Source organism: Meriones unguiculatus, chromosome 3 (assembly GCF_030254825.1).
Source record: "Meriones unguiculatus strain TT.TT164.6M chromosome 3, Bangor_MerUng_6.1, whole genome shotgun sequence".
Classification (NCBI taxonomy): domain Eukaryota; kingdom Metazoa; phylum Chordata; class Mammalia; order Rodentia; family Muridae; genus Meriones; species Meriones unguiculatus.
In genome coordinates this window covers 123,735,016-124,023,373 of record NC_083351.1, presented here as the reverse complement: position 1 = coordinate 124,023,373, position 288,358 = coordinate 123,735,016, and the positions used below count along the sequence as shown (strand labels likewise).

The following is a 288,358-nucleotide window of genomic DNA, read 5'->3' as shown; positions in this document are numbered from 1 at the left end:
GCTGCACCGCCTGCTGTCTGCTACTGAGGGACTGAGCGGCTCATACAGCCAGGCTCTGTGGAGTCAGTACTGCCAGCGGCTCGCAGGCGTGGGACCCAGGCAAGATTGGACCACTGGTCTCGAGCTTGGGAAGCGGGTGAGGCTGGCTGCTGAGGCTGAGGTGCTAGTATCCTCGCCTCTGCTGTCTCCGTTCTCAGGCAGCAAGTTCTGTGTCACTGGCCCTGTAGCTCAGCTCCTCCGTGGAGGAGGGAGATCTGAAGAAGGAAAGTGCTCTTCTCTGTTCCCAGAGAAGTCCGCGTCTGACTTGAATCAAAAAGTTCTCCACTCCTGTGATGTTCCCCCTCCTTCAGGAAGCCATATGTCAATTTTCCGGCTTCAGTTGGCCCTCCACTCACCGATTTCAGAGTTTCTAATCCTCTGCCTCTCAGAAACTGCATGCTGATTGCCGCCATCTTGGATCCCCCCTAAAAGCCTTTTGAATGTTAAGGACATTCTACCCTTTTTACTGTTACAGTGTTGCTATATTTCTGTAGTTTATTTTTATCTTTTACTGAAGATATTTTAAAATTTAATAATAGAGCCTGGCATGGTGGCCCATGCCTGTCATCCCAGCACTCTGGGCAGCAGAGGCAGGCAGATCTTTGTGACTTTGAGGCCAGCCTGGTCTACAAGTGAGTCCAGGACAGCTAAGGGTACAAATATCTGTCTAAAAATATCAAAAGCTAAACCAAACCAAACAAACAAATAATAAAAGCAACAACCAACAAGCTTAATAATATAATTATCAACATCCTAAATTTTATGTTTTTTAATCTTTTACTTCTCTTACTTCTGTATTTTATGCCTTATTTAGAAATGTTTCCACATCCAAAAAGTGTAAAATTATCCAGTCACACTATCTACAACATTTGTTTTCATCTGTAAAGTATTCTTCTAAATGAGGTAGACTTCATTTTGGAGGTTAGGTAGCTTTCTTCTTTACCCACAGATGTTTGGTGTATTTCTCCAAACTCGTTTATTAAATACTCTATTTTTTTTCTTTAAAAATTGAATGGAGTTGGAGAGGTGACTCAGCAGTTAAGAGCGCTGACTGCTTTTCCAGAAGACCAGGATTTGATTTCTAGCACACACAGGGTGGTTCACAATCATCTGTAACTCCTGGTCCAAAAGATCTGATCCCCTCTTTCGGACTCCATAGACATCAGTCACACACATGGTTCATAGACATATACATGTAGGTAAAAAATATCTATATACAGAAAATAAAAATAAAGAAATCTCAAAATTCTGACTAGATTTAAGTTTTCATGTTTAGATGGTAACTCAAAGATTATACATTCTATATCACTGACTATCAGATTTTACTGAACCAAGTTGTAAGACTACTTACACAATTAATACTTTAGGTGATTTAAAAGCATTTTAATTCATTCGTTGTGTGTGGATGCTTTGCCTGTATGCATGTCTGTGTACAACTTACATGCCTGCCTGGTACCCAAAGAGGCTGGAAGAAGGTGCTGGATGGCCTGCAACTGTAGTCACAGATGCTTGTGAGCCACCATGTTGGTGCAGAGTCCATTCTGGATCATCTGGGAGAGCTGCCATTGCTTTTAATCCACGAGCCATCTCTCAAGCCTCTACAATTAGCATTTTACAAATTCTTTTCTTCTCTGGAATTATACAGGCTACTAAACATTTCTTTCTTCGTGTCATACTTAGAATAACAGGATCTGTATAAAGAGGAGACCCTTAATTGGTCATCCAGTGTCAAGTGGTGAGCTATGAAACCTCACACATATGAGTGACACTAACTAAATTCATGATTTTTATTTATATATTTGTTCAATTATGTGAATATAGGTAACAAAAATAATTAAAGAAGAAAAAAAGCCATGTATTTGACAGAAAACCCTGAACAGAGAAGCACTGGAAGGACTATAGGAGGGAGACAAAAAATAATGTAACATAGTACACACATATGAAATTTAAAGAAAATGATGATTAGTTATTAAACATGACGGTCTACCAATAATTAGATTATTTAGACCTGGAGGGGACAGGAGCTCCATAAGTAGAGCAACAGAACCAAAAATTCTGGGCACAGGGGTCTTTTCTGAGATGGGTACTCCAACCAAGGACCATTCATTGAGGTAACCTAGAACCCCTGCACAGATGTAGCCCATGGCAGCTCAGTGTCCAAGTGGGTTCCCTAGTAAGTAGAACAGGGACTGTCTCTGACATGAACTCAGTGTCCTGCTCTTTGATCACCTCCCCCTGAGGGGAGAGCATCCTTACCAGGCCACAGAGGAAGATAATGTAGTCAGTCCGGATGAGACCTGATAGGCTAGAGTCAGATGGAAGGGGAGGAGGACTTCCCCTATCAGTGGATTCGGGGAGGGGCATGGGAGGAGAAGAGGAAGGGTGGGATTGGGAGAGGATAAGGGAAGGGGCTACAGCTGGGATACAAAGTGAACAAACTGTAATAAAAAATTACAGTTCTTGCTCAAAAAAAAAAGAATGAGGTTAGAGGACTTTTGTTAAATTATAGAAGTTGATGTTTGTCGAATATGATGCAAAATCAAATTTATGCTGGTGTAATAGTAAAAACATGTAAGAATTTAAAGGAGTAAGTGGACATATGGAAATATTGCAAGTGAAATAACTTATGAAGCCTCAACTCTTTCTTAACTCCATTCTTTGGTGTTTCCTAAAAAGGAAGCAACTTTAAGTTCTAATGATGATATCATTGATATTTTTAATCTATTGGTATATTTTCATAATTAAAAACTGAGAATGACAATGGCTGAAGTTCTATTAGAATTTTACCAAGTATTTAAAAACAAAATTCTAATAATTATTGCAATCTATGTTGGTAACTTAACATTAAGAAAATTTATTACTATGCAGATGTAAGTTTTACAGTGTTTTTGTCAATGTCATACTATAGCGTTTACTGAACTCTTATATAATTAAATTATTGATTTCTCCAGTCTCTAAAGGTAATAATTCAGTCCACCAGCAGATAAAATTAACATTAAAACACTGAGAAGTATTTTAAAATTTTTGATCCAGGGTCTAAAAGAGCTAACATGTTGTAGGAACAAATCTGACATCAACAGAAGTCGTTTTTCACACTATGTGATATATTGCCCTTCAGCTTGATAAATATTTATCTTGAATAGAGAGAGAGAGAGAGAGATTGTCACAGAAATTTACAGTTGAGAAGTGTTCCAGATTAACTCAAGTATTTTAACAGAAATGAACCTTCAGGTTATTTTCCATACCTCAGGGGATTTGCCTGTTGTTTGTTTCACACTTTACTTTTGTTCATGTCTTGAAGACTGTTAATATGTTCCTCAAGACTCACAAAGTTCTATGCACAGCATCTTCTTTGTATTTATTGCTGTTATTCCAAGCTACATACGAATGTCCATACAAAGACACACAATTTCATAATTCAGAAGTTAAGGTTGATTTTAATGTAGATCTTAAATGGCATAAAATTATCTCTAAGAAAAATTAAATGTAGATAATTATCACAGAAATGAAGCTAGGAAAAATTTTACCCCTTCTCACTCTATAATTTCCCCACGTTTGTGGTCACGGTGGTTAAGAGCACAGCTGGGGAGGGAAATGTGGATGGGGAAGGCAACTGACTCCTTGCATGTGGCTGCCCAGATGTGATGCTTCTTAGGAATGTAGGGCCGTATTTTTTTTTTTCTGAACAGCTTAGCTTGGTTTTTTAAAATTTAGAACACCGATGAAGAAAAAAGTTGACTAATGCAACATTATCTGCTAATGTGTTTATTCATTCTGTCCTTTGGTATTGTGATTAGCAAGAGATAAAATGTTCAGGGAGTATGGTCCTCAATGTGGTGGTATTTAAAGCCCACAGAGGAATAACAGAACAAAGTAATCACAAATCAGTGTGGTAGTGCCAGCAGTAAGCATAAAGTGTAATAGGGACATACTGATCAGCCAAAGCCTGATCTATAAGAACACGCCTTTCCAGGGAAGATAATATCTGAGATGTAACTCAGAAATGTCAGGGGAAATGAAGATGAACTAGAAGTTAGACAAGGTACATTACACAATCGGCTTCTGAAGATGGACATATCCTGATTACAAGAGCATGTGGTCATATCCTGATTACAAGAGCATGATTACAAGGACAAATGGGCTCTGTAGATGTGATTATAGTGAAAAGTATTGAAATGGAGAGTTTATTTTTATCTGAGTACGTTTAATATAATCACATCAGCTTTCATAAAGGGAAGGAAAGAAGGCAACTGCAAAAGAAGACATTATGATAAGGAGAACAGAGGTTGCAACGATTCACTTTCATGATAGAGGGATGAGTTAGACTCCAGATTCTAGAGACTGATGTTTGCCTGAGTAATGAGAAAAGGAGGGAATGAACTTTCTAGAGATTCCAGAACAATGTAGTTCAATAATAAACACTTGAATCTTTAGACATTAATGATTTGTTTTGGATATCTGACTCCTTGAAACATAAAGAGAATGGTTTATTTTGTTTTAAATGTCTAAGTATGTGATAATTTGCAACACCTTAGAAATGAATATATTAGATCACCAAAAGCCTTTTTCTATTCCTTGCTTGGAAGCCATCAGAGGTTTTCTCAGGGGAGTGACTTGATCAGTATTATTTCTCTGGTGATTGTGTTGGGTAAATCATATCAAAAGCAGGTCAGGGCCAGGAGAACCTCTCTATCCAACTTAGGTGGAACTATAGCCATGTCTAAGATGAACATTTAAGACCAAGATATCAAACAGGTCTTGGTGACAATATCCCCTCCTTGTTGGGTTTCTTTCTCACTTCTGTAAATTAGCATTTATTGAACACCTAAGAATAAAATAGATGGCAGATGTTCCTTAGAAGTTGATGTTTAGAGTTGAAGAGAATCAGCAACAGTCAATGAAAGAAATGATGTAATCAGTACTACGAAAGGAGGAAATAAATTGTGGAGGAAATAAATAAAGGCATGATAACGTGAAATGAAAAAGGATCTTGTTTTTGACAAGGTGATTTCTTCTTTAAGAAAATTACATAGGGGATTATAAATTAGAGAGTAATAAGGAAGTAAAGAATTGTTAGGAATAAAGAAAAAGCGCCTTATACTTTGGGACCCTGGCATTATTAAGAATTGGAGATGATTCTATGCAGGCCAAAGCATGAGAGTCTGTAATCTGATCTGGAAGGGCTCCTTCAATCCAGTAGAATTCAATCCACTCCCTCTGAGAGAAAAATACAGGAAAACATCACAAGGGCTTCATGTTTACATCCATAAAATCTAATACACACTTGCACATGAAGGCTTTTAAATGGTTGGTTAAGAGATTTACTTGTCGTTTCTGTGTGTGTGCGTGTGTGAGTGTGTTAGTTCCTGTGCACTATGTGCATTCAAGAACCCCAGGAGACCAGAGAAGAGCAACAAATACTCTGGAACTGGAGTTACAGGCAGTTTTGAACTTCCCTGTGGGTGCAGAGATAAGAACTGAGCTCTTCTGTAAGAACAACAAGCTTTCTTAAATGCAGAGCCCCCCACATGAAGTTCTTATGGCTACACATCTTTGCAAGCATGTCCAGCCCCTATAGGGAAAATAACAACATGGAAATCACATGCTTAATTTTTGACCTCCATCAACTTTGTCATTTCAGCTCTAATCACAACTCTTTAGACTCTCTGGTATGCTGGTTCTCAGGCTCATAGACATGATTCTCTGCACCACTCACTCAAATCAACCATTTCTCTCCATCTTGTTTTAAATACAGTGGTGTCCCCACTAGAACTAGAATGTGAGGATTGATCATCTTACCCAGGGTCCTCCTTCTAGCTTGCCTTCTTTAGGTGTTCAGATTTTTGTAGGTTTATCCTATATTATATGTCTAGTGTCCACTTATAACTGATTATATATCATGTGTGTTTTTCTTCTTCTGGGATACCTCACTCAGGATGATCTTTTCTAGATCACACCATTTGCCTGCAAATTTCATGATTTCCTTGTTTTGAATTGCTGACTAATATTGCATTGGGTAAATGTACCACAATTTCTGTATCCATTCCTCCATTGAGGGACATCTGGGGTTTTTCCATATTCTGACTATTACAAATAAAGCTGCTACAAACATGGTTGAGCAAATGTCCTTTTTGTGTACTTGAGAATATTTTGGATATATGCCTAGGAGTGGTATATCTGGATCTTGAGGAAGCACTATTCCTAATTGTCTGAGAAGTGCCAGATTGATTTCCAGAGTGATTGTACAAGTTTGCATTCTCACCAGCAATGGAGGAGGGTTCTCTTTTCTCCACAACCTCTCCAGCAGTGAAAACTCAGTTGTCACTTGAGTTTTTGATCTTAGCTACTCTGATGGGTGTAAGGTAAAATCCCAGGGTGGTTTTGATTTGCATAAATGGGACAGACTTTGGAAGAAGGAGAAAACAGGAAACAGGGCAGAAGCCTTCCATGGAGGACCTCTGAAAGACTCTAACCAGCACTGTATAAAAGCAGATAATGAGATTCATAAACAAACTTTGGGCAGAGTGCAGGGAATCTTAGGAAAGAAAGGGGAGATAGTAAGACCTGGAGAGGACAGGAGTTCCACAAGGATAGCAACAGAACGAAAATATCTGGGCACAGGAGTCTCTTCTGAGACTGATACTTCAACCAAAGACCATTCATGGATATAGCCTAGAACCCCTGCTCAGATGTAGCCCATGGCAGCTCAGTGTCCAAATGGGTACCCTAGTAAGGGGAACAGGGACTATCTCTGACATGAACTCAGTGGCTAGCTCTTTGACACCTCCCCCCTCCCCCCTGAGTGGGGAGCAGCCTTGCTATGCCACAGTGGAGAGGAGTATAATACAGCCAGTTCAGATGAGACCTGATAAGCCATGGTCAGAGGACCTCCCCTATCAGTGGGCTTGGAGAGGGACATGGGAGGAGATGATGGAGAAAGAGTGGGGTTGGGAGGGAATGAGGCTACAGCTGGGATACAAAGTGAATAAACTGTAGTTAGTGTAAAAAATTAAAAAAAAACTAGGATGTGATTATGCTCTGTTCAACTGCTTCTACTAAATCACACATGAGCTCACAAAAGATGGCAATAGGAGTCTCCACTTGTTTAAGGAACTAGAATTTGGTATTATTATATTTAGGGAGCTAATGTATTATGACTATGCAAAGAAAGGCAGCTGTTGATCTAAAAGAACTACCTTGAAAATTCTGAGGACTTAATAACTTACACTGTAAGAACATTGCTAAAAAATTGGAGTAGCAGAATGATGGCAGAAATTCTAAGGATGAAAAATAATTATTTTTAAAGATGGGGTCCTTTCTGTCTCTTTAATTATCTTGAAGCCATTTCTCATTTGAAAGAAATGAAAAAGAATTAAAGAGAGTCATTTGTTGATAAGTTTATTGGTGAAATTATGAGCATACCCTAGGAAGAGTGGTCCTGGCCTTATAATGTGCTACAGTCTGAATGTTGGTGTCCTTACAATTCATGTTGAAATTTTAACTTCTACTATGATGGAACTGGAATGTAGGGCCTTATGAAAGAGGTGCAAGGGTGTTCAGAGAAAACCTTCCACTCTATAAGGCACAGTGAGAATCCAATGCTATTTTACTGAGATTCTTCATCAGAATGCTATCGCAGTGACACACTTCCCAGTTTCTTTTTTTATTAATTTTTTATTTTTTTATATTAATTAGTTTATTCACATTGTATCCCAGCTGTACCTTCTTCCCTCATGCCCTTCCAATCCCACCTTCCCTCCCTCATCTCCTCCCATGCTCCTCTCCAAGCCCACTGATAAGGGAGGTCCTCCCCTCGTCCATCTGACCCTAGCCTATCAGGTCTTGTCAGGACTGGCTGCATTGTACTCCTCTGTGGCCTAGCAAGGCTCCCCACTCGGGGGGGGGGTGTTTCAAAGAGCCAACCACTGAGTTCATGTCAGAGACAGTCTCTGTTCCCCTTACTAGGGTACCCACTTGGCTACTGAGCTGCCAGGGGCTACATTTGAGCAGGGGTTCTAGGTTATATCCATGAATGGTCCTTGGTTGGTGCATCAGTCTCAGAAAAGACCCCTGTGCCCAGATAATGGTTCTGTTCCTCTCCTTGTGGAGCTCCTGTCCCCTCCAGGTCTTTCTATCTTTCTCTTCTTTCATAGGATTCCCTGCGCTCTCCCAAAGCTTGGCTATGAGTCTCAACATCTGCTTTTATACAATGCTGGGTAGAGTCTTTCAGAGGTCTTCTGTGGTAGGTTCCTGTCCTTTTTCTTGTTTTCTCCTACCAATATCCATCCTGTTTGTCTTTCTGAGTAAAGGAGGACCTAGGGTTCTCCTTCTTGATTAGCTTCTTTAGGTGTATGTTTATTTTATAGTAGGATTGAATTGCTGTTGTTTTTAAGTTACCTGGACCACAGTGTTTTGTTAGAGTGGCCTCAGTTGACCAAGATAAAAACAGAATATGCAGACATGCTTAAATTAAACTTTAAAGATGAATGTTATTTTTATGAAAATGTGAATTCTCTTTCTTTCTGAAGTAACTGCCATCATATTATTGCTGCTATCTGAATCAGTGATGTCTATGGTAGTTGCTATACTTAAACATTCCCCTGAATGGTTTTTCTCACAACTCCATGTCTCACTACACTTTTTCCTATATTGAGAAAAGCCCTGTGTGATCTCCAGGCTCAGCTAACTGGCTAATTCCAGTGTGGTGCATTACCATATGAAATGTGATCTTTAAGTTTCTCTTGCTTGTATCTTCTTCCATATCTGCCTTTATCTGTTTTTTTTTTAACATTTTGAAAATTATTATTTTATGCTTTGTGTGTGTGTTTTGTTTGTATGTATGTGTTTGTGTCACATGCACATTGGGTACCCAAGAAGGCCAGAATAGAATGTCAGATCCCTGGAAATGAAGTTATAGACAATGTTGAACCACCATATAAGTTGTGGGAATTGAACTGGGGTCCTCAGAAACTGAAGAGCAACCAGTGTTCTTAGTTACTGAGTCATCTCTCCACCCCCTTTACCTGGTTTGGTTCTTTTCCTCTGTCCTAGCAGTAGAGTCTCCACTCCATGTTGGGGATTTACCCCCTGTAGCAATACCTTCCTCTCAGTGTATTTTTAAATGCCAGTTGTTCTATGACCCGTACAGGGGCAAAGCTTAACCCATTAGATGATCTAAGAATGTTTTCAGTGGTTAAAGAAGTCTGTGCTGAACGGTAGGGATGTATTTATTCAGTGTAGTTGTCACCGTCACAGAAGACACCACAGCCATAGAGTTCCTTAGCATTTAATTAAACGTGAAATGATAACAAATGCCATACATTTCTCTATGTAAGAGCTCTACAGGATATTAATAATGCATTTAAAAGTGCACAGTCAACTCAGAGAACTTCACTGTAGTGAGTGGTGAGTGTTTTAAAGAATGCCGAAGAAAAACTGTTGAGCTCACAAAAAAAAAAGAATCACCAGAGCTGTATCAATTCCAGATTCCCAAATACACATTCTTATCCTTTCTGTCAGCTCCAAATCTTAGTTCTGCAAACAACACAAATATATACATCTAAAATAGCCCATACTTGGATTAAAAGGCACATGGAAGCCTCACCGAAGAGAGAGACAAAGCCTTATAGAAAGTAAATTGAGTAACTGGAAACTCCCTGGATCCACACATTGTTGATTGATCAAATTAGTTGCATATTTCTCATCCTTCTTTCACATTACTTGGAAGTAGTACTGGACATCTCTGTTTTGCATATTGTCTCTGACCAAGAGTTTTGCTTTTCCTTCATGAAATCCAAGAGGGAAATTGGTAGAACCAATCAGTAATGTTACATTGTATGCTGTTCCTGAGTGTATAATCAAGCATTAGCAGCAGCTGTGGTTATGAATATAATGCATGGTATAATACATGATCAGAAAGACACCCAAATTCAAACAACCAATGTCAACCCTGAAACAGAGGATCTTAGTGCTAAGGAACACATTGGTTTCTTCCAGTCATTTCCTGTTTCCTTCAGGAGATTGGCTGTGCACAGCAGGGGCACAAAATTGTGGCTTGCACTCATGAACTAACGTTTGAATTTGATTAACTTACCTATGTTCTTTGTGTTTCCATAAGCATGGTCTTAGCTGGGGCACTCATTGAAGTGTACAGAGCCCCTTCTTCAGGCAAAGTTCGAAGCTATCGACCTTGAGGTCATTTGTAATGGTATCTCACACAATGGAGGGCTATTCTTCCACTCACTGCTTAAATGCGCTGCTGTGGGTTGGCAATAGCTTCTTCTCTGATCTCACATGGAGGCCGACGGGTAATAGCAGCAGGAGGATCATGGCCTTGATAACTGACTCTGGAACTTCTTGGCTTCTATTGCTTCTTGAGTTTGTTTTCAGAAGAAAAAAAAAACAAAATCTAATGAGCTTGATGGCTTCTTTGCTTTCTCCCATTTCCTTTGACACATGGTCATGGTACTTCATATCCATAAGTGTATATTTTTCTCTAAGTTCTTCCTCATAGCCACTTGAAGTAAAATAACCATACATCCACATCTCTCTGAGACAGACACCGTTTATGCTTACTGTTAATTACTTCTAATTTTCTCTTCCAAAATGGCCCAGTTTGAATAATGACTATGTAATTACCCACTTAGTGGTGATGTTCGACACTCAACAATAAGACAGGTTCATGGCAAGGGAAGGCTGCCTCACCTGTTGCTGAAAGGAAAGCTTAGACAAACTACTTGAACTCAACCTTGGCATCTATGACAAAGAAAATAACAATTGTAATGGATAAACCCACATTGTAGTATTCTTGTGAGGAAGAAATGAGATCGGTTGTGTAGAGTACTGGATATATAGTAAGTCCTAAAGATAGATTTGCTCTTTCCTGTTGGGCTTCTCTCCTTTTCTTCTTTATTCTACCATTCATCACATTCTTTTATCGTTCCCTTTATTTTTTGTTTAATTTGAGTTTTGTAATTTTAATTGTGTCATCTCATCTGAACTCTTAAGATGAAACCAACAAGGGAGAAACTGATTTTTCCTGTTTTGTGTAAATGCTTCTGAGATAAGAGATCAAAATGATTTCTCAGAATGCTGAAGATGTGTTGCAAGGTCCCATCGACTTTATCTTCTGGGAGCTATGAAGGAGGGTAGGCATTCTGGACTTTGCAGCCCAGTGATCATTGTTTTTGTGATAGAAGGGGGTCTTAGGTTTCTCACAATTCATTTGTTTTGGTAAAAACTAGACATGGTGACATATGCTTCTTCTTGATTCAGTACTGAGGGAGTGGAAATGGGTTGTCCCTGAGGAACTAGAATCAGGATTCCTGCCTGGAGAGAAATTGGTTGAGAGAGGGGGTCATTTGTGTTTCCAGGGCTTGGCAGCAAGTCTTGATACACATGAGGCCTATTCCTGTCACCATCTCTGTAGTCAGGGGACCTAGAGGAAAGGATTGTGGGGGTATTGCATGTACTCAGATTTCTAGCTGCGCATCTTAGGGGTGACTCTCTTCTGGACATTTCTGGTGTGCTGTCTAAAATCTCAGATGGCCAATTTGGGCTATGTCCAGCTGCTCCATGTCCCTCCTTCTCCAGGTCCTCGGGTTGTGTAGGATCAGGTTGTGGAGAAAGAGAATTTTGCAGAAAGCTTTCTACTTCATCTGTGGCTTGAATGCCATTCACCTCATGAATCTGGCAGTCCAGCAAACTTTCAGGATTAAAACTCACATTCAAATTCTGCAGAGAAAGACAGAAACATTAGTGGCACTGGAAAGAGCTGCTGCTCTGCATTTGGTTTAGGAAAATAAAAATGTCTAAGGAACTTTCTCACAAAAATTTACGATGCAATGCTAGAAAATGACCTGCTTGCTCTCCAGTTGGCTTCACTTCTGCCTGAGCTGTGATTCTCTGGGTTTGAAGGAAACACTGATGGCACACCTAACCCTTGCCCTGTGCATCTTCGATTTACTCCTCAATGTCTTATAAAGAGCCTCAGTTATGCGATACATAAGAGACCAAACATTCTTAGACTGAGATCCCACTGGGATGGTGGTTCTTTCTCCAAAGGCACTTACCTTTTTTGGTTTCTTACATAGTTGTTCCAGAGTTTTCTTATGATCAGGGAGACTGGGCCATATAATAGGTTTAATCCTAAAACCAGAGAACAGTCATAGATGAAGCAATCAGCAGAGGGAGAAGGCACATGAATACGTCTTTCTCCGTATTTGAGGGAGATTGTAAGAAGAGTTTTCTCATATTGGCTCTGCTGTTGCTATGTAGCCACTGTGCACAAATACCTTATCTTCTCTGGCCTGTATCACACTCTTGATTTAAGGAGGCCACTGAACAGAGGTCATGGCTATTGATCTGTTGTGGACAAGACACTGTAATTATGACAATAAGTGCCCTAAAGTGAAAAGTGAGGTTTGCAGGGAGGTACTATTGGTGTTGATATGGAGCTAAAATGTGACCTGGTTTTTTTATGTTCAATATTGGTATTGTCATCTTATTCACTGTCTTTACTGGAAGTAACTGTTTTGCTTTAATTCTAGTGGGAGTGGGGGTATGTTTTAAGCTATTCAAGGAAATTATTTTATGGTGTCATTTTTCAAATTAAAGTACTTTTTGTCCTAGGAGTATGTGGCCCTGTGCTGAGGGCGTCTTCCTAGAACACTGAGTAATTTCACAGTGCATGATTTTATCACAGACTAGAATACAAGAGTCTTGTGAATTTGTGCATGGAAAGTCACAAGGTCACTTTGTATGGGTAGTCAGTTTTATATCTTTTAGGAGGTTGCGAGGAAAACATTTGAAAAACACTTTTTAAAAGAATTCTTGCTTGGGGTGCAAGTGCCTAGGGAGATAATTCAGTAAATAAACCTGTTGCCATACAAGCATGAAGACCAGGGTTCAGATACGCTACATTAAAGTCAGGAATGACAGCATGTGTCAGTAACACAGGGATGACATGTTGGAGACAGGTATTCAGAGTTTACTGAACAGTTAGTCTGTCTCCAAACACAAGGTAGAAAATGATTGAGTAACACAATCAATTTTGAGTGCTGGCTGCCTGTAGGCCAGCACTCATGTACGTGTGCACATACTTGAACACATAAACATACACAGACAGAGAGACAGATAGACAGAGAAACACAAAAACACACAAGTCTCCCTTTAAATTTTTCTAGATAAGTAAGTGGATCCTGAATCCTGCTTTTGTGACCCCCTGGATTATTAAAGAAAATCACCTTTTTTCCCATAGCACACAGGCTAAGATGACCAACAAAACCATAGAGAAGAAACTCAGAACGCCGATACCTGCCAAAACAAGATCCCATCGCCCTGGAATGTAGGAGAGATCATGGTTAGCATTTAGGGAGCACAAAGTGGGGGTATGTATTTGGGGTGGTTTGATTTTACTTAGTAACAGTCTGACTTATTGTTTCCTAGCAATAGTTCTTTGACAGACAGAAAGGATGGTGCTGATCTGGGTGACTAGGGCAAGTCACCCTAGTGACTTGAAATGTAAAGATGACCTTCCACGATGACCTCTATCCAGCTACCAATACCACCCCTCCTCTCCCCCCCAAAAAAGTCTAAATAAGAGCTGAAGAAATAAATGTTCACCCCGTTGCTGTCTCAAGTTCCGGAATGAGAGCGGGAAGCTGGCTGAGCAGGGATGACCTCCCTCCCTCAAACAGTTTTCTGTAAGGTGCTTTGGTGCTTTCCCGACTCCTTCTCTTTCTGGCTTCTCTGGCTAGTGGTATTCCCAGACCCCACAGCATCTTTATTGCCCTGAGAAAGGAGATGTAGTAGATCATCATATTGGCCCACTCACTTTCTATTAGCAAAGATGCTTGCTATCTAGAGGGGTCACAGAGAGATCAGCCATGATCCCTGACAAAGGTGGAAATGGTGGTAGATCCAGGAGCGCCTGAGAGACAATGGCATCGACACAACCTGTTTCCGCTATCAGGTTCAAGTGTAAGAGGGCTCCCAGTGTCCTGACCTGTGGGTTATTTACATCACTCTTCTCTGCTACACTTGCTATATGAAGTCTTTTGTGTGTGTGTGTGTGTGTGTGTGTGTGTGTGTGTGTGTGTGTGAGGACAGGGCTTCCACAGCCTTTGCCTACCTGCGTTCTCGCTCTCCGGAGTTTCGAAGGTGGAGCTTGGACTCCACTCGCTCCAGAAACCTTTGAAGTATCTGTCATGGGGGATGGATCGGACTTTGACTTCGTACACTGCTTTTGGTTGCAGCGTTCTCTGTAGGATTGTTGTTATTGTATTGGATAGATGTATATGCTAGGGAGAAAAAAATAAGCTACATTATTGTAATGTGAAAGATGTAAAAAGACATGTTGACTAGATTTCTCAGCTCTCTTTAGCACAAACTCTTTCAGTCAAGTTGCTACTACTCTCCTGAAGTTCATATTTCTTAAATGAGGGAGTTCAACTATACAAAAGGTTCAGCAGCAGAATGAAGGGCAGATTCTCCTAGGCTCATAGCTATTCTATTCCAGCATCTCTTTTTTTTTTCTATTGCCTTCTATGCACCGAGGAGAAATAGAGGGTAAGCTGGTGAGCAATAATCATTTCCTTCCAGAAAGAGTACATTTTACACCACACATAACAGTAAAGACATGTGTCTTTCCAACACTGTATTATTTTAAAGAAAAAGATGTTATATTAATTTTATAGACAAAAGTAGTATCCCATTGTTTTGTATATTTGTTTGACTGTGTTAATTGAGTTTATATATTTCTTATTTATGACAGTTTTCTGCTCATTTGCCTGTTGTAATGTTTGCCTCTATCTTAATGACTTACTAACAATTTTATGTAGACAAGCCATCTGTTAACAGTTATGTGGTAATTTAATGCTAATTTTTATTTGACTTAACAATTGTGTTTGTGCGTATTGACATAAATAAGTCTCCAGTAGAGGCTGGACATTTAATTTATTCTTTAACAGACAGTAAGCTGTCTTTGAATCATCTATTCATAATCCTTTCTTCTACTAATGTTGCCTTTCTACTGGTGGTACTGCCAGATGGTTAATGAGCGAAGGTCAGATGAAGGTCATCCAGTTTGTGTGTGTGTGGAGAAGGCAGAGAGGGGTAGCAGATGCCTTGGACAGGAGTAAATATCTAAAACCAACATGCCTCAGCACTCCGTAAAGTTGTACAGATGACCCTGCTTGAATAAGGCGGGCATCAGGCATAAGGACACATTCTTTTATTCTTAAATAGGAGAAGCCATCTTTTGAGAAACGTTATCTATGTGACATAGGGAGGACTGAAGCGAAGCTGGTAGGTAAAGAGAGACCCGACCATCTGGGATACTCTGCTTCTCTAGCAGCTCATCTCCCAAATAGATGGTAAGACCAGCAAGATCCTTTTAGCCTCAGCAGACCACCAAGAAGCAGACTAAATATACAGAAAATGAAAACTGAATAACAATAATTGTTTCTTCTGCAGCTGAAACCTTAGACATTAAAATAAAAACAAAGTGGCAGACAAACCTTCTGCCCCATCTTCTGCTGACCTGTTGGCCTCATTATTTTTCCTGATTATCCCATGAACTGAAGGTTTTGTATAATGAGAATGAGGTTCATCTGAGCATACATTATTTTTTATCCCATTTATTTATTTATTTACTTACTTTACAACCTGATCAAAGCACCTCTTTTCCTCCCAGTCCCTCCCTCATGCCCCACCTCCCCCCACTCACTCCTTTCTCTTCAGAGAAAGGGAGCCATCCCATGATTACCAGCCCGCCCTGGTACTTGATGAGCATACATTTTGTCTACACCCGAACCATAGAGACAAAATGGAGCTAGTTAGGTGAGGATGGGCCAAGAGAGATGCTGGAGTAGTGGGGGCTTAAGCGAGCAGGATCCCAAAAAGCCTCTCTGAGTAAAGAACGGGCTCTGAAACCAAAATATGATTATGTTTGTTTTATGAACACGATTGAGCTACATTACCGTCCAGTTCCCTTTACTCTTTCCTGGGCGGTAGGCCACGTCATGCATTAAATTTTTCAGATACTTCTTTTTTGAGTGAGATGTATTAAATGTCACAAAAAAATCATCTGCTTCTTTTCGGTAAACTATTTTTAGGTCAAAAGGAGCCTCAGGTTTAACTGGAGAGAAAAAAGAAATAGAATCTGGGTATGGAGCTAAAAAGGACATAAGTACATTGAAAAAGTATTAATTATGTTTTTGACATTAAAATGTAATTACATCATTTCCCCCTTTCCTATCTCCATTCCAAATTCTCCTGTATGCCCTCTTTGCCCTCTTTCAAATTCATAACCTTTTTTGCATTAATTGTTGATAACTACGCTTTTAAAAAATCCCTCTGCTTTCCATTTTAGGAGCCAATTTGGCTTTGTGCCCCCAAAGCCAAATCTTCCCTCTCCTTGATTCGCATCCAGACAGCATTGCCAGCTTTCTTGTGGCTGGTGTGGTCTTCTCTGTGTTGTGAGCACATGGAGCTGTGCCAGTTTCAGTCTTTGCCCCTAAATCCTCCTGCGTGTAATTCCCATCTGGTCACTGAGTCACAATGTGGAGGAAGTCCTAAGTGTTGCTTAGGGTAGCAATAATATATGTGAGAAACAAACTTAGAGTGTCAAACCATATGTTCAGGAAATGTTTGTTTTGATGGATATCATATCTATATATATTATGTATATATACTATCTATCTATCTATCTATCTATTTATCTATCTTTCTATATCTATCTATCTAATCTATCTATCTCCATCAGATTGCTGGAGAATGTGTTACTGGTGAGCTCCAAAGTAAGAGAATTGTAAGAATATATCTGTGACCACTGAACCTCACCTCAGATACATAGAAGTACAGAGTCTGCATCCTGGCCCTGGCTGGCAAATTCCAGAATATTCTCCAGACCTTTCTCCTCTGTCAGTTTCAGCTAAATTAACCTATTGTTTCATAGACCTCTGCCTGCTGTCTGCCTGCCTCATAGAGTTGCTGTTCAGGCACAATACATTTATACCCTCTGCTTTATCCGAAAAATTCTGAACTTACCACTACCACAGTCACATGAGCCAGTTCTAGAAATCAATGTGTTTCCCATTCATCTATATCTACCTATCTATCATCCATCTATCTATCTATCTATCTATCTATCTATCTATCTATCTATCTATCTATCTATCTATCTATCTATCAATCATATATCATCTATTTATCATTTATCTACTTATTCATCCATTTATATCCCACCTATAAGTTCTCTTTTACATGTAGAACTTTGACAAACATGGAAAATGTATTTATTTATAAATGATTTGTTAATTTAATTACAAATATTTGGAATATTATATGCATAAGGAGAAAAGACTACAAGTTCTTCAGGAGAAGTGAATGCAAAAAAGAAAAGCTGTATTGGAAGGTCATACATAGTCTTGCTTAAGTTATATTCCTCATACTGTAGACAAACATCCTCTTTCATAGCTGAGTTTCAATATTCTCAGCATATTTTCTCACAGTGAATTCATGATTCAAAGGTCAAATTTTCATTTATTAAAAATGAGTTAGGAAAGTTGGTATTGTTTATAACAAAGCGTTTTCATGATTTTCCTATTTTTAACAACCTGAAAGTGAAGACATGTTTCTGCACCTGTCCAAACCATGGAAACCATACCTTTATACACAACTTCTTACCTATTGTGACTATGTTTATATTTTTGCAAGTTAATTTCCTTTTTCCAAGCTTCACACATATATTGCTGTCACCAATCATTACAAATTCTGCTGTTTTGATAAAATATGTCTCTTGCAGCTTATCAAGAGTCAGGCAATCTTTGTTTAGAAGAGCCCCACTGTAGAAACAAAAAGTTACAAGTCTTTATTCAGGTAGGAGTTTCTATATGCAATAAAATAAAATTGTCTGCACATTTTGGTTGTATACATTCACCTTTCGTGCCTACAGGTATGTAAATTGGTGAGCTGATGCTGAGGAGAAAGGGAGAATGAGTTCAAACAACATTTTCCATTCTATTACAACCATATGCAAATGAGTTTGGGAACGTGAAAGCATGCTTGTGGAAATTAAGAGAAAGATCTATGTAGTTTTTAGAACTGATCATTGAGAAGTTTATACTTTGTTTAGGTAATAAAGTAATTGGTGTTTCTTGTGGAGAAATGGAAAATATTAGAACTAAAAGAAATGTTGATTCAAATAGGATTTAAGGAAATGCTTTAAGGCTTTAATAGAAGTTACTATGTTAAATTGGTTGAAAAGATTTACATATACAAACTATGTATATTTAACAAGTGAACTAAGGGTTTTGTTTTGTTTTATTGTTTGAGATAGGACCTTTCTATGTAGCCCTGGCTAGCCCAGAACTTATTATGTAGACCAGACTGGCCTTGAACTCGCAGAGATCCTCAGTGGTGCTGAAGGCATACATCAAGCATGCCCATTGTCATGGGAACTTTGGCTAATGAAAGTCAACAAGATAGGTCAAGAAAAGAAAATTAAGTTGGATCTGGTGGCTCTCGACTATAATCTTGACATTTGAGAGACTGAAGTAGAAGGATTGCTGTGAATTTGAGTCCAGAATGGTTTACATAGTAATGTCTATGGCACTATAGGTGTAAAAATTATAAGTTATGAATCCCTGAAATGTCAGAGGAGACACAATTGTTATTATGCAGAAATTAAAACTATAGAAAATCTAATAATTTGTGAATGAATTTTTTTTGAAGTGAAGACACACTTAAAACTACAAGTTAATGAAACTGACCCTCCTACAAACTGATCATCCTCTAGAAATCACATTCATATGAACACATACCCTCACAAACAAAACTAAATGCTTAGTGGTTATAGGCTGCTGAGTTCTACCAAATGGTTAAGAAAGATACAGTGCCAATATTACCAAAGTTCTTTCCCCAAATAGAGATGATCTATGTTATTCTGTGCCGCCAGCTTATAGTAGGGACCCAAACCCAGCAAAATACAGGAAAGAAAACCATCTCTCAAAACTGCATATATAGGTTTGGAGACATGACTCACCTGGCAGAGGACTGTCCTAGTTTGCTCAAAGCTCTACATAAATGTGTGGTGATAGAATATGCCTGTAACTACAACGCTCAAAACATGGAGGGAGGTATATCAGAAGTTCAAGATCATCACTGTCTACTTAGTGAGACCGAGCCAGCATATAAGACAGTGTCTTCAAAATGTGCACCGAATGTTCTTCAAAATAATAATACTGCGTTCTGTCAGGTGGGATGAGTACCAGCGAAACAAAGCAGGCTCAGTCTTCAATCGGCATAGTTTACCACATTAACAGAACAAATCACTAAAATGTTCCTCATAGAAGCAGAGCGTGTTTTGTGTTTTTTTTTGTTTGTTTGTTTGTTTTGTTTTGTTTTTGTTTTTGGATAGAATCACACATTTATTCATGATTAAAAACTCTCCAACCAACAAGAAATGGAATGAAGAAACTTTCTCAAATCAATTATAAAAAGTTACTATAAAGCATAATGGTAAAAAATAAAAAATCAAAACAAGAGAGACATTTGTCCTTGTACACCCATACTAGGCAGCACATTGGAGGTTCTCCTCAGTTCATAAGAGAAGAGAACCAAAGCAAGTATATAAAGGTTTGAAAGGAAGAAACCACATTAATTTGAAGAAAAAAAACCTTATTAATTTACATGGGCATTTATTTCCAACATAATTATAGGGAATAATTGAATTTATCAAGGCCATCAGAAAACAGCCAGCTGTGTTTCTCTGAATATTATCAACAAACTTAGAAAGTGAAGTTTTAAAATGATTATAACCATTGTGATGGTAGTAGAATGAGAAAAGCCTTAGAAATAAATTTTCTAAAGTACCTTCCAGTACAAGATCTTTGTACTGGAAATCACTAAACATATCAGAGAGATATTTGAAGAAATCTAAATAAATGGGAGCTATGTTCATGTGCTAGCAAAGTTACTATTGATTAGATTGTCTCCCCAACAGGTTTATATACTATTAATCAAAATCTTAGCAATATTTTAACAATATAGAAAAACCAAAACATCACTGAAAAAAATAGAATAAATACAGCTGACTCAGAATACATCAGCGTGGAAGTTATGATCCATAATTCTACGCAATTTAACACATCTTTTAAATCCAAATCTAAAGTTTAAACTATGAAATTGAAAAATGTAAAAAAATATTTTTTCAAATTTTCAGAGTAACCAGGTCTTGAACACACACCAAAAAAGAGCACACTCATGCAGTTCACCAAAGAAATCACCAAACCTTCTCAGCTTCCAAGACTTATCACATATTCCTTATCACACACACAAACACACTGACATATTCACACAGACACACATACTCTCATATATACATACTCACACGCAAAACTCACAAGCATACATAGACACACATAGACACAGATACACTCCCACATACACACACTTATACAAATACACTCAAACACACTCACACACATACATACGCTGACAATGACACACACAGACACACACTCACACATATACACATATTCATACACTCACACACATTCACACACACTGACATGCAGAGAGACAAAGACACACTCAGAGACACACACCACACATACACACACATACCTAGTGAAAGATACAGAGAGATGGATAAATACACAATTCCTGTCTCTCTCACACACATAGACACTGAAAACATACACACATAGAGACACACAAATGCACACACACACTCATCTGTATCTGATTAATAGGAAGAATTCATTTTGTGTAAGCCATATGTCTAGAGGCATTCTGCCACAATCTCTACTTCCAACTGAACCCAGCTTTTTCTCTCTTCAGAATGACCTAGCTGGGTATTAAGAACAAAGAACTTGTCTGGAAACAAGCCCATGAGGACACTTCTCAAAAAGAGGGAAATAAACTTAAGCATGTGAAAAGAGGAGAGCCTAGTAAATGTCCTTTTATTCTGTGTCATTTATTTTTATGGTGAGAATGAATGACCTCATTTTTTTAATTTTATTATTTTGACCTTGCTTACAAAAGTCTTTGCTGACAGTCCATTGCAGGGTTCAGGGATGGGGAACTACGCCTGGCGTGTCAGTATTCAATGATTTTTGAGAAGCGTGTGACATGCACTCATCAGTCAAGTTCTAGGTGGAGGACATTTCTTCCACACTGGAAGGTGACTTTCACATGTGTGGTGGCTAACCCAATGCCTAAGGAGCAACCAGAATTCTTAATTCTACCACACCTAATTTTGCCAGCCTGTAGTAGTTCTCATCAACGAATAACCCTACTATTCTCTCATAGTTGATTTCTTTTACAAAGTCATATGTTTAGGAGTTTTATTCTAGATGATGATGATCATCATCATCTACCTCATCCTTATAACTACAGAGTAAAAAGTCATTGAATGAATATGCTATGAAAGACTAATTTTTATGAGATGGCTCCTGGCCTCTGTGCAGGAAGACAGAGGTTTCTGCATAGCGTTGGCAAACCTAGACATGGGTCAAAAACTGATGCAATTATTAAAATGAGATAGGTGAAGAAATTGTAAGTTTATTTCTTGATACATATTTATTAATGGCAAAAAACCCCTTAAAATTTCCCCTGACAAATTTTAGTCTTTTTGTGAACTACTGTGTATCTGAATAGGCAGTTGTTCAAAATCCCACACCCTAAAAGGTTGTGCACATGTATGCAGGGCTGAATGCAATGTCCATGCTGAGATTTATCACTCAGAAAAAAGTAAAAGTTCAGAAGCAGCAAAGGAAACTAAATACAAGGGAACAGTGTGAAATGAGTGATGGCCTCAGACGTGTGGCGCCGATAACCTTCCAACGGAAACACTATGGTACTTTGCTGAATTAGAGCAGATGTGAGAGCAATGTGGGGCGATACCCGTTTCTGAGCTTGGGGTACCCATGCAGTGTAGGGAAAACAGGCTAATGCACTTCATGACAATACTTAAAACAGCCTTTAAGTAACAAAGGAGTAAAGTATTCAGTTATTAGTCTTGAACCTGGAGCAACTTTCTGGTATCTCCAGAGCTTCTGTTTTGTTGTTCAATGCATCTGAAATATGACTAGAATTTCAGTGAAAAAAAAGGTAGGACTCTCCCCCAGGTAATCTGCTGGACCTTTCCACATTCTTTACCCTTCTCTCACTAATCCATACAGGACCAGAACTCATGATGAATATTCACATTTATGTAATAATTGTGTCTGTCACTGTGACTTAGTCTATTGGTATACTAGTAATTCATGTTTGTGATCTTTGTTAATCTGATCCCACCCCGGAGATCAATTAACTGAAAGATGGACAGATAGATAGATAGATAGATAGATAGATAGATAGATAGATAGATAGATAGATCCTCCATTTATTGTTCAGAGAGACTGGTGGCCAGATGTAGGTCAGATGTTAAATGTACCCTTTCTGAGAGAAAGGACATAGCATCTACCATTGCTCATCTGTGTAACTACTTCAGAAAAAATGCAACTTCTACGTCATACATTTCTACTAAAAGCAAACAAATGTTCTACAAAAGCTAGTTTCCATTTTGAAAAAGAACCATACAAATTCAGAACTCTCCAGTTAGCATCTTCTCAACCTAGAAGGTGCGTGAAGATCCTACGTAAAGTGTAGATGCCTTGTGGGGATGTTAGTGCCTCGAAGTGTTTTTATCTATTTGAGGTCGACCTTCTGTTTCCCACTTTGTACACCTTAACACATATGTTAAAGCAGTCTTTTCCAAACAGAAATATCTGTCCAATTAAAAAACATAAAGTGATGTTCTGGACAGATGAATATATGTCAGAAAAATTCATACTAAAGGGAAGTTTGTTACAGTGGACAAGAACATGGTTAAATATGTGAATGAGAGTGGACAAACAGGTCAGCCATGACTTGGTCAGGTGAAACCAAAGTATTGAAGAACCCGGTTGCAAAACCTAAAGTCAAACCGTTGTGTCTTTTTCCCCTAAATACTGAGAATATTGTGTAGATGAGTTGCTTAACTGATTTATCAAGCTGCAAGAATGACACTGGACATCTTTTTTTGTTGTTGCTGTTTTGGGTGTGATGTGTATGTGTTTGTGTGTGTGTGTGTGCACATGTATATATGTATGTAGGTGTTCATGTATGCACACACATGTGGAGGTCAGAGGTCAGTGTCTTGGGTCTTCCTATTTTTCTCCACCCTACACTTTTTGAGATCTGAAGCTCAATGACTGTGCTAGCTTGAATAGCCAGTAGGGCTCAGGAATCCATCTCTCTTCACAACATCCCCATGCCCAGCGTAGCTCCAGGGTGGGGTTAGATACCACACTCAGCTTTTACGTAGGCTCTGGAAATGCCAAAGCAAGTCTGCGGCTTGCAGAGCAAGAATTTACTGACTGAGGCGTGTCTCCAGACCCCAGATGTTTATGTTTCTGCCCTCCATAGAAAGTGTGCAGGGAATCTTATGTAAGAAGTGGGAAATAGTAAGAGCTGGAGAGGACAGGAACCCCACAAGGAGACCAACAGAACCAGAAAATTTGAACACAGGGGTCTTCCCAGAGACTCATACTCCAACCAAGTACCAGGCATGGAGATAACCTGGAACCCCTGCACAGATGTAGTCCATGGCAGCTTAGTGTCCAAGTGGGTTACATAGTAATGGGAAGAGGCACTGCCTCTGACATAATCTGATTGGCCTGCTCTTTGATCACCTCTCCCTGAGGGGGGAGCAGCCTTACCAGACCACAGAAGATGACAATGCAGCCACTCCTGATGAGATCTGATAGGCTAAGATCAGAAGGAAGGAGAGGAGGACCTCCCCTATCAGTGGACTTGGGGAGGGGCATGCATGAAGAAAGGGGAGGGAGGGTGGGATCGGGAGGGGAGGAGGGAAGGGCTTATGGGGGGATACAAAGTGAATAAAGTGTAATTAATAAATAAAATAAAATTTAAAAAATTGCCTAGTAAAAACAAAATAAAGTGTTCCATTTTAACAACAACAAAGTGTGCTGTAAAAGTATGAAAACAGAGACAGAATGAGGTTATACTGTGATGTTAAACTCCAACATGTTGTTCATCCAGTGACTTCAGGAAAAAGTTGTGCACACATTCAGGAAAGAGCTATAAATTCAGGAAATTCAGAATCTATAGCTTATCTGGGTTGTGGGTGGCAAAGGCCTGCCTTAGTGCTCATGAAACTTAAGAAGCCTTCTTTGACTACTGCAGATCTTGAAATACTTTCCTCATACGGAAACTTACAAAAAATGAGTTCATCTGATATGAATATGGAAATAACCACAAGTCAGAATCTCATATCAGAGTATTTTTTTTTCAAGTCATCAGAGATAATAACCCTTGACAAGAAGCAATGACAAGAAGCAATTGGGGAAGAAGATTCTTTACCACCTTTCAGACCAAAGCTTTCTTTGTACTTTGCTTTCCTTTAAGGCCATATGAAACCAAGAATAAACTTTGTCCTATGGATTATTGGAAATTTTCCATTGACTAGATTGTCTGGAATAAAAATATTTCAAGGTGGTGGGTGTTTTAAATATATATATACATACAATTATCATTTAATGTCTTTTCTCCATTTCTAATTAATCATTAGGTGTTTATTTGAGCTCTTTACATATATTACATTGTTTAATCACCATAACCTTCCTGTGAAATTTAGTCTCTCACTTTTTTAGATGAAGGAACTGAGAAATATATAAGTTACATAACTTGCTGCAAATTAAGTTATTAAGCATTGGCATTGAGACCGGAAGCTAGGCAATTTCACTGCATAATGAAATCTGAAAATAGTACTCTGCCTTACAGGAATGGTCTACTAGAAGCAGCTTTTATTTAAATTACTGTGAGTGTGGAGGGATGTAGAATCCCCAAGATCCAAAACATCATTTGTATGTTTCCTTGAGAGCTAAGAAATGAAGTGAGAGTGGTTTCGCTTTAACTTCTAGCAATGGACAAAGTATTTCAGGTAGTTGTGAGAATCCAGTAAATCTTAGCATTTGATACTCCCTTTGCAGGTGTTGAAAGGAACACAGATAAAGACAGACAGGGGATGGATTGCTAAGTACAAAGGAAACCATCTTCCTCACCATATTTCAAATTCCAGATCAGTGCTGTTGATGTCTGGGTCATCAAAAGCACATTTCAGTAAGTGCAATTCTCCATCCACTTCCAACTGGCTGTAGCACCGGAAGGAGTAATCAGGTTCTGCATCTTCTAGGTCTCCTGGGAAGTACAAAGCACAGCTGTTCAGGAGGAAATGAATGCATCAGTTGAAACTCTGATACCCTCTAATAAAATGTCAGATGTGTGGCACACATGAGGGAGAGAGTCTATAAGTTTATCGAAAGAAAAAGATTCCAAGGACAGAGACAGTGAGAAATTTCAATGTGTGCGTGCATATGCACACTCTAGCATGCACACACACACACACACACACACACACACACACACACACACTAGAAATCCAGGTGCATCTAACAGTTCTACTGTTGGATTAGTATGCTGGAAAATTAGAAGGGGCATAGACAAACCGCTTTCCTTGTTCATATCAGAATTTCTTTGTTACACTCTGAAACTGTATTTAGAAGGTATTTATTTGAGGTTGTATTTTTCACTTCAGCCAGGTGATCTGGCATATATAGAAGGTGCTAACTGTTAATGAATAAATCCCCAGTGTGAACTCTAAAATGTTGAAATTATCTTTTTTAGACTAAAGTGTTCACATTTCAAATAAGAGATCTTGTATTTCATCCAGTTGCCACCTAATCCAACCTTGGTTTTCACTACTGGTCTTTATTTGTTACTTTCCAAATTTCTTTTCAAATGAAAGATGATAATAACTATTTCAGCTCCAAGTTCACATTTTTATGGGAATATTGATGCCTCCATTGTGTGACAATTAAAGGCCTCTTAAGTGACCTGCAGGGATAACTGTAACCATAAAATAGTAAACTCTGAGGATGCTAATGTCTGTGCCTACATGATTAGAGGTTTTTTATTTCCCTAGCTACTGCTTTCTATGCATATTAGTAATATTCTAGAAGAAAGTGGGAAGTGAAATTTTTCATATGTTGTCACTTTTGGAAACTGCAATTTGTCAAAGATACTATTTGATTTCCTAAGTTGAGTTGTAGAGCCCATGATTAGGTATTTTGTGTGTGTGTGTATATATATATATATATATGCATATATATACATATGTATATATACACACTAAATATATATACACACATCTATATACAACCATATAATATATATATATATATATATATACAGCTGATGAGACAACTTTCACAGACTCCCACTACCCAGTCTAGCAAAGTACGTCTCAAGTTATCTCACACAATATGCAAATAGCTGATCATGCAACTTTTTCCACAATCAGAGCAGCTGTGTTAAATGACACATTCATTGGTCATGTAACAGGTGTTGTTATGGGGCCCAATTGCTCTGTAACCGAAAACATTTCTGTGAAAACTGGGAAAATCACATGCCATTGTGGGAGGATATTCTACCTGATGTGAGCTGTGGAACTCTTAGCTAAGAATAGTCTACACAGTGGATGTGCGTGTAAATCCTCTCTATTCTAACTTTCTAGCTGTGCCCTCTTCCTGCATAAGCAGACACCCAAAACTCACATTCTGATGCTTATGCGCACATTATAGGAGTCTCTGGACACAGAGGTTTCACTCAGTTCACAGTTATGTTCTCAGAATGGGTGAGAGCTCTTTGAGAGTCTTTGAGAAATCAGTGTGAAAGTGAAGATGTGAATTATAATTCTGCAAATAGGCATGCAACCTCTGGAGCTCTTTTGAAAAAAAATTAAAGCATATCAATGGAAGTTTCTCTTCTTACTGCAGTTTTGACATTATGTGGAGTAATGAATTAATGTATTAAGTGTTCAGTTGTTAGTATCATTAATATTTAAGTTAATATCTAATCATTAAATAGAAAATTATATAAATAGAAATGTAAAACATTTGGAATACATATTACAAGAAAGGCACTGTCATTTAGAAGACTTCTCATTTAGAATGATTGCTGATGAAGAGCTTGAAGTGTTTGGGCTTTTGAATTCTTTTTCCTGTCATTTGTTTTGTTCATCCTTGCAGTTATTAGAAGACTAACTTTATTTTTCGACCAACAATCGCTGACTGCTTGTGAATCCCTTTAGGCACAAAGTCGGAAGTGTTTTGATTTGGTTATGCGACTGTGCCCAGGCTTACCTATTTGAAAAATGTCCAAACTTTAAAAAGCTGAAGTGAAAGTCCAGCTTTCAGCAACAATGTTCGCTTTTTTTGTTGTTGTTGTGGTTGTTGTAAAAGAAATAGTATGGGCAACAAGAAGAAATATTACAGCAAGAATTATTACAGCAAGAAGTATTACAGCAAGCAGCAGGAAAGTTCTCAGGCTTCTTGCCATGTGTTTGCACATAGTTAACATGAGATAATGTCTCCCCTTCATCAAGTGACTCATGCTCAGTCATGCTGAAAAATGCTACTCTTTTGACAGATTTCTTAATAAGAAAAATGCAAAGGTTTTCCATACTTAGTAATCACTAAGTAAAGTGACACAAATATCTAAGCTTAGAAAGCATGACTAAGGGAACTTGACTAAAAAGAGCTCAGCTGAGTCATTAGGTTGATGTGCATTGATATTGTAAAAAAAAAAAAAAAGTATGTATTTTGAGACAAGATTTTACTATGTAGCTTAGGCTGGCCTGGAACTCATGATCTTCTTGTCTCAGCCTCCCGTACTTCAGAGTTACTGGTATGTGCTACTACACCCAATTTCGAAATGCACATATAGGCCAGGCATGATGGTGCCTGCCTTAACCCTGGCACTCAAGAGGCAGAGGCAGAATATACTTATATATGTATATTTTATATATATGAATACATATATAGATATGTGTCTCCTTTTATGGTGTGTGTGTGTGTGTGTGTATGAAAACAGATTAATTTGTAGAAACAAATTGGAGGGTCATATCCCAAGTGGCTCTTGTGGTTGCCAGAGACTTTCGAGCACAGTTTTGTAATTAGAATTCATATTTTTAAGGAGCCAGGCTCTAAGTATCTTATGCATTCCAAAGAGAATTATGATGACCATATGATGGATTTGCTGAATATAAAAGCAGTCCTGTGTATTCCAAATAAGACACTTTACTCTGCACTCTTCTGAATTATTCATTAGTAATCTCACATGAATCTGTTAAAGCATTTTGAAGTAATACATTATCAAGTAACTCCTATATTCTGGACACTAGAAATATAGTTCTGGTGAATACACAAACCTATTGCTTCTGGCTATTAGTTTATCATGGATGTTTACGGTTTTAGAACTCCATAAATAGTTAAACAAAGCAAAGATGGTTCTGCTTTCTGGCTGGCACAGTTTTGGAAGAGATTCTCCAATAAGCACAAACAGAGAATTGACATGAGGTTCTTTTCTGAGAGCACCAACATCCATCCCTATTTACGCACCAGATTTTGAATGAAACGCATTGCTCCTCGACAGTTCTTGTGAGTTACAAGCCATCTGTAGTGTTGTCCTCATTTGCTCTGTCCTGGGGATTAATACCCACAAAATAACCAAAGGTGCTAAGTTCTTGCTGCCCAGCTCCAGCCTGGTAGAGAAACCGGGTAACCTGACCATACATGCAAGAGACAATCTGAAATCCTTCAAAAACAAGTTAGAAATGACTCACCGTCCTGTGCATTGCCACTTTCTCCAGAAACAGCTTGAAGTAAACAGAAAACCATAGCAAAAGCTCTACCCAGAACCATCCTTCTGAGAGAGAGAGAGAGAGAGAGAGAGAGAGAGAGAGAGAGAGAGAGGAGAAGAGAAGCACACTTGTGTGTGCAAGTGAATGAGAGAGAGAGGGGGAACCAAACCTAGCTCTGTGCCTACTTGACCACAGATAGGGAACTATGAACACATCACAGAAGAGGCAAGTGCCAGAAACAGGAAGTCTGAGCAAAGGATTGCTGCTGCAAGCAGAGGTAGAGGAAGCATAGACTGTGACATTTTTCAGCATTTTAGTATTCCTTGCAGCACCCAACCTTAACTGCTTACTTTCGAGCAAGGAGGTAGACTTCAAGTGATGGTTCAAGTGACCTCAGGGCCCACTTGAACAGGATCACAAGACAAAAAACCAAATTTACATTGCTCATCAGGTGGTTGTTGCAGCAGACTTTTGTTTTAGAAAAAATGGTGCTAGGATAAAATTGCTCCACTTAGGGCTGAATCCTCAAATGGTCACGCTCAGTTCTCTGCTCTCTGGGCAGTTGGGAGTCTCCATTAATTACCATGCAGAGTGAAAGAAACTTCTCTGATGAGAGTTGAGGCTACACTGTTCTACTGGTATAAGAACAAATATTTAGAAGACAGTTGATACTGGGTCTTTTAAACAAAATAATACCAGTATGTTTTTCCGTATTGCCTATGACCTCTCCAGGTATGGGTTTTTGGCCAGGCTTATAGTACCAGCCATGAATAACTCCCCTCAAAGCCTCAGAGACTATCATGGAAGAGAGGAAGAAAGACTGAAAGAGCCAGGGGCAGGAGAAAAATACTGTGAAATCATCTATTCTAAAAATGATAGGGTCTCTGCGCTCATAATTTCATAGTAGCCATTGCTGCCTACACAAGACTGGCACAGATCAAGCCAATAAGCCACCAGGTGACTAGGGCGGGGACTCATGGAGCTCCATTGCTAGCTGAGAAACTACTGGCAGTTTGATAACTACTCGGGGAGTGACTCAGTTTTCTTTGAAACGGTGTCCCATGGTACGTTGCCCAAGCTCTAGGATAGTCCTATACTCAATGAGCACGGGAGCAGCCTTAATTAGACCCTGTGGGTTATTACGAATATAGAGGGCTTGATGTTGGGGAAGAGAGTAGGTGTTCCAGGAGTAGATAGGGGAGGGCAGAAGGTGGCTATAGTTTAAATACGTTGTATATATATATATGCAATTTCTAAAAACAAACAAGTAAATACATAAAATGAAGAGTTGGTACTTTGCAAATTATTAAAGCTTCATTTAAAATACTTTACACTCAACCTTGAGTAAGTAAAATATTTTACTCAACCTTTCAGTGTACAACAGTGGCCATTTTTCTCCTTTGTGCTGTGTACATGTCTGCTACACGTCTATATTTAACAACTCAGTACAGGCATGCAGGAATTATTACATGCAAGCGTTCGCAAATTATGACACAGTGACCAAATTTCACCTTTTACTTTCTTTTGTAATTAATTCAGTGTTGGAGTTCAGTGTCATACATTTGTTTGTGTGTTGTCTACAGCTGCTTTCATCCAGCCATAGCAGAGGTGAGTGGGCAAAGAAGGAATTTCATAATGTAAAAATAGTAAAACTTTCACCATCTGACTTTAGAGAACATCTTCTGATCTCTAACCAACTACATAACTACATTCTTGGAATCTTTAAAACCGAGTTTCATCTGGTGATCAACTTCTCAGGAGCATAGGCGCTGTATAAACACTTGGGCTCCAACGCACGTAGGATGGAAGTCGGAGGCAATCAGAGTTCAGGTTGTGCCTAGACTTGCATGCCAATCCAAAAAATTTGTTTCTAATATGGCCTCAAGATGTAGTGGTGGTTTTTGTTAAGATTGGCTGATATTCCGATAAGAGTAAGGGTTATTTTCTTCAAGTTCATTATCAAAGTTACTGTTGACTGGCTAAGAGTCCTGTCATAATTGGATCCATGGCACCTTTCCAGGTCTTCGAAGGAATCAAGAAACTTGGATCCAGACCATAGAGCATGTTTTTGTTTGTTTGTATTTGTTTTGATTCATGGTGACTCTCTTTGGAAAAAACCAGGGAGACTGATCATAATGGAAGGAGTTCAGAACATCTGAGTGGGTAGGGTGTTATGAAATTCTATTCTATCTCTATCATTGGTAGAATTAGTTGCATGGGACTGTAAGAATGGCTAAGTTAACACAGAGGGACAATGACTGCCTCTGACTGTTTAAATACCATTAGCCCCTGGGAGCTCCAGAGTTTGAATACAAATAGCTCTTGGAAGCCAAATGACTTAACTTCTGTAGGCATGGCTTATTGAGATGACCTAATACAATAGGAAAGAGGGTTATTTGTACTATTCTCTGAAAACTCCTCTTCAGGTTTGAAGGGATCTTGGAGACAGATGTGACTTGCACCTGTTATAATGTCATGTTCTTGACTACAAACCATGGAGAATGTTAGGAAAAGAATTCAACCTAAAGAAGCATATTCCATCTCTGCTATTCATTTGGGCCTCCTTTTGAGACTTTAAAAATTCTCCCAACCAAAATAAGAGATGATTTGGAAAATCAGGTAATCATTTATGCTCTTGTTTCTAGTTTTGTTTTGAAAGCTTCATTATAAAAACATTATTTACAACATCAGTGTGTCTTGCACATTAAGTTAAATGTGCTTTCTAGAAACCTACAATGATAAAATCTCAAAATTATGTAAAATATTTAAGAGGAAATATGTATGTATGTATTTCCACCAACTCAGATCTCATAAACTCCTTATGGAGTGCCACTCGATGATGAGAAATGGGCCATGTCTCTTTAAATTCTCTTGTTTATCATTTAAGTGGACTATCATTTTGATTGTATCTCTTTCCTTTAGTTGTGAAGATGTAAAAGAACAAAGTCAAGACATAATATTTTGGTACAGCATGTGCTAGTTTGCTCAGGGGATTTCCACTGCTGTGCTTACCCCCTTCGGGTGGGGCAAGAGATGCTCAAAGGACATCAGAGAGAAATCTAAATAAAGTGCGGGGTGATTAAAGAAAAATGAGAGGCATCACTAATCCTTCTAGAGATTGTGGGTGAGCAATGCTAATTCTGTTTCTTAACTTGCATCCTTTGAAGCTGACAAAAGGCGAAGAACTTCCCCTTTCTTAATCTGTCCTCCATGTCCTCCACATGACAGGCGTATATGGGGTTGCTCTGTCAGTGTTGTTTTCAAGAAAAACTCGGACAGAAAGAAGAAAGGGGGATGAGGAAAACCTCTCTGGGCTTCTGAGAAGTAGGACCCAAGTACAGATGGTCCTCGGGTGTGGCAGTTTGCTAGGATTATCAAATTCCTCTCTTCAGTCATCACTCCCTTTTCTTACTCTTCTTTTATAGTCTTTTGTCTCATGAGTTCTTAAAATGTGGTGAGTCACTAGAAAGGGAAGCTATTTATCATATCTTGCACGCAAACAGAGTCTGAGTATTTCATTGAACTTCAAGTTCCACTTGTTCAAATATCTGGAATCTTCTCTGCTTTTGTCACCACTCAGGGTATCTATGAAATAGGCAAAGTATATAGAAAAGGCTTGTTTCTGTATTGTAAACCCAGTCTTCGTATTCAAACAAAAGCACTGAGGTCTCTGAGAGCTGAGATTCCAGATGCCGGGAGGCTATGGTTAAGTGGAGGGTTGTGTGAATTCTTCATGTGACTATCCTTGTTTTCGGTCTCAGAGTCCACCGGGAAGCCCCCATTATTCATTCTCTTCCACTTAGGAGAGGTAAATCATCTGCTGCAGGAGACTCAGACTGAGCACCTTGTAAAAATGAATTACCTGTTGTTTTTCATCAGTATATAAAAGACTGGAATTCATGATGACATTTTATGTTGGTGGTATTCACCCTAAGTACTTTCTTGACGTTCTTATTGCCATGTCTACTCCCTTCCCACAATAGTCCCACTTCTTCATGACATTAATTCACATGTATTTGTATGAATTATATATAAGTGTATATGTATAAATTCTGCAGGTCAGAGAAAACACTAGATATTTTCTTTTTTTTAATCATAATTGTACTCTTTTTCTTCCTTCTCTTCCCATTACTTTCTTTTCTCTTGACCTCATAATTTTTCCTCTATTTACAAAACATAAAGCACACACACACACACACACACACACACACACACACACACACACACACGCTTACTTAAGAGTCCATGAATGAGATATACTGTGTTTTTTGCTTTCTGAGTCTGGTTTATTTCACTTAGCCATATCTGAAGCCTCATCCATCTTCTCCCAAAAAACAAAATTTCGTTTTTCCTTATGACTCAATGAGACCCCACCTATTCTTTACCCATCCATCTGCTGTCAATGAAAAAGAGCTTGTCTGAATGTTTTTACTTGAAGGGTATAAAATAGTCCTTACACATTTATTAAGATCCCCCAAACAAAAACAATTCAAAAGGCACTTACCTTGCACTTGCAAACTGAAGGACAACAAAGTGTAAAACAACAAACACAATAATAGGTAGGAAATGTTAATCCTGGGTTCAAATCTGATGTTTTCGGAATACCTAAAAACATTTTCAAACGTGTTCTTTCAGATCTGTATTCACAGTCCCCTTTCACTATTTAACTTCCTTTATTAGTACATTTTGTATTTCAGGCATGAAGCAAACTTGGGCACCTGCTTTCTTCTGGAGAAGGTTACTACATCTGCTTAGTGGAGCAAATGGTGACTGAAATGAGATCACTCGAGGGTATCAAGTAGTCGAGGGCGGTTGTAGGGAACCCGTGCTCTAAATGAATAGACTTGTCTTAGCACATTATCAGTTGTGCTGACTCAGTCCCTAGGGCTCTAAGGGGGAGTCCCAGCATCTTGAAGTTTCATTTCTAGGAGCACAACTTTTTCTTTTTGTGGCTCTTCTTACATTTCTCTTTTTCTCCTTACCTCTCACATCTTCAGACTTTTCTTTCTTTCTTTCTTTCTTTCTTTCTTTCTTTCTTTCTTTCTTTCTTTCTCTTTCTCTCTCTCTTTCTTTCTTTCCTTTTTTCTGTCTTTTCTTGCTGGGGCATAGTATGAAATTAGTTGTTAAGCCTTCATAAGATTTCAGACTATAATTTTTGGGCATGACAGACATAGAGTCTGTGAGTACTGGTGCTTTACTCCTTACAAATGACATTTTTATAAGCAAGTTATTATTCAACTTCAGGTTAAGTACAAATTCTGAAAACACTGACAAGGGGGGTTGACTCTTAGGGGAAGTAAGATGCTTTCTGGAAATCCACTCATAGTGCTCCTGTATGGATCAGAAGCAGGCATGAAAATCCCTTCAACTACAGTCTCAGGCCAGTGATGATGCCCTTGACAGGAAAAGCACCCCACAGTCATTTGAGGAAAAGTCTGCACTAAGAGACTGGTGCCCGGTGAGCCTGTGTTGTGCCTGCATCTCTTGTTCTATTAATGAAAGGAAGAAAATGAAAAAAATGATGAAAAAAATGGGAAAGCAAGCACTCTGGAGGAGTTGTACTTTTAGTGGTGATGTGAATGTATGGGTCATGAAGCAAACAGGTAGCCACAACTGTTTCCACCTGTAGGGAAAGGGGGCATTTGACCTAGAAATTAAAGACTGAAACATGAGCTTTGAAGATGAGTGGACCAATATTTGGGTGAAGTAGATTTTGCACTTGGCCAACAAAAAATGTGAAATTTTTAATTACCTCACAGGTATATTATCTGATTTCAGGAAATATTGAACACTATCAAACTTCTATAGTGTCTCAGGTTTGGGTGCTCTATGGATTTCTTGACCTTCCAAGTAATATGTATCAGCAAAAGATCGCATTCTTTTGCTAGAGTTTCAAGAGTGACTGTGACCTAGTTTGAATATCAATGCACCTAGGAGTTAGCCACACAACAAGCCCTTAAATCATGGCTATAAGGAGACCATGTAGGTTTGTCTAAGACTGGATTTGAGTTTATGGGTCATGGGATGGTACAGGATACTGGGCAGTCAACTCATCTCCAGCTTGGCAGTTGGGTGGAGTAATGTGCAACAGTGTGACACTGTCCTTTGCATATTTGCTATTCCCTGTCTTCCCTCTTCAGAAGCAGGTGGGAGAAGACTGGCCATTCATAATCCACTCCCAGTGGCTAGAACACAGTTCTGCCTTTCCTAAGCAGGTTTCCCAGTACTGCCTATTTCTGAGCATTGCTGATCTGTGTTCCAAAGCCATCCTCTTTTTCTCCCTCAACAAATACACAGTATTGTCTATCTGCTTTTTCCCCCCTAACTATTCTGTCTACTGATGAAAACAAACAGCAAGGCTTATAAACTCACCAAATGTAATCATGATCTTATGAAACAGAAGGGAACTTTAGATTTTAAACTAGTGATCATCTTGTGCTTCTCCTGTTTTTTCCATTGTCTAGATTCAGCTTTTCCAATTTATACACAGGGATGAATATCAACTGTTCATTTCTCCATTTCATATCACCAAGGGAAAATTTTTATTCTAAGTAAAATTTTAGAAGAAACTGTACAGTATGCTATGATGAATTTTCAGAGCATCTTAACCAGTGTTCTCTTGCTGTGAAGAGACACCATGACCACAACAATGATTATAAAAGAAAGTATTTAATTGGGGTTTGCTTACAGTTTCAGAATTTTAGTTCATTAACACTGTGGTGGGAAGCATGGAGGTTTGCATTTAGATGCTGAAGCAGTAGCTGAGAACTATATCCTGATCAGTATGAAGAGAGAGAAAAAAAGAAAGAGAAAGAGAGAGGGGGTTTAGCACTGGCTTTTCAAAGCTTAAAGCACTAGGATTTTATGTCTTAAAATGTGACTAAATTTCAAATTGACATAGGGGTGGCATTCATTGTTAAAGCTAATCTTGCCTGAAGGTTTAACTGAAGAGGAAAAGCTACCCTGAATGTAGGAGCCAGTATCTCATAGGCTGGATTCCCATGTTGAATAAATGAATAAAGTGAGTTAAACAGGCAAAAAGCAAGCAAGCAAGCAAGTTCAAAAACAAATTTCTAGTGACATACTTCATCAACAAGGCCACACCTCTTAATCCTTCTAATCCTTTCAAATAGTGCCACTCTCTGGTAATTAAGCATTCAAACATTTGAGCCTATGGAGACCATTATTATTCAAACCATTCCACATAAGTTCCCCTGAAAAGGCCATAGGCCACAAAACGATGTAGAAGGGAGAAAAGGAAAGTTGACCCCATGTTTCAATGATGATATTTTGGAGAAACAAATAATTCCTCCATTTCTTGTTTTAATCATAGGTTTAATTTTCTTTGTTGTTCTTCTCACTGTTCCATGTTTACATTCAAGGTCAAACATCTTGAACCTTTCATGCAAGAAAGAGTTAGTTGCCACCTTTGAAATAAAGATCTCATCTTCCAAGCTAGTAAAAGGTAGGATGAAGATGAAAACAAATGGAAGGATTCTCAGTCCCTTTGTTTCTAAAATGCCAGTTCTTCCAGCCTATAGACAAAAGGCTTCTAGTGGGCTAGAAGACATAAAACAGTGGTTCTCAACCTTCTTAGTGCTGCGACCCTTTAATATATTTTCTCATGTTGTAGTGAACCCAACCCCAAATAAAACTATTTCATTTCTACTTTATAATTGTAATTTTGCTACTGTTATGAATCATAATATAAATATATGACATGCAGGATATCCAATATTTGACCTCCAAAGGTTCTCCCATAGGTTGAGAACCACTGCAATAGAAAAAGTAATAAGAAAAAGGTCGGTACATCCAGGCTAAAGGGCAATGGAGGACTCAGGTGGAAAGTAATGGAATTCAAAATTTTAATCACACACCAACATCTTGTTCTTCTTGGAAGTTAGTCAGATCTCCCCTTTTCATTCTGTATTGATATTGATACTGCCAGAGCCTCAGGGGTCCTAACAAAGATTTCAGTTAAAAAGATTCACCTATTTACCATTTGGATGCACAGAAGGAAATATGTCAGTACTGTTCCTTTCTTTCCATGCCATGACCATGCCCGGGAAGGGAGGTGACTCAGAGCAGAGATAATGGGACATGGTAAAATAGTTTTCATCTTGCAGTTCTTTATGCAGGATGTTGTTTTAAAATGATTTCTACTACTTGAAGTTCAGAAAGCACTGCACTGAACTACCAGAGATAAGGCATGCACTTGGAATCACGCCAGAGTTCAAGTCTTCCTCTGGTGGAGTCTTTCATATGTACTTCTCTAATCTGCAAAATAGGGGCCATTATGCTATTAAAGTACACCATTCGGTGTTGTCACATGTCATTTCGTGCAAAAATTTTCTTTCCTTCTTACTTTAATGATGAGGATCACAAATGCCACAAATTATACTATAGAATATGAAGTTATATGCCTCTTTTTTCAATAATTTTTTACTCCATGCCCTCCCCCACACACAAGGTTTGCATTGTGCCAAGAGAAAATTGTCATAGCAGCAAATGGATCCTTTAGATTTCACTTTCAACTTGTAAAACCACATTCTAGAAGACAGGAAAGAGATCAACTGTCAGGCAATCATGCTTCCCCATCCAACACCATTCTAAACTAATTTACTACACACACACAGACACACACACACACACACATACACACACACACACAGAGATAGAGATAGAGAGAGAGAGAGATACAGAGAGATAGAGACAGAGAGAATGTGTATTAACTTCTGAACTGGAAAGGATGGATGAATTAAGTCAGAATGGAGAGCAGGGTGAATGCTGATAGACCTTCAGCTTGAAACATCACTGTGCTGAGGAGCACCCTCAGAGGCCCAGGAGTTGCAAGAAAAGAAGCAAGTTGACTTCTCTTCTGAATTAAAAAAATTAATTATTATCATTTATTATAATTTATTCAATTTTTTTATTCTGGCTGTGGCCCCTTCCCTCATCTCCTCCCAATCCCACCCTCCCTCTGTCTTCTCCCACTGTGCACCTCCTCTAGTCCACTGATAGGGGTGGTCCTCCTCTTCTTCTGTCTGACCCTAGCCTATCAGGTCTCATCAGTACTGGCTGCATCATCTTCCTCTGTGGTCTGGAAAGGCTGCACCCTCCAGGGGGAGGTGATCACAAGGACAATGCATGGAGAAGACCTAAAAACCCAGCTCAGATGTAGCTCATAGACTCCAAGTAGGGTCAATAGTAAGGGGAGCAAGGACTTTCTCTGGCATGAACTCAGTGGCAGGATCTTCTGAACTTTAAAGAATTTTCTTAAACTATCAAATCCATAGAGAACAAAGGAAAGATTAGCTGCAGAACTTCTTCAAGAAGACTTAAGCTGTTTTCCTCAGTTCCCCCCCCCCCCAGTACTCCAAATAAATGTCTCAGAAAGAAGAACACTTTCAATTCATTTGTAAAAGTTGGAGGATTTGTGACCAAGGTTCACAAATCCTTGTGTGGGGGTCCCAAGAAAAATGCTAAACTTTGTAGACCCCAGCAGATGCAATATGGAGAAATACAAAGTATGGCGGAGGTATCAAAATGAAATCCAGAACTCACACAGGGCAGAGAAAGGAAAGTAGAAAAAATACTTAGTGAAACAAACTAAAATATGAATTCCATCCTGAATAAGCAGTCAAACTTTTCATTGAGACCAGATGAAGAACTGAGTTGCTGATTTGTTGATATAAGGGGCCACATATCTTGCCGCTCTCTGCACCTTGAAATTAGTACACTTTCTAGAGGAATGCCAAGGATGACAAGTCTCAGAAGAAAGGCTTGACAATGCTCAACAGAACTCTGTAAAAACCTCTCATTTTACAGAGACTCCCACCCACCCAAACCTGTACTAGGCAGCACTGTAAGTGATCTGCTTGCAGCAGTTAGAGGAACTCCTTTGCAGAATCCTACTCCACAGGCTCCTTCTGAGAGCTGGTCCTTCAGTAGTCACTCTCCAGCTCACTGCATTTCTCTGTAGCAAGGAGTCATCCAAGTAACAAGGAAGCCTGAGGCCGTTTTAACTGAGCAAAAGGGAGCTGGGTCCAGCGCTCTGCTGTTTATCTTTTTATATGACATAGGTTTCTTGGGGAGTACAGGAACATTTGTCTTAACACTTATCAAATAATAATATAGCCAGGTGCTTTTCCCCCAACAAGTAGAGGATCCTATACCTGTTTTTAAAATGCCATTGGGGCTCCATGCTCAACTGGGGTCTTGGTCTCAGGAGCTGAGTACTCTTTAATATTGACTCTTGAAGCAAATTCCCTTTAAATGTGGGTGAATGAAAAGGATGTTACATGAGTTTCCCAATGACATAAAAGATGCAAAGATGAACTCAAGTGACAACACATGCTGGAAAGAATGTGGAGAAAGAGGAACACTCCTCCATTGCTGGTGGGAGTGCAAATTTGTACAACCACTTTGGAAATCAATATGGCACTTTCTCAGACAATTAGGAATAGTGCTACCTCAAGATCCAGCTATACCACTCCTAGGCATATATCCAAAATATGCTTAAGTATACAACAAGGACATTTGCTTAACCATGTTCGTAGAAGCTGGAAACAACCCAGATGTCCCTCAGTTGAGGAATGGATACAGAAATTGTGGTACTTTTACATAATGGAATACTATTCATCAATTAAAAACAAGGAAATGATGAAATTTGCAGGCAAATGGTGGGATCTAGAAAAGATCATCCCAAGTGAGGTATCCCAGAAGCAGAAAGACACACACAGGGTATATACTCACTTATAAGTGGATACTAGACATATAATATATGATAAACATACTAAAATCTGTATAACTAAGGAAGCTAATCAAGGAGGACCCTGGGTAAGATGGTCAGTCTTCATTCAGAAAGGCAAACAGGATGGACATCAGAAGAGGGAGAAAACAGGGAACTGGACAGGAGCCTATCTTAGGGGGTGCTGAAAGACTCTACCCAGCAGGGTATCAAAACATATGCTGAGATGCATAGCCAAACTTTGGGTAAAATACAGGGAGTCTTATGAAGGAAGGGGGAGATAGAAAGACCTGAAGGGGAAAAGAACTCCACAAGGTTAGCAACAGAACCAAAAAGTCTGGGCACAGGGGTCTTTTCTGAGACTGATATTCCAAATAAGGACCATGCATGGAGATAACTTAGAAGTAGCCCATGGCAGCTCAGTGTCCAAGAGGGTTCCTCAAGGAACAGGGACCATCTCTGACATGAACTCATGGTCTGGCTCTTTGATCACCTCCGCCTGTGAGGGGAGCAGCCTAGCCAGGCCACAGAGGAAGACAAAGAAGCCAGTCCTTTTAAGACCTGATAGACCTGAGTCAGATGGAAGGTCAGGAGGACCTCCCTTATCATTGGACTGGAGGAAGGGCATAGGAGAAGAAGAGGGAGAAAGGGTGGCATTGGGAGGGGGTGAGGAGGGGGCTACAGCTGGGATACAAAGCTTCTGAATCATTACAGAAAATGTAAAGTTTAGGATGTCCAGCTTTGTCCTCCGTCTGTAGACTCAGCGTGTCTTAGCTGAGGCTGAGGGGGAAGAGTTAATCCCCTGCATATTTTAGATATAGAGTTGGTGCAGAACCAATGCTTATTTCTTTCTGCTACTGCACCATAAGCTCCCACCAGGAGGCCATCATCAGCTTTGAATCTTAAAGCTCCTTTCCACTCTCCTTGCCTGTCCATACCAGCTACTGAAAACTCCTTTCTCATAGTTTAGTGAATTTAAAGTTTTTCCACAGTCTTACACTGAGAATAAAACTAAACTAGATTAGCAGATATATAAAGCAATCTACGGAGCTTAGTTTTCTCTTCCTTGTTTCGATGACCTAAGGAAGTCCCACAGATACTTGCTGAGCGATGGCTGCCACTCACCTCAGATCCCTTGCCTTTGTGGACCTTAGAGCCAGCTGGCAGTCTACCTTTACCTCACCCTAATCTACCTTTCGTGCCTGTGATTTATAACTATTTTCATTGGCTCTGGTTGTGTTCAACTGTTCTCCTCACTCTGCATCCTGTCCATCTGTAGGCTTTCTCTCTTAAGGTTTTCTCCCTTAGTGCCCTGAGGGCCCTCTCGCTAAAACAAGCCATACAACTCCAGGCACAAGCCTGCTGTGGTCACCATCCTGACTGCTAGGGTGTCCTTTGTCACATACACCACTGTTTTCACATGAACTTTATCAGGCACACTGTCATTCTTGCCAGCACTGACTCGAGGAACTCTCTGAGTCAGAATTTCCTATTATATCATCCTACTTATTGGCTTTTTAAAATAGATAGACATAAAAATAACTCACATTTGAGAAAGGAGGAGCTAAGTGCTCTTCACTTATAATCATCTATAAGCTTTCTTTTTTCTTTTTCTTTTCTTTCTTTCCTTCCTTCCTTCCTTCCTTTTCTTTCTTTCTTTCTTTCTTTCTTTCTTTCTTTCTTTCTTTCTTTCTTTCTTTCTTTCTTTCTTTCTTTCTTTCTTTCTTTCTTCTTTCTCTTTTTAAAATTTTTTTCTGAATTTTAAATATAATGACATTTTCCTCTCTTCTTTTTTTCTCTCTTCAACTTTTTCAATGTACCTTTTTTACTATTTCTCAAACTCACACCCTCTATTTAATTGTGTGTATATATGTATGTATCTCTGTATATACATCATATATACACATGGGCATATATAATGTATAAGGCAATTTTTTCATTTTCCCATTCAAATTGCTTGTACCTTGCAATTCTTCTCTCCATTGACTCTTCCTCCCTACCCACCAAAGTCCATTTTGCTTTCCCAGTTTCTGCAATTACTCCAGGTTACATACTGAAGATTTGGAGCTAGGAACCGCAAATGAGAAAGAACATGAGACATTTATCTTTCTGGGTCCTGGGGGGTTTTCTTTCTTTTTGTTCCGTCCTGCTTTGTGAACTTTCTCAATTCACTCATGATCTTCCCACCTTTACCCTTCAATGTAGCCTTTGGCTGTCTTGCTGACCATTTTTTTTAATTAAATTTTCATTTTTTATATTAATTACAGTTTATTTACCTTGTATCCCAGCTGTAGCCCCCTCCCTCATCTCCTCTCAATCCCACCCTCTCTCCCTCAACTCCTCCCTGCCCCTCTCTAAGTCCACTGATGTGGGAGGTCCTCCTGCCCTTCCCTCTGACCCTCTGACCCTAGCTTATCAGGTCTCATCAGGACTGGCTGCAATGTCCTCCTCTGTGGCCTGGCAAGGTTGCTCCTTCCTCGGGGGCGGGGGTAGGTTGTTGACCATTCTTATTTTGGGAAATAGAGTATGTTAGCAGTCTCAAAGCTGTCTTCCCCACTTTTCTAGAGCCAAGACTTCTACTGTAAAGGAGAACTGCATCCTTTTCTGTGAGCACATTGCTTGATGGAGAGATTATAACTAAAAGACTATCCCTTTTCTTTCCATTGTTCCTTCCTCCGCTTTCTTCTGATCCTAGTCTATCAGATCTCATCAGGAGGGGCTGCATTGTCATCTTCTGTGGCCTGGTAAGGCTGCTCCCCCCTCAGCGGGAGGTGATCAAAGAGTAGGCCAATCAGTTCATGTCAGAGGCAGTCCCTCTTTCCATTGCTATGGAACCCACTTGGACACAGAACTGTCATGGGCTACATCTGTGCAGGGGTTCTAGGTTTTCTCCATGCATAGTACTTGGTTGGAGTATGAGTCTCTGGAAAGACCCCTGTGTTCAAATTTTTTGGTTCTGTTGCTCTCCTTATGGACCTCCTGTCCTCTCCAGATCTTACTATTTCCCATTTTTTTCATAAGATTCTATGAACTCTGCCCAACAGTTGACCATAAGTCTCAGCATCTGCTTTGATAGTCTTCAGTTTTCTTCTTCTTCTGATGTCCATCCTCTTTGCCTTTTGGGATGGGGATTGAGCATTTTAACCAGAGTTCTCCTTCTTGAGTAGTTTCTTTAGGTGTACAGATTTTAGTAGGTTTATACTATATTATAGGTCTATATGAGTGAGTATATACCGTGTGTGTCTTTCTGCTTCAAGGATGGCTCACTCAGGATGATCTTTTCCAGATCCCACCATTTATCTGCAAATTTCATGATTTCCTTGTTTTTCATTACTGAGTAATATTCCATTGTGTAGATGTACCACAATTTCTGTATCCATTCTTAAGTTGAGGGTCATCTGGGTTGTTTCCAGCATTTGGCTATTACAAATAAAGCTGCTAAAAACATGGTTGAGCAAATGTCCTTATTGTGTACTTGAGCCTCTTTTGGATATATGCCTAGGAGTGGCATAGCTGGATCTTGAGGAAGCACTATTCCTAGTTATCTGAGAAAATGCCAAATTGATTTCCAGAGTGGTTGTACAAGTTTACATTCCCACCAGCAGTGGAGAAGGGTTCCCCTTTCTCCACAACTTCTCCAGCTTGTCACTTGTCAATTATCACTTGAATTTTTGATCTTGGCCATTCCGATGGGTGTAAGGTGAAATCTCAGTGTCGTTTTGATTTGCATTTCCCTAATGGCTAATGAGGTTGAGTATTTCTTTAAGTGTTTCTCTGCCATTCAATATTCCTCTATCAAGGATTTTTTGTTTAGCTCTGTTCTAATTTTTTAATTGGATTACTTGGTTTGTTGCTTTTCAGCTTCTTTAGTTCTTTATATATACTGGATTTTAGCCCTCTGTCAGATAAAGGGTTGGTGAAGACTCTTTCCTCATCTGTAGGCAATCATTTGGTTTTGATGATGGTGTCCTTTGCTTTACAGAAACTTTTCAGTTTCGTGAGGTCCCCTTTATTGATTGTTGCTCTTAGAGTCTGTGCTGTTGGTGTTCTGTTCAAGAAGTTGGCTCCTGTACCAATGAATTCTAGGTTCTTCCCCACTTTTTCTTCTAACCGATTTAATGTGTCTGGTTTTATGTTGAGGTCTTTGATCCACTTGGACTTTAGTTTTGTGCAGGATGATAAGTATGGATCTATTTACATTTTTGCACATGTAGATATCCAGTTAGACCAGCACCATTTGTTGAAGATGCTATCTTTTTTCCATTGTATGGTTTTGGCATCTTTGTTAAAGATCAGGTGTCCATAAGTGTGTGGGTTTATTTCTGGGTCTTCTGTTCAGTTCCATTGAAATTGAGAATTTTTCTTTCAAGGTCTGTAAAGAATTCTGTTAGTAATTTGATGGGAATTGCATTGAATCTGCAGATTGCTTTTGGTAAGATGGCCATTTTTACTATGTTAATCCTGCCAAGCCAAGAACATGGGAGATCTTTCCATCTTCTAATATCTTCTTTTAATTCTTTCCTCAGAGACTTGAAATTTTTTTCATACAAGTCATTGACTTGCTTGGGTAGGGTTACACCAAGGTACTTTATGTCATTTGTGGCTATTGTGAAGGGTGTTGTTTCCCTAATTTCTTTCTCAGCCTTTTTGTCTTTTGTATACAGGAGGGCTACTGATTTTTTTTTTTTTAGTTAATTTTGTATCCTGCCACTTTGCTGAAGGTGTTTATCAAGTGTAGGAGTTCCCTGGTAGAATTTTTGGGATCACGCAGGTATACTATCATATCATCTGCAAGTAGTGGTAATTTGACTTCTTCCTTTCTAATTTGTATCCCCTTGATCTCCTTCAACTGTCTTATTGCTCTTGCAAGGACTTCCAGAACTATGTTGAAGAGATATAGAGAGAGTGGGCAGCCTTACCTTGTCCCTGATTTCAGTGGGACTGCTTTAAGTTTCTCTCCATTTAGTTTGATGTTGGTTATAGGCTTGCTGTATATTGCCTTTACTATGTTTAGATATGTGCCTTGTATCCCTGATCTCTCCAAGACTTTAAACATCAATGGATGTTGGATTTTGTCAAATGCTTTTATAGCATCTAAGGAGATTATCATGTGGTCTTTTTCTTTCAGTTTGTTAATATGGTGGATCACATTGGTGGATTTCTGTATAATGAACCACCCCTGCATATCCAGGATGAAGCCTACTTGGTCATAAGGGATGACATCTTTGATGTGATCTTGTATTCGGTTTGCTAGTATTCTGTTAAGTATTTTTGTACCAATGTTCATAAGGGAGATTGGCCTGAAATTTTCTTTCTTTGTTGGGTCTTTGTGAGGTTTAGGTACCAAGGTGACTGTGGCTTCATAGAATGAGGTTGGTAGTGTTCCTTCTGTTTCTATTTTGTGGAATAATTTGAAGAGAACTGGAGTTAGCTCTTCTTTGAAGGTCTGGTAGAATTCTGCACTGAAACCATCTGGTCCTGGGCTTTTTTTTTTTTTTTTTGTTTGTTTGTTTGTTTTGCATGGGAGACTTTTGATGACTGCTTCTATTTCTTTAGGGGATATAGGACTATTCAATTGATTCACCTGGTCTTGATTCAGCTTTGGTAAATGGAATTGGTCAAGCAAATTGTCCATTTCATTTAGATTTTCAAATTTTGTGGCATACAGACTTTTGAAGTAAGTCCTAATGATTGTTTGGATTTCCTCAGTGTCTGTAGTTATGTCCCCTTTTTCATTTCTGATTTTGTTGATTTGGATGGTGTCTCTCTGCCTTTTAGTTAGCTTGGCTAAGGGTTTGTCTATCTTGTTGATTTTCTCAAAGAACCAGCTCTTGGTTTCATTGATTCTTTGAATTGTTTTACTTGTTTCTAATTGATTGATTTCAGCCCTGAGTTTGATTATTTCCAGCCATCTATTCCTTTTTGGTGTGTCTGCTTCTTTTTTTTTCTAGGGTTTTTAGGTGAACCATTAAGTTGCTTGAATGAGCTGTCTCGAATTTCTTCTTGAAGGCACTTAGTGCTATGAAATTTCCTCTGAACACTGCTTTCATTGTGTTCCACAAGTTTGGGTATGTTGTATCTTCATTTTCATTGAGTTCTAGGAAGACTTTAATTTCTTTCTTTATTTCTTCCCTGACCCAGATGTCATTTAGTAGCAAGTTGTTCAGTTTCCATGTATGTGTAGGCTTTTTGCTATTTCTGTTTTTGAGTTCCAACTCTATTCCATGATGATCAGATAGGATACAAGGGATTATTTCAATCTTCTTGTATCTGTTGAGGCTTGCTTTGTGACCAACCATATGGTCTATTTTGGAGAAGGTTCCATGAGGTGCTGAGAAGAAGGTAAATTCTTTTGTGTTTGGGTGTAAGGTTCTGTAAATGTCTGTTCGGTCCATTTGATTCATGAACTCTGTTAGAGACATTGTTTCTTTGTTTAATTTCTGTTTTGTTGACCTGTCCTTTGTTGAGAATGGAGCACTGAAGTCTCCCACTCTTAATTTGTGGGGATCTATGTGTGGTTTAAGTTTTATCAATGTTTCTTTTACAAATGTGGGTGCCCTTGTATTTGGGGCATAGATGTTCAGGATTGTGATGTCTTTTTTTCTTAAAGACCTCTTTCAATAGTGTTTTGTAGTTTTCAGCACACCTAATTATTTGATATATTGCTAAGAAACTTTTTGTTCCCTACATTGTTTAAATAGAAATATTTTGATTTTTGCTTCATGGTGTTAATTGATTACATATAAGCTGATATAAGCTGTGATTGCTTTGGCAGCATTTGGCTTCATTTTCTGCACTATTTCTGAAGTTCTTCACTGGTTCTAATGCTTCTCTTATGAAGACAAAGAATTTTATGTGTACAAGATCACATCATTTGCAAATACAGTTATTTCTATCTTTCCATGCTGAAGCACATTTGCTTTTTTTAGCAGGCTAACTACACTGGGTAGACTCAACAGTTCTATGCTGAATAAACAGCATGAGGCATCCTTATCTTCTTGAATACTGGGTGTAAAGTACTTTCAGCATTTTGCCCTTAAGCATGTTGCTAGCTTATCAGCATGATGCCAGCTATGAATTTTTCATAGATTTCCTTGTGTGGTTAAGAGATTGTCTCTGCTTTATTGGGTATTTAAATTGTGATCAGCATTTTGATTTTTGACAAATGCTTTGTGTATAGCTACCTAGACGATTGTGTGGACTTTATTCAACTAATACAATACTTTAATTTTATTTATTTTTAGATGAGAAACCAACCTTCCATTTCTGTGATGAATCTCATGTGTTTGCCTGCTTATCATGTTATGTGATTCAAAGTTTGTTAGTATTTTGTGGAAGAGTTGTATATCAGTTTTCATATATGGAATTGGTCTGGTTTATTTATTTATTTATTTATAAATTTTATATTAGTTTATTTATTTATATCCCAAGGGTGCCCCCTCTCACCCCTCCTTGCAGTCCCCCCACTTCCACTCCTTCCCCCTTCCCCAGTATTAACCTTCCCCCATTAAGTCACATCAAGACTGCTCATATCTTTATCTCCTGAGGCCAGGCAAGACAGCCCTGCCAGGGGGAAGTTATTCAAAAGCCGGCCATAGAGTTTATGTTAGAAACAGCTCTCCCTGCACTCACCAGGCACCCCATTTAAAGACCAAGCCACCCATAGGCTATATGTGTTCAGGAAGGCCTAGTTCCAGACCATGCATGCTCCTTGGTTGATGTCTCAGTCTCTGAAAGCCCCTATGTGACTGGGTTAGTTGTCTCTGTCGGTTTTCTTATGCGGTTCCTGTCCCCTCCAGGTCCTTCCATCTTTCTTCCAACACTTCCACAGGACCCCCAGAGTTCCTCCTCATGCTTGGCTGCAAGTCCCAGGATCTGTGTCGATCTACTGTTGGTGTGCTTTTTTATATGATAAATTTATCTGGTTATGCAGTAGTGATTCTGGCATCATAAAACAAGATTGGCAGTATTCTAACTTCTTCTATTTTTCTGGAAGAATTTGTCAAGTATTGACATCAATTTTTCCTTAACTATTCCATATAACTCACCAACAAAGTCACCTAGGCTTGGTCTTTTCTTTATGGGAACATTTTAAAAATTAGAACTCAATCCATTTAATAGGTTAGGGCTACTGAGACCTATTGTCTCTAGAGTTGCTTCTTTTCTCGGGTTTTTCTATTCTTTAAATGATTAAATACATTAATGTGCAGTTTGTCAGTATTTTTATGATTAATTTATTATGTAACTAGTTTATGTTTAAGAGTTGAAGAGTCTGTAGTGACATTTCCTCTTCCATTACTGATTTTAGAGTTTTGAACATTTTCTCCCTCATGTTATAAATAAAATTCTAAATTAAAATATATTGACATTAACAGGGACTGTCTCTGACATGAACTGATTGGCCTGCTCTTTGATCACCTTCCCCTGAGGAGGGAGCAGCCTTACCAGGCCTTAGAGGAAGACAATGCAGCCACTCCTGATGAGACCTGATAGACTAGGATCAGAAGGAAGGAGAAGAGGACCTTCTCTATCAGTGGACTTGGGGAGGAGCATGCGTGGAAAAGGGAAAGGAAGGGAGATATTGGGAGGGGAGGAGAGAGGGAACTACGGGGGGAATACAAAGTGAATAAAGTGTAATTAATAAAAAATTTAAAAAAGTAAAAATATGACATCACTTCCTCCTCATGCCTTTTCTCTTGCTAACCACTCCCACATACCTGCTTCTCACTCACTTTCAAATTGATGACCTTTATTTTTGTTACTATTATCACACACACATCAATATATAAATACAACATGTTGAGTTGTTTAGTATGGCTTGTGTGTATAAATTTAGGTCTGGATAACTTCATATTAATTAACCCATTAGGGTGCTCATATCTGGTAAGGCTATTTCTCTCCCATAGTCATTAGTTATCTGTTGTTCTTTGTCTTTTTGATTGATTAGTCTCATTAAAAATGTGTGCCAGTTTTTTTATCTTTTCATTTATCTGCTTATAATATGATACAAATTTGGATATTCAAAAATGTTATTTATAAAGCAATATAGAGAAGAGAGAATAATGCTTTTTTTAAAGTCTCAGTCTAATATCTGACTGAGAAGAGAATTATAGACAAAGAAGTCATATTTTATCATCCTATTATCAATGCTTAAAATCACAGCATGACTACAGGGAAAAAAATGAATCAGAGTTCAGATGACATGATTTAAGAATTACACATGGCTCGTGGGATTCCAGTGAAGTTGATCAAAATCTCATATGTCACATGGTGATACAACTGTAGATGTACATATGAGGCAGAGATAATTCATTTTAAAAACTACACTGCATTTTACTGTGCTGTAAGTGTGAGGGGAAGCATGTCTGACCAGGAGGACACTGCGATTTTTCCTTCAGGTGTGAGGGCTTGGGCAAGATTACTGTGTAGCTGAATGAATGGTGACTAGCTCTGTGCATGTGTACTGGCAAGTGACCAGCTTTTAGAGCTGACTTCACTTGCTTTATTTAAGAAAAAGATGGCCTTATGTGAATGTATGGAGAAAATGTGGACATGGGTTCAGAGATATTTAGTTGCTGAAAAAGATGAACATGGGACAAAGGAGGAAAGACAGGGAACTGATGTGACAGCTGCCATATCGTATTGACATGTGTGCAAACTGAGTCTTGGGCTACCTTACTATGTGTTTTCCTAAGTGATAAATAGCTCTTATACCTATTCTAAATAAACTTTCAGCAAAATTAGCATGAAAAGGATATATATATATATATACATACACACATACACACACATATGTGGAGAGAGAGAGAATCTGTGTATGAAACATTGATCTTAGACCATCATGGCACAAACAAGGCTATAGAAAGTATGTTCTCAGTTTCTGGAAAATGCTACTTGTGACACTGAGGGTGGGTGCAATTGCACCAGCTGCTTCCTTTACAGTCAGTTTGGGTGCCTTGTTGATTTTTTTAATTGTCAAAATTCCATTCACACTGATTAGTGTAATATGGGTGAGTTACATTTTGTGAGATCTCCAGCCCAATCACTGTGTGAATTTCAACTTGTTAATACCATCTTGCTTTCCCCTCAGGTTTCTAACACATAACCCTTGTTAGGCCTTTTTTGTTTTTGTTTTTTTTTAACATTTTGTGATTTTAACATAGATGGAGAAAATAAAATATTCCACGACAAAACTAAATTTAAGCAATATTTGAACAGCAACCCAGCCCTACAGAAGATACTAGAAGGAAAATTCCAAACCAATGAAAACAAATACACCCAAGAAAACATAGGTTAAAGATAACTTCCAACAAAAGTCAAAAGCAAACAAGCAATGATTCATGGTAACATCGCCAACTCCACAATAATAGGAAATAACATTCAATGGTCATTATTATCTGTCAACATCAACGGACTCAACTCTCCAATAAAAAGACACAGACTAACAGAATGGGTGCGGAAACAGGAACCAACCTTCTGCTGCATCCAAGAAACACACCTAAGCAACAAAGATAAACATTACCTCAGAGTAAAAGGCTGGAAAACAGTTTTTCAAGCAAATGGACCCAAAAAACAAGCAGGAGTGGCTATCCTAATATCTAATAAAATAGATTTTCAACCAAAACTAATCAAAAAAGACATAGAGGGGCACTACATTTTCATCAAAGGAAAAATTCACCAAGAAGACATCACAATTCTAAACGTCTATGCCCCAAATACAAGAGCACCCACATTCATAAATGAAACATTATTAAAGCTTAAACCACACATTGATGGCAATACCCTAATAGTGGGTGACTTCAACACCCCACTCTCACCAAGGGACAGATCAACTAGACAGAAACCAAATAGGGAAATAAAACCACTTAAAGAGTCCCTAAATCAAATGGACCAAATAGACGTCTATAGATCTTTCCACCCAAACTCAAAAGAGTATACCTTCTTTTCAGCACCTCATGGAACCTTCTCCAAAATAGACCATATAGTTGGTCACAAAGCAAGCCTCAACAGATATAAAAAGATTGAGATAATCCCTTGTATTCTATCGGACCACCATGGACTAAAGCTGGACATCAACAACAATGGAAACAACAAAAAGCTGACACGCACATGGAAACTGAACAACTTGTTACTCAATGACAGCTGGGTTAAGGAAGAAATAAAGAAAGAAATTAAAGACTTCTTAGAATTCAATGAAAATGAAGGCACAACATACCCAAATTTATGGGACACATTGAAAGCGGTGCTTAGAGGAAAATTTATAGCACTAAGTGCCTTCAAGAAGAAATTTATAACATCACATACAAGTAACTTAATGACCCAACTGAAAACCCTAGAAAAAAAAGAAGCAGATACACCCAAGAGGAGTAGAAGGCTGGAAATAATCAAACTCAGGGCTGAAATCAATCAATTAGAAACAAATAAAACTATTCAAAGAATCAATGAAACAAAAAGCTGGTTCTTTGAGAAAATCAACAAGATAGACAAACCGTTAGCCAAGCTAACTAAAAAGCAGAGAGAATCTATCCAAGTCAGCAAAATCAGAAATGAAAAGGGGGACATAACTACAGACACTGAAGAAATCCAAACAATCATTAGGTCATACTACAAAAGCCTATACACCACAAAATTTGAAAATATAAACGAAATGGACAATTTTCTTGATAGATTCCATCTACCAACATTAAGTCAAGATCAGATAGAAAGACTGAGTAGCCCTATATCCCCCAAGGAAATTGAAGCAGTCATTAACAGCCTCCCCTCCAAAAAAAGCCCTGGGCCAGATGGTTTCAGCATGGAATTCTACCAGACCTTCAAAGAAGTGCTAATACCAATTCTCCTCAAACTATTCCACAAAATAGAAACAGAAGGAACGTTACCAAACTCATTCTATGAAGCGACAGTTACCTTGATACTCAAACCACACAAAGACCCAACAAAAAAAGAGAACTTCAGACCTATCTCTCTTATGAATATTGATGCAAAAATACTCAATAAAATACTTGCAAACCGAATCCAAGAACACATCAAAGATATCCACCATGACCAAGTAGGCTTCATCCCAGGCATGCAAGGGTGGTTCAATATGTAGAAATCCATCAATGTAATCCACCACATAAACAAACTGAAGGAGAAAAACCACATGATCATCTCCTTGGACGCTGAAAAAGCATTTGACAAAGTCCAACACCCATTCATGTTTAAAGTCTTGGAGAGATCAGGGATACAAGGCACATACTTAAACATAGTAAAGGCAATATACAGCAAGACTACAGCCAACATCAAACTCAATGGAGAGAAACTTAAATCAATCGCACTGAAATCAGGGACAAGACAAGGCTGCCCACTCTCTCCATATCTCTTCAACATAGTACTTGAAGTCTTAGCCAGAGCAATAAGACAACTAAAGGAGATCAAGGGGATACAAATTGGAAAGGAAGAGGTCAAAGTGTCACTATTTGCAGATGATATGATAGTATACATGAGTGACCCCAAAAATTCAACCAGAGAACTCCTTCAGCTGATAAACACCTTCAGCAAAGTGGCTGGATACAAAATCAACTCAAAAAAATCAGAAGCCCTCCTGTATACCAAAGACAAAAGGCCCGAGAAAGAAATTAGGGAAACAACACCCTTCACAATAGCCAATAATAACATAAAGTACTTTGGGGTGAAACTAACCAAGCAAGTGAAAGACCTGTTTGAGAAAAACTTCAAGTCTTTTAAGAAAGAAATTGAAGAAGATCTCAGAAGATGGAAAGATCCCCCGTGCTCGTGGATTGGTAGGATTAACATTGTGAAAATGGCCATCCTGCCAAAAGCATTCTACAGATTCAATGCAATTCCCATCAAAATACCAACTCAATTCTTTTCAGACTTTGAAAAAAAGATTCTCAGCTTCATATGGAGAAACAAAAAACCTAGAATCTCCAAAACAACCCTATACAACAACAGTTCATCTGGAGGTATCTCCATTCCCGATCTCAAGCTGTACTACAGAGCAATAGTAATAAAAACTGCATGGTATTGGCATAGAAACAGAAAGGAAGATCAATGGAACCGAATTGAAGACCCAGAAATAAACCCACGTACTTATGATTACTCAATTTTTGACAAAGCAGCCAAAACCATTCAATGGAAAGAAGATAGCATCTTCAACAGATGGTGCTGGTCTAATTGGATTTCTACATGCAGAAAAATGAAAATAGATCCACATTTATCACCCTGCACAAAACTAAAGTCCAAGTGGATCAAAGACCTCAACATAAAACCAGATACGCTAAATCTGTTAGAAGAAAAAGTAAGGAACAGCCTAGAACTCATTGGCATAGGAGACAACTTCCTGAAAAGAACTCCAACAGCACAGGCTTTAAGAGCAACAATCAACAAATGGGACCTCATGAAACTGAAAAGCTTCTGTAAAGCAAAGGACACCATCATCAAAACAAAACGACTGCCTACAGATTGGGAAAGAATCTTCACCAACCCTCTATCTGACAGAGGGTTAATATCCAGTATATATAAAGAACTAAAGAAGCTGAAAAGCAGCAAAACAAGTAATCCAATTAAAAAATGGGGAATGGAGCTAAACAGAGAATTCTCTGTAGAGGAATATAGAATGGCAGAGAAACACTTAAAGAAATGCTCAACGTCATTAGCCATTAGGGAAATGCAAATCAAAACGACCCTAAGATTTCACCTTACACCCATCAGAATGGCCAAGATGAAAAACACAAATGACAACACATGTTGGAGAGGTTGTGGAGAAAGGGGAACCCTCCTCCATTGCTGGTGGGAATGTAAACTAGTACAACCACTTTGGAAGTCAATCTGGCGCTTTCTCAGACAATTAGGAATAGTGCTTCCTCAAGACCCAGCTATACCACTGCTAGGCATATACCCAAAATTTGCTCAAGTACACAATAAGGACATTTGCTCAACCATGTTTGTAGCAGCTTTATTTGTAATAGCCAGAACCTGGAAACAACCCAGATGTCCATCAACGGAGGAATGGATACAGAAATTGTGGTATTTTTACACAATGGAATACTACTCAGCAATCAAAAAGGAGGAAATCATGAAATTTGCAGGCAAATGGTGGGATCTAGAAAAGATCATTCTCAGTGAAGTATCCCAGAAGGAGAAAGACAAACATGGAATATACTCGCTTATATAGACCTAAAAGATAGGATAAACATAATGAAATCTATACACCTAAAGAAGATAATCAAGAAAGCGGACACGGGGTATGATGATCTATCCTCATTTAGAAAGACAAATGGGGATATGCATTGAACGTATAACAGGAGTCTACCGCAGAAAACATCTGAAAGACTCTACCTAGCAGTGCTCCAAAATAGATGCTAAGACTCACAACCAAACCTTCGGCAGAGTGCAGGGAATCATATGAAAGAAGGGGAGTTTGATGAGGAAAGGATAGGAGCTCCACAAGGACCAAACGTATCTGGGCACAGGGTCTTTTCTGAGATGGACACTCAATCAAAGTCCATGAGAGGATAAAACCTAGAACCTCTGCTCGGATGTGACCCGTGATAGCTCAGTAATCAATTGGTTTCCCATAGTAAGGGGAACAAGAACTATTTCTAACAGGAACTCAATGACTGGCTCTTTGACCTCCCCACCTCCCAAGGGAGGAGCAGTATTGTTAGGCCACAGAGAAGGACTTTGCAGCCAGTCCTGAAAATACCTGACAAAAGGGAGTCATATGAAAGGGGAGGAGGTCCTCCCCTATTAGTGGACTTGGAAAGGGGCAGGGAGGAGATAAGGGAGGGAGGGTGGGATTGGGGAGGGAATGAGGGATACAGCTGGGATACAGAATTAACAAAATGTAACTAATGAGAAAAATAAAATTATGGAAAAAAAACATTTTGTAATTTTTTTTTTGCTTTGAAATTTTCACCCTAAGGAGCTTCTCTCAGAAAATAAAGAGCTCCTGTAGTTTCTGATAGATATTTTTGCAGTGTTGGCGAATAAATGGAACTCCTCTGGTGTCTGACTTTCTAAGGCATTAGTCTAACCAGTGGCATTGTTCATCTGCCAAAGACAAATTGTGTTACTCTACAAACTTTTCCATGTCTGCTGTAATTGTACTGCAATTAACCATGTCAAATATTAGATGAACTAATGAACTTTCAATGCAAAGCAAAAATAAGTATTCAATATGACTTGAATTAAAAATATACTTGAATTAAAAATAAAATTGATTAATTTACTACATGGCAACACTCTAATGAGTATTTATGACACAACTGCTAAAAAGCAAAATGAGATTGATACATATAATATACAACATTAGAAGAGAGAGAAAACAGGGAACAGGACAGGAGCTCACCAGAGAAGGCCTCTGAAAGACTACCCATCAGGGTATCAAAACAGATGCTGAGATTCATAGCCAAACTTTGGGCAGAGTGCAGGGAACCTTATGAAAGAAGGGGGAGGTAGGAAAACATGGCGGGGACAGGAGCTCCACAAGGAGAGTAACAGAACCAAGAAATGTGGGCCCAGGGCTCTTTTCTGAGACTGATACTCCAAGCAAGGACTAGGCATGGAGATAACCTAGAACCCCTGCACAGATGTAGCCCATGGCAGCTCAGCGTCCAAGAGGGTTTCCCAGTAAAAGAAACAGGGACAGTCTCTGACATGAACGCATGGACTGGCTCTTTGACCACCTCCCCCTGAGGGGGGAGCAGCCTTACCAGTCCACAGAGGAAGACAATGCAGCCAGTCCTGATGAGACCTGATAGACTAGTGTCAGATGGAAGGGGAGGAGGACCTCCCTATCAGTGGACTTGGGGAGGGGCATGGGTGAAAAAGAGAGAGGGAGGGTGGGATTGGGAGGGAATGAGGGAGGGGGCCCAGATGGAATACAAAGTGAATAAACTGTAATTAATAAAGATAAAATAAAAATTAAGAAAATAAAAATAATATATAACATGACATGATATATAATGGATGCATAATGGATGTAATATATTATATAATGTGTTAACACTCCATTTCACAGGTATCATTAGTTCATTACTCCACTGAAAAGAAAGAAGCAGGAATTTAGCACATGACACTTTTTGACCCACCTGGGAAAATATACCAAACTATTCATATTAAAAGAAAGCTCATTATTCTTAAGTCAAGAAACTAGAAATTAACGCATTTAATATACTTCAAATATAAGTGTTTGGTTATGATTTTCTTTAGTGAACTTGTTCATTGTATTATTTTTAGTTAACTGATAATTCCTACTCCTTTATAGGTCAAGAGTTTCTGCAGCAGTCACTTTTGCAGTTGTTTATTTGTGTAGGGATTGGTTGTTTTTTTTTGCCTCATCAAAATAATATTAAATGATTAAGTGATTCCCATTATATAAGTTAAATGTCTATAACTAAGTTATGAACTGGAAGTCATACAGTTTGCCCTTTATAATGAGAAAAAAGCAATAAAGAGAATAAAAAACCAAAAAGCTTTTTACACAATTTTCTTAAATTATAATATTTATTCATTAAAAACAATAAAAAATTCAACTAAGGACTAGAATATCAGAAGCCGTTTTTTTCTCACTCCTGAGCCCCATCCCCGTTACTCTGCCTACCCTCTGTCCCACCCAGATCCCTCCCTCCATCTACTTCAGATGTCTATTTTACTTCCTTTTCTGAGTGAGATTCAAGCACACTTCCTTGCCACCTCCATTAATTCTTTGGGTCTGTGGATTTTAGCATGGTTATCCTGTACTTTATGGTTAATATCAACTTATAAGTAAGTACCTACCATGTATGCCTTTCTGGGTCTGGGTTACCTCACTCAGGATGATCTTTTCTAGTTCAATACATTTACCTGTATATTGCATGATAACTTTATTTTTAACATCTGAGTAGTATTCTGTTGTGTGAATGTACTACATTTTCTTTATCCATTCTTTGGTTGAGGGACATCTGGGTTGTTACCAGTTTTTGGCTATTATGAATAAAGCTGCTATGAGCATAGTTGAGCAAATGGGATGGGAGAGAAAGAAAATCTGTTGGGGTGCACCTCTGGGATAGGGGAGGCTCTAGGGAGTCCATGCAGGTGATCCAGCTGAGACTCCTAGCAGAGGGGATGTGGAGCCGGAATTCGCCACTCCCTGTATCCAGGTAGAACCTTAAATGGAGGGATGATGACACCAACCCACCCATAAAACCATCTACCAAAATTTGACTTGCCTACAAGAAGGGAAGGGATTAAGATGATGAATAAGTAGAGATTGAGGGAATGGCAAATCAATGACTGACCCAACTTGAGACACACCCCTGATACTATTAATGTTACTCTGCTATGCTTGCCAATAGAAGCCTAGCATAACTGCCTTCTGAAAGGCTTTATCCTGCAGCTGATAAAAAAAAAGACAAAAAAACAGATGCAGAGACCCACAGCCAAAGAATAGGCTGATCTCGGGGACTTCTGCAGAAGAGTAGGAGGAAGGATTGAGGGAGTTGGAGGGGTCAAGGACACAACAAGAAGACAATGTACAAAGTAAATGAACCCAGGCAATGGAGACTCATCATCAGAGATTGAACCAACAGCCAAGTAGCATGGATGGGCTAGATAGACCCCCTACACATAGGTAGCAGATGTCCAGCTTGATCAGCATGTGGGTCTCCTAATATTGGGAGTAAGGGCTGTCCCTGAATCTGTTGCCTGCCTTTCGATCCCTTTCCCCCGGCTGGACTGCCTTGTCTGGCCTCAGTGGGAGAGGATGCGCTTAGTCCTGCTGCAGCTCGAGATGCCAGAGTGAGTTGGTGGCATCCTTTGCGGCCTCCCTTTCTCCGAGAAGAAGCAGAGGGAGGAATGGGGAAAGGGTGTGAGGATAGGGCTGGGAAAGGAAGGAAGGGACTGCAATCAGGCTCTAAAGTGATTAAATATCTAAATAAATGAAAAAATTAAAATATATACACTTAAAAGTAACACAAGTGGATGAAACCATAATCCACTATGTAAAAACTATGACTATAGGACCACAGACCTAACTGGAGGGCAGTTACAGTGAAACAAAGAATGTGGCTGTGTCAGCCATTCCTCTAAGTCTGTTTTTCTTTTTCTTTTTTCCTTTCTTTCTTCCTTTTTTTTTGTACACTGGCTTTTTAAAATTTTTGTTTTGTAAATGAAATTGCCAAGAATGCACTTTTAATGCATATAATGCCCTTATAAAGAAAAGTTTTGAGTGACTGCATTTATCAGGACCTGGTGTATCACAGGTATTCTGCTAACAGGGTCTATTAATTCTCATTCAACTAGCAAATCTGTTTTCTTCGTGTGCATCTGAATCCAAGGTTGGTCCTGCCCTCAAACCCCTTTGGTTTTATGCAGACTGGGGTTGTTTTGGTTGTTTTTTTTTTTTAATAGAGGCCCACAAATCAATGAATTCAAACTAAACCCATCAGATTTGTGATCTTTTTGGAGGTCTGACATCCTGACTTCATGATCTTTTATTTTCCTGTGCTGGAGACAGTACATCATTAACATCTCCCAAATCAGTGTGGTCCTAGGAGACTGGGGAGGACAGCCAGGGAACATAGAGCAGAGTTCTCCATGTTAATGTAAAACTCATGTAGCTGATGAATGGCAGAACATCTTTCTCAGATTCTGCATTACGTCTGTGTTTTGTCAGGGGTACAATGAAAATTTCTTACATACGTCTTCTCTTTTTATATGGGCTTTTATTTTTTTTTCTCTCTTGGCAAAGTAAGATTTTTAAATGTTTTTATTGCCAGTTTTCTGGTACTTTGGTGCCATTTTTATTTTTCCCCTTTGAATTCTTATTGGTTTTGTTCCACTGTTGCTCAGAATCTTACTCTCTTCTGTCCTTCACATTTGCAAATGAACTGAGGTATGCAGTTCAAATGCATTTTTCATCATGTTTAAAGTTACAGTTATTGGGAATTAAAATTTCATCATTTGGAAGATAAAATTTCAAGAAGTGAGTTGAAGCAACATAAAAAATTTTGGAATCTGCGTTTAATGTTAGCCACAGACCCCCATCAACTTAGAGTCTCACTTCTCAAGCATTTAGTCACAAAGCATCACTTTCAGTCTTCTCTGATTAACATTGGGAAAAAAATCAATGTAATTACCCTTTCTCCTCAACTTTCTAGGTAGATTTTTTTTTATTATGAGAAATGTTTGTTTATGAAGCCACAGAAGGAATGGCTACAATGCAGAATTAAATGTTTATTATGAATATCAAACCATAGTCAGAATCACTATTATTGGAATCATGACTGATTCTTTCCAAAGGAAAACTCTGGAAGCCTTGAGTGTAGAGTGCAATAATCTTACGCAGAAGAGAGAATGGAGCAGTCCCTGGTAGGTAAGCCTCCAAGTCAAAAGGCCATGCTGTCAGGGTACTGTTTCCCTGAGGAAAGCAAGTTTTGATAGTCCCGAAGCTGTCAGTTCTAAACGCAATGTGTGCGAAAACACATATGTAACTCTTTTCTCAGAGCTGTTCTTGCTTTCATCCTGTCCCTCACCCTCTCCACAGCTAAAGTCTGCTCAGGATTCACATTTATGGCTTTTCAGGTGAGTGTCACTGTCGTGTGGAGGATTGTGGAATTACAAACACATTTCCCTCTCCCAGAACACCCCCACAGCATGGATTTTGATGACTGCCTCATCCCTCAACTCTTGTCTTCTTTTCTAATGGGTTCTCAAACTTTTTTGCATCTGTGCAACCCCAGAGACCACAGAGCAGGATTTGTAATGGCAGTAAATGCTTTTTCAGCACTGACTCCCTTAAGAGCTTCATCTCTTTTTCCACAATCAAAAATGAGCTCTTGAACCTCCCGTGAAAGCAAATGCACATGTTGATGCTATTTCAGTCAAACAGGTAAAACAAAGTAATATGTTCAGGAACAAACTATTTTCATATTTAATATTTTTTTGTAATCTGAAAAGAAGTTACTTCAAGTTTAATGAGAGGAGTGGGCTTTGATTATAAAAAGAAGACTGTGAATTATGCTGGCCTCCTATTCTTATTTTCATTCCAAGTGAAACTAATGATGTGAAAATATTTTTGTCTATATTTTTCTCTTCATCTCTCTTTTTAGTGCAGACTACATATAACTTGTTCAGTTCTGGTTTCCTACAAACATCCCCTCTTTGGCTATCTTGCAGTGGGTGACTATGTCAAAAGATCAGGATTTTAACCAATTCAGGTGGCCTCTAGCCATTCCCCAGTAATATACTAACATGCAGCACTTAGCACCAAGATAAGATGAGAAGGCTGAAAACTCACAGAGGTGAATTTTTCCTGTTTACACAGGTTAGGCAACAGTTCTGTCTCGAAGCAGAGGCACTGTTCTTTCCATGCACCAGAAGTTTCTTTGGCCTTAGCCACTTTGATGTAGTGACACATTGCGAAGATCAGTTTTCAAATGAGTAGGGCTGAGTCTTGCTTTTCAGGTACTGAAAATACAGAAAAATCTTCAGCAAAATTTTAGCTGATATGGAAAGCATCCCTCTTGTCCTTCTGATTGGTTTCTAAAGCCTAGTTTGTGGTTGGCCCTTTCTTCCCACAGTTCTTGCTACCTTTTGGGCTATGAGACAACACATAGTCTAAGTCAGCACTTTGTCTTAGAACTTTGTTTCTTTTAACTTTTGCTTACAGATACAAATTGTTCACGAACAAATGTGGGAACAGAGAACTTTGTTTATTCTGACACCACTCCTCCACTGTGGTTTCTAGGTGTTAAAAACGTTTTCCCATTAAGGCAACACTCAAAACACATGTAATCAGTGCTTTGACAATTATGTAATTTTAAAAAAGCAATGGATTTGGGTAGGGAGATAATTTTCAAAACTTTAAACACTTAGATCCTCTCAAACCTTCATCTTGTCTCATTTCAAGATGTGCACCAACTAGAGAATGCTTTGGGTGTATTGGTGCTCATCACTAATCTGCAGATGGGTTACCTATAGTACTATTGACCATGTCTTGCAAATAAGTTTTGAATTCAGAGAATTAAAACAGTTCATTCAAATATTAATCACCATTAATTAGGAGACAGAAGTTAATGAAAGAGGGATTTTGTTACCAGTTTTATTTTTCATTTGTTTTTCTTAGATATGTCTTGCTCTATATCCCAGGATGGCTTAAGTTCATTGCAATTCTTCTGCTTCAGCTTTCTGAGTACTGAGATTATGAGTATGACCTGTCATTGTCTACTTCAAGGTGAAGATTTTCATTCTTAAGAATAATGCATCATTAGAGACACTCAAGTAGAAAAGTAGATCATGGAAAAAGATGTCTTTGTCTGAAGAGCAGTGAATATGCTTTATACAGTACTTTTCTGTCATTTTATTTCTGTCTGATTAAAGAAGCAATTCCATAATGATTTTAATTTATGTCCCATCTCAAGAAGTACTTGTCAGAAGATTTTTAGGTCTTCCTCTCTTATTTGACCCTAGCCTATTAAGTCTCATCAGGACTAGTTGCATTGTCTTCCTCTGAGACTTCACCTATCAGTAGACTGGGGAGGGGCATAGGAGGAGAAGAGGAAGGGAGGGTGGTATTGGGAGAAGACAATGGAGGTGGACACAGCCAGGATTCAAATTGAATAAATTGTAATAAATGATAATAATAAAAATTAAAATTAAAAAAAGAAAGAAAAAAAAAAGAAAAGTTTTTTTAGAACTAGAAACAGGTTAGTTCAGCCAGAATGGTGAATGCTTTGCGATTGTGCAATACATTCCCATCAAAGTAGGTCAAGGCAGTGTCCTGCTAAGAACAATTCTACTTGCTTAAGAAGGAGTCCAGCTCTAGCATGGAAGATCTCTGTTCATTTGACAACACACAGGAAGGAAAGTAGAACTGTACATTCTGAACTCCAGAATGTTAAACTATGTGTCTCACTGCATGAAAATAGAATTTGATTGGACCACATGATAGCTAGACGGGCCCCAGCTTGGATAGAAACGGTGTATATAGTAAAGGCAGTCTTTAGAACAAAATGTCTATAAAACCGTGATATCAAACATCTCAAGATTTCATTAAATAAAGTAACTGCAAAAAAAGGCTTAATTATGGGATAGTAATAAAAGAAGTACTTCCTGGACTAAGACATGGTTTAAAAAGGTTCAAACAAAGCATCCAATCTGATAAAGCAGGATTAAGAGAAAAGAGTACTTTCAAAGCCTTTCAATTACTTTAGTGTGATGTGTGAATTTGATACTATTCTTATTAAAATTAACCAAATATTTTATAACATTTTTTTATTCTTCCAATTTCAAGGATGTTAATTTGTGAATTTTTTTTTGTTTGTTTTGTTTTGTTTTTCGAGACAGAGTACCTCTGTGTAGTTTCAACTGTTCTGGACTTGCTTTGTAGACCAGGCTGGCCTCAAACTCACAGAGATTCGCCTGCTTCTGCCTCTCCAAGTGCATAACAGGCATGTGCCACCACACCTGGCAATTTGTGACAATTTTAAAGAAGATACGTATAGAGAAAAATGTCTTGAGAAGGAAGCCTTTTGTCATGCTAGTCTAGCAAACGTATGTATGATGCTTAGAAATAATAGACGTATTGAATGTTCTATTCTTCTTTAATTGAGAGTAGATGCCCTGTCAAATCATTAAAATCATACTAACCATTCTTTTCTGAGCAAGGGTCGCTTGTGTTACTGAGCACATTTGTGTAATGGGGTGCAATTTTGTCTCATCATGAAATACTCTCCCAGTAAAAGGCTCTCCCTACATCCTCTTTCAGTAATTTTTGGCTGAATTTTCAGTAATAAGCTCGCCTAGAGCCTAGAATTTTCAAGTGGTATTAGTACTCTCAAGATGCTAAGGAGAAAGAAAGCAGAGTGAGGCTATATGACTGAGTGAGTTTCCAGCCAAACTCATGTCTCCTAGGGGGAGGTGCGCCTGTTCATTCACTGTCTAGTTGTAGGTTAACATTTGTCTGGAAGGAAAAAGTGGCAAATTAGAGGCTGATTGTTCTTAGTGATGGACCTCACAATTTCAAACAAGTAGGTTTTAGTTCTTGTCTACTTGCTGTATGAAATATGTTTTTTATAGACAATGAGAACATACACAGACACACAGAGACATGCACACATACACACCAGCTCATGCAATTATATTTGCAGGGAAGATTAAATATTTATGCTAACTTGACACTTCATACTCTTAAACCAAGTAAGGACTTCCTCTAACAAACAATGAGTAATTGTCTATCTAAGTTATTATACCAAGACAATCAGACAGAAGACTATCTTGTCCTAATTCATGGTCAGGACATTCTTTTACATAATAATCATAGTAACAACAACAATAATACTGCTAAAATAATAATAACAACCAAAACCAAACTAAAACAAATAAACAAAAATATCAGGAAAGAAGGAAGCATATAGCAGATGCATTGAATGTCTGGGTGTCATTGCCCAAAGAAGCAAACCTTTTGAGTGAAATTACATATTTATTTAAACGTGATGGTTTTGCACTGAAGCTCAAAACCAGCTAACACCAGTGCCTCCTGCAGCACCCAGAAAGCTTGAGAAACTTGACTTCAGTTATATTCCTGAAATGGTTAAAGAATTTCCCTGGACTGTGAAACTAGGACTGTGGTTTTGGAAACAGTCTTCGATACTATCAGAAAAATCTTCAAAACAAAATGTAAGTGTGGCCGTATATTTTTTTTCTAGTTGATCTGCTATATGTGTATTTTAGGTGTGGGTCTGATTGTGTTCAGATGTGGGTAAGTAGTAAGGAGGAAGAAATAATACTTGTTAACTCTGAGGATAAAAACCCTTTCAAGCTGTGCGTGCATCTCTTGTGCTTTGGTAGCTGCCCCACATTTTGCACCACGATGTGGGGCAGCTAGGCAGTGCTGGGGTGCTGTGTGTTTCTTCAGAAATGGGTGGGGAGGTGTGGGTACGAATGGCACTGAGGAAGGTTCTACCAGAGGTGGTAGGTCCATAGACTACCCAACATAGAATCAGGTGAGATGTCAAGGAGGTTTAATCTCTGCAGTGGTGCTCGGCTTTCAGAGCACCTGATTTTGAGGGGGCGGGCCCGTATCACATCATCCTTGGTTATGATTAGAGCATCAGTCTTCACTGTTGCTGTGTTATTTTTATATATTTTTGAAAATCTTGTGCATATTTCGTGTGTGATGTCAGTTAGTGTTTTTTCAGTGTCTGTACATGTAAGCATGCACGTGTGCAATTTTACATCACTGTAATAGTAAATGGCATTTTTGAATAAATTTTTCCTTTTTTGTGTGTTTGTCCTTGCACTCTCAATTTGCTCCTTAAGTTGTGTGCATATTCAATAAAGATTTATTTGTTTGTTTGTGTGTGTGTGTGTGTGTGTGTGTGTGGTTATGTATACATGAGTGAGGATACTCAAGGAGGCCAGAGATGACATTAGATTCCCTGGACCTGGAGTAACAAATGATTGTGAGCTGCCTGGTGTGGATGCTGGGAACTGAATTCCAGTACTCCATAAGAATATACTCTTGGCTACTGAGCCATCACTGCACAGCTGTTCCATATTTTTACATATGAACATAGAATAAAGTACAGATTCTGTGTACATAAAATTAAATACATAGGTAGTGTTATTTCTTTCATCTTGCTAAGTTGAGATCAGTAACGTATGCTTCCCTAAGCCTGACCTTAGGTGCACTTGATTCTGTGGAAATTTCTCTAAGTAATTAATCAGCTCTCAGGCCTTTTTCTTTTTTATTAAAATGCTACACTGACCTATGTTACCAATATATTACAGATAATTCAATTATTTCCCATAGGTGAGCTTTTATTACCTACTTATTTGATTTTTTAAAATTTATTGTTTTATTAATTACAGTTTATTCACTTTGCATCCTAGCTGTAGACCCCTCCCTCATTCCCTCTCAATCCCACCCTCTCTTCCTCATCTCTTCCCACGCCCCTCTCCAAGTCCACTGATAGGGAACTTAGTGGATATTAGACATATAATATAGGAAAAACATAATAAATTCTGTTCACCTAAAGAAACTATTAATTGATTTAGACACTGAAATTGTGGTACATTTACACAATGGAACACTCAAGGAAATCATGAAATTTGTAGGCAAATGGTGGGATCTAGAAAATATCATCCTGAGTGATGTATCCCAGAAGCAAAAAGACACACTCAGTATATACTAACCTATAAGTGGATATTAGATATATAATATAAGATAAACATACTAAAATCAGTACACCTAAGGAAGCTAATCAAGAAGAACCCTGGGTAAGATGTCACTTAGAAAGACAAATGGGACAGACATTGGAAGTGGGAGAAAACAGGGAACAGGACAGGAGCCTATCACAGAGGGCCTCTGAAAGACTACCCAGCAGGGTATCAAAGCAGATGCTGAGGCTCATAACCAAACTTTGGGTAGAGTGCAAGGAATCTTATGAAAGAAGGGGAATATAGAAAGACCTGGAGAGGAGCTCCATGAGGAGAGAAACAGAACCAAGAAATCTGGGCCCAGAGGTCTTTTCTGAGACTGACACTCCAGCCAAAGACCAGGCATGGAGATAACCTAGAACCCCTGCACAGATGTAGCACAGATGAACCATGGCAGCTCAGTCTCCAAGTGGGTTCCCTAGGAAGGAGAACAGGGACTATCTCTGACATGAACTCAGTGGCTAGCTCTTTAATCACCTCCCCCTGATGGGGGAGCAGCCTTGCCAGGCCACAGAGGAAGACAAAGCAACCAGTCTTGATGAGACCTGATAGGCTAGGGTCAGATGGAAGGGGGGGAGGACCTCCCCCACCAGTGGACATGGAGTGGTGCATGGGAGGAGATGAGGGAGGGAGAGTGGGTTTTGGAGGGAATGAGGGAGGGAGCTATAGCTGGGATACAAACTGAATAAATTGCAATCAATATAAAAATAAAAAATTAAAAAATATGTTTTTTGAGAGAGCATTTGCTGTGTAGCACAGGTTGACCCTGAACTTGTAACTTTCTGGTCTTTGCTTCTTGAGTGCTTAGATTAATGGTATGTTCCATTACATAAAAGTTTATACACACACACACACACACACACACACACACACACACACCAACAGATCATGGCTTAAATATATAAAACTATAAATGTCTGTATCTATGTTTTTAAATCTTCCCCTACATAGCAATATTGAATAAAATTTCTGAGTAGATTCCAAATATTTAGTCTTAGTAAACTTTGTTATTTTGTGCTTTTCCCCAGCTTGTGTTGATTTTCACTTACTTCATCCTCTATGATAGCAAATAAAATGTTCTGAATAGTGTTCTAAGTGTAGTTTATAAACTAGACAAGCAGACAAACAGGCCAAAGACAGACTTCTCTGGAACTGGAACCTGTTTTTAATATCTCTGGTGACTCAGATGCACTTACCCAGATGAGATTCCTGTTTTCAGTCACTTGCCAGAGGTTAACTGGAGGTGCTGTCATGTATCATCCACCTCCAGGACAGTCACAAGCACAATAGAGGCTGGTTCGTTGGTAGCAAACATGAGCTCACAGACAAAGCCTGTGATAAAAATTTACTTTTAACCCCCTCTCTGTTTGTCATGGAATCCTGCCATGCACGCACTTTCTATTTCAGGGGGAACTCTTTGCCAACAGTCACTTTTCACTCCCAGGAAATGTGGAACTCTCACACAGTACTATCAACGCTGTTACACAATTGTATACCAGTTTAAGAGTTGCAGGGCCAATGGAAACATTTCCGAGCCACATATCTTAGTTTTTGAGGATATGAAAATGTAGTGATGTCCATGAGGGTTTCTTTGACGGGGGATACTTGATGAAGCAGGCAGTGAGTCAGTGTCATAGGAAACTTTCAAACTTTTTCTACACAGTCCCATGGTTTGAATCATGACCACCTACCTACTATTAAATTTGCTGTAGTGGGCCTTCGAGCAAATTAAAAGTTACTAAGTTTCCTGAGATGCAGAGGGCTGACAAGTATGTTTGAGATCCCTTGACTATAGGGCCTAAAATTAAATTTGTTGAGAGAGTGAGGTTTGAAGACACAAATAAGCATCTCTGCCACTCTGGGTTAGCTATGGAGCCTCTTCACTGACACGCTGGCTCCTAGAAATCTTCCTAGGCTGAGAATCCCTTGCTGGGAATGAAAAGGTGGCTCAGAAGCTAAGAATCAGCTTCCAACACAATCTTGGGTCTCAAAATTACCTGAAACTACAATTTTAACAGATCTAACACTCCCTTTTGACCTCCCTGTCTCTCACACACCCACTTAAAAATAAATCTTAAAAAGCCCCTTCTCTGCATCATGAAAGCCCTGTATATATGATTTCTTCTTTGTCAGCATTTCATGAAGCTCAGGTGAGAATACACAGAAATCTAACAGGCTTAAATTCCTCAAGTCTTTTAGATCTGGTTGTTCCAAGTGCCACCACTTTAAGACTATGGATGGTCTTACTCTTAGAAGCAGATTTTCACAGTTCTGGAGGAGTCACATCTACTCTTCTCCTCATGGTGACACTCATATAAAAGTGTCACCATGTATTTTGGAGTAAGAATGTCCTTATGTGTTTTGTTGTTGTTGTTGTTTTGTTTTCACAAGCAAGCCTTGTTGTCATGAGAAAAATCTTCCATTCCTTACTCTTCATCAGATCTGTCCCTTTCTCCTGGTAACCCTCATTCTGGCTGGTAAATCCACCTGTCTGTCTTCTAGCAGGCACATGTCTCTAGGTATGGCTAGAATTTGTAGAGGGATGGGCTTGAGGGACATAGCATTCTCTGTGGTGGAGGGAAAGCACTCAGTCTCTGTTCTTTATCTGCCACTCTTTTGTAGAAGCACCAAGCACCAGAGGTTAGGAAAACCGCATTTTGCTTAAGTTTTCTCTTTTTATGATTTTTTGAGATTATAGCATAGTTCCATCATTGTTCCTTACCCTTTTCTCTCTCTAAAACCTCCCATGTATCCTGTCTTACTCTCTTTAAAATTCATGGCCTCTTTTTCATATATATATGTAAGAACAACCTGGTCAGTCTGTGTAATGTTTCATATATATATATATGTGTGTGTGTGTGTGTGTGTGTGTGTGTGTGTGTGTGTGTATATGTATATATGTATGTATGTGTATGTATATATGTGTATATGTATGTTTTCAGGGCTGAGCATTTGGTACTGGATAACCAATTGCTGTGCTCTTCTTGGGGAAGATTCTCTTTCTCTCTCTCTCTCTCTCTCTCTCTCTCTCTCTCTCTCTCTCTGTATTTCTCAGTTGCCTGAAGTTCTTTGTGTTGGATTTCTCTTTCCTGAGGCCATGAGTACAAGAAGGTTGTGATAGACAAGTATGAGTGGAAGAAACAGTGGCTGTGACTGTATCATGGACTCTGTCTGCTTCATTTTGTGCTTAGGATCCATTTTATGTAGGGTGTTTGATTCCTGTTTATGAGCTTCTCAGTTCCAGAGTCATGTTGAGGTTATGCTCCATCAATGGTGAAAAATCCCTGGTTAATGGGAAGTGATAGCTTGTTATCTAGACTGTTCTGAATCACGGAAGATCTGTGGGCCTCATGACTAAATATCATCTGATCATTTCTTCTCTACAGACTCTGGCAACTTCCTCCTGCTCTCTTAGGAGATGAAAATAGAAAGCAGAGCTGTCTTGAGTGAGAAAAAGGAACAGTCATTATGTTATAGGTAGATAGAGGAAGAAGAATCATTTTTATTTTCAGGTTCAGCAATGTCCATGTGAAGTTTGGCATTAAGAGTATTTGGTGTAGGGGAGGCTGGAGGCTGGCCTGGAAGGCAGATTGAGGGCAAGCAGACAGAAGGAGAACAGAGGGTAACTTATTCACCTGTGTTCCATCAAGCAGGGCATTTTAATTTTGTAAGCCTTATTTTACTTTGCAAAGAAAATAAAAGAATTTTATAACAATGTCTGAAAACAAGGTGATTGCTGGGTATTTGGGGAGTAGGTGGTTGTCATCCCTTTTGACCAGTCTTCCTGTCCTCTAAGAAAGTTTTCAAGAGAATGGAAATTCTTTATGGTGTGGGGCTGAAGCCTGTTTGGAAAGGTCTATCAACTACAGTTTCCAGATCAATAGTTGTTCAGAATCAATATCTAAATAGTTATTCATTGCCATCTCAAATACCTTAATCTATCCCTCATCATAGAGAGAGGTGTAGCTGCAAAAAAACTGAGCTGACTTTTCCATTTCAATTTATTCTTGCGGTTAAAACTGATGGGTAGGTAAAAGTGCATTACTAAACATCCTCCTTTTGCTACTGAACTTGCAAGTGATTGCATGGTGCATCAAGAGATTGTGAAATTTGTTTATGTGCTTGTTCTCAGAGCCTGTCCTACTTTACCACTTCCAGGGTTCTTCAAGGCTCAACTTCATCCCACGCAGAGGTTCAATGTCTCTCTTCTACAGGTTCTGTGTCTAGCACGGGTGGTGGGTGCAGGCAATGAGAAAGCAGGATGTAGAAAGGGTTTTAGCTTTATCATTGATCTAGCTGTACATCCCTGGACCTCCCAGTTCGAATGTCTGGCAGCTGCAGCCATGTTAGGCATCATTTAGAGAAGACAGAAGTTAATTCTATCGTTCTTCATATATGCTGTATAAGTGTCCATCCAGTCTGATATTCCTGCAGGGATACTCTGAGTACAGCACGTGTGCAACCAGTTGAGAGGAGAGTAGGGGCTGGAGTGTACCTGTCAGTCTGCTAGCCTCTGCCTCTGCCATGGTGCTGCAGGACACTGAAGAATGTAGAGACAATCTTTTGTAATTCAACATCACAGAGGATGACTTGTAATGGGCTCAAGGCATGGGAGGGGTTAGGAGAGATGGGATGCTGAGATTCTCAACATGGAGACCGGTGAGTCTTCATTTCCTTGATGTCCTTTGGAATGTCTGACAGTGGGAAAGTGATAATCCACAGGCCATGTAAACATCTCATACACAGTGTTTATTTATCTTATACAAAGGTGGGGCCCATTGTATTATAAAACATTCGAATTAATTTTTAACATTTAAAACTCAAAGGACTTTGAAAAGTGTTCTGAATTTATTTTCGGGTAACATTTGGTAGTAGCTAATTTATGTGTGACATATCCCTGTGACCCCCCTAGCTAACCCTGAGCATGAGGCTAATTGCTGTTTATCCCAGTGCTTGTCCTCCATTTTTTCATTTAAAAGAAGGTAAAAGTGAAATTTATCCTGTGCCCTTTAATAAAATAGAGGCATGAGAAAAAAAATACTAGAAAATCAGTTTAAAAATTATTTTGGGGGTGGTTATAATATAATCACAATATGTCTCCCTTTTCTTTCTTCCCTCCAAACTTTCTTGTACATCCCTCCTGCTATCCTTCAAAAGAGTATCCTTTGATACTCTGCTGGGTCTCTTTTTTCTCTAATGTTATTGCATGCATATATGTATATGCATAAATACAAACTGCTCAGTCTGTATGATGTTACTTGTATGCTGTTTCCAGGGTTGACATTCAGCACTGGCCAATCAATTGGTGTGCTCATCCCTGAGGAAGATCAACTCTCCTGCTCTCATCTTTCCTCGGTTGCCTATAGTTGTTTGTGAAGGGTTGAGGCCTTGTGAGTTTTTTAATCTTTTTTCAATTTTTATTTTTTTTACGTTAATTGCAGTTTATTCAGTTTGTATTCCAGTTGTAGCTCCCTCCTTTATTCCCTCCCAATCCTACCTCTCTCTTTCATTTCTTCCCATGCCCCTCTCCAAGTCCACTGATAGGGGAGATCCTCCTCCCCTTCCATCTGACCCTAGCCTATCAGGTCTCATCAGGACTGGTTGCTTTGTCTTCCTCTGTGGCCTGGCAAGGCTGCTCCCCCATCAGGGGGAGGTCATCAAAGAGCTAGCCACTGAGTTCATGTCACAGATAGTCCCTGTTCCCCTTACTAGGGAACCCACTTGGAGACTGAGCTGCCATGGTTCATCTGTGCTAGAACTGTGCAGAGGTTCTAGGTTATCTCCATGCCTGGTCCTTGGCTGGAGTATCAGTCTCAGAAAAGACCTCTGGGCCCAGATTTCTTGGTTCTGTTTCTCTCCTCATGGAGCTCCTGTCCTCTCCAGGTCTTTCTATATTCCTCTTCTTTCATAAGATTCCTTGCACTCTACCCAAAGTTAGGTTATGAGCCTCAGCATCTGCTTTGATACTCTGCTGGGTAGAGTCTTTCAGAGGCCCTCTATGGTAGGCTCCTGTCCTGTTCCCTGTTTTCTCCCTCTTCTGATGTCTGTTCCATTTGCCTTTCTAAGTAAGGATTGATCATCTTACCCAGGGTCCTCCTTCTTGATTAGCTTCCTTAGGTGTACAGATTTTAGTATGTTTATTGTATATTATATGTGAGATTTTATCTGACCACTTTTCCTTGTCCTTTGGTGTCTTCTTGTTCAACTCACAATTGGGATGTCATGTTGCTTAGACTTTATGAGTGTACGGAACCACTTAATATTTCTGACCTGTTGCATACTTTGGAAAAGGCTACCCAGGGATTTATAATCACAGCCCATGCTCCAAATGGTCTCAAAATCATATAATAGGAGAAAACTGAGAAATTTTGTCTGCTACAGGCACCTTTATTTGACCACTAAATCGAACTTAGTTGTAGAAAAGAAACCTAGCTTATTATGGTCCCTGGGTTTTAGAAGCTTTGCTTGGGAAAATGTAGTCTCAGAACCCAGCTTTTCCAAGGTTTGTTGCCTAAAGTGTTTATCAGGGAAAAAGAATTAAAATCTATGCTACTGTGATTTCTGGTTCTGTAGGAAAATACAAAAAGTGGTTTATAATGAAAAGAAGTTTACTTGATTCACAGTTTCAATGGTTAGGAGTTCAAGATCAGAGGCCTACAGCAAGGAAACAATGGAGTCTAGCAAAGAATGTGGAGGTCAAATTCCTTCCTGGATAACAATCCCAGATTTTTGCTAATTGGTCATGCCTTACCTCCTTTTATTATGAAAGGAAAATACATACCTCAGAACTACCTATAGGCCAAGAGTGAGTGAGTGAACCTGTATCCAAAAAACCCCAATCATTATGTGATAGCTAATTCTCCTGCTTCTTTAAGAAAATGTCATATATTAAAACCATGCTCACCAGCTTGGGGGAAGTTGCCTGCTTAAAAATGTAACAGCAGCATAACTTACAAGTCATGCCTTGGTATTTTAAAGGAAGTTTCTGAGCTGTGTTCCTGGCAGAATAGATCAAACTCCCAAAGGCAGAAATTCAGATGCAAACTGTAAGGGGTTCCTGTAGCATTGGGAAGCTAAGTGATACCTTCTAATCCATGAAGGAAAGGAACATGGTAACAAAGACTTTAATTTGCAGGTACTTTGTATGAAATGGGCTCAGACAGTGAAAGTGGAGGGGAGAAGGAGAGCAAGTTCTTCGCCTCCAGAGTACATGGTAAAGTCTGCTGTATACGAGGAGGATGTTGTGGTTTCTGCCTGGTTTGTGGGGGCATAGCAAGGTGAGGCTGTTTCAGAGATGGCGAACAGAGTAGCTGTCTCCCTGTGGTTAGTCTGAAGTTAGCAAAGGCACAGCCAAGTGTTTGAGCTGAAGTGCTCGAGGCACATCTTTTTTGCCCCTGGTCCCCTTTGGGCCTTTGAACTCCAGCCACAAGTCTGGGTCGGCATCTCTTTCCAGATTTGTTTTGAAGCAAGCTTGAAAACAAAATTGACTTTGTACTTAAGCTTAGAATCTTAGAACAAATCTGCCTGTAGCCTTGCTTGCCTGTGGCTCAACAGGATGCCCAGAGTGCTTCTGGGACTTTGGGCTTTGTCACGGAATTGTCATGAAAACTGCTGGAAACAAAGGAGTTGTGCCTGCAGGCAACACAATTTTTTTATTAGGCCAAATCTAGTGAAATGTGAAAAGAGGTGGGAATAAACTATAAAAGGTGTCAAGAAAGAGTCATGGCAGCTTTGTTTAGAAAAGGAGACAAGAGGAGAGGAGCTAAACAGGGAGTTTAATGCTGCCATTAAACAGGGAGTGTGATGGCGGCTTCATAGCTGTTCTGTTTAGGACAACACCAGGCTCAAGATCCTAAAAAGAGCTGATTGGAATAGACTATGGATCTCACTAGCTTTCATGAATCCTTGCTTTCTATTAATATATGCTCTAATTTGGTTCTCTGTATAGATTTAATATAAACAAAACGTGAGTTTAGGGGAAAAAATCTCCTCTCTGGTTTAAGTTAGTTTTCATTTCCTAGAATTGTTTTGATGGGAGATGTCTTATTCATTAAGTCATTCCATGTTTATTAAGCGTAGAATCAGAAGCTATATAGGTGAATCTACTTAGGTATTGAGTGTGAGTGTGAGAAGAGTTAAATCAGATTCTGAATAATATTCTAGGAGATTTTGAAATTAAATTGGAGGGTAAGGAAAAGACTTTTAAATGAAAATATGACACAACACTTTATGATAATTTCAGGAAAAATGGTGTTGTATGTACTCAGAGGCTAGACTTAGGGTGAAAGATGGATTCATGAGAAGAACATCAATAGAACCACAAGGCAACTTAGGGCTATTGCCAGAGTTTAGAAGGAAGATTCTGGGAGCCTTTGAGACAGTGGTGACCATGTGAGGGTCATTCACAGGTGTGACGAGTAAGATTTGGGTATAGAGGAGGAGGTATAGTTAGTATTGAAGTTTTGAATATGAGAGGCCAGGAGAATCTGGAATGCTGCCATTAATACAGGACAGGAGGTCCGATCTTTAGAGATGGTTGAGGCCACAGTTATCCAGGCACACACTCAACACATCTACTCACTTTACTTTCACTGCAGTCTTCCCATGGGCGCACATCAGGCCTAGGCAGAGAAACAGCTTAATGGCTGCTATTTTAGTTCTCAAGAAAAGGTTATTCAAGCACTGATAAAGGATTTCTAGGGAAAGGACAGATCCACCCTTGTTGAAGACCAAGTCAAAATGGTCCATTGGGTAGAGAGTGGCTAAGGAGAGAGCGGAGGCTATGACTCATAGAGATGGAATTTTAAAAGGAGCAAGGCAACAGTGAAGTACTATGTGTCTGCCCTTACACACAGCCCTGATACCTGGTACCCTGCCCAATCCGAATGAGTCTATACTTCTGGCAAGAAGGAGCTCATGCTTTATCACTTACCATTATCAGTGAGGTTGGCTTATCCTTCGGGAACACAGAAAGGCTACTTTGTCTGAACAGCTTTGTGTGGTTAATTCCTTTATTTCTTGACAGCATTTGGTAATCACAGCATGACCCACATATTTTTACTCTCATCTCATCATATTGCTGCTTGGTTATTGTTTACATCCTCTCTAAATCTGAGGCTTCTCTTCTCAAAGCTAAGAACTTTTGGGTTTTCTTACAAATATACTATGGTTATTTATGAAAAGATAACGTGTAAGTATAATCATATAATATAGTATGTATACAAAATGCATACATGTAATACGTGACTTATATTGCTCATAAACCAGAATTATAGATAATATACATTCCATTTATCTGTGTATATAAAATTATGCGGCCATGAACTGTGTAAACAGTTGCTGTTGGGAAAAGTTAGCTTATTCCTTATTTTAACTGTCAACTTTGTCGCTAATATCCTGAGGATACTGACTTCTGATGGGTCACATAACACATCACATTAGGCTCAAGTTAGCTTTGAGTAAAAAACAACTTTTGGTTTTAAGCACTACGAAGCCATACTTCCTCCCCTCTGAGCTCGCACAGTTGGTGTTTTATATACAAACATAGAAAACGAGGTAAGTGGGCGGCTTTGGGGTTTAGAAATTGGCTTCTAGTTTCCATCTATTATTTATAGCTCTGTAGCTTTGGGCAGGTTACATAATCTCCCTAACACTCATCTGCATCATTTGTCTGCCACTTGCTAAATTTATAGTACTATAGTACAGTATTTGCAGATTTTTACTCATTATATTATCTGTATTTGTTTATCCATATTTATGATATTCTTTGGAATAGAATATCATGAATAACTTTGCAAAATATCTCATTGATGCCCAAAATCTAGGAAGAGATGGGCAGTAATATAACTTCAGGTCTGGAGCTCCATACAGGTAAGAGATGCTTGGACCTTAAAGATATCAGGCAATTGAATGAGAATTACTGAATGTTATGAAAATCAAAGCTAAAGAAAAACTATTTGCTTCAATTACATGTAGATCAAAATTAAAGATATATGGTTATAATAACAAAAACTACTTATGTGTGGTAAAGAAAAAAATAAATGAACTGAAATAATGAGATAAGGAATAATGAGAGAAGTAAAAGTAGGGTTCATTGCCATATAATCAGAAGAAGATAGTGTTAAAAACAAGGGAGTGATCATATAAATGTATAAAAAGTATCTACAGACATAGTTTATATTCATTGATGTAACATAAGGCTAATATCTTAATGGTTAAATTCTAGGTGCAAACCAAAGAAAGAATAGAAAATCTAAAAAATTTAAGATTTGTTTATTTAAAATAATGGGTGGAATTGATAAATATTTGGCCAGAAAAAGTAAGCACTATTTTGACAAACATAAAGAATAAATATACAAACACCACTTCAGAAGCTGTCAATATGAAACAGATAAGAGAGGCTATGGAGCTAGCTAGCTCCATTCGGTCAGTGATCGTGTGAGGACCTGGAGACCCAGAATCATGTAACTCTCTCTCTCTCTCTCTCTCTCTCTCTCTCTCTCTCTCTCTCTCTCTCTCTCTCTCTGTGTGTGTGTGTGTATGTGTGTGTGTGTGTGTGTGTTATATGTTTGCAATCCTAGCACTGTGGACCAGAAAGGGGCAGATCTCTGGGGTTCAACGGCTAAACATCAGGATAGTCTCTCTCGCTTGACAAGGTCTAGGACAGTGAGAAGTCCTGTCAAGATGAACAACGTAGACAGCTCCTGAGAAATAACAGCAAGAGTTATTTTCTTCATATGCATGCACTTGCACCTGAATAAAATACAAAGGAATAATATAAAATGTTTTAAAATAAAATGTAACTAAAAGAAAAATAAAATTAAAAAAATAAAATGTTTTAAAATAAACCTAGAAACTAAGATATTATTCCTTGAAAGATACCGAAGGTCGATCAAATAGAAAAAGGGTAAACGTAATGATCTCATCGCTGCTAAATTAATTTACAACTAAAACTTTTTTCAACAAAGATAACACTGTATCAGGAGACTTTACTAGAAACTACAGTATCTATTTAAGGAAGAAAATCTAATTCTACAAAAGTTTTTTTCATAAAAGAGGAACTACATATCAACTATGTCACAGCTATAATTAATCTGATATGAGAATTATTTTAAGAAAAATGAAACCACAGACCAACGTCTGTCGCGAATGTAGATTTTAAAAATCAAAATCAAAACCACCAATGAATTGTTAAGAACTCAAATCTAATGCCATATAAAAACAATGCAACACATTTTTAGGATTAAAAATTCTAAATTAGAATTAAAATTCATCACTTAAAAATTAAAGAATATAGTCCCCCATATCCAGATACTAAAGAAGCAACATTATGTGATAACTTTAGAGGGAAAAATTGTCCTAATTGAATATCTTTATAATAAAATCAAGTGTCATATGGCAGGAGAAATGAGGTCACGCTGTAATCTTGAAGTAAAAGGAGAAAGGCTAGAGGAGGAAATGCTGTTCAGATAAGAAGAGTAGGGTGAATAGAAGTATTTTCCCAATGCACCTGAATCTTAAACATATTTGTGTATTGAGGAGAAGTAACCAAAGGAGGAAGGCAAAACAAAGAAACAGAACCTTCCCAATGACAACAAAACCAGAAAATAGAACTTACTGTGTGTCTTTGTGTGTATTTTTTCTTTTCTTTTTCTTTTTCTTTTCTTTTCTTTCTTTCTTTTTTTTTTTTTTTTGGAGGTTGAAATGGAAACAGAATCTCTAGCACAAGAGCAAGTAGAAAAAAGTTCCAAGCTCTGAGGCTAATGGCCAAGGGCCAGTGATAGTAAGAAAGCATTATGAGGGGCAAGAGGCTCAGGGTTGGCCATGCTCACACAGTTCTACACGCTCCCTCTGGAAGGCAGGTGATGTAGTGTAGCTTTACTGTGACTCAGTAACAGCTCTGCCAGGGCTGATCCAGCACATGGCATTTAACTTGTAGGCAACTCAGCATCCTTACTTGTAAAGGAGGGAAAAGAACACTTGACCCCACAAAGCATTACATGAAAATGATGCGTGGGATCTTGCACACATTCTGTAGCACAGAGCAGGTACCTGGGCTCCTCTAATTCTACTCTATTAGAATCTTGTCTTCTTTGCTTCTGTTTTCTAATCATAAAAAAAGAGGTGGTGTTAACACTTTCTAAAAAGATATACCAAAGTGGATCAGATCAGGGAATTCAATGAGAACTTTACTGAAGGAATGTAAACAATGATCTGTAAGAATAGATGAGGAGGAGGTTGAATGGGTCATACTGTGATTGTCATGTGCCAAGAAGACATAAAGGTGAAAAACATGAGTGGTCCTGAGGAGAGTGAAGTCCTTGGAGTGAGTCTGATGATGGGAAGAACGCAGCCATAGGGAGAGGTGACAAAGTGTTCCGATGAGGCCAATGCTGGGTCACAGTAACTGACCCCGCACCAACTGTTACAAACAGTGGAGATGACACCTCCTTGAAGTAAGTGGACACAGAATCAGTTATGAAGAACTGTAGGCTTTAACAACTCCCATAATTTCATGAAAGTGGAATTGGCTCTGCATAGGTGACTTATTAGGAGAACCACCCCCCAAACACATGGAATGTGAGAAGAATTGGACCTACTAAGTAATGCTCAGAGAGAACGGCTAAATGAGAGAACCAGGGAGGGCACCATAGAAGTTCAGCCACTCAGGAGCATCAATGCTAATTTTTCAATGACATTTTATTGAGATGACCATCATTGAATTTGGTTTCTGGTTAATCATGTAAACAGAGAGTAGAGCTGTAGATGGGAATCTTGTACTCTATTAGAAATAAGTATAGTTAAAAGCATGACTGGTATAAACAACTCAGTAATCCACCTTTTTTCTTGATCATTCAAGTTTTACAATATATGAAGCAAGAAATGTAAGATGGAAGAAAAGTTCTGCTATGATATGGAGTTTTGGAGGGATTTTCTATATATTCCCCTAATGTAGGTATGCCCCATAGGGAGTCTTCATGGTCTATGAGTGCATATAGTTGGAGCCTATTGTTCTGGTAAATTTTGTGTCCAGGATCACTGAAACATTCATCTTCGTGTCTTTGAGATCTCTCTCTCTTTTAAAGGTTTATGATTAAAATGTTCTCTGATGAGAAGTTTTCATTTTCAGAGATTCTCATCAACTGAGAAATGAACCCCACCTACACCTCTAACCCTGATGCACATAACTAACACCATGGTCAATTTAATTGTGAAGATTTATTCAAGATTATGAAAAGCATAGTCTTCATTTCTTTTCCTCTGTAATTCTGGAGAGTGACCTTTATCCATCACTGCCTTGTACATGCTCATTCCTTTGGAGAACCACTTTAATATCCTAAGAGAGAGAGGAAAAACAAAGAGAACTTACAAATGATTATTCACTCTTTTGTTTCCTTGAAGATGAATGTTTCCCATTTAGTGTGTTTTCCATTCTGAAACCACCAGTTATTTCTCTAGAATGATATCTAAGGGTTTTTGGAAATTCTCCTTTCTAATCCTGTAATGGAGTTGTCATGTTAAGTAACATTTATAAATGCAATTACTCAACTCTGTCATATAATGTGTAAACCAAAGATTATTTTCCTATAAATGAAGAAGATGGTATTCACACTCTATTAAAGAAAAAATATAATGACAAATTAATCACATCTTCATAGAAATTTAAATGCAGAAATTCTGAGCAGTAGATTTTTCTGTAACTTTCCCATTTCTTTATAGAAATTTAATGTCTTAAATCCCAGTTTTAAAAAGATAATTATGAATTTATATATTTAGAATGAATACTATCATATATGAAAAACAGAAATTGCGTGGTTATGGTAATTTTAACTTGTAACTTTTCCCCCACAGTTTAGGAAAGGGCTTTAAGGATGTAAGTTTTTTTAATCCAGAGTTGAATTCCACAGTTTTCAGCTTGTGGTCACTTTATACATGAAGAGATGGGCTATTTCCATCTAACTAGCTGGCTTGCATCTCTATCACTGTTAATCCCTGCTAGGAACCACGCTGAATCATTTCCTTGAGAGGGCCTATTCCTTCAAAGCACTGACCTCCTTAGAGGCAGAAGTCAACCTTGAGTAAGCTAAGTGCAACAGAACAGGGGCTCCCATTGAATTCTAGCCCTCTTGAAGCACCGCTGGAGGGCAGGCATTTATGCTGGCCAGCCTTCATTACTCTGTGGGCTAGGGCATTGCTTCTGCGACTATCTGATACTCCACAGCATGGGTAAGGTGACTGAGACACACACCAGCCAGCATGCGCAAAATTCAAGATAAAATAGGGAGCCATAGTTAGTAGATTGGACTGCTAGAGCCTGAGGCTTGGCACAGATGCTCAGAAAGTAAAGCATGAAAGTAGTTGTCCTGTGTTGTAATAAAGATAAAAGTAAGATTGGAGAGTATTTTCAAATCAGATGCCTTGGAGACAGAGTGGGATGAAAATAACTTTCCAGTTATATTTACAGTTGTGGGCAGTGGGAGTCTGTATTTGTTTATAAGACACTTTCTTGTGACACTTTGATTTTAACACTGAAACAATCATTACTATTTCCCATTAAACATGTACTTCATTTGGGATATTTTCAAACAAAAACTCAGTCATTTGGCATGTGCTCAGTACAAGAAATGTTTGGGTTTGAGGTGTTGGAGAAAAATAATTTACCTGGTTACATTTGTCAACGTATTTGTCACAGGAAAATGACTTTGTTTCCTAGCAATATAGTTATGATGTTCTCACTAATTTTGTAACATTTACACAAATCATCTTCTTAATAATTTAAAAATAAGAATTCTGGCATTATGCCCAGTATCTCCTTTGATACCCTGGTGGGTAGAGTCTTTCAGAGGACCCTTGTGAAAGGCTCCTGTCCTGTTCCATGTCTTCTTCTGCTTCCGATGTCTATCCTGTTTGCCCTTTTGAATGATGATTAAGCATCTTCCCTGGGGTCCTCCTTGGTTTTTAGCTTCTTTAGGACTATAGATTTTAGTATGTTTGTCCTATATTGTATGGCTAATGCGCACTTACTTGGAGGGGACAACAAAGAGAACAACACACAAGGAGAACAACAGAGCCTAAATACCTGGGTCCAGGGGTCCCTGCAGAGACCGATGCTCCATGGACCATGCATGGAGAGGACCTAGACCCCAGTTCAAAGGAAGTCCATTGGTTGCTCATTTCCCAAGTGGGTTTCCTACTAAGGGGTACAGGGACTGTCTCTGACATGAACTCAGTGGTCAGCATTTTGATCACCTCCCCCCGTTGGATGCAGTCTTTCCAGGCCACAAAGGAAGCTGATGCAGCCAGCCTTGATGAGACCTGATAAGCTCGGTCAGATAGAAGGGGAGGACGACCTCCCCTATCAGGGCTCTAGGAAAGGGCATAGAGGGAGAAGAGGGAGGGTGGGTTGGACTGGGAGAAGACGAGGGAGGGGGCTGCAGCAGGGATACAAAGAATAAATTATAATAAATAAATACATAAATAAAATTAAATTAAAAGTAATTTTAAAATATTTTGAACATACTTTCTTTGTACCAGATCTAGAGGAGTAGAAATTAAATCCATGATGCAAACTTCAAATCTGTAAAAATCCAGCACCAAATCTGGAATTTTCAGTTGTGTTCACCACTGACCCCTGCCTGAGACTTCAGTTGGACAGTCTGTCACTGCGGCCCTCTGCCAGAGAAAACTTTGTTTCTCTCCAGAGAGCTGGAAGGCAAGCCATCTGTCTGCTATCTACCTATCACTTCTCATGCTTCTTTTCAACTGGGAGCATTTCTTGGGTTGTGAAACATCTCTATCCCGTATCAGTATCAGTAGTGGGATCTGTTTTTTGTCTGCAGGGAACTGAGCTCAGCACTTTGTGAGTGTTAACTCATTTCATCCACACAGAAGCCCTCTGAGGAAGGTCTGACAGTTATTTCAATGTTACAGTTGTGGAACACAAGACACTGTGAGATCTTAACACACCTTTTCTAGCACCTCACATTCCCAAGGTTCTATACTCTCATGAGCACAGAGCCAGTCCATCTTGAAACAGAAACAAAACTAAGGTGTGTTGTGGTAACATATAACCCATTGTTTTCAAGTATGTATCTTTAAGCCCCATGGCTTGTAAACACACAACTCTTAAGCGCCAACCTTCATCTTCCCACTGTTTACAAAACCAAACAACTTCTTAACCTTGAAAAACCACACTCTAGCTTTTGCTTTACTTATCTTGAACGATCTTCAAATAACATCGCTGTGGTTAAGGTTCATTTTTAAAAAAGTCATCTTTTTACTTGCACATGGATACCTGGAGCAAAAACTAACAGTACAAATATAAATCCCCCTTCCAAGACTGCAATATTTATTTTCTTTCTGCTTTTTTTTTCTTTTCTTCCTCCACTCCCTCCCTCTTTCATTTATTTCTTCCTTCCTTCTTTCCTTCCTTCCTTCTTTCTTTCTTTCTTTCTTTCTTTCTTTCTTTCTTTCTTTCTTTCTTTCTTTCTTTCTCTCTCTTTCTCCCTCCCTCCCTCCCTCCTTCCCTCCCTCCCTATCTCCCTCCCTTCCTTCCTTCCTTCCTTCCTTCCTTCCTTCCTTCCTTCCTTCCTTCCTTCCTTCCTTCCATCTTTCCTTTCTTCTTTCTTCTTTCTCCCTCCCTCCTTTTCCCCCTTCTTCTTTCTCTCACTACCTCCATTCTTTACTTCTTGTTTAGCAAAAACAGGAAGGGAATGTCTTATTGGAAAGAGACCCTCCCCCTGATTCCTTTAGACCTCAAATACCTGTTTTAGGTTTTCCAGGTGATTGGCACAACGGTTGTTGCTACAGTCTTATGGTGAAAATTAAAGAGCTTCTCACCCTGTGTGTGATTATAGGCAGGAGATGTGAAAGGCAAGGGAAGCAAGATTTTAAGGATCTGACTCACACTTATAAAGAAGTATTTGGCCAAAAAGTTAACTCACTAATAGCTTACTGATTAGCAAAGAAATTAGCTAGTTTTCTAGTGTGTTAAGTGATACTGGCATTAGGTTAACTGCAGCATGGTTGAGAGGAGGGGTTCCCAGAAAGAAAGTAAATTGAATAGGTAAGAAGATGGTGGCAATGTACAGAAGAGGTTTCGATGATCAAGGTGTCCAGATTCTTCAGTCATACAATGAGTAGTGGCTTGGAACCTTTGCCCTCCCGCTGCACTCCTGCGTAAGGAGGAGCTGAGAAAGTCATACCCTGGTGTCTGCACCTGCAGTATCACATCTTCCCCTGTTCTGCCACCCTCTCTGTCCAGGAGCCACCCAGCTTCCTTCCTACAGTCTAAACAAACCTCATAGTACTACTATCACTAGACACTAGCCTGTGGGAAACAAACACTTTCCAAAATGGGAGAAGCATATCATTGAGAAGATTTCTGTAGCCTCTGGATTTCCCTGAGGATCTTGTGGCTCTTAAGGGGCTGACTCTCCCAGCTGCTCATATCACAGCTGCTCATATCACCACTTCTGCTCTGGCAGGAGCCTGAACAGACTCTTCTCTAGCCCATGTGAAGGGCTAGTGAGCTGCTTGGTTTCTTAGGAGGTTTCTTCCCAGTAAGGGAGGAAATAATTGAGCTGTCATTTTATGTTCTTACTTTTTCTGGGTAATAGGAAATGAAAATTCTGTTATACATAATTCTAAGAGACCTAGTAATTATTTTAACAGTTCAAATGAGGCTTCTCCTTTTATATGTGGAACAGATCGTGTAAGGTGAGATGTGTCTAAACAATCAGCGATTGAGCTCACCCTATTTTTTTTAAATGACATAGTAACAGGATATGGTTAGGTGATATGGGAATGATTCGAGATGAAAAAATTGATAGAATAACATACTCCCATACTGAAAAGCCTAGTGATTCCTTAATTGCCTTTTCAAATTCAATTTAAGATTCCACTTGCACTTTTTTCAGTTTTAATTAAGCTCACTAATCCAAGGGGATCACCCTACACCCTTTGCAGACAGCCTTCCCAGGGGTTGGATCCTGCTTCTCCACGCAATCCTGCTTCTCCACCTTGTCTCAGGCCTGCCTTCCAGCTGGGATGCCTCCATCACCCCATGCCAATAGGAAAATGTATGCGGACTTTTCTCTCTCTGCCTTCCTAAACCCCAATCACTCTACTTTTTGTATCGCTTATTCCCTTTACACTTTTAAAACATACAAGTCATAGGTTGCATATTTATAGTTTTGTATTTGGTTGATTTACATTACGCCATTCTTTTGTAATTCTTGTATGTAAACATTATATTGTAAACATAAGTGGAATTTTTGTTGGGGGAAGCAGTTGAGTTTGATACTCATTTCTTTCTCCTCCATGGGAGCTTATGCTACTGAACTCAGTGGTGAAAGTTCAAGATTGAACACAATTCTTAGAATCCTTTTCATGTTTTCTGTGCATTATGTCATTTAATATTTACCAAAACATTTCACACAGAAATAATTGTTAATTCCACTTAAAAAACAGGACAGCTAAGTACTTTGGGGTAAGCATTCCTGGATTAGATAAAAAGTCAAGTCAGGTGAGCCACAAGAACAAACTGGTACGTAGTATCGTAGTATCACTCCACTGATTTTGTAAAGTTCCCGCCTCCAGGTTCCTACCTTGAGTTCCTTCCATGGCCTCCTCTGATGACCGACTATAATCTCTAAACCAAATAAACCCTTTTCTCCCTTTTTATCAGGGTGCTTTATCAGCAATTAAAAGCAATATTCTCATATGTACTACATTAGGAATAAATGGTGACTCTATCAGCACTTGGATGGAGACTAGAGTCTTAGTTCTTTTCAGCAGAAGGAGTCCTAGTCTCTATACTTTTCTGGTGTAGATAAACATCATTATTTGGCTAGAACAATTCATATTCATACTAGTTCATATGATGAGCTTTAGCTCTAACCTACCCCCAGCCCTCTGTCGTAGAACCAAGGTAGCAGCAAGTACTGAGGCCGTAAATCGATAATACTGAGAATCCCCAACTGTGCAGTAGTGTGATACTCTTGGGAATTGCAGGATGGCTACTCTGCACAAGTCTAGCTTACCCTCACTCTTTAATAGTTCACAGTAGGAATGCCAGACATGCCCTTATGTGGGACCACCCAAGTTAGGATAATTTTGACTCATACTCACAGGAAGTTTATAGTCTAAATAATTTGCAATCAGGTCCTGAATGAAAGGATGCTTCAAAAGAATATTAACTTCAACTGGCTCCAGGTTCCTGGAACCCAGGTCATGAAAAGTCTTTATGAAACTCTTCAAAGAAAAAGAAAAGTAAAGTTAATTTACCTTGTTATTTAAAGTGGATTCATACAATAAAGTAATTCACCATAAGTTCTCCACAATACAATAATACACTTTTGGAGCAATTCCATGTAAACAGTCAAACCAACCTCTGAATAAATGTTCTCTGTCTTTAGGGAGCTGGCAAATCTATTAGCATCCAGCGCTTCGATTCCTCCTCCAAACACTTTGAGCAGTGTTTCCATGGAAATCTTTTCAGTGTTTATGTTTTCAGGGATTTCTTCTTCCTTTTGGTCTCTCTCATCTTTCTCCTCTTTCAGTTCCCTCTCTTCTCTAGTAACATCCTCAGCCTCAGGAAACTCCTCAATGGGACTCACAGTGGAGATGGAGGTCTGTCAATTAAGTGACAACAGCGTGAAGTCAGACTAAAGTGCTTCCAGCAATAGAGGCATTTTCTCAACCCATTCACTAGATAAGGACTGTGGAAATGAAGGCCAGTACTTATTACAAAAGCCATTAAACAAATTATAGAAAAAAAATGCACCAGCTACCTTCAAAACCAGTGTCAAAATCCAAGAGCAGCTTAGCTCATAGTGTCCAGAAGTCTCGGTGTGGGGTGTATCCCATGCATCTCAACCCCCCTTCTGCCTACTACTATCAGCTGCACAAAATATCTCCGGAAGGGTGCAAAGAAGTAAAGTGTAATTGGTTCCTGACTTTGCATTTGACAGTATTGCCTTTTGAAACTGACTCCAGTTGAGGCTGTGGCGAGCTAGTTTCCCAAGTACGGTTGGTATCATTACGGATGCTTTTCAAAATTTAGTCGAGGGATATGAATCCAGTTGCTCTCATTTAAGATGACGTTGTTTCTGAAACAATATCTTATATATTAAAAGCCATAAGGCTAATTGTACTTCTAGGGCCCATAGTTATATATAAGAATGATCCTGAATAAATATTTATGGACACAAAAAGTTTTGAATATAGAAGAAAATTTAGTATTATAATAAAAATAGATGACTTATAATTCCCAAAGTGGATGAATATTGAGAGAAATTATAGTATTGTGATTAGATTAAGTCTGTTACAAAAATTATGGTTTGGAATAATACCCAGCCTAACAAGAATGTATTCACAGAGTAAGTTCATAAAAATTCCCAGAAAACATAGTAATAGATACACCAGAATCAATATTTTGTTATTTGACCAACTATCATCAAATAAAGGGCACATTATATTAAATGTCAATACCAGTCACCAGTGGAGGTTAAGCTAGTGATTTCCATATTCTTTAAATTTTCTGCAGTAAATTTGTATGTATAGGGTCACACATGTGTGCTTTTTTTTTTAATGATAAAATAATCGATCTTTACTTGTTCAGCATAGAGAAAGGAACAGTTTGTAATTTTAGTTGGCCAGAAATCTGAGATCATGTGGATTTTGATTTTCCTTTACCACTAGGAAGGAGAACTGATAATTTAGGAGAGTGCTGATATCATTAAATAGACAGTTCAGTTGAGTCATTAGTCGTTAGATAAGTGCTTCGTAAACAAATGTGACCTGTCATCCATGACAGCATGAGGGCACTAAGTTAAGCCTATGGCAGATATGTGTCCCCATGGAGGGACTGCTACCAGCGTTGAGAAGATGAGGTGCAGTTGATTTAGCTTGGGGAGGTCACTTTGCCTGTGCTGGGAGTTTATATCTTTTACTAAATAGGGAATTTAATTAAAATTTGAAAAGGTGGTTACAATTACTGAATAGTTGGTAATATATTACATACTTATTAAAGCATACATTTTCACCTCTTTTCTACTCACAACAATTAAAAAGCTCCACGTTTCAAGTAGGAAATAGATGGTCATCTCTTCACCTTGGATTCTTGGTGATTACTTCTTTATTACTCATCAATAGGTTCCTGGGTCAGTAAAACCTTTGCTATGGTAAGATGAATGTAGAGAGGACATAAAATATCTTGCAGGGTGGGTGCAGAAGGAATGCATGCTTGCACAGAATGTAGCACAGATGCTGTGGCCCATAGACCTGTGGGTGGGCAAATCACTATTTGGTTGGATAAGCAGTTTCAAAGTTAGGAAAATCTGGTTTCTCTGCCACTGTTTGCACAACTAGGGAAGCACTTCCTTTTTAAAGACCCTACACATGCATTGTGGAATTAAAAATTTTTGATCTAAAAGCTAACAATTTAAGTAGGCGACATTTTAGGATAGATGGTTCCTAACTTACTAATGTCAGAGATTTTGTTGTTGTTGTTTTTTAATTTTTTAAAGTTCCTGTTGCCTTTGCCCTTTGGGACTTGGAATGCATAAGATGGCCAAAATGTAAGAGAAACAAGAAGGACAGCATTCGTGTTTTGGGAGGAATAAAAGGCTTACACAAAAAGAGGGTTCACTTTAACAAATACCGGAGAGAGAAAACAGCAGTGGTGGCCGGAAGAAAAGCCAGTGCTTTTGAATAATTAGCTGTGGCATCAAGGCAGAGAGACACATGCCCTTTCAGTAGGGGCATGAGGGAACCCTCGAGCACTGTGCTACACTGCCCTGACTAACAGAGACTGATCTCAAAGCCTGACAGGAAGTGTGTCCCCGCAATGTGCATCTTCCCAATAGTGCATTTCTGTTTTCATTTTTGCTCAGGCCGAATCTCCTAACACAAAGTAGAATGTTGTTTCTGAGAAGTAAAGCAGAGGACCAAAGACTAAATAGAATCGCATATGCTTTTAACTCCAGGGTCTTAAACATGCTGCCAAGAGGGTTAAATAAGGCCTCAAATATGTGGGAGTTGCAAGCTAACAATTTACTAGAATGTAACATTACTGTTTCCTACCACAGGGGTTTCAGAATTAGCTATTTCCTTCAAATTTCACTTACTTAAGGATTACAGTCACTAAAACCAGTACATTCTTGATAAGTGCTTTTGCTCTTGGGCTTTTTAAAACTTACCGAAGAAGCCATGGCTTTCCATAGAAGGTCTGAGCCACATTGAATAAAAGCAGCATGGCAGTAAAGATACAGAAGGGGGAAAATATAAGACAGGATTTTCAGTTATCATAATAACATAGGGAGAAGGCAAAGGCAGAGATATGGTTGAGTGCCTTGAGAGGGCATAGAGATTGGTCGGAGGTGTTATTTCTGAGTGAGGTCTTTGCAGACTCCTGTGATGAGGTTGCCCAGGAAACAAGAACAGTCAGAAAGGACTCAGGAATGGAGTGGCATAATTGGGGATAAAATGCTATTCTGTGGGAATGAGTAAGGTGGGCAGTTCTTGTGTTTCTGAAGTGCTTAGAGTTCAGTCCAAGTCTGAACAGTCCCGGAAGGCTGAAGAGAGACATACCCCACCCTCCTCAGAGATCCCTCCTTGATCTCTGCTGCCTAATAGTTCAGTTTCTGGACAATGTCCTTGTGCTTTAAAAGAACTCTTGAGCGCAGTTCTCAAGTGGAGCTACTTCCTGCATGGGGACACTAACATGAGGTAGTGAGCAAGTCAGGGACATCAGGAAGACAGGCCACCTATTCCAGGTGGCTTGGTGCCACACACCACAGTGGTTGCCTGTTGTAGCTGTTGGTACAATGTTCTTGTGGAATGTATACAATTTACCCTTATTCATTCAAATGCTGATTGCTCTACCCCACTATCTGGTTTCAATCAGGACATTGCATTGCGATGCTTATTCTAAGCATCACTTGTCTCTAGTTTGTGTAAACATGCCACCATTTGTTCTCTGTAATTGTCAATGCTCAGCCAGTGCTGAGCAATGGAGAGACTAGGGTGGGACATCCTGGTCCAGATGGGAGGAGAAGGGAGTGAGTGGGAGGAACTGGAGAGGCAGATCAGCAGAAAAGGACTTGGAACCATGAGGAGAGATGAACTGTACCTAAGATATGACTAAAAGCAAGTATAATAGGTAAAATCTGAATGGTAGGAAACTGTGGGCTTGGAGTTTTAGGATGGAGTAACTATTGCCCAGCATTGTGCTCTAGGTTAATTAAATAAATCTTAGTCTCTGTGTGGTGATTTGGGTATACAGAATAACCACTGTTTAACTAAAAGATAAATCAATAATAAATATTGATAATCTACAACATATAGCGATGGCTTTGGCATGGCCTCTCAGTCTTTGCTCTTTCTTACTCTGGGAAGAATTACTTGCTCCTCTCCTTGTATCCTTTCTCCAACAGCTGAGCCTTTGTTTCTTCCACCACTGCACCCCTTCTTTTTCAGCTCTATTCACAAGCACGAGCATTTGCTGTGTGCAGATACTTTGAAAAGCATGCGACAAGGTTCCAACTTGACCTAGACTCCAGATGAAGATAATCTGGCCACAGGAGATTGGATGGATGAACAAAGCCCAGCCTAATGGGGTTGCAGAGCTAAGAAGGAAGGGAGACACGAGCTCTCATCCTTCATTCAGAAGTTATCTACCATTGATGACTGCTCACAAATGAACAATTAGTTTTCTCCAACAGAGCCTCATTGTATAAAAATAAAATTCTCTTGCTCAGCAGTGATGGCCAACACAAAACAAACTCAGCGGTATCTTTGGAGTTTTTTTTTTTTTTTTTTTTGTCTTATACTTTGTCAGGGCTTAAATCTTACAGGTCCTTTGCACATGTATTTTGTTTGGGTTCCAATTTTGTATTTTTGTGTGTGATATTATGTGTGTGTGTGCTTTTTGTGCTTTTTCTTGGTTCTTTTTCTTCATTTTTTAAATTTTATTATTATTATTAGAAAGAGAAGGTGTATATTTGCGTGGGTGGGTAAGTGGGGAGGATCTCAGAGGAGTTAGGGGAAGGGAAACCATAATCAGAATATATTGCATTAAAATATATTTTCAACTAAATATATGTTTGTATGTTATAAATAAGAATATATGTGTATAAACATATATATTACCTCCCTCTATATGTATATATTCTATTACCTCCTTGTTTGGAACATCATTGTTTTGTTTCTTAGGGCATAGATTAGGCAACTAGATGGCATCCCTTCAGAAGAGAAAAACTGTCTTTTAATCTATCAGAGACCTGAGGCTAAGCAACGAGCTTGATTTACAAAATTGAAGAATTTCAGTCTAGCATTGTCAACCTTCTTTCCAGAACGTGCTCTAAGTCTGAGGATGCAGAGCAAGTACCTACTGGCAACTAACACACTGGCTTCAGTCTGCTGAATCTAGTAGAAGATGCCTTCATGGAAGTTACTGTGTGAGCAATGTAGGTACCAGAGGGGACAGGTGGGACAGAGAAGTGCAGCCATCATCTGAGATCAGGGAAATTCTCTGACCCTGGGACAGCAATTGCACCGAGACCTCGGGCCAGGCTGTGATGTAGGATTAGTCGTAAATCCAGTATTAATTTAAGGGAAGCACAATCTATATAGGGATATGGAGACATCACTGTGATAGTGCCAAATGCCCACCCCAGGAGAGCTGGCTATACCTAAGTTACTTATGTGGGAAAATTCTGAAGTGGCTTTCTATTGCAGAAAAACCCCAATACTCCTTACTTGTATATTTGATACCTACCACATATGTGTTGAATCATTAGCTACAGCATATACATCTGAAGATCCCCATGTCAGCTTATGGGGTACCAGTCTGTCCTCACTCTAGTCTGGTGCTTATGGACAAACTTCAGGTTCAAATATACTAGAGCGTCGCTCTACAAGTGAATGCTGTCCGGGGACTCTCTCATTTCTTCCTGATTATCTCTATTTTGACAGATACATGTGAAAAGGCAATAAGCATGGCTGAGACCCCGGAGGGTCTGGACAACAGCCCCCCCACTGTGTCCACAAAGGGCACAGAAAGAAACATTCTGTCCCTGGGAGAACAGATCAGGAATCAAAAGCAAGAAAGAGCGTAATTGGGCAACAGGGAAAAGTGTCCCTTTGTACCTGACAGGAGGCCTTTCAACCTGAGTGTGCAAAGGACTCCCTATCTCTTAGAAGTTAGAGAGGCAATGTATGGTGGTTTCTGAATTAACTAGAACGTTTGTGTGCCCTTTCAGGAACATGAAGCAAATGCCTGTGGTTTCAAGGCTGAAATACCATCAAAAGCCATATTCATGTGAGTAGTGTGCCAGGTCTGACCTTACTTTGGATAAATCTTTCACATACTCTAAAATGCATGGATCAGGTTTAATAATCCACTTCATTTGTGTGTCTCATGATGAGTACTCGTTGCAAAACCCAGTCTAGTCTGCTGCATTTAGAGCAGACTTCAATCCTACTGAGGGACTTTGAAGGGATGTTAATTTTACTACAGAAGTGGAAGGCTTTGAGTTCCCTGACTCTTATTAAACTGAGGAAGGTTTGCTGGAAGACCAGGTACATGTAAGGCAATGTGTTGAAGACCCAGAAAAATACGGTGAAGAGAAGTGAGTGCCTGCTGTCACGAGTTTCAATTCTTCTGGCGTCCTCCTTCTGGCGTCCTTGCTTCCACCCAGAATACACAGTTGTTGCGTTTGTGCCGTGTAGTTACCTTTTCTGCAGTCAGCATAGGTGTTTCAATCGGCTGGAAGATGTGAGTCCCCACAGCCACACTGAGGGCCCTGTAGACCCCTTCCAGAGTGTCCGGGTGGCATGCAAAATACAGCAACATCTGAGTGTAGTCGAGCTGAGGTGGATATTTCTCAAAGTCAGCAAACAACCTAAAGAAGAACTGTCAGACATACAATTTGTAAATGCACATAAAATGGGTTCACTGTGGCAGTTAGGAGGTAGGCAGGGCAATGAAACATAGAGACTCCAGATGAGCCTTACCTGGATGTACACAACGGTGAGACAGCAAGTGGCCATTTTATCAGGCCGCTAACTCTGTGGTAATGGCTACATGACATGACCATGAAGACAGATCCACTGCTTAGGTCACTCAACAAATGCTTATTGAGTACCTTAACGCACTATGCATGGACTTTTAAAGTCTTTAAAATACAGCTAGTAAGAAATGTCTGCTAGACACGATGCTGATGCAGTACTGAACTTAGTGCAGCCATGGTTAGCTGCCCATCAACTTCTCACCACAGAAGGAAGGGGCAGGGCCGCCTGAATCCCTACCCACCGCTTATTAACATTTAATCATTTCATGGTGACAGGGAGGCATGGCAGTTTCTTCAGTGGTAGAATTATGTAAACTGCCCATGCTCCAGTAAGTGTCCACCCGTCCATGCTCATACAGGCAACCCTATTTAAATTCAGTGGGTCACCTATTCAAAAAGACAAAAGTAAGAGGGAAGAGAGTGACTTGTTGGGAAGAAAAGGGTTTCAGTAGGGAGAAGGGAGGAATATGAGACTGGATAATAAGGGCTGGAAATACTTTTATTTATTATATATGTATATATACATATATGTATCTATGTAACTGTCAATGGGTAAAAAGTGGCATAAGAAGCAAGCAAGCAAGCAAGCAAGCAAGCAAGCAAACAACAAAACCCCATAGTATGGAGGATGTAAGTAGTGTTGTGGGGACCTCATAGTTTTAGAGGAGCAAGTAGTGTTTGGTTGCATTTTATGATCCCTCAGATGTTCAGAGTGATGCTGAGAATCCCCAAGGTTGGGTGTGGTGTGTGTGCATGCGTATGTGTCTGCATGTGCGCATGTGTGTGCATGCGTGAAAACGTCACTGTGCTCATCTTTTCTGTCCTGTGGACACCACACAACATATACGCATGCGTGCACCCACCTACCCTGCCACTCATCTTTGCTCATGTGACTCTTTCTCAGATTCCGCAGTTTGCCTCCTTTCCTCCATATAGTTATCTACCAGTAGGTTAAAGCCACACTTTTCTATGTATCTAAAGCCACTTCCTGTTTCACTACTGGATAAACAGCTACAAATCTGATCATGGTTTGATATATTTTCTATGTGGAGTGATCATCAAGTAGACGATTTGTCCCCAAGGACTGAGGAACCTATTCATATTACTGGAAGATGTGCTCCTAAAATCATATGGAAACCACCTTCCGAGAGCTATATATGAAGACAAGGGTGGCAGCACATACCCTGAATCCTAGCATTCGAGATGAAGAGGCAGGCACCCCAGTGAACATATGGAGTCTCCAGTCAGCTAGGGCTACATACTTATACCTTTGTCCCAAAGAAAGAAATGGATTATGGGATAATTTATCTCAACCCTCCATATTAAAAGTATCAACAAACAACCATTAACCCCAAATACCAACCACATATCTCAGACCTTGCCGGTAACCACACGGCTGCTCCTTCAACTTAAATGTTATAAAGGTGTTTTATCCAAATTTAAACTTCCGTTTGGAGCTAATGACTAACTAGAAACAGAACCATAAATATATTATACAGAATTAGCTGTGATGTCTAAATTTACAACTCAGGTTTTCTACTGTATCACCAAATGTGGCTATGCTTGGGTATATACATACGTACATACAAACACACACACACACATATATGTGTATGTGTATATATATATATATATATATATATATATTTAATCATTTATATAGAATGACTTTCAGATTTTAAGGTTCTGCTTCTATTGTGGCCTCAGAGATACAAGTGGACTTTACTGCTATTATTGATGTCATACTGAGGATAGCAAACTCCTTATGGAGATGGGTAATATTTCATGTAAATCTTGCTGGGTTCAACAAAATGAAAGGAAGAAGATGGAACAAATACTTGTAAAATGACAGAATTTTTACCACAGTTTTAGAATTAGAAGATGTTGATGAATTTTATTATTGGAAGGATTTAATATTAAATATGAAAAGAAATCTGAAATTCAAGAGAGTCCCTGGACATTTCCAGTAATTATATTGGTAACAGAAGATTTTGGTCTGTCCCCTCCCCTAGAATTTCTCTACAAAGAATGGTTCCCTGGATGAATATTAAAGTTTGGACTTTGATATCTTCTTCAATTTCTTTCTTTAGAGACTTGAAGTTTTTTTATACAGATCTTTCACTTGCTTGGTTAGAGTCACACCAAGGTACTTTATGTTATTAGTGGCTATTGTAAAGGGGAGTGGTATAAGGGGAGAAGGGTGGGGTTGGGAAGAGATGAAGGAGGGGGCCATAGCTGGGATACAAATTGAATAAATTATAATAAATGATAATAATAAAATAATTAAAAAGTAGATCTGCATTACCCATGCATGTGGGAGATCTGTGGAAGCAATAAAATGTGATTTCTTACATTGTCAAAAAGAAAGTTTGGACTTTGGGGAAACAACAAAGGATCTAAGAAGCAAGAACAGAATCAGGGGAGACTCATCAACTCAAGTGGAAGAACAGAAATAAAATAACCATTGCCACATACTGCATAAAAATTATTCATGGTCAACATGGGTATGAGTTTCCATGTGTAATCACAGTACTTGACAGAATGATACTGGGTCAAGATTGCTGCATGTTCTAGGCACCAGCCTGAATTACAGAATGATAATTTCAAAAAATCAATAATAACAATAACAATAATAATAATCTTATTAATTACCTTTATAAGATGATCATTCCTATTGAATGGCAAGGGTTCGAGGGGATTTTCTGGAATTTTTACATCTTCATCTCCTGTAAACCACAGACCAGCCTAAAGACAACACACACACACACACACACACACACACAGACAGAAAAAAAAATAGAATGAAAATCGTCAACATATTGTGCAGAGGTAACAGTTCCTCTTAAAGCCAAAGATGAAAACAATACTGTTTTACTTTCTACCCAGTGGTCTCTGAAATATAGGGTAGAGTATACACAGAGAGTCTGGATAAAATACTAGATTTGCATTTGCATTTCTTTTAATGTCGTCCTTCCATTATTTTTATTTTCATATGTGGTAAAGTATGTGTTAGTGCTGTGTACCCACATGTGATACTCAAATAAAAGTCAACAGAGTAGGGATGTTAGCTATGTTTTAGTGTTTGAAGTATTAAAGTCATTTGGCAGTTACTACTGTAGCTTAAGCACCTACTGACTATACTTTGGAGGAGTCTGTTTGTTGATAACAGGAGCTCTCATTTCCCATATTCTGATCACATCATCAAAGTTTCTTCCTTTTCCTATTTGGCAATGCTTCCACCATCTTTTCTTTCTTTCCATTTCCAGTGCTACTACCTTGCTATAGAGCCATATGACCTCTGCCACACACCAGCCACTCAGTAAACTTAAAAGTTTGTTTCTAGTCTCCCTCTTGTTTCAGCTTTTTGTTAAAATATGATTCTATAGAATTGCCCAGACTTTCAATGTTGCTACACTGTTCTCTGCTCAGATCCAGTGTTTGATCTTGGTCTTTAGGTCATATCATTCTGTCAGGAGCCATTAAAAGAGAGCATTAGAGAGGTAGGGCTTCTGGAAGTAGATCTGGTATTTTGTAAGATCTATACCATGATGCACCCCAGAATTGCTTCCAGTCTCTGACAACCCTGTCATTTTTGCACTGTTGCATCTCTCTAAATTCTGGTAGGGTGTAAATAGTCACTTTCTGGTATTTACCCACTCTGATTGGACAAACTTCCTATGGGATCTCATTGAAGATGTACTGTTGTTCAGACAAACTCATTCCTGATTAGGGAATTCATGATTTGATTCAACAACTTTAAAGTTAAATTGTTTTAGAACTTCTTAAACAATTTTAGAAAGTTTATGGCTGCAATAAATACCTTTAGGAACCTCCAGATGCCTCACTAAGAGACAGGCTTATGGCATATTTGTAGCCTCAGATAGTCTTCATTTATGAATCCTAGTATACGCTATAAATATAGGCAAGTTGGTTTAAACTTCTCATGAACCCAAATTATACTCAGACCACCAAACAATGCCTAATTAAGTACAAACCTTAATGTCAAAATATATACAAACTATTCTGTTATAATTCCTTATACTTTGTCACCTTATGGCCTTATATACTGTCAGTTTAAATTTATTTTGTTTCTTAGCATGAAAGACAGATAAAATTATTGTACTGAACTCATGATAAACTAAGAAATAGCTGGAAAATGTGTAGCCAGGTCAGTCATAGTTGAAAAGAAAAAGATATATATTCTTATAACTTTTAGACCCTGTCAACCTTTAGGTCTTGTCAAACTTTGTCTCTCTGAACTCACTATGAACTTATAATGGATACATAGATAAGAAATGTTTAGTTTTAAAACATGTAACCTGTTAAATTTTAGAATTCATCTGTTTTTGTAATTAATTGCCTTTTTGACTATGAGGTAATTCTTTTTTCTGGGATCTTTGTCTCAGAGGTATAAAGCTATGACCATACAATAAATTTTGGCAGAATCATGTTGGCAGAAGCCAGGTGGTGGAAGCCTGCTGGAAATTGCTTCATCCATGAGTTGTAACTATGTATACAGATATGTGTTTACATGTAAATATTTCCATGTGTCTGTTTTTGTACATGTGTTGCATGAGTGTATGTCAATTGTATATATGTAAGGAGCTACTTCTGTATCATCCATTGAATGCGTGTATGAATATGTACAGGTCTTTATGACTTATTATTTGTATATGTGTCCATACGAGCTGATACTACAGAGTTAGTAGCCTAAACTTGCTGCATTTTCTCTAGAGGAGCTGCTAACAGAAAGCAACATCATTGTCACATGTAAGCTTGTGGGAACTCGTTGAAGTTGAAGTTTTTAACTTCCTCTTCCCTTTTCCTTGATCATGTGTACGTGAATGGTCTTTGCTTACTTTCCTCTTTTTCTTTAGCAGATTCAGGATCCAACTATCTGCCTAAGATAAGCAGGGAAAAGTTTACTTTATCCTGTGGAGGCCTCCACAGTACCCTGCTCCTGAGCAGGAGTTAATCTTAGATCAAAGAACCTTTTTTACAACCCCTTGCAGGTTTGACTAGAATCCTTACAGTTCTGGCTACAGGAATAATGGTGAAGAGCTTAGGTTTTTCTCCATAGCAGCAGTGCAGCCAGTTCCTAGACCTAGAGAAGGAGTCCTAGCCCCCCCACCCATTTATTTTTCTTTAAATTTCCTATGTTATTGGTTGCCTGAGCCACCAAACAGGGGATCTGCATCTTGTCCCAGATCCTACCCTGGACCCTGGACTCCGGATCTTTGACAAAGCAGAGAGAGACATTAGCTGCAGACTTTGGCATTTAACATTATCATCTGTGCCTAAGGTGACTTCTAGATTCCGTTTCACTTATACAGATTAATATTTGTTTCTAGACCAGACATAGATTACACTAGCACAGAGAGGCTCCTTTAATCTCTATTTCCTTTAAGGACCATCCTGACCTGACTATAGTACAACCTTGGCAATTCTGCCATTTCTTTTGAGTTATTATTCATGCCTGTCATTTGTCACCCTGCATAAATAGTTGAGTTGAAAGATTATATCTTGAGAAGCTTGAGTTTTATATCTGGTAAGCACACACACACACACACACACACACACACACACACACAATGTTGTACGTAGGTTGTCTTCCAGAGTGACAACCAGTGCTAACACCATCTACTAGCAGGATTCGCTAGGTTGCCTAACTTGGCTCAGGCCTATGCTTAACACCTTCTTTACTTCCTTCCAAGAATTATAGCACTTTCAGCAATTGTAGTGGTAGCTTTGGGTTTCCTGCAGAAGAGAAGCATTTTTTTTTCTACAATGAAAAGGAGACTCTTTACAACTAACAGAAATTAAAAAAATACTGTATCTGACAAGAAAATATGCTCTATGATATTATTAGCAAGCTACTCTGGAGGAAATGCCAATGAACTTGAAGACACATCAGAAAAAAAAAAACAATACAAATAACTTGAATAAAATTGTAGTGATATGAAATATGCAGCTATGTTGTAATGTGCTTAAATTGAGAAGCAACATTCAGTTAACTGTGTATTGCCTTACAGGATTAATAGGTTATTTCTCTTTAAAACATCAAAAAATTCTTTGTGTTCTTATACTAAAACTTGACCAAAGAATTTTGCACTATTTGTGTTTTTTTTTTTTTTTTTTTTTTTTTTTTTTTTTTTTTTTAGAGAAGTTCTATTATGTTTATTTTGGTCCTAGAACATCTGAATGATTGAGTCTATGGGAAACATGCACTCTCATAGGTAAAAAATGAGTTGGTGCCTCAAAAGTATAAAATCAATTCTCTATGTTCATTTCTACATTATACATTCTATAGTCTGAGTATACCTCTACATAGGACACTTTGGATAGTGGCAGAAGGTGCAAGAAGCAAAAGGCAAATAAGACTTTATACTCATTACATAGCCATGGATCAGATTCGGAACAAATTTTAGGAGTTGCAGGAATAGGCACATGACTAAATGGGTATTGTAGTGAAGTTGCAAATAGTCAAAGGAGAAGGGTAGACCAACAAAAAGACAGCTCTTTCTTCTCAGAAAACTGGATTCCAGCACCACAGTTATGTTATTTTACTGTTCTAATGTAACATATTTAATACATCACATAAAATTTCCTCCAGACATGGCTTTAATTTTTCCCCCATGAAACATCTCCCATGCCTAGCTCTATCCCAGAATCCTTTCTGTCTTCGTCCCACCTCCTATTTCTTTCCTCAGCAATAGGCCGTTCACGTTTTTTTTTTATTTTTTATTTTTTATAATTGACAGGCAATGCATCCATACAATACACAAGAGATTCCTTCAACAAGTGTCAACATTCCTAATTTGCTGTTGGAGAAGTCCATACATCAGAACTCAATCGGCCAAAAAGAAACTCATTAGGATTCAAGTGTTTCTTCATTTAGTTCAATATGTGAGACAGGGACCCCTGGGTTACCTAAGAAAAATGATGCCACCTATTAATTTTAAACAAGACAAAGACAGGAAACTCTGTAAGCTTTCAGTGATGAAACATGGAAAATAAATTCCTACAGACAACCACCCTTCTTCAAAGTTAGGGCCCTATAAGTGATTCCATCCTTGCTGTGTCTCATGATATCAAAAGGTGAACAAATCACATTCAGTTAACAGATGAAAGAAGTAATTCAAGCACCCCTGTCAGAGAAATTTCATTGCCAATCATAACATTCAAAATTCTCAAAAACAGATTAAATTTCACATATTTGATTTGATCTATCATCTATCTATCTATCTACCTATCATCATCTATCTCTACTTTCTTCCTAATGAAAAACAAATTTCTACAATCATCTATAATCTGGCTTTCTAAAAATTCTAGAAATCCTGTGCTATAACCAGACCCAGTTATATTCCACTTACCAAGTCCAATGAGCAGGTACTGTGTTCTGGGTTACCGACTGTCCATAGGTGATTTCACCTGTTTATGTTTTCAACATCTACTTCCATGGCCTCTGGATCTGCTATCAGATGGGATATTTTTGCCTGCATATCTATAGACATTTTAAACTCAATCTGTCAAAACAAGTCCCACTATCCACTAACTCCTTCATTCCAAAAGGAAAAAAAAATAACAAAAACAAACAAAAAACAGAAACATCCTGCAGGCGTGTTTTTCACCACTCCCCTTATTATCCTTGGGGGTAGAGGGTACCAAGAAGTGGATTATTTATAACTCTGATTATGGTTTTAATATACAGCCATGGGCAATAACCACTGGCTGAGAACTCAGGAGAAGAGTAATGAAGGTTTTGTGACTTTATTAAGGACACTTAGTTCTGCAGAAAATTTTGGCTTTATTTTATTTTTCTGATGCTTTCCCTGGGGTTGGAAGCCAAACTTCTGCCCAGGACTTTGACTCTGTCTGTGTTGCATAAATATATATGCTTTTAAGGCGTATAAGAGCGACCTGAAATGTGATGTGTTATCAGTTAGCTGGGTACCTGTGAAGAAAAAGTATGCTGGTCTACCTGCATATACTGTTCGAAGGTGATGGTGCCTCTCTGTGCTACATCCATGGCCTTAAACCTCTGCAGGGTCTCCAGGAGCTCCTCCTCCAGTGGGATGGGCCATGGCATGGCTGCGACCATCAAGAACTTCCTCCAGTCCACGAACTCTGAGTTGACTGTTAATAAAGATGTTATCTCCTGCAACTGGAAGAAAACAGGAAATCTCACTGGAATGTTTGTGTAACTAACTCCTCCTAAGGCTTTCAGAGTTTGGTTCCAAGAGAAGGATTTCATATTGTCTCGCAGAGCCAGTAATAACTGACCCACAGCAGCCAATAACTAGAAGAGATTTCATTTTTTTTTGTTGTTGTTGTTTTGACATTCATGGGTTTTGTTTACTGTTACTCATCCAATTTGCTCATGTCAGTTAACTTTGTATCTTTACAAGTGGAAGGTTAAAGACCAGGGATATAAGATACTAATAGGTTATGTGCTAACTATTTAGTTCCCTAGGACTTTCACAATGAGATTATGTTGAAAATCAAGGACTTTCAAAGTCATCTACTGTTACTTGTCAAGGTAGTTGTAAACTGGTCGTAATTAGGCCAGTGTCTGAAATATTTCAGTGTTAGGTCATTGATAATATGGTTTACCTCAGTCATTTAAATTTCTTTGATTTCTTGATAGTGCCTCAAACTGTGTAAGTACTAGTTACCTTAGGACTATTTTAAGGCTGGCGTTAGGGGCTTTTCGATCACAAAGAAAGCAGAAGCTTACATCAGGTGGGGTGAGGTGACTCCAGCTGCTGGGAAGGCTATTCGTTCCAAAGTTCAGGGTCAGCAAGTCAAGCAAAATGTCCGTGAATGCTTTATTTCCTATTATGCCTACAGCACAAGAACACATGCATTTATGTATTTGTTTACTGCCATTTGTACTGCATTACAGCTTATTCTGTTAAAACAGAAACTATGTATTAACTTTCTAAATTCCTTAGCACTGCAACCCTTCCCGGGAAAGAAGCTACTTAAATAAAATAAAATAAAAATTTCTGATGTTTCTTGTTATCTCTGAAAAATGACCTCTTTGGTCATTTGGTCAAAGAAAAATTTTCATTTCTGATTGAGCAAATATTGATATTGCATAAATTTTATGTTAAAATCTTCTGGCCAGGCAGTTGTGGCACACACCTTTAATTTCAGCACTTGGGAGGCAGAGGCAGATGGATCTCTGTGTTTGAGGCCAGCCTGGTATGCAAAACTAGTACCAGAATAGTCAAAGCTAGGCAGAGAGAAACCTTGTCTTCAAAAACCAAAACCAAACAAATAAGCAAGCAAGCAAGCAAAAAACAAAAACCCTTCTTTGATATTGTTTTAAATGGGTTGAATTTTTAAAAGAAACACTGTTTTGTTATACCTGGTTGGACACAAGAGTGAAACATTTTGTATTTCAAATGCATGCATGCAAGGCAACAGCTATAATGAAGGTAGTCTCTACCTCTCAGTTTGTCTTCCAGTTAGCAATGGCTTGTTTTGTAACTGCAGAAAGATTTGGATGGGTAAGCCAATGATATTAAAGGTTCTAATTAACCATAAAACAGCATTAAATTTCCAATTGCCTTGCTCTTGCATACTAATCTACTTAAGCATATCTAAAAGATACCCAAACTTTGATTCTTATTCTAAATTGAATGCACATGCACTAGAAACAGAGAAACAAAAATAAATCTTAAGAAAAACAAGCAGTTGGCTAACACACAACAGAGGTACCTTCTAGAAATATGAGAGATGAGTTATATACATCCGCATATCTGGGAGGAACACCATAAAGAGCTGTTCTTTTTTTTTTCTTCAGAAATAACAAAAGTGAATTAGACAAAGCATCCTCAAGTTTCATTTTACATCCGAGTTTTCACCACATAAACTTTACCGTTTCTTCTAACCTCTAGAGAAATGCAGCTGTCCCTTTAAGATGTCCGTGGTTCAGACCATGCGGACAGTTCCAAGTTTGTAAGGTAATATTATGAGTAGAAAGAGTTCACCCTTTTTCTTTCCAAATACTTAACCATCCATAGGTAACTCCGAGATGAATTTTATGTTATTTTAATTTCACTGAAGCATCTGATATTAATCATGAGAACATTTTCCGGGGTAAAAAATTTCCCTCTAAATAAAGGTTTAAATGATGCCACTTTGGGTTTCAGATATTAGAAATAAACCAACCATGTTCTTCATGATGGGACTGCAAATAAAATCTATTAAAACTGCAAAGAGAACCAAAGCGCTTACAAATTCTGGTAATTGCAAGATGTGGTCTCATTGTCTCTAATGGCAGCATTAGGAAGCAAAATGTTGTAAAGTGATATTTTCAGTTTACATAGGAATTGTTTACCTGAGATCTTAGTGTGAAATGTAAAAACCAATTTTTTTGGCCTTGTTACTCAATGTCCATGACATTTAGACATCTGACTTTCATATTCCAAATGGTGACAGTTTCAATGACAAAGTTTGTCCAAAGCTTATTTTTTATAAATTTGCATCTGTTTAGCCTGTTAATTACCCACTGCAACTGGAGTTTAGAATTATCCAGGAACAAGAGTCAGTTGGATGGCCAGTGTAAGATAACTAAGTAATAGTTTGCTCACCCTTAGAGAAAATATTCAGAAAGATGACATTGAAATATCACCTAGAAGCATCAGCCTTCACCCGAAGAATTGAAACATAAAATGATAGGAAAATGAGTCTGCTTTGTATCTCTTTGTATGTTTGGAAAAGGCCAAGTGTCTTTTGTGTTTGAGGCAAAGACTGGCCGCTACTAATTTTTTTTTTTTCTGTGATCAGTAACAAAGTCAACATAATTGGCATCATTCATCACTTTCGTCTTGGCTTTCTGAGTTTGGTGAGCTGTCCAGATGTGGTCCCTTGTGAGCCGTTGATGACTGTGTCCTTGTAGTCCATAGACGTATAGCATTCCTAGGGTCGAAGCTGCTGATGTCTGGAGAGTTCAGCTGAATGATTAAGATGTCCGTCATGCTTTCAGCCATGATTTTCTCATCCACAGGTAGGTGGGTGAGCTTCGTCCGCCTATACCCTCGTTCTGGTTCTGCTGAACTTGCAGGGAGGGTCAGCACTAAGTCTACAAGTGTCAGAATATTTGGATACTTATGGGAGTAAATGGAGTTTACAAACTCCCAGGTCAGCTTTCGAATGTTCTGAAACCTGGGAGGGAAGATGAAGGAAAAGAAAGGTTGAGAGACCTAACTTTGATCCACTTACTGATACATGATTCAGTTTGCCTTCTTACTGACCTGCCATAAATTTCTAATTTTAACATGCTCCATTCAGCGTCTACTTCATCAGTTTTCACATTGGCAGCTTCTAGAACTGGTTTATAATGTGAAATCAGGGTGGATATCTCTTTTTTTCCAAATTCTGTAATCCATGCAGATAAATAAAAATGTCACATACCTAAAATGACGGCATGCAATCAAAGTAGAGAGAGACCAGAGCTATTGGCGCCTATGGGTTACCTTGATTTATCTTCATAGGCCACATTTTAAAGCTTCCAATCATAGTTGCTCTCACCACATCTAGGCTGGCATCTCTGAAACAGCCTTGCAACCTCTTGATAAGATGTGTTAAAACCACTGTTCTCACAGCAGAAATGTTTGCTTTTCCCCTGAGGCAGTAACTGTGAAAGTGTGAGGCTGAATCCACCCTGCGTTCTTTTGGCCCTGGTCTGGAGAAGATCACCCAAATAAAGAATTAAATGAAAGCATAACAGGAAAATAATATCCTAAGTCAAATCATCTACCTTGGCAGACCCTCAGAGGTCCTCAACCTTTCACCTTGACTGATAGATCTGAAGCAGTTCCAGTGTTGACTCCAAGGCAGCAAATACATCTGCAATTGAAGAATTTCTGTTCTGACTGGCGTGGGACAGGACACTAAGGACACTAAGGATGTCTGTTAAGAAATGTGCAAATTTGATGATATCAGCTTGGAGAATGAGATCTAGAAGTTCTTTGGCTTTCTGTTGACTGTTGTCATTTTGGCCTTTATCTGCCTGTAACACAAGTTGGGAATGCTGTTTGGGGTCTTCTCTTATATTAAAAATTTTACTCCAAAAAAAAAAGTTTCAGTAACATTATTTCGTGATATGCTGAAAATTTCATTTCAAGATTACTTACTGAATGGAGATGCTGAACGATTGCTGGGTATCCTCTGAGGAAGTTCTGGAGGGCTGCCTGTAGTTCAGGAAACCACCTCCTGCCTCCCATCGGAGAAGGCATCCCAGGTCGGAGATGGAGGCCTCTGAAGGCCGTCATCAGAGAACTCTTAAGAAGGGGAGATTTGCAGTACAAGTGGTAAATATTGGTAAGGAGTGCCTCGAGGTCATTGTACAAGGGCACACTGTGGAGCACTGCTCGGTAGGACAGTTCTAGGCGGTGTGCAAGGCAATACACACTTTGCACACACGGCTGTATTGCTCTCAAGAGCAGGGCCACTCTGTCCTCCTCCTCTATTCCAGGGGAGTCATCGCTTCCAAAACCAACCAACTTCCTTGCCCAGTCTTTGCTTGACAGCTGAAGCTGAAGATTCCTCTCTAGAGTTTTCTCAATGGCATGTTTGATTGTCCAAGGGTCTCTTTGTTCTACGGACTGCATCCCGACAATCTGACATGCCACTTTCCCTGCATGTGCAAACTGAACATAGACCACCTTGGCTTCCTTGGCTAGACTGTCTGCAATTCCATCACTGATGACAGAGAAAAATTTACTTTTTCCTAGTTTTTCTCTTAGTCTTTCCCTTTCTACTTCAGCAATGAAATGTATAAACGTTCTTGCTGATTTGTTAGTTCTGAAGACTGGGCCAATATCAACACCCTTCATATCGTCCAACTTACACATCCAAATAAAATCTCTGAGGGGACGCCCGGTCTTTGCGAGAGCGTGGCATGATCTAAATAAGTTCTCCACTCTCCCGAGAGTCACTTGGCTCATGGTTCTGGCCATCCGCTCGGTGGCACCTCTGCCCGCGGGAGAACCGCTTGCTGTTTCCATTAGTGACGCCGTGGCGTGGGCTTCACTGAGGTGATGCGCGCTGAGAAACTGAGCCTTGAAGTTGTCTGTGCCATAGAGAAAACCCACTTGACTGCCCCCTGATTTTACCCCGTGCTTGCGGCACAGGACACAGAACATAAGGTTTAATAGCTCGTCATATACAAGCCAAGGGTATTTTTTTAGCCAAATTTTCAAAAACTGGTGATTTCTTTCTGGTAGGTGGTAGTCAACTTCACGTGACTTTTTCTGTCTTTTGGTGACTGGAATCATGGCATCTGGAGAGTGTTTGCCTTAAAAACAGTAACAGCAACAACAAAACTCCACATGATTATTTAAGAACTCCTTCCATCATGTCTCTTCCCATCCACATCTGGCTCTCAAATACATTATATATTACTTATGTAATATATAAGTATAGTATAGTATAGTATAGTATATAATTAATGAGTATTTATCATCTATAATATATAACACATACATATACAATATACATTACGTATAATATGATGAACACAATTGTTGCTCATATGCACAGAAATATAGGGCTAATCATTTTGGCCTGGGCAACCTACTTATCACCAACTTGTCCTGAAGAAAACAGACTCCCCTTTTTGATAACCACAGACTGTAGCTCCTCAGCTAGGGCGGCAGAGCTTTTTGAGGGCCCCTTTCTCTGTCTATGGTGCAGTGTTGGCTGGTGTGGTCTTGTGCAGGCCCTCTTTAGGCAAGATAGCATTGAGAGTTCACGGGTTCAGCCTCCCTGTCATAGCCAGAAAACACAATTTCACTGCAGCCTTCCCTGACTGTCCCAGTATTCTTGTATTTTTCCCATACTCAGTAACAGTCCATTTGTATTTTGGAATCATGAGAGCAGCATGAGCAAGCACCCAGTGAATTAGGGAGCCCCTCTTCCCAGTGACCTACAAGAAATCATCCATGAACATTTTCCCAGAACAGGAAGGGAGGGACCATTTTCTAAATTATAATAGTCACTGGGGTAGTGTGGTCTTTATTTGTCTTGCCCTTTACTAGAATTTTCTGCAGATTTATCTACTTCAACCTCAATTGTATGGTTAGAGTCAGACAGTTCTTTTTGAAGTCTTTTTTTTTTTTTTTTTGGTCAAATGATTGGCACTTGATCTTGGTAAACCCATTTAATTCTCTTTGCCTCATTGATTCCTTTGTAAAATTATATTAAAGATTATAAAATTATTATGAAGATTAAAGTTAGTAACATATTTAAAGAAAAAATTTGAATGAACAGAAGTCTTCATTTAAACAAAGGATAGAAGTTTAGGAAATAGTGTTTAAAGTGATATATGCTAAACTGTCCTCACTTGTTCACGATACATTCTAGACACGTATCAAATATCACACTATCCCAGAAATACGAACAATTTTCACACGTCAATTTTAAAAATGAGATTCAAAACATGCTACTAACAATGGAACATGTAAACATGCTGTATCGCATTACTTTCCACAGGGGAGTAACCTATAGGTTAAATACAAATCTGTGTAGACTACGGATCACTCTCAACAATCATAGTGAATAAAAGAGGCCAAGTCAAAGCTTACAAGTTGATTTTTTTTCATGTGTTCATGTAATGAAGAAACCATGTGGGGACATTTTGCATATGGGAATACATAAATAACTGCTGTTAGGCTAGCCGTTCATCACCTGGAATGAGCGAGGTGAGCACAGAGACTAGCTGATCTGAGCTGTGCACTGCCTCATAGGTGTGTCCAATTGACATCAATTAATTCCTGTGTCCCTTTACAGTGTACATTATGCAGAAGCTAGCTTTTTAAAGCTAGTTAGGTATTTAGCATAGAAAAATTGGAAAATACATAAAACAGAAAATCAGTGCTCTACAAACAACAAAAAAATAAATATGATTTGTAAGTAATATTTTAAAAAGTGTAAAGCAACTGTGGGTATGGGCACCAAAGATTATAAATCTGGGGTAATTTATGAGGTTAGGAGAGATGAACAAAGGTCAGGCAGACACCCAGGGAGAACAATTTAAGCATTTGTAGCCCAACTCCTGGAAATGGTAAATCATTCTGTGCTGAGACCCCTGAGATGCATTAAAAAAAAAAAAAAAAAATCATTGCTTTCCCTTTCCTTTTTGAATAGAAAAAACATTGACAATGAACATTACTTGAGCTCAGGATACCAAACACCGAGATTAAGTATTTAACATATATTTTAAAATAACACACAGGATGCATATTTTTTTTCAATGGAGTGTTGTTTGTTCACGATATGGTTAAACTTAGACAATCATTAACCTTCAAAACCCCCACATCTCACATAGAGCGCTGCACCTTTTTTCTAAATGACAATAGTTATCTGTGGAAGGGTTAGTTCTCCAGATGAGTGTGTTGGGGGTGGAGGACACTCCTCTGATAAAGACCTGTCATCTAATTTTCTGCAGTTCATACCACTGTGGAAGGAAATACAGTCCAGTCTCCTGACCATTCACCCAACATCCATCCTCCTCTACTCTTCGCAATGTATTTTCTGAAGTTTGTTCCTCTAAATTTAAATACCCTCTGCATCCTTGTCACCAAATCATTCCATGCTTCCATAGATTTGCTAAATTTTTTCCTCATTTCTTTTCTGGACCAGTCTTGCTCACTGCATACCAATTCTTGACTTTGCACTCCTGGACACTTAGCCAAATTTCATATTCTTGTCTCATAATTAACCCACTGCCTTATATTACACTTTTCTTTGCCTATCTTTTCAAGTCACACTCTACACTCCCCCATAGCAAATGGTTTTCTTTTAATGATACTTAAAAAAAAAAAAAGTTTAGCTATACCGACTTTCCTCCTTCCATTTCAAGTCTCTTGTGGTGGTTTGAATAAAAATGGCCCCTCTAGGCTCACATATGTTAATGCTTCATTATCAGGGAGTGGCACTACCTGAGGATTAGGATATTTGGCCTTATTAGAAGAAACCAAGCCCAGTCTCTGCGTCTGTCTTTATCTCTGTCTCTGTCTCTCTCTCTACTGCCTGTGGATACAGATGTAGAACTCTCAGCTACTTCGTTAGCACCATGTCTGCTTATGTGCTCTCGTTCTTCCCACCATGATAATGAACTTAACCTCTAAAACTGTAAGCAAACCCCAATTAAATGCTTTTTTTTTGGAAGTGTTGGCATGACAATAGTTTCTCTTTACAGAAACAGAACAGTGATAAGATATCTCTCTTGCTGTTTCATCATTGTCTGGCAATGATCATTCTCTATTATATTCAGAAAAAGATAAATTTTATCAGTAGACACACTTTTATTTCAAATTTTCCAGAGTTCATCTGTTGATGAAATAAATGCATTTGCTTTTTAGTTTTAAACGCTTAGTTGGAATCTAAACTTTGACTCTGAGGATATAGTAAGGAATGTAATAGTCACCATGAATACTAGGATCACTTTTGAAAGGAATTGTGAAAGGCTTATAATTTTTAAAACTCCACTTCCACCTACTTAAATGCCTCCAAATGCTTTTTGTTAGGCTACTAAATGGAACAGTTTCCTCTTAGTCATCATCCTGAAGGTGTACCTTAAATCATGTATTATTTTAGAATTGTATACCTACCTATCTTTTTATTTTAAATGTAAAAAAATATAACATGTACAAAATGAACAATGTCGTCAGTTCAAAATAAAATGATGTGATAAAGGGCACTGTAGGAGCTGACACGTCGGTGTATGTATTCACCCAAGCAAACACATGTGCGTCTTGCCACGCATTGGCCTTGTCAAGAAGCTTTACAGACTACAGAATGAATCATCACTGTTATTGTCAATACTTTCTACGGATTTCTGAAAATGCTGGGACTAATTTTCAAAAAGTGAGATTGTGATTATATTAAAGCTCATTGACTATCTCTAGAAAAAAAGACACAATTTTCCAATAATGAGGACATTTAAGGAAAGTAAAATAACCCTACTTATGAGAGACAACTTAGTTCCCACATAAGATGAAGGAACTATGAATTATCAGTGTCCAAAAGGTACATGGCCACAGACACACTGTTCAATTGCTTTGTGACTGAGCGTTCAATCCCAATGATTATAGGTGGTCTGAATCACATAGCATAGAAATTAGTGGACTCATTGCAGAAACCACAAAACTGTAATGACAAAATGTGAAGGGATTCAATAATTTGTGTGAAGAAAACAACATATGCATTCATATAAGCGAATTAATTAGGCAAGTATATACCAGTAACTCATTGGGTTCTACTCAATCTACAATGCACAGAAAGAAAAGGCAGTTCCAAGAGGGACATCTTCACCTCCTACTATCCCTCCGCTGGCTAGATGGAAACACAAACTTGGGATCCCCAACACATCTCTACTTAGGAGTATGCACAAAGACTATCTGCAAACTGTCAGGTAGAGTCAAGCTTACCAGTGTGTCTCCAAGAGAGGAGGAAGACAGGAGAAAAGAGTTACCAGGGATGGCCACTGCCCACGACCACACTGCTGCACTGCTTGACTGACAGTCACTGGGATTCTCCTGCTGGCTTAATTCAGATGAATGCTGTGCCAAGCAAATATCTGGCAAAACTAGAACAGAGCATGGTCTTCTTGCAGAACCCTGTGCTCCTACAGAACTCATTTGTCTCTGGCCAAGTGATGGCCACTGGATGCAATTTCAGTCATCTTTGTGTTCCACCAGCAGCAATTCCTTTCTTACCTTTAGGCGCCATATCTAAGAACTGCTCCCGAAGACTATCAAGCTGTTTGATTGTTAGGCTGCTATTTTCTTCCTTTTCTATGGGTGGAGGGCGGATTGGTGGGGGAGCATCTGGGAAGACTTTTATGTCTCCGTTGATGTAGAAGTCTTCTTGGCTTAAATAAATTTCATTTTGAATTTTTGTAGCTGTTTCAATGTGGTAGCGAGCTACTTCAGTCAGTTTCTCTATACTGAAAGGAGTAAAATGAACAGGCTGACCTCCATTGAAGATACGAAGTTAATAATTTAATAAGACGCACACGCAGTCACACACACACAAGCTAACATTACAGGATAAGTTAGATGATTCTATAGGTATTTAAAACTTTTAACTTGTATTTAGCAGGGTGCAAATTAGTAAAGATAAAAAGCAAAATATCATCTTACTAAGTATGTAATATAGTTCAGTTTAATGCAAAGCCGAACAAGAATAAGGCCTGTTAAATTTGTTTTTTTTTAAAAGTTTATTATTTATTATTTATACATTATTCTGCCTGCATGCCAGAAGAGGGCACCAGATCTCATTATAGGTGGCTGTGAGCCATCATGTGGTTGCTGGGAATTGAATTGAGGACCATTTGGGAAAACAGCTAGTGCTCTTAACCTCTGAGCCATATCTCCAACCCCCTAAATTTGGTTTGATTAGTATTGAAATATACTTTCCTACATAAGAAAGATTACACCAAATGTTAGATTAATTTTCAGAATAAGCTAATGTGGCATATCACAGTTTAGTAACTGTTTAGAACTGTTTCTTTGGAAACAGGATAAATTATAAGGTGAATCAAATTTGCTCGTTTACTTCTAGAAAATTAAAAATAGCTTTTCTCCAGCTTTATCTCAAGGGATTTAATGTTACCTAAGACATATTGGCAGTGTAGCCCCTGGCGCACAAAATCTGAAGCTGGATATGTACCAATGAAAGGGTTACCATGGTACAGAAGAAATAGCAATGGGCCCCAGGGTCCCATCTAGAGCTTGTGCTTGACATGGTTCTATGCTAAGTCATGGGTCTGTTAGTGCTTTATCTTTGAAACGAAACCACTGACATTTACTCCCTCTTTTGTAATGGTTTACAAGAAAACACATATCATGGATATAAATAGTTGGGGAATAGTTAATGGCTTAGACATTATACATGATTAAGTGTACAGCCACTGGAATAAGGACAAGAGCTTGTCTTGATCTCTTGGTGAAGATGGAACATCATGAGAAAACACATACTTATTCTCTCTTTGTATGACGAGAAACAAATATTTGTATACTGACACTTAAAAAAATGTTATGGTTCTTGTCCTTGAAAAGGCGCCCTTGAATTCAACTCATAAATGCTCTTTGTGAATGCCCATAGAGTATTTGCTAATTAGATTGTGATTTAGAGTGTTCTGGTGCTGGGGGGGGGGGGGTTTACGCAGGAAGAGTATCATGTAGATCTTGAATCCATGTGACTAACGGGTGTCTCCACATAGGCTGAGATATGGCCAGAACCACAATAGCAGGTGATTGTGCGCCACCTAGTGGAGGGTCACTATGAGGAACTTCAATAGAGAAGAAGAAGAAAAAAAAAAAGTCAAGGAAAAATAAATTTGGAGCTCAAAGGGATGTGACAGTCCCTCTCTGTGTCTCTTTCTCATCAGGAGTAGTTTTTTTAATGTCATGTTTTGTGATTTCTTGTGGTCAGAGTACATCACATTATAGATTCAGAAGGTGAACATATACACAACACAAATATGAAAAGTATGAGTACATCACACAGAATTAATATCTGTATATACTTGATAGACACTTGGGAGGAAGCTAGGAATCCTAAGAACTCAGGTGAAACGCTTTCATTTCTAAGCGGCAGACTAGGGCCACAAATCACTGCAAAGCTAACAGTGATTGATTTCCTGCCCACTAGTAATATTCTGTGTCATACGTGATGGTAGCAAGAATACCAGACAGAAATGAGTGTGTCTGGATGTTTTTTAATTTCCTACTGTGGGACAACGCTGAACAACTGGGCTGAAGATTTTAACAGTGAAACTTTCATGATGAGACTAAAGAAAGCCAGACACAAAAGCTGCTTACAGAGAGTAATTTCTGTTTCTGAGAACATTTGCCATTTCATGCCCATTCTCACACAACTTCAGAACTCTCAGCAAATGTTCGCAATCTACCCTGTAATACACACATGCAGCTCGAGCCAAAACTGGTGCAATAGCCCGCCTGGAGCCTTTTTTGTAAATAAAGCTGATGAGCCCTAAGCACTCCTGCCTAGTACTCACTTGTGGATAATTTGGGAATCCCAGGCTTCTGGATTTAAATGATCTGTAATATTAACATGCAGACTGAAGAGTGAAAACTGAACACCTGAAGTGGAAATGATATTGCAACTGAGCCTTCTGATATACAGTCTACTGCCAGAAAACTTTACATATACATACACACATGAAAGAGAGAGGGGGGGTGAGCTTACACACACAGACACACCAACACACATATCACGTGTGTATTTGCGTGTAATTTAAGTCTGTGGACCTCTTGTTAAATTTTGCACTTCTGGCATTTAGTATGGTTTTTCTTTTAGTTGTGGAGAACCTTACCTGGCCATTTCATTCAAGTATCTCTCACCAAGCCACTTCTCCATGAGCCTGAAGACATCAATCACCTTTGTTACTAACTCTTCAAGGACAGTCAAAGTTTTTGACTTTATTAGTTCAAGTCGAAATTGCGTGGCTGCTTCTATTTTAAAAAGAAACTGGATGTAAGCTAAATAAACTGAACTCAGAAAGGGAAATATTATGCTTTCCTGTTCATATGGAATTTGTATTTTAAAAATACATGAAAACAGAGTGGAAGTTATTTAAAAAGAGGAAACATATGAAAGGGGATCAAGAGAGAGTAATGATGGATAGACATGACCAAAATATGTTTTATGCATGCATGAAATGATCATAATGAAACCTCTTCTTTTATAAAATTAGTATACACAAATAAGTAAAAGCGAAAAGTGTATTTTAACGTATTATATATACATGCATTTTTACCATGAAACAAATTCCCTTTTTATGTCACTCTCGTGTGTGAAGTTTCATTTAATTCATCAATATAAGTACAGTGGACTCTATCTCACAGCAAAGCAAAATCAAATGTGTAGTAAAGTCTTTTGAGGGTTTAAACTAAAGTTATTCACAAGCTTTAGTAAGTGTGGTGCCTGGGAGATCAGGTATTGATTCTTCCTTACCCACACTATAGTTGTATGTGCTTTCTTTCCCTTCTGTTCCAAAGTCAATCCCAAATCCATCTCTGCAGTACTCAGGGCCATGAGTCATCAGCTCCCAGCATTATGCCTGAGCAATCTGCTTAGGTTTCATTACCACCCAGCTTCCACAGGAAAAGGACCTTTTTGCTGTTGAGGCAGGATCTGGCTTCCCAAGTTACTCCTTCATGAGCCCTCGTTGAATAGTTTTTATATCTTCTTTGCTTTGGCACATACCTTTGCTCTCTGGTCCTGCCCCCAGCTTGTCTCATTTTTCCATACTGGTTCAGCCCACATTAGTTCTGGGAAGTCTTTCTCAGTGCCTTTCCACCTCGTCCCATAAGCCTCTTTCCAACATCACAGGATGTTATAAGTGATTGCTTATATCTCCCTTCTTCTGCCTCTATTACTGTCTGGTTTGCTTTTCTAAAGCTCATGGATATGCAACCATCAAAGAAGGGAGCAGTAAAAAGCTTGTAACTTGAGGAATTGGATTTTATCTCATTGAGGATCTTGTATCATGTGAATTCAAAGATGGAGTGCACTGGAAAATTGTGGAATCGGGTGTGAACAGACATTGAGGAGAGAAAAATATGTTCTACTCTCCAGATGCCTCCCAGCTCCCTGAGTTCAAGTTTTTCTGTTGGATTTTGGGAACAAGTGGTGGTGGGTGGAGGGGTGAATCGAGAAAAGAGGAGAAAAGCGGGAGCTGGGAAAAATCCTTAGTTAATGTTTCCCTCGTAAAAATCTTCTAGTTGCCTCGATATGATATGATGGTTTTCATGTGCTAGGCTCAGAGAGGAAAACCCCCAGCAAAACCCCTCTCCTCAACCCCCCAAAATGGCAAGTCCATTGACTTGGTCCAAAATGACATTCTTGGCTCAGTTCAAGCTGGGCTATAGAAGGATTGTTGGAGAGACAAAAGCTCGTCATTCCTTGGGAACCTTTCAAAATAAATAGCTCCTATGCTATTACAGTCGCCAAAGCTTGGTTTTATGATCAAATAAAAAACTATATGAATTGTGTGTTTTCAGTCTTTCTGCTGAGTTCTGAGACTCAACGGGAGGCTACTGATGAGCCCCGCCTGGGTCTTTCGGCTACTGGTTTACTCTCTATCGACAGCAGTCTTACTTGATTCCCCCTCCTACCTTCCATCTGCAAAGCAGCAAGATGTTCTTCCTTTATCCTGAGCTTCAGTTCATTTTTTCTTTCTATTTCAGCCACTTCCTCAGGCGATATCGTGACGGGACTGACATCAGACACAGGTGGTGATTTACCTGAAAGGTAACTAAAATGTGGTGAGTCAATTCCCAGTATGCGAGGTTATGGACAGGACATGTGGACAATATGATCATATAGCAAAATCTGTACAGTCAAAAACTGTGAGGGATTTTGAAACAAGAAACCTTGGACTCCTTGGGAATGGGCAGTGAAGTGTTTATAATCTTTCATTGAGGATTCTGTGAGCTTTTTTTTGGCTGCATTCATAAAAAATGTGTGTCACATCTTAAGAATAAAACATGTATGTATGTAGCATGTGTAGAAGTGATTACAGAATGAAAAAAATATGATGAAAATCAAGGTTTGAGGACAAAAATTAGCCAAGTTCATTACAATGTAGTTGACAGTAGATATTGGCCTCTGGCAGAATTACTACTTCTTAGGGAATTTCTTAAATTTGAAAGTGGTTTTCAGTTTTATTTTTTTTCTAAGAAAAGATCAACAATTAACTAAAAAATATGGCTGAAATGTAATAATGTTCATGAATAGTTATCCAAATTAATTATTTTTTTTTTAATTTGTGCCCACCTACAAGCATTTCAGTGACTACATAAACTGATTGGAAATTAGGAGTTTGTAGACGTCTGTTGAGAATCTACCCAAAGCAGTGTGATTCTATTTCAGGCCCAGTTTTGAATTTCTGCACAGGTCAATGATTATTCTTGGTGGTATGGTCACAAGGGGCTCAAATGTGAAGGAAAAGGAAGTAGAGTAAGAAACCGAGGGGTTATTTGCTGTACTAAGAGATGAATGTATAGATTACAAATAAAGGAGAGATTAGCCTCTGCATTTGTTTTGTCATTAAAGACTGGACTTGGCCCCTTACCGCAATGAAGTAAACAAATGTTTCCCTGAAGTGCTAAAACTTTTACTGATTGGAACATGAGATGACCTAAGGCAGCCTGTTCTTTACCAATACATTTAGTCTCTCCTTTGCTACAAGGCTCGTCACAGCCCTTTGCTTATTTTCAGCCTGCCCCCCCCCCCCTTTTTGGCAATCATCATAATCATCATAGAGTGTTTTCCCCACAGTAGGTGCTTAATAAACACACTGTAGCAATCTGTCCTTTTCCACTTTTCATTTCTTGCCTCAAATGACATAAAAAAAAAAAAGTCCACATAGAAACATTGAGAGGAAAAACACAACATTTGTGCTGTTGCTTAAAGTCAGTGGGGGTCTCTCTCAGCCTATTTTCTCTGTTGTTCTCCTTTCATGACTCTTAGGCAAAGATTTAGGTAGGAGTGTTCCAACAGAGAACAATTTTCTTAGATTTGAGGGCTCCTGAGACTTGCAGAGAGCCTTTTAACTTCTGCAGCAGACATCCCCAGATATGAGCCCTAATAAGGTAAAAGCTGCCTTTGAAATATATATCTGCTGAGTTTTTTTAAATTAAATTTTTATTATTTTTTATATTAGTTACAGTTTATTTACTTTGTATCCCAGCCGTAGTCCCCTCCCTCATTCTCTCCAAATCTCACCCTTCCTCCCTCATCTCCTTCCTGCCCCTCTGTAAGTCCGCTGATGGGGGAGGTCCTCCTCCCCTTCCCTCTGACCCTAGCTTATCCGGTCTCTTCAGGACTGGCTGCCATGTCCGTCCTCCTCTGTGGCCTGCGTTTGCTATTTGCTTAAACAGATTAGATGGTGCTGATATGCAATGTGGTTTACCAGCACAACCACAGCCTGCTGACACTTGGGTCTATAATTGAAAACAATGACTAGCATCCAAATGGCCCAGAAGCTAACAAGGCCTGGTTAATGGCTTGTTTCCCACCAAGAAGAGGATTGAAGTGATGTGGGGACCAGGTCCCAGCGCCATGAATACCTTTTCCTTTCTTTTCTGGCTTTTTCTTCTTTGGTTGCTCTTTCTCCTTCTTGGCTTTTTTATTTGCACCCGCCTGAGGAGACTTTTCTCTGGTATCTACTGAGATCAATTCTTTTTCTTCCTCTATGAACCTTTGATGGACTTCAGCAGCCACCTGTATGGTAGCAGTATTTCAGTTAGGATAGCATTTAGCAAATAGGATGATCACTTGGATTTAGTCTCTTAGACTCCACTGAACAACAATGCCCAAATCCTCACCCTTTAAGGAGCACACAGAGTGAATGATCCTGCAGCTGTCTGAAGGGAGGCTCTCATTTTATTAATCCATGATTGCAATGCAGCTTTGTGTATATCAGTTTAAACTCTAATTTGGCAAATGTAAGATTTTGTGCATGATCATTTAGTTTTATCTCCACTGATAAACCAGCCTCCTCCATCTTAGGCTTGAAAGCCATCTTGCAGTAAAAACAAACTACATTCAATCCTGTTTACAATTAAATCTGTTTCTCAAGGATTGGGCTATGCCCTACCTCTAACCTTAACTACAAATGGTTCTGTACTGCCTGTTCCAGGAAACAGCAACTCTGCCTCTGTCTCAGAAGGGTGTTATCTCCTTGTTATGACCACCTTGAAACCATATCTTTGTTTCAGGAGGTTGTTATGACCAGCTTGCTATCTGCTCATGTTCTGCTCCTGTAATCCTGCCTATTTGTCTGCCAGATTCCCTAATTTGGAAACCCCTTACTCCTGAACTATAAAATTTCCTATGTTCCCCACGTCTAAAGCTGATCTCTCTTTTTTTTTTAATTTTTTTTATTTTTTATTTTTTTTATCAGTTACATTTTATTAACTCTGTATTCCAGCCGTGTCCCGATCCCTCATTCCCTCCCAGTCCCTCCCTCCCTCCCTCATCTCCACCGTGCCCCTTTCCAAGTCCACTGATAGGGGGGACCTCCTCCCCATTCATCTGATCCTGTTTTATCAGGTATCTTCAGGACTGGCTGCAAAGCTCTCCTCTGTGGCCTAACAGGACTGCTCCTCCCTTCGGGGGTGGGGAGACCAAAGAGCCAGTCATTGAGTTCCTGTTAGAAATAGTCCCTGTTCCCCTCACTTTGGGAAACCAATTGGTTACTGAGCTACCACAGGCTACATCTGAGTGGAGGTTCTAGGTTATATCCATACATGGTCCTTGGTTGAATGTCAGTCTCAGAAAAGACCCTGTGCCCAGATATATTTGGTCCTTGTGGAGCTCCTATCCAATTTGCAGGCAAATGGTGGGATCTAGAAAAGATCATTCTGAGTGAAATATCCCAGAAGGAGAAAGACAAACATGGGATATACTCACTTATATAGACCTATAAGATATGATAAACATAATGAAATCTATACACCTAAAAAAGATAATCAATTGAGCGGACATGGGGTAAGATGATCAATCCTCATTTAGAAAGACAGATGGGATGTGCATTGAACATATGACAGGAGTCTACTGAGCGCATCTGAAAGACTCTAACTAGCAGTGTTTTCAAAGCAAAGACTCATGACCAAACCTTTGGCAGAGTACAGGGAATCATAAGAAAGAAGGGGAGTTAGTCTAAAGCTGATCTCTTAAACCCTGCTCATGCATAGCAATAAAAAATCTGGCCATGATTTGGATTGGTGATCTTTCCCCTCCCATCTTTCAGATTAACCACCTCTATGAATTTGACATTAGCATCATCTTCCACGTTTGTTTTCTCTTGCCTCTAGGACAGGCTTTTCCTCCCCATATCATTTTCTGCTCTAGTTTCCTTTCTGTTCCTGTGATAAATACCATGACCAAAGCAACCCAGAGAAGAATGGGTTTATTTGGTTTACACCTCCCTAGGACAGTCCATACTTAATAGAAGTCAAGGTAGAATCCCAACCAGTCCCAGCCAGAGGGACAGAGTGACAGTTCTTACTGCTTTTTCCCCCCATTGCTTACTCAGATTGCTTTCTTAATCAAGCCAGGACCACCTGCCCAGGACTATGCCTTATCATATCAACTGTTAATCAAGAGAAAAATTTTCAGAGACTTGCCTACAGGACAATCTGGTAGAGACAGTTCCCCAAATGATGTTCCCCAGGTTGAGATGACTCTAACTTGTGTCAAGTTGACAGAAAAATAACCAGCACATTTTCTTAAACTTTCATAGTTGACTCTATTACAAATGCTAATTTCTGGGCCCAAGACCTAGTTACAGTCCAGAATGCATTCTCAGGGATATCATACCGTATAATTGTTGTGTAAACTTTGTTCCCCATTGTAAACCCCAAAACTATGGACTGTAAAACCCTGTTTCTTGTTTAGTGTGGTTCGGACCTATCATACACCTTTAATCCAAGAAATTTCTGTTTACTGTCAACAGGTGATTTCGGTGTGGTTCAGCCAGCTCTAGCACACACCTTTAATCCAAGAGCTTTCTGTACACAGGATTTAATAAAGTTAACTTTAGGTTACTTTAGGTCAAGAGGCGGAGCAAGAAACCAGCTGACAGGGATTCAAGAGTAGGCGGGACTTTGAGCTGAGGGGTATTTAAGACAGGGTGTGAAAGGAGGAGGGGATTTCAGTTGAAGCTCTGGCTTCAGTTTACGCTTCAGCTCCTCAGCTCCCGGGCTTCTGGGGCTTTGAGTGAGCAAGTTTTTGGCTTTTTTTTTTCTTTCTTTTTCTTTTTCTTTCTTTTTTTTTTTTTTTTTTTTTTTTTTTTGCCTTTTCCTCCTGGGCTGTCTAGTAAACCCTTTGGGTTTTTTTCCATCCAGACTTGAGCTGAGAAGGAAGGTCAGCTGGGTGCTTTCTCTGCTTCTTTGATCTAGCAGGTTTTCACCCCAGCATCTGGCATGTGAGTCTTTATTGGTTAAATGGAATGGTCGAAATCTTCATTTTTTTTTTTTTTTTTTGTTTATAACAACAAGGTGAAGCTTCAGTTTCAGGATTGTTTTCGTTTTCTTTTTCCATTTTTTATTTAAATTTTTTTATTAATTATACTTTATTCACTTGTATTCCCCCATAAGCCCCTTCCTTCTCCCCTCCCAATCACCCTCCCTCCCCCTAGATGCCCCTCAACTGAAGAATGGATGCAGAAATTGTGATACATCTACACAATGGAATATTACTCAGCAATGAAAAATAAAGAAATCATGAAATTTTCAGGTAAATGGTGGGACCTGGAAAGGATCATCCTGAGTGAGCTGTCCCAGAAGCAGAAAGACACACATGGTATATACTCACTCATATAGACATGTAATATAGGATAAACCTACTAAATTCTGTACATCTAAAGAAACTAATCAAGAGAGAGGACCCTGACTAAAATGCTCAATCCCCATCCTGAAAGGCAAAGAGGAAGGACATCAGAAAAAGAAGAAAACAGGAAACAAGCTAGAAACCCACCACGTAGGGCCTCTGAAAGGCTCTGCCCTGCAGACTATCAAAGCAGATGCTGAGACTTATGGCCAACTTTTGGGCAGTGTTTTTTTTCCACTTTAACCCTATCTAAATATTCTCCTGTGCACTATAGAGAAAATGAGATAAAAATTTCACATCCCTCTATCTAGTTCTGGAGAAAGGAGGTCCTAAATCAGTTGAATCATAAAAATTTTAATCCTATGTATCAATTCTAGCTCTTGACACCCTCCCAGAAGATTCACTGCTTGTGGAGATAATATTTTCCACTGGCTAACGTGATAGTCCCTAGCTTCTCCTACTCTCTGACTTCATATGTGTCTCCAATCATAGTTAGCCTCTCTCTCATGTTCACGGATGTCTGGATTACGGCTGTATTATTACTCCAAGATTTTCACAGAATAGGGAAATTCTACCCTTATACTGAGGAGATACAGGCTTTTACTGGGCCCTCTTCACATCCTCTCTCCTTTAAGATTTTCTATATACTTTCAGGTTATAGAAAGCCTTGTCTCAGGGCTACATATATACACTCAGAAGACATGATGTATAACTGCAGAACATTAACTACTAAATACTCTCCATCTTATACATACAAGCACATATGTAAAAATATTGACCACACTGAAGTATATATAGAGTAGAATGGTGGCTATCAGGGGTTGAAGGTAGATGGGTAGGGGATAGTGAAAAATGTTGGTTAAAGGGTAAACTGTCTTAGTCAAATGAAAGAAAAAATATCTGATGGCCTATTACATAGCATAGTAATAGCAGTGAATAATGTATTTTATATTTAGAATTTGCTAGAGGGGTGGATTTTAAATGTTTACTACAAAGAATTGATAAGGAAATGAAATGGCAGATATATTATTAATTTGGTTAACCATTTTAAGATGCCTATCAATATCTAAATGTCAAATTATAATTCAAAAAGACCTGTTTTTACTGTTTATAAATGTAAATTTTAAGCATACCTGTGATGTTTTAAATAAAATCTCAAACTGTTCAATTTTACCAATGAAGACTCAGGAGCCAGATGCTAGTGTGAAAACCTGCTAGCTCAGAGAAGCAGAGAAAGCCATACAGCTGACCTTTTTACTTACCTCGCATCCTGAAGGAAAAAGCCCAAACCTAAAAGCCAAAAGGCCAAAAGATCAAAGTTAAAAGCCCCCAAAGACAAAAGGCCCAAAGCCAAAATCCCAAGGCCAAAAGTTTACTAGCTCAGCTGATAGCCCAGGAGGAAAAGGCCTGCTAAGCTACCCAACAGCCTAGGAAGAAAAAGTTAAAAGCCAAAACAAACAAACAAACAAAACTCCTTTTCCTTCTTCATGCTGTCTTAAATACCCTTCAAATCAAAGTCCTTTCTTTCTAGTTAATCGCTGTCAGATGGTTTCTTGCCCTGCTTCTTGACTTAGGGTTAACTTTATTAAATCCTGTTACAGAAAACTCTTGAATTACAGGTGTGTGCTAAGACTGACCCACACCAAACCAGAAACAAGTTTCTACAGTTCACAGTCTAGAATTTCACAATGGGCTCAAATATCCTGCAACATATATGCATGTTTACATATAAAATGTCTATCATTTTTCTTTCTTTATGTGTTTGTCTGTCTGTCTGTCTATAGAAAATCTTTATCTAAGGACTATGCCACTCAGGTTTTTCTTGTTTCTAGAAATACTAGAACTAAATACTAAGTTCATCTAACTCTGGAGCAATGAAGATTACTTGTAAGAACTGAGAGAAGAGCAAGTATATAAAATACCCCTGCACTTCGGAGGTCAGGAAATGGGAATCACTAAAATTATATGTATTTATTTCTAGAAGCATTTTTGAGGTCCAGATCTGATATGATTTTTGAGATTAGTAGAATGAGGAGAATGGAGAAGAATATATATCCCCCTCAAAGGCATTTGTAATCTTGTTTGCAAAAGGCCAGTCAGTTGCTGCCTTCTCCAGACTCCTGACACACACTTGGTGCCTCATGGCCCAGCATGCAGCAGTTTCTAACTTCTCCATGGACATTAACCCTCATCACCTGTTAATGAGCTTTCACACTCCCAGACCTACTTGTGCTTTCCCTGACTTTAGGTACCTGTGTTTTACTTATGGAGGACAGTGCTTGTTAACTGATGGATTTTCTTTTAAAATTGTAATATGTCATAGGATGATCTGCCAACAGCACTTGAGATATCCAGAAAAGCTACATAGAAAAAGCCAGTTTGGGTGGATTCTTTTTGGAATTTTTTTTTTCCAACAGATGACCTTTTGACAAAAATGGATTTCATGCTATCTACTGTGCCTTCCAGTTCTTGGTAAAATTGAAAGCTTTAGTGTTAAACAGACCCCCTTTAAATTTCAAGCAATCTCATTTTTTTTTAATTTGTTCTTGCAAAGTCATGTAAGTTAGCAATTTCCTTTAAAATTGGATTTATCTCCTTGGCAAACAACCTCATGATGATGATGAAGGTAATGATTATCATTAGAATTTTTCTTGTCTACCTCTTTCAAAGACCTCCAGATCTTTTTCAAAAATTAGCAGAATTTAGAATACATTCTTTAGAGTAGCTGCTAAGGCTGGCAAGAACTTTAAACATAATGATTTGCCATTGTAGGTGTTAAATATGACTTCTCTGAAATCATTACATACCTATCAATTAGAAAGTTTTGCTAAAATTAACATAGCATACTAAATGAATAGCTTTTGGCAAAACTGCTCCTTAGAAAAAGCCCGAATTAAAGTGCAGCTCATTCCAATTGCAGCAATCTAGGTCGGAACTGTTTGCCTACATCCATTTTCTGAACCACACCTGTCGCATTTGGAACTCAAAGTTCCTTTAAATGTTTGTTTTCTAACAAGGCACAGTTTAATCATTCAAGAGTGTGGGTGCTAAACTCATGACTATCTTTTTTTTTTTTTTCAAAATTTTGACTGCTTTTAATGAGTAACATTAGATTTATAGAAGTCTATTGTAACATATAAAATCCTTATTCAAATATAATTCATATACAGTATTAATAATGATATTAAGTGATCATTTTCCCTATGCTCACTATGAGACATTCCAAAGTACAAAAGAAAAATGCGCAACTTTAAGTAAATTTCTAGAAAATGAATTGTATTTTATAGTTTCTAAAACATTTCAACATACTCTACTTCACTGAATGTCAATTGTTTGAGAAATTTTTCTCATGAGTTAGAGAAAAATCGAAGACTTAGAGAAGCTAACAGGTTTTTCAAAACTCAAAACAGACTGTGTGTAATTGTGACATGTAGTTGATACCGGCTGCACGTTTATCTCTGTAAGATAGGTAGGTTTGTTGGAGCATGTGTGACGTGCCCGTTATGTTTCTGAAGTTCAATTAATAATACAAATAACTCATGATCTTTCTAGAAAACCTGCACCTGCTTTCCACTCTCTGGGACTTGTGTTTGTGGTTTCTGTGCTAATCATCATTGTCAGCACCATCGTCTTTTTATTGGCTGCAGTGTCGTGAGCATGGCAGCAGCATCTTAACACTGCACTGATAACTCAGGATTATGTGTTAGGTGTGGTCATTGTGCCAAATTAAAGTATGTGGAAAGTAATCGAACCATCAGAAAAACACTAACAAGTAGAGGCTTAGAGTACTTGCTAAGCAAGGGTGGAGACCTGAGTTTGAATCTTCAGAAATGACGGAATGCTGAGGGCAGTGTTGGCCCTCTGTAGTGTCAGTGCAGCAAGATCAGAGGTAGAAGCAGGAGAATCCCCTCAAGATCATGATATGATATGGCTAGCCTGTAGTTACTAACTTACTATGTATTCCATGGTTGGGCACCAAGAGAATATTAACTGAGTCTATTCTGAGGGGCAAAAACTAACAAATGGGCGACACTGTGAGGCTTTTAAAATAAAGATACTAAAAGAAAATATATGTAAATAATCTCAAAGTTTAATTTCTAAAAAGTTCATTATATGTAAAGATTATCCCCAAATAAGATGTTCAATTCACTAGAAAGGTTTTTCATCTAAAAATTTCCATGGGTCTGGGTTCATAGTCTCAAATACATATAAAGGAAGAATCAAGCAAATTGAAGAAAGGAATAGGTTTATTCTTAGAATAAACATTTAGCACAGCTCTTGATAATTCCAAGTAAAAAACAAATACAAACAATAAAGTATATGCATTTTAAGCAATGATACACACACATACACACACCAAACACACACAAGCAAGTGATGTGTAGATGGCAGCATATAGTCCCAGGTCGAAGGAAGCTTTGTATACTCATGGCCACTGAGGAATACGTGTAAGAATGTTCAAGCATATGTGTCCAATGGCATAAAAACACAAACCCAAATGTAGGTCAGTGTCAGCTTCATTAACTAAGTTGTAATACAGTCATGTAATAAAACACTGCATAATGAAGAAAATGAACAGAATAAAACTACCCTTAGAAGACTCTAATGAATAATGTTCTAGAAATGAGAACACACACACACACACACACACACACACACACACAAAAGACAAAGGGTCCATTTCCTTAAAACGCAAAGGCAGGCACTACTGCAAATGTTGTTTAGGAGTTACAGACTTGAGTCAGGAAAGAGCTAATTGAAAAGGTGAGATGGCGGTGCTCGAAGAGGTCTAAGATTTGGACAGTGCATGAGGAGACCTAGCACTGCATGCCTGGTTTTACTCACTCCTGTGTACTGGTGTCATAAATATTTACTTTAGTGTGTAAAGCCAGAAAAATACATTTTTTGCATTTTCTTGATGTGAGAAATGTCCACACTTGAAGGTTTTTTTAAAACAGATGCTGAAACTTATGGCCAACTGTTGGGGAGAGTACAGAGAATCTTATGAAAGAAGTGGGAAATAGTAAGATCTGGAGGGGACAGGAAATCCACAAGGAGAGCAACAGAACCAGAAAATTTGAACAGAGGGGTCTTTCCTGAGACTCATACTCCAACCAAAGTACCATGCATAGAGATAACCTAGAACCCCTGTACAGATGTAGCCCATGACAGCTTAGTGTCCAAGTGGGTTACATAGTAATGGGAAGAGGGACTGCCTCTGACATAATCTGATTGGCCTGCTCTTCGATCACCTCCCCCTGAGGGGAGAACAGTCTTACCAGGTCACAGAAGATGACAATGCAGCCACTCCTGATGTGATCTGATCGAGTAAGATCAGAAGGAAGGAGAGGAGGAAGGACCTCCCCTATCAGTGAACTTGGGGAGGGGCATGTGTGAAGAAAAGGGAGGGAAGGTGGGATTAGAAGGGGAGGAGGGGGGGTTTATGGGGGGATACAAAGTGAACAAAATGTAATTAATAAAAATTAAAAAAAAACAAATATGACAAGAAAGAAGTTTGGAATCACTCTTTGAGAGATGAGGAAATCAAAAGAAAAATGGAGGAAAAAGGAGCTATTTCTGTTTTGGGGTAAAGTCAGATACAAAGGTTGATATTGTTTCCTGATTAAATGGAGTACTTCAAATAAATCAAAGAATTCTTGATGCAAAAGGAAAATAAAAGCCAAGTGGTTAGAACAGAAACCAAGCAATAGTCTGCCTTCCTTTAAAAGTGTACCTTAGCTCTCCATTGAAAAGGGTTAATAACATTTACTCTGTTGGGATTTGGAAACAATAACAAGCACACAGGTTGAAGTCGGAGGTTGATGGCCTAATTGGGCTTTGTGTTTTCTTTCAAGACTTTGAAAAATATTTCTAAGAATTAAATTTCATTCATTAAAACTAAAACCAGTAGTATCATTTAAAAACAAATAAACAAAAACATTACATTTCTGGGTTTTCTAGGAAACATAAAATCTGGTCAGGCTTGACCTCCTTATTATTTGACAAAGTAAGCCAGCACAGGGTAGAACATGTTCCCATTAACAGGAGTGTGATTTCTGCAGGTTCACCATCACACCCTCCTAGACACTCTCTTGACCTTTAGTCTCCTGCATTTCCAAGGTAGCTCAGCACTGAAATGAATCTAAGTATTGTCTCACTTCTTTCATGATTTCAGAGACTTGCTGACTGTATCTCTTAACTTTCTATTTCTTTCAGAAAAAAAAAGTCCCTTACATACCAATCATTTCTGAAAGGCATGCATTTTCATGGCATGATTGTGGCGATCACCTACTTGTTGCAGTGTACCGTGTAAATAGCTGGGCTGCTGACAACAGTGTGCCCATAGGCACGGCTTACCATGTGGGAGATGGCCATCGAAGCCTGCTGCCACGTGTCCAGCACTATCTTCTCGTCTACCTCCAGATTATATTCCAAAGCTTCCAGCGGGGGGTCGAGCCTGCCCTTCAGTAATGCTTTCAGCTTGGGTCTGATGGTAGCATTTTCTGGAGAATTGGATATTCGAGGAACTAGAGGAATTCTTTGGGGTGAAAAAAAAAAAACAGAGAAACATAAGGGTTTCATTTAATAGAATTCAATTTTTGTGACAGTATTGGTTTGTTCCTTTTGTTGGTTTTATTGCTTTAATTCACATTTCCAAAGTTTTCCTAGAAAAATTGTTTTGAAGGGGATATGATTAGAAAGTGCAGCAGTCACAATTGTATGGTCTACAAAATCTTGCTAATAATAGAAAGCTCACAGCAACAACAAGATATTTTTTCAGGTTTCGCTCTCAATAATTAAAATAGGAGTATTAGATAATGAAGAAAGATTATTTTTTTTGTCACATTTCCATGGCACATACTTCTCATGAGAGAAATCAGTATGGGCAAAGTAAAACTCGTGAAACTAATTCAAGATGGTCACTATCACTCGGTACCCTGACGTGAATATGAGACCAACACAAATCTGACTGGGGCTCCTGATCAGAGATGATGACGTTAAGGGTGGCTGCCAAAGTGAAGCTTTAGAAAACCTCCCCTTTCTCATTAATGGAGAGTGGGGGTTCATTCTTCATCAAGTGCTGTGGCAAAATACAGGAGTGAGGCTTGTTTTCTGCTTTCTCAATATCGTTTCTTTCTAAAGTGAAGATTTTAGAACGATCTTTGAAAATATGCTATTTCTTTCTTTATTTATTTATAAATTACAGGTTATTCACTTTGTATCCCAGCTGTAGCTCCTTCTCTCGTCCCCTCCCAATCTTACCCACCCTTCCTCATCTCCTCCCTTGACCCTCCCCAAGTCAACTGATAGGGGAGGTCCTCCTCCCCTTCCATCTGACCCTAGCCTATCAGGTCTCATCAGGACTGGCTGCATTGTCTTCATCTGTAGCCAATTAAGGCTGCTCTCCATTAGGGGGAGGTGATAAAAAAGCCAGCCACTGAGTTTATGTCAGAGATAGCCCCTGTTCCCATTACTAGGGAACCCACTTAGAGACTGAGCTGCCCTGGGCTACACTTGTGCAGGGGTTCTAGGTTATCTCCATGCCTGGTTCTTGGTTGGAGTATCAATCTCAGAAAAGACCCCTGTGCCCAGAGTTTTGGTGCTGTTTTCCTTCAGAAGAAGGTGAAAACAAGAAGCAAGACAGGAGCCTACCACGGAGGGCCTCAGAAAGACTCTATTCAGAAGGCTTTTAAAGCGGATGCTGAGACTCATAGCCAAACTATGGGCAGAGTGCAGGAAATCTTATGAAAGAAGGGGGAGATAGAAAGACCTGGAAGTTAAAGAAATTTTATCTGATGCTTCCAAATAAGAAACAAAGCTAGTTTTTTTTTCTTGAGTTCACAATTATCTTCCTAAATTACTGTTCCAGACCCCAGCTTCTTGACTGTGTAAGAACAACTGTTGCTCTACTACTTACCAGCCCGCAGAGGAAGACTATAAAAGACAGTCCTGATGGTACCTGATAGGCTAGGCTCAGATGGAAGGGGAGGAGGTCCTCTCTATGAGGACTGGAGAAGGGGCATGGAAGGAGATGAGGGAGGGAGGAAGGAAGGGTGGGATTGGAGGGGATGAGGGTGGAGGCCACAGCTGGGATACAAAGTTAATTGTAATAAATAAAAAGATATTAAAAATAATAAATAAATAAATTTCTTTAACTTTACGTGTTGATTTTCACAGTGTTTGGTGTTTTGAATGAAAATGTCCCTCATAGGTACATATAATTAAATGCTTAATCCTCAGTTGGTGAACTGTTTGAGAAGGATTTAGGAGTTATGGCTTTGGTTGTTGGAGTACTTATGGCTTTGTTGTAGGTGGTGGTTTCAAAAACCCATGTCATGTCCAATGTTTCTCTGCATGCTTCTTGGCAGATCAGGGTGTAAATCTCTCAGCTACTGTCCCCATACCCAACAGGATGATCATGTAATCAAGCTCACAATTTAATGTTTTTTTAATGTTTTGGTCATAATATATTGTCACAGCAGTAGAACAGTAACTATGACCCAGGACTTGGAATTCTGATGACCTGTCATAATTTTACATGTAATGCATGAAAAAACCGTCACACATTGAATTATATCATAATAACAAATTACTGCTAAATCAAAGCCATTCAAGCTCAAGATTATGTATGTGATCATTACTATACATTTTACATAGCATAACATTTGCTTTTCGGGACAATAGACATTTAGAAAAAGGCTTTGGGTTTATGACCCACTTATTTTTTTAACCAGGATCATCTATCTGTTTGGCTGTGGGCTTGGAGACTTAACTGTTTCCCACACTGCTGAATTCAATGACTGTCCCTCCCCTAGAATCCATCAGTTGCCAACAGTTCAGCCAAAAGGTAAGATATTACGGGCATCTACTCTACCCATGATTGGCTGTTTTCAGGTCCAGTCTTATTCAGACCTGGTACAGGGAACTGCCACTCCTGTGGGGTTAGGTTTGAAATGGCGTATCATGTCCTGATGGTAGCACTTGTAGCCATTCTATCTCCCGCCTCTTACACTCTTTCCACTCAGCCCTGCTGTAGTGTTCCCTGAGCTTTAGATGGTGTGGTATAAACATCATGCTCAGGGTTGAGTCTTATTTATTTGAAGCATCTTAATTGCCAGGGAGTCTCTGCATGCACTGGGAGGAGAGAGGACTGACTGTTGTGTGAGGGGGAGGAGAGGCGGAGAGTGATAGTAACCAGATCTACAGGCATGTGAAATTACCCAAAAACAATTTTAATCAGTAAAAATACAAAGAAGGTGTGGAAATGAGAATAAATGTAAATACATAATAACTCTATGTTAAAATTATAAGTAGTTGAAAATGAGCATAAAATTCATTTATTGGGGAAAATCCCTCTAGTATTGGTAGTCCTGTCACTACCTGAAGATATGAAATTAGGAGTGCTAATTGACTTTATGAGTTCAATTCTTGGAATAATATAAAACATTATTATTCTTGTTATCATAAATAATTTTTAATCAATGAATATAACTATTGCTATGAAAATATTATATTGCTAACATTACTATTATTGTAGGGTTGTTAGAAGGAATGAAGTAGGAAAACTATGTAAAGCTGCTTAAAATTATGCTTTACTTTTTGCAACATGTTATAGATTGTGGTTGATTGGTTGCTGGACTGACTGGTTGTACCAGCAGTTTTGCCACAGCAATGATTTAAGGTTGAGATTGGTACAAAGTTTCCCTGCAAAAAATAGGAACTGTCTGTTCTTCTGTGATCTTATTGCACAAAGCAACATTAATAGCTTCCCCATTATGCCTGGTTTGCTATTATGTGCTAAGAACAGAATGCCCTGCCACTCTAGATACTGAAACGTGGTCTCTTTGGGTGATTCTGATAGTTCTTACTGCCATTGGTCTTCATTATTGCTTTTAATTTCAAAGTTTTCTTAGCATCCTCCTCAATGCTTTTCTTATATTTGGGACCAGAAGAGAGTACATGCTCATCTGTTTGTGTATTCTTGTGTAGATATGGGTCTGGCAAAAATATGATAATATTAAGTGGAAGAATATAAGAGTGAAGAAATGAACCTTGGATCATTGCATAACTTAATTATCTCAAATTATTTTTTGGAAAAAGAAAGGGCTAAACAATGTGATAGCATGAAATTTTCACAATTAAAATCTTAAATATCTGCAAGAGTAGGCCATTACATATTATCCATTAACGAAAGAAACCATCCTTTACTGAAAGCTTGGGACTAGATGTAAAGAGTTTCAACTTGCAGACATGGCCCCGTACACTTTGTAGATTCTATTTTCTGTAATTCTCGCAAAAACCCCTCTTTCACTAGAGTGGAGGGTGAGGCTTGCATTGAATTGTAGTGGCTTGACAGACAAGCAAGTTATCTTAACCTACTTAGATATAACAGTCAGTAAGTGATAGACTCAGGATTTAAACTAGACCTATCTGGTTTCTAAATATATTCATTATGCTGTATTTTGCTTATGCAACTCTTACATCTATGTTGACTGAGCAAGCCCTAGGCAAAATCCTTCCTTTAAATATAAAACACATAGCTCATGTTCTTGGAGGTTCAAACATACCATCCAGTGTCTGCATGTTGTTTGTAAATCTAAGTTCTGCTAGTGCTTCCATGGTTACGTGCAGATGTAACGATCGATGCCTTGCTTCATGCCTTGCTTAATGATCACAAGGAAATATTATTTTAACTTTTTCTTACATTTTAAATTTTATTTTCAAATAATACATTTACTTCTAAATGATTTTGAACTCTGTTTTCAAGTGCTTTATCATAAGTCACATAAATTAAGTAAAAGCAGAGCTTAGAGTTCATTGGCTTGATGCTACACTAAGGGGCCACTACCACTCCCCTCGCCCCACTCTTTCATGATGACATCTTCTTCATTTCTTTTTTCAAACTTTTATTAATTACACTTTATTCACTTTGTATCCCCCCCATAAACCCTCCCTCCTCCCCTCCTAATCCTGCCTTCCCTCCCCCTTCTTCACAATTACAGCGTAACAGGCTGACACAGTGTAACACAGTGATCTGCCTTACCTGAGCTGGCTTTCTGAAATTTCTTTACCATCGAGCTGAACTAACGGTATTCGAGTAAATTTCCTAGTGTCTTCTAGTAGGATTTTGGATTCCATTGCTCTGTAATAATCTTGAAGGAGTCTTTTTGTGTCTTGGAAACGGTTCACTTCTGCCTTTAATAGAGAAAGTAGATATCAAGACCTAAAATAAGAACAGCCCAATCTGTATGCATTTCTGTAATATATATGTATACCAGAGCTGTTTTTTCTTTTTCTTTTCTTTCTTTCTTTCTTTTTTTTTTTTTTTTTTTTTTTGTTTTTTGTTTGTTTTTTTGTTGTTTTGAGACAAGGATTCTCTGGGTAGCCTTAGCTGTCATGGACTGAACTTTGTAGACCAGGCTGGCCTCAAACTCAAAATGATCTGCTTGCCTCTTCTCAGAGTTCTGGGATTAAAGGCATGCGCCACCACACCCAGCCCGCAAACAGAATTTTTAAGATATGTTGGTTGAAACTAAATTTCTAGAAATTCAGAAAGACCTGTAGTTGTCTCTCTGTCCCTAACGTTTCCATAACCGAAGAAAGCAAATGACTTTGCATTATAGGTGTTACTGAGTGTGATTCCGCTTAACCGGGTGACTATGTTATGCTTTTTAATAATTACTCTTAGAGATTCTTCAATTAACCATTGAAGTGACTTCTATGTCTTAGTAATAATTCAGTCATCGTGAGGTGCTGCACAAGCTCTCCATGCAAGAACAAAATAAAACCAACACCAAGCTCTGTTCCCCTGGTACAGTATGAACTGTTTGTGGAAACATGACACACAACAGCACAAAGGAAAACAGTAATTCTCCCAGTACATTTCCTTTCTTGCATAACATGAACTGGGTGGACACAACTCAGAACTTCTCAGTCCTCTCTGCTTTGCTTCTCTGTTGGAGCTGCTAGAAGACACCTCGAAGGAAGCAGAGCAGCAGCGGACTTTGAAATGGCCAATGGTATCTACCAATGGTAATCTACCAATTTGCTTTTCTTTATCATTGAGTTAAAATATTCATACACAGAATAATACCATAGTTTAAAGAAAAGTGCTGGCTGTATGTCATGTTTAGGTTTGTAAAAGTTAAGAGGAAATGTTTTGACTGTATCACACTCGTGGGAACTTTCCCAACACCATATTTACAGGGAATATGATGCAAATATAAGCTTATTCTGGACATGTTGAGTATTGACAATTAGCTTTGGGAAATTAAAGTGTTCGTTTGTGGGGGCGGTTAAAAAGGCTATTCATCATTGAATCAATGGATGTATTACTGGAAGAAGTCAGAAACCTAAATGGTGTTTTTGTTTGTTTGTTTGTTTTTAAGCCTAGAGTATAGTTTATAGACCTTAGTCTATAAACTGTGCTGGGATCTGTCCCTAAGATTTACATTATTACAGCATTTTTTAAATAAAATATTAATCATTTTAAAGGGATACAACTTGATTCAAAATATAAAGGAATTTAAATAGGATACCACACCATATTCAAAAGTCTTCTCTAAGAAAACTTAATCATGAGTCCTCTTATATTTATAAAAACAACAAGTAAATAACACTCTGTTGTGTGACTTCTTTACCGTTGGGGTTTCAGATTTTACTTTTCTTTTTGTGTGGTATTCTGGATCGAATCTAGGGGTTCCAGCATTCTAAATAAGTACTTTATGGCTGAGCCATCTACAGCCTTCTTATTTCTTTTTCTTTGAGATGGTGTCTTATTACATTGTCTAGGTTAACCATGAACTCACTTCTTTGCTTGTGTAGGCTTGATTTTGAGGTTTGTGAAACCAGGGCCAACTTAGAGAAAGAGGCCTTTTTTAAACTTTACTGTGTGGAGAACTTGTTGCAAACACCTTGTTGGAATGAAACAAGACAAACTTCCAAGATCAAGCCATTTTAGAAACTCAACATTAATGAGCCAAAACGATTCCTTTACTTGTGGAAGGTCTTAGTGCCTAAATATGTTAACAGACTTGTGGAGGTACCAGGGAGATGGCTAGGTGGAGTTATGCAGCACTATCCAAAGTCACTTATTACAACTTTTTCAGGAAGTGTTTGGAAGGTAAATTCCATGGGACCCATTTCGGGAAGCAATTATCTGGCTGTTTGTGAGCTAACACAGGCCACTGAAGATTTTCTCAAGTCTTGTTACCTTCAGTCCTTGACAGACAGTAAAGCTTCTGATTTTGAGTTTTCTGGACAAAATGCAGCCTCCTTCAAGGGTCTATTATGTGAGGGGTGGTCCCATCGCCATGTTCTTCCTCCATGTGCTGAACTGAATGTTACTCTCCAGCATGTTCATCGCTGGCTTTTATGGGGTTTACTGAGCAGTGCCGAACAAGGTTGTCTGTGTCCTAACTGTGAAACTGAGCTATTTGAACAATGCTGTTGACATAGGAGTGTTCTGGAAGGAATATTGACTCTAAATCCCTGCTACTTCTTTCCCTTGCTAGATGGAAGGATTGGGCCAATGGTTCTATCCCAGTTTTCCTGAGTTTTCTTATTTATGAAATGAGGATGACAATAGACCCTTCAGCATGATGCTGTTGTGATAGTTGACTGTACTCTACTGGAAATTTCAGAGATTAGTACCTGGCATGTACTCTGCGGTTTTGTTTTATTTCATCAGATGTGGGCATTGGTTCAATACCTTAAGAATCCCAAATCTATGTATTAATGCATTGCTAGTGTCGTACCTATTCTGCAAGAGCCATTTATGGCTCTGAGTCATGAAAATGACTCATTAAAGTCTGCTGTGTCCTTATTATTGGGTTGCAGCTGCTTCTTCCATAAGCACTTGGTAAAACCTGTTCACAATATTTTCTCTGTAGTTGTTCAAACTGATACCCTGAGCTCTGCTCACATGAGTTTAGGCTAATCGGGCACTTTCCTTAGTCCTGTGTGTAAATTATGCATTATGGAGCTAAGCATATTCCTTAAAATGCTTAACAATGTGCTTAATAATATCTCAGAATTGTCCTTTGCTTGAAACTCTTTTAAATCTATCTTATCATCACAATCTAGGTTTGTAACATGCCTTCCTAGCTTTTCTTGTTCTGATGTTCTGCTTCCATTAAACCTCCAATATGGATATAGTATAGTTCTTCATCAATAAGACTTTAAGTCATTATTTAATACCTGACCAATACCTTTATTCTTATGCATTTACACCCATTTGAAGAATTCTGAATTAGGCACACCAAGAATTTATAATAGAATATTGATAACAACATATTATAATAGAAATGGTATGAAATAGATTCTCTCAAAGAATCTGTTTTACTATATTTCATTTTTGTGTGGATATACAATTATTACAATGGCCATACCACAAAAGACCATGAAGTGAATTGTGTAAGCCTCATGACACACCATTAGACTCCAATATAAGGGCTACTTGAACAAAACCACTTCAGAACCACAGTGTATGATCTAACAGCCTGGAGAACTATTAAGCAAATAATGGGCAGGGGAATATACAGTCAGTGCTGATGCAATGAAAAGCAGAAATTTTTCATCCCAGGTGAGATGAAACAGAATGTACTGTAAATTGGAACAGCAAAAGATTTAGCTCATCATCACAAAAGCCAAATGGCGGTAGATGGTGAGGGAACATGGATTTAGTTTGTTCTAAACCACATGTTTCATTGTGGAAGAAGTTTCAGAAGTTAAAATAATTAATTAATGTGTCTTTCAAACAAATTGATGGTAGCATCAGTAGCTGAGTTATAGTTTAACAGAAAAGCAAAACAAAAACCAAGTTAGTAAGGTGAGGCTATTATAATTCCTGAGGTTTTCCTGTTCTTCGGGTTTCTGTTGACTTTTCAGACCTGCCCTTGGATCTCCTATTGTCCCAGTGAAGGCTGAAACTGCTAGAATTGCTGGGTCATCTGTTCAAAAGAGATCTGCCAAACACCTATGATATTTCAGTCAAACCCCCAAAGATATGTCAGCATTTCCTAACATACCTTCTAGGTTAATCAATTACAGGCGAGAAATAGCTCCTTTCTCATTCTCTCTATAAATTACTAGTCTGTCAACAAAAATTAAATAAGCATAGCTTGACCAAGATAGGCCTGATAGTCTCCTACGGGTGAATAATTTTAAACAGAGTTTTTCCAGACCCTCAGCCCCCAGCCTCCCTCAGTGCTTAAGGAAACTAGTTCTTTGTAAACCTTTCTCTGTGTGCCTGAAATATCCTTTTTTTTTTTTTTTTTTTTTTTTTTAAGACAAAGTTTCTTTATGTAGCCTTGGCTGCCCTGGACTTGCTTTGTAGACCAGTCTGGCCTTAAACTCACAGAGATCTGCCTGCCCCTGCCTTCCTGAATGCTGGGATTACAGGTGTGTGCCACCAAACCCAGCTTTGAAATAGACACTTTAAAACAAGCCTTTTATCAGTTGTGTAAAGCAGGACTGCCTCCCTCAAGATCTGAAAATCATCTCTTTGAAGATTTCATTTATTATTTCTCAAGGGAGATAGCATTTCAAAGCTCCTATATGAGGGAAGGAAGCTACATCCTGCCTACACAAGTCCTGAGCAGGGGCACACATTATGAGACACAGATTACATCCAATTAAAAGTTTAAAACATTACAGATCAAGCACAACTGACTTCACCCTTCCTCCAGTGTAAACCCCAAGCTTTCAAAACCTGTATCTAGAGGCATTTTGTCCTGAGAAATCTTTAAGTTAAAGGCTGGTCTGTTCTTTCTCTCCTGGTCACAGCATTGGTACCCAGGGATGTAATGTAGCACAGAAATGATGGTAGGGCAGATTTCCTTGTCTAATGTGGCCACTTTTAAGAGTCTGAGAGTCTGATCAGGTAAACACTCCAGTTGCAGACAGCGTTTTTTGCATTCTCTCAGAACATATTAGGGACACAGGGATGATGAGTGGCTGCGTAAGATGCAATGTCTGTGTGGTTCCTTCGTTGGGATAAAAATAAATAAATAAAATAATTTTTGTTAGCTGATTTTTTTTCTTGGCAAGCCGGAATGCATACCAGGCGGAGAATGCATGCCACTCAGGATGTTGTGAGCAAAATGATGCTTAAGCAGACCCCTAACACACCTGAAGGAGTTGTCCCATGAGGAATAGAGCTGAAAAGGGAGTCTGTGTCACTGTGTCTGGCTTTCCCTACCTGCATCAGGGAAAAGAAGTGATTCATTGTTATTCCGACAAAGTCCTGCAGCCAGCTGTCATTAATGATGTCAAGCCTCTCTTGCTCTGCCTCTTCCTTTCTGGCTTCACAGATGTCCCACAGGCGGTCTCGCAGGTCCTGAGTGGAAAGAGAAATAAGTGTGGCTGTGCCTGAGAAGCGTACCTTGTACAGCTTCAGTGTCATGCGACCGAAATTGTTCGCTTCTGGAGATGTCCCCGAAGAGGCCACGCCTACCAAGTCTGTATGTTATATTCATTTATTCAGATGGTGACCACATCTTTTGTTCTCTCCGGTCAGATGTCCACAATTCTCACAGGTTCATTAGCATCACATTATCCATGGATAGTTCTAGTTCAGTGTTAGTTTCTTTGTTAATACATTTGTTTGGTTGAAAATCACTTTTTTTTAGCATTAAAAAAATTCATTTATTATTTATTGCAATTACTCACTTTGTATCCTGGCTGTAGCCCCCTCCCTCATCTCTTCCCAGTTTTACCCTCCCTTCCTCTTCTACCCCTATGCCCCTCCCCTAGTCCACTGATAGAGGAGGTCCTCCTCCCCTACTGACCTTAGCCTAACAGATCTCATCAGGACTGGGTGCATTATCTTCCTCTGTGGCCTGGCATGGCTGTCCCCACAGGGGTTGGTGATCAAAGAGCAGGCCAGTGAGTCCACGTTAGAGACATTCCAGCTCCCCTTACTAGGGAACCCATTTGTATACTGAGCTGCCATGGGCTATATCTGAGCAGGGGTTTAGGTCTCTCCATTCAGAGAAGCACTTCAAAAATGCTCAACATCCTTAGTCATCAGGGAAATGAAAACCAAAACGACCCTGAGAATTCACCTTACATCCATCAGAATGACTAGGATCAAAACCTTTAGTGACAACACATGCTGTAGAGGATGTGGAGAAAGGGGAATCCTCCTTCATTGCTGGTGGGAATGTAAACTTCTACAACTTTGGAAATCAATCTGGCACTTTCTCAGAAAATTAGAAATATTGCTACCTCAATATCCAGGCTATACCTCTCCTAGGCATATATCAAAAAGATGCTAATCCATACAACAAGGACATTTACTCAACTATGCTCATAGCAGCTTTATTTGTAATAGCCAGAATCTGGAAACAACCTGGATGTTCCTCAACAGAGAAATGGACACAGAAATTGTGGCACATTTACATAATGGAATACTACTCCGTAACTAAAAACAAGGAAAATAATGAAATTGGCAGGTAAATGGATGGAACTAGAAAAGATCATCCTGAGTGAGGTATCCCAGAAGCAGAAAGGCACACATGGTATATACTCACTTATAAGTGGATATTAACTATATGATACAGGATAAACATATTAAAATCTATAGTCCTAAAGAAGGCAAACAGCAAAGAGGACCCTAGAAAAGATACTAAATCCTCATTCAGAAGTGCAAACAGGATAGACATCAGAAGTAGGAGAAGATAGGGAACATGGAAAAAGGCTACCACAGAAGGCCTCTGAAAGAATCTACTCATCAAGGTATCAAAGCAGATTCTGAGGATCATTTTGATTTGCATTTCTCTGATGACTAAGGACATTGAACATTTCTTTAAGTGTTTCTCTGCCATTTGATATTCCTCTGTTGAGACTTCTCTGTTTAGCTCTGTACCCCATTTTTTAAAATTGGTTTACTTGACTTTTTGCTGTTTAACTTCTTGAGTTATTTATATATTCTGGATATTAGCCTTCTGTTAGATACAGGGTTGGTGAAGATCTTTTCCCAATCTGTAGGCAGTCTGCTCTTTAATCATCTCCCCTTCAGGGGAGTGCAGCCTTACCAGGTCACCAAGGAAGACAATGCAGCCACTCTTGATGAGACCTGATAGACTAGGATCAGATGGAAGGGGAGGAAGACCTCCCCTATCAGTGGACTAGGGGAGAGGCACAGGTGGAGAAGAGGGATGGAGGATGGAATTGGGAGAGGAAGAGAGAGGGAGCTACAGGTGGGATTTAAAGGGAATAAACTGTAATTAATAAAAATAAAAATAAAATAATTCTAGACTGTAAAACAAACAAACAAACAAAAAACAAAGCAGATGCTGAGATTCAGAAACAAAACTTGGGCAGCCTGCAGGGAATTTCATGGAAGAAGAAGGAAATAGAAAGACCTGGAAGGGACAGGAGCTACACAAGGAGAGCAACAGAACCACAAAATCTGGACCATGGGGGCCTGCAGATACCGATGCTCCAACCAAGGACCATGCATGAGAATCAACATTAGGTAGCTCATTATCTTTATTTTTATAAGCGGACACAGGGTTAGAGGGAAGGCATTTCCCTTGGGTGAGTAAATGACGAGCTAGGATGTGAATCTTTGGGCTTGAGTAATGTGAAGTACTAAGTTATGCTTCAGAATTGATGGTAGAAAGAGTAGAATTCAAGACAGAAAGCACGTTCGAGGTTGTATGGCCATTATACTCTTTCTAGGAGTAGATGGCTTGAGATGCACTTTGCATTCTGTCTCCATGGGTTCAATAATGCTTCCTTGGAGAAGCAGTTTAATGGGGAGTTGAGATGCTTGGAGATAGATACCTATGCTGCCACTTAGCAGGCTCGTGTCTTTGCCACATTTATTTACCTATGAAATGCGGTTGTTACTGATGAGTATGTAGGTTCATTGCTGTGTGGATAAAATAAGAAGGTGCCAGCAACTAGTGAGTGCTAGGTATCTGGAAATGACTGCTGCTACATTATACAGTCAGGCTGTCAAAATCTGCAAGGGCTCTTTGACCACCCCCCACCCCCGAGGGAGGAGCAGCCTTGCCAGTCCACAGAGGAAGACATTGCAGTCAGTCCTGATGAAACCTGATAAGCTAGGGTCAGATGGAAGGGGAGGAGGACCTTCCCTATCAGTGGACTTAGAGAGGGGCATGGGAGGAGATGAAGGAGGGAAGGTAGGATTGGGAAGGAATAAGGGAGGGGGCTACAGCTGGGATACAAAGAGAATAAAATGTAATTAATATAAAAAAATAAAAAATAATCATTTAACCTTAAAAAGATCTGCAAGGGAAGGTGAAAGAAGCACCTTAGTTAAGGTAATTTTAAAGTTTCATTTTCAAGATCATCTGTGCATAAAACACAAAAGTATGAAAGGATAGAGTTGGCTTTTCAACCAACATTTCCTATACCACTTTGAAGACACGGATGTGAAGCCTGGTGTGGTAATACATGCCTTCAGTCCCAGCACTTGGGAGGCAGAGGCTCTGACTTTGAGGCTTGCTATCTTCAGGATACCAAGGGCTATATAGAGAAACCTTGCCGAGAGAGAGAGAGAGAGAGAGAGAGAGAGAGAGGCAGATTGGCCTTATCCTAAACATAACTTTAATCATTTATAGGCATGAAAGGAAGGCAAGGTTTGTTTAGGCATCACAATTTTCTCAGGATTCACAGTTTATAAGTCCTACAGCAGTTTTGATAAGATTTATTAAGGCCAAACATGCTGAATCTTTCAATTAGAAACCACACTTTGTTCCTAGCATCCATGGATATATCCTTATAACAAAAGTTTACTCAGAAGAAAAAGTGTTGGCATGTTCCCTCCTTGCTGTTCTTGTCAGCAATGTGTTTGCTTGTATTTTAATTTTGATTGAATTTTAATTTTGGTAGTCAAGTTATGTTTTTATTTCTCATTAATTCCTCCTTCCTTTTTCAAGTTTAATTTCTGCATTTTTGAAACAATATCTATTTATATTCTTTCATGTATGTAGAGAAAAATTAAACAAAGTAAATAAACTCACTAAGCGTACATATGTATATTGTATGTAACCCAGTACTGACATCTTTGAGGTTCATCTTAAAATATTTGTCTAGTTTTTTTGTAAACAATAAAATGAGATCCTTATCACAGTTATGTATTTTAAATATTTAAAAATAAAACGTGAAGCTGTGAAAAATAGTAAAGATAATGGTGAAGTTACATTTAACCCTAGGTCGGAGTATTTTTAAGTTGACCATTAAAGGCAACATAACGGAAATTTCTATATTTACTTACAAAAATATTGAAAAAATTCTGCATAAAAACTCACTTCAAATAAGTAAACATCAAACTAGAAATATATTTATAATATGTTATGAATGAATTGTATTTATTTACAATATATAAAGAAGACAAACTAATAATTAAGAGAGCACTTTTCAGCACAGGAGTAGAGGAATTACAGTCATGATTCAGAAGAAATAAAATAAATGATCATTAAACAGGAAAGAATGGCTAACTTCAAATGCAAAAAAAGAAATGCAAATTTTAAGAAAACATGAGAAAGAGAAATAGAGGAGAGTTTATTTTAGACTAATTTTATGAGTGGGTAGGAAAGAGATTGAGACAAAAGACAGTGACAGGGTTTACTTAGATGCATTCTTTTGAAGAATGTTTAAGGACAGGTAACACAGCTAAACACCTCTTAGGTTAAAGCCTTTGGCACCTCCTTGTCATCCAGGCCACCATGTTGACTTGCCATTTTTGTGGGAGATTATAATTGGTTTCCCAACTGGTCTTCCTGATCTTTCACATCTCTACAAAAGCATTGAAAAGCATAAATCAAGGTTCCCTGTCTATGATATAAAATGACCTGAAGCCTTGATTAATACAGTTCCCCACTCTCTCTCTGACCTCCTCAGTAGCCTCTCATCTACTCTCACTTTGCTCTCCACTCCTTGATAATCTACACATACATCAAGACTTCTGATCTCTTTGCCTTTCTTCTCCTGTAAGATGGATAAACCTTCCTTATGTATGAATGTCGTTCACTCTAGTATTCCTGTTCCCAATCCATTCGAATACTTTCTAGGTAGGATTTCCACATCCATAAAAGCAAAACAGTTAGAGAAATACTTCAACCTCTTGCCTGTTTTCTTGATGCCATCATGAATTTAAAAAACAATAACACACTCACCTTATGTTTATTGGTTTTTGATTATTCTGTCTCCTGGCTACCAGCATGGAAATATTTTGGAGTCACAGACTTTGTTTTCACCTGTTAAACCCTAGCCCTGTGAACATAATACATGCTTTAATATTTCCTCAATGAATGGCAGACACTGAATATAGAGATATCTTCTATAGAAATTTCCTCTGGGTTGATACATTTAATCTTGGAAGGAAGCTGGTTAACACTCAGGATATTCTAGCTTGGGTGTGGTGAAACATACAATTAATCCCAGCACTTTGGAGGTAGAAGCAGGTAGATGTATGTGAATTTGAAGTCAGCCTGGCCTATATAATGAGCCTTAGACAAGCTAAGGCTATATTGTGAGAGCCAGCCTCAAACAAACCCACTCAATATGTTCTAAAGAGAGAAAGTATTCCATCTTATAGAGAAACTCAGCTCCTTAAGACTCAGGGAATTCTGAAAGGCTCATTTAATTCAGGAAGGAAACAATCCAGAAGCTTCAAGAAGTCCCTCAAACTTACATGTCCCAGAGGACCCCCATCCAAACAATACAGGTTATTGCCATTGCTTAGATGCTCACCAGAGCTTGATAGTAATGACCTATTCCTGAAGAGATCACCTATACTAGTCATAGGATCTAGAGTAATTAAGTCAGTATTGACCAGGAAACTTCCTCCCTTCAAGCTAGCTCTCATAGTACTAAAAGATGCTATCCAGACTACTGGAGGAAAAATGTCATCAATAATATTACCCAGCTGTCACCTCTGTGAGCTACATTAATACTGGGTGTGGAAAGAAATATGCATGTTATAATAGTGGCACAAACATTATGAGATAACCAGCCACTTTCCGATTAGAATTAAAGCCCACTCTACAGTGGGTAACATGCTTGGTTCTGCAAGTCTGAACAAGAATACCATAGAGTTTTGAAGTCAAAGGCCACAAGGCTGAACTTACTGCTATCATTTTACTTAATGGACATACTATCAAACCACCCCCTAAATTCATATCTTTCTACCCATAGATTTGTTTAGCTCACAGATCTCATCAGAGAAATTTCTTTGTGCAGTGGATATTGACTAGCAAAGAAACTCATAAATGGTCAAAGTACATGAAACAAGAGACTTTGAGGTACTCAACCATAAATGGGACATCTATATTATACCCTCATCCAGTAGCTTGGGGATTAATAAGAAGATTAACAGAAGAGATTGTGGAAAGTCTGGAAGAGCCAGAAGTCAAGGAAGAATGGAACAAAACAGTGTTTTCTGTATATAACAGAACTTTTGCACCCCAAAATTCACAGCAGTTGTGGTTGACTGTACAAGACCTGTACAAATCAAGTCAATCAAAATCTTGCATGGAATGAGGGTTCAAGAGCTCCCACCTCAAAGTGAATTTCTGTGGATAGTTGATTGCTTCTGGAGGAGTGAGGGCCTGTTTTCTTGAGGGGTGTGGTTCCTGGTAGTCTGAGCATGTCCACTGATGGCCCATACCCAGAAGAATATAGACAATACATATTAAATTTAATAAAAGATAATATGAAGTTGTGGGATTTAGGGCAATATTGGTGTATCTTGAAGGAGTTAATGAGAGGAGTTGAGGTGAATATGATGAAAATATGTTGTATGAAACTTTCAAAGAATAATTAATATTTTTTAAAAAGTCCATGAAACTGGCCAGGTACATTGGATCACTCTATCTCCAAGCTTAAGAGGCACTAAGGACTACTGTGAAGCACTCCCAACTTAGAACAGGAATATCAGCCATGCTTCCTAGAAGAGCCTCAGACAAGTCAAATTGCCTAGAAGAAGCAGAGTGGTTACAAATGGAAGATATACTCCCCAACCCATCAAGCTGCTTTTAAGTTGTGCAGTAAGATCCAGGTTTCCTGGTTTTGTGAGCCATGACTATGCTTGGTAAGCTGGGATTCATTCATGGTCCTGTAAGTAAGCCCTGCCCATGCTCCTTTAATCACCATAAAAACTCACTCGTTCTTTGACCCCTCCCCGCCCCCCGAGGGAGGAGAAGCCCTGCTAGACCACAGAAGAGGACATTGCAGCCAGTCCTGAAGATACCTGATAAGCTAGGGTCAGATGGAAGGGAGGAGGACCTCCCCTATCAATGGACTTGGAAAGGGGCAGGGAGGAGATAAGGGAGGGTGGGATTGGGAGGGGATGAGGGTGGGGGCTACAGCTGGGATACAAAGTAAATAACCTGTGATTAATATAAAAATAAAATTATTATAAAAAGAGAAAATAAAAACACTCATTAGTTTGCTCAGCTGAGCTGTGGTTCCAAATGTTGCAGGTCTGCTAACTGGAATGAGTGGACATTTGGTTACATTTTCCCAGGAATAACACTATCATAATATCTGACTCTCATTAACTAACACGTTAGATAGTTTTGAGGTATTCTTTTGATGGAACAAGACAGGGTTATCAATTTACACAGGAGATATGAGGGCTGTGAAATTGAATGGAGCTTCATTCGATTTCATTCATCAAATTTAACATGTAGAAAAGCCCTTTCCTAAAACCTCAAGCTAATAACTTGACTCATGAACTCACACACACACACAAAATCCACTTGCTTTCACTTCTAAGCACTGTATTTGATGAAGATACAAAAATATGTAGACTATGTCACTAGACCTCAAAAGATTTAGTCAATAGAGATGACTATGAGCTATCCTTGTTTATCTTCTTGCTGCTATTAGGTTATATAAGTAGATTCAGGATAAGCATATAATTAACACGAGGTGAAGAGAGTCTATGAAGCAGATGCCAAGAATGCTCCCGCACTGCTGAAGTGCGCAATGTGTGTATCTGAACCCAAGACGCAGAGGCACCATTCCTTTGTGAGGTTAACAATTGGGTTATAGTTCAAATCGCTGTGTTCTAATGCTTTCATCCCTGAAGATAGAAAGGGGGTGAACATACAGATGGAGAAAGGAAGATGTGTTGACCCTGTCCTACAAGGTCACAGCAGTCCTTACGTTCACTCTTTGGTGTAGTTCAGCCCTTGTTTCCTCGTCGTTCCACAGGTCTTCAGGAACAGAGTTGAAATCAGCCTGCCACTGAGATACAAATTCTTGCTTGTGATCTGGACGCCTTAGAAACTGCTGGAAATTTGTTCTGTAAGGAAGGAAGAGAATAAGATAGATCTTTGGCTCAACCTAAACACGGCAAAATTCTAACTTTGGGGATTATACTTGCTTGGTCTCGTATATATAAGAGATCACAGTGTGCTGTCTTTCTCTAAGATGCCGAAGTACTGTTTTGATGTGGTTTATGTAGGATTTCTCTATCAGTTCCCAGTAAGGTACTAAAAATGAAGGTAGTTCCTGTTAAAAAGTAAATCACAGAGATCAGTGTTTGGAAATGAAAATTCCTATGGCTAGCTGAGTCAAAAGAGCACTAGAGATCAGGTCCTAACTGCAACTACCTGGGGCATGGCTTTTAAATTGTCTTAGTCCTCACCTGTCTCCAGAAGACAATTCCTGTTCCAGATATTCAGCACATCTCAGAACAGACATTATTTCTTCCAGAAATCCTTCCCTGGCCCAACTTGTTTGCAAGGTTACCCTCAGATCTTCTGAGCTTTTGTCTTAGCACCTGTACCCCAGCTGTTAGGTAACATTAATTCTGGTTATATTTTATTCTAGAATGTCAGCCCTGTTTAGTCAGGGGCTATAGTTGTCTTGATCAGTCCCATACAGTTTTTCCCGTAATCATGTTGTATATAGAACCTAGTAAAGTCCTCAAAGATTATTTGTTGGATGAATGGATGATTACATTTGCCTCAGCTGGAATGTTGCCTTATTTGGAGAACACCTTTGTTATGAAAAACAAAAAAACAAACAAACAAAAAAAAAAAAACCGTGGACCTAGGTCACAAGAGGCTATATAAAATAATGTGAGTGGAGTTCTGAGGGAACCGTAAGTATCTAATATGGATAGGTGAACACTTAGAAGATGGTTGAACGTGGAATTCTAGGCTTTTAAAAGCAAGTGGAGTCATCCAGTCTCTGGAAAAAATAAGTGATGATAAAACTGAATTCAGGAACATCTGCTTGCGACCATTCACCGTGCTTCTATTTTATAGAAATCCAGTACTTACGGTTAGGATTATATAGATCTAGCAAGGTTAAATTTCTTGTCTATGATTATCACCTATTTGATAACAGAAAAATAGAAGCACTGACATTATTTTAATAGCCTTTTATAGCCTAGTTCCACTATCTAATTTTACGTTTCAGCATAATCCCTCTTAAAGGAAGTAGTATCCAGAATGACTGAAGACCATTTTTTCATCGTTATTATTGTTAGCTTCGTCACTTATTGTTGTTGTTTTTATTTATCATCATCCTCACCGTCACCATCCTTCTCCTCTTTCTCCTCCTCCTCAAGACAAGGTCTCTCTGTGCAGCCAAATCTATCCTGATCTTACTGTGCAATTCAGATTAGAATGGAACTTACTGCTGTCCTTTTGCTTCAGTTGATTACAACTGTGTACCCATCACCCAGTTCTGAGAACCATTGAAATCAGCACATGATTCCAATCAACTTCAGGCTATTATTAATGCTATATGCCTTACTATTTAGCAATAATAATGGGCCTCATCAATTAACATCTGCTCTCCACTTTTATTTACTTACAACTACATCATAGGAAAGTTGCCAAATATTATGTAAGTTACCTTGGTCATGGTGATTCATCACAGCAACAGAAAAGTAACCAACTAGATATTGATAAGAGGAAGTAGGCTATGTCTGTGACTGGCCTACCCATAGTGTTTTTTGAAAGAATGTGGAAGATCATAGGACTTTGAACTAGGAAAGTGGTTGAAGAGTATAAGCAGAGCTTAATGAGCCATCCTGCTATGATCTTGGAAGAAAGTATTTCTGAGAGCCATGTGGGTTAAATTGAGCCCAGATTAAGAGGTTACTAGTGGGACAATATTAGTAAGTGGGTTACAGGCCATTCTTGTGGTATTTTGGCAAAGAAGGTGATGCTTTCTGTCCTTGTCCTAAGAATTTACCCAAGGCTCAATTAAAAAGCAATGGACTAAATTCTTTGTTGGAAGAGATTTCTTTTATAATTTTAATTTTATTTTTATTAATTACACTTTATTCACTTTGTATCCCAGCTGTGGCTCCTTCCTTCATCCCTTCCCAATCCCACTCTGCCTCAATCTTCTTCTATGTCCCTTTCCCAGTCCAATGCTAGGGGAGGTCCTCCTCCCCTTCCATCTGACCCTAGTCTATCAGGTCTCATCAGGACTGGCTGTATTGTCTTCCTCTGTGGCCTGGATAAGGCTGCTCCCCCCTCAGGCGGAGGTGATCAAGAGTCAGCCCAAGAGTTCCTGTCAGAGACAGTCCCTGTTCCTATTACTGGGGAACCCTCTTGGACACTGAGCTGCCATGGGCTATATCTGTGCAGGGTTTCTAGGTTATCTCTATGAATGGTCCTTGTTGGAGTATGAGTCTCACAAAAGTCCCATGTGCCCAGATTCTTTTTGTTCTGTTACTCTCCTTGTGGAGCTCCTATCCCCTCCAGGTCTTTCTATCTCCCCCTTATTTCATAACATTTCCTGCACTCTGCCTTAAGTTTGGCTGAGTCTCTGCATATGTTTTGATATCCTGCAGGACAGAGTCTTTCAGAGGCCTTCTGTAATAGGCTCCTGTTCTGTTCCCTGCCTTCTCTTTCTTCAGATGTCCATTCTGTTTGCATTTCTGAATGAAGATTGAGCATCTTACCCTGGGTGCTCCTTCTTAATTAGCTTCCTTAGGTGTACAGATTTTAGTATGATTATCCTAGATGTCTAATATCCACTTATTAGTGAGTATATACCTTATGTGTCTCAGAACAAAATGACAGCCTACAGATTGGATCTTCACCAACCTTATATCTGACAGAGGGTTAATATCCAGACTATATAAAGAACTTAAGAAGTTAAACAGCAACAAATCAATTAAAAATGGGATACAGAGCTAAATAGAGAATTCTCAATTGAGGAACATCAAATGGCAGAGAAACACTTAAAGAAATGCTCAACATTCTTAGTGATCAGGGAAATGCAAATCAAAAAGACCCTGAGATTTCACCCTATACCCATCAGAATGGCTAAGATAAAAAACTTAAGTGACAACACATGTTGGAGAGGATGTGGAGAAAAGGGAACCCTCCTCCATTGCTTGTGGGAATGTAAACTGTACAACCACTTTGTAAATCAATCTGGTGTTTTTTCAGACAATTAGGAATAGTGCTTCCTCAAGATCCAGCTATACCACTCCTAGGCATATATCCAAAACATGCTCAAGTATACAACAAGGACATTTGCTCAACCATGTTTGTAGCAGCTTTATTTGTAATAGCCAGAACCTGGAAACAACCCAGTTGTTCCTCAGTTGAGGAATGGATACAGAAATTGTGGTACATTTACACAATGGAATACTACTTAGCAATTAAAAACAAGGAAATTGTCAGGCAAATGGTGAGAACTAGAAAAGATCATCCTGAGTGAGGTATCCCAGAAGCAGAAAGACACACATGGAAGACATTTCAAGGCAGCCTAATATTCACTCTGTTGCATGGCTATTAGTATTCACTCTTATATAGTTCTACAATGAGAAGGAGCAAATGGGCCAAAAAGAAATACAAAATTCACAGTTCGAAGAGAAAAAAAGAATTTCACAGCCAAAGTTTGTGCTGAGATTAAGGCCTGTTCTTCATTGGTACAGTGGGAGGTGCCTTCAAGGCAGATCCACACAGCAAAGCTTCTAAGATGTGGAAATAAAAAAGGACTAAAATGCAACAACAATGGAAAACTTAAGCAAATGTGATTCACGGAGGGCAGACTCCATCCCGAGGGCAGAAAAACTTAGAAGTGTTATTCAGATTCACATGACTCTGGCTTTAGGGTAATGGAGGATATACAAAGGGTGCTGGACTCTTCCTCTGTGGTTAAGGACTACCACTGATGCTAGGCATTGTACGATATGGCATTCCATGCATGAAGGCCTTGACAGGGCAAGAAGACCTGAGAGGTCTTTGCACGAAGCTGTGACATGACGCGTGAGTTGTGTTGGCGACCCTACCGTGTTAGAGGTGCCAAAACTATGGCACATATGCCGAGAAGAGCAGAGCACGGAATGGAATCAGCCCAAGAGAGACCAGTGTGTTGAAGGCCATAAAGAGAAAAGCGGGGATATCTAAGCCCTCTAATATCAGATCTGAAACTTCAGGACTTGAAGTTTCTTTGATAGTTTTTGGTATAGCTCTGATCCAACATTTCCTCATCAATCCCCCATTTCTCCATGTAGGAATGGTAATGCATATCATGTGCAATTTTATGTTGCGAGTATCTAATTTGCCTTTTGATTTTATAGGGGCTACAGTTCAGAGATTGCCTTGAGTGTCAGAAGAAACTTTGAATTTCGGACTTTGAAACATTGCTAAGATTAAAAGACTATAGAGATTTTTGAAGTTGACTAAGTGCATCTTGCCTTACGATGTGGCCACATATCCATGGAAGCAAGGAACAGAATGTGGTAGTCTAGAAGAGAATGCGCCCCTAGGCTCATGTGTTTGAATCTTGGTCTCCAGTTTTTGGAACTGTTTGGGAAGGACTAGAAGACATGGCCTTGTTGAAGGAGGTGTATAAACTTTCAGCCTTCCCTTGCTGTCAGGGAGTAACCCAGACTATGTACATTTCCTGATATATTGATGACATACTTGCAAACACTGTTCCCTTTCTGTCCCTGAGATTCATTTGCTTCCTATAAGAGTTCACTTGTAGATTTATGTATGGGAGCTTGTATCACATCTCAGTATTAATTTTTATTTTAATTTATTTTGAGGGATCCCAAGGGATAAGATTTAGTTGTTTTAGCTCATCATTCCATATCCAATACCAAATAATGATTGCATTTTATTCCCTCAGACTTCTGTTTCTGTCACAAACTAGGAACATTCTGAAAATGTGTGGGGTGTGTCTGAGTATGTATACATTCAAAGTAGCTTCTGCTTGCTTACCTGAGTGTTCTCCATTTATATGGACACACACACACATATGCATACATACATACACACATACCCATATATTATTGAACCATTTACATGGTTCATATTAAAGTATTGTCCAATTTTACTCATGATACTAGTTAAGTCATTCATCAGGAACCTATGAAGATTCTTTCATATACTGCTGACTGTCTGATTCCTTTAATGCAGTGAGCTATGCTCTATACTCCTTCCACAAAGAATTTGAATGAAGCCTATTGTGGGAATAAAACATCTCCAGAAGAGGTTAACAACAGCTATAACACAACTCTTGAGAGAAGCCTTGGATCTCCAATGTTGGATACAGATGAACCTTGCTGAGTTTATCAGTGTGAGAAACTACTGTGGTTTGGAATAAAAACTTAAAACTGATTCTTGGAAACAACCCCCTTATCTTTTTTTTTTTTTTAATTTGTAAGGTTTTCTCCCAACATGGTAGATTTATATTTGAAGACCCAGGCCCAGGTAGCAATTGGTTTACATCTGTTATAGGAAAATTACCCCTTCTGCCCCTCCTTGTCTAGCATGCTTGTTGCATACTCTTGGTTATGTAGCTTCCTTATGGTTTAGGTACCTTCATACATTTCTTCCAGTTCTAAAAAGCCAGAGGTCAAATTTTATTTGGAAGTATTATTATAAGGCATTAGTGTGCAAATGGGGCAGGTACTATAAATTTGCTGGATACATATCCAACAGAAGTCCTTCTTCTAAGAAACTGCTTCTCTGCTTGTCCTTAGCACAAAATTGGAACTCATAGAAGCTATTTGCTCCTCTTATTTCAATAATCAAGAGCAGTTTCAAAGTATGACTCAGAAGCTCAAATCCAAGGGAGAAAACTGAAATGCAGTTCACTGACAAGTCTCTAGAAATTTTTCTGTAGTCCCCGACCCCACCCCTTTGGTATTGTGGACTGAATCCAGGATCAGATTCTGCATTCTATCAGTGAACTGCAACTCCAGGCTTATCTCAGCTTTTGATAAATGTCTACCTAGTCTTGGCTCCAGAAGGATTTTAGATGTTTGGAATGTGGCAACACTTTACATAAACAGGATAAATGATTCTGCTAGTTTGATTCTAAGGTGCCGTACCTCAGGTATAGGCTCATTCACATAGACCCAATCTTCGGATCCTGGCTTAGGCCGTGGTGGTGCTGATGATTGTGTGGGTGATGATTCAAAAGAGGAGACAACAGGTGATTTCTTCGCTGGAGTTTTGCCTCCTTGTCCTTTCCCTTTAAGAGAAACTTAGATATGTATATTAAACCATACCGGTGCAGGCAACAGGAGAGGTTTCTGAGGATGACAAAGTCTGTGATTGTTATGGGATTCAGGACACTTGTTGATTACTCTTTTAGCTTCTTCAGATAGTTTTAATAATTCAAAGATATAGAACAAATTGTCTTATTTGCTGTAGTCCATGCATTAATACTACTGCTGCTGCTGCTACTACTACTGAGTTATTTTGTAATTTTTTTTTTAATTAGAAAATGAAACCAGTTTTCTTTATTTAAGGATGAATTGGTCTCTAAAGCTATATACACATATATATATTTATAATTTATTACAATTTATTCACTTTGTATCTCTGCTGCTGCCCCTCCCTCATCTCCTCTCAATCCCGATTCTAACAACTCAAATCTGTCTGGCTGTTACAGTTTGGTACTTTACTTTCACTCAGGTCTTGCTTCTCTAATGCATGTGTGGCTCTTACAGAGTTTAGGATTTACTATAAACTGTGTTTAAGTTTCTTATTGTAAAAATTGGCAAATTAAATTCCTTATGTCAAATGAGAAAGAGTGTGTCTATAACATAAATGGGGCTCGTGTGTGCCTGTTGGGACCAAGAGCAGAAGTTAGATGAGAGAAGAGGTCGCTGAAGCTCACGGACCTTCTCAGATTCTCTACAGGATAAAAAGGATTTCTAAAAAGATGTTATTTCTTATTATGGTCAGGCTTTAAATTTAAGAATAGAAAATCAATGAGGGAGGGAAGGAGACATGGAGGAAGGTAGAAATAGAAGCAAAAATGTGAGGATAAGGGAATGGAGGAGGGTTAGGTAAGGAAGAGGAGGTGAAAGCCATCTATGTTCTAATTTATTTATTTATTTATTTTATTATTTATTTTTATTTTATTTTATTTTATTAATTACATTTTATTCATTTTGTATCCCCCCATAAGCCCCTCCCTCTTCCCCTCCTGATCCCACCCTCCCTCCCCTTTCTGCATGCATGCCACTCCCCAAGTCCACTGATAGGGGAGGTTCTCCTCTCCTTTCTGATCTTAGTCTATCAGTTCTCATCAAAAGTGGCTGCATTGTCCTCTACTGTGGCCTGGTAAGGCTGCTCCCCCCCTCAGGGGGAGGTGATCAAAGAGCAGGCCAATCAGATTATGTCAGAGGCAGTCCCTCTTCTCATCACAATGTAACCCACTTGGACACTGAACTGCCCTGGGCTACATCTGTGCAGGGGTTCTAGGTTATCTCCATGAATAGTCCTTGGTTGGAGTATGAGTCTCTGGGAAGTTCCCTGTGTCCAAATTTTCTTGTTCTGTTGCTTGTGCTCTAATTTATAATTGGAATAGGAAATATACTTCTCTTTGCCCAATGAAGACAGCAACCCAGACTACTTACATGATTTCCTTATCTTATGAGCACAGGTATACTGTAAAAGGATCAGCATATTTTTTCTTTAGATCACTCAGGCTAAATTCCACCTGCCTTCAGATTAATTGTTAAAAACTACACATGCAGTTTAGAGTTGGCTTTAACACAGGGAACACTTTCTTTCTCCTAAAGGCATTATTCTAATGAATATAGTTTAGTGATGCTCTCTAAATATCTTTAATTTTATGCTAATTAAAATGCATGGTTTTTAAGTTTCTTGTCAGGTGATTTCAAGGGATTTCTTCATACATAATTAAACCAAAATTTATTAATCATCCATACACCTGTGGACAAGCTAAAAGTGTTCATAATTAGATATATTTTTCTCTATGATTCTTTACCATTCATCCCGAACTGCGACGATTTTAAGATAGAGTTCTCTCTAAAAGGAAAAGTGTGTAATTATAAATTGAGGATTAGAATAAGCTTTTCCCCTTCTTCTAAAAATATTTTTCCCTATCAGTGGTACTTGGGCATGGGAGGAAATGAGGGGGGAGAGCAGGAATGGGAGGGAATAAGGGAGAGGGCTACAGCTGGAATGAAAAGTAAATAAATTGTAATTAATATAAAAAAATTAAAATTAAAAAAAACCCAAAAATATTTTTATCATTTAGTGAAAGTTAGCAGAGATGGAATAGTTTTTGAATAGCTGCATTGAGACCATAGTGAATGCATTGAATGTTTATAGCAATGAAAATGTCCAAAGAAGGAAGATTTTAAAGGGAAATAAGTATGTCTATACCTCAATGAGTGAAAGAAGTGACATTGAAGCCATTTTTTAATTAGCTATTTAAATCTAATGAGGCAAATCACACGAGGGCTTTAGTTTCTAAAATGAGATCACGGAGTCTTTGCTATAGCCATTCCTTCTGGGTAAACGGTTTAAAGAAAAACTCCTGTTTAGTACATCACACTAAACATCATACTAAACTCATGTTTAGTACTTCGGTTTTAGGAATTATTTGTTTTAATAAATGATAACTTGATAGTCTCCTATCTGGTTATCCAGCCCTAATTGTTCAGCCGAAAAAACATACCCATTAAGCCAAGATGATTATAAATTAAAATAAGTGACAGAGAAAACTTCAATTTTCAGGCAAACTGGTGGATTGATGTTGAAACTAAAGACATGTTTGGGTAAAGATGAAATGACAGAGTAATAAATTTGAGAAAAATAATTAAAGAAATAAAGAAATAACAGAAAAATACACTAGTGGTGATTTAGTAATGAGCTAAGCAAGTAAAAGTCAGAAGTTTAAAGTAGAATTTAAAACTAAGGATGAAATAAGTAATTGAGTAAAACCACATTGATTGATTGATGAGAGGAGAACATTAAAAAATCGGAACACTTTCTAATCAAATTAGTGTTTCTCAGGGAGGGGAGAGAGGTGAGAGGAGGCATTTGTTGGGAGGAGGCAAACATAGAGTCTGATGTATATATATTTAAGGCAAGATATTATTATTATTGTTGTTGTTGTCAGTTAGTTAGTCCTAAAATATTCCCTGTGGGTACCTGACTTAATTACTATCTTTACTGGTTGAAGCCAAAATATTGGTTAGCAAGGATTACTTTCATAATTTTTAACTTTAACAACTTTTGCTAACAGATACAGTGTTAATGGCTGACTGCGCTGCAAAGAACAGCTGCCAAAGTTTGATGCAGGTCAGCTCAGAGGAGATGAGCATTTTAGCTTAGAAGTGAAACAGACTGAAGGAACGCAACCAGGGAGAGAGGGTGCCAGTGTCAGGCAAAGAAAGAGTTAGAGACTGAATCCACAGTGAATCTGCTGAGAAGGAACTTTGGCAAAGCTCATGAAGGAACGTCGTCTCTGTTCAGGGTCCTAGGATTTGTATTGTTCTGCATCATGGAATCAGCCATATGCAACTGATAATATGGGATCATTTATGAAATATGCCTTTATTATAGTTGTTCTTACAATCTGTACATCAATTCTGCATCTACAGTGAATTGCCTCCACCCAAGGGTCAGGGAACATCACAGAAGTCGGGGTGGAAAGATTATAAGAAAGACCTAGAAGACCAACACATCTGCTGTGAGATTATGTCTTATACATAGCACTTGGGGCTGCACCCATGAAATCTCAGCAATATGGTAGCCTAAACCAGACCTGAGCCATAGCAACACCAGTTGGCATGTCAATGGGGATGGGAAATCTCTCAAGGTTCCACCCCTATAGACAAGTAATACTGAGTTATTCCTAATAACATGTACACAGGAGAAATACTAAATGGACTTCAGAAGTCATATTTATATGAATGTGTATATGTAAAAAGGACACAGTAAAAGCAAAAAAAAAATCAGCGGTGAGAATATACACATATTAGTAATACCTAAAAAAGAAAAGTTAATGCTTTGAGAAGACATGGGGGTGTAAACAGGAAGAGTTCAAGTAAGGACAGAGGGAAGGTGGAAATGATGTCAATACAGTAACTATGAGTGAATTTTAGGAAAAAATAAACATTTAAACTAAAAGGTAAATAAAAGTATGATTCCACTTACGTTGCAAAAAGAAAATGAGAAAGGACATGAGGTTGGTAGAGTGAGAAGTAGGGGTAGATATGAGGAACAAAGGGTTAATAGGAGGAAAAACATTGTATGGAATTTGCAAAGAATTAGTAAGATATTTATTGAAAAAATTTAAAGGACAAAGTTGAGAGGGATGCTTGTTAGGCTCAGGGTGAGTTGTCAGGAAGGAATAGATAAGAATATGATTAAGAACATGTACATGTCCTTATTGTGTACTTGAGCCTCTTTTGGGTATATGCCCAGTAGTGGTATGGCTGGATCTTGAGGAAGCGCTATTCCTAGTTGTCTAAGAAAGCGCCAGATTGATTTTCAGAGTTGTTGTACAAGTTTACATTCCTACCAGCAGTGGAGGAGGGTTCCCCATTTGCTTAACCATGTTTGTAGCAGCTTTATTTGTAATAGCCAGAAGCTGGAAACAACCCAGATGCCCCTCAACTGAAGAATGGATACAGAAATTATGGTACATCTACACAATGGAATGTTACTCAGCAATGAAAAATAAAGAAATCATAAAATTTGCAGGTAAATGGTGGGATCTGGAAAGGATTATCCTGAGTGAGCTGTTCCAGAAGCAGAAAGACACACACGGTATATACTCGCTCATATAGACGTACAATATAGGATAAACCTACTAAAATCTATACATCTAAAGAAACTAATCAAGAGGGAGGACCCTTACTACAAAGCTCAATCCCCATTCCAAAAGGCAAAGAGGATGAACATCAGAAGAAGAAAACAGGAAACAGGACAGGAGCCTGCCACAGAGGGCAACTGAAAGGCTCTGCCCTGCAGACTATCATAGCAGATGCTGAGACTTATGGCAGAGTGCATGGAATCTTATGAAAGAAGTAGGAAATAGTAAGATCTGGAGAGGACAGGAACTCCACAAGGAGAGCAACAGAACCAGAAAATTTGAACACAGGGGTCTTTCCAGAGACTCATACTCCAACCAAGTACCATGCATGGAGATAACCTAGAACCCCTGCACAGATGTAGCCCATGTAGCCCATGGACAAGTGGGTTCCATAGTAATGGGAAGAGGGATTGCCTCTGACATAAACTAATTGGCCTGCTCTTTGATCACCTCCCCCTGAGGCGGGGGGGGGGAAGCAGCCTTACCAGGCCACAGATGACAATGCAGCCACTCCGGATGAGATCTGATAGACTAAGATCAGAAAGAAGGAGAGGAGGACCTCCCCTATCAGTGGACATGGGGGAGGGGCATGCATGAAGAAGGGGAAGGAAGGTGAGATTAGGAGGTGAGAGGGAGGGATTTATGGGGGGATACAAAGTGAATAAACTATAATCAATAAAAGTTAAAAAAACAATAAAATAAAATAGCTAACCCAGGACAGAATAGCTAAACGATGTTTGTCAAAAATAAAAAAATAAGAAAATAAACTCCTGAAAAAAAAGAATGTTACATGTGTGAAATTTTTAAGTATTATGTAAAATATTGTTAAGAATAAATATTTTAAGATCACCATAAGATTAAACACTTAAGATTTCAAGAGAAAAATGTAAAGATTGTTCTAATACTGAGAAAATAAAAGTGGATGAATGATGCTACTACCATCAAGAAATAATAAGACTGTTTCCAGCTTCTGGCTATTACAAATAAGGCTGCTACAAACATGGCTGAGCAAATGTCCTTATTGTGTACTTGAGAATCTTTTGGATATAAGCCTAGAAGTGGTATATATAGATCTTGAGGAAGTGCTATTCCTAATTGTCTGAGAAAGCACCAGATTGCTTTTCAGAGTGGTTGTAGAAGTTTACATTCCCACCAGCAGTGGAGGAGGGTTCCCCTTTCTCTACCACCTCTCCAGCATGTGTTGTCTCTTGAGTTTTTGATCTTAGCCATTCTGATGGGTATAAGGTGAAATCTTAGGGTCATTTTGATTTGCATTTCCCTGATGGCTAATGAGGTTGAGCATTTCTTTAAGTGTTTCTCTGTCATTCAATATTCCTCTGCAGAGAATTCTCTGTTTAGCTCTGTACCCCATTTTTTAATTGGATTACTTGACTTTTTGCTGTTTAACTTCTTTAGTTCTTTATATATATTGGATATTAGCCCTCTGTAAGATATAGGGTTGGTGAAGATCCTTTCCCACCAAGGACTATGCACAGAGATAACCTAAGACCTCTGCACAGATATATCCCTTGGCAGTTCATTATTCAAGTGGGTTCCATTGTAATAGGAACAGGGACTGTTTCTGACATGAACTGATTGGCCTGCTCTTTAATTAGCTCCCCCTGAGAGGGAAGCAACATTACCAGGCCACAGAAGAAGACAATGCAGTCACTCCTGATGAGACCTAATTGACTAATGCCTTCTGACTAGGATCAGAAGGAAGGAAAAGAAGACCTCTATCAGTAGACTTGGGGAGGGGTATGCATGCAGAGGGTGGAGAAAGAGAGGGATTGAGACGGGAGGAAGGAGGGAACCACAGGGGGATACAAAGTGAATAAAGTGTAATTAATAAAAAAAAGAAATAATAAGATTGAAGAAAAAAAAAAGTGGTACCACTACTTGTAAGAGAGGCTTCCAGTATAACTGTGATATAATGGCCTGTACGGTAAACAAATCATTGTGTCCAGTGCCACTGGTACTAATTTCAAATATTAAGAAGTAAAATAGTATACCTTTCTATATGAAGGAAATACTGTTTTAAACACCCAAACAATAGCATGTCTAGACTGTTATAAGTAAAGAAAATTCTAAATCTGATTCAAAGTTCCTGTTTATAATGATTTCATTTATTTGTTTGTTTTTTTAAGGAATTTTATGCATATGAGTAATTTGTCTTCATGTATGTATGTGTAGTATGTTTCTGTAGAAGACAGAAAAGGGCAACAGAATCCCTGAATCCAGAGTTACGGGTGGTTGTGAGCCTCCATGGTGGTGGAGAATGGAATAGAAATGAGTCCTCTGTAGGAGAAGCATCTCACTAGCCCCTAAAATTCACCTTTCAGATATCATTTCACCTTTATAAACTAGAACACTAAAACAGAAAAATGAAAATAGAAATCCTTGATTTAATTAAAGTGAGCTAGTGAATGTATATGTTTTGCTGTCAAACTTGCATGGTTGTTTAGTGTTGGTATATTTCTGAATAAGGCTGCTCTTAGAATCTACATACTACTACATCTAGCTTATGATTTGGTACCAGATAACAAATATGTGTACTTACTATGTTTTTCTTGTGTACATACAATAATCTTCCATTTGCGTTTTGTTTGGGAACAATTAAAATGCAAGAGATAAGTAATATAAAGTGGGGAATTGCTCTGGGTGGTAAAAAAAAAATTAAGAGCCAAGTATAAATTGCAGCTGTTAGAATTTCAATTAAAACTGTATCTCAGTGTTGATTCCCTACCTATAACCAGTTATAAATGCCTACAGTATCACATAATCCTGACCAGATTGCCTTTAACAGTAATATTCTAAAAATTATGTTCATTTTAACTTAAACCTCTGTAAACATATGTGTATATATATATATATGGCATGTATCAATAATTAAGATATTATTTAATATAATTGTAATACAATGACCTGTGAGATAAATAGCTCTGTCAGTGTCAGTGGCATTAATTTCAAATAATATGAAATATATATACACACATACACACAATCATGACTGTTAAAAATTGTGTGCATAATATTGAGATATATATTGAGATGAGCATAACATTTAGAACATTTTGTGATTATCACCCGCTTTTAGACTAAAACTGAATTGGGAATTTATGATGGATATTTAGTAAAAGTACATCCAAGACAGTTAACACTGGGAAAGTATGCTGAAATAAGTCAAGTATATGAATTCATTGCATTTCAATAGTTAAGTAATTTTTTTCAGTAGCAACAACATGAATCTAACTAACATGTTTTAGAGCTTGAATGTCTTCTGTAAACTATTATGTACTTCAAAAATAATAGTTACCTTATTTCAAATAAATAGATAAAATGAAACAGACAACTATAAATACAAGTAGAGTCAGAAAATAATGCAAGATCAAAACCAGAAGATTACAAAGGGATCCATGGCGGTCACAGCCCTTGCACAAGTTCTGAGATTCAGGTGCTACTGTGGCTCTAAACTTTTAGAAGCCAAGATAATATAATGAAAAGCTAAAACACACTCATTATATAATCATCACTTGGCAGAAGGTGGTTGTCCATGCCTCTTGATTTCAAGTGAAACTTCTCACTTAGGATCTCATATGTGAGCTACTGAGTGACAGAATGACACACTTGCATTCCAGAAACTGTACTAGCAGGTCATTACCGACACAAAGAAAAGTTTTAGCTCCACTTCTATGTTGCGTTACAAAGGAAAATGAGAACCTTACACCAAAGTGCTTATTAGTGAATACATTTTAATAAGAAGCCAAAAAGGGGACAGAAGCTTTTTTTTTTTTTTTGGCAGCAAAGCTTAGCTCCTGATAACACCTATATCTATGATGAATGGATACTCTGCCTATTAGGCAACCATTTCGTTATCCCTCGCAAGTATCACTTTTCTCGCCATGGCCCTGGCTACACACTAGCCTGCACAGAGTGTGACACCATTTTCTCTGGAATGAACTAATGACTTACAAATGCCCCCAAAGAAGTAGTCACAGTATATACTTCTTGCTACACTTTATGGCTGTTTCCAGGTGACAGTTATAAAATGCAGGATACATGTAACAATAGCTAACTTTATCTGCTGTACCTTTCCTTTGAATGCAGTCTCACCTTTCTTTCCTTTTCCTTCTTGTTGAGATTCTTGCTTACCATGCGGGGTGTCTAAACAAAATTCAACACATAAATACCATTGATGACTTATTTCAATAGCCCAGGTTGTGCAATCTCTAAGCAATCAAATATATTTGTGAACTATATCAAACTGATCATTTTTTTCCTGTGTGTTGAAATCAATCTGAAGACAGACCCTACATTTTCCCTCATTGAATGATAGTACCCACAATTCTATTCCATATTGCCATTCTAAGAAATTTAATCTTAGCATTAATGGACTTGTTCATATTCTCTCATGGGATTATAGAGTTTTTAAGGTAAGTCGCAAGTCCATCTGAAGCATGCAGTTTATTTGGATTTACTGTATCAAAATGACCTTAATTTACCAGAACCAGCCCCCCAAAGCAAGCATGGAAAGGTGCTTGCCCCCATATCATGCAAGCTGGATAATCCAAGTTCACCACCTAGAGTTTCCATAAAGACGGGGAGAACTGGCTCCAGTTGTTGACCCCGAATACCATGCACACATGCTCATATGACAACTGGATCACTAATATAAAAAAAGCCCTTGAGGAAGATTTTAATGACAACATTGTTCTGATATGAAACAGCCTTAGCATTTTTATTTTTTATTTTTGGCCATGCACCGCATTGCCTAGTGACTTCTATATTTCCAATTGCAGCGACTCCAATTGCAATGCAAAAGATAACTTGGCATATTTATTTTCATTCTCTTGGATTTAGTTAAAGGTATACTGCAGAAAGAGGGAAACTGAAAACTGCAGAATCTGGAGGTCAGTACTATGTCTTTTAAATAGTAAATAAAGAATAGGTCCCTGAGAAAATAACTTGCTGTTACATACTGTATTAGTTACCAACATGCTCAATTATTCACTTCTTTTGATCGTAGGATATGCACTTTCTTCAATGAATAAATAAGACAATTTAAGTTAATATGATGTAGATATCGACTTCAATCCATTTTTGTGTGTGCGCACTTAGAAGTACAATTTAAAATTACCTAAATACATGTTATTTTCATTTGAACATTTCCTGTCTGATTGCCAAGATTACAGAAACAAACTAGAAATAACACAGAGGATAATCCTCAAAACAGTTTTACCTAAAAGGACTTTTAAATATACACATATTTGACAACAAATTTCATAAAGATCTACATGTTTGAATCAGTTTTGAAATGGAGATCTGTATTCTAGAATTGAACTTGGACCAAATCTGCTAGGATTAGGTATACTGTGCCTCCTGCATTCAATTTTCACGCTAGTGTTTCAGCTGTTGTTTAAAAAAAAATATCTTTTTGTGTTAAATTTCTCTTTGAAAAAGTAAAGAAGACACCCTAACTTGCTTAGGCAAAGTCTTTTCTTGGTGCTGCTGGGCAGCTCTCTTCATCTTTCCACGTGTTGATGCCTGTGAGCACTAAGATTTCCCACCAGTGTTGTTTTGTGTTTGGATATGACTAAACAAGAGGAAATGGAGCATATTATGTATTTGTATGTATAATATATGTATATATATTTGTATATATATATATATATATATATATATATATATAATGCCCTTGTTTTGTTGGAAAAGAAAGAGACGGGTACAATCGCTCATTGAAGCAAAGAAGATTTATTATTCCCCCAGTGTACACTGTTCAAGGTTACAGCTTTAAAATAGAAAATAAATCCTCATTTAAATATTCAACTGTGTCAGCATCAGAACGGCTGGAGATTGGAAGCAAGAAAGGTGCAGTTACACCGATATTTGATTATAAGCAAGCTCATAAGACTGTGATGGATAATTCTCCAGCATGAGAAAAATGCTTTGCAAGTCTAAATAACATTTTAATTTCTCTTCTAAACCTTTAAAGTATATTTTCTAATCAGTAATGAACTCGTAGGAATATATATTAAATTAAACATACATAACATATATTTACTTTAAATTGTATTTATTTATTTATTTTATAATTTATTCACTTTATATCCCAATTGTAGCCCCCTCCTTCATTTAGAGAGATGGCTCAGCTGTTAGAGGCTAGACTCACAACCATAAATATAATATATATTTAAATTGTATTTTCTAATTCCTAATGAGCCCATAGAAATATATTTAAATATATATTAAATATATATGACTTTGCATTTCACTGTTTTGTGCTAAAAGCATTTTTAAATATCTGCATATCTTGTATTTAGCTAAGGCCAGATTTCTTGAAGTACAATGGTCTTTAATACAACACATCATTATCTGTGTCACTTAAAATGACTTCAATCATATAAAACAAAGTGTTTTATCTCAAAATTTGTGCTTACTATTATTACACTTAATTTTGTAAAGAACTATAGATTTACGTCAAATGTCCATGCAGTGAAAATATTGTTGGAGGCAGTTACGACATACCCAGGGCAGGCACTGAGATAGAAAACTAAACAAACGGCTAAGCACTCATGAGGCCATGTCACATGCCAAACTGATGTTGGTGTCACACAAATATCACTAGGACAAGGGTTAAATATGTAGATTTTGTCATGATCATTTTCTGTCACTTCATGTTAAATTTACAGTCCTCAGTGGCTACGGATATATAACAAAATTTATCTAAAATGTATTTTCTGCAAACATTTAAGTTTGCTGAGGTGTCAGGTTGGGTGTGTGATGTGCACGCACATGCATGCACGCTCACGAACCGTGCACATGCCATGCTAAGTGTGTGGAGGTTAGAGACTATGTTTTGAGACGGGCTTCTTTCCTCTCACTACATGAGTCTTGGGGCTGCAGCGCAGGTTGTCTCTAAGTGTCTTTACCCGCTGAGCTATCTCCCTGTCGCCATCTGCATCCTTTCTATGACCACCTAACCGGATATTTCTGGATGTACACAAATGCAAGTGTTAAATGAATGTTGTCCAATAGCTGTCCCCTCTATCTGCCCTGAAGCCCCTGTCACTCTGCAACCTTCCTCTTCCCATCTGCACTTCTGCTCTAAGCAGCTGGCCTGATTGGGGTGGCTCCATAGCTCCCATGGAACAGAAAAGACACTGAGCTTCTTAAACAGGCGTTTTTCTCAGTAGGACAGCTTTTCCTTGAAAGAAGGTGCAGCCTCTGAGAGACCCTGAGAGAATGTTCAACACCATAAAAAGATTAAACTAAAACGATTATTCCCTTTTCTTGGCATGGATATTTGTTTTACATGCTTGAAGTCTCTGCAGTCTGAATCTAGCAAAGTAGCCTGATTTATCATTCTTTTCTATGTGAAAACAAGAAACTGACAAGCCATTTATAGATCACTCTGTCAGTCACCTGATTGGGCCTTTCCTTTCCCAGGATACGTTTTTGGTGGCTCCTGGCGAGGATGAGTCTCCTTCTCTTTTTCTGCTTCAGAAGGAGGCGGAGGAATCACAATAGGAGTTTCAGCCAAGGCAGCTGCCGCCTTTTTCTCAGCTTCCTTTTCTTCCAATTTCTTTTCAACTTCAGATGGATGATAAAAATGAAACTGCATTAGGAACTTTGGGTACCCATTATTTCATTTGAACTAACAAATACCAAAATTATTATGAAATTTTACTTACGATAAAATTACCATTATATACATTTTCTGTAAAATCACTTACTATATCTAACATTCATTCATATCTTGAGTTCTTCTTTTGCTTCATAGTTATGGTTATGGTACTGGTATGGTAGGTGGGTGACGGAATGTGTGTGTGTGTGTGTGTGTTTAGAAAGTTAAAAAAAAAAGTCCTGGGGACTAGGTGTCCAATGTCAAAGAAAATATAAGAATGGAAAAATAAAGGATTAATTAAATGATATAGAAGAACATCAAAGGAAGAAGAGAATAAAAAGGAGAGCCGTCACACGTGGCTGCAATTGCCTGTGAACCTCAGTTCTTAAGAGGCTGAGTGAGAAGGATCACAGAAAATTGAAAGCCAGTCTTGCCTTAGATAGTGTCCTCCACATCATCCTGGGATTCAAGAAATGAAAATAAATAAAGAAACAAGTAAATAAAAGGTTAAAGCAGTGAGATATAAGATATGCGGGCTTGGGAGTCAATGGTATCGCTCCCAGTTAGTGTGACACACTCCAATCAACAATCACACAGTCTAAGAATATACAAACAGCTGTCAGTTGGATTCAGTGAGGTAAAAAAAAAAATGCGTGGGGCAGTAGTGGCACACGCCTTTAATCCCAACACTTGGGAGGAAAGGCAGGGGTATCTCTGAGTTTGAGTCCAGCCTGGTCTACAGAATAAGTTCCAAGACTTGTTATATAGTCTTGCTATACAGAGAAACCCTTGCCTCAAAACAGCACCCCCTCCTACCCTCCACCCCCCAAAAAAGAAAAGAAAACTAATAATGACACAAAGTTGGATGGGTATGGAATGGGGTGGATCTGTAAGAACTTGAGGAATAGGATAAATATTATCAAGATACAATGTATGTATGTGTGTATGTATGTGTGTGTATTATTCTTAATGACTTAGTATGTATGCAAACATATATACATATAATTACCTTTGATCTTTTTATTTACTATTTCAGTAGAGAAAATTTCTTTTACTCTTTGGCATACGGACCCTTCATCAGTTTCAGCATTGACTTCTCTTAAAATATTTTTTGGCATTGTAAACCAGTCTTTTAATGGTGGCCAGTTGTCCAAGAAGCCAACAATTCTGAAAAATACAAACATTATATGAATAGGTGATTCTCTTTTAAATGTTTGAGTAAAGAAACATTAAACATGATATTTAGTGTGATTTATTTGGCAATTCAGGATGAAGAAAGAGGTAGACTGCCAAGGGAATTCACCCCCCACCCCGCCCAAAGTAACTTTATGAAATCCATAAGTGATGGAGCAATACTAAATTTAAAGAACGTGTCTGATGGCATCAGGCATCAGCATTTAGTATTTTAGAAGTATGGGTTAAAGAGAGTTGAAAATGATACCCATTCAGTAAACATGTGGTGTAAGTTAAAGTCTTGGTGGAAAAACCAAAGATAGCATTATCCACTCTAATGCAGAGTCAGGCTGGGGACTCTTCGAATGGGACCATAGCTCCACCATACAGACCATAGATTTTTTTTTTTCTTGAAGATACAAAGTGAAGAGTTCTTTAGGCAAGGAGAGATGGTATAGACAAGTTTGCTTAACTAGAAATTATTCTTGAATCATTGCTTCCCTCCCTCTGCCCTTGAGCATAGACAGCCTCAGGCAGCTCAAATTATGCTTCCTGCTCTTTTTTTTATTTTTATTTTTAGATCTCCCAGGCTTGCATGAAATTGCCGAATTTTGACTAAATTTTCTTTTCCAAAGGAAAATTACACACAATTCAGAGAATGCCAAGTAACTTCATTTTAGTGAAACAGAGGGCTACTACATGCTTTTCCAGTCTGACTTTCAGCTCTTTGAAACTGTATGATATTCACTGTTATTATATAAGTGTTTGCTGAATTCCATGTAATTAACTCATCAGTATTTTCTGATTGGCTTTCTTTCCCATACTATGATAATGGTGGCTCCAAGCACAAAAGCTTACATACAATATTTCACTCAATGCAAAACTTATTTTTTATTTACCTGTAAAAAAAATTCAAAGGTAGGGAATGTATCTTTTTTGTAGGTCTTATTCTTCCCAAGTCACCACTGTAGCCTCTTTGAAGGGCAAGGAATAGAAAGAGCTCAAAGTTTAAAACTGACCTGTGATGTATCTGCTCTCTTAAGTTCTGGTCCTCCTTTTTGTCACGTTGGTCAACATCTTCAGGAGAAATTTCACCTGAGAGTTCTTTAGCTATGGTGCAAAAATCACCTAATTATCACCTAATTAGACAATTGACTAAACCAATCAAATTTACAACTTACTGCCAAAGCATACTTTTGCAAGATTCCAGGTGGATATAGCCGTATTTTGGTCCAATATCACTCCAGTGTGTTTTATTATTTATATTTTTACATAGAATATATTTTGATCATATTCTTTTCTTTCCCCATCTCCTCACAGATGCTCCACTACCTCCCTCCAAACCTAACTTCTGGTTAGTTCTCAAAACAAGCAAACAAACAAACAAACAAAAAACAAAAAGCAAAAATAAAAGTACAGGTCAAAACAAATAAGAATGCAGTAAGAAAAAAAACTGTTAAAACAAACAAACAGAAAAGAATGCATGCACAGAAGTACACACACAGAGAAACAACAGCGACAAATAGTGGAGTCCATTCTGTGTTGACCAACTACTCTTGAGTGTGGACCCTGCCCTTGAGTGGGGCTTATATACCTAGTGATGCTCCATTGGAAAAAATGATTTTTCCTTTTTAAGAAGGTATTAATTGCAAATAATTTCCTAGATTGGGATGGGATTTTGTCTTTACTTCCCCTTCTCCATGCTTCAACTTTGTCTTGTCTTTACTCATGTAGGTCTATTTCATGCTAGCACAGTCTCTGTGAGTTCATATATGTCTCAACTCTGTTGTTTCCTTAGAGTCATTCACCACTTCTGACCCTTAAAATCTTTGTGCTCCTCTTCCACATAGCTTCTTCGGGCCTTTAAAGGAGCCAATTGACAGAGGCACCCATTAAGGGAAAACTGGTTCAAAGCCTCTAACTCTCTGTTTATTGTCCAGTGGAGGGTCTCTTTATTAATTACCATCTACTGCAAGCAGCAGCATCCTGAGTGAGATATCTCAGAAGCAGAAAGACACACAGGGTATGTACTCACTCATAAGTGGATATTATACATTTAAAATAGGATAAACATACTAAAATCTGTACACCAAAAGAAACTCATCAAGGAGGAGGACTGGCTAAGATGCTCAATCCCCACTGAAAAAGGCAAAGAGGATGGACATCAGAAGAAGGAGAAAACAGGGAACAGGACAAGAGCCTGCCCCAGAGGGCCTCTGAAAGGCTCTGCCCTGCAGACTATCAATGCAGATGCTGAGACTTATGGGCAACCTTTGGGCAGAATGCAGGGAATTTTATGAAAGAAATGGGAAACAGTAAGATCTTGAGAGGAGAGGAGCTCCACAAGGAGAGCAACAGAACCAAAAATTCTGGGCACAGGGGTCTTTTCTGAGACTGATACTCCAATCAAGGACCATTCATAGAGATAACCTAGAACCCCTGCACAGATGTAACCCATGGCAGTTCAGTGTCCAAGTTGGTTCCATAGTAATGGGGACAGGGACTGCCTCTGACATGAACTGATTGGCTTGCTCTTTGATCACCTTTTCCTGAGCGGGGAGCAGCCTTACCAGGACACAGAAAAGGACAATGCAGCCACTCCTGATGAAACCTGATAGACTAGGATCAGAAGGAAGGAGAGGAAGACCTCCCCTATCAGTGGACAGGGGGAGGGGCATGGGTGGAGAAGGCGGAGTGAGGGTGGAGGTGGGAGGTGGGAGGGAGGGAGCTACAGGGGGAATAGAAAGTGAATAAATTGTAATAAAAATAAAAGTTAAAAAAAAAGAATCAAGTGATGCATTGATCTGTGGTTATACCAATATATCGTTAGTAATAATTCTATTGCTATGCTCCTTTAAAGGAGTAATAGTAATAGGTTTTCTTTTAATGACCTTGACCTATCTAATCCTAGATTCTTGGCTATTTAAGAAGTGTCAGGTATGGGTTACATGGATTGGGATCTAAATTCAACTTTTTAAAAAGCGGTTGGTTACTCTCATAACATTTGTACCACTGTTTCATCAGTATACATTGTAGGCAGGTTTTTGTAGGTTACAGGCTTTGGAATTTGGTATTATTGATGCTTATTTTTCACTTTTGGCATTGTGCAAAGTACCTTTAAGCATCGTGATTGGCAGTTATTAGGCATGAAGCTTCTAGTTGGACAACAGCTCTATCTCCCATGTTTGATGACATATATAAGTGATGTCTTCAGCAATATTGGCCCTATTATCAGATTATGGAAGGTAACCAATAGTCTTGGAAAGGCCCTATAATACTTGGATTGTATCTATGGGGATCTACAGGTCAATGATTAAACGAGATATAACCCATTCTTGCCTGGAGGTCAATTTTACTTGGTGGCATAAAATGTCTACTTGGCACATTATCTTCCCCATTATATGATGACTCCATTTAAATTCCCTTAATAAAGTATTTATGTATTTTATGATTGTTCTACATTAATAGGTTTCCAAAGGAATTCAGGGTAAAACAAGAAATATAGGGAGGAAAAACAAATACACGAGGTAACTTGAAAAGCCACTCTTTAATATATTTTGAAGGAGGTTTAGAGTCATAGAAGACATGACCACTGCTGCAAGAGTGGGTGTGACTATTATGGGGTGACCAATGTATTTATCATTGGATATTAAGCCTGCTCCACAGAATAAAGTCAGTGCTTGCTACTCTACATCTGGTCAAAACCCATCACTAGGGAGTTCATAGGCCTTATAGTGGTACTTACTATTATTGTGTAACTAAATGGTCATGCTTTCAAGCTGACTTCTAAATATTTATCTTTATGCACATAGATCTGGGATGCTATCACAACTGGTCAGAGAAGCTTCTTTTTTGCAATGAACAGAAGTAAATACAGAGGCTCATAACTGGACAAACTGCAAGAATAAATAACTATAAGTTATCAGTCCTAAATGGAACATTGTTAACTACCCCTACATACAATCTGAGGCTCAAGGAACCAAGAGTCAGTGTGGGAAGAATAAAAGGTTTCGAGGATGAGGATGAGGATGGTGTGTTTAGGATATAATATAGGTATTGCATTCATGAACTCTCAGCAGCTGTGTTTAACTATACAAGAGCTTCACAATGTCAAGCCAACCCAAATCATGGCACGGAAGGAGAAGCTCACAAGGCCCTACCACTGGCCACTGGCAGTTGATAGAAGGATCACTCTTCTTTGGGGGTGTAGCACTCCTTGGTAGTTCATGCTCCCCTGGATAGTCCCATAGTCATCCATTTGTTGCTAGCACTAACTGAATTTATGAGTTAATAAAACAAAACAAAAACAAAAATAAAAACAAAAAAGGACAGGAGGTTGGGAGGGGAATGTGTTTGGGTGGAGCCTGGAGAGAGTTGAGTTGGAGAAATGTTGGGTAGACGCAATCATATTTTATTGCATATATGTATGAAATTCTCACAGAATAAATTTTAAAAAATAAATGAATGAATATATTGATTATAGAAGAAGAGTTCATGAATTTAAGAGGGGAAGAGAAGGACACAAGAGATGTTAGATAAGCAAGCAAAGAAATGATGAAATCATCATTGTGAAGTAAAAATTAAGAGTAAAATATGGAGGCCACAAAGTCAAAATGCAAAAGACTATTTACTGATACTATACTATGATAATGTGAAATATTTATAACTCTTTCTACTAGAGACTTATGAACTCCCTTTAGAATAGCTGTAAAAAAAATTGACTATTAGAAACAAAGAATAATTAAAAGGAAGCAATTTCACCATCTTTCACTGATGAAACTCATTTCATCCAAAATGCAAAATACCCATAAACTGAGAGAAGAATGCCTCAAGCTATACTAAAAGAAATTAGAATTAAAGCAAAAAAAAAAAAAAAAACCAACAAAAAACATTGGAATGTGATTTAATAGCATTCATGAAAATGAAGGATCTCATAAGTGTAGTAATTGGTTTCTCCCATCTACATTAATGAGAAAACAAGATGAAATGGATCTGGAATACAAAAATAATGATTTTTTTTGTTGTTATAAAACCTATGTTATCCAAAGTCAATATAACCTAGAACCCCTGCTCGATGTAGCACATGGTAGCTCAGTAACCAAGTGGGTTTCCCTAGTAAGGCAAACAGGAACTATTTCTGATATGAACTCAATGACTGGCTCCTTTATCTCCGTCTCCCCCCCCCCCCCCAGGAATGAACAGTCTTGCTAGACCACAGAGGAGTACATGGCAGCCAGTCCTGAAGATACCTGATAAGCTGATAAGCTAGGGTCAGATGGAAGGGGAGGAAGACCTCCCCCAGCAGTGGACTTGGAAAGGGACAGGGAGGAGATGAGGGAGGGAGGGCAAGATTGGGAGGGAATGAGGAAGGGTGCTATGGCTGGGATACAAAGTAAATAACCTGTGATTAATATAAAAAATAAAAATTAAAAAAAGAACACCTTGAGCTAGATCAACAGGAATGAGAATTGTTCAGAACAAACGATCAGAAAGAGTAAATTAACAGCATTCTAGGCAATGAAGGGTGCAGTAATCAGTTGTTTCCTTTCTACAGAATAGATGATTGAAAAAAATGGGGATGCTTCAACTTCTTTTTCTAACAATTATAATTTCTCTGACTTACTATACCAGTTGTGGTTGTCTATCATCTGTCCTGCTTTCACTTCTGCTGCTTGATACAATATTATGACAAAAAGTAACTTAGGGGAGAAAGGGTTTAGATGGCAGTTCCAGACTATGGTCCATTGACGTGGGCAAATCAAGGCAGAGACCCAATGTGGCTAGTCATACCCGTAGGTAAGAGCCGAGACAAATGAGTGCTTAAAGCTCACTTTGTTTTCTATGTTCTTAAACAGCTCAAGACCAGAACTTAAGGAAAGGTGTTTCTCAAAATTGAATTTTTTTTTTTTTTACATCATTTAACGGAATCAAGCTACTCTCTCCCCACAGACATGTCCAAACGCCAGTCTTATCTAAGCAGTCCCTCTTTGAGACTCTCTTCTCAGGTGAGTCTACATTGTGACAAGTAAAGAATTTAATTATTTCTCTTCCCAGAGTTACTATAATAGGCATCTCTAACTTAGAACAACAACAAAATACAGACTTAACTTCAAACTAATTATCAGAAAGAAAAAAAAATAAAACAAAACATTAGTTAACTCTGTGTCCTTCCTTATAAGAAGGAAGGAAAAAGGAAACAGAGAACAGGTCCTAAAAGTAAATTTAATGTATCCTGACCCTATGCTTTCCTCCTTTCAGAGAAATGATTCTAGCAAGTTATCTTCACCCCCATTTCTAACCTCTAGCATCTCTTTCAGGCCTCAACACCTTGCAATCCACTCACCCCCAGGCCCCATCTCTAAGCCAATGAAAGAACTTTCATTGCAATCACCAAAAATGTCAACGTCAAAGGACATGTTCCCATTCTTATCTCACTTTATTTTTCAATAACATGTATGGGAAGAATTCAGTTTTCAGGGTTTCCATGATTTTATACTTATTAGGTTATTTTATACTCGCAACACATCACATGAAGTAGGATTGAAAAATCCATAAATAGCCAGATTGCACAATGTATTAATGACTGAGAATGGGTTCAATTTCACCTAATGTTACTTTATATTTTGGACTCCTTTTAAATTTTATCCTCTTTATTTAATTAGATGCCCAATAGGAAATTATACACAAATATATAACTTAATGAATCTTTAAACTGAAAATACATTAGAAGGTCTCTAATGTGCTGTTGCAGTTATTATTAGCCCCAGAGGGTTACCACCCACAGCCTGAGCTGGGAATCTTATAGCACTTCCTTCCTTCTACTGCTCTCTCACAAGCTAAGTCATGCCGCCACCGAATAGCTAAGACAGGCACTGACTCTTCCATGCTGACATCCGTCCCCTTCAGTGATTATTCCTTCTCCCTCAGTATCTTCATCTGTTGTCTTTGAGCACTAGCTGGGTGGATGTTCAGCCTTTGCTGTCTACCTGCCTTTGGATGTGGTACCCCTACCTATGATGTGGTTCCCCGGGGCTTCTCTTTGGATCATAGTCATTATAAGACAGGTTGTTGCAAGCATTTCCAGTGACTGTGTCCCCACCTGCTGGATCAGGCTCCTACTGGGCTGGGAGAGAGCCTGGGCAGCACTTCAGTCCTAAATATCTGTCCCTTCTGTGCTTATAAAATACTACTGTTCATTGAAGTTTTTCCTCCTTGTTAGCTACTACTTCTGAACATTTCTACTTTATGGTGTTTCAGGGGAGGGGGGGCAGGACTCAACATGGATCTTTCTATTTTCATATATTCTTCTTAGGTGGGTCTCTCTAGCTTTAGTACTTACTTCTCAAACCCAAGTGCATTTATGTAATAGCTTTTGTAAGTTTACTACATCTCATTGTCCAATAGGTGTTTCAAGAACAACTTGTCAAAGAAAACTCTACATTTTTATTTTCATATAATTTGAGTCGATGGTATCACCATTCAAAGAAGTAGGCAACTCAAAAGCATGAAGTCATCTTATTCAGTCTGGCTATAAATCTTCCATCTCAACTGGTACATAAATTCTTTAGCTTCCCCCTACAAACAAATTGAGCCTGACTTCTCCCTTGTTTTTGGGTGTCTTGAAGTAACTTTTAAAAATTTGAATTAGCAATATTTTTCTAACAGCTTTTATGTCTTTTGTTGGCTTCATGGAGCTTCAGAATAAACAAAACGCGTCAGCTTGAGGCCAGACTGTTAGTCTTGTGCGATTTTTTTCAGTCCCATATTGGTCATTTCTATAGCCATTTCTGCCTTTCCACAACTCTGTTTCCTCCTGTGTTCTAGGGGAATGATTTCTGCTCACAAGCAAACTGTGAATAGCTCTCTCTGCGTTGACTCATCACTGGGTCTCAGTGCTGCCTAGTGTAACTTTTAGAGTTGGAAACATACTATTATCAATTCTGTCAATATGACGGCCACTAGCCACATCTGCATACAAACCAGGACCAATGTGCCTGAAGAACTGAAATTTTCGTTTATAGATTTCAATTCATGTAAGTTGTCACATGAGGCTAGAATCTACCATGTTGGGCAGCATAACTCTATGTTATCATCCCTTAATTCTTATTCTATATTTTCCACTCAAGTCTCTGGAAACAGGGTCTACATCCTTGTTTGTTTGTTTGTTTAATATCTGTGCTCAGAATAGTATTTGGTTCTTAGTAAATACAAATGCATATTAGATGAATATGTGAATGAAGATATTGTAGAATAGCCTTCCATTTACCCAAAATAGGCAGGGCCTAGAGGATAAATTGGTAAAAATAATCTAACTTAATTAAAATTTATACTATAAAAAGTAAGGCATTAAGATATGAAAAATTACACTTTAAATAACTTTAAATACTAGAATATGAAAAAGTTTGATCATTTTTTGCACGATCAAGTTTAACCAAAATAAGTATGAACTATAAAATTAACAACCTCACAATATCCTACATCGTTTAGATGGCATTACACAAGCATATTTTATAATTAACTTCCAGATCAGAAATGTACTATGCACACTTGGTAGAAATAAAAGTCGTATTGTGCTTTAAGAACACTTATGAGAATGGAAGAATGAAAAGAACATATCAATGTGCCTAGAATTTGACAAAGTAGAAATTCTTCCTGGGGTAGTCAAGAATACTTTTAATCCTGACTTTAAATCAAAGAGGTAGTATTAGGGAATCCAACTTTTTCTAACATCAGGTTTATCAAATGTGTAAGTGTCCTAAATTTTTGACAGAAAATTTTAAGAACAAAAATTGCATTTCTTGAAAATGTCTTGGTTGTTGGTATCTTTTGTAGTTCTGAGACACAGAATAATTTGCTTCCCATAGAGCTCCAAGGCAGTGTGTGAACCTTATGTTTGTAGGGTCATAGATTATACTCAAAGGTCTCTGTATGTGCCTTATAGCAACTTGTTAGATCTGTTTTTTAGGCATATTGATCATGATGTACATGATCTGGTTCTTTTCCCAGATGGCAATGGATTGGCAGTACTCTTTGCTAATTTTTAGCTGTTGCCATTTTATCTAAGTAAAAAGTGAAAATAGAGGTCAGATTCTATACATTCAAACTGAGCAATAGTGTAAGCTTGAAGAAGTGAAGGACTCATGCTTTAAATCCCTCTAAGTTTATGTCAGAGGCAATCCTTGTTCCTATCATTGGGGAACCCTCTTGGACACTCAGCTGCTATGGGGTACTTCTGTGTAGGGGTTCTAGGTTATCTCCATGCATAGTCCATGTTTGGAGTATCAGTGTCAGAAAAGACTCCTATGCCCAGAGTTTTTGGTTCTGGTGCTCTCCTTGTGGAACTCCTGTTTCCTCCAGGTCTTTCTATCTCCCCCTTCTTTCATAAGATTTTCTGCACTCTGCCCAAAGTTTGGATATGAATCTCAGCATACCCTGCTGATCACCTCCCCCTGAGGGAAGAGCAGCCTTACCAGTCCATAGAGGAAGACAAAGAAGCCAGTCCTGATGAGACCTGATAGACTAGGGTCAGATGGAAGGGGAGGAGGACCTCCCCTATCATTGGACTTGGGGAGGGGCATAGGAGAAGAAGAGGGAGGGAGGATGGGATTGGGAGTGGAGGGGGCTACAGCTGGGATACAAAATTAATAAATTGTAATTAATAAAAAAATCCCTACCTCTAAATATGTAAGTAATGGCACAGGGTACAAGAGCACACAGAAGATCAAGGGTTTAATGATTCCTTCACAATTTTTCTAGCTGGATATAACTCTGAGTGCTGTATTAGTAGTGACAGATTTAACAAAAGAATAATTAATGGTATTATTTGGCAAAACATATATTTTAAAGGTAAATCCAAAACAAATACTCATGAAATGAGATGTCTTGTAAAAATCATTCAATTTGCCAATTAATAATAGAATTGTTAAGGTGTTAACAGTCAATTCAGAAAAAGAAAGTGCATACTATTATAAGCAATTGGCAATGGAGGGATAGATATTTATAGATGAAAAGACTAGTTACTACTTATAGAAAAATATATTTGCAGTGATCTTTCTGATAGTGTAGAAATTGTATCTCAGTTGAAGAAAATTCACAAGCCTGTGAGTAAACAGATGAAATTTGAATTGCTAACAATTTCCTCTAACCTATGGATTTCCATAATTTCACATCAAAGTTACATGTCACAGTAAAATCAGTTAACTCAAAGCATCTCGTAGACAATGCACAGGTCTCTACTGTAAGACATCCAGTAATCTTCATTCATTTCAAAGCCTTCTACAAATTTGCCTTACATTTACTACATACTAAACAAATTCTACAGATTTAGGCCTAATTTTTTTAAATAGGAATGAAAATACAATTGTCTTTTTCATTATATATTATGGGAAATTGAGCTGTAAGCAATGAAATACATTTGGGCTGAGGTCTCTGCTTCTTGAAAGGCTAAGGTGAGAAAATCATTGAGTCTATGAGTTTAAAGCCAGTTTGAGCCATACAATGAGACCTTACTTCAAAAAAAATAGACCACAAAACAAAATTCAAAACAAAACAAGAACAAACAAAAAACCACAATAAATTAAGTTTCTTAAATACCTTATAATTGGAAACTAAGGTTTAAGAATATGTATTTTCATCCTGGTAAATATTTAATTTGTAGAATAAAATAATATTTTCACTTTGATGATAAGCCAAATGTATCATGAGGTTTTATAAATTAATTAATTTTTTATTAATTACAATTTATTCATTTTGTATCCCAGCTGTAGCCACCTCCCTCATCCCCTCCCAATTCTTTCCTTCCTCCCTCTTCTCTATCCATGCCCCTCCCCTAGTCTACTGATAGGGGAGGTCCTCTTCCCTTCCATCTGACTCTAGCCTATCAGGCCTCATCAGGACTGGATTCATTGTCTTTCTCTGTGGCCTGGCAAGTCTTCTCCTCTCTCAGGGAGAGGTGGTCAAAGAACCAGCCACTGAGTTTATTTCAGAGACAACCCCTGCTCCTCTTACTAGGGAACCCACTTGGACTGCCATGGGCTACCCCTAGACTGCAGGGGTTCTAGGTTATCTCCATGAATGGTCTGTGGTTGGGGTATCAATCTCAGAAAAGACCCCTGTGCCCAGATTTTTTGGTTCTGTTGCTCTCTTTGTTGAGTTCCTGTCCCCTCCAGGTCTTTCATTTCCACCTTTTTTCATAAGATTCCCTGCACTTTGCCCAAAGTTTGGTTATGAGTCTCAGCACCTGCTTTGATATCCTGCTGGGTAGAGTCTTTCAGAAGACCTCTGTGGTAGGCCCCTGTCCTGTGCCCTGTTTCCTCCTCTGATGCCCATCCCATTTTACTTTTTGAATGAGTATTGATCATCTTACCCAGGGTCCTCCTTCTTGATAAACTTCTTTAGGTGTACAGATTTTAGTATGTTTATCTTATATACCCAAAAGATGTTTAGTATGTTTATATTATATACCCAAAAGATGCCCCAGCATTCAATAAGAACATTTGCTCAATCATGTTTGTAGCAGCTTTATTCATAGTAGCCAGGATCTGGAAACAACCCAGATGTCCCTCAACGAAGGAATGGATAAAGAAATTGTGGTACATTTACACAATAGAATACTACTCGGCAATTGAAAACAAGGAAATCACGAAAACAGCAGGCAAATGGTGGGGACTAGAAAAGATCATCCTAAATGAGGTATCCCAGAAAGAGAAAGACACACACGGTATATAATCACTTATAAGTGGATATTAGACATATAATATAGAATAAACATACTAAAATCTGTAGAGCTAAAGAAGCTTATCAAGAAGGAAGAACCTGGGTAAGATGATCAATACTCATTCAGAAAGGCAAATGGGATGGACATCAGAAGAGGGAGAAAACAGAGAACAGGACAGGAGCTTATCACAGAGGGCCTCTGAAAGGCTCTGCCCTGCAGGGTATCAAAGCAGATGCTGAGACTCACAGCCAAACTTTGGGCAGAGTGCAGGGAATCTTATGAAAGAAGGGGGAAATAGAAAGACCTGGAGGGGACTGGAACTCAACAAGGAGAGCAACAGAACCAAAAACTTTGGGTACAGGGGTCTTTTCTGAGACTGATATTCCAACCAAGGACCATTCATGGTGATAACCTAGAACCCCTGCACAGATGTAGCCCATGGCAGCTCAGTGTCCAAGTGGGTTCCATAGTAATGGGAACAGAGACTGTCTCTGACATGAACTCATTGGCTGGCTCTTTGATCACCTCCCCGTGAGGGGGGTGCAGCCTTACCAAGCCACAGAGGAAGACAATGCAGCCAGTCCTGATGAGATCTGATGGTTAGGATCAGATGGAAGGAGAGAAGGACCTCTCCTATCAATGGACTGCAGGACCAGCATGCAGGGAGAAGAGGGAGAGAGGGTGGGATTGTGATGTGATGAGGGAGGGGGCTACAGTTGGGATACAAAGTGAATAACTGTAATAATAAAAATAATAAATTATAAAAGTATTTCTTTATTTTTTAATTTGATTTTATTTATATATTCATTTATTACAATTTATTTACTTTGTATCCCTGCTACAGCCCCCTCCCTCATCTACTACCAGTCCAACCCACTATATCTTTCCCCCTATATCTTTTCCCTAGTCTGCTGATAGGAGAGGTCCTCCTCTCCTTCCATCTGACCCTAGCTTATCAGGTCTCATCAAGGCTGGATGCATCACCTTCTTCTGTGGCCTGGCAAGGCTGTATCCCCCCAGGGTGTGGTGATCAAAGAGCTGGCCCCTGAGTTCATGTCAGAGACAGCCCCTGTACCCCTTACTAGGGAACACACTTGGAAATTGATCAAGCCTTTGAGCTTCCTCTGAGCAGGGGGTCTAGGTCCTCTAGATGCCTGGTCCTTAGTTGGAGTATCGGTCTCTGCAGGTCCCTCTGGGCCCAGGTATTTTGGCTCTGCTGTTCTTTTGGAGTTCCTCTCCCCTCCAAGTCTTTCTATCCACCTCTTCTTCCATAAGGATTCTGGCACTCTGTCCAAAATCTGGCTATGAGTCTCAGTATCTCTTTCCAAACCCTGGTGGGTAGAGTCTTTTAGAGGTCCTCTGTGGAAGGCTCCTTTCCTGTGCCTTGTCTTCTCCTACTTCCAATGTCTATCCTGTTTGTCTTTCTGAATAAGGATTAAGCATCTTCCCTAGGGTGCTCTTTGTTGTTTAGCTTCTTTGGGGCTATAGATTTTAGTATGTTTATCCTTTATTATATGGCTAATATCCACTTATAAGTGAGTATATATCATTTTTGTGTCTTTCTGCTTCTGGGTTAACTTGCTCACAAACTGAAAGAAAAAACCCACATGATCATCTCCTTAGATGCTGAAAAAGCATTTGACAAAATTCAACACTTGTTTATGTTTAAAGTCTTGGAGAGATCAGGGATACAAGGCACATACCTAAACATAGTAGAGGCAATATACAGCAAGCCTATAGCCAACATCAAACTAAATGGAGAGAAACTTAAATCAATCCCACTGAAATCAGGGACAAAGCAAGGCTGCCCACTCTCTCCTTATCTCTTTATTTAAAGTTTTCATCTAGTATATTTTGACTGTGCTTTTTCCCTCCCCTCCACTCTTCCCAGGTTCTTTCTGCTACCCTAGGTACCCCCAGCCCCATGTTCCCTTACTCTTCAAATCACAAAGACAAAAATAAAAGAACAAATGGACAAAGTACCAACTTTGGAAAGCACTTGTGGTTATGAGGGAAAGTGTGGGATTTCAAAGCGGTGTGCTCAGCTTACCCATGATATCATGCATGCGGCTCAGTGATAAACTGTCCGAAATATCTAGTAAGACGACAAAATCAAACGCAGATGGGAGTAAAGGCACTTCTTTGGAAGTTGTAGGGTCAAAGGCCAGTGTGGGCATTCGTGCTTTCCTCCTCTCTAACTCTCTGGATTTTTTTTGGTAGCCTGTAAGAGATTCCTCCAGGAGCTGGGCTTGATTCAACGTTAATGGAAATCCATCAAGAATCCAGCTTTGGTTCACAGGTAACTTCCTAAATCCAAACAGAACAATTCATTAGCATGTTGATCATCACTGTTACTTTGCAAAAGTTAGATGTACAATGAATGCCTTTGTTTTCATTGCAAATTCATCTTAATGCATGGATTTCTCTATTTCATAGCTGAAATATTAGGTTTTTTAAAATGTGTTCTGATTGCTTACTTGTTTAAAATTCTTCTATGGATCTCTGTTGTCCTTTGAATCTATTTATGCACTTAACATCCTTTATCCTTCCTAACTTATAAACTCTAATGCTTACAAGCAGATATCCTCACTATTATGTGGCTATACATGGCATTGTTTGTCTTATGCTCATAGCCTGCATGTCCTCTGTACCTCAACTTCCTCATATATCAATGGGGTACTGTAAAAATACCTTATTGGGGGTTTGTGAAGATGAACAGAAGTGACACATTTAATAAATCCAACACAGATCTTAGTCTATACTCTCATCACCAACCTGGAGGGTGTCCTCACCCCTACCCACTCCTTATGCTCTCAGATTTCACCGTGTGAGTGAAATAGTCTTGAGTTACAGTGTTTCAAGTTAACCTTTGTGTTGTTTTGTTTCATTTTTTGAGACAGAGTTTCTCTGTGGAATAGCCCTGGCTGTGTAGAAGCTCATATTGTAGACCAGCTAGCTTTGAACTCACAGATATGTAACTGCCTCTGCCTCATGAATATTGGGGTTAAAGGCATGTACCATTATGCCTGGCCTTGAAGTTACTATTTTAAAAACATTATACTAATTAAGTTAGGCTATACATTTCTGAAATTTTAAGGACCATTTCTTAGGTGTTTTTTTCCCACTCAGCACATTGACTTTGATAAATAATGTATAAACTATATCAAAAGGACTTAAGTATCTTTGTTCTTTTATACTTTCAAACTAGGCAAAATAGATATTTTCCTTATATTTTAAAGTTATGACTCTATTTACTGCTATGGTAGCTCTCATATTAAACAATAGGATCACCTTTCCAGAAGTTTTAAAGTCTTATGTGGACTACATGCAATTCTTTTGACAGTGTGGCAGGGAGAATGGGAGACTAAGTATCAGAAATATTTCATTATGTGATCAACAGGATAAAACTTCAAATGGCCTCCTGTCTAATGATTCTCAGTGTGGTTCCCAACTTCCTCCTGGTATCTGTCTTTATCTCCTCCACTAGTTTGTCACATGCAGGAAAAGACCACATTTTACTTTCATGACTTCTCCAAAAAGAGATCAAGTATTCCGTACAGATTGGACCTACTAATTTATATGTTTGATACAGAGGAAAGAGTTCCTTTAAAAGGAACTTGCCCTCTTATGGAATCTGCTGTCTCAGAAGCCATAACAGCCAGAGGTCAGAGGTCAGGGGTCAGAGCCATGCTCATTCCGTGCTAGAACGAGACAGCAGATATCAGGGAGCCAAGGGGCCTGACACTGTTTTGTTGCATCATTACCCAGACACAGTTGTGTAACTTGAACGTGTGCTGCTCCTCTTCTCATTAGGCCAGACCAAAAGACCTTAAACTAATGACAGTCCCCGGAAGTGTCCTTGAGGAACTGGAAATGGGGTTTGGTGTGAGGAGGGTGATTATGTTGGACTGAGTATGGTTCCTCCAGATCCGCTAAAGCTCAAGTGAAGGGCTGCTTGATGCTTTGCATGTCCATTTGCTTAACGGACAAAGAGCGCTGTGGTAGAGTGTACTTTATGTCAGTTCTGAGAAATGTGAGAATAAAAACCCTTCCAGCTCTGAGCGTTCCAATTGCTAGATACATGCGTAAGTGAGATGCAGCTTAAATCTTTAAAGCAGCCTTTTAAGACGACATTAAGCAAGAGCTCATCCCAGGTGGGTAGTAAAAATTCTATCAACTCTCCTTCTTGTGTCGTAATGTTTCCCACATACCACAGCTAAGCAGTTCCATTTCCTCTCTAATTCCACACCCTCCAATTCTTTCTACAGAGCCTTTTACTCTTTTTTCCCCATCCTGTATGGATTCTTTCCTTCATTATACAGAACTACTGGCCTCTTGATATGTCCATGTATAACAAAGCAAGGTTGAGGAGAACCTTTCTCAATAGAAAAGAGGACAGAGAAAGTACAAAATGACAGGGTATTTGAATCTTTTCCCCTTTATCCTATATCACATAGCCTCCCCATGTTTCACATATGTGCCTTGTCTTGACTGTGTACCGCCACTTGCTGTCCTAGTGACTTTTAGCCTCTGGATTCATGGACTCATTCCTTCTCTCTTCCTGAAACGTAACACAGAAAGTACAGGAACTTGTGCCCATTCAGTTAGGATCTCTTGTCCTTCAGCTTATCTAAATACCCAATTTGGATTCCCCAAAGACAGTAGACATGCATCTGTATTTCCATCAGGTAGAAGTCAAGGTTGATCAGAGAGAAGTGAAATATATGCATGCAAAGATATATATATTTCCGCTTTTTCTTAGGAGTAGATTTTGGATGTTAGAAGCATTTAAATAGTAAAAAAAATGCACTTCTATTTTATTCTTCCCATATCTTTTTTGGTAAATAATATGTGAAATAGGATAGGGAGATGGCTCAGTGGTTAAAGTGCTCGCGATGCAAGCATGAGGACTGAAGTTCAGGTTCTCAGAACTCATGTAAATGATGGCTGGGCATGGGGACCCAAGTGCAGTTCTATCCTCCTCTACTCTTGGGGATGAGATTGAGATCCCCAAGTGAGGTAGCTGTGGAGACCAGCTTGTGTGTGCAGTTCAGGGCTTGACTGAGTGACTGTGATTCAAAAAATAAGGAAAGAAAGATGAGACAATTCTCGATGCCAGTCTTAGGCTTCTGTACCCAGTCTCACAATTACTCTCACACATATGCGCTCACACACAAGCACATACACCTATACATGAAGGAAACAAAAAGAATGTATTAAATAGGTACTAGAAAAGAAGGCACAATACGTACTTAATTTCATTGACCAGGATGCTAACCAGCAGTATGTCTGGAATGCTCTTTCCTCTTCTAAGCAAATATTCAGATTTTGCACCAAGTTGAGCTCGCGGACTAAGCTGTGAAAAGAAATGAAGAATTGTAGGAGAAAGCTGATTGAAAAGCAGCAACTACTTTGGAAATCAATCTGGCACTTTCTCAGAAAATTGGGAAGAGCACTATCTCAAGATACAGCTATACTACTCCTGGGCATACACCCAAAAGATGCCCCACCATTCAATAAAGACATTTGCTCAGCTATGTTCATAGCAGCTTTATTTGTAATAGCCAGAATTTGGAAGCAACACAGAGGTCCCTCAATGGAGGAATAGATACAGAAATTGTGGTACATCTACACAATTGAATACAACTCAGCTATTGAAAACAAGGAAATCATGAAATTTGCAGTCAAATGGATGGAACTAGAAGAAATCATCCTGAGTGAGGTAACACAGAAACAGAAAGATGGGGTTGGTATACACTCACAAATAAGTGGGTATTAGCTGTATAATACAGGACAGCCATCTACACACCTAAAACAGCTAAACACTAAGGACGACCCTAGAGAGGATGCTTAAATCTCATTCAGAATGCCAAACAGGATAGACAACAGAAGCTGTGGGAAAAGAGGAAACAGGATGGGAGCCCACTATATCCTCTGAAAGGATCCACCCAACATGGTTTGAAGCAGATGCTGAGAATCACAGCCAAACTTTGGGCGGAGTGGATGAAGTCTTATGGAAAAAAGAGGGTTTGTGGATAGAGGGACATGTAGGGGACAGGAACCTCACAAGGAGACCAACAAAGCTAAAGGATCTGTGCCCAGGAGGTCCTGCAGAGACCAATGCACCAACTGAGGACCATGCATGGAGAGGACCTAACCCCCCTGCTCAGGTGTGGCCAATTGGCAGCTCAGTCTCCATGTGGATTTCAGAGTGAGGGGAGAAGGGGTTGCTTCTATCATGAATTCAGTTGACTGCTCTTTGATCACTTGCCCCTGGTGATGTGGCCTTGCCAGGCTATGGAGGAAGAGGATCCTGGCCAGTCCTGATGAGACTTAACAAACTATGGGCAGATGGCAATAGTGGTGAATTACCTGTTTCAGTGGACTAGGGGAAGGAGATAAAAAGGGAAGAAGGACAGAGGGTGGGACCGGGGGATTTGAGGGAGGGAGCTTCAATACGGATACATGATGAATAAATTGTGAAAAAATAAAAATAAATAAATAAATAAAAATAAAAAAGAAAATAACACTTCATTCACTATGTTTACAGTTGAAACAATTCCGTATTCATGCTCTGTAAGGAAGAAAGTGAGGACTTACACTTCTGGAGTTAAGGATGCATTCAAGCAGAATCAGAACCAAATTTGAAATGTTCTTCTCTTAATTTTCAGCAGCTTCAACATCCCAAACTTCATATTCTAACACTTCCGGTTGGAATGTTTCGGTTCTAACCGCTCCTATCTATGAGAGAATGCCCTCTGGGAACACACACCCTCACCTACATAGCTCTTGACCAGTCATCTTTTAGTGATCAGATTCCAGATTTTCAGTTTGATTTTTCTTTTTCTTCCTTGATACTTGCCCTTTCCTTTCCTATCATAAGCTCACTCCAGTGCTGAGCTGTTTTGTTTTGTCCAGAGTTAATGATTGCCACTTTCAGGAGGGTTAATTCTGTATAAGTTGTGTAATGTCGCTGAAGGTGGGGTTCCACAGAACCTGCCCTCCATTCAGCCACTGGAGTATTTTATGTCAAACAAGATGCTATCTCTACTCAGGGACCATTCAACCTATGTAGAGCACCCACTGCTTACTCTTAGGAGTTTTAATAATTACTTCTCATGCTCTGACCGACCAGACTCATTTCCGGCATCAACTCTCTGATCTCAGCCCTTGTTAAACACTTTGTGCTTATATAGTCCCATCCTGCGACTCTCTATTTATGCTGCCAGAGAGGCTGCCTAGATCTGGTTAGCTGATTCGCTTACCTTCTTCAATTTGCTTAAAACCTGCTTTCACCAGAAGACCTGCCTTAATTTAGTATCAGAACACTCCTTTCTCTACCCTAAATGATGCTCTACTCTACTTTTCAATTTTTTCCTGAACCTGATTATCTTTTACCATGCCATTCAATTTATCCTCTAGTGTTGATGGTTAATTACCTGCCCACCTCTAATAGAATATGAACTCTCTAAGAGCAGAGAATTCTACCATCTAATTGTTGATATGCCCAAATAATAAGGTGAGTAGGGAAAAGCATGCACATTTGAACTGAACTGAATATGGATTAGGAGGTTTTCATAAATCAGCAAATGCAACTACAAAAATAAACCCAACCTTTCTGTTCATTTATATTTCAAATGAATAAGGTAAAAGTTATAATATTGTCTTTATTGCTTTTTAAGCTCACTTCTTTCTCAATAAGTCATCATGCTCATTGTTTGGTTTTGAATCCAACATGTTTTTATATTTAATCAATTCTGAATTTGGAATGATAAACTTGTTGTCTATGATGAAATTCATTTTAAAATAATCAATTATACCAAAAAGTAAATGAAATACATGTGATTAATTGTGACATTACTTCCCTATATATTTAGCCCATACTGTTTATAAAGTACTAGTATCCTTTAGAAAAATATGAAGTGGATTAAAAAATCATAACCTGGTAAAAATGGCATAGTAATTTTTACTGCTTTAAATAGAAAAATACTAAGAATGTAAAGAATATTGTGGGATGGTAATGGCCTAGGATTACAGAGAAACGGTTGAGGAGAGCTTCAACCCCAAGACTTCAAGCAAGGACTGCAGGAGTTGGCTTTCTTACCCTCCTAACCTGGCACCATAAAAACAGTTCCCCATATTAATCATAGTAAAATATTTATTACCCTGAGAGTTATCATCATTGCTCCTTGTTTGACCTTATAAAGTGTCATGCCCCCTCCCATCCCAAACCCCCAGCTCCTGAGTATGCAGATGAAGCATCTTCCAACAATCCTGGCCTGGCCAATAGCACACATAAAACTTGCTTCTGGGGCCTTGGTCACCACCTCAGTGGAATAAATACTCCCTTACCCCAGTAAACAAATCAGCACTTCAAAACTGTTCCCTGGCATGTGTGTGTGTGTGTGTGTGTGTGTGTGTGTGTGTGCGCGTGTCTGTGTGTGTTCCCTGCCTACACACTCCCCATGCCTACCAAGACCCTGTCTCACCCTCCTGTCTTGGCAAAGCTTCTCTTCTTTCAGCGCAGTCCAGTAGGCAAGGCCTGCTATCCTGAGAGGGAGAGTGGCACACAGCGTGGCCCAATATTATAAAAAGTGATTATTATTCACTCTTCTATCAAGCATAACTTAAAATTAGACAGAACATTGTTTAGGTCATACCATCTGAATACATATCAAAAATACAAATCAAAACACATTTTAATATACGAATAGACAAAATTAGGATATGATACTTACTCTTAAGAAACCTTCACTTTGGTGGAAATCTTCAGTGTCAACAATCTTGAAACCTAGTAGCAGGAAAGCAGTAAGAGCAAAGCCCCAACATTTACATTCAAAAATCATGCCAGCACTTGGCCCCTTCTGTTTGGGGAATTAAGGGCATTAGACTCAGCCATGTGTGATACACCCAGAAAGCCTGCAGCTCAAGCATTGCAGTACAGCTTTTACTTTTTAGTCTGCAGCACTTCAGGCCCTGGCCACTTCCTTCCTGGCATGCTCTGAGCTCATAACAAATTCAAAATATATGATCTCTGTTCCTTCTGTCGTAAACAAAACAACTTTCTCAAGAAAAAAAATGAAGATGTTAATTTCCTACATTTATATTTTCCTGGATTGTAAAGTTAATAGATAATAGAAAGTTTGGAAACATTTAGAAATCACAATGGGCTCTTATTTAAATTCTATGGAAAATATGTTTTTAGAATATATTTATAATGAAAAGTCAGAATACTAATATCTACATAATTAAAATAATCTGTTAAGGTACAAAATAACTGGAATAAGAAGTGGAGAGTTTCATTCAAAAGAGGTAGAAAAGGCTACACTGGAAGAGCTGCACAGTTATTCCAAATCTGTGGTTGAGTCTATGGTGACAGTGGAGAGCAGTGATCATGCGGGAGGACCTGAGCTTCAGAATGTGAGCAAACTGAAATGTGCAAAAAGCTTTACTAACACAGTAGAATAACCAACTAATATTGGAAATGTTTTCCTTCAGTGATTCTACCAATGATCTAAGGGGATTATCCTGGATTCCTAAAGATAGACACTATAGTTAGGTTAAGGATACTCAGTTCTATTGCTGCTGTCAAAGATTAAGAGCTAGCCCAGTTTGATGAGCAGTGACCAGTGTTCTCAGGAGTCAAAGGGAACAGACTCTGAGGCTTTCCTCTATGAGCAGACCTCTGATATTACTCTCACACACACACTTGCATAGGTGAAAAGGAAAAGCAAAATAAGGAGGTGGTGAGTGAACATCATGTTTCCTGGTTCCATATAGGCAACAGTGAGCAATTACTTTAAGGAAGAGGGTGAAAATATTCACTGTGATTTCACCTTCATCCTCAAATGTCGATCCATATTTATCATCCTGCACAAAACTAACGTCCAAGTGGATCAGAGACCTCAACATAAAAGCAGACAAACTAAATCTGTTAGAATAAAAAGTGGGGAAGAGCCTTGAACTTTCTGGCACAGGAGACAACTTCCTGAACAGAACACCAACAGCACAGGCTCTAAGAGCAATAATCAATAAATGGGACCTCATGAAACTGAAAAGCTTCTGTAAAGCAAAGGACACTGTAGTCAGAACAAAACGACACTCTACAGACTAGGAAAGGATCTTCACCAACCCTCTATCTGACAGAGGGCTAATATCCAGAATATATAAAGAACTAAAGAAGTTAAAAAGCAACAAATCAAGTATCCAGTTAAAAAATGAGGTGCAGAGCTTAACAGAGAATTCTCAATAGAGGAATCTCGAATGGCAGAGAAACATTTAAAGAAATGCTCAACATCCTTAGTCATCAGGGAAATGCAAATCAAAGCAACCCTGAGATTTCACTTTACACCCATCAGAATAGCTAAGATCAAAAGCTCAAGTGACAACACATGCTGGAGAGGTTGTGGAGAAAGGGGAACCCTCCTCCATTGCTGGTGGGAATGCAAACTTGTACAACCACTTTGGAAATCAATCTGGTGCTTTCTCAGACAATTAGGAATAGTGCTACCTCAAGATCCAGCTAGGCATATATCCACAATATGCTCAATGACTACCTTGTACTGTTAATAACCACACAGAGAAGTATTTAATTCTCCTGTGTTTACCATTTCTTCCCCTGAAGTCTTACATGCACTCCTACTGTTTCTGTAACTCCCTCTATCATGCTGCAATATAAAAGATGGATGACTTGTTTTAACACATTATTTACTGGCTAGATAGTCTTACCTTTGTCATGGTGTATTGCTTCTCCTGAAACTGGAGTAACTGTTTTCTTTTTTTTATCCTATGGTAAGAAAAAACCCAAACACACAGTTTTAATATTGTCATGCTTTCCTTATGTTTCCTTAAGTTAGTGTTTGAGAGCACACTATTTTATCTACACTAATGATATTAAATTGGGTTGATATTTCTATCCTAAAAGATTTCCAGAAGGAAAAAAATGATGAGTATTGAATTTATAGAGAAATACAGTTACTTGTGGCATACAATGACTTTTAATGTCTATGTGTAGTACAGAAACTGCTTTTTCAGAAATAAAGAGAGAACTGGGGAAAATGGTCAGTTTATAGAAAATATCCTAAAAGAACAATCCAAAAGCTTTCAGTAATGGCTACAGATAAATATGAGAAAAATATACAGTATCCATTACTCTATTTATCAAAGTGAAAGTTTGCCACAATGTGAGAGAAGATCCACACAATGAAACAAATTTTCATTAGTCATGATTTACTAGTATTTGTTCTGTGAATGGAAATCATTTAGAGCAAATTCCGTTAACTGATTCAATTGCAGAGACATTAGGAGGTAAAAGAGTAGTAGACCTCAAGTCTGAGATTGAATTACAAGTACGTTTCTACAAACCTGCCCTTGAGAACACTAATCCGCATGTAGGGTCTGTAACTACTAATAAACATGAGAGCTGAGCCACATCAGTGATTCTTTTTTTTTTCCATCTCTAATTTCTACCTTCTAATTTCTTTTCTTGAAAATGAATGGTACATTTATGTGTGCGTGTTTTGTGTGTATATGTGTGCTTGTACACACCTACATATGCGTATAAACACTGCTGTGTGTGTGTGTGTATGAGTGAGCATACCAGATCATACATGTGAAAGTCAGAGGATAATTTATGAGAACTGGTTCTCTCCTTCTACAATGTAGGTTCCAGGGATTGAACTCAAATAATCAGGCATGATTGCAAGTTCATTTATCAAGTGATTGGTCCTGCTAGGCCTATAGTTTCTCCTTTAAATGCTCATCTCGTCCCAGTTCACGTGTGCATTTGTGCATGTATACGTTCCGTATCGATTTATTGCACAGTCACTGGTGGTGGAGGGCTTGACTAACAATTTCTTTTTTTTTCCTCTTTATTTTTATTATTACTTTATTCACTTTGTATCTCCCCATAAACCCCTCCCTTCTCCCCACCCTCCCTCCCCCTTCTTCACACATGCTCCTCCACAAGTCCACTGATAGGGGAGGTCCTCTTCTCCTTCCTCTGATCTTAGTCTATCAGATCACATCAGGAGTGGCTGCATAAGGGAGACTGGCCTGAAATTCTCTTTTCTTGTTGAGTCTTTTTGTGGTTTAGGTACCAAGGTGATGGTGGCTTTGTAGAATGAGTTTGGTAATGTTCCCTCTGTTTCTATTTTGTGGAATAATTTGAAGAGTATTGATGTTAGCTCTTCTTTGAAGGTCTGGTAGAATTCTGCACTGAAACCATCTGGTCCTGGGCTTTTTTTGGATGGGAGATTTTGGATGACCCCTTCTATTTCCTTGGGGGATGTAGGACTATTTAATTGATTTACCTGGTCCTGATTCAGCTTTGGTAAGTCGAATCGATCAAGCAAATTGTCCATTTCATTTAGGTTTTCAAATTTTGTGGCATATAGACTTTTGAAGTAAATCCTAATGATTGTTTGGATTTCCTCAGTATCTGTAGTTATGTCCCCCTTTTCATTTCTGATTTTGTTGATTTGGATGGTGTCTCTCTGCCTTTTAGTTAGCTTGGCTAAGGGTTTGTCTATCTTGTTGATTTTCTCAAAGAACCAGCTTTTGGTTTCATTGATTCTTTGAATTGTTTTATTTGTTTCTACTTGATTAATTTCAGCCCTGAGTTTGATTATTTCCAGCCGTCTACTCCTTTTTGGTGTCTCTGCTTCTTCTTTTTCTAGGGTTTTTAAGTGAGACATTAAGTTGCTTGAATGAGCTGTCTCGAATTTATTCTTGAAGGCACTTAGTGCTATGAACTTTCCTCTTAGCACTGCTTTCATTGTGTCCCCCAAGTTTGGGTATGTTGTGTCTTCATTTTCATTGAGTTCTAGGAAGACTTTAATTTCTTTATTTCTTCCCTAACCAGCTGTTATTTAGTAGCAAGTTGTTCAGTTTCCATTTGTGCGTAGGCTTATTGCTATTTCTGTTGTTCCATGGTGATCAGACAGGATACAAGGGATTATTTCAATCTTCTTGTATCTGTTGAGGCTCACTTTGTGACCAACTATATGGTCTATTTTGGAGAAGGTTCCATAAGGTGTTGAGAAGAAGGTAAATTCTTTTGTGTTTGGGTGTAAGGTTCTGTAAATGTCTGTCAGGTCCATTTGATTCATGACCTCTGTTAGAGACATTGTTTCTTTGTTTAATTTCTGTTTTGTTGACCTGACCTTTGTTGAGAGTGGGGTGTTGAAGTCTCCCACTATTAATGTGTGGGGATCTATGTGTGGTTTAAGTTTTATCAATGTCTCTTTTACAAATGTGGGTGCCCTTGTATTTGGGGCATAAAATGTTCAGGATTGTGATGTCTTCTTGTTGGAATTTTCCCTTGATGAGTATGAAGTGTCCTTCCCCATCTCTTTTGATTAATTTTGGTTAAAAGTCTATTTTATCAGCTATTAGAATGGCTACTCCTGCTTGCTTCTTGGGTCCATTTGTTTGGAAAGCCATCTTCTAACCCTTTACCCTCAGTTAATGTCTATCTTTGTGACTTAGGTGTGTTTCTTTTATGCAACAGATTGCTGGGTTTTGTTTACAAATCCATTCTGTTAGTCTGTGTTTTTTTTTTTTTTATTGGAGAATTGAGTCCATTGATGTTGAGAGAGATTAATGACCAGTGGCAGTTAGATTCTTTGATTTTGATGTTGGCTGTGGTCATAAGGTTGTGTGTTTGGTTGCTTTTTGTTTTACTGTAGGTAGTGAGGTTAACTATTTCCTGTGTTTTCTTGAAAGTAGCTAGTTTTCTCGGGTTGTATTTTCCCTTCTAGTGTCTTCTGTAATGCTGGATTTGTTGTTGTAAGCAGTTAAAATTTACTATGGGTTTATCTTCTGGTAATGCTGCTGTTAATCCTCAGCAGCTGTATAACCAAATCACCACACAGAGACTGGGTTTTTAGTTAACCTAGAACACAATGCTGGGCAATATTTACTCCCTCCAAGTCCTCAGTTTCCTAACATTTAGATTTCCCACATTCTACTTGCTTTTTGTGAAATCTTAGGTCTGGTTCATGCTCCATGACCTCCAAGCTCTCTCCTCCAGCTCTGCTCTCCTAGCTCTCTTCTCTCCTCCCACTCCTTTCCTGCTCTCTAGCTCCTCCCCTCTTTCCTGTCCTCTGGCTCCTCCCATTGCATAACATTGTATCTAGTTGCTTTATTTTGTCCTGTTTACACAAGAGTTGAGACAGGATGTTTATAGTGAGTATCACAATGCAATATCTGGATTGAAACCAGAGAGTTGGGGGTGGGGAAATCAGCATTTGTATTAACAAGGGTAAGGCGTATACATTTCAAAAGAACATTATACCAACAATTTGTGTGTAGGTATTGTTGAAATTTGTTTTTGTCATTGAATATCTTGTTTTCTCCATCCACGAAGACTGAGAGTTTTGCTGGGTATAGTAGCCTGGGCTGACATCTGTGTTCTCTTAGGGTCTGCATGATATCCATCCAGGCCCTTCTGGCTTTCATAGTCTCTGTTGAAAAGTCTGGTGTGATTCTAATGGGTTTGCCATTATATTTTACTTGGCCTTTTTCCCTTGCAGCTTTTAGTATCTTTTCTTTGTTCTGTATACGTACTGTTTTGATTATTATGTGGCGGGAGGATTTTCTTTTCTGGTCCAATTTGTTGGTTGTTCTGTAGGCCTCATGTATTCTTATTGGCCTCTCTAAGTTGGGGAAATTTTCTTCAATGATTTTGTTGAAAATATTTTCTGGTCCTTGGAGCAGGGAATCTTCTTTTTCCTCTACACCTATTATTCTTAGGTTTTGTCTTTTTATGTTGTCTTGAATTTCTTGGATGGTCTGTGTCAGGAATTTTTTAGATTTAACATTTTCTTTGACAGATACATCTATTTCTTCCATTGCATCTTCCACACCTGAGATTCTTTCTTCCATCTCTTGTAGTGTGTTGGTTATGCTAACCTCTGTAGTTCCTGTTTTCTTCTCTAAGTTCTTTCTTTCCACAATTTCCTCCATTTATGTTTTCTTTATGTTTTCCAATTCTATCTTCAGGTCTTGAGCCATTTTGTTGATTTCTTTCACCTGTCTGACTGTATTTTCCTGTTTTTCCATTAATTCCTTTAGCTGTTTGTTTGAACAATCCTCTTTTTTTTTTATTTCATTCAGTGATTTAAGCATTTCCTCTCTATAGGCCACAAACTGTTTGGCTGCAACTTCCTCTTTTTCTTTACGGATAGCCATTAACTGTTTGTTTTTATCTTCCTCTATTTCTTTACACATTTTATTTGTTTCCTCTGTTATCCTCTTTATGATCATAGATGTTAGGTCATCTTCTTGTATTTCAATTATGCTGGGGTGTCTAGGGCTACTGGGTAACTGAGTTCTGGAGATGCCATATTGCTCTGGCTTTTGTTGGTTGAACTTTTACGCTGGCCTCTACCCATTGGGTTATCTTAGGTGTTTGGAGTTGGTTTCTGGTGGTTCCTGGAATCCTGTGGTGGGGAGAATCCCTTTGGCAGGAAGATGGTTTTTCCAGAAGGAAGCCTTCTCAGCTTTTTGGGTATAGTCACTGGATGGCTGGTGTTTTTCAGGAGTTGCTGCTGCTTACCTCCAGCATAGAGACCTGAGTGATAACTGTGGTCCTTATTCAAGAGGGCTCTCCTCTTACCAGGAGAAGTCCTGAAGACAGCTGCCCAGTTTCTTGCTGTGAATTTAGTGATCTGCTGCTGTAACCTGTGTGTCCCATGGTTTGGTCGGTTTTGTTAGGGATGACTGGTTGCCCCTTGGAGCAGTATCTGGAGGTTGATCTTGGGGATCCTGTGCTTTTGTAGGTCTGAGGTTGGGGCTCTGTGCCCTAGTACCCTAGCAGTAATCTGTGGCGGGTGAGTACTGCTCTCCTGGTAACAGCAGGCTATCTGGTGCACAGCAGGACTCTGGTTTGTGCCAGTTTGTGGGACCTTTTCTGGGGATATACTGGGTGGTTTAAGTCCGTCCCCTTTGCTTAGTTCCCTGTGAGGGTTTCTCCAGACAGTGACTCAAAGTCTCTGGAGTCCTGGGGCGCACAGTTCTGTCTGTGAGGAATAGTTGGTACAGTGCAGGCCTCTGGGCTGGTGGCACGCGCGGGCCTGCCTGCTAGTTTGCGGGAGCTGGGTGCCCAACTACTCACTGTGCTTCCGGCTTGAAGGCAGATCAGTGATGGCAGCTTGTACCCGCCGGTCTGCGAGAGACTTTTCCAGGGTAAAGTCTGGGTGGCCCAGGTCAGCACTGTTTCCTTCCTTCCCTGTGGGGGCCTCTCCTGACAGGGACTCCCAGACTCTGTTGCACCAGGGAGCACAGCTCCGTCTGTGCTAGAGAGCTGGCGCGCAGGCCCTGTCCATGCTTGTGGTTTGAGCCCAGTTCAGTGGCTCACACCTGCCGGTCTGTGAGACTTTTTCCAGGGGAAGACTGGGTGACCCGTGGCCAGTCCCACTGCCTTCCTTCCCTGTGGGTTTTCTCGTGACTGGGACTCCCAGTCTCTGGTGCTTTTGTGTCCACCAATCAGCCTGGGAAGGTGATCAGGACACACAGGCGTGTGGCTCTGGTTCAGCTACCTAGTGCCCGCAGGACCCGTGATCTCTCCCGAGTTCTGGCTGGGGGACCTGAGCATGGACCCAACTGATTCCCACGCCGTGGGGGTTTCCTCTCACCTGGGAAACAGGATTGCTGTTGTTTTAGGGCCTAGAGTTCAGTCTCTTGGTCGCTGTATGAAAAATGTTGTCCTGCTCTTCAGATGCAGTGTTCTCCTGGCTGCCATCTTGGCCCCCCTTGACATCAGTGATTCTTAAAGTCACATAATACTCATCTACTCCCTACCATGTAGTTTTATATCTTTGGAAATAATGTGATAAAGTGCAATATGTATGTTAAATTATGACAATGTGATCAATTTAATCCGCTTGGAGTGCTCCAGCTGAGATATAGCATGGGTTGGTATACTCTGGCTGTGGACTAAATTGATCCAACTAGCTGTTTTCATATGGTTCCAGGATGTCTTTTAAGCAGCCTCATACTGTGAGCTTAGAGCCAAGCAAAGTGTCCCACTCTCCTCTTAACCCTGTGGGGTCCAGCAGCTGTCTTGTCCATCATCATCAGTGGTCTGACACCACATATTGGGAATCCCGCTGTTTTCAACTTCTTGATGTTTAGTGGTGAATTGTCAGTCTAGGAGTTGATCTTATTTCAAGTGTAGGCTGCTCTCCTAATAACTGCCATTACACACACACACACATACACAGAGAGAGAGAGAGAGAGAGAGAGAGAGAGAGAGAGAGAAAGAGAGGTACCCAATCACATTTACTTGGCAGCTCCTGCCTCTGAGGAATGTCTTCATCTTAGAGCCACTGAACTCAAAATAAGCTCACCACTCTGGATGGTTCATCTAGGAAAATCATTTCATGGTGTAGTTCCAGGATGAGGATACCTGCTCTTTTGCCTTTTAATCTACAGAACTTAATTAATCACTTTTTGGACCTTTACTGGATTATGCTTGGATTGTACCCTGATATGTAGCTGTAGTGTACCAGTTACATAAAACTAAAATCACACTTACCAGGTTTGTGGCAGTTTCCTGCAGGATAAGTTTAAGATTTGCTTTATTTCTTTTACTTTCTTCTTGAGATGCTGGTGGGATTCTGTTTTCTTCATGTTCATGATATGCCCGAATAGCTTCACGGACAAGAGCATCGATAGAAAGTACACTAATAGGGAAGTCTAAAGTAGAAAGGGCAATTTTACAAACACCTTTGCCTTCTAAGAGCTGATAGCACTGCATCAGTGGTCTGAATTAACCTTGTAATGCTGCACTCCCTAAAGATGTCCCTCACATAAAGCTACTTTTTTCTTGTAATAAAGTTTACATCACATGAAAGAAATCATTTTAGCTGGTAGAAAGGGTACAGCTCAGCAGCACTGAAAAATCCTCTGAGCTGAGTGAACCTCACAATTACCCTGCTTCAGGAGTTCTCATTCTTTCAAAAGTAAATTCCCACCTACTACATGGCATAGCCATTCATTCCCCTACCCATGGGCCCAGGAAACACGAATCATTTTCTATCTGCATACATTTGTCTATTCTGAGATACTTCATATAAGTTAAATGTCGCACTATGTCATCTTCCACATCTGCTTTCTATTATTTAGCATAATGTTGCCAACTCTGAAATATATTGCAGTACCTCACTCATTGTGAATATGGAAAATCAGTCACATGATTGTACTACCGTAAATTTTTTGATGAAAGATATTCTCTAAACAGAGCCTCTGGTATGACTTTTATGGGCATAGACATTTGTAGCCACAGTCGGTACAAATAGAATATAATAAGGAAAAGAGAAAGAAAGGAAACTTGCCTTTTTGTAGAGACTTTAGAACAGTGGTTTTTCCACTGAGTGTCTTCCCCAGTAAGCAACCCTTCACAGCAAATGAAGGTAATTCCATTTCTGCTGAACTATCTTGAGAGGGAATAGATTTTTCAATTAATCTTTGAAGCAGATGACCCAAGATGTTATTGTTGGAGGGTGGTGAGCTGTTAAGCATGTCCTCTGGTAAGGCCCACTCTCCAACCATGTTCTGAAAAACAAAAACAAAAAAAGATCAAAACTGTTCTCAAAAATGGAAGCGTAAGTGGCATTTAAATTTTAATAGGGAGGTGGTAGGGGAAGCCAGGAGGAATAGAGGGTGGAAAAACTGGGATTGGGATGTATTATATGGGAGTAAAATGTATTTTTTAATTTTTTTAAGTGAATCCAAAAAGAATCTAACCAACATTGAAAGTATTATATTGTAAAAAATCAGTAGTGATACTACCTTCATATTACAGAATATTAACTAAACTTCCTACACAAAACATTAAAAAACTTTAAACATATTAGTTTTAAAAGTAGGTTTTTTTTTATGGAAAATTGATTGCAACATTCCAACAGTGTATTGCCTTTTCTTTTCAACATCTTGCTCTGCAGCTTCCTTCGTCCTTTTTGTAGAAGTAGGTTTTTTTTAGTTAACTGAAAAAATTGTGTTTATATTATGACATTTAAGTTACTTTAAAACACCTTTATTGATACTAAAACAGAAGGTACATAAATTAAATATTAAAATAAGAATAAAAGTGATTTAAAAACTACAAGAAACTAAAAGGAGATAAATTATAGACATAAAATGATAACTCAATTAGTAAGTAATTTTTCCACTATGAGGTAATATTTATTAATTCATCTCTAGAACATGAGTTATGGAAGCAAATATGCTAAATTAAAGTTGTTAGAGAACTCAGTACTTGAAAACAGAAATGGTTTATTTCCTTACATTTTATGTTTTTAACTGAACAGAAATTTATTGTTGAAAATTTAGATTATGGAAGATGGACGGTTATACAATGTGTTTGTTAAGGCTATTCCTAACTTTACACAGGCCCACTTACACACACATACAGACACACACAGACACCCACACACATCACACACATCAACACACATATTGTATCAAAATAATTGGAAGAGGGGCATGGGAGGAGATGAGGGAGGATGGGATTGGGAGGGAATGACAGAAGGACACAAAGTGAATAAAATGTAAGTAATATAAAAATTAAAAGATAATTGGCAAGAATGCCATTTAAAAACAAAAGTACAGATTGTGTTTTCTTTATTGCTTCTTGTTCCATTCTTAGGTCATGAATAGTTTTATTCATTTCCTTCTTCTGTTTGATTGTGGTTTCCTGTATTTGTTTAATTTCTTTAAGGCATTTGTTCAATTCTTTCACGTATTTAATTGTATTTTTCTGCTCTAGTTTGCAGGATTTATTGTCTTCCTTTAAAGCCTCTATCATTTTCATAACCTCAGCTTTAAAATCCTTTTCTTTTTCACAGAATGCTCTTAAAGCAAAACACACATAACTTATTTTTTCCATTGCAATGTAATATCCAGTATATTTCTCCCTTTTTCCTATTTGTTCTTTAATATGCCATATATGGTTTTGGAAACCATGCATGATGTATTTGCTTTGGACATGTTAAGCACATTGTAAAACATTTGCATGTGAATTCACAGATCCATCAGAAATACTTGTAGACACCCTAAATTAGTAAACTGCTTTTATACTTCATGTGGCTTAATAGGACAATATTCCTCAGTTCTTAAAAGAACTAAAATTTAATTAAATTTAAAAAATAGTTTTCTTGTGCTTTGGGTGTGATAGTATCTCCAGGGCCTGCTGTGATAGGACCACTGGTTTCCAGTGCCGTCAAATGGCCCTGGGATTTTGTGTTCTTATGCTGACCTCTACCCATTTTGGTGTCTCTAGTGTTAGCAGGCCTGGGAGTCTCTGATGGTCAGAGAGTTCAAGAGTAGGTAGAGAAGGCTCTAAGTTGAATGATGCTTGGGGCCTCATACTGGCGTCTGTGAGATGACAGACAGCTTAGGCTTCAAGTAGTTCCTCTAGTAAGGGGAGTGGGAATTGCATTAGACATAGGCTCATTTTTGATCACTTCCACCTGGTGGGACTGCCTTATCAGGCCACTGCGGAAGAGGACATGCTCAGTCCTGATGCAGCTTGATGAGCTGGGGTTGATAGGAAAGAGAAATCCCTTTCCTGAGGAAGAGGCAAAGGGGTAAAAAGGAGGCAGGGAAGTTGGGATGGTGCTATAACCAGGATGTAAAGTGCATAAAATAAATTAATTAATTAAAAAAATAAAACTGCGGAAACCACACTTGAAAATGTTTTGTAAAAGCTGTGAATACGATATTAAAGTGAATGAGTCATTTGTTGTGTATCTTACTGTTACTTGGAATTAGTTCATATAACCTATATCTCAAACTTTCTTAGCTCTTAATCAACACTTAACAAATGTGTTGATTCAGTGGGGCAGATATGTCAAACTAGGCATCATACCTGAATGTCAAAGAGTTTGGATTTCAAAATGTACTGCTTTTTAAAATTAAAGATACTCAGCTTTGTAAGCACTTGGGTTGTTTTACTTGTCTTAGTTCAAATCATGCTGCTATGAAGAACACAAGAAAATCACTGGGGAAAGCATGAGCTCCTCAGCATCCTGTCCTCATAAAATCAGAAGCAAGCAAAAATGACAGAGGACTTTACCTTTCTTCAGGAAATACAAAGCAACTTGTATGAGTCTGAATTGTCCATCTTGCCCTAATAAGACAGCTTGTATTTTTCCAAAGGAAAATAGTATGTTTCTCTTGACTCTGTTCGTTTCCTATTTTCTGCTATGTGTGGGATCTGTGCATTTTAAAAAATGAATGGACAAAATTGAATCCCAAACTTGAGTTCTACTACTCATCTTAGCCTCATGTTTAATAGTAAAATCCACAAAGTAATGAATGAGTCACATTTGGGGATTAAAAACAATTCTTTATCTTACACTATTAATCTTTATCTTACACTATTAACCAATTATATACATTGTTCAAAATGGCAGACTGTGTCTATATGTGGAGCATTATCATGAGTACGTATTTTCAGATTTATTTTTAATTTTTAGTTGCATGTGTGTACCTGTGAATATTTTGTATGAGTATGGTGCCAGTGGAGGACAGGAAAGGGTGTTAGAATTTTCAGAGCTGAGGTTACAGGCGGTGACTTCCAGCAAGGATGTTGGAAAAAGATTGGCTTACTACCTCTCTAACCTTTTTAGACCATTTTGGCAAAAGTTCTAAAGCTTATGTCATGAATAAAGAAACATTTTTCTATGCTCTTGACTTTACTTTTATCAATACTTTCAATTGACTATATCTGAAAATAAAATACTTTCCACTGAACATGTGGAAAGTTTGTTAAGTGATATGGGTCATGTTCTTAGTCTGGTACCAGGACTTCTCATTATAAAAACACTGGAGATGAAATCCTTGAAGCAAACAAAATTTATCATTGAAGCAAAGTATTCCTAAGGATTTTCTTTAAAATTCACAAAAATAAATCTATAATTATAATCAAAACTTGTCTTTTTCATCTCTATATAAATATTTTATTCTCAATTATTTTTTTTAGGATCAGGAATATAGCTCAGAGCTAGAACATTTGCTTAGTTTGTGTGAGGCCCTAAGTTCAGTTTGCAGCAACACACACAAAACGAAGAATTTTGTTTTAATTTAATGACTGATTTTGCTAGGCCAGTGCTTAATTATCTTCACTGTTCAATTTTAAATGGTGATTTTGCATAGTTTGCACCATAAGCACTACTTGCTTCTGCTTTTATTCACTGGAATCACTTATACTTCTAAGTAGAGAAATGATAATTTTATGTAAAGTGGTCTGTCAGGAAGTAGACAAACAAAGCCTCAAATTCCAAGTTGATGCAATAGATTCCAAAGTCCTGATAATTTTTATCTGTGTAGTCTTTCAATCTTCTCTATAGGAAACAGTCTCACAAGTAAGTGATGTCTCAGGTTTCCACAGTGGTTGATTCTGCTCTTTGCTTGTTTTGTATTTTTGCCCTTTTAACTTGAAGCACAATTTAATTTTTATAACATTGTTGTAGAGATCAAGTGAAATAATATGTACAAGCCAATGTGACCACTGATGGCAAACACTGAAGGAGTTGACAGGCACTGTTGGAGACATTTAACAGTATCACACACCTATAAAGACAATAGTTGGTTTTGCCTCAGTTAGAAAGTATGCTTCCTGTTTTATCAGGTATCTTCAGGACTGGCTGCAAAGCCCTCCTCTGTGGCCTAACAGGACTGCTCCTCCCTTTGGGGGTGGGGAGACCAAAGAGCCAGTCATTGAGTTCCTGTTAGAAATAGTCCCTGTTCCCCTCACTTTGGGAAACCAATTGGTTACTGAGCTACCACAGGCTACATCTGAGTGGAGGTTCTAGGTTATATCCATACATGGTCCTTGTTTGAATGTCAGGAATGGGGAGGAGGTCCCCCCTATCAGTGGACTTGGAAAGGGGCACGGTGGAGATGAGGGAGGGAGGGAGGGACTAGGAGGGAATGAGGGATCGGGACACGGCTGGGATACAGAGTTAATAAAATGTAAATGATAAAAAAAATAAAAAAATTAAAAAAAAAAGAAAGTATGCTTCCTCACAACAGTGTCAAGACAAAGCTCTTCTACCTCCTGGAGGTAGTTACAGATTATGGCCAAACACAATGGAACAGAACATTGAAGAGAACAGAATGTTCTGGCTGGAAAAAGAACTGAAGTGTGACCTGCAGAGATAAGCAGACAGAGCTTGGGAGTTGCTCACTCAGCACGACCACGCTGGAGGGACAGCTTCTCCACCAAGACCAAGGAAAAGGAAACAAGGACATAATGAGTGTGAAAGGAATCAGGAAAACTGAAAGAGGGAAAATGGTGACTAAATGTGAAAACCTAAACTGCAAATGCTTGTAGAGCTGAGGAAGAACCAGTTGATTTTAGCAGACTTTTACATGTTTATTATTTATGTAGCTCTGATTAAAATAATGATGTCATAAGATATATAATTCACACTTTCAGATACTGTTACAAATGTACACATTGGGCTATTAGTTTCAAGTTGCTAATTCCTGCAGTGGCCAAACTAGGTAAGTATCACTTGATAGAAAACATTGCTTTAACAGGGTGTGGGTGTGCTCTGCATTGCTACATTTGAATTGTGTGAGCTATCAAACACATGGGGATTACTTTATTTTATGGGGATGCCTTTATTTTTAGGATCAGTGATTTTGTAGTGTCTACATTAAAACAATAGGTATGTATTTTTGATATGTACATGCAAGAATCAAGAGCCATATAGCCTTGTCAATTAATATCTTCTTTAAAACAGAGATCATAACACTATAACAGAGTAAATAACCAGTTTTCTTGGTGAAAAGACATAACTAGTTCACTAGTATCATTTTTACTAATGACCCACACTAACTTTTCTAGAACCTGACTCTGTATCTCTGGGCCCAAAGTATTCACATACTGTTCTTATTATCTTCACACAGTATGTGGAACTACCATTTGGCTACCCATCCTGGATCCAAAGTGCTAAAGTATCTCCTTGTATTTTGTAGTAGACTTTAAAATGATTTACTAGACTTCTCTTTCTAGCCATTTTTAGTCAGTCATATCCTTTAGGCTTCCTGTGGGCTGATGTTTTTGTATTGTTGGACGTTTATGAGCATTTACAAATGGTGTCTTCTTTATGGGCTGAGGTTCACACTTCAAGAGCAAGAAATTGATCTTCTACTTCCTGTAGACTCCCTCATTGACTATAATGTGGCTGTTTCTGCTTTTGAGGTTGTATGCTTTCTCAACAGATTATAATAATTGCCATTGATAAAATGAAGTTCTAAGTATATATATGTATATATGCACATATATACATACTTATGCCATATATATCATTATTATTTCTCTAAACTCCTTAAAAATTAAAACTGAGATGGATGTTCTTCATTAACACTTTTAAAATAGATACATGGCTTGTATAAAGTTTGATAGATAGAATCTAGGTCTTGAGAGATGTTCATTATGAATCCCAAAAATCTTGAATTGAGCACAGTGCATCATTCCATAAATCAAGAACATTGAGTTATATAGTGGCATTTCAATGTGGTTTCTGTGGAATGATAGTCGTGGCCTAAAGGCCCACAGGATCCAGTTTTTATCTTCGCAGATGACTAAGACTTACCAGCATCTGCATGATCTGAGGTGGCCCAGGTAGACCTAGGCTGGAACGCTCTCAGCAATTTAGAATTCAATGACATATAAAAAAGATGAAAGACATAGAAAAACATCTTCCCTCTAACAGAGAAAAAGCCTTTTTCAGTGGCTCTAACATGTGTTATATTTTTATATATGCTGGTTTCCTTAGAGAATCTTGGACCTAGGCATATATCCAAAAGAGGCTCAAGTACACAAAAAGGTCATTTGCTCAACCATGTTTGTAGCAGCTTTATTTGTAATAGCCAGAAGCTGGAAACAGCCCAGATGCCTCAACTGAACAGCCTCAACTGAAGAATGGATGCAGAAATTGTGGTACATCTATACAATGGAGTATTACTCAGCAATGAAAAATAAGGAAATCATGAAATATGCAGGTAAATGTTGGGACCTGGAAAGGATCATCCTGAGTGAGTTGTCCCAGAAGCAAAAGACACACATGGTATATACTCACTCATATAAACATACAACATAGAATAAACCCACTAAAATCTGTACATCTAAACAAACTAAGCAAAAGAGAGGACCGTAACTAAAATGCTCAATCCCCATCCTGAAAGGCAAAGAGGATGGACATCAGAAGAAGAAAACAGGAAACAACCTAGGAACCTGCTAGAGAGGGCCTCTGAAAGCCAGAAGAAGAAAACAGGAAACAACCTAGGAACCTGCCACAAAGGGCCTCTGAAAGCCTCTGCCCTAAAGACTATCAAAGCAGATGCTGAGCCTGATGGCCAACTGACAGGCAGAGTGAATGGAATTTTATGTAAGAAGTGGGAAATAGCAAGAGCTGGAGAGGACAGGAACTCCACAAGTTGAGCAACAGAACAAGAAAATTTGAATACAGGGAACTTCCCAGAGACTCATACTCCAACCAAGGACTATTCATGGAGATAACCTAGAACCCCTGCACAGATGTAGCCCATGGCAGTTTAGTGTCCAAGTGGCTTACATAGTGATGGGAAGAGGGACTGCCTCTGACATAAACTGATTGGCCTGCTCTTTGATCACCTCCCCCTGTGAGGGGAGCAGCCTTACCAGGCCACAGAAGAAGACAATGCAGCCATTCCTGATGTGATCTGAAGACTAAGATCAGAAGGAAGGAGAGAAGGACCTCCCCTATCAGTGGACTTGGGGAGGAGCATGCATGCAGAAAGGGGAGGAAGGGTGGGATCGTGAGGGGAGGAGGGAGGGGCTTATGGGGGGATACAAAATGAATAAAGTGTAATTAATAATAAAAAATAAAAAATAAAAAATATTCTAAAACTATTTGTAACATTCAATGATATAAATAGCATTTTGCTATAGTAGCCAAAGACATAGAACAAAATCTTCTGATAGACTTATTTCAAGATAAATGTTGTTATAAAATCAGTATGTGATTCTTTCAGAGCATAGTCAATGCATAGCAACTCTGCCACAGGAAAACTGATAAGATGGATAGATATAATAGAACACGCAGACTATGAGCAAGCTCAGAAACTGTCATTTCTATAAACAGAAGCTAGTAAGGATCTCAACAAATATGCATGAAATTTGTTGATGTAGGAAGAACCTCTCAAAGAAACAGACTACCAGAAATCTTCTAGAAATGATAAACAAATCAGCAATTCTGCAAGTACAGAGTTAATGTGGTATTGACACAAAAACAGACATGTAGACCAATGGGATAGAAATTAAAGACTACAACATGAACACATGTGACTTCAGTCATTTCATATTTGACAAAGATGCCAAAAACACACTGGAAAAAGAGAGATCATCTTCCTCAAATGATGCTGAGAATGTCAAATGTCCACATGCAGAAGAATAAAATTACTCATATTTATCACCTTGCACAAAAAATAACTCCAAGTGCACCAAAGACTTAAACCAGAATCTTGAAACACTAAAATTGCTAGAAGAAAACATGAGAAGTACCGTGCATGGTTTAGGTGCAGGAAATGAATTCCTGAATAGGATTCCATTTGCTTGAGAATTAAGGACAAGTGGAATTACATGAAACTAAAATGCGAATGAAAAACAAAAAAAATCTGGGAGAGGAGGGCTCCCAGAAAATGGGAAATAATTTTTCCCAGGTATACATCTGACAGAAGATTAATATCCAAAAAGCATAAATGACTCAAAACACAAAGAATAAAAATAACCCTTTTGAAAAATGGGCTTGGCACTGAATCTGGAATGCTCGAAAGAACATGGGCTGGGGGAGGGGCCTAGGGGGAGAAGAGAGAGGGAGGGTGGGATTGGGAAGAGATGAGGGGGGGCACAACCGGGATACAAAGTGAATAAATCGTAATAAAAAGAAAAAAATGTATGGGGGAGATTAGATATATCTCAAAAACTGTTCATCTTATCTAGCAATCATGCCATTGCAAATCAAAACCACTTGGTTAGTCAGAACAGAAAAGACCAAGCTGGAACAAAAGCTGGAAGGGGATGGAGGAGGGCTCATGCACTGTGGTGGGATGACAAACTGATGCAGCCCCTATGGAAATTGGTGTGAAAAATTCTCAAAGAGCTAAAAATAAACTTACTGTGGGATCCAGCTACAACCACTTCTCTTTCATATGCCAAAGGACTCAGCAACCTACTCCACAGCTACTTGCTTAGCCATGTTCATTGCTGCTCTATTCACAATAGTTAGAAAATGTAAATAATCTACACACCCTACAGTGGACAAATGGGTAATAAAAACACGGTAATATACTTTATGGAATACTATTCAGCTGTAAAGAAATCATGAACTTAGGTAAGTGAATGGAAATAGGGAAGATTATATTAAGTGAAGTAACCCAGACCCAGCAAAACAAATGTCATATCTTTTCTCTTATTGCAGGCTCCTAGATCCCAGCCTTCAGATGTAAGTGCATAACGTGTAGTAACTACAGAAAGAAGGAAAGCAAAGTTGTGCCATTGACAGGACAGGAGACTCAGGAAGCAATAGAGAGGAGATTAGCAGGGTGCAAGTGATCTGACCAGGAAAAGGAGGCTCCTTATGGAGGGGAGGGAAGTAAATACAGAAAAAGATGGGAGGATGATAAAAAGGAATAGCAGATTACAAGGGATTTAATGGGGGAAATGGAACAATGGCTCTCAAGAAAGGTAAGTACAAGAGGAGGAAGGAGGTGAATAAAATAATGTTAAGGACATCTGAAATTGTCATAAATAATCATATTGTAGCTATCTGCCAAAAGACAAAAGAAAAACAAACACTGCATGCTACACATAACTCCATAAATAATTATAAATAGTTTTAAGAAACCTATCTCATCTGGGCTGACAGCGCTTTCTCTAAGAGCCAAAGGCCATCTAACAAAAACCCCAATACCACACAGAAGAAGCCTTCTTTTGAATTGTTGGTCAGGACTGTCCAAGAGACTCCCAAAACATCCAGCCTATTTCTGTTGCTCTTGGTTACCCACTTTAGGCGTATGGTAAATCCCTATTGCTGAAGACACCACGCACTTCAGAAACAGGGCCACAGACACCTGTGCTGGAATTGATGTGAAATCTTCCTCCCTGGGGACTAGTTTTCATGGTACCAGAAGGTGTCACACAAGCTTCCAAAGAAAAGGCAACCAGAAGTTTTGCCCAACTATGATACCTATGAACTACGTCAATGACCATCATGTTAGGATAACTCTAATGGTACAGTAGTGGTGCGCATACCTTGGTGATAATCAGCAGCTATCTAATTGAAGTTAAGACGCACTCAACGAGAGGAAGACCAGAGCAGGCACTGGAAACCTGGCTAACTGCTCAGCTTTAGTAAATATATGGTTATTGGAGGAGAGTCTACAACGACTAATTTACTGAAACGGTGTAATGCCTAACAACCTACAAGCATTTGTCCTTATAAACACTTACACCTTATACATGTAGCCTTCATCCCTCATCTGGGAAACTTCTATTTGTAACAGATGGAGACCATCACAGAAAACTACAACCAAATCAAAAAGAAGAATCCACACTCCCAGTAGATATGTACACATCAGACCCCCACACCAGGCTCAGAAAACATTGCAGAAGAGGGGAGTGAAAAATTGTAAGGGCCAGATGATCAGAGCATTTGCTGTGAAATTGTATCTCCTAGCAATGTCAGAAGCTGTACATAGTCTCACCAACACAACTCCTTGAATGTGAGCAGAACAAGGATCAATGAACATCGGATGAAGAAAAGCCCATGAGCCCTCAACTCTATACAAAGGACTGTAGGCAACCTGGGAAGGCTAAGAGATGACCTTTTGCAGGAAAGAGCACATCAATTCATTGGTCAATACCAAATGTTCAGCTTGGGAAAACACACTTGCAGGTAGCATTCTATGGAGTGTAAAAGTTATAGTTAGGACTATATGTGTCTATAGATACACATTTATGCATGCAATAATGATTAGAGAAGAAGATCATGAATTTAAAAGAGTAGGGAGAGGTATACAGGAAGATTTTGAGTGAGAAAATGTTGTAATTATAACCTCAAAAATTAAAAAAATAAAAGTTGCACTTTATGTGCACAGATGTTCCCTAAAGAAGTGAATGTTACAAAAGGAGCCAAACAGGCGGAGGTGATAAGTGGTGCAAAAGCAGCTCAAAGCTGTCCACAGAATAACCATGATAAGCCCCAGAATCAGAAAGGGAATCCTAGGGGAGTATGGTTACTATTACCATTCTTGGTTGTTTCAGTTGCACTGACCGACTGCAAATGAATGCTGCAAAACTTTCACACAAAATTATCTGTCATGATTGATTTGAATGTTTGTGTCTCCTCTGATGTCCAGGTTGGAATTTAATTACAGTAGTAAAAAGGTGGAATGTGCTGGGCATGGTGGTGTAGGCCTTTAATTCCAGCACTTGAGGAGGCAGAGGCAGGTGGATCTCTGTGAGTTTGAGCCAGCCTGGCCTACAGGCTGTCCAGGACAGCTAAAAAAGAAACCCTGCATTGATAAAAAAAAATAAGAAAGAGAAGGAAAGAAAGAAGAAAGGAAGAAATAAAGAAAGAAAAAGAAAAAAAGGTGAGATGTTCTAGGAGGTGAACAAGCAAATTCAGATTCACAAGCCACGGGGTAAGAGCTTCCTTAAAGCCCCTAAGGAGCTGAGCTCAGCCTCATGATGTCAGGTTGAGAGCACCTGGATCTTGGAATTTCCCATTTCCTGAACTATAACAAAGTTTCGCTTTTTGTAAATTAAAAAAAAAAAAAAAAGAAAAGGAATAGAGCATGGTTTTAGGAAATCACCTCTATTTCACTAAAGAATTGCCTTTTTCTGGTAGCAAAGGTGTTTCTTTCTTTTAAAAGGAACTAAATGAGAAATAATTTATAAATGAAGGAAGTTGTATGTGACCAGGTTAATTTCATACTCCTATACTGAAATTTCCCTTAGGCCTCCTAAGCTAGTTTAAAGAGTGTATCAGATTACTGACAGACATGCAAACCAGCTGTAGACCTTCCAGATATTTAGGGAAATTGCTCCCACCATGCTTCCAAGCCTTGAAGTCCTCTTTCATGCTAGCCTCGTTTTCATACTCTAATCTAGTTTTAACCTGTTTGCTTTGATGACTGGCACATTGCAAAGGGCTTGCCTCCATTCCACCTCTGCTTCTTCCTTTTTCTGGTCCCTCAGAGAAATGACTTTGGCCATCTTGGTTCTGGGTCTGAATACAGAACAAATCCTGGCCCCAGATCTTTTGGCCTTCCCCTTTGGCAAGGTCTGGCCTAGTTTTCAGAGGACAGTAAATCCAAAGGAAGTACATCTCTTACTTTTTGCTGCTGTAACTTCTAAGTTCTAGAGCTGATATTCCAGTTATTACGTTTGGAGCATTTGGCTTTAAGGGGGAAAAACATTTCACAGGTAAAGTGAGACAAGAATGCAGCTTTTAGTCCTTCTTTTGTTTCTGTCGTCTCTCTCCATGCCTCTTGTCCCAAAGTCCTGAGGGCCGCTGCTGCCTTGATTTGCTTTTCATAACTCAAGTTCAAGCTCATGACACAGGATCCTTTGGAAAAGCAGAAAGGATGGTTACGTACTTTGTCTAACTGCTTATGCAGCTCATGTGACTTGATAGTCCCACAGGGCTGCTGCAATACTGTATGGGAATGGTTTGGTAGCGAGGCTTCACTGGAAATGATTAGGAATGTGGTTCCTGTGTTTCATAAGGTAGCAGAGAGAAAAAGGTGATTAGTATGGCTGCTACCAATTGGAGGTTTCAGAACAGTTCTAAATGGTAAATTTATTCAGTGAAAGAAACCTTGCAAGTTTGATAAGTCATTTCACTTCCAGTTAGGTCTGGGTGTAGGGTTATCTCCCAGGCAGTTTGGCCTTCAGATTCCAGAGGAGCCAGGGGATGCCTCTTACTGACTTTGGCTGAAGGGGTGTATCTGAGTGAAGCTTGCATCCACTGCCAGGAAACACTGACTTAGCTCAACAGTCAAGATGGAAAAGCAGAATTTTCCTCCATTTCATTTGCTAACTGGAACCCCATGGTGATCTGAACAGTGTCTTTGCTAAAAGTGGACTATAGGTAGCCAACACTTTGCCCTTTTGATCTAAGTGTGCTGTTTTTCAATTATCCAGTGATTTGTGCCCTAACAGTACCTTCCTTCAATCTTCCATGGCCTAATATCACAGAACCAGTCATGTTTGACATTAGCTTACACAAAAGAAGACCTAGAACAATTCTATCTAGGATGCACTTTTTCTTTAAGGAAGTCTGAGTTTAGCATGGGCACTGACCCAGTATTTAACACAGATGGCTGTGAGAATGGTCCACACTTGAGGGAGCCTGACTTTATCTCACAACACCCGAAGCTAAAGAAGTCCAACAGTTTTAGGCAGTATCAAATTTCTCTTTCTGAAATCCAAGATAGAAAAGTGTTTAGGTACTAAACAGCTGCGGTCAATGGATTACAGGTCTGATTACAAGGGGTAGCTAAAAACAGCCTGAAAAGTCCTTCCTCTTGAGCACGAAGAACTGCTGAAATTCAGTGAAAACACAACGCAGACAATGGGTAAGGGCTTGCCGCACGCTCAGTTTCCACATGGGCTCATGGTGATTCACCTGCAAGCTCAGTGAAGGAGGACCTGTCATCACAAAACAACAGGCTTTGTGGTTCTGTCATGGTTCCTTACTCTGCCCTGCAAGCTCCTCTGCCCGTTCTAAGACCCTAATTCGGAATGCCGAGAATTATAGTAGCCCAGTGCTTCCAGAGGCACAAGATCCTGGGTTAATTAGAAAAAAAAAAACTACGAAAGACTTGAATGTCACTGAATTTCTCCTGGCACCCATATGTCCTTGGGACAGCATCATGTGGAACTTCATATCATGTGCTGGGGCCTCTAAACGGTTCTGATGCATATGACCACCCTATCTAAAACAACAATAAAACTCCAAGAAACAACTGTTTAAATTGTGCTATATCCATTGTAAAGGTGGCAGTCTACCTCAGATCACTTCTGTACTAACCTCAGGGTCTTGCTTCTCAAAAGAACTTTGGAGATTTTTTGACCTTTGATTTCATCCTCTGCTAGTACATGGAGCTGATCAGGCAGACATCTTGAGGATTTCTCTGGTATAGCAGAATTTGTAGGCACTAAAACATTATCCTCCTATCCTGAAACTGTATACCAGGATTAGAGAGAAAACTTTAAGTAGGAAGTTGACATTTCAGTTATGAGCCACTGCAGTGGTGATCCCACAGCCCCTTATACTGTGCCCACTACTACAGAAGACAGGGCCTGCCATTTAGTCAGTCATGGATTATAGAGAGGCTCATGGAGTCCATCCTCTGCCTGATGAACTATAGGGCAGTGGTAGATTCTGGGGGAGAGAAGTCATTGTCTTCAGTTGTGAACCTACAGGTCAGATCATCAGGCTCCAATGGACAGTTCTAAACCCACCACCATACAGAAGGCCCTTGTGAAACTCATTTTGTCACAAAAGCAAACCAAACCAAGCCAAACCAAACCAAATTTTAGGCATATAAGAAAGGGGCTTGTAGAAAAAAAAAGGATTATTGATAGACATGGAAAGAAGCTAAGCGACACAGTAGTTAAAATACATTATAAACATGTATGAAATTGTCCATAGACACACAATCAAAGGAAAAGCCCCCAAGAGTGAGCATACTCATTTCAACACCGTACTTTTCCTGGCACTCTAGTATTGTGGCAGCTGATCATGATTACTGGTGATCATCTAAGGAAATATTTAATCTTATCAGGTCCTGATGTCTCCATTCAAGGACATAATAATGTGGATAGGCAGAACATTTGTCCAGAAGATTTGACAGAAGATTGTCCTCAGGTGACCTCTGGACTGTTATTGTAAGTAACTGCTTACTCTGCCTATTTCAAAGGGACCTTTATCCTTTCCTATCTGATAACATAGAAACATCTGTAGAGCACTTTAGAATTATGCATCAAAATTTTCCACATTCATATGTAAGATTAATAAAGTAAAACTATCCATATTTTCTGAAGGCACCAAAACTTCTTTCTTCTGGACTACACAGGTCATAAAGAATACTGAGAGCAGGAGAAATAGTTTTCCTCAGGGAAGGACTATCCAGCTGATTGTCCAATACCAAGCAGTCAGCCCTGAAATCATATACATACAAATAATATTAGGTATAGACTGGTCATAAAGGAAGACTATATCTTTATGAGAAGAACAAAACCATACTTCCCTTGCTTTCTAACTTAGTGTATTAAAAAAAGGTGACTATTTGCCATCCAGAAGTGGAGCTTTTACTACAAGTCCAAGCTACTCAGTGCCTTTAACTGAGATTTCAAGACTCCAAAACTTTGGAAAATAAATACATGTCATTTAATTCACCTAGGGTGTGGACTTTTATTATGAAACTTGGGACTGAATGAATAAAATGATAGATCTACATGACCTCAACTTCCATTGTCTAAACTTTTCACTGTGCTTCATACCGTGTAAGTGATGTCCCACGAATGGCATAGGCTTAAACTGCTGTTCTGTCTACAAGGAAATGGATTAAACAGAGTCTGAAGGTTGGTCCAGAAGTGCTGGGAAGTCAGGAAGGAAGGTAAAATCCACTCTGTAAAAGGTCATTCACTATCATCAGTTGAGTCTGTTGAGTAACTAATCAATACTACAGAGCAGAATGTGGAGTAGAAACAAAATGATGCCTGGCTGTAAGTCTCAGCATCTGCTTTGGTAGTCTGCAGGGCAGAGCCTTTCAGAGGCCTTCTGAGGCAGGTTCCTAACTTGTTTCCTGTTTTCTTCTTCTTCTGATGTCTATCCTCTTTGCTTTTTGGGATAGGGATTGAGCATTTTAGTCAGGGTCCTCCCTCTTGATTAGTTTTGTTAGATGTACAGATTTTAGTAGGTTTATCCTATATTATATGATGCTAAGACTTACGGCCAACTGTTGGGCAGAGTGCATGGTATCTTATGAAAGAAGTGGGAAATAGTAAGATCTGGAGAGAACAGGAACTAAACAAGGAGAGCAACAGAACCAGAAGAGAGACTCATACTCCAACCAAGTACCATGCATGGAGATAACCTAGAATCCCTGCACAGATGTAGCCCATGGCAGTTCAGTGTCCAGTGGGTTCCATAGTAATGGGAAGAGGGATTGCCTCTGACATGAACTGATTGGCCTGCTCTTTGATCACCTCCCCCCCTGAGGGGGAAGCAGCCTTACCAGGCCACAGAAAATGACAATGCAGCCAATCCTGAAGAGATCTGATAGACTAAGATCAGAAGGAAGGAGAGGGGAACCTCCCCTATCAGTGGACTTGGGGAGGGGCATGCGTGAAAAAGAGGAAAGGAAGGTGGGATTAGGAGGGGAGGAGAGAAGGGTTTATGGGGGGATACAAAGTGAATAAAGTGTGATTAATAAAAGTTAAAAAATGATGCCTGGAGGGGCCAAGATGGCGGCGCCAGGAGAGCACTGTGTCTGGGAAGCGGGACAACACACTCCGTGCAGCGACCAGGAGACTGAACTCTGGGCCCTGAAATTACAGCGATCGTGTTTCCCAGGTATGGGGAGGCTCCCATGCTGTGTGAATCGGTCGGGTCCACTCTCGGCTGCCCAGCCAGAACCCAGAAGAAATCCTGGGTAATGCGGGCTTTGGGTCTCCGGGCTGGTGCGTACGTGTCCCTATCACTTTCCCAGGCTGATTGGTGGGCACAACAGTGACAAAGACTGGGGAGTCCAGTCGAAAGAAAACCCCACAGGGAAGGAAAGTTGCAAGACTGATCACAGGTCACCCAGTCTTGTCCTGGAAGGTCTTGCTGACCTCGGGTACCCGCCACCATCACAACTGAGCTCCCGCCGCTCGGAGAGCAGCTGCGTGCCCAGCTCAAAATCCCTACTCCCTCTTGGGAGGAGGCAGGAGGCATCCAGCAGAATCTGCCATAGACCACATTGTCTGTACCCCAACCCGAGATCGGGGCTGAGAAAGCCCAATCCTTTCGGGCACTCCCCCAAACGCTGCCATAACCTGGCCGCGGCAGAGCGGAAGGATAAAGAGGCTCACAGCGGCTTCACAGTGCCGGGACTCCAGTGCTGCCTGCGGCTCCTAGCAAACAAACTTCAGCTTGGGACCTGGGACTGTGGACATTCTACACGTCCTGAGATTCTTCTGGGTCCAGCGCAATAAGGTACAGCAGCAAGTTCTATCACCGCCCCCCCCCACCCCGACCTCTGGCCTAGAAACCCAGGCGCAGGATTGGACTGACAAGCCCCAACCCCTTCTGGCACTCCCCTGAGAACACTTCCATAAGCTTGCCCTAGCAGAGGGGAAGGTCAAAGGGGAAGGACAGAGAGGCAGCCTGCCAAGGACACAGCACCCTCTCTCCAGCTCACCCAGCGGTCCCTAGCAGAGAAACCCAAGCTCTGGATCTGAGGACACTCAATCCTACCTGGTACTCTCTTGGGATCAGCAAACATAGGCTCTGCCGCCAGGCTGCTTCTGGCAGAGAGATCTGGGCCCAGGATCTGGGATTGAGGACACTCAACCTAACTCTTTTCTGCACCACCCCGGGACCAGTCAACATAACCCCTCCTGGCACAGGGAAAGGACAGAGAGGCAGCACACAGGAAAGGGGGACACCGAGTCCTGCAGCCACAGTGTCACAGAGCTGACTGTTAGCCTACCCACGCACTCTCCGCAGCAGGAACAAATCAAAGAGTAGAGAGCAAGGGGAACCCCTGTGCATTCCAACTGGTCCTGCAAGAGAGTGAGTGAGCCTTCTAGGGAGAGTTTGCCCCAGACCCAGGGCCTCTCCACAGAAGCAACCAGACGAGATCCCTGCCACCCACACCCCTAGTGTGGGCATCATAGGGATGCTTGGGATAGCGACCCCAATGTTGAAGCCTCTGCCTTGTGGGTCCACCAGTGTAATCCAGGCAAACAATTCCTGGATCTCAGACAGAACTGTGTAATAGTGGCCAGCAGGCCACTGCAATAGTCAGAGAATACACGCATGCACACTGTGCTGGCTAACAGCGCACTCGAATAGCGCCAGCGTCACATTCCTTACTTAGGCAAAACTGAAACCACAGTGCACACTCCCAAACCAGTGAACCTCTCTCATCTTCCTGAAAAAACAGTCCAGAAAACAGAAAGAGACTATCATAGCCCGAACTACAATCTCAAGGAACAAACAGTGAGGATTATAAATAACCAGATGGCTAGAGGCAGACGTAAGAACACTCCCAACAAAAATCAGGACATAATGACCTCACCAGCAACCCCACAAAACAATGGACACTTCAATTCACTAGATATACAAGAAAACGACCTCAAAACTATGTTTCTCCAGCTATTAGAGGCCCATAAAGATTAAATGAACAAAGCCCTCAGAGAAATAGCCAAAGAAATCAAGACTAACCAAGAGGAAACAAATCGTGCTCTCAGAGAAATGACCACGAAAATTGAGGCAAACAAAGAAGAAATGCACATAGCTCTGAAAGAAATGTCCACACAAATGAAGGCAAATGAAGAAATAAACAAAGCTCTCATAGAAATACAGGCAATTATACCCAAAGAAGTAGAGGCACAATTAGTGATACATAGAGAGGAAACAGAAAAAAAAAAATAGAAGCTCTCATTGAAAAGCAGGACTCCACATTCAAACAGATGAAGGAAATGGTGCAAGACATGAAAACAGAATCAGAATCAATAAAGAAAACACAAATAGAGAAAAACCAGGAGCTAGAGAACATAGAGAAAAGATCAGGAACTACAAAGGTAAGCATCACCAACAGAATACAAGAGATGGAAGAAAGAATCTCAGGAGCGGCAGATACACTTGTGGAAATTGACACTTCTCTCAAAGAAAAAAAAAATCAGAAAAGTTCCAAACACAAAACATCCAAGAAATCAAGGACACCATGAAAAGACAAAACTTAAGAATAATAGGAGGAGAAGAAAAAGAAGACATCAGGCTCAAAGGTTCAGAAAATATTTTCAAGAAAATTATAGAAGAAAACTTTCCCAACTTAAAGAAGGAGATGGCCATAAACATACAAGAGGCCTACAGAACACCAAGTAGACTAGACCAGAAAAATTCTTCACGTCACATCGTAGTCGAAACACTGAACCTACAGAACAAAGAAAAAAATTCTAAAAGCAGCAAGGGAAAAAGGTCAAGTAACATATGAAGGTAGACCTATCAGAATCACACCAGATTTCTCAACAGAAACTATGAAAGACAGAAGGGCCTGGACAGAAATCATACAGTCCTTAAGGGACCACAGATTCCAACCCAGACTACTATACCCAGCAAAACTTTCAATCAACATAGACGGAGAATTCAAAATATTTCAAGACAAAACTAAATTTAAACAATATCTTCATAGTAACCCAGCTCTACAGAAGTTACTAGAAGGGAAACTCCAAACCAAAGAAAACAACTACATCTAAGGAAACAGGGGAAATAGATAACTACACAACAACAACAACAACAACAAAAAGAAAACCAAAAGAATACAAGCAATGAAACTCAGTGACACCACCAACCCGACATCTAAAGTAAGTAACAATTGTTGGTCACTAGTTTCTATCAACATCAACGGACTCAACTCCCCAATAAAAAGACACAGACTAACAGAATGGTTGTGGAAACAAGATCCAACATTCTGCTGCATCCAAGAAACACACCTATGCAACAAAGATAAACACTACCTCAGAGTAAAGGGCTGGAAAACTGTTTTTCAAGCAAATGGTTCCAGAAAACAAGCTGGAGTAGCCATCCTAATATCTAATAAAATAAACTTTTATCCCAAGTTAATCAAAAAAAATAAAGAGGGCCAGTATATTCTCATCAAAGGAAAAATCCACCAAGAGGACATCACAATTTTGAATATCTATGCCCCAAATACAAGAGCACCTGCATTCGTAAATGAAACAATATTAAAGCTTAAATCACACATTGATCCTAATACCCTAATAGTGGGAGACTTCAACACTCCACTCTCACCATGGGACAGATCAACTAGACAGAAAACAAATAGGGAAATAAAAACACTTATAGAGATCCTAAATCAAATGGACCTAATAGACATCTACAGATCTTTTCATCCAAACTCAAAAGAGTATACCTTCTTTTCAGCACTGCATGGAACCTTCTCCAAAATAGACCATATAGTTGGTCATAAAGCAAGCCTAAACAGATAAAAAAAAGATTGAAATAATCCCTTGTATTCTATCTGACAACCATGGACTAAAGCTGGACCTCAACAACAACAGAAATAACAAAAAGCTGACACGCACATGGAAACTGAACAACTTGTTACTCAATGACAGCTGGGTTAAGGAAGAAATAAAGAAACAAATTAAAGACTTCCTAGAATTCAATGAAATGAAGGCACAACATACCCAAATTTATGGGACACATTGAAAGCAGTGCTCAGGGGAAAATTTATAGCACTAAGTGCCTGCAAGAAGAAATTCATAACATCACATACAAACAACTTAATGGCCCAACTGAAAACCCTAGAAAAAAAAAGAAGCAGATACACCCAAGAGGAGCAGAAGGCTGGAAATAATCAAACTCAGGGCTGAAATCAATCAATTAGAAACAAATAAAACTATTCAAAGAATCAATGAAACAAAAAGCTGGTTCTTTGAGAAAATCAACAAGATAGACAAACCCTTAGCCAAACTAACTAAAAGGCAGAGAGAATCTATTCAAATCAACAAAATCAGAGATGAAAAGGGTGACATAACTACAGACACTGAGGAAATTCAAACAATCATTAGGTCATACTACAAAAGCCTATATGCCACAAAATTTGAAAACCTAAATGAAATGGACAATTTTCTTGATAGATTCCATCTTCCAACATTAAGTCAAGATCAGGTAGAAAGACTGAATAGCCCTATATCCCTTACGGACATTGAAGCAGTCATTCACAGTCTCCCCTCCAAAAAAAGCCCTGGGCCAGATGGTTTCAGCATGGAATTCTACTAGACCTTCAAAGAAGTGCTAACACCAATTCTCCTCAAACTATTCCACAAAAAGAAACAAAAGGTACATTACCAAACTCATTCTATGAAGCGACAGTCACCCTGATATCTAAACCACACAAAGACCCAACAAAAAAAGAGAACATCAGACCTATCTCTTATGAACATTGATGCAAAAATACTCAATAAAATACTTGCAAACCGAATCCAAGAACACATCAAAGATATCATCCATCACGACCAAGTAAGCTTCAACCCAGGCATGCAAGGGTGGTCAAACATAAGGAAATCCATCAATGTAATCCACCACATAAACAAACTGAAGGAGAAAAACCACATGATCATCTCCTTAGATGCTGAAAAAGCATTTGACAAAGTCCAACACCCATTCATTTTTAAAGTCTTGGAGAGATCAGGGATACAAGGCACATATCTAAACATAGTAAAGGCAATATACATCAAGCTTATAGCCAACATCAAACTCAATGGAGAGAAACTTAAATCAATCCCACTGAAATCAGGGACAAGACAAGGCTGCCCACTCTCTCCATACCTCTTCAACATAGTACTTGAAGTTCTAGCCAGAGCAATAAGACAACTAAAGGAGATCAAGGGGATACAAATCAGAAAAGAAGAGGTCAAAATGTCACTATTCGCAGATGATATGATAGTATATATGAGCGACCCCAAAAATTCAACCAGAGAACTCCTCCAGCTGATAAACACCTTCAGCAAAGTGGCTGGATACAAAATCAACTCAAAAAAAATCAGAAGCCCTCCTCTATACCAAAGACAAAAGGGCTGAGAAAGAAATTAGGGAAACAACACCCTTCACAATAGCCACTAATAACATAAAGTACCTTGGGGTGACACTAACCAAGCAAGTGAAAGACCTGTTTGAGAAAAACTTCAAGTCTCTGAAGAAAGAAATTGAAGAAGATCTCAGAAGATGGAAAGATCTCCCGTGCTCATGGATTGGTAGGATTAACATTGTGAAAATGGCCATCCTGCCAAAAGCATTCTACAGATTCAATGCAATTCCCATCAAAATACCAACTCAATTCTTTACAGACCTTGAAAAAAAATTCTCAGCTTCATATGGAGAAACAAAAAACCCAGAATCTCCAAAACAATCCTGTACAACAACAGATCATCTGGAGGTATCTCCATCCCTGATCTCAAGTTGTACTACAGAGCAATAGTAATAAAATAAAATAGTAATAGTAATAAAAACTGCATGGTATTGGCCAAAAAACAGAAAGGAGGATCAATGGAACCGCATAGAATAATAAATAATAAATAAACCCTATGAATACTCGATTTTTGACAAAGAAGCCAAAACCATTCAATGGAAAAAAGACAGCATCTTAAACAAATGGTGCTGGTCCAACTGGATGTCCACATGCAGAAAAATGAAAATAGATCTATATATATCACCCTTCACAAAACTAAAGTCCAAGTGGATCAAAGACCTCAGCATAAAACCAGATACTCTAAATCTGTTAGAAGAAAAATTGGGGAACAGTCTAGAACTCATTGGCACAGGAGACAACTTCCTGAACAGAACACCAACAGCACAGGCTCTAAGAGCAACAATCAATAAATAGGACCTCATGAAACTGAAAAGCTTCTGTAAAGCAAAGGACACCGTCATCAAAACAAAATGACTGCCTACAGATTGGGAAAGAATCTTCACTAACCCTTTATCTGACAGAGGACTCATATCCAGTATATACAAAGAACTAAAAAAGCTGAAAAGCAGCAAACCAAGTAATCCAATTAAAAAATGGGGAACAGAGCTAAACAGAGAATTCTCGACAGAGGAATATCGAATGACAGAGAAACACTTAAAGAAATGCTCAACCTCATTAGCCATCAAGGAAATGGAAATCAAAACGACCCTGAGATATCATCTTACACCCATCAGAATGGCCAAAATGAAAAACTCAAATGACAACACATGCTGGAGAACAGGACAGGAGCCTACCACAGAGGGCCTCTGAAAGACTCTACCCTGCAGGGTATCAAAGCAGATATTAAGACTCACAACCAAACCATTGGCAGAGTGCAGGCAATCATATGAAAGAAGGGGGAGATAGAAAGACCTGGAGGTGACAGGAGCTCCACAAGGAGAGCAACAGAGCCAATAAATCTGGGCACAGGGGTCTTTTCTGAGACTGATGCTCCAATTAAGGACCACTCATGGAGATAACCTAGAACCCCTGCACAGATGTAGCCTATGAGGGTTATATCCTCAGTGCCCAAGAGGATTCCCTAGTAACGGGAACAGGGACAGTCATGGCTCTTTGATCACCTCCCCCTGAGGGGGGAGCAGCCTTACCAGGCCACAGAGGAAGACAATGCAGCTAGTCTTGATAAGACATGATAGGCTAGGGTCAAAGGGAAGGGGAGAAGGACCTCCCCTACCAGTGGTCTGGGGAAGGGGCATAGGAGAAGAAGGGGGGAGGGTGGGATTGGACAGGGATGAGGGAGGGGGCTACAGCTGGGATACAAAGTGAATAAACTTTAATTAATAAAAAAATAAACTATAAAAGAATGCAAATACTTTTGAAGATCTGCAGTTACTCCTATTAATATAAATCTTGAGCAAATTTAGCATTAACAAACATGGGCAACTAGTCTATTTGGTGTTTGTATTAATTTAATGAGCTATTAGCTGTGGTTTTCTGAAGATTCTCAGATGTCTAAACCTCTGTATAGCTCCCCTGTGTACACGCACAGCCAGGAGGATAAGCTACCCTTCTGTATTTGTTATAGGCTATTGAAACTGATAACATATTTTATGAGTTGAAACATTTATTTTTTCTCTCTGCTGGAATATTTAGGAGACATTCCTCAAGAGAACAAAGTCTTCAAAATAGAGAACAATAACAAAAAGAAAATCCGTGTTTCTGATAATCCACATAGGATCTATTTTTACTATGTGAATAAAAAGAACAAAGCATATAGGCAAGAAAATTAAAGGAATTTTCATTTCTAGAAAAGTAGCAAAGATGCTACATGAAAATATCCACAGTGACTACGGACATTGGTAGAGGCCTAATAAAAGTTGACAGTTTCCTGCAGAAGAAACATGCCAGGGTCCTCAGGATGTGGGTGAGACAAGCATGTTCCTGTGGTGACCATTTCCCAAAGAACAAACAAACAAAACAGAAACACGGAGCTTTACTCAGTTGTGCCCTACATGGTCCCCTGATTTATGAGACAAAAAGAACTACGAATCCTCTAAAACCATCAAAGGGTTCTGCTTCAACTGGGCAGCGATGACATCGTAACTAATAATGAGAAGAACTGCCTTAATATAGTTTGATATTTATAAAAAAACATCTTTTCTTGTGGAACATGAAACATACTAGGTAAACACACTAGAGGTTCAGGTACCATTCCATAGCCACATTAAATAAAATCTGTGTGTGGTTATTAAGTGCCTAGTCAACCCAAATTAAAGAATAATCCTTCTAAGGATTTAAATATACTGTCATTCAATTAGAATGAGGTGTACATCTAGTTCCCCATAATCATTTATTGTTTGATTAACATTTTTTTACCACAGTCATTTTTAATTTTTTTAAAATTAATTAATTCAATTTACATCTTGGTTTTACTAGTCTTAACTTCCTTTAATGTCTACATATCAGTGCTATTTTGTCCATTGCTCTGGCCATTGTCATAAGTTCATTGTGTGCATTCATCCTTAATAATAAATGTTTATTAGCTATTCATTGATTATCAGTGAATGACTAGATCCAGTTCCCTTTCATTCATTCCTGTTTTCATATTGCATTTGCTAACCTAGAAGTCAGTGATACTTCTTACCATAACCATTTCCACTCTTCATTACATGGCTGTGCATTTACCCGGAACATGCATTCAAGAGCCACCGTTTTTATATCTTTATGTCTAAGGGTGAAATGAGGTGGGGTGAGGGAGATTTGGATGGTGACATAAAACAGTATGTGTTACTTAAATCCAATTCCCAGTCCATTGGACAAAACATTTAACATTTACCCTCCTAAATGAGCTTAATAAAAACAAAATAAGTACATTATTGTTATTTCATAAATTGAGGCACCATTTGTCTTCAGTGCTTAGAAATTGGATACTGAGCTTGTCAGTAGTGGACAATGCCCACTGCTTAACCACAAAGGTTTCTGGACAGCTTTCTAACAGGGTAGGCGTGATTTCTTTGTTCTGAAGACCTCTGTGTGCCTTTCTTAACTCAATACAAAATATATCATAAAATGTTACAAACCATATACATTGTGTAATTATATCAAATTATCACACTGGCTTTATAAATATGTATAATTTAAACAAAAATCGAATTGAAAACTATATGTAATGTGCAATTTGTATCTAATACTCTTATTTTTTGAATAAAATATTGTATGCATTTATGTCACTCTAAACCATATGTCCTCCTTCTTTTCTATTTTGCCTGCCAAACACTATGCTACTGAGATAAGTTATTTTGAAAATTACCTTTTAACAATGGTTTCTGAAACAAAGGTAGACAGCTCATAAAAAAATTAGCGAGGCATTTTTCTAACATTGTTGCTCAATGTATTGCTCTCAATTACTTTAGACTGCTCTAATATTACTGTGAACATCAAATGTTAATGATGAATTCTTTAAGCAGGTAAAACTTAGCCATATACACGAATTAATACAAGAGAAAATGCAAATGTTAAATGTCTGTTTTCACTACTAGGAATTAAGTAAAATAACACAAATTAGCATTCAGGAAAGAAATTTATTATATTTAATTCACACATATACCTTATAGTCTTCATAATCGTTAATATCAAGTAAGTCTTTTCTCTTCAGTTCTAAAAAATTCTCAGTAGGTTTTACATTCCCGAGTCTAAGAGAAGTCTGTTCATATATGGGATTTCCAATAAAAAACAGTTCTTTCCAATCATGCATCAGCTTATGTGGAATAAGACTATTGAGACAAAAAGAAAAAAAGGAAGTCATTAATGAATAGTTTAGTGAAATACTTTACCTTAATCTCTGGTCTTATGTTATTTTTATAATATTTGACATAAACAAAAATGATTATTTCAAACAATTTTAAAGCTTACTACATGTACAATGTCAAAATTACTTGTTACAATGATATGCACCTAAGTAAATTGATCTTAAAGGAACCTTGGTACTCATTTATTCTAGCCATTGCTTACTGAAGTAGAATGTTAGATCATTTAAATTACATCATAAAGTTGCAGTCATTTGACACCAAAACTGGGAATTGAAAAGTGTAAGTTTTTGGATCACAGTTATTGTTTCAGTTAATTGTTCTTGTACAACACAGACAATAAGAAAGGTTTGAAGACTCAGTGGCACTAAGCAACATTTAAGTTCCAGACATTTCCCAAGATACAAGAGAAAATGCAGTTCCTAGCCTCTGAGAGCCAGCTCTGGGAAAAGGGGTAAAAGAAATTACATAAACAGGAGGTTCAGCTGAGAATTATACATTGGGAGAATGTAACAGTTTGACTTGACCCTATTTGTTGGTTTGAGAAAAGCCTCTTTGAAGAAATGTCTGCTAAGCTGAGGCCTAGAGAGTGCTTAGGAGGCAGCCAGGACAGAGTGACCAGGAAACACCTCTGCGAGGAACAAAGTGTGTGAAAAGAAGAGGTTGCTATGACTCTGACAATGTCTCGAAAGAAAAATGGTCCACCTAGAATTTGAAAGCAGAATTTAAAAACATCGTACTTACAACATGGAAGGATCTCGGAGAAATGCTAAGTGCATCACCCTGACACAAAAGCACAGGTGTGTCATGCTTTCATGAACAAAGCATGCCTAGAACAGGTGTATTTGAGGACATAAATTAAAACAGAGATACCCAGGGGTTCAAAAGAGAGCTACAGGGACCTGTCATTCAATGGGTACAGGTCTGAAAACCTTTCCTGTTTAAAGGGTTATGTGGTCAAGGGCCTTGAAAAAAAATCAGCTTCCATCATATTCAGGCATCTATCCTTCTGTCTTACTCCATCAGTTACCAGAATGGAAAGCTAAAAATTACCCATGTTCCTTCTTACAGTATTTTTAATATTCCTTTTAGTGGTGATCTTTTAGTCTGACATCTGTGGATGTTCTCTGGCTTTGTAATTGCAATCCATTAAATGACTCCACATATTTCACTCACAAAAAGAAATGAAAAAAAAAAAAAAAAAAAAAAAACAACCACAGCTATCTGGCCTTTACTGTAATTTTTCTCTCAAACAAGGATGCAACGACAGCAATGGCTAAAGCAGGGATGCTTTTTGAAATAGCTTCTCTAGTGTCCAAGGATATTGATAACCTTGCTCCTCAAGACTCCAAGCTCCCTCTCTTCTTCACCCAATCTGCTCAGGTTCCAGAGTAAGAAAGCCACCTGCAGCGGCTTCCAGCCTGAATGTCCTCCTTTCTTCTTAACTGTAATTCTTTTTTTAAAAACATAATATTTAATAATCCTTGGGGAATTTTACACAATATATTGATCAGTGTCATACCCCACATCTGCTCCCCTCCTTCTCTCTACTTCATGCACTTTTAAAGTTTTTAGTTTTTTGATTGAAATTGAGTTACTTCTCCTTATAATTTTCGTCTCCTTCCAGTTATCTTTCCTTAAACCCCTCCAATGCCTCCACTTTCAAGGTGAGAGCTTCTTTTATTATATTTCTGCCACTGCCGCTTTGCTACATCAGAATTCCACATTGTATCTTAGCTACCATCCCTCATTAAAGAAGTTTCTCTTTAAGCAGAGGGAGCCAACCACAGAAAACCATACTAAAAACAAAACCAAGATTAAAAGAGGGTTGGGAGTCCAAGAACAACAGATATGTTTTCATCATAGGTCCTCAGTCAATGCCTCGGGAATGTCACAGAAGAGGGGACATAGCCAGGGAGTCTGCCGTCAAATGTTCTCTCCTAGAGACGGCTGCATAGACACGACCTGAGCAATATGACATCTATGCACATGCTAACATGGAAGGAAGAAAGTTTTGTGGGATCCATTCCTAGACAGAGAAGTACAAGTAATTAACAGTAAATGTTAAGATTCACTGAGCCTTGGAGCTGGTTCAGTGGTCAGGAGAACAGACTGCTCTTCTAGAGGGTCTGAGCTCACTTCCCAGCGCCCACATCAGGAAGCCAGCAACTGTCTGTGACTCTAGCTCCAAGGGATCTGATATCCTCTTCCAGGGTCTCTGGGCACTAGCATGCACTTACGCGCGCACACACACACACACGCACACATACGTATACATACATACATACATACATAAAATGCTAAAACATTTATTAAAAATGCATGAGTACATTTGGGCTAGCTATTTCATCTCCTCAAATGATCCTCATTCAATCAGCTTACCTCATGTTAAGGAAAACTATACTTTGCTATTACAGTCATGATATGGCATTGATGTATTTTAAACACAAAGCATGTAAATGACCACAGAATTACTAATGTGACATTTCTATAGCCTTATTCTCTTCTCTCCCCACAATTCCTTCTTTATTATCCTGACAGTTGCTAATAGGGATCTCAGTTTCTGTAATTCTCTAACTTCAAAAATGCTATGTAACTGGGATGGAGAGATGGCCCAAGAAGTAAATTTCTTTTTCTCCTCCTCCTCCTCCTCCTCCTCCTCCTCCTCCTCCTCCTCCTCCTCCTCCTCCTCCTCCTCCTCCTCCTCTTCCTCCTCCTCCTCCTCCTCCTCCTCCTCTTCTTCTTCTTCTTCTTCTTCTTCTTCTGTTAATTTTTATGGCTTAGAGGTTAAGAGCACTGGCTGCTCTTCCAAAGGTCCTGAGTTCAAGTCCCAGCAACCACATGGTGGCTCATAACAATCAGCAATGAGATACAATTTATTGACGTTGGATCCTGGCTGTGTTTCCCCCCTCTCTTGTCCCCACCCAATGCCATCCTCCCTCCCTCATCTCCTCCTATGCTCCTTCCCTAGTCCACTGATATGGAGGGACCTCCTCTCCTTCCATCTGACACTAGCCTATCAGGTGTCATCAGGCCTGGCTGCATTATCTTCCTCTGTGGCCTGGTAAGGCTGCCCCCACCAACACCTCAGGGGGAGGTTATCAAAATGGTAGTAAATTTCTTGCCTTATAAGCAAAAAGGACATAAGTTCAAATGCCAGAACCAACAGACATGTGTGTGCATAGGTCCAAACAAATAGACATGTAATAAGACAGCAACTACTAAAACAAAACAAAAAGATGGACACACACACACACACACACACACACACACACACACACACTTGCAAAAGCCTGGTGTGATAGTACACTAGTGGCACTGAGAAGGCAGAAATAGGTTGATCTCTGTCTTGCTGAGCAGCCAAACTAGCCCTACCTGTTAAGTTCCAAAAGTGGTGGGAACCAGAGATTGCCCAAAGCCTGAATACTTGAGTTCAGTCCCTAGTAACTGTTGTAGAAGGGGAGAATTAACTACTGCAAGTAGAGCCCTGGCCTTTCCCTAGCCCTGCCTTATGCACCACACCTATGAATCAGAAAACACACACACACACACACATACTCACTCACAAGATCTAATATATCTGAGCATGGTGGTACATGTCTACAATAAGCACACTCAGGAGGCTGACAGGGAGTTGTGAGTTTCTGGCAAGACTCAGGCTATACAGCCAGACACCCTATAAATAAAATTATATGATACATAAAATTTGGGGGTTGGTATGTATTTAGCATAATTATCTGGAGATTGAATCAGGGTGTGTCATGTAATAATAACTTATTCTTTTAATTGCTCAATATATTTCATGGTATGGATGTACCACAATTTAACCATCACTTCCTGAAAGACATATGGGGAGCTATTAATCTTAAACTATTGCTTTATGGACGTCAGAAGCAAGTATGCATAGGTTTTTGTGTCAAGGTACATCTGAAAAATTTTAGGAAAAGCGTCCACATGAAAGTTTGTTCATTTAGCTTTTCAAGAAACTGCCAAACTCTTTTTCCAGAATGGCTCTACCATTTTCGACCCCTACTAATAATAAATAAATGATTTTCTGCATATCAGTGACAGTGGCATTTTGTGCCATTTTCCCACATTTTAGACACTCTGATAATGACCTCTCACTGTGATCTCAGTTTATATTTCTAATGTCTAATGAGGTTGAAAATTTTGTATGTATTGTTCAGTAATGATTTTTAAAATATATTTTCTAGTTTGGATTGGTTTGATTTTATTTGTTTTCTGTTTTTTATTATTTCTTTATTTCTTTCTGTTTCTTAAAATTACATATTCTTTGGTAATTTCATATATGAATACAGTGTACATAGCTCATACCCAACTCACTCCACTCTCCAACTCATCCAAGATGGCTGCCTTCATATTGTCCTCCTCCCAAGTTTATTTCTTCTTCCTTCTCCTTTTCCTCCTCATCCTCCTTTTTATTTTTCTTCATCTTCAAAATCAACTGAGAGTACAACTAGTGCTGTTGATGGACACTCGGATGAGGATGAAGGGTCAGCATGGAGCCTGGACAACCTAACCATGGGCCCTGCTGCTGGACCAAACTGCTGGAGGCCTCACCGCTAACTGGGGTGCTTCTGGCAGGTGAGAGCTGCTGGCTGTGGGGAAGTCCGGAGGTTTTCTCTGGTAACTTTAGGGAAGGCCCAGGCCAGCTACCATTCCTCTGCTTGAATTGTGTTCTGCCAAACTCTGTGTCTTAAAGTCTTCGTTAGCCATTGTTTAAATTTTACAGAACTCCACTGATTGACTTTTATCTTTTGTACAGCAAAATATTTTTCATTGTAAAAAAATACAGAGTTATCATATTTTTCTCTTAAGAGTCATGATTTTGGTATAAAGTCTAAGGCCTTTTTATCTATTTATTTTGCAAGAAAATATTTCTCTCACATGTAAAATTTTATACTCTTTTACATTTGTATATGTTATGAGAAAAGAAGTTCAAAGATCAGTTATTTATTTTTTTTTAATTTTGTGTCTGTGATTATCCAATTGCACCAGTATTACTGCCTAACAAAGGCTTTCTTTCATCAAATTACTTTTGACTCTTAGCGAAAATCAGGTTTGTCGATTTTTGTGGTGATCTAGTTTTGGCTTCTCTGTTCTGATCAGTTGATATGCGTGTGGGCTCTTCTACCAACAGCTCTTCATTATCTCATGAATCACGGAACCAGAGGGTTCATTCCTGTCAATTCGTTCTTCTTTTTTAGGTACTTTATTTCTCAGATGAATGAAATAATAGCCTCATCTATATTTACAAAAAAGGGGATGATAGTGGCCTCATAAGGTGAATTGGAATTGTAATCATTTTTTTTTTCTCTGAAAGGCGTATATATAATCATTTTGGAAAGGAAGGCTAGTTATTAATTCCTCAAATGCTTGGGAGATATCTTCAATAATAATATCTGGAACTGAAAATTCTTTTTTGAAGACTTTTAAAATTACAAATTTGATTTCCTTAAGAGCTTTAAGACTATACAAATTCAACTAGTTATTGAGCCTGCCAAATTTCATATAGGTGCTTTGTGGCATTTGTGTTTTCTTAGACAGTAGCTCATCTTTTCTGTTAGCATAGTGAAGTACTCAGTCTCTCATACCATGGTCTCTTATCCTTCTGCTGGTTAATGGCTCTGAGGTAGCCCCCTTTGCTTTATTCCTGACATTCACAGGCTCTGCTATCTCTCTTTCTTTCTGCTCTTCATTATTGCCTTCCTTTTCACTTGAGTTTATTTTTCCCTCCTTATGTTAGATTCCTGAGGTATCAGTGCAAATGGCATGAAACTTATTTTCTCTTTAAAAAAAAAAACAGTTTATACAGCAAATTTTGTATGACAGCATACAAATGCCAGCATGGTTCTTACTGTGTCCCACAGCTTTCCTGTGTTGTATTTTCCTTTCATCTTGTTCAATATATTTTTTTATCTTTCCATTAAGATTGTCTATTAGATCTGAGCATTGTTTATTTAGAAGTGTATTTTGAATTTCTAAGTATTTAGAGTTTTTCCTCCCATTTTTTAATTGTTAATAATTCATAGAAAGAGTTTGACCTCATTCATCTTCATCCCTAACTCCTCCTTTCCCACACTATTTTTGTCCCTTCTTTGATTTTGCACATTAAGTACAGTTTGTGCTGCCTACGTATTCATTTATGTGTAACCTGTGGTAGCATGGTTGACTTACATTGATTTCTTTTTTAAAATTTATTTATTAAAGTTTATTAACTTTGTATGCCGTTTGTGGTCCCCTCCCTCATCACCTCCTAATCCCACCCTTTCTTCCTCTTCTTCCTCTCTGTCCCTCTCTTAGTCCACTGATAGGGGAGATCCTCCTCCCCTTCTATTTCACCCTAGCCTATCAGGTCTCAAAAGGACTGACTGCATTGTCTTCCTCTGTAGTCTGGCAAGGCTTCACCCCCAGGGGGAGATGATTAGAGAGCCTGTCACTGAGTTCATACCAGAGACAGCCCTTGCTCCAGTTACTAGGGAAACCACTTGGACACTGAGTCTATGGGCTACATCTGAGGAGGGGTTTTGGGTTCTTGGTTGGCATATCAGTCTCTGTAGGGCCCCCAAGGCCCAAATTTTTGGTCTCCGTTGGTCTCATTTAGAGCTCCTGTCCCCTCCAGGTCTTTCTGTTTCCCCCTTCTTTCATAAAATTCCAGGCATTCTTCCCAAAGTTTGGCTTTAAGTTTCAGAATCTGCTTCAATACGTCAAACAGTAGTCTTTTAGAGGCTGTCTGTGGTAGGCTCCTGTCCTGTTCCCTGTCTTCTCCTGCTTCCAATGTCTATTGCATTTGCCCTTCTGAATGAGGATTGAGCATCTTCCCTAATGTTTTCCTTGTTTAGTTTTTTTTTTTTTTTTAGGAGCGCCAATTTTAGTATGTTTATCATATATTACAGGTCTAATAATCACTTATGAGTAAGTATATAATGTCTGTCTTTCTGCTTCTGGGATATCTCACTCAGGATGATGTTTTCTAGTTCATACCATTTACCTGCAAATTTCATGATTTCCTTGTTTTTAATTGCTGAGTAGTATTCCATTGTGTAAAAGTAGCACAATTTCTGTATCCATTCCTCTGTTGGGGGACATCTGGGTTGTTTTCAGGTTTTGGCTATTATGAATAGAGCTGCTATATGGTTGAGCAAATATCTTTGTTGTATAATTGAGCATAATTTGAATATATGCCTAGGAATGAAATACCAGCACTATTTCTAATTTTCTGAAAAAGTACCAGATTGATTTTCAAGTGGTTGTACAAGTTTACATTCCCAGCAGCAATGGAGGTGGGTTCCTCTTTCTCCACAACCTTTCAAGCATGTGTTGTCATTTGAGTTTTTGATCTTCACCATTCTGATGAGTATAAGGTGAAATCTCAGGGTTGCTTTGATTTGCATCTCCCTGATGACTCAGGACATTGAACATTTCTTTAAGTGTTTCTCTGCCATTTGAGATTCCTCTATTGAGAATTCTCTGTTTAGTTCTGCACCCTATTTTTTCACTGGATTACTTGATTTGTTGCTTTTTAACTTATTAAGTTCTTTATATATTCTGGATATAGCCCTCTGGCAGATATAGGGTTGGTGAAGATCCTTTCTCAGTGTGTAGGGTGTCGTTTTGTTCTGATCTACAGTGTCCTTTGCTTTACAGAAGCTTCGCATTTTCATGAGGTCCCATTTATTGATTGTTGCTCTTAGAGCCTGTGCTGTTGGTGTTCTGTTCAGGAAGTTGTCTCTTGTGCCAATGAGTTCTAGGCTCTTCCCCACTCTTTCTTCTAACAGGTTTAGAGGAAACTATGTGTGTCTGGTTTTATGTTGAGGTCTTTAATCCACTTGGACTTTAGTTTTGTGCAGGGTGATAAATATGACTCTATTTGATTTTTCTAAATGTAGATATCCAGTTAGACCAGCACCATTTGTTGAAATTGCTATCTTTTTTTTTTTCATTGTATTGTTTTGGCTTCTTTGTCAAAAATCAAGTATCCATAGGTGTGTGTCTGGGTCTTCTATTCAATCCCATTGATCCTTCAGACTGTTTCTCTGCCAGTTCCAAGCCGTTTTTATTATAGTTGCTCTATAGTACAGCTTGAGCTCAGGGATGGAGACACCTCCAGAAGATTTGTTATTGTACAGGATTGTTTTAACAGTCCTCGTTTTTTTTTTTTTTTGTTTGTTTGTTTTGTTTTGTTTTTCCATATGAAAATGAGAACTGTTCTTTCAAGTTCTGTAAAGAATTGTATTAGTATTTTGATGGCAATTGCATTGAATCTGTAGATTGCTTTCTCTAGGGTAGCCATTTTCACTATGTTAATCCTACTGATCTATAAACATGGGATATCTTTCTATCTTATCATATTTTCTTCAATTTTTTTCTTTAGAGACTTGAAGTTTTTTCCATACATGTCTTTCACTTGCTTGGTTAGAGTTCTCTAGAGGAACATAACAGATAAAATGAAAGTGTATGATGTATGTATGTATGTATGTATGTATGTATCTATGTATCTATCTATCTATCTATCTATCTATCTATCTATCTATCTATCTATCTTAATAAGATAGCTTACAGGCTGTGCTCTAGCCAGGGCAACATTGGCTACCAATTGATATTCCAAGAATACAGTATTTTTCAGTCCATGGTGATTGCTGACTTAGCTGATCTTCAGAATATTCCCAAATCTTAAGGAAGTAGGCTCTAATGCCAGCAAGAATAGGGACAAGTAGGCAAAGAGCAACAATCTCCTACTTCATGTCCTTTATATTGACTGCCACTAGAAAGTATGGCCCAGATTAGAGATGGATCTTCACATTTCAGAATTTCCAGTGAATCTTCACACCTCAGAATATCTGGATTAAAAGTGGATCTTCCAACTTCAAATGATTTAATTAAGAAAAATTCCTCACAGCCACTTGGATTTTAGTTAAATCCATAAATATTCAAGTTGACAACCAAGAATAGCCACCTGTACACACGGTTTCTGTAGGAATTTGACTGTGATCATATTATTCCATGTTACTGGGTAAAGTGTGTTATGACAGCCATTAGATCTGAAAGGTTGGCAGTGTTGATTTCTGCTACAGCACTGCTGAGTTTCTGAGAAATTTCTACATGTTGTTGGAGTTTTCTGCCATGATTGAGGGTCTTTCCATCTGTTTCTGATCAGATTTTCTTTATATTTTAGAGTTATGTTCCTCTCCTTTTCTCTAAAGTGTGTTTTGTGTGGTATCAATAGAAAACCTGCTTTATTTTGACTACTATGTACATTTTACATAAATTTATTTTTTTTTACTACTAATCTGCCTGTCATTTTATTTTAAATTAATTTTTTGTAGATGACATGATGTTTGGTTTTATTTTTGATCTCCTAATCACTATTATTTTTAATTAATTTTTAAATTTATTACAGTTTATTCACTTTGTATCCCAGCTGTAGCCCCCTCCTTTGTCTTCTCCCAATCCATTCACTCTCCCTCTCTCATCTTCTCCCATGCCCCTCTCCAAGTCCACTGATAGGGGAGGTCCTCCTCCCCTTCCCTCTCACCCTAGTCTATCAGGTCTCATCAGGACTGGCTGCATTGTCTTCCTCTGTGGTCTGATAAGGCTGCTCACCCTTCAGGGGGAGGTGATCAAAGAGTCAGCCACTGAGTTTATTCACTTTCTATCCCAGCTGTAGCCCCCTCCTTTGTCCTCTCCCAATCCCATCCTTCCTCACTCCTCTCCTCCCATGTGCCTCCTCCAGTTCACGGATAGGGGAGGTCCTCCTTCTCTTCCATCTGACCCTAGCCTATCAGGTCTCATCAGGACTGGCTGCATTGTCCTCCTCTGTAGCCTGGTAAGGCTGGTCCCCCCTCAGGGAGAGGCAATCAAAGAACCAGCCACTGAGTTCATGTCAGAGACTGTCCCTGTTCCCATTACTAGAGGACCTACTTGGATACTGAACTGCCATGGGCTACATCTATGCAGGGGTTCTAGGTTATCTCCATGAATGGCCCTTAGTTGTAGTACCAGTCTCAGAAAAGAGCCCTGGGCCCAGAATTTTTAGTTCTGTTGCTCTCTTTGTGGAGTTTCTGTCCCTTCAGGTCTTTCTATCTCCCCCTTATTTTATCTTACCCTGAGTCCAGCTTCTTTAGCTGTACAGATTTTAATATGATTATCCTATATTATATATCTAATATCCACTTTTAGGTGAGTATATGCCATGTGTGTCTTTCTGCTTCTGGGATCCCTCACTCAGGATGCTCTCCTCTAGTTCCCACCATTTGCCTCCAAATTTCTGCAAATTTCATGACTTGCTTGTTTTTAATTGCTGAGTAGTATTCCATTGTGTAAATGTACCATAATTTCTGTATCCATTCCTCAATTGGGGAACATCTGGGTTGTTTTTAGCTTCTGGCTATTACGAATAAAGCTGCTATGAACATGGTTGAGCAAATGTCTTTGTTGTATACTTGAGCACATTTTGAATATATACCTAGGAGTGGTGTCTTTTAATTACTCTATTGAGAAATAAAGTTATTATGTAAAGGTGAAGTCTCTTTATTGATGTTTTTGTAGCTTTAATTCTGTTTATTTTTCCATGTTTACTATGGATTAAATGATTAATTCTTCAAATCATTTTTAATCTACCCGTAACAAATCCAGTATAGGTTACACAGCATGTGCAACAGACATTTCATTGTGCATATCCATCTACTAGCACAATAATATTGCTGACAAATAGGAACAAAGAACATCTTTTTGTTTCTTTATGTCCATTATATTTAAATGAAAGGCTTCCTCTGTGCATGCCGAGAAGTGTACTGCACGCTGTCATGCTTTCACTTCTCCTGATAACACGCCTTCCTGTTTCTTACTGTGTTCTTTCTTTGCTTTGCCTAGTCTAAATTTTCTTTATAAAATAATTTTCTTCCTGGCAAAAGAAAACATCTTTTGGCCACTCACTGAATAGTAGGGATGTTGGCAGCGTCTGTTTTTGGTAACTGTCACCTAACAATTCCAAATTTCTTGTTCATGTATGATAGGTTTCTTTCAAGCTTTTACATATTTTTAAAAATTTGTTTGGGTGGTTTGTCTGCAAGAATGTTTGTGCACCACATGCATGGCTAGATAATTCATAGGCTGGAAAAGGACATAAAATTCCTTGGACAGTGTCATCCACCCTGTGGCTGCATGCATGTCTGAAGGCTCCCTTGATGGTATTTTATCTGGGTATAAAAGTGTGGGTTGAGAGATTTTTTTGCTCTGGCACTTGAAACTATTTTGTCATTTCTGTTTTCTCTGGTTTGTAGAGAGAAATAACTAGTCATCTGAAATACTATTTTCCTGAGAGCTTTCATGGTGCCTTCTTTTCCAAGTTTCCAGAAATTTAATTATGATATCTCTATATAAACTTATTTGAGTTTATCTTATTTGGAGTTTGCTTAACTTTTGAATCTATAAATTTACGTCAATTGGCAAATTCAGAAAATTTTCAAATACTGTGTTTTTGACCACTATTTAGCCCCATGTTTCTTCTATTTCCAGGACTAAAATAATGTGTGTATACTTTGCATTTTGAGTTATTTCCATAGCTTATGGGTTGAGATCTTGGTCACCAAACTGTGACATTATTATTGGGGAATGGAACTCTTAGGTGACAAGGGCCTGATGGGAAGATAGGGCATGAGGATATGACTTTGATGGGATTATTGGGACTCTACCTTCTCTCCTTCAGTTCCTTGTTGGCACTAGATAATAGGCTTCTCTACTACATACTTCTATGATTTCCATAATTTTCTAGCTTCCACAGGCCCAAGCAACAAGGCCAAATATTCATGAACTAAAACTTTTGAAGCTGTGGGACTGTCTCTGACAAAAACTCAGTGGCTGGCTCTTTGATCACCAGCCACTGAGGAAGGAACAGCCTTACCAGGCCCCTGAGGAAGACAATGCAGCCAGTCCTGATGAGACCTGATAGGCTAGGGTCAGAGGAAAGGGGAGGAAGACCTCCCCTATCAGTGGACTTAGAGAGGGACATGGGAGAAAATGAAAAAGGGAGGCTGGGTTTGGGAGGAGATAAGGGAGGGGGCTACAGCTGGGATACAAAGTGAATAAACTGTAATTAATAAAAGTAAATAAATTCTAAAAATAAAAAATAAGTTTCTATTTAATAGTAATTTTTATTGCATCTCTGTTCTATGACTACATTTTTGCATTTGCTTCAAGCAGTTCATAATTATTCACTGAAGCACTTGCCATGGCTGCTTAAAAATCTTAATTAGATAATTGTAAGACCTCTGTCATCTAAGTGTTGACATCTGCATTCATTTTCTAGGGTTGTTATAACAATCTACCGCAAACTGGGTCGGGGAAAAGTATAATAATTAGTTGTCTCACACAGTGCTGAAAGCTAGAATTTTTAAAACGAGATGTCAGCAAGGCCAGGTATCCTCTAAAATCCATAGTGAATCCTTTGTTGTCTTCCCTAGTTTTTGATGATATTCTGGAAATGTCTTATTTTTCGTGGCTTACAACTCAGTAATGCATTTCCTTTGTCACAATGTGGTGCCTTTGCTGTGTGTCTCTTCTCTCTTTTATAATGAGGCCAGTTATGTTGAATTAACCAACATCTCATCATAATCAATTATATCTGAAACAGGGTCACATTTAAAAAATTAAGCAAAATTCATTTCAATATGTAACAGCACCACATATTGCCATTTAACTTCCAGTTTGAGCTCTTTCTGGTTCTTGACATGATGGGCAGCAATGACATATATGGTCGTAGTTTATAATACTTGCATCTCAGTTTTGTTTACTTTTTAAGACAATGCTCTGGAAATATTGTCTTGTTCCTGGCAAGTGTGGGTAACAGTCTATGAGCACCTCCCATGACACACAAGAAAAGGAGCACATTATCACTCTTGGGAAGAGGTGGGAATTTTGCTGTCAGAGTCTTGATGGGCTCTACTGTAGAGACATTTGTATGTCTGGGGAATGCCTCTACTAGGAACGCTCAACACATGCCATGGAGACTGCACGAGTTTTCTGACATGCTCAAGTGGAGGTCTCCTGCTTCACCTCCTTGCCATCGTTCTGATGTTTAAATAGTTGGAGCCCCTTGTTACATTGCAAGGGTAGATGAGGATTCCTACCTTTGTTGACAAAAGTATATGCAAAGTTAACAGTTTTGCCTGTGGAGTTTGGAGAACTGTTGTTATTATCTAAAATTTTCATTTTACTAGCTTTTTTTTTTTAACTGGAAAATCAGTACCATTAATGTATCTCAAACCAAAAAAAAAAAAAAAAAAAAAAAAAAAAAAAAAAAAAATCTAGGTCTTATTTAGGATATTTGAAGCAAAAATAAAATCCACAGAGGTCATTACTGTACAATCTATTAGACCTGAGTTATCAACCATTTCACTTTTCTCTCTATTTTCCTAGACTTTTTCTGTGTAATTTAAAACCAGGGATTTAGCAGGAGGAACAAGGATAAGTGTGTTTATTCCACAATTCCCCAAAAGAATTCAGTTTGCTTTTGTGTCATAAAATGATGGAGTTTTGTTTAAAGATATCCATGTCTAATTATGTATATTTTCACCTCTAATTTATTTCAATTTTTACATTAAAATTCTTAGTTCTTACAGTAGTCTATTTTTGGTTTTTATGATTTGTGTCATCTTCCTGGTTGTTTATGACTTCTGTGTATTTTTGTTTTTAATATTGCAGAACATTCGAATTTATGTTAACTTATAGTATATCATAATTATATATAACATATAAATATTACAAAATAAAATGTATAACTTATACGAGTATTATATTAAAACTTTACTGTTTAATTCCTTCTTTCAGTAAGTACAATTTATTTTATTAAGCTGCAGCATACTTTTAAACTTCAAAATGATGTCATTTCATAATTATGTTTAATAAGTGGCTTTAGAAAGCAGACAAGTAGATAAAAACCTTTCCATGTAGAAGAGATGGGATACTTTTCCTCTTCTCTCTGCTGATTCCATGAGTCTTTGGCTCTTTTTCCTTTCATTGTGAGGTCATAAGAAGATCTAAGCCTACAGACTTGATAGGATGCCAGATAACTGGATGACATGTTAATTGCACTGTGCAGTCACCTTCCCTGAGATCCAAGATTTGCTCTGCTCTAGCATCTAGCAAGGCATCGTAAATTATAGGCCTATGAGCCTAGATATTATATTTGCCTAAAAGCCTTCACTGAGGGCCATTTCTACTAGATTTTGCACACAAAGAATGCACTTTTGTCAAGGTGACATGAGAAAACTCTTTGATTGTCCTGGAGCTTGGTATTGTAGAGAATACAAATCACACAGCGCTCTGTCCAAAGTTTGGCTAAGAGTCTCAGCCTCTGCTTTGATACCTTGATCATTAGAGTCTTTCAGAGTTCCTCTGTGGTAGGCTCCTGTCCTGTTCCTTGTCTTCTCCTGCAGCCAAAATCACTGGGCCCTGGAGGCCCTGCAGAGACTTATACCCCAACCAAGGACCATGCAAGAAGATAACCTAGAACCCCTGCTCAGATGTAGCCCATAGACTCAGTGTCCAAGTGGTTTCCCTAGTAAGGGAAGCAGGGGCTGTCTCTGGCGTGAACTCAGTGGCAGGCTCTGATCACTTTCCCCTGGAAGGAGGGGTGCAGCCTTGCCAGGCCACAGAGGAAGACAAAGCAACCAGTCCTGATGAGACCTGATAGGCTAGGGTCAGATAGAAGGGGAGAAGAACCTCCCCTATCAGTGGACTAGGGGAGGGGCATAGGGAGAAGAGGGAGGGAGGGTGGATTTGGAAAGAGAGAAGGAAGGGGGGCACAGCCAGGATACAAAGTGAATAAACTGTAATAAATAAATAATAAAAGATATCACACAGCAGTTTGTGTGTCTTTTCTTTAGAACTAGGAAGGTTAGTGTCAGTAAAATATGGATCTGCTTCTTCCAATGTCTATCCTTTCTGAATGAGGATTGATAATCTTATCCAGGGTACTCCTTCTTTCTTAGCTTCTTTAGGTGTACAGATTTTAGTATGTTTATCCTATACTGTATGCCTAATATTCACTTAGAAGTGAGTATATACCATGTGTGTCTTTCTGCTTCTGGGAGACATAGGAAGAGGGAGAAAACAGGGAACAAGACAGGAGCCTACCACAAAAGGCCTCTGATAGACTGTACCCATCAGGGTATCAAAGCAGATGCTGAGACTAATAGCCAAACTTTGGGCAGAGTGCAGGGAATCTTATGAAAGAAGAGGGAGAGAGAAAGACCTGGAGGGGACAGGAGCTCCACAAGGAGAGCAACAGAACCAAAAACTCTGGGCACAGGGGTCTTTTCTGAGACTGATACTCCAACCAAGGACCATGCAGGAAGATAACCTAGAACCCCTGCTCAGATGCAGCTCAGTGTCCAAGTGGGCTACTTAGTAATGGAAACAGGAGCTGTCTCTGACATGAACTCAGTGGCTGGCTCATTGATCACTATCTTGAGGTGGGGAGCAGCCTTACCAGGCCACAGAGGAAGACAATGCAACCAGTCCTGATGAGACCTGATAGGCTAGGGTCAGATGGAAGAGAAGGAGGACCTTCCCTCTCAGTGGACTTGGAGAGGGGCATGGGAGGCGATGAGGAGGGAGGGTGGGATTGGGAGGAGATGAGGGAGGGAGCTACAGCTGGGATACAAACTGAGTAAACTGCAATTAAAAATATAAATAAATTTTTAAAAATAAGTAAACTAATAATTAAAAAAAGAATGGATCTGCTGCGTCAGTGCATTCTTGATTTTTAACTTCCTCCTAAAGGAGTTACAGTATTTTAAAATTTCATTTATTACACTGGCTTTCCTTTCTCATTTTGAATATTTTTGGTAAATATATTGATTTCTTTTAGACAAAAGGTTTGGTGAAATAATTTAATTATTAGTGCTCTTCAAACAATTTCACCCTCTATTAAGTTGGAAGGGTTGCATAAATTACTGTCTTGGCAAATAACAAATTCAGATACAACGTATGAACGGATTAAGAAAGACATGCTTGTACTCCAAGTAATGCCAGAAAGTAATCACTTTCAAGGGTCTGCTCCTCATTCTCTGTTCATGAAATGTGCTTTACCCATCTGTTACATCAACCGGGCGCCTTGATACTCCCACATCTGGAGTGAGTCCCTCGTGGGAATTATGCACACTGATACTTACTTATTTGTCAGCAGCCGATAGTCTGCCACTTTAGCGCACAGATCGAGTATCTGATCCAAAATTTCCGAACATATCCCATAATGCTTCTCATAACGTGCTTGGACTCTTTCCACAGAGATCTTTTCATGCATTTCCTTCTCCCTGGCGATTTTTTCGGCAAAATCAATTTTGGCTTGTTTGGCAAGAGCCTAAGATGGCAAAAAGGACCCTTAAGTCACTAATATTATGCAATTATTCTTATAAAGATAGCGTCATAATAGCAAAAAAAAATCTTTAAATAGGATGAATCCCTTCTTCACATCAGGGTTTAACCAATCAAGAATCAGTTCTCATTCCTTAATAGACTAAGCATTTGGTGTGATAGAAAAAGCAACGTTAGAGAGACTTCATATTTAGCTCATCCACAAAACGCTACAGTGCAAAGTGGTTTGGAAGGGAAAAGATCAGTGTCACAAAAATAAATTGGGTCTTAGGCTTTCCTGAAGGTGTCTCAATTTCATCATTTGCAAAGAGTCAAAGATCACAGAGAAATAGGCTAGTCTGGGTCAGATGGCAAGCAGAGCTGATGCTTACACACTCTGTGACCCGGACCCTTCACCTGGAACACCTGCTTTGGCCATTGGATTTTACATTTCAGCAGTAACTTATCAACTGGCTAAATATGTGGTAGCCACTTGATTATAGTGCTTTGAAACACATGCTTTTGCACATTTTAGGAGTGTGAAAGCCCCGACTGCCTTAGCCTTTATGTATTGATAACATTCATTTGTAGAAACCTATTGCTACAGAAAGTAATTAAATATTTAAGCATCTCATCACCACCTTAATTTTACAAAATGATTACTCAAATGTAATCATTTTGTTCAACGCATTCTTCACACACACACACACAAAAATGCAGGCTAGCTAAACTGAAAGGAACACAGTGTTTAGTTGTAGAGATTTAAATGATCAAATGCTGCCTTTCAGAAAACCCTAGCAGCTGCTTCAGAAATCAGACCATGTTCTAAGCCGCCACACAAATAAGATCTAAGGCCTGTGATTTAATTCAGCCAGGAGAAAATAGAAACAAATGGGGGTTTTGAAGGAACTGCCTTCAAATTCAATCCCCAGCTTATGTACAGAATTAAAGTTCAAGGTATTTAAGAAATACCTCCAAAAAATCACTTTTCCACTACCAAGTTTTAATTTCCACAAGAGGGATATTAATAATTTTATTATATCCTGAAAAATTAACTGAACCATTTCATCTGAACAAGTGGTTCTTATCATAATAAATGATGAGACTGATGATGATAGATTGCTCTGCGAAATCCATTGTTTGTTGTACTGTTGTCTTATTTAGCATGTTTGTTTTAAATTTCATTGAGATGGGTGACTTCTAAGATCAATCCAGTGTATTTGGTAGCTTTGGGAATGACCCTAGACGTTTCTGCTGCTGCCTTGTTTCATAGGTCTTGTATCCATGCAGAGTACAAGAGAAACAAGGAGCCTCCTACCATGTTACTTGATATTAAGAAGAGCGCTGGGCAAGAAATAAAGTTGACATGAGAATTTGTGGTGATTGTGACACTAAAATAGCTGAAGCTGGGTTTCCACAAAAAAAAAAAAACAAACAAAAAACAAAAAACAAACAAACAAAAACCCACTGACAGAAACTACAGAAGTTCCCTAGCAGCAACAAAATATCTTCCACCGTAGGCTGCTGCTGCTGCAGCCTCATGGCTCCATTTTCTTTCTTTCCTCTCTCTATTCCTTCCTTCCTTCCTTCCTTCCTTCCTTCCTTCCTTCCTTCCTTCCTTCCTTCCTTCCTTTCTTTCCTGTTCCCTCTCTCTCCCTCCCTCCATTCTTTTTTCCTCCCTTCCTTCTTTCCTCCCACCCTTCCCTCTGTCTCTTCCTCTTTCCTTCCCTTCTTTCCTTCTTTCCTCTTCTTTTCCCTCCTTCTTCCTTCCCTCCCTCCCTCTCTTCTTCTCTCCCATCTTGGCTTCCTCTGTTGTCTTCCTCTTTTCCATTCACTTATATGGTCTACTTAACACATTTTACCTCTGATATCAACTCTGTGCTAGACTCACCATACTTTCCTATCTCATTACATCAAAGTATACAGTAGCCCTAAAAGAGTACTTAATAGTGATGAGACTGGACTCTAGAGACCTACATGTGCTCTTTACATGCTGTTTGACTTTTAAACTTTTGGCTTCTCTTTTCATATTTGTAAAACTTACATAGACATAGTGTTCATATGTAGTTTTTGCAAAAATTATTTGTGAATAAGTGAGAATCATGCAACTATGATTTGATGTAAGTGCTCAGGTGTGATAATTATTATTCATAACAGGAGGTGGCACCAAAATTTAAAATCAAGAACTACTAGTCTGGATGAAATGTGCTTTATCATGGAGTATCATAAAAGGAGACAGGAAGCCGGTAAGGTGAATACCATTTCCTTATTGCCTGAAAGATCTTCTCTCTTGTACAGACACATTTAAAAATGTTTTATGGTAGCAACTGCAAGCTACCTGAAATGTTGATCATAGGAGTTCCAAGTCTCTACTGTCACATTTGATAAATTGATAAAATAAATTTGAGCTCCCCAATGGGAAATAGACAAAAATTGAGTCGAGTAATACATTGATAAATCTGTTTGGTCATAAGAAACCACACACGTGAAGTTCGGGAGACATAGGTGGTGGTAAATGAACAGCATATCAGATAGTTTGATTTTCAAATTTCAAAATAATATCATCGCTGCAAAGAACATACCCAGGAGACAGACCTTGGCTTCTGGGTACTGTTCTCACTGACAATAAATTAGAGCACCCCCGCCTCCTCATGGATTATTATAGTGATGAAAAAGGAGGAGTACAATATAGGCCTGGGAAATACTGTCATATAAAAAAGTAATGAACATTATTATTATTATTATTATTATTATTATTATTATTATTATTATTTTGCTTAAAGAAAGCTTCTTAAAAGCTCATTCTGCTTCAGAACATCTCCTAAAATTGTCCATAACAGTCCCCACACTAGCAACTTTGGCAAACTTTAGAGATAAGCAAGTCCCTTGGGGGTCTGAGGTAAAAACATAATGATTCAAGGACATGCAAATTAGATGATCACCATCAGCCTTCTGACAGCAAAACTGTATCTGAAGAAAGTGGAGAGATGTATTTTAGGTATTTAAGGAAAATACAGATGAGTCAGGCGTTTCGAACTGACAAGCTAGTACAGAGGCACACACAATCGCCAACATACAAGAACTTGGAGAATATTAAGACTGTTCTCTTGAGCCCTCCCTGAGGAATCATTTGGAATTAAAACTTCAAAGGCAAGTAAAAATGGCTAGAGACACGTGAGCGCAGGACTGGCGGTGCGCGTGCAATGCTTAGAGTCCAGGCAGCTGTGGCGGGTGCACCAGGCATGGCCTCCTCCTCCTCCCTTGTCAGAAACTGACAACCAAATAAGATCTTTAGTGGAGTATTTACCAAATAGTATTTTTAATGGAGATTTTATTTACCGCTTCTTTATCAAGAGCATCCTGAAAATCCTTAAGTCGTCTTTCTTCATACTGTTTTTCTCTGAAAATCCTATTTTGCCACAAAACCTCCTTTTCGTGCCGAACGTGCATGAGCTGCACGGCGATCCTGCGCTCCTGCTGGGACTGACGCATCAGCCGGTGTATCAGCTGCTCCTCGCGATAGGCCTCCTGTGGACAGCAGCAAGAGAGCCAAGGCCTCGTCAGAGCCAAGCCCACACTATCTTCTACTCGCAGGCAATTCGCAAACGACATGTGAAAGGCACAACAGCCATCTAAGTCCATTTCTGCCTTTTGGTTTAACTCTGAACACAATACGACATACACACACACACACACACACACACACACACATTGCAATAAAGGCTATTTATTTAATCATAGATATTTAATATTTAAATATCATAGATATTTAGAAACATGGTATTAAAACTCAAAATTGCTTCAAATAAGTTACTTCCTTTAAAATCTAATAAAAACAAATGATGCGAGTTTTCAAACTTTCTGAACAAGTAATGCAATTCTCAATTTATAATTATGTTTTCAGAAGTTTGGAAATTAGGTCTACACATTTCAATGTAACTAGTCTTTGTCTGGCTGTGAGCTTTTTGCAAGTATTTCAGCTCTGCAGGGTCCCTTTCTGATTAAGTGGTAATGAGAGGCTTAGGGTAGATACAATTCCCCAGGCCATCAGGATTTCTTCATCTGAATAGAGATATCAAATAAAAAAAGGAGCATATGCAGTTCTCAGTGAGGATTTGGAAGAACACTGGTGTTTGTAATTAAACACTCAACCATCCAATGATCTGTAGAAAAACTGTCTCAAAGGTTCTCTGCAGCTATAGGAGAAATAGGACATATTTTTGGGAAGCCAGATACAAATGAACACTATAAGTTAAATGGTGAAATTGGACTTTAGGCCTATTTAAAAATTTTAAATTGAAGCTCAACAGAAATTAAATAGGAATTTCTTTCTATTCATAAGATGCCTTAAAGTCATGAGAAACGTCGCACATAAGGTGTTCTGTCTAGTTACTAAATTCTAAAAATAGATCATTGTTAATAATTATTTTCACCTTGTTATCTACTACTAGACAAAGAGGAGGATGTAAAAACAGCCACGAGTTCTTCCTTCATTTACTCACAGCATTGCATTTTGACTTTATATAACCAACCAACAGTGGAATCTATTGTTCGAGGCCTTAAATACGGCATATGATGTGATCACTAACTTGAACTGGTAACCAGAACATTAGCCAAAACAAACAAAACAAAACAGATAAAACCCTAAACAACAAAGCAAAACAAATAAAAACATAAACAAAACCCACAAATCATCAAAATGTTCTTGAGGTCTGACTCTGGAAATTCTTGTGCACGTGAACCAATCTACTAGAAAATTAAAGGCTTTCACAGAGGGTACTCATCTTTCTGGCAGTATCTTACCAGGTTTTGGAGGTCAGCCAGCACCAGGCAGCCCTGAATACATTAACAGCCCAGTCAAGAGGAGCAGAAGAGTGAGCTGAGCCCATTCTCCATCCCCCCTGAATTATGGCCTGGTTTCGGTTAGACAAGCCACAGTCTCAAACATATTTTTTAAATATGAAATTGTTTCACTATTCTAAATGAATTCTGTATTGTTAGGCTCTGTTTACATAGACAATTCAGCTGTCAAAATGTCCTCCTCTGGCTGGTCACCCTTATAAGGAAGAACCTGGACTACCGAGTCATACATGGATTATCACTGAGATTGAATTGGGAAAAAGAGAGAGTACTGTGAGGTGGTGGCTGCACCAAGGCTATGTGTGTTTAGCTTCAGTTTGAAGACCTATAAAGACCTTGCCATAAAAGCTAATCGGGAAGGATTTTGTTGTCGTTTTTCTATTGTAATGGACTGTTTATTAAAATTTCAGTGAACTGTAAAGTAGTTTCTCATGCAATGGTTTCGGCTAAGGAAAGCTTAAAACCTAGAACATAGATGAAATATCCTGTATTCGGAGTGAATAGAAAAACAAATAGAGGATTCACTTTTATCTTAACCGTATTTAGCATATTTGAGAAAGATTTCGAAGAATATATAATCTAGAATAGTCTCGACGTGATTACAGGCTTTCCCACGTCTCCATAAGGTGAAGCTAGGAGTTTACTTCAGTAGCTATTAACCATCTTTCTAACTGACTGTTACGGAGGAATGGGCCACTGTACTATGCATGTATGACTAAGTGCCTCAGGTTCTGTAGTTATTAATGACAAATGAGGGTACTTTGAAAATTTGTAAGTGAGGATTTTGTTTTTCTGATGTGAGGATTGACCTGTGACATCTGACTCAGAGTGACAGACAACATGTATGCAAACCATTCACTTGTGAAAATACAAGGGCATGGATTCTGAAGGTCTCAGCGATGTTAATGTAGAACTAACATCAAATGCCTCACCTCCTGTGCTTCGTGGGCTATTAACTGGTCCATCAACAGCCTCCGTCGCCTCTTTTCCCTTTGCTCACGTGCATGAGCGTTTTCTTCTAGGCGTTTCTGGATCTTTTTAATGTAGTCATCATCTGAATAAGTGTTGAGCAGTTCAGTAGTCGTCTGGTCTATTGTTTCCAAAGAAGACCTGGATGCACTAAAGGCAACAGATTCTTGTTAGACTTTAATACAGTGTGATCACATCTCTTCCTTGTAATGATGGAAGACTTCTGGAGAAAGCAGCTTTGCTGTTTTCATTCATTTATTAATACAAGCATTGCATACACACTGAAGCCTGTAGCTTACTGTCAATTCCATTTGCTTTACCTCACATTTTTCACTATCTCTCTAGGGTTTTTAGTATAGCTTTTTTTTTTTTTTCTTAAGTACATCTCCTCTTTTCTCAGTTCTGGTCTCTGTCCTACATCTTTCCACTGGCCTCTTGCTTCTCCAGGTTTAAGTCAATAAAAAGTAGGCAAACTATAGCTAATCCAAATGTCAGAGAGGGCACCTCAATGACAATGATTTTATCTATAGACTAGAGATAATTGATGTTAGCACATTGAGAATACAGTACCTCTATGGATGGTCCCATTCATTATTAATCTTTTCTCACCTACAATGGTGCAAGTCACTCTAAGTACTATCAAAAGGGCATATGACTAGGGCAGTGGAAACCATTCGTTAGGAACTGAGCAGTTGAAAGTTGGCCTACCTGTCATGACTCAGTATAGGTCTGACCTGGCATCAGCACAGGTCTTCACAAAAGGAAATGAACAACTTGGTTCATCTGAAATAAATTTTCAGTGAATAAATGGTCCCTTATCATTAAATTTATAGTCTTTTAAAAGTTATCATTAAAATTGTGGATAGCAATTGACTCATCAATTCTCATCTGCATATGACCTTAAAAACCATTAGAATGCCACAGTACAGTTGCATAAGATATATGATAATGTTACTTTTCAAGGACTAATTAGTTTATAGTATAAATTGTTATTTTTATGTTATTACTAATACATTTAATTCAGAATATAACAGAATCTATTAAAAAAACAAAGGCATGTTACTGAAATGTGTCATGACTAAATGGTCATCAATTTTCATAAAGGCAGAATTACATCTGCAAAAGTATGTTTAGTGTGAGATTAATACATATTTGTTACATAGATCTCGTCGGATTCTAGATCACAATTGTAGGTTTGTTGCTCTCAGTTAAATTTTGGACTCATATTACAAATATTCTTTTCTTGTTCTCTGTACAAAGTTGGTGTGTGTAAAATTTCAACAATATGCTTAGAATGACTATCAAATGAGAATGTAAAAGACTAAGATTTTGAATATTTTGTCCTCAGGAGGTACAGTCATGGTTGTATTCTGTCACTTAAAGAAGGTAAGAATAAACTGTTACAATTCAATACACAGAAGGTCAAAAGCAGAGCGGGTTTTTGTTTTTGTTTAAGATTTGCTCATCATAGTGACTCAGGGCTATAATTGGAAATTTTGTGATAAAAGCAGGTGAATTTCGGTGATAACAATGCCATCCTGGTTAACATAGGAATTTTCATGCCATCCATGACTACAAAGTAAAACTCCCAGCTTTAAAAATAAATAAATCATTTGGGCCAGTTTCAAAGGTATTTTTAAAGGTTTGCACAATTACTTGTTTGTGGAAATTCATGTGCTCATTCAGTAAGATGCCTTCTATCCTCTTACCTACATGTGCTGTTACAAAGACTCTGTCCCAGAGTAAGCTTATGTTAAAAGATTCCTAAATACTGTGTTTGTGCTGCCAAAAATGTAGTTCATGAATTCTGTTATTTACGAGTCAATCCACTCACCCTTCCATTCACCCATCTATTCTCCCATCAGTACTAGCTATCAAAGGCTCCAACCCAAGGTAATGATGAGGAGATGGAAATGTTGCATGACCCAGCTCAGGCATTATACAATTAAAAAGACAGTGAAATATTATGTTGTATTCCATAAATACATATTTTAATCACATTGAATGATATAAAATGCTGGCTATGCTGATTAGATTGATCAATATCTATATATCAAATTATCATACCATATAAATTTATAAAATTAAAATGATTAAAACACTAAATTTTTAAAAACAAAAACTTATATGGTAGTTTAATTGAAGGTATATGCATTTTATTACATGTGGGTATCTTGAAGACAGTGGTTATGTTTTATTGATATCTGATTGTTTACCAAATACTCATGAAGATTAATAGTTTTTTGAAGGAATTATCAGTATAAAAATTTTGTCAAACACATACTTTGGGAATTACTTGGTAAATCTATTACACCAAATACCATAATACAGTATACAATAAACCTGAGCTAAGTCAGCAGATGGTGATAGTACTTATTATTTGTCTAAAAAACAAACCAACAACCCCTGCAATGGAGAGTATGCATGTAGGGGGGACAGAAAGGGGAGTGCCACATTGCTTGCTCTAAGACTTTCATTTTTCCACTCAAGGAAAAATATGGGCTTTGAGATGACGTTACTTATCTCTGAAAGACTTTTCAGATCTGAGCAGTAAAAAAGACAGCAGTTGAAACTGTTCTTCAGGTCCGTGCTGTTTGTCCACACAACACAGACACACACACACGCATTTCCATGTATAACAACAATAAAAAGGGGCTATCAATTTGAGAGTGGGGAGACATGAGAGGGATTAGAGGCAGGATACTTGAGAGGGGTGGAGGGAGGTCAAGGAAAAGGGGAAAGTGGTATAATTCAAGGATAATGTAAAAATGTATTTCAAAAATATTAACACTTTTTGCAAAATGCTAGCACAAGTTCTAAATGATTCCAGAACATCTTCAGCTAAAAATTAAAAATTAATTTAAAAGTAGCTGGTGATAAAAAGGCTTTAAAAGCCTATTGTCCCTTGGCTTGGGTTTCTTTCTCGGGTTTCTTTATACCAGCGCTTCCCAATAATTTTCTTTTATGGCTATCAGAAAAGATATGTGTGCCGTACAATGAAGGAGAACTGCAGTGAGTCTCCAGCTGCCTCTCCTACAGTGCCACGCCACGCTGTGAAGGTGGATTCTTTATTCTATGCACACTTCCAAGTTCCCTTAGAAACCTCAGCCGGGATTAAATTGAACCTTCTGAAACACACACACACACACACACACACACACACACACACACACACACACACACAGAGGAGAGAGAGAGAGAGAGAGAGAGAGAGAGAGAGAGAGAGAGAGAGAGAGAAAGAAATAAGTTGAGAGAATGCCTGGACAAAGGACCGCCCATGCTTGTGGAGGAACAGAATCACTATTATGAAAGTGGTAACATTACTTTATCAAAAGCAATATGTAAATACTAGATGTTCCCCACAAAAATTTCAATGGCATTCTTCATAGAACTAGGAAAAGACTATAAATCTTGTGAAGACACTAGATACCCAAAACAATCTGAGCAAAAGGAGAAATTCTGAAAGTAGTTCAGTACTTGATCTCAAATTACAGTCAGAGATATGGTAACAGATCCACCATGATAAGGCACAAAACACAGACATGTAGACCAGAGGGATGGAATACAGTATCCAAAAAAAGGATACTTGCAGCTACAGATAACTGAGTTTTCGCCTAGGTGCTGAACTTACAGTGGAAGAAAAAGGGCCTCTTCTGCAAATCCTGCTGGCTAACCTAAATATGTGAATCTGTAAACATGTAAAGGCTAGTATTTGTTCCCTTTCTCTTACCTAACATAAAAGTCAATTAAGGACTCTGGGTAAGATGATCAATCCTCACTTAGAAAGACAAATGGGAGGTGCATTGGACTTAGGAGAAAACAAGTAACAGGACAGGAGCCTACCTCAGAGGGCCCCTGAAAGACTCTACCTAGCTGTGTATCAAAGCAGATACTGAGACTCATAACCAAACCTTCGGCAGAGTGCAGGAAATCATATGAAAGAAGGGGGAGTTAGTATGATGTGGAAAGGATAGGAGCTCCACAAGGACCAAATATATCTGGGCACAGGGGTCTTTTCTGAGGCTGACACGCCACCAAGGACCATTAATGGATATAACCTAGAACCTCTGCTTGAACGAAGCCCATGGTAGCTCAGTAACCAATTGGTTTCCCATAGTAAGGGGAACAGGGACTATTTCTGACAGGAACTCAATGGCAGGCTCTTTGACCTCCCACCCCCCAAGGGAGGAACAGTCCTGCTAGACCACTTTGCAACCAGTCCTGAAGATACCTAATAAAACAGGGTCAGATGAAAGGGGAGGAGGTCCTCCCCAATCAGTGGACTTGGAAAGGGGCAGGGAGGAAATGAAGAAGGGAGGGTTTGGGAGGGAATGAGGGAGTGGGATACAGTTGGGATACAGAGTTAATAAAATGTAACTAATAATAAAAAATAGTAAAAAATTAGATTGAAAAAAAACCCCACAATGGATCAAAGACTATAATGTTAAGACTCAAAAGTTTGAAATTACAAGAGCATAGGTATAGGTAAGAACTCATTGTGAAGGACTCAATAGCCCAGAAAAGAGTGGCAATAATTGATAAATAAGCTTGAAATGAAGTTCAAATTCAAAAGCTTGAAACGAAATTGAAAAGCTTCCACATGGCAAGAGAGACAATAAACAATGAAGAGACAATGCCAGAATTGCAGATCTTCCTTGTCACCTATGTACCCTGGGTGATTGTGCTTTTAGGGAATAGAAGTCATGCTGGTAAAGGGTATGGGGATCAAGGTAGGGTACCAGGAATTTGTACAGAAGGTAGGAAAAAGAAACATAGCTATATTTTCCATTTTTCTTCATTTTCTTTCCATATCTGATCATTTTAGTATTTCTTTCCTGACTTCACCTCACATTGACCTACACAGTTCCCTCACTCAGAAACATCAGACTGGAACTTTAGTTGTTAACATGTATATTTTCCACTTAATATAGAATTCTTTCACATTCTGTAAATATAGAGAGCTTGAATATTTTCTATTTTTAAGGGTAGAAAGTCCTACACTGCTCATATAGAAGTAGCCTCTAATGGATTATTTTTAAAGGACTTACAATAAGAAATAAAGGGATATGGCATATGTTTATGTTCAGGTAAATGGAGCTATTAAATTTACAAAACTAAACTCACAATACTGCATAATATTTGGTGAAAAACATCATTCAATAAGACTTTAATGCTATACTCTGTGATAAACCCAGAGGGCATGATATGAAAGAAACCAAACTAGAGTCCAATTAAGGCTTTTCAAGGGCACTTTTAAATTAGTGTAACAATTTTAGTAAATGTTTAAAAATGTTTGTGAACTTAAAAAAATAAACATAGCACAGAAAAATAAACTGTATATTCCCTGATACCCACATTCCCATTCTAGATCAAAGTTAATGAGTAAATAATCTGAATTTTAAGTCATTTTATCTTTTCTTCTTTCATGTGCTCCTTTAAAAAAGCTTCTTCAAAGTGAAAGATCCTCCAGTAACGGCAACATAAACTTTTGTAACTAGTCAAAGGTTATTCATAGCACTGGCTACAATTTTGAGATATAAAAGATTATATCCTACCTTTCTTTAACTTGAAGATCCCTTTTTATTAGTGCTTCAAATTTCTTAATCTCATTGGCCACATCCTTTAAAGAAAATTTGCCATCAGTTCGCTGCCTTTAAAAGTCATCCAGAAACTTCACTCACATTCAATAGGTTTAAAAGGGTGAAATATAGTACTAATTTAAGATAATTAAGTGACAAGACAAACTGCCTTCTGGAATACTTTTATAATTTTGATTTGTTCTCTTAGATGAGGCTAAAACAATATAGAAACTGTGTAACCTAAATCACTTAGTTCATGATTCTCTCTTTTTAAAATTGTGCACGTGGACGTGTGTGTGTGTGTGTGTGTGTGTGTGTGTGTGTGTGTGTAGTTGCACCGTTGGAGGTGGGAAGACAACCTTTAGTTTCAGTCCTTACTTCAATCTTGTTTTAGACAAGGATTCTTTGTAGAGGCATTTTGATACAGCAATATGGCTGCTCTGGCAAGGGATCACATCCAAAGACAATTGTTGGTCTTTGTGATCTGGCTAGAAGGCAGACATACTCTGGATTACAGTATGATATGGCTGGAATACAAACATGCCCTTAGTGTACACCTTTAATCCCAAACAAGAAAGGTAAGGCTAGTTTATAAATGGAGGCAGCCATGTTTGAAAGGGACATCTAATTGAGGGGCAGTCAAAGTGATGAGTCAGAGATAAAGATAAACCCAACTCTCAAGAGAAGAGGGCAGAAAAGAGAGGCTCCTTAAGAGCAGTGCCTGGAGACACAGTTATTTGTTTTTGTTCTTTTTTTTTTTTTTTTTTTTCTGGGAGTTTCTTACTGGGACAGTTTTACAGAAACAGGTTTCATAGAGAACAAGGTAGGCACAGGTGATGACAAAACAAGTCAGAGAATGAGAAGGAGCCAGAAGATTAAAACACATTGCCAGAATTAATTTGAGGCCAGGCAGAGCAATTCAGTCAGAAGGCAAGAGAAGCCAGTTTGAATCAGTTAGCGTAGGGAGAGTTTAGGCCAGAAGAGTTGAGTTGAAACAACCACCAAGGGTTCAGAAAGAGCTAGAGACGTCTGGGAATGGCTCAATCTCGTCTCCTTGCCTGAGGAAATAAAAACAATATTTACGTCTCTTGTACAGCACTGGGAATTCTGCTGTCTCTACTTCAATCTCACAACAGAAGTAGTGGGATTACAGACATAAGCTACCCGGTATATGCAGGTAGATTAACGACTGAGCCATCTCCCTGGGTTTGTTGTTGTTGTTGTTTTGGTTTGGTTTGGTTTTGTCAAGACAGGGTTTCTATGTGTAAGAGGCCTGGATGTCCTGGACTTGTTTGTAGACTAGGCCAGCCTCAAACTCACAGAGATCCACCTGCCTCTGCCTCCCAAATGCTGTGATTTAAGGCATGTGCCTGGCTGCATCAAGGGTTGTTAATAAAGTTGAAATTTATCAGAGTCCAGGCACATATTTTTAAATATAATTATTTTTCAAGTGTTTGTGGTGGGTGTTTTAAACATTCCCATGAAACCTCACTTCTAAAAGCTTTTCTCTAAATAATCTCAGCTTATGATTATTTACTACAAGTCTTTATTAATAAACCTTCATAAACTTAGGGAAAATTAGTTGCTAATTGCAAAAAATGGAGCCAGAAAAATATGTGAATAATGTTGTATAAAATCCAAAAATAAGGTATTTCATTAGAATTTTACAAACAATACATAGATCAACATAAAATAGTAGGTTAAGGGATGAAAAAGCTAGTCCAATGTCTTATTCACCAGCACCCATGTACTACAAGAAAATATGTCAATGTCTATATTTCAGTTTTCTTAATATTTACAAAGTGAAGAAGTTAATACTGTACTAAGAGAAACATGTGCAACTCAATAAAAAGTGAAGTGTCAGTTCATATCTTGACCTGTGACCTACTTAATGGTAAATATTGTTATCTTCCTTAGGTCAACAAAAAATATAAGCAATCAGGAATTATCATCAAAACATATTACTTTCTCATGACATAATTAGATGTTATCCTATTGGAATGTTGACACTTGGTGTGGTCTAGTAAAATATCTGTAGTGCAGGTCCTTTAATTTAAAATGTTTAAACAGCAACAAGTCAATTAACATTTCTGGGATTCATAACAAACCACCTTGCATGGTAAACAGATATGATGTGTTCTTAGCTGCACCCACACTTACTTAATTTAGTGGACTCCCTATAAACACAGAAGTCCAGTGCACAATCTGGAGGAATTTTGGATAAGAATGGGAAAGAAAAAGATGCTTTGAAAAGAAAATAAAAAAATTTAAAAGGTCTCTCTCTGCACAGTGGAGAAAAAGAGCAAGCAACAGCAAGTGACCACCACTTACCTCTGCCTCCTTTTTCTTTTTCATCATTTTTTGAGCCTCAAGTGCTTTCAAAGTACGATTTGATTCAGGCTTAGGGATCTGTATAATGGCTGCTTGAATTTTGGCCATTATCTCATTTTGTCGTCTTCTGTTTAAACGTTGCTGAGTGTGGCATACATATTAAATTATTTACTCATTTTGTCAAAATAATAGGCACATGACTTTTGTTCAGATATAAAAATACATTGAATAAGTTGAAAAGTTCAGAATTTAGCAATTAACAATATGCACAAGGGCTTACAATTCTGTAATAATTAGGAAGACATTATTCAACACTATTTACATTGAAAATTATGATACTAAAGCACAATACTGAAATGCTAAAATTGCAACTAAATATTTATGTATTGTATGTTGGTGCAGGGATAGTCAGGGACTTTAAATCCAAAAGTAGATAAATAAATAGAAGGAGCATGATTCTTTCCCAGTGCACCTTCATGACAGCCCAATTACAAGAAGGAGTTCTTTCTCTCAGGAACCCCCTGAATACTCCATAGATCCAGCTAGCTCCCACTATATAAGTCAGCCTCCCCAAACTGCCCACCTACACATAAGTTCAGGGACAGCCTCAACTGCTGGCCTGACAACAAAATCTAAAGCATCATTGGGTTATCTCTTTTTACTTATTTTATTAATTATACTTTATTCACCTTGTATCCCCCCAGAAGCCCTTCCCTCCTCCCCTCCTGGCCCCACCCTCCCTCCCCCTTCTTAGAATAAGCAATATTTATTTTGGGGACAATATAAACATAATGATTTAATTGACAGAGGAATGTCTAAAATATGATTAAATATTTAAAAACTAAGTATCTTACGAAAATGACACACATGACTTTACTACTAAAGCCTTAAATTAGAACTAAATTCATTAATTTCTACACCCAAAACTATGACAATTAAATTTAACCACCAAAATGCAGAAGTTATCATTTTAAAGTTTTCACTTCATTTTCAAAAAATATGTTTATGTGGATTTTTATTTAATGTTTGTATGTTTGTATTATGTGAATTTTCATTTACTTGCTGTATGTTTATCTTCTTTTTTCTTAAGAAACTGAGGGATCTACAGGGTTTGTCTTTTGTCTTCTTTACTTCCTATGACCAATTTTCCCATTGTCTTTTCCATAGTGAATTCAAAGTATCCAACACCCTTTGTCTCTTCTTTCTCTAAAGATTTCCTGCATTTGACTTGGCTTTTCAAACCTTGACTGGCTGGTTCATTACCGATGAATCCCAGCACCTGACCTCAACTTAAACACTGGACTTAGAGTGACTGCCCTTTCTCTCCCATGCAAAGGCATTGAAGAAGGATTCTGCCCTCGTCAAATAACAGAAGGCTTTCTATATAGTTTGCCTCTCAAAAGTTTCCCTCCTTCCCCACGAGAAGCTGCCTCCATTCAGGATTTATTAACTTCTTATCATCATAATCAATTTAAAAAGCAAGTTTCAAATGTAATAGAAGAACCATAGTTCCAATGCCTGTAGTTAGCACATCCCATGCATCCAGCCATTTGACATTCTCTTAAAAGTCTTTAATGATTTGATGGGTTTTTCTTCCGCCGCGTCTTTAAAGACACAGATCATTAAAGACTTGAGAAGCAGCAGCAGCTTACACAAAGCAGTAGTCAAGGCTGTGAAGGGCAGATGCTTAAGATAGTTGGAGATGGAAGCAAGCAGAAAAGTAACCTATCAAAAAGAAATGGATCAGGAGATAAGAGACGGGGCATTGCAGAAAACGGGGCAGAGAGGGGCATGGGAAGTGTTTCTTCTGTCTTCCACAGGGATACAATGGCTGAGGCCCTTTGACCACTGGTGTAGCCAGTGGTAAATCCTTTCTCAAAGAAGTTGAGGCATAAATTCCATCCAGTGAAGGCAATAAAACTGTCTCTTCAGGCAGTGAATCACAAATGCAGGTGAGGGTGAGTAATAAAAAAGACGGAGAGGAGAAAATATGGGATGAGGGGGTACAGAAAGGCAAAGCGAAGACTTTCATCACAACATGCAATCTACATAGCTGCATATACAGTGTGTGCTTACTACAGGCAGAAATAAATCACCAACGGTATACTACATATTAATGAATTTTCAGGAAAAAAATGTTCTATAGGACCTTTTCGATATTAAAGTGTCTTTGCTCTTCCTCGAGTTTTTGAGATCTTTCAAGCTTCTCAATATGCATTCGAGCAAGCTCTTCTTTCATTTGTTTACATTTTTCCTGAAACCTGCATGTAACCCGCATCAGGTTGAAATCAGTTTGGCGTGGTATCAGATTTTTAAGTCTCTAAATGAAGAAAGCATTTCAAAGTTTTGGTTACTAGAGAATAAAAGGTAGACAGTCATTGCAATCACATAAATTTTTGTATTAAAAATAAATTGATACTTATCAGTATTGTTACTTAAAATAAATTAAAACTATACTATTATCTTAATCACTAAAATCTTTAACTGTGTATGGACAGCATATATTTATATCCTTTCTTACAAAATAGTGTCATATATGTTTACATTTTTGCCTGCTCTTGATTTCCTTCTTTCTTCCTCAGTCACAGGCCTTTTTACTTTTGATCCTCATAGAAAGAACCTTCAGTTCTCTACCCAAGTCTTTTCCTCAACTAACAATTGTCTCCATTTCTATAAAATGTATTTTATACTTCCCCAAGCTATTGATTGCTTTTATTTTCTTATTTCCTTTACCTCTGTGTTTCTTGAGAAGATATTCTGTGTTACCTTCTTCCTCATCTTTAAATCACTATGCTATAAATCACTCTACAGAAACATTTTTCCCTTTCTAGCATCCAATCATGGAGTGGGCTGCGGCTTTCCTGGTGTCATTCTCGTACAAGTGAGAATGGTATAAAATGGGAACTCAATGAATATCTACATAATGGATGATTGACTTTAGAAGCTCGTACAGTTTGTTGTACATTGCCTTCTTTAAGTTACATAAGAGTCCCGTGTTGTGGCAGGTGGAAATACTCATCCTCATTTATGCAGCTGGGAAAACTGAGCTGGAAGTTTCTCAGTGACTGAGCTGAGTTTGCCAAGCTTGTAAAAAGGAAGAACCCAGAACTGAGTTACTAAGCTTTATGTCAAGTCTCACATCTGCTTGCCCATGGTTTCTCAGTTTACTTTGCTGCCAGAGTAACAATGGTGTCACACTAAAGTAGCACAGTTTAAAAATGGAGGTAACTTTCAAATTTATTATGCCATTGTTACCTTGTAAATTAAAAATTAAAGTTTACCCATGTCCATTCCCACTTGGGGCTTTGTATGAGTGCAGCATTAACCACTAATCCAGAAGCCTGGAAAAATTAGCAGTTGGTACTTCACTCACCTAAAAAATACCCAAGGTACTGGAGAAAACTGCCAACTAAAAAGTGCTAACACTGCATGGAAACACATTTCTGAATATTTACAAGTATTTTATTAGGCATTTTTCGTGAAGCTGAGGCACCCAGACATTAAGACCACATGAGAAACCCATAAGGAACAGGAAGTCAGCTGTATAAAGACCAAGAGGTTAACACATATGTCCTAGTCATTACAAAGAAGCAATCCATGTTAGCAGGGTAGACAGTAGGGATAAGAAAGACGTGTCTGGGAAGGAGGAAGATTGTGATGTTTGGATAGAAGAAAGGGCAAAAACAGTCTAGGCTTATTAAAGACACCCTGTAAATGAACATTAAAGTAGTAGACTTGGGGCTGGGTAGCTCAGAGAAGTAATATTGAGACTTTTCAGTGAATGACTGGAATTTATTTTCAGGCAGAGATACAATATCTATCTATATATCTGTCTTTCTCTCTATATATGTATGTGATTATATATATAATCTCAGGAGGAGTCTGTACCAAAGATCCTCACTCTAAATATGTGACTATTTATATCTACACATATCTGTATCATCTATATCTATCATCTATATAATCTATCAGAAGGCGTCTGTACCAAAGAGCTTCATCCTCTAATGCTCATGAGACATTCTAGCATGTTGCTGCAATTGCCGCTAAGGAAATCTGAGCCAACACAGTAGCAGGAGAAATGGAGGAGAAAAGAGCAAGCATAGAAATTAATGGAATGTATATAGTCATACTAAACAGTTTATATTTAGGGACTATATATATAGTCCCTAAATATATATATATATTTATATATATATATAAATATAAATATAAATATTTATATATTTAGGGATATATATATTTATATAAATATAAATATATATATATATATCCCTAAATATATGCACATAATAACAATTAATGAAAAAGAGGGCATAAATTTAGACAAGAGCAAGGGAATATTTTAGAGGGACATTTTCGAGGGCAGAAAAAGAAAGGAGACATGATATAATTATATTTAATCTCAAAAATGAAAGAGGAAAAAGTACCGGGAAAGAGGAAAAGACTTAGATAAAGTGTCTGTATGGTGGAATGGACAGGGAGAGAGACAACAGGGGTAGATGAACAGGTTAAAAACATTAGCATGAGATAACACCCAGGATGGCTGGTAACACAAGCCGCTCAGCGGAGCTTCCCCAAACCTACAACTGCTCAGGCAATTCGCCACATCAGCCTTTCCCCATGGGAAGGCCTGTTGGATCTCACTCTGTACTCACCTCTCGGAAAGCTTCGCTTTTGAGGGCCTGGAGCCTCACGTTTGTCTGGGGTTGCATGGTTTGTATCTCCAGTCCAGTCAGCCCAGATCTCTTCTTTTTCTGAAGAGCAATGTACAGTTGATAGAGAAGTTTTGTTGCTGCTCCGGGCTTCTCTGTGATGATGCTCTGAGCCACATTCTGATCAAACTGCACACCCAGCAGGTGAAGGGTTGGCTCCAAGCGGGAGAAATTGTTCAGTTTGGCAGTTGAACCCCTAAAGGTGATGATATGTTCGCAATTATACACCAATGCCATATGAGAGGCAAACACCAAACGTCAAAAATACTGTTATGATACGATGCCATGAATTAATCAACCACTCTTAATTACTTCCTTTTTCTAAATAGCTCAGTAAGGAAAAGGCATGGAGATTCCCCCCATTCGTCATGTTTACTTGAAGAAGCAAGCTAAAATTCATTAATTTTCTCTATTTAATGCTGTAAATTGACAATAAAATTATGTATAGGAAGTAAGCACAGAAAGAGACAGCCAAATGTATGCTGCTGAGTAGATAAAATGACTACAGTTTTGAAATCTACATTTTATTCTAAAGGCAAAATTGCAGTATAAATGTCCATTGCATTAAGTTACCTAAATTAGTCCTAATTATTCCATTGACAAGTCTAACAATGATCCTCTCAGAATCTCTCAATAACATTTAATTAAATTATTATGTTACCCTTTCAGTGTGTGGTTTATGCTGATTGTTGAAGTGCAAAAGTCTATCTTTTGAAATTTTATTATTTTTAATGATTAAATTAAACATAACCTTACACTTTAAGAAACTAATGAACTTGTTTATTTACTCCTCAGCATTTTATTAAATAACCATATTACTGAATGCCTACCTATTTATTAAATTTAATTAATGTAAAAAAATGTATTGACATAAGAAGCTAGAGAGATAGCTTGAGGTCACTAGCTGGACTTCAGAGGACACAGGCTTGAGTCCCAGCACTCAGGTGTCAGCTCACAGTTATCCCTAACTCCAGTTTCAGGGCATCTACATGCTATCATTTGACCTTAGACACCAGGCATTCATGTTGTATACATACATACAGAAAAAACCTCATGCACAAAAAAATTAAATAAAAATTCTTGAAGTGTTAAAAATGAGCTAGATGTAGTCATTACTTTTAGGTGTCCATCGTTAACAAGAAATATATTTGAATAAAAGGCAATAAAATTAGATGTTGCTTCAGAAATCTCAAGTGGTCTTTGACTGTTAGTAATGAACTGAATCTGGTGATGGAAGACTAGAGCTATTCAATTCCTTTTCAACTGTTGTAACTCTGCCATCACTCCAGACACATCTATCAGTTCTAGGCTTCGGCCTGGATTCTTCTGATCTTAGCTTCCAAGATTCAAATTCCTTCTTTAGTACAAAAAGAATAATGAGTATACCTGACTGTAATCAAAGTTCATACCAAAAGTTATTCCTCAGACTTGAGAACTGCCATGCAATTGAGTTGATTGTGAAAAAGTGTGCGTGGAGTCTCATCTGTACATTCCCCACCATACATATTCAGAAAGATGGGGCCTGGGAGGTATCTATCCACACTTAGGTTGTGTCATGTGTTGGATTTCAATGTTTAGAGACATCATAATTCAGAAAAGGGAATACAAAACCCATCACGAATAATTTCCAATTCTCTTCAAAGCTTAGTCCTACAATTCTAAGGACTAACCCCCCTCCTCTCATTTGTATTAAACAGCTTCCTGAATGCAGCGTTTGACTGTTACTATTCTAGTCTGGCTTCTGCTTTGGTTTTAAAATGGCGTTAGTGAATTAGCCCAACTAACAAAGATAAAATAATAATCCTCTCTAGAAAATTTAATGAATATTCTAAATTCCCAATCAATCAAACATTGAGGAACGCAACTTGAGGGACCTCAGGAAATCTGTGATTGTTAGGGCGTGTGCACAAACAGTGCAGTAGGAGAATCCGCTCTTGTTTGTGAATACAGAGAAACAGCTGGGACATCTGTGCTCTAGAGACAGAGCATATGATGTAAACTGTGACCTCTGAGGGAACAGGGAATGAGCACTGGGAGAAGGTTCCTTGCCGTCAGCTTGCAGTCTTTGTTTGCTAAGGGACTTAGGTCTCCTCTGCTGCTTGCCACCAGGTCACAGAGCACACACCTTCTCTCAACATGAGAAGGGCCGCCCTCCGCAACATATTTCTGTATTTGCTATTTTCCCTTTAAACTAATCTGCTTTGGCAAAACTAACACCATTTTAAAGCAAATAACTTGCCACCATGTTCCCACCATATTTCCACCGTCCCTTCATGTTCCCAGAGATAGACAAGTTATTCTTAAAATTAAGTCATTTCTAAGACCTATAACTTCATGTTATTAGCAGCATATAATTTACAAATTTTATTTGATCACCCTTGGGGGAAGGTGATCAAAGAGCCACCATTGAGTTCATGTCAGAGACAGCCCCTGTTCCCCTTACTAGGAAAACCACTTTGAGACTGAGCTACCATGGGCTACATTTGTGTAGGGGTTCTAAATTATCTGCATGCATGGTCCTTGGTTGGAGTATCAGTCTCAGAAAAGACCCCTGTGCCCAGATTTTTTGGTTCTGTTGTTCTCCTTGTGGAGCTCCAGGTCTTTCTATCTCCCCCTTCTTTCATAATATTCCCTGTACTCTACCTTAAGTTTGGCTATGAGTCTCTGCATATGTTTTGATACCCTGCAGGACAGAGTCTTTCAGAGGTCCTCTGTGGTAGGCTCCTGTCCTGTTTTCTCCCTCTTCCTATATCTACCCTGTTTGTCTTTCTCATTGGAACAGAAAAAATGACAAGAGCTAAGACTGCTTGTAAAATTAAGAGGTTTTTAAAAAGGGTGGTCTTTTAGTTGTATTTTGAGAATGAATTAGAGGTTTTCAAGGAGAAAGTGAAATAATGATAATATGCAAAGATACATGTCTGGGTTTCAGTGAGAATGGCCCTCATAGGCTCAGCTATTTGAATACTAGGTCTCCAGTTGGTAGAACTATTTGGAATGGACTGTGAAGTATGGTCTTGCTAGAGGATGTATGTCACTGAGGGTGGGCTGTGAGGTTTCAAAAGCCCACAGCATTCCTACTTAGTTCTCTCTCTCCCTCTCTCTCTTTTTCTCTCTCCTCTCTTCTTCCTCCCTCTCCTCTCCTTTCCTTCACCCCTCCTGCTCCTTCTACCTCTGTGCCTCATGCCTATGTATCAAAATATAAGCTCTGTGATCTCCAGTAAATTCCTTTCCAAGTTGCCTTAGTCATGGTGTCTCTTTACAGCAATAGAAGAGTAACTAAGACAATATATGATAGAATAAAAACACATGCTGTATGTATAGACAAGTTTCAGTTAGAGTTCTATTAGTGGGTAAGATGTTTGAAATGTGTACCCTCTTAGAATTTTCCTAGAGACTTTAACATTCCTTAATTCACTATCCCCCCTGCCAAATGACTGAAATTTCAGTAAACTTGCAGTTGGACCAATTATACCCTCAAGATGCATAAAAGGAACAGGATATACCTAACGATGCAATGTTTGAAACACAAAGAAACTGGCACCAAGGAAAACATTGCAAAAATATGTAACTGTGAAATATGAGCTTCTAACATGCATAAAATGATAAACAGAAGAATTGGAAATCTGGCTATATGCACGTAAGCATAGAGTAGCCTATGTGTATGAGATTATCTGAGAGCATGAAAGAAGTTCTGGAATTCTTATGCAGAGGAGGCTGATCCAGCTTCTATTAGTGGATGTAAAGGTGGAAACAAAAGGGATATAAGGCTAGACTATCAGGCAGAGGAAGTAGCTGAGGAGAACTGTGAAAATGTTGAACAACATCCCCTGAGGGAGATTGTGTGACATAGCATGGATTAAAATATCCCTATGTCCTAGAAGCTTAAGTAATAACCTAGAAAGGAACACTACAAAAGAGTTTAATGGTATGAAAATATGTTTATGGCTTCTGTTATGCCATAGACTCTTTCCAGTACAGCTAGTATAATTTAGATTGATGAAGGAGTGAGACACCTATGAACAGGGTGTATCAGATACTACTTGGCCCAGAACAGCTTCATTATAGGAATGTTTGAGGGGAGGTGTCAAGTCAGCACTGATTTGTGCTAGCAAGAAGGGGAGGGGGAATGGGTGGTGAAGTGCTTTCTGTGCGAGCATGAGAATCTGAGTTGCACTCTCAGAATTCAAGTAAAGATGCTGAATGTGGTCCTCCACACCTGTGATTCTAGTGCTAGGAAAATGGATACAGGAGGGACCCTGCTGCTTGATAGCTAAGCATCCCAGCTTACTTGGTTGAGTCCAACTCAAAGAAATAAGGTAGACTCTTCCTAAGGAATGGAAGGAGAACTGAGCTCGTCCTCATCTCTAATACTCGCACACACGCACGCACGCACGCACACGCACACACAGTCACCTTTTCAGAACTGTGAAAACTAGAAATCAGACAAGGGCTTGCAACAATTCAAAGTTCAGTGATTTAAGAATGTGTCCACAAGATGTACCTACTGGTGCACTAGTGACACAAATACTATAGAGGTAACCAACCACTGATTTTATATTGGATTTCAGGTCCACTGTGTGAGATAGTTTTCATACCTGACACCATTAATGAGGCCAAGAACCTGAGGCTAGTTAGGTCACGAGCCCAGGGAACACTCCCTACTATTTTTCTGTTAAATGGACACAGCAATAAAATGACTCTGGCTGGTTTATTTGTACACCCATAGACCAGAGCATCACTTAACCCTCAAGAGAGAAGATTCTTTTCTTGCAGTAAATGGTAATTCATACAGAGATATATAAATAATTAATGTCAAGAGAGCAAGAGATTTTGAAGCACTCAGCCCCAATTTGATTCTCTTTATTACACCCCTCCCTTCAGTGTTCAGGGATCCATGCTGAAGAGGTTGTATAAAGAGTGGGGAGCCAGAGATTGTGGACAACTGCAAGGAAACTAAGACATTGATGAAAGTTTACATATGAACTCATATGACACTGTGACAAAACAAGACCCACACAAGGTCCAACACAACAAACTCTTAGCACAGAGAAAGGGAAGTGGGTACAAAGTCTCACTTTAACAAGAAGCTACTGATAGGTGCTAAGAGAGGAAAAATCAGTTTGCTTCAACTGAGGGACACAGGGTACGTCAAACATACTTCAGGGCAGGCCTCACGCTCAGCAGTAATTGACACAAAAGGCACACCATGTCTTTTTAGTATGTGCTCTTTTGTTACTGTTTTTAAGAGAAATAAGGGACACAAAGTAGGGTTGGTGTGGCAAACCCGAGAGATGTTGGGTGTGAGAAGAACACCATCAAAATACATTGTGTAAAGGTTTTTTTTTGTGTGTGATTAAAGAAGATATTGCTTTATCTCTATAAGAATAGATTTCAAATAATCAGTGGTACGTGTTCAAGATTCTAGCTGCCTCTCTTGGTGCTATCAGCTGAGCCAAACAGGAGCCTTCTGAAAACTAGAAAGATCCAAGAATGAGATATGTGTTGAGCCTGAAGCTCTCATGGTTCCTGGGTGTCGATCTATAAGGCCATTTATGTGTGTATGAGAGTATGGGTTCCGCAAAAGAGTTGAGAATTTTAAATATGTCACATCTCTCTCTGGGTTAACGTTTTACTAAACCAACACAGCAAGTAGTGAGTAAAGCAGAAGTGGAAATTTCCAAAGGAAAATGTGCTTCGACAGACCCTTACACAGAATCACTCATCAAAGGCAAACATGTTCAGAGTGTGCATTAGCTAATCACTACATTATCTGGTAGAGGATATAGGTACCACATCCACTGAAGAATAGAGACTTTACAGAATTTGTCCCCAAAAGTCACTAAAGAAAAATTAAAAAAAAATTAAAAAGCAGCTGAAACTGCATTAACAGCAGATAGCAACTACAGCCAAAAATATGGAAATCTGAGTTAGCACTTTGGTACTTTGAATGAAATATCCCTCATAAATCCTGGGCTTTGAGGTTTCAAAAGACTGACACAATTTTGAATTAGGCCTGCTTGTTCCTTGTTTGTAAGTAAAGATGTGCGCTCTCAGCTGCTAGCTACTCCAGCACCATGCTTGCAGGCCTGCCTGCTTCCATATTCCCTACTGTGATAGTAATAGACTCGCAGCCAGAATGGAACTCTAAGCCTAAATAACCTTTTTCTTTTAAATGTTGCCTTGGCCCTGGTGCTGTCTCAAAGCAACAGATAAGTAACTAGGACAATGCATTATATTATTTTCTATGTCCAATGCTTAATAATTATCACACATGCAGATAAACAATAAAGAATGGTCCACACATACAAAAAAGACTCAACAGAAACTCCCTGACAAAGCCTGCAAAAGACTTTAAAATAGATACTAAAATATTTTCAAAAGCTGAAAGAAACAACTTTTTAATTTGAAGAAAGAATGAGGAGAAATCCTCAACAATAAGAAATAAAAAGTATAAAAATGAGAACCAAATAGAATTTCAGAGTTTAGAGTTACTACGGGAATTCAGCCCAGCTAGTGTGGTTAGCAGAGACCAAGACTCGGAGTTATCCTGCGATGAGACATTTACCATAAGAGTTCAAATACATGTTTAAGTGGACAGAAGAAAAGATAAAAACAAAAAAAAAACAAAAAACAAAAAAAACCTGAAAGATACATTAGCTGAAATTATTTAGGAAAAAGACAATAAGAAAAAAATAAGAAATGAGTACAACTAATCCACAAGTAATCAAAAATATTTAAGTTGAAATTCAACCAAATGAAAAAGAAATATATCTCAAGGACATCACAACTAAGTTATAATTTAAGTTACACAGTAGAAAAATATTTGCAAATTATTTATCTGATAAACTTACTGAAGAATATGAAAATAACATAGATCAACAATGAAAATGCAAGCAGACTTAAAAACAGGTAGCATATCAAAATAGACATTATATCAGTGAAGATGAATAAATGAATAACTTGCAAATGTAAAGATATTTAATATTATTAGAAATCAGAGAAATACAATTTAAATTCACAATGCAATACAAGTTCAGCTATAATGGGAGGAGAGGGAGAGAGGAACTGGGAGAAGTAAGTGGAGGAGAAACTATAATCAGAATATATTGCTTGAAAAATCTATTTCTCATAAAGACATGAAAAAAGATAATCACAAATGTTGATAGTATAGTGAAGCTGAAACCCCATATACAGCTACTGTAGATTTTAATGGTGTGGTTGCTTTATCAAACAGCTTATGGGTGCTTTCTTCTATATTAATTTATGTTCTATATGATATATTCACACATATATATATCACGGAAATAGCACTCCTAAACATATAGTCAAGAGGAATAAATACTCAAGAGGAATAAGAACATACCCATGCACAATAAAATATCCATAATAAATAATAACCCCACTGGAAAAACTCAAATATCTACTGATAAACAAAATATGGCATGTCATACTCATGCGATTGAACATTACCAGTAAGTAAATAGTAATGAAGAAAGGGGCACATAGATGAGACTTGAAAATTCACCCAAAGTGATAAAAGCCAAATAAATATGCCCATTTTCTGAATCCTTTGGTAAGCACCATATATAACAAGTTAATCCAGAGACAATAAGCTTTCAGGCACCAGGGCCTGAGTATCACAAATAAGTAACTATAGTAAAACCAAGGACAATGCATGCAGAGGACCTAAAACCCTGACTCAGATGTAGCCCACAGACTCAGTCTTCAAGTGGTGCCCTAGTAAGGGGAGAAGGGACTTTCTGGCATGAACTCAGTGGCAGGCTCTCTGATCACCTCCCCCTGGGAGGTGCAGCCTTGCCAGGTCACAGAGGAAGACAAAGCAATCAGTTGTTCTGAAACCTGATAGGCTAGGGTCAGATAGATGGTGAGGAGGACCTCCCCTATCAGTGGACTATAGGAGGGGCATAGTGGGAGAAGAGGGAGAGAGGATGGGATTGGGAGGAGAAGGAAGGGGGCCACAGCCAGGATATAAATTGAATGAATTGTAATAAATGATAATAATAAAAAAGAAACAAAAAAACACCCAGTCACATTGAGCCATACACTTGCAAGTGATGAATTACAGCCTAAAATTATACTTCAATATTATTGTTAAGACAAAATTGTGTATTTTTATTAATAGTTAAGTGTACTATATATTTTAAAAACACAAATAATATTACTACTGTTCACCAAGAAAACTACATTGCATTCTGTTTCTTCTCTTTACTGAAGGAAGAATCAGGCCTGGGAGATGGCTTAGCAGTTAAGAGTGCTTGCCACTCTTGCAAAGGACCTGGGTTTGAGTCCCGGCACCCACACGGTGGCTCACAATCAGCTGTAACTCCAGTCCCAGGTGATCTGACACCCTCTTCTGGCCTCTGTGGGCACTGTGTGCATGGAGTTCACAGACATACAGGTAAACATTCATACACATAAAATAAAAAAATAAAAATTACAAAAAAGAAGAACATTGAATTAACAAAAATGGCAGGGAGAAATCTGGCCTAAGGCTGGAAGAAATTAAAATGTGACTTTCCTCCGAAGCATTCTTGTTTCAAACACATTTGTTGTTCTCCTTTGGATTCTTAAGACAACAAAAGTATTGACTTTTTTTTTTTTAAGGATGGAATAACTTTACTAACCTGCTCTCTGAAAACTCTGAAAAATCACTCTGAAGTTCAAACTTGCACAGAACTTCTCCAATTAGATAGCCATTAGAAAATGCCTTTGCAAATGACTTGGGACCTGAATTTTAAAACATTGAAATAACAGTAAACACAATGTTATCGTGTGATGTATATATAATCAAGCTAGCATAACAAAACATAAACACACAATGTCTTGAATATATTTATAGGAACATCTCTTAACAATCAAAGTAAAAGATTTAACAATAAACATTAAGATCTCCAAAGACAAACCAGTAGCTAATGATAAATACATTTTTTAAAAGTAGGAAATTGTTTCCAAGTAACATTAACCAAAACACAATACAATTAAGATATAACTTTAATCTAAAACAACCATAAAGGTATTCCACGAAACTATGCTCTAAATACTTCAGCTATGTCTTTAATCTATAGCTGTAGCAATTCTGTCCAATTGCAATGTAATCTATTTTTCTTTAAATACATATTTAATTTTAACCTCTAAATTAGTGGAAATTTTACTAAAATTATCTGTGCTTTAAAAAAAAAAAAAACCCTTACTGACCACAGCTGGGATCTCATTTCATGGTTCAAAGCGGTCACCAATGTTCAGTTTATATGCAACAAGATGATGAGAATATTTCAGAACAGAGAGTGCTCAAAGAATGCCTAAGGAACAATCTTTAAATGTGTTTGGCATTCTTAACGATGCAAGTTCCTCTTCCTGCAGTCAGAACAGTTCAGAGCAACAACAACAAAGCTGACAGCAAGTGCTGGTGAGTAGACGAGGAAAGGCACAGCCTTAGTCACTGTTGCCGACTCTGCCGACTGGGTGCAGCCACTATTTAAAATGGTGTGGAGAATCCTCAAAATTCTAAGACTATGTCTACCGTATAACCCAGCTATGTCACTCCCTGACATTCTTCAAGGACCCCACATCCTAGTCCGCAGATACTTGCTCCTCAGCCATAGACATTCTCACTCTAGTCATAGTAGGCTAGCTAATGGACACGATGTAATTGCCCGCCGACTGATGAATGGACGAATAAAATGTGGTGCAAACAGACACTATTCTATTCAGCAGGAGAGGAAACTGAAATCGTGTGGTCTACAGGCGAACGGAGGGAACTGGGAACTTTTACAGGGAGGTAAGCCAGATGCAGATGTGTTCTCTTATTCTTTCTTCTAAAATGTCCTTAGGTGTAGGTGCAAAGAGAGTGGTGGCAGGGGAATGAGGTGACCCATTCAAAAGGCCCCGCTCTGTGCCACTGTAAGCATTTTTACATCTGACCCCAGGACATAATTTTATATAAAAATTTCTTGATCTGGAGAGGACAGGAACTCTACAAGAAGAGCAACAGAACCAAAACAATCTGAGCACAGGGGTCTTTCCTGAGACTGTTATTCCAACCAAGGACTATGCATGGAGATAACCTAAGACCCCTGCACAGATGTAGCCCATGGCAGTTCAGTATCCAAGTGGGTTCCATTGTAATAGGAACAGGGACTGTCTCTGAAATGAACTGATTGGCCTGCTCTTTAATTACCTCCCCCTGTGGGGGAAGCAGCATTACCAGGCCACAGAAGAAGACAATGCAGCCACTCCTGATGAGACCTAATTGACTAGTATCAGAAGGAAGGAAAAGAAGTTCTCCCCTATCAGTGGACTTGGGGAGGGGCATGCAGGCAGAGTGTGGAGGAAGGGAGGGATTGGGATGGGAGGAGAGAGGGAACCACTGGGGGGGGGATACAAAGCGAGTAAAGTGTAATTAATAAAGAAAAAGAAATAAAAAAAATAAAAAAATTCTTGATTTTTTTTCTCACAGAACTTAATATTCCAATTTTTAGGGTGATCCAACATGATAATGTCTGTTACTTAAGGACATTTCCTTAAAAAGTCATGACAAGTCTAGCAGTGACCAGTGGCCTTCAGTAAGCTTGATCATTGTTTCAAAGTTATTCATCACAGAACACGCTCATTCAAGGCTGATGGATTTAGGCTCCTAGTTAGTCACACCTGTCCTTAAGAAACCATCTTTAAAAAGAAGACACCTCTGGCAGGACAGTTCATAATTCCTAGTACACACTACCTCCATGAAATGTCCTTGATGACCAAGGTGCCTCATGTCCTTACTGTAATGGCCCCACCAAAGAACCTTGTGATGATTGGGGTTAACTTTCATTAAATGTCATGGGTGCCATCTGATATGATTCTTCGGTAACCTAAAGCTAATAAAATCCCGAAGGCTCCTTCCTCTGTAGTCAGACCTGTGCCATCATCCCCTCCCACACTGTTGTCACTTTCTTTACCCTTGAAGATCTCCTGATGCACACCCGAGCTGTTCCCTGGCCTGGATGCCAATCTATCTCTATTGTTAATTGCACATTTCTTGTGAGTGTCCTCACTACTCTTTTCTGTAAAATCTCTACTCTCTTAGTTTTCTAATCAGCCATTTAGCCTAGAGACATCGTCAGTCTAGATATATCTTTCTTCCAGGTCCTAGGCTTTTGGGGTTTGGGTTAAATTTTAAAGTACATTGCTTTCTGTTCATAAATGGTTGCTCTGTCTCCTTCCTTCACGCTCTGCTCTGCAGCTTGCACTGTGCTTATTTATGTCACACCAATGCTTGGAGGTCAGCCTGTAAATAACTAGGATACAGATTAATACTATCCTGTCAGCTGTGATATAGCAGATAAATGGTCGGTAGCAAAGGATTTACTACAAAAAGGATAAACTTAAAAATAAACTCATAATTCACTTCCTTTGAAATGGCATAAAATACTAATCATGCAACTCTGATAAAGTTAAACTCATAGAAAGAGTAATCAGTTATTTATTTCACTGTCAGAATAATTTATAGTATATATAATTTATATAATACATATAATTTATATATATTATGTAATATTTATAATTCATAATATAAAACATTGAACAGCAAATTTTTATACATAACAGACTTTGATTTTATTGTGTGTCAGCTTGACAAGAAGGTTACAACGAGTAAAAAATATATTAAGTGGTAAAAGGAACAAAAAAAGATTGTTCAAAAATGGAACAAACAGGAAAAATACACACAAGACATGAGGCAGAAAGGAAAGGGGAAGGAAAGCATGGCTGTTGGAGATGTAGATTAAAAGTGAACACACCGTTCACAATTAACAACACATAACAAGCCAAAGAGAAAGGAAGGAACATAAGGAGAAGGTAGGTCAGGGAGAGACATAGTAACAAAAACAGGACAAGCATCTCTCCCTTTTGTTTTATTGTGTTTTTCTCCCCACTAAGGAGAATGACTAATTCCGTAGCAACCGCCTCCATAAATTAATCTGTACAGGACAATGAACAACAGGTAATATAAGGAACGTGGTGGGGCACTTTTCATCTTTAACACAGCCTCTCTTTCATCTAAGATCGAGGTGGTTTAGTGGGAGCTCAACCCCACCTGCAGCCATGGCCTGGTTCTCGTCCTTGAAGCTGACACATGATAAAAATCTGTAATGTGGTCCTCTGCGATAAGTCTGTTGGGCTCCGGCAGCAGGTGAAATGGCTGTGTAATTCTCTATCAACTTGGCCCTGCACTAGTTGGAGAAAACACGTAAAACCGCGCACACTTCAGGGTGGTGGGAGGGGCTTTGTTTTATTCCGGGTCTGTGTGTGTACCGCTTAACCTTACCCAATTAAACAGCCATAGTTTTTTATATGTAAAAGAGAATGGAACCTAGTCCACAAAGAATTACTTGAAAATTAAATGAGACGTTGCATGTAAAGTACCTGAGGTCATGAGAGAGCCACTGTGTGTTCAGTGATAATGTTATTGCCATCATCACACTCTTCTAATTTAAGAAGATGGGTCATGTTAGTTATACAGGACACACACTCAGTAACAGACCTTCAGTGGTGATGTTACAAGCATACTCCTTCAAAGGTGATTTCAGTGCTCAGTAAGCAAACATCTGACAGTTGCCCTGAAACCCAGATATGAGCTCACCCTTAGGGCCAGGTATGCTATAACACCTTCACCATCCTGGTCAATCATCTAAAGTCAATTGATTTTAACAACAACAAAAAAAAAGTGTTGAACTGTTTGCAATCAATGAGACAAAGAAACATCAAAGAACCCATTGACACTTCCTATCAGCTATTTCAACAAAAGAAATAAAGGACAAAATTTCAAGAATTCTGGCTTTTGGTTTGTACACAAGACTGGAACTTGTGCCACTTTGTGCTCACTGGTCTTTAGATCTTTTGGACGGGATCAAAGACCCTGTCTACATCTCAAGTGCATGCTCTGAAATCAAGCAAATTTACTTTCCTTTGAAAGAGACAAAGGCCACTCTGGCAGCTGGGAAACAGCCTGCTTCTATGGGGCCTTGGCATTATTTAGAGCTGGCAAGCACTCACAGGAAGACCTTGGCCTTCTTCTGTTGAGCATAACCAATTTCACAGCACAATAACTGCAGATAAGGCTGGATTGTGGTCCTCATAGATCAAACAACAAACCTACCACTACTGTATCTGAACTCAGACAAAACCAAGAAGCTTTCCAAAACCCTAATGTGACCAAACCTCTCCTAATCTGGCTAGTATAAGCGTTGGCTCCTTCCTTGCTGCTTCTCCCTGTAGCTAGCTATCACATTAAGAAATATAGAGACTTTCCTAGTCTTTGAAAGGATTGGATTCACGGTGAATCACTGTTTCCAAGAACCCTCCTCAGCACCACCAGGAGCCTGAGTCCTCCCTAACACTGTCACACAGAGGAGCTGCACACATTCTCACCTTGTAACCGCTCAATGAGCCAGGGTCATCCAGCCACAGCTGTGCCCTGTGGCTTTCGCCTGGAGTAACTTGACCATTTTTTCCTTCATATGATAATATGAAGATGATATAAGGAGGGTTGACCTTTGCAAGTTTCTCCACTGAAGGAAGGTTTTATCATAATTCTCACAGTTCATTATCTGAAATGAAATCTTAACCTTCATGTCATAGAATTTTAATGATGAAAATATTTGGTGTCATTATTTTCACACAACTCAGGTCTTAAAACTCTTGGGGAGGGGCATGCATGCAGATAGGTGAGGGAGGGTGGGATTGGGAGGGAATGAGGGAGGGGCTTATGGGGGATACAAAATGAATAAAGTGTAATTAATAAAAGTTAAATAAAAAATTAAAAAAAAACTTTAGGTCTGGTTCACAGGATGCTATCTGGTTTTAGACCTCCTATGTTGATGTCTAGTGAAAGGATTCTCTGTTTCAATAAAGAAAACTGTTGCTTAGTAGCTGGAAATACAGATATATTGTTGCCTACTAGAAACAATATGGTTTTTAATGTCCCTGAAGCTGAAATATCAGAAAATGTGTAGTGTAACAACACTTTGTTAAACGGGAAGGGACATAGGGACAGCCAATTTATTAATCCTAGCTGTAAACCAAGCCCTAAGAAGATATGACTTAATTTATGTATTAATACAACAAAGAAGAATTAAATAATTTCTTGTCTTTGTTCAATTTCTGTTATTGTAGCAGAACAACACAAGACAGGTACTTATTTAAAATCTTTTCTCACATTTCTAAAAGATAGTTCTGCACTAAGGTGCCAGGACCTGGCCAAGGCCTTCTGGCTGCATCACAACGTGGCATGTGGTGCAGGTGCAGGGGAGTGCTTAAGACAGACACAAGAAAGAGACCGAACACATCTCTCCATTAGGATCCCAGCCAAAGAAAAGTTAACTCTGCAGTAATAAACTAACTCTATGAAAGTAGATCCCACGAGACTCAAACAGCCCTGAAAAGGTACTACTGTGAGAACCATCAGGAAGGCAGTTATATTTTAGCATAAGTATATTATTTTATAACATAATAAAATTATAATATCATAAAATATGTATTAAGTAGGACTATTTATATAGTTCCATTTTAAAAAGTAAAACTTGAGATTAAAAACAAATAAACCTACAAAAGTATCTAAAAAATGTATAACCAGCTGGGCATGGTGGTGCAGGCCAGTACTCCTAGCCTATAGCGGCCAAGTCAGGTGGACTGTCATGCATTGTAGGCTACTCAAAGCAGGGATGGAAGACTGTGTCTCAAAAAGCCAGCCAAATGGACTGCAAAGGCTGCCCATATAATTTAAAGCAATTCTCAAGAACTACTAATATTTCACATAGAAAGACTAATATTGGCATTTGTGAAAACCCACCCACATTAATAATGATCTTAGAATATCTCTAAAAACCCCAAACTGAACTACATTTAAAAATACGTAAACAATATTCTTTGTGCATATTGATTGACAATGTAACAATATATTGTAACAACAGAAGAATGTACAATGATTGAGACTTCAGGAGCTTTTAGTTGTAGGAGGAAAGAGAATGCTTTTAAACAGTGTGTCTTTCTTAAATATTGTGGGGTGGGAAGCAAATATAATCCAATTCTATATTCTTCAATAAATTGATAAAGTGTGTCTATCATAAATCAAACATTAGCTTCATTTTAGGATTGTTCTGATAATAGATCATTTCTAATTTGTGACAAGCAATTTGATTTACAAATTTGTTTTCCTCTGAGTGTGCCAGGGAGTTATGTACCGTGCTAACTTGCTAATAATGCATCGTCTGATGGCCTTCTCCCTCTAAGAAAGTGTCGCCCCATATTATAAAATCCACAAAGACTGGTATCATAGAATTCTTTTTTTTAAAAAACTTGCTTAAATTAGTAAAATCAGTCAGAAAGCTGAGGTTTTAAATGTTCAAGCTTCCTTTTAAGACACAAATAGATCAAAAATCATGATTTACTTTTGTTTCATTCATATGTTATTGTGGAATATTTTATGTGTCAGGAAATATGCTGGGCACCATTTTAAAGCAAGAAACAGAAAAATGTTAAGATAATGTTGACTAAATATCTAGTACTGGCCAGCATTGTACCTGTTATCATTAATAATTTACCTGTTATCTTCCCAAATACACATTAGTCATGACTTCACTGGGAAGAAAAATAAGACCTAGAGATTATTGTTCCCATTTCTGCTCTGAAAACATAGAGGTATGTGTTTACTGAATGCAGCCTTCCATTCGTTGTGCCTTTATTAGTATTAATTATAATTTTTATGACCACAGATGAAATTAAGATACATATAATCAATTTACTTAGATTTTTCAATTTACCCAATGTCAGAATCCAAGAGACATGCACTATGTTTATGATTAATCTGCTCTATGCAAAGAATTTGAAGCCATGTTTGGGTTACTATTGCTATAATAAAACACCATGACCAAAGTCAAGTTGGGAAGGAAAGGGTTTATAAAGACTTATACTTCCAAATCCATAGTCTATCACTGAAGGAAACCAGGACAGAAACTCAAAGCAGGGTGAGATCCTGGGAAAATGATTAAATTAAATATGGCATATTGAAGGCTATTAAGTTTTCTTGACTAGATTGGACTCTCCCTCTTTTAAAATTAATCAAGCTCTGCAGGGATTCCCAAGAACATGCACTACCACTTGCTCATGTGGAAGGTAACTATGATCCATTGAGATTATTGGAATACCCTTTCTCTACTGTTGATAAACAGAGTAGCTCGGGACCTAGCTTTCATGACGATCTGGAATCAACTCACTTTGGCTATCTCCCAAACAAATACATATTATTTAGCATTATCAAGGCACTTACATGGCAACCTCACCTAGTTTGTGTGTTTCACAAGAAATGATTGGACTGATCCACTCTATCAAACACGAATAATCTTACCTTTGCTGTTTAACCATCTGGGAATTGACTTATGTCTTGAAATCTTATAACTTGCCTGAGAGGTTGAATAGTTAAAATTCAACACACACACACACAAACCAATTAGATGATAACCCTTAAAAGTGAGTTTAAATGAATGCTTGGAAGATAGATTGCTTGATCAACAGATATTACTAGATAGATACTCTTAACTGTAAACACTAATAAAAAATAGAGTACCTAAAAGCAAAAGTAAAAAAATAAAATTTAGGCTTGTATCCTAGCTCTACATTCTATTAAATGTGTATCACTAACCAATTTCCAAATAGTCTCATTATCATCTTAGTTTTGAGACATTGCTCTTATGCTTATTTTAAACACCAAACTAGTGTAATAGTCTGTGTTATAAGTATATAAATATAACAACTTTCTTGTTATTTCAATTAACATATTTTATTTGAGAAAATAACTTTTTAAAATCTCAAAAAATATTTCATTGCAAAAGCATACATGTTTTAACTCAAGTTTTTTCCTCTTATTTTTCATGAAGTTTGACTCACACTTTGAATTTCTCATTTCAGTACTATAGTGAAGCAAAACAAGCTCAATCTAAATAATGGAAAAGCATGAAAGAAATATGTAAATCCCTGCCTCCTCAGGGTAGCCAGCACTGACATTCTAGATTATAGCTGTACATACTTTCATTTATGTTAGTATAAATAACAATGTAAAAGTTTACAAACATGTAAACTTTTATATTCAGTGTATATAACAATTCAGTACATCACAGTGTATAAGCTCTATTCCCCAACGCCTGTGAATGTTTGTATATGTATGTTATATTTGATAAAATCATAATTATGCTAATTACATTAAACTACAACATTTTTGTCAAAAATACACAAAAATCTGCCATGTCAAAATAGCTATCCCATTTGTTCAGTAGTTGCACAGTATTCCATGGTACACAAAAACATAGTGTTAAAAGATGTGCATCTATTAATATGCTTAGGACTGTTCAGATGGTTTCTGTACCAAAATCAACATAGAAATATAGATCTTTCTTCAATATCCTTAAATGTTGATGCTTTATAAGATGACTGAAGATGCAAGTGATATTTTGTACTCACTGTGCCTGTTCCAAGCATTATTCAATGCTTTACATGTATTATGTCATTTAACCTTGATACTGATAAAGTGTCATCATAAATGCTGTGTTTAGGTACAGTGAACTTAGGCTACAGGTTAGTAAGCAGTGAATAAGAGATTTAGAGCCAGGAAGTCTGGTCTCTAATTCCTTCCTCTTAACACAGCTCTTCCAGAAACCACAAAATTGCTTTCCTCAACTTACACTGTTTCTTTATATCGTAAGTTTTACAAATTATTCAGAATCTTCCCACACACCCACGGAACAGCTTATCTAATGAAAAGGCATCTACAAGAATCAGTGTGTTCCCTCAGGTACACAGCAAAGCCATCTCAATAACAAACACAATTGAATATACTCTCTGCGCTCTGGATAGCCCTTTACATGGCATAATTTGTCTACATCAGAGGCTGTCTACTTAGACATCTTGTAGCAATTGGGATTCAGAAATGGCTGTATTGCTGATGTTTAAAATGAAATTAGTGTGGGGTGTCTCTGCTAACAAGTTCCAGATTTATACTGCAGGAAAATAGATGCTGGGAATTTTCCATTCATAGCTTGTGGTGTTACAATTTTTATTTAAAATGTCTCCAGGCTTTTAATCTTCACAGAATGAAGTCATACCTTCTTTCCAACCCAAATTACTCATAATTATTAGTATTATAACAACATCTAGTGTTTTCATGTTTATGATAATTTTATTTACTTTTTCCAAAAGTGTTTTACTCTGCAAGGGTCCTATGGACTTCAGGGAATGGTGTGGATCTCATTATAAAATAAACGAACAAACTTAAGCTAAGAAATGTGTAGTTGTTGTCCAAGAACAGTGCAACTTTAGGCGAGATACTGCCTCTTTGGACAATATGGTGAGAGAGGAAAAAGAAATGTTGAATGCTAAATACTGTCCTGAGTTTGGCCTCATATTTGAGCAGAGAAACAGAGGCACGAGGAGACAGACAAGACAGAATTTGTTATTGCTTATAGCAGGGTGGAGGTGGTTTGGCAAATAACGATCTAATATTTATGTCTCAGGAAATTTAACTTGGGATGCTCTCCGCTGCAGATCCTTGGGCTGGTAGGAGATATCTCACCCCTGCACAAACACTACTGATCCAGCAAGTTCTAGGTCTGACCCAAGGCTGTAAACTGGCAACTGCTCCCATTGATGGCTGCTGCCGGAGAGGCAAGGGCTCCTCTCGAAAGTCAGATTGAAGTAATTAGTTCTGAAAACGTCTTGCCTGGAGGAAAATCCATAGCAATTGAAAATGAGCTCCTAATGAAGAGACAATAATCCCTCTCCCCGAAGAGGAGGAAGATCACAGCGAAGTGCTGGCTTTGGAAGTGTTTGGTTGTCACCAAATCTGAAGTGTTTGTAACTCCCTGGGCCGTAAGAGTTTAGGAGCTTTGTGTACAGCTTCATGCCATAAGGTTAGCTGAGGAAAAAGTAAATGGTACCACTTCTACATTTGCTGTTAAACAGGGAGAGTGCGGTTGGATCCAATTTATACTGGAGGAAACACAGAAAACAGTTGTAATTCCCGAAAGCACACCCTCTCTGGCACGGAAGCAAAGCGAGGGTCAGACTACAGACAGAAGCAATGTCTTCTCCCCATAGGAGCAGACCAGTACGTCGAACTTAAGCTTTTCTTAGGAATACGGACTAGGTCAGAAACTCTGAGGACCAAGACTGCCTGAGGACGGGTAATGAATAAGAAGGCCCCAGGGAGGCTAGGTAGCACTGAGGAGTGCTAGCCCGCACTGTGGGGCGCTGCTGGCCACTTAGGTGGCCTCTTTCCATCAGCGCGCCCTTATGCTCCCGTCATCTGCTTGCCCCTTGGCTATGGTCACTCACTCACGGTCCGGGACACCTTCAACTCCTGGTTGAGCCACTGGCACAGGATCTCCGACATAGCTCACTGGCGCCTCTGACCACAAGCAGGTGCTAGGAACTTGCTAGGAAGATAAGTCCGCTGGACTGCGTCTTCCTGTCGCCCAGGGCAACCAGTTGCTAAGGAAGCGCATCCACGCTAGAGCTAGGTAACCGGCTCACAGACAAGGAGAGCCAGGCCACAGCCATAGATATCAGAAATTGTTGTCTGCCCCCTACTGGCTTGTAAGACCCGGAGCTTGTGCTATTGCAGAGGGTTCCGAGAGCCTGAGAAACAACTATAACATTAAATAAAAGGTTTCTGTCCCCGACGGTTTGATCCCACAGCTTGCTACCTCTTCTCTATTTCCACCTATTATTTGCCTACCTTTTTTTTTCTGTTTCCAATTGAATTTATTGCATAACTAATAAAACAGTATTTCATTTAAAAACCATTGTCAGTTGAATTAAAAACTTTTATTTCTCATCTGTAAATAACTAAGGATAGACTGTAGAGTTACTTGAGATCATAAGCTGGTCTGAAAAGCGATAATGTGTACTGAAATGCAACTTGTTCCATAAAAGCATTAATTCTTTAAATTATTAACTGCAGTAGTCTTCATAATTTAATTTTGTACTGTCAATAGCCTCACAATCAGATGTGTGAGCCTTTCTGTCTGGGCTTTAATCTCACAAATTCTCTGCCAGAACTAATGGCTTACTGCCTTTGAACCTCACCGTTCTTTTCTACAGATTTAGATGAAACACTTGCTTTACAAGTTGTGATAACTAAATGGAAATTCATATACTCTGATGCCTTGCTCCTCGTAGAAGCTCAGCACAGGTTTTGAATTTGTTTCTTTTTTTTTCCCTAAGGCTATGTGAGGTTTTGTAGCTTATCAGCTGCCTGAATTTTAAGTAGATCAGAGTTGCTTGTATTTCAGAAGTCTTAGGCAATTATTTTATATAGCTCTTTTGCTTTTAGTCATGAACAGTTCTACATCTATTGCCACACAGAGACTCAAGCAGTTTTAAAAATAACAGAAAACATGGAATGTAATAAGACAAAATATATGTAGATGAATGAGGGATAGTTTTTCTTTATATATGTATATATATATATATTTATATACGTGTGTGTACGTTAAGTTTGTGTGTGTTTACATGTAAGTGTAAAAGGTATTTATTACCATGCTCCAATGGGTATTTACAAACTCATGGTCACACAGACAGCCTTGACAAAATCGTGTCAGTCAATTGTAGGTGGTTTGATGAGATCAAAGTTGTAGTAGACTATCCCAAATAAATGTTTGTGCACACTGCACACACACACACACACACACACACACACATACACACACACACACACACTCAATGACAGAAATCAGTCAATAATAATATTTAAACTTTTTGAAGCTAGAGGATAAAGATCCATGGAAAATTCTCTATGCTCTAGTTTCAACTCAAGCTTATTTATAAGCCACACAAACTTTTACTTTAGTCCCAGGGAGTCACTAACTGTCATATTTCTTTCTACTCTTCATAAGATTTTATTGTAATTTAAATATCATGCTGTATCAAATTATCCTGCATTTCTGCATACTTCTGACCCACTAATCTTATCTAATCCTACTATTTCTTCTAATTTATATAAATCTTAGTAGTTTCTGCTTTTGAACTAAAAATTAAATGGCAGAGTTTTCTAGTTACTCTTTAATGTAGGTTGTTCTATTCAGTGAATATTTAATTCCACATTACAGTCCACTTAGTTCCATCATGAGTAACAACACATCATGCAAGTTTTGGAATTTTTAAAGACTACTTGTACCAAATCATGTTCTTTAACTAACGAAAAATTTCTTCCCCCATTTTACTCCAGCTATCACTCAGGGACAGACTTTTCTCTCAGGTCAAATAGGCTCAGACGCACCAGGAGAATCTGAATGGACACATTTGTTTTCTATTTTTGCAAAGCTAAAACTGTTGAAATTCTGTGGTACGAATCAGTATGTGCCAAGAGGCCTTTTAGCACACATCACTTATTTTACAATGTATGAATTATGTTGTGCAATTTATTATTCCTTTGTGTTGTTGGCTGGGTGCAATTACTCTGGACTTAAAATGGTAATCACAAAAGGATGTGTGAACAAGGGAAATGCCTTTTCCCATGTTTTGCTTTTAGTTATGACCATAATGAAAATCAGTGTGGAAGTTTTCAAAAGCTATCAATAGGTCTATTAGATGACCCAGCTATTTAACTCCTGAGGATACACTTAAGGAATACTATATACTGCTATAGAGAGATTTGCCTCTCTGTGTTCACTGTTTCTGTACTTAGAAGGGCTAAGAAATGGAAATAGCTTTAATGTCCATTAACTTAAGAATGGACAACGAAAAGGACTTATACACACACCGGTATTTTATTGAGCTATAAAGAAAAATTAAATTATTATAGGTAAATGGCTATAACTTGAAAAAATTATTAAGAGGAGTAAGTAAAGAAACAGTATTCCAGATTCTCTTTCATATATGTATCCTAGTTTTTTATATTTAGATTTATATATTTAGCTTAAAGTACTGGTAAAAGCCAATAAGATAGTAAGCGATTACTGGGGGTCAAGAAGAAGGATTTTAAGAGCGAGGAGATTGATGAGTATAGTTTTATAAAGAGGAAAAGGGGAAATCATGGAGTGGGCTTAGCAGGGGGTAGGGAGGGGAGAGAGTGGTGTTTCAGTTTCATTTCATTTGCTGTGATGGAAGGTAACTAAGGGACAGAGGGATCTGTAACAGCTACTTATCTGTTGATGTACTAAAGGAGCATAACCAAAGCAATTTATAGAAGGAACAGTTTGTTTTGACTTAAGGTTTCAGAGGAATAGGAGTCTGTCATGGTGGAGAGGCATGGCAAGATTAGCAGGCATGGGGCAGGAGCAGGAACGTAAGAGCACACACCTTCCAGTGTGAGCACAGAGGAGAGAGATTGAGCTGAGAGTAGCATTAAACTCTCAAATCCTGACCCCGCTAAGGACTTCCTCCAGCATGTTTGCATGTCCTAAATCTTCTCACACCACTACCACTGACTGGCAACCAGTGGCTGAGGGCCTGGGCCTGTCTGTGAAGGGCATTTCTCATTCAGTTCACACAGTGTTCACTTCAGTTTACAGCTCCAGGCCGCCACGCATCTTGTTGAGAAGTTACGGCAGGAACTATAAGCATCTAATCACATCACATCCACAGTCAACGTCAGAGAAAAATACATGCACGGGCTTGCTTGTGCTCAGCTCTACGTCTCCATTGTTAAACAGTTCAGAATGCCCCCTGCCTAAGTAAGGATGGTGATCCACTGTGGACTGCACCTTACTACAGCTACGAACTTACTTAAGGCAGTTCCCCACGGACACACCCTCAGGCCACCTCAACTGTAGACAATCCTTCATTAAAACTCTCTTCCCAGAAGAGTGTAAGTTGTTTTAAGTTAACTAAAAAGTTAATAATAACAGGAAGGTTGGGCAGAGAAAAAAAAAAAGGAGGAAAGAATAACTAATACTTAAGATGTTTGAAAAAGCCATATGTAAGTTAAATATTTTAATAATATATGTATATGTTTATATATATTAATGGAGTAATCCTATATGGGATATGGGTAGTGATCCTTCCTAATGTCAGGGGTGGGATAAATCCCTTCCAATTCTTGGCCATGAGGGGGCTTCTTAGAATCCCCCCAAATAATACAATCTATTGTCATTGCTATTTTGTTACTCACCATAACCTGATAGGAAGACCCAGTTGCTGAAAATGTCATAGATTTGGGTCATAGGACAAAAGGAAAGCAACCTGGTACCAACCTGTAAGCGTTCTTCCTACTGGGTAGGGAGGAAATGCTCTGTGAAAGTGACAAAAGTGCATACTGACTAGGATTCTTAAAAAGGAAAGTAACAGCTTTAGCCCACTGTGAACTTTGTGGGCTGCAGTGATGATCCTCCTTAAAATATGTGCCTGCTGATACAACAGAGGTGTGGATGTTATGGGGGTAACCAACTGCTTTCTGATTGGGTTTAAAGCCCATTTCACAGGATGCTACTCAGGCTTGGTACTGTAAACCTAGCCAAAGATCCATGGCTGAAGAGCTTATGGAACAGGGGTGAGTGTATATTATTTTGTTGAATAGACATTGTATCAAATTGTCTTCTGAATATTTATCTTTTACCCACAGGTTTGATCCATTCTCAGCCTTTACCAGAGAAACTTCATTTTGCAATTGACTACACTTCATACAGAGATGCATGACTGGTCAAAGTACATGGAATCAGTGATGGCAAAGTGTTCAGGCCAAACAGCAATCAACATCTACTTCACATCCCCTCCTCGCCCCCTTCAAGACTCAGAGAACATTATAAGAGGTGGTAGAAATAAGACTCAAGTGTCAGAGAAGATGCTACAAAACAAAACAAAAAAACAGCATTATGTCTTTTGGAAATGACAGGATCATTGCATTTATGAACTCATAGCAGGCTCATTGTGTCTTCTGGACACTAAAGGGTTGTTACACTTAAGAACTCATAGCAGTTGTGGTTTTCTGCACAGGACCTGCCAGCACAAAACAGACCTGGGAAAATTTGAAGCATAGATAGGAGAGGTACCCCTAAGTCTTTATCCCTTTCTGAGAACTATTGCAATTGAAGGCTACTGGCATGTTGCTCATGCTCTAGTTGATGACCTTACACCATGAACAGAGGGCAATACTAATTGTTCTCAGTGGGTTATAGAAAAAATGGAGAAGACATAGAGTTTAGGAGGAGATAAGGTAGGAGAATCTGAGAGGAGTTGGAGGGGGGAAAAGGTATATATAATGAAAATATGTGTGCACATGTGTGAAATTCTCAGTAAATAAAGCCATATGTAAATTTAATATTAAATAATATTAAATATTAAAATAAACACATTAAATATAAATGTTAAATAAACACATTTAAAATATTCTTGTGTGTCTTATAACCTTGCCCCACCCAGCAATGTTTTAAATTAAGGTCAACAAGTTGTTTCAGTGGGTAATGATTCTGGTTAAATCCCACAGTAAGGTAGAAGAAGAAAACTGACTCCAGAAAGTTGCCCTTTATCCTCCAAACTCACTTTGTGAAATGTGCACACCAACACACACACGTATACAAAATTTTAAAAGATAATTATAAACTACTAGACCTCAATCAACACACAGTAATGACAGTCCTTTCTTGTATTATTTTATACTCTCTCATATTCTTCTGATGTCTTTTGAGCCCCATATATCTTTCTTCACTTAAAATAATCATTCCTGCAGAAGTACTTGTTCTGGGGAAAAGTACCTAGAAGGTTCTCAGTAAATAGGGATATTTGCTTTCAGAAAAAGGCTGACAACAATTTACGTGATTCATCCAATGGATGACATGATTTATGTCAATAAATGGATCATCCAATGGATGATTTACATGTCATCCATTGGATGATCATAACAATGCATAGTTTAGATTTGACTGTAGATCAGCATAAGCTGATAAACTTTCCAGATACTTAAGAAATAATCCCAGAAAAGCTGTAAGATCTCAATATGAGAAGATTTACCTTTACTTCCTGTTAAAGATTACATTATTATTATTATTATTATTATTATTATTATTATTATTATTATAAAATGTAAGGGAGGGGTGTGTGTACATGAGTCACACGTCGAAGATAGAGGGCAAATTACTGAAGTTGGTTTTATTGTTTCACCATTCTGGCGACTGCTTTGGGGCCTAAGACAGGGGTCGATGTCACAGAATGTAGCTTTAAGCCCTTCTCCACATTCCTTCATCTCTCCCATGATGTACCTGAGGGCTTTGCCGACCCTGTTCCCTGAGTCCCGGGGGTGGGACTCAGGTCATTGGACTTGGCCTGTCCACCCTGCCAGCTGCATAACCCAGACCATTTCATATCACAGAGAGGGCAAGGTCAGTTGGCCGAGAGCTCCAAAGGAACCTTAATGCCATGGACTCGACCTTTGTGACACTAAGAGGTGCCAGCTAGTAGTTCCCGATTATTTTGATAACAGCACAACTGACATCAGAGTAGATTTGTAATGTTAAGTTTATTCTTTGATAGCCTTTGAAACAGTAAGTAACAGTTAGGTTTATTTTCGCCCCTGTATGGGTTTATACTGTAATTACTCAAGTATTTATTCTAAAATGGAAAAAAAAAGATGATTGATTAGGTGTTCCAAATATGACTTGAGTAAATCAAATTTCACTGAATGTAAAAGCTTATAATTAAAAAAAATCAAATCAAGGAACTGATTTTATATACATTTTTTAAGTGTCAATATTAACTAGATGTAATTAGCACAGACATTGGGTTTGGTTAATTTTGGTCTCTTTTACCTACATTTTTTTGTAATGAAATTTATAAAATTAATTTTTGGAGTTAGTATAACTATGCAACGCACTACTATGTTCATTTGCTGATTTGTGCATTCTCCAAAGTATCATCTTATTTAATCTTTTTATAATATTTTTGAATTCTTACTCCTGCTGTCTATCAGAGTTTCTTCCCTTAACATAAAACTATTATTTATCAGGTTAATATAAACAAAGGTTCTGCAATGCTGGATAGCTTAGTAGGAAAAGAGTGATCTTTTTGATATTTTAATTTTTACGGTTTATTCTTTTTGTATCCCCACTGTAGTCCCCTCCTTCATTCCCTCCCAATCACACACTCCCTCCCTCATCTTTTCCATGCCCCTCTCCAAGTCCACTGATAGGGGAGGTCCCCCTCTCCTTCCTTCTGATCTTAGTCTATCAGGTCTCATCAGGAGTGGCTGCGTTGTCTTTCTCTGTGGCCTGGTAAGGCTGCTCCCCCATCAAGGAGAGGTGATCAAAGAGCCAGCCATTGAGTTTATGTCAGAGACAGTCCTTGTTCCCCTTACTAGGAATTCCACTTGGAGACTGAGCTGCCATGCGCTACATCTGTGCAGGGGTTCTAGGTTATCTCCATGCATGGTCTTTGGTCGGAGCATACCCACAAACTTTACCTGAAAAACTTCACAGAAGAGTACCATTCTGTCTTCAATTTATAGGGAGAAAAAAATGTTCCTTTCAATTGTGTGGCCCTAGAAAGAATGCTGAATTTTTATATATTTATCCTGGATATGTAAATCATACTATTATAAATTTCATCCTAAAATAAATACAAAGTGAGTCAAATATTTGTTTCTGGTTACAAAAATATTTTATGCTTATTTCTTTAGGATTTTATCCAAGACTGATTTAATTATCAAATCATCTGAAGCAGAGGGTCTGAACCTTCCTAATGCTGTGACCCTTTAATACAGTTCCTCATGTTGTGGTGACCCTCAACTACAAAATTATTTTTGCTACTACTTCATAACTGTAATTTTTGCTAATGTTATGAATCTTAATGTAAATATATAATATAGGGGATATCCTATGAACAACCCTTGTAAAAGAGTTGTTTGACCCCCAAAGGTATTGCTACCCACAAATCTAAAGGCTCAAGAAACTAGATCAAACTTTAAGTAAAGTAGATACAGTTACATAAACAAAATTAACTACAGCCAGGCTCAGTGGTGCATGCCTGTAATCCCACCAACTCAGGGAGTCAGAAGCAGGCAATCTCTGTGAGTATGAGTCCACTTTGGTCTACAAAGTGAGTCCAGAACAGTTAAGGCTACACAGAGAAACCCTGTCTCAAAAAAAAAAAAAAAAAAGCCAAACCAACTAACAAAACAAAACACAACAACAACAACAACAAAGTTAACTTAAATTTTTTTGCTTAGTTATCTTCTATCTTTTTTTCTATCAAGGTAATAACATTCATACAAAATTTTAATTCTCTTTAATCTACCCTGGATGTGGGAAAGACTAAGTGTGATTAAATTATAATGAAAATGCATCTATATTAAAAAAACATTTATTTGTTTATGCCTAATTAGTTTTTGGAAAATGGAACTCAGTGTTCAAATTCTATTAACTCAAGCTTACCTACCTGCTAGCTCTCTTTTTAAATTCCTACTAAGCCCATAAAACAGCTGTTAATAGTCGTGATGTGATTACTAATAATTACAACGTTATGTTTGTCCCAGAGAACCTGTATGACATCAGTTGAGGCAGGTAGACAAAAGGCTCATGAGGACAATTCTCCAAATAAATACAAAATTTATTAGTTACTCAGGGCAATAAATTTTTCTGGCCCTCCAATGACTCACGTTATACGACCTTTTCCAGTTGTCTCAAATTATTGAATGTTGTTTTTAGTGAGGTTTATTCAGGTTCACCTCTGCTTTCGTTGGTCATGCACTATCAACTGACGAGAAGATCAAAGGTGTTGTTATTTTGTTAATTGTTGGTCATAATGCCTACACTATCAGTGTCCTGTTCAGAAAGTCTTTCCCCCACCCCCCTGTGGCAATGAATTCAGCCTTATTCTCAGTTTATCTTCTTTTAGATTTAGGGTATGTGGTTATATGTTGAGCTTCTTGTTACATTTAAAGTTGAGTTTTGCCTAGAGGGATAGATATGCATCTATGTTCATTTTTTTTAAACATGCAATTTTCCAGTTTGATCAGAACCATTTGTTGAAGATGCTGTTTTTCCTCCAGAGTTAGTGTTTTTTTTTTTTTTTTTTTTCTTTTGGTTGTCAAAAACAGCTGGCCATAAAAATAAGGAATTGTTCCTGAGACTTAAATTTTATTCCATTGATAAACATTTTTGCTTTGTGCCAATATTATACTGTTTTTATTACTACAACTCAGCAATATAACTTACAATAGACTGGTAATAACCCCATCGGTCATTTTGTTATTCAATATTGTTTTAGCTTTTGAAGGTTATTTCTGTTTTGTAATAAAAATTGAAGATTTAAAAAAAGTGAGGATTTTTTTCTTTGGAATTTGATGGGAACTGCATTGAATTTGTAGACTGCTTTTGGTAGAATGGCCATTTTCACAACATTAATCCTACTGAATCATAGGCATGGAAGATCATTCATCTCCTGCTATCTTCTTCCAGTTTTTCAATGTCTTTACATTTTTGTTGTGCAAGTCTTTTCACTTGGTTAGAGTTACTTCAAGCTAAAATATTGTACATCAAAGGGCACCATCATTAAAGGAAAAGTGGCAACCTAGATATTGGAAAAATATTTACCAGTCATATAACTGATGGAAAGCTAGTCTCTAGAACACATAAAGAATTAAACGAAATGGAACATCAAGAAAATAAAGAGCTCAATTAAAAATTGGGTATAGAATAAAACAGAATTCTCAAAAGCTGAAACCCAGGCAGTAGAACAACACTTAAAAATTGGTCAACACCCTTAATCATCAGGGAAATACAGTTTAAAACTAAACTGGGATTTCATCTCACTACAATCATAATGGCCAAGCTCAATAAAACAAATGACAGCACATGCTGGTGAGGATGTGAGAGGAGAACACTCATCCGTTGGCATGGGAGGGAAAACTAGTACATTGCTATGGAGGTAAGTGTGGAGGCTCACAGACAGCTGAAAACTGATCTCCCACAAGATCCAGCTCTACTGGGTCTTGAGTACATACTTAAAGGGCTGTACATCTTACTACAGAGAGAGCTGCTCAGATACGTCCATCGCTGCTCTAGTCGTAATAGCCAGAAATTGGAAACACCTTGCATGTTCATCAGCTGAAACATGGAGAATGAAAATGTGGTACATTTACACAATAGAATGTTATTCATCTGTTAAAAAAATGAAATTATTAAATTTCCAGTTAGAAATGGATGCAGTTAGAAATAATTATTTTTAGTAAGGTAACCACAGCTCAAAAGACAAATATTGCACATTCTTTCTTGTATGTAGATGCTAGTTTTTAAGCTTTAGAAATGTATGCTTCAGTTGAGATAAGTACAGAAGTTAGGTAGCTAGCAAAGGACCAGGATGAAGGAAGAGATCTCTTAAGGAAAGGAAACTGAGAGTATAGTGTTATAAACAGATAAAGAGGGAGCTAGACTAAAGGAGATTAATTGGGGAGGGTGATGAGAGGTAGGATTAAAAAGGGAATATGGGGAGAAGCAACCAACACCAAAGGTCTTTTGAAAAGTCACATGAAAAGCTCTTACTGTAGACTCTTCCTAAGATAGATATGCATATTAAAGAGATGCAAATGAAGTCACCATGCAATGATGGAGAGAATGCTTCAGATAGAAATCTTATACTATCAAGTAAAACTTCCAGTGCCTAGTCACATCTTAGTGAGTTATTGCAAAAGGGGGTTCCAGAAACACTTAGCTCCAAACATCTCTGACCAGGACATTTGTTATTCTTCACACTAGGTAAGGCCCTACTGCTGAAGACAGCACTAACTTATGACATTAAACTTGAAGAAGTTGAGCTCCTGCCCAACTAGACTCCTTACCACTACTGACTAGCCTTCATGGTGCTGGAAATTACTTTTCCCTCTACCAGAAGAGAAAAGTAATCACCAATATTACCAGCTACAAATACTATTCCATACACCATCCGTACTTTCAAGATATACTGGAACAATGGTGGTACAGATGTTACAGAAGTACCCAAACTTTTAATTGGATTTAAGGCACATTCTATGAGATGAAACCTAGACTCAACACTGCTAAGCCTAAGGACCTGATACTAGACAGGTGATGGACCCTAGATGAAAACCTGCTATCATTATTCTGCTAAAGGAACATAGCAAAAAGAGGACACCTATATTCATTGAGCAGTGTCTAACTCAACTCTCATCAGAGAAGCTTCATGTAGTATGGTAATAAACACAAAGACCTACAACTGAACAAAAAATAAATAAATAAATATAAAATGGCTTTGGATCGCTCAGCACTAAATAGGGTTTCTCTTTCAAAACCTGCCTCTCAAACTCAGGTTATTTATGTAGTAGATGAGATGAAAAGAATATGAAAGCCAAAGGTGCTTGATGATTCCAAGGAAAGTCATCCAAATACAAAAGGGTTGAAACACATATAAACTCACAGAGAGTGTGACAAAATGCATAAGATCTACATAGGTTTAACCAAGCCAAAATTCCCAGCATGCAGAAGAGGAAGTGATCATAAAGTCCTAACCCTAACTAAAAAACTATTGGCAACTATACCTGCTGGGAAGGAAAAATCTGTTTTCTCCAATGGAGTGTCCCTGGATATATCAACCACACTCTAAAGAAGGCCAAGTGTAAGGAGTAGTTTTGGCCAACACAAAAGGAGCTCTATGTTGTTTCTGTGTATTCTTGATTTGTCTTAATTTTTAATTTTATTTTTTCTCTTATTGGTTGTTTATTTGTTTTGATTTTAAAGTTTTTTTAAGAGAGACAGGAGAAAGAACATGAAATTGTTTGAGTAGTGATATGGGAGTATGTGGATGGAGTTGTAGGAGAAGAAAAGTATGTGATCAAAATATATTATATAAAATTATAATTAAAATTTGTTTTATTTTTACCATACTTTTGATTTCTATCACTTGACTCTAATTTTAAAAATTCTATCTGAGTTCCCCACTGTTTATTTTGTTAGAAGTTGTAGTAATTTAAAACTTCCCTGTAATTCTAACATCAGTATCATCTGAGCCTATCCCTGACGCGTAATCAGATTCTTTGTACAGTTTCTCTTGCCATTTTATATGTCTTGGAAAGTTTGGGTATAAATTAGACAGGAACCTAAAGAATAGTTCAGTGGGTAATCGGGTTGCTGCCAAGCCTTGTGACCGGAATTTGACGTCTGGACTCATCATTGTGGAAGGAAAAACTGACTCCTGCAAGATAACCTCTCTCTCTTTCTCTCTCTCTTCTTCCCTCTCTCTGTCTCTCTCTAACATGCTCAAATGAACAAATGTAATTTTATTGTATCAACTTTTTAATATTTAACTTATTATTTGTGTGTGTATGAGTGTGTATGCACATGTCCGTACACAGGCCGAGAATGAGATTCAGACATCTCTGAGTCTTGGGTTTTGAACTGCCTGATACACACACATGTTGGGAAACAAACCCTGGACCTCTGCAATGGCACTAAGTGCTCTTTGACACTGAGCTATCTCTCTAGATTCCCACGAATGGAAATTACAAAGAAAAAAAATATACCCTGGGGATAATGTGGTCAAACTAAAGCAGAAGTTCTGCAAGACCTACTTTTATGCTAATGTGCATATTAGTTGGCAGGATAGTTAGTCTTATTCTCGCTGCATGTGTAGACTACAAATCTGGTGTCTTTAATTTTGTATCTTTACATAGTGAATTCTCTGTAGCTCTTGCAACTTTAATCTATTCTTGTTATACTGGAGTTCTGTCAACGTGATAGTAAAATGTTCGGTAGGCAAATGGTATAATTTTTGGGTGAAATTCCATTCTCTTGGGGAAATTGTTCTTGTGTGATAGGTTGCTGAAGTATTTCTCTCTCTCTTTTTTAAATTTCTTTAGGCAGGTTAGAAGGCACAAAATGTTAAGAAAAATCTTCTGCCATGTGAAGCAAAGCTCTTACCAAATCTCTCATTTTTGAAGAGGAGGCCTTTGTTATGAGTATGTTTTGTCAGAGCTGTGAGAGGATCGTAATGACTCCTCACAATGAGAATATTGGCTCCTGTAGGGAAAGCCAGTGATAATGTGTACTTTACTTCATCTCAGCTCTCTAGTTATTACATACTTTTCTCCCATGAATTAAATTATCAAACGATTAAGTTATGTAAACGATTCTAACACTTAGTGGGTCTTGCAGTTTCTGTTTGAGATGAGCTGGTCTACGCTGTGACTGCTTACATTTGCCATTTTTTCCATTTAAGCATTACATTTTGTCCTCAGTTTTCTGATATGACTTGTAAATGTCATTAAAAATCTGTTTGATGTTCTAATGAGAGTGACTATTTCCAAACACCTCTTAATGTTGGAAATGTGTGTGTGAGAGAAAGACAGAGAAAGAGGGAAAGAGAGAGAGAGAGAGAGAGAGAGAGAGGCTTCATGCCTAAGCCTAGGGCATTTGTTTTAGTTGTTACCAAAGAAATTTTTTATAGAATGGTATCAAAGTCCTAATGGGGTCAGGCTCACCATTTGTGCATATCTACCAAGACAAATCTTGCTAGAGTACTTTACTTCACTTCTTCCATGTGATATTGCTGATGATTATTAATATTTATTATTGATTTATCTTTTAATCAAACAGCAGTTATTCCTAAACCACCTGTCTACTCAAATCACCACACAGAGACTAGAATTTATTTAATTAACCTTGAACACAATGCTGAGCAATAATTACTCCATCTTAAACCTCCAAGCCTGCATAGCTTCCTCCTATTCAGATTTCCCACATTATACTTGCTTTTTAGTCGGATCTTAGGTCAGGTTCATTCCTTCTGATGTTTCCTGGTCCTTTCTCTGGGATGTCACCACCCACTCTTTTTTTCCTTCCTCCTCCCCTCTGGACCAGGATGTCCCACCCTATTTTTTCCATTGCTTAGCACTGGCTGGTTGTTTGTATTGACAACATAGAGACAAATGGTAGCATGTTTACATAAACTTGAGACATGTGATGCTTAGAATAAACATCACAATGCATTGTCCAGATTGAAACCAGGTAGTGGGGTAGAGAAATCAGTATTTCAATGAACAAGGGTAAATTGTATATGTTCCACAAGAACATTATACCAATAGGATATGGTACTGATCTCTCACTTATCTCTTTCAATGTCAGATCAAATGTCAATTCTCCTGTGTTTCTATACCCTTCTTCACTTTGCTCAGATTTTCTCCATGCTATGTTTTCAGAATATTTATTTGTGTGTCTTTTTTAATTAAAGCAGACCATTATGTGTGTACATTTGTATGTGTTCCTGATACTCCCATTATAAGATCCTTAAAGGTCAGGATTTTGTGATTTTATAAGGACTGCCACTAGCTGCATAGTAATAACTGAAGAAAGATCAATAAATTTGTTTATTTGTTAATTGGTATAAGTGGAAAGATATTTTAAAAGATACTGAAGTTATGTTCTGCATTTATAATTTTCATAACGGCAAAGAGAAAAACAGCCTAGAATTAATTTTCTGTCTTCAGAAATAACATTTTTAAAAGAAACTTTTTTTATATGTTAAATGGAAGAGAATACACTTTGAAGCAAGGCACACTGAGTAACAGTAGTGTTACAAAATGCAGTAAGGGTGGGAGAGGTAGCTCAGTGATAAGATTATTTGGTGCAAATGCATGAAAACCCAAGTTGGACTCTTAGTACCCACATAAAATCAGTGATCAACTAAATATGCCTGCAACTCCAGAGCCATGAATCTGAGAAAAATAGATCCCCGGGGCTTGGGGCTTTTTGTCAAAAAACAGAGCTAAAAAGACAGAAACTTGGATTTCAGTGAGTGATCTCGTCCCAAGGGAATATAACAGAAAATGATAGCAAAGAACATCCAACATCCTCCTCTGAGATTTACATGCACACACCAACTCCCCCAAACACTTAAAAATGAAACCACTATTCACAACTATGTACAACTCAGGTTAACCAGGTCCAGGTATAGTTAGATTTATGGCAACAATATTGTAGTATTAACTTTTTTCGGTGCTATAACTACATACCTGGCAAAAACAACTTAGGATGGATTTCAGGCCATGGTTTGGGGAGGACTGTTACTCTATCTGTTGGACTATCTGTTGTTCTATCCACTCTTGTGAGTGGTGGGAGTAGAATAATTGCTCAAATATTGGGAGATCAGAAAGCGGAAAGAATGGACCGTACATTATAAGTTCATTCAGTGTGGAACCCCAGCACAATAGTGGTACCATCGCTTTCAGAACACGTCTTCTCTTGTGCTTAGTTTTTCAAGAAGACCTCATAAAAACACCAAACTTGTACCTTTTTTAATGTTCCTTAATTTATTCACATCAACATGGTGGATTAACTGCAACAGATACTCGTACTCAGGCTGCAAGTGTGTAGCAGATCTTTGAGTATATAGATCTTGTTATGTCCCTTTTCACAGTGCTGTCTTGGGAGGTTTTGCCAGATAATTACTTGAAGATCTTAGGCTAGCTTGTGTTAATGTGTCCAAGTTTGACACAGTCTCCTGGCCATAAAGATATTGTGAAGATTTGGAGGTCTTCATCGGGTCCTTCACCTCAGAGACTGGGGAAACCCTGTGGAAGAGGAGGAGGAAAGATTGTAGAATTCCAAGGTGATGGAGGACACCAGAACTAGCAGGGCTCACATGGTCTCAAAGACACTGAAGTGGCAAGCACCAGGCCTGCAGGAGTCTACACCAGGTCTTCTGCATATATTTTATAGCTGTTCTGTGTTTTTGTAAGACTGCTAACAGTGGGTATGCATCTGACTCTTTTGCCTGCTCTTGAGACTCTTTTCTTCCTATTGGGTTGCCTTGTCCAGCTTCAATATGAGAGTTTTCACCTTGTTCTATTGTATCTTGTTTTGTCCTGTCTGGGTGTCAGCTCTTGGAGGCCTACTCTTTTCTGAAGAAGAAAAGGAAGGGAATGGATTTGAGAAAGAATGCAGGTAGGGGAAAGCTGTGAGGAGTGAGGGGAAGGGAAACTTGTCTGGATGTATTGTATGAGAGAAGAATCTATTTTCAATAAAATAATAAGTAAAACTTTCAGATTTAAAAAACAAAATGTTTGTTGTAAAGGTCATTGCATCTGTCACAGAATGATTTCAGGTTCCTTTGTTTGCACACTGTCCCAGAGGTTCACAAACAGAAGAGTCTAATTTATCTTAATCATCATCAAGAACAGAAAGAAAATCACAATGTACTGTAACTTAAATTAGAATTCCCTTCACTCAGTACAAACGGACATACAGTTTCTCAGTGAATACTAAATTATTTGCTAAACCTGATTTGAACTTGCGAGTAGCCTTTTATGTAAAAACAACCCTCCCCAGAACAGTAGCCCTTTATGTAAAAACAAATTCAGTACACTTTATGGACTTTAGTGGCACGCTGAACACCTGACAGCAAAGAATACCAGAAGTCACCAGTAAGTTCATAAAAGAAGCAAGCAGTTCACAAGACTCTTTCAAGAAGCAGAAAACAAATGAATGAAGATTATGACATTTCCTAGCTCCAATGTTTGGTAATCTGTTGCTTTAGAACTAAAATGTGGTTCATATAAACCATCATAAAATCTAAAATGTATTAGGATGAATTTCAGTTATCTGTCATTTGCTACTCATAAGTGAGAGTGCCTCTGCAAAGCTAGTATGTTTTCTACGTATGCTTAAATAAATCATGAAAATGCCATGGGTGGTAAAAA

At 38.5% G+C, this 288,358-nt stretch overlaps 2 protein-coding genes and 1 long non-coding RNA gene across 5 annotated transcripts; 1 reads left to right on the top strand and 2 right to left on the bottom strand.

Moving 5' to 3' along the window:
- Nucleotides 1-9,309: 9,309 nt before the first annotated feature.
- On the bottom strand, nt 9,310-28,965 carry Il7r (interleukin 7 receptor). Of its 3 annotated transcripts, XM_060380475.1 has the most exons (9): nt 28,772-28,912; nt 28,548-28,630; nt 25,152-25,287; nt 17,728-17,885; nt 16,020-16,177; nt 14,171-14,339; nt 13,284-13,377; nt 12,111-12,186; nt 9,310-11,772 (listed from the first exon to the last, which is right to left on the bottom strand). In XM_060380475.1, exons 2-9 carry the CDS (start codon nt 28,618-28,620, stop codon nt 11,260-11,262), a joined length of 1,377 nt encoding a protein of 458 aa, XP_060236458.1. In that variant the 5' UTR covers nt 28,621-28,630; nt 28,772-28,912; the 3' UTR covers nt 9,310-11,259. The 3 variants fall into 3 exon arrangements, with proteins under 3 accessions (XP_060236458.1, XP_060236457.1, XP_060236459.1); XM_060380474.1 differs by lacking the exon at nt 28,548-28,630 and having other exon boundaries at nt 28,772-28,958; XM_060380476.1 differs by lacking the exons at nt 9,310-11,772; nt 13,284-13,377; nt 28,548-28,630 and having other exon boundaries at nt 12,107-12,186; nt 28,772-28,965.
- Nucleotides 28,966-77,480: 48,515 nt separating this feature from the next.
- On the bottom strand, nt 77,481-272,219 carry Spef2 (sperm flagellar 2). The gene is given in 37 exon segments (XM_060380473.1): nt 77,481-78,078; nt 83,874-83,996; nt 84,134-84,376; nt 90,481-90,660; nt 93,470-93,562; nt 98,799-98,981; nt 99,555-99,661; nt 108,550-108,779; nt 111,174-111,312; nt 112,978-113,106; nt 114,934-115,087; nt 124,556-124,736; nt 129,243-129,394; nt 134,400-134,537; nt 142,346-142,484; nt 142,566-142,693; nt 148,503-148,645; nt 157,370-157,420; nt 160,679-160,846; nt 161,890-162,047; nt 163,073-163,163; nt 175,820-176,076; nt 179,022-179,125; nt 182,508-182,560; nt 184,498-184,555; nt 191,309-191,469; nt 192,108-192,327; nt 217,649-217,814; nt 234,044-234,231; nt 237,564-237,752; nt 240,017-240,203; nt 245,609-245,673; nt 247,964-248,104; nt 250,113-250,283; nt 252,619-252,871; nt 261,321-261,423; nt 272,059-272,219. Coding segments are annotated over 37 exon segments (5,394 nt in total). The 5' UTR covers nt 272,117-272,219; the 3' UTR covers nt 77,481-77,988.
- On the top strand, nt 89,096-98,979 carry LOC132653126 (uncharacterized). The gene is made up of 3 exons (XR_009590845.1): nt 89,096-89,212; nt 90,008-90,066; nt 98,865-98,979. It is a non-coding gene; the product is annotated as an uncharacterized LOC132653126 (long non-coding RNA).
- Nucleotides 272,220-288,358: the final 16,139 nt, after the last annotated feature.

What these genes read in the sequence shown, in the direction of transcription:
- Il7r (XM_060380474.1), bottom strand. Translation starts at nt 28,850, where the DNA reads ATGGTTCTGGGTAGAGCTTTTGCTATGGTTTTCTGTTTACTTCAAGCT. An exon ending in GATCTGGAATTTGAAATATG is followed by an intron (nt 17,886 to 25,151) that starts GTGAGGAAGATG and finishes TTGTTTCTACAG; the next exon opens with TGGGGCTCTTCTAAACAAAG. An exon ending in TATGTAAGAAACCAAAAAAG is followed by an intron (nt 11,773 to 12,110) that starts GTAAGTGCCTTT and finishes CTTTCTCTGCAG; the next exon opens with AATTTGAATGTGAGTTTTAA.